Below are 288,358 nucleotides of genomic sequence, written 5' to 3'. Positions count from 1 at the left end.
GAAGAAGTAAAACTGTCACTGTTTGCAGATGACATGATACTATATACATAGATAATCCTAAAGTTGCCACTGGAAAACTACTAGAGCTAATCAATGAATTTGGTAAAGTTGCAGGATACCAAATTAATGCACAGAAATCTCTTGCATTCCTATACACTAACAATGAAAGATCAGAACCAGAAATTAAGGAAACAATCCCATTCACCAATGCAACAAAAAGAATAAAATACCTAGGAATAAACCTACCTAAGGAACTAAAAGACATGTACTTGGAAAACAATAAGACACTGATGAAAGAAATCAAAGATGACACAAACAGATGGAGAGATATACCATGTTCTTGGATTGGAAGTATCACTACTGTGAAAATGACTATACTACCCAAAGCAATCTACAGATTCACTGCAATCCCTATCAAATTACCAATGGCATTTTTGACAGAACTAGAACAAAAAATCTTAAAATTTGTATAGAGACAAAAAAGATCCCAAATAGCCAAATCAGTCTTGAGGGGAAAAAAACGGAGCTGGAGGAATCAGACTCCCTGACTTCAGACTATCCTACAAAGCTACAGTAATCAAGACAACATAGTATTGGCACAAAAATAGAAATATAGGTCAATGGAACAGGATAGAAAGCCCAGAGATAAACCCACGCACCTATGGTCAACTAATCTATGACAAAGGAGGCAAGGATATACAATGGAGAAAAGAAAGTCTCTTCAATAGGTGGTGCTGGGAAAAGTGGACAGCTACATGTAAAAGAATGAAATTGGAACACTCCGTAACACCATACACAAAAATAAACTCAAAATGGATTAAAGACCTAAATGTAAGACCACACTATAAAACTCTTGGAGAAAAACACAGGAAGAACACTCTTTGACATAAATCACAGTAAGATCTTTTTTGATGCACTTCCTAGAGTAATGGAAATAAAAACAAAAATAAACAAATGGGACCTAATGAAACTTAAAAGCTTTTGCACAGCAAAGGAAACCATAAACAAGGTGAAAAGACACCCCTCAGAGTGGGAGAAATAATTTGCAAACGAATCAACGGACAAAGGAGTAATCTCCAAAATATATAAACAGCTCATGCAGCTCAGTATTAAAGAAACAAACAGCCCAATCAAAAAATGGGCAGAAGACCTAAATAGACATTTCTCCAAAGAAGACATACAAATGACCAAGAGGCACATGAAAAGCTGCTCAACATCACTAATTATTAGAGAAATGCAAATCAAAACTACAATGAGGTATCACCTAACACTGGTTAGAATGGGCATCATAAGAAAATCTACAAAAAACAAATGCTGGAGAGGTTGTGGAGAAAAGGGAACCCTCTTGCACTGTTGGTGGGAATGTAAATTGATACAGCCACTATGGAGGACAGTATGGCGGTTCCTTAAAAAACTAAAAATAGAATTACCATATGACCTAGCAATCCTACTACTGGGCATATACCCAGAGAAAACCATAATTCAAAAAGACACATGCACCCCAATGTTCATTGCAGCACTATTCACAATAGCCAGGTCATGGATGCAACCTAAATGCCCATCAACAGACAAATGGATAAAGAAGATGTGGTACATATATACAATGCAGTATTACTTAGCCATAAAAAGGAACGAAATTGGGTCATTTGTAGAAACATGGATGGACCTAGAGATTGTCATACAGAGTGAAGTAAGTCAGAAAGAGAAAAACAAATGTCATATATTAATGCATATATGTGTAATCTAGAAAAATCGTACAGATGAACTGGTTTGCAAGGCAGAAACAGAGACATAGATATCGAGAACAAACGTATGGACACCAAGGGGGGAAAGCAGGGGTGGGGGTGGGGGTGGGGGTGGGATGAATTGGGAGATTGGGATTGACATGTATACACTAATATGTATAAAATAGATAACTAATAGAAACCTACTGTATAAAAAAATAAAATTATATTAAAAAAATAAAACAAAATAGATAACTAAGAACTTGCTGTATAAAAATAAATAAATAAAATAAAAAATAAAGTGTACAACATGATGATTGATATACATATACACTGTTGAATGATTACCACAATCATGTTAATTAATACATCCATCACCTCATATAGTTACCTTTTTAGGGGGGATGGTGACAATGCTTAAGATCTATTCTCTTAGCAAATTTCAAGTATATAATACAGTAATATTAACTCTAGTCACCATGCTGTACCTTAGATCCTCTGAACTTATTCATCTTATAACTAAAAGTTTATACCCTTGACCAATATCTTCCCATTTCCCTCACCCCCACCCCAGCCTCCAGCAACCACCATTCTACTCTCTGTTTCTGAGTTCCCCCTTTTTTTTAGATTCCACATATAAATGATACCACACAGTATTTGTCCTTCTCTGTCTTTGTTCAAGTCCTAATGATAATGTGGGAACAGAATTTGAACCCAGATCATTCTATACAATAACTTGTTTTCCTGCACCCAACACTGTATTCTCTAGAAGGAAGTAAGGAGGAAGCATTTGGCAATTAACGCATCCTCCTAAAAATTATCCTCTGAGTAAGAACCTGACTCCTTTCATATTTTTAACCTGACTCCTTCCTTGGCCCCAGATATAGAGCCCACACTCAGTGGTCTAGAGGATCTTTTACTCGCTTTGCACTGTGGCTTATTGGTGTTAACAGAACTCATTTGCTTTAAAGACTGAGGAATCTCCTGCCAGAGAATACATCCTGGGAGAAAGAGCTGTCAACAGAGGGGCAATTCTAAGTAAAGCATGGTGTCAGTCACTAGGATTTGTCCCTTAATCTCATCTCTGAGTCCTATTGAGAACAAGGAAGGAGCTTATTAGCTGGTCTATTTCTAGTCTTCTGACATTACTATTGCTTCTGTGTGGCTGGTTAGAGAAGCTTCTTAGAGCATCATAGTAAAAGACATCTTTACGATTGTTTGCTCAGCTAGCCCATTTTCCTTGACACTGCTATTTACAGCCACAAGGGGTGACCCTCGGCAGCCATGTTCCAGCTTTATGGTGCTGCCTACTCGTTGCCTTGCCCCACCCCTACTACACCTGATTGGTGCAGAGGTGAGCTCTTGATTGGAGCTGGGCCAATCAGAGCCCCTTACCAGGAATTAGTAATTGAGACTGAGAGAAGTCTAATTGCTCGACCAGTAGCCTGAATTTATGAAGCATTTCCACCAAGTAGGTGGATGCACCAAGAAAGCTCGTCCTCGGAAAACAAAATCAAAACAAAAACAAACAAAAAAACAAAAAAATCAGTTATAGCGAGAAGAGCAGAGAAAAGTGGAGAGCAAATACAGATGGCTTTTCTGTCTCTACTTCCAGTGCCCTTCTGCTGGCCCTTCACTCTGGGCACACCCTAGTTTTTTGTTTTGTTTGTTTTTTTATAATAATTTTTTTTTCTTAAACCAGCTTGAGATGATTTCTAAACTCGTGATGAAGAATTCTAACTTTTCTTAGTTTTATGAGTTAGTATAGCTTATAATATGTTAAGTGAATCTGTGATGATAGGTCTGTTTCCCTGTAGGTAAGTTAATTTTGCTCAGTCCTGAAGCAACAGTTTATCTCCTTGTCTCTTCTCACAAGGTAGGGGAGGTAGTATGGATCAGCACCACGGGTAGATGAATAATTTAAAAGCAAGTCTACTTTGATAGTGGGCATGTATTATCTTGGAATATGATTGACAGCATATTATCTGCCTTTTTTTCTTCATATAGCCTGCAACCCCAAAGATGCTAGGAGAACAAATCTTGTACACAAAATCACTTGCTTTTCTTTATGTCCCTAAGATGTAAATCAGGAAGACAGAGTCTTTGCTTTTGTTACGAATCAAACGGGTAAGCTGGGAAGCCAGCAAGAGTCTCAGCAGCTGGCATGGAAAAGGGAGTGAGCAAGGGTGAGGGACAGGTGACTCTGGGGGTAAATAACACAGTTGTAAGGTAAAAAAAGGACTAAAGTCAGATACACAGTTTTATGGCAGAGCAGGACCTAGTGTCCCTCCTTCCTTCGAATCCCCTGCAGAGATCATCAAGAGGGTAATATGGCGTCTGTATTAGTCTCCTACAGCTACCATAACAAGGTACCACACCCAGGTGACTTACACCAGGAAAAACTTACTGTCTCATAGTTCTGGAAGCTAGAAGTCTGAAATCAGGGTCTTGGCAGGGCCAGGCTCCCTCTCAGACCTGAAGGGGAGGATCCTTCCATGCCTCTTCCAGATTCTGGTAGCCTCAGGTATTCTTTGGTTTGCGGCAGCATCACTCCAATCTCTGCCTTTGTTATCACGTGGCATTTTTTCTGTGTGTCTTCACGTTGCCTTCCATCTGTGCAAGTTTGTCTCCACTTTCCTTCTTTGTATAAGGACACCACTTATATTGGATTAAGGGCCCACCCTAATGCAGCATGATTTCATCTTAACTAATTATGTCTGCAACAATCCTATTTCCAAATAAGGTCACATTCTGCGAAACGAAGGGTTAGGACTTCAACAAATCCTTTATGGGCAGGGAGAACAATTCAAACCACAGCAGCATCCATAGAGGTTGGGCAAATTTGAGCTTGACTGGAGGCAATGTAAATGTCCAAGGGGCCTGATGCAGTTGGTATGTTAAGGTAGATGATGAGCCTCAGAAATTTGGTGAGTTGACTGAGCGGCTTGTCAGAAGACAATTCTCATAAGGACCCAAGGATGAGAATTTATCCTAAGAGATCACCAGCATGTGACTCTGGGGAAAAGTCTTGCTCAAAAAGGAAGAGGGGCGATTCTCAGGACAGCATCCACTCACTTTCTGAGAGGGCCTCCAAGTCCAAAAATTATTGGAGTGAAGTGATCCAGGAATGAAAAATGAAAATATTAAAAACTCCATAACACATATTGGAACTCATACCTGTAACTGTCAATAGTACCAAAGATGAGTTATCATGGTTACTATGATTCCATCTATCCCCTCAGATTCATGAGACCTGGGAAAACCTATTTACATCAAAATCAGGCTGGTAGCAGCATGGGGATGGAGAGGGGGAGATGGCAATAGGCCATCTCAGTTGGATCCTGGTATCAAGGGCATCAACTTTGGCCCCAGGAGAGTAAAGTGGGACCTGTTAGTAGGATTTCAATCAAGTGAGGTGGGGTTCAAGGCAAGCCTACAATCCCAGCATAGGAACTGGGGTGTGATCGAGAAAGGAAGGCAGAAATCCTGTTGAATGGCTTGGGCATGTGTGCTTGGGGTTAAGAAAAGGCTAATACAAATGAGTGCTCATAATTAGACATTGGATTTATGCAAGTCTGATTACTAGAATTCCCTATTTGCTTCCCTGAAGGAGGAGGGATTATGTCCTTCATATCTTTATTCCCATCATATAAGGCGTGTTTTAAACCAAGGGCTCAATGAATACCTGTTGAATGAAGGAATACATGCAAGCACAACTTGCTCAGGATTGGCTCAGAACTAGGGCGGGGCTGGGACTTCCCTAGCCGTCCAGGGGATAAGCTTCCACTGCAGGGGCCATGGGTTCGATCCCTGGTGGGGGAACTAAGATCCCACAGGCTGCAGGGCATGGCCAAATGAAAAAAAAAGAAGAAGTAGGGCAGGGCTGAACCTACGTGATTAGACCCTACAGTTGAGAGATGCAGAGGGGCAGGCACTGACATGTTCGGTCTTAGAGTTTATGCTATCTATCCCTGGTGAGGAAGAAGAAAATGAGGTGGAGAGAACAGAGGAAGCAGGAAAGCACTGTCACTCCTGCTGAGTTGGTGCTTGCTAATTAAGTTGCATTATCCAGTTTGTAATATATCAATAGGTATCCCATATTCAAATGTAAAAATTTACTATTTTCTAACTGAAAGATGAATTTGAATTATCCTTGTCATTTTTCCTCTCTGTTCTTTAATTGGTTCTATTGATTTCTTCCGTCTGGGAAATATATCAGAACCCATGCATAATTACCATAAAGAAGCCTTATTCCTGTTAAAGCACTAGTAGTATTTCTGGGAGGGTTAACACTCCACTGATGCCTGGATGTCTGTTGTTTCAGTCCACAAGTCCATCAGGTCACTAGTGCTAAGGGCAGAGAATTTGGGGGCCTTTTAGTTATAAAGTCAGAGACTTTGGAGGTATTAAAGAGATTTTCTAAGTCAAAGTTACTCCCAAAGAAGAAACTTCCATCGACTTTACTGAAATCTGATCATCTAGCCTCCACTTGAACACGTCCAGTGATGGACAGGTCACCTGTTTGTCAGGCAGTTGGCTTTATTATTGGACAAGAGCCTGAGATTCTGACTTAGTAGTTCTGGGATGAGACCCAAGAATCTGTATTGTAACATCAGTGATGCTGTGATAGCAAAGTGTATCACTGTTTGACTATGTTTTGGAACCACTGTTTCAGATCAGTGGTTTTCAAAATTATTTTAGCCAAGTGATATATAGGTAGAAAACAAAATTTTACATAGAAGCAGGACCTACAAGGGAGGGTAGTGAGCAAGAGGGCTATTAGGATGGAGTTTTGGATTCAAGGAACTTTCCAATATAGGCTATTTCCAGTGATAAGGGTGAGGTCTTACCATAAATGTTAATTCTAAGTGTAGCCTATCAACCTCTACTAGCTAACTGTAAAGACTGAAAAATAGACCTATGAGTCAGGAATCTTCAAATTTGAAGGTGGTCCCGGCAACTCTGGGTTACTAGAAGACCTGCGTGGAAGCAAAATAGAGAGAAACAATAAAGAGGAGCTGGGGTGAAGCTCCACGGCCTGCCTGCTTGGGTACCTTCCACACCACCCCAAGGTACACACAGTGACAAAGAACCCACCAGTGCTCATGGTTTGCAAACCGCTACCTGAGAATTATCGGTCTAGATAATTTGGCAGTATCTCTCTTAAGCTGTTGCAGTCAAAATAGTTCATATGCCCAAGATCCTTCAGAGGAGGGCAGGAATAATCCGTTCCAAGAAAGAAAAACCGCACAACCAGTTTGTCATAACCACACAGAACTCAAACGACGTTCCAAAGCATTGCTTTCTCCTGCAGATGTTTTCAGCCTTCACAGCCAACCCCGTGGGTCTCATGGAGTCCCCTTCTTTCTCTGGGGTCCCTCCTTCTTCACTCCATAGCCAAAACTCCCTGGGTCCTCCCTCGAAGGATGGCTGAATTCCCTACTTTCGGTCATAAGAGTATATTTAAGTGTTCCACATTCTTTAGAATGGAACGATCCCAACACCACTTTTGGACCATCTCTCATAGCATATTTTCAAAGAGTTACTATGATAAAAATATTGGCTTCGTAACTGTCTTACAAAAGACCTTCCTCCCATCAGAGTGAAGTGAGGAAAGGAATGAAGGAATGAGAGGATGACCTCCTCCACATGTATGGTCCAGATGGAGTCTGGCTGGACAATCAATGGGAATTATCACCTTCCTTTTTGGGGACATTTATACAATATTTCATTGATTCTAAGACACACATTTCCCCCACATTTTAACACCTCTGATGATAGCTTAGAATCAATGCTGTGTCTTAGTTTATTAGGTAGTGGTTTTTTTCTTAGTTGTATTATATATAAAATGATGCAACATTTACAATAGATGGTGACTTAGATTCAGTAACATCCAATAATTTGAACTTGCTTTCCCTCTTTCTTTCTGAAAGTGTTTATCCCAGTGACTCAAATCAACATCCCTGGAGCATGACCCTTCAACTGACTTTGAATTTGCTGTGAACAAAGAACAACTTTTGTCAAAAGCTCTGATGAAAGGAAAGACAAAGCATTTCCAAGAGCTACCGATCTAGTGACCCTATTTTTTTAAAAAAGCAGATCATTAACTCAATCGGCAACTTTTTAGTGAGTACCTATTTTGTACCAGCTATGGTTCCAAATGTGGATATATATTTACAGCAAACAACACAGATAAGGTCTTTCTTCTTAAGCTTTTCTTCCCCCGGCAGGGCATTGTTGTTCAACAGAAATGTAACAGAAGCTACACACGTAATTTTATTTTTTGAGTAGCCACATTAAAAAAAGTAAAAGGAAACAGGTGTGACTAATTTTAATAGTATTTTGTATTTTGTATATGACTCAAGATATACAAATTATTTTTTAATGAGGCATTTTATATCCTTTTTCTCATACCAAGTCTTCAAAGTCCAGTGTGTATTTTCACTTAACTACACAATATCAGTGAGGACTTAGTACAGTCACGTGTTCAACATGTGGCTACATGTGGCTACTGTGTGGGCCAGCACAGCTTTAGGGAATGGAGAGAGAGAATAAAGAGGTAAACAAATCCTATCATTTTAGATAAGGTCCTTTTAATAAAGTCTTCTACTGAGAAGGTAATACTGAGATGAGATCTAACAGATGAGAAGGACCGTGCTATGTTAAAATCCGATGGACGAGGGCTCCAGGTCCCAGGAGTAGTAAGATTGAAGTCCCTGCATTAGGAATGAATTTGGAGCATCCCAGGAACAGAATGAAGGTCAGAATGGCTGGAGTAGAGTGAGTGTGTGTACCTGTATGTGGTGGGGCAAGGGCAAAAGTAGAAGAGGTGGGAGCATAAGGGACCAGGAAGGAGAGGCACGCAGCAGCCAGATCATGAAGGGCCTCATGGGCATTGTAAAGACTTTGGAAATGATGTGTTGGGCTCATATGCCTTGTTTCTATGTAAAATCACACTTGTTACTGGTGACTACTATGTTCACCTTTTAAGTATTCACATCCATTTGTTTAATAATCAACTCTGGACTTCGGCTGGAGGTAGAGGTCTAGATTTTCCATGTGAAGTTTTCGAAAGCCATCCCTTTTCCTTTGTTGAAAGTGGAGACATTATCTTTTGGCATATCTCCTATTTTCCATGATTTTTCTTTTTTTTTTTTTTAATAAATTTTATTTATTTATTTATTTATTTATTTTTGGCTGTGTTGGGTCTTCGTTGCTGTGCAAGGGCTTTAATTGCAGTGAGTGGGGGCCACTCTTCATCGCGGTGCGCGGGTCTCTCACTATCGCGACCTCTCTAGTTGTGGAGCACAGGCTCCAGACGCGCAGGCTCAGTAGTTGTGGCTCACGGGCCCAGCTGCTCCGCGGTGTGTGGGATCTTCCCGCACCGGGGCTCGAACCTGAGTCCGTTGCATCGGCAGGCAGACTCTCAACCACTGCGCCACCAGGGAAGCCCTCCGTGATTTTTCAAAGGTCACTTGGAGTGATGCTGAGTCCATACCTGCAAGTTCCTCCAATATTCAAGGGTATAAAACAAATCAGCCTGGAGACATGAACATACGTTTAGTGAGTCAATTCTTTTTTTTTTTTTTTTTTTTTTTTACTAGACTGTCACACATCTTCATTGATGTTTCTTTTTGTAGTATTTGTGATGTTCTTTTCCGTTTGAAGAGGTCACTTGATGGTGAATAGCAACTGAACTGATTCTGCCTTCTACTGGTTGTTAAAATTGTACCGTTTTCCCTACCTTCTTTTTTTGCTCTGAACACACTAAACTTGGTTGGATTTTTCACATGAATTTTAGCTCATATCGTGTATTGTTTTCTAAACATTGATGTTTACGTGACCTTCTTGTCGTTTGTGTTTATAGCAATTGATGGCGGTAGTCACCTTCCTCCCAGTTCCCCAAACATCAGGGCATATTGACTCTTCAGTTTCCCTTGTGTCCAACATTTGGCCCCCAGTCCTTATGTTAGTTAGGACCCTCTGTTGAAAGTTGTGGGAATATAGCTCAGTTGATTTATGTCCGAAGGAAATGGATTAGTTCATATAATGGGGAAGTTCACTGATTTCCACCACAGTAGGATCTGAAGTCTCAAAAATGTTAACTGGACTCTGTCTTTTTTGCTTTGTTTTTTCTATTTGTTTTCTTTCTTGGGAGGGTCTTTAGCTTCACCCCAGCAAAAAAAAAAAAATTTAAAAAAGAGTCTCTTTTCTGATAGCACCAGGAAAAATCAGTCCTTGGGGGATATGGTGTTCTCATTGGCCAAGTTTGGGGTACGTGCCCCACTCAAGCCTTATGGCTTGAAATGGTAAATTGGTTCCTCAAGGGAAGATCAGTCAGAATTCTGTTTCGAGAAGAGAGGATGGGGCTTCCCTGGTGGCACAGCGGTTGAGAGTCGGCCTGCCGATGCGGGGGACACGGGTTCGTGCCCCGGTCCGGGAAGGTCCCACATGCCGCGGAGCGGCTGGGCCCGTGAACCATGGCCGCTGAGCCTGCGCGTCCGGAGCCTGTGCTCCGCAACGGGAGAGGCCACAGCAGTGAGAGGCCCGCGTACCGCAAAAAAAAAAAAAAAAAAAAAAAAAGAGAAGAGAAGAGAGGATGGATATTAGGTAAGCGTAAAATAGCCAGTCTCCCTACAGTCTTACACGTCTCCCTCCATAGCGTTGCTTGTATTTGTCCTCCTCTCCCCATTTCCTCTGCCTCTCCTTCAGCTGAGCTATGTTGGATTTTCTCCTGGACTGTTAAAAAGGGCTCTTAACAAATCTTCCACCTCTGGTTTCATCAGGATGGCCATATCACACAATTCCACATGCACAAATTATATGAAGGTATGCAAACGCCGTGCAACACCCTGGACCAGACTCTTCTCTCAGCTCCACTCCCTGTGAAACGCCCAAAGGAATCTCCCAAAGTGTAGTTCTGAGTGTGCCAGAATCTGCAGAGACCACCAGACCAGGAAGAAAGTCAGAAAGTTCATCATTTAGAGGGGACAGAGAGATACCATATTTAGAAGGTAGGGACTGGAACTTGATAGAACAATGAGAAAGAGTGGTATAGAACCAACTGATGTAAGAGATACAAAGCAATACGAGAAATGTTCACTAGCCACAAAGAGCTTTTGTAGTACGGTAAACATGAGAACCAGGAAGGGCCATATGAGGGGTCCTGTGCATATTTCATAGATAACTTGTGGCTGGAACGATGATGGAGAGCATCATGATAGAGGTGGCATTTGAGCTGGCCCTTGGCAATAGGTAGGGTTTTACTGGCTAAGAGGAGATGAGGAGGGGGCACGCCTGGCAAAGTGAATGGCTCAAGCAAAGACACGGCAAGTCTGATAGGAGGTTAGAGAATGGGCACTTGCCCAGATTGTCTGTGTCCTGGTAGCAGGAGACAGATTTGGAGACTAAGTTCAGGCTAAATTGTGGATGGTGTTGAATGCATTGAATTTGGGGGATGGTAGAGAGGTGTGATGTGCTTAAAAAGAAGTATAACCCAAAGGACAAGCAGACACTTTTCTGGTGGTCTGTAGGGCCATTTATCTTTCTATGCTTTTAAGAGAGTGAGTGGGAGAGTGGCCCAAGCTCTTACGATCCAGCCTGGGGAGCCCATTTCCCACTTTGGTGCAGCTGGCATCTTCCTGCTCTCTGCATGAGGGGGTGAGCCTGTGCCTTAACAAGCAGGACTCATGCTCCAGAACAGATTTCAGCACATGGGCCCCCAGGACCATCCTGATATTGAATACTTATTCCTGGCTCCACCTTTGCCTCCAGCCAGGCTGTGTTTATTTGGGATTCTCTGGTGTAATGGAGGCGGTCCCAGGCGGGCTATGCAAGGTCTGGGAGCAGCCATGGAGACAGTAGCAGAGAGATACAGTGCGGGCCCTATTTGCATGCTCAGTATGGCGGGATAACTCTCCAGCTGGCCTGAAAGGTCAGCCAGGGGATCTTGTTTGTGAAAATATAAAGGAGCATAAGTTGCTGGCTGTTTCTTTCTTAATTTTTTCTCTCCCTTTTACCCTGGCACTGGGAGTTGGGTTATGCTTCTTGCCAGGATCTCTCCTTCCTTGTCAACTGACTGCCTCTCTTTCTTCCCTTCTCAGAAGGAGGGATGGGTTTCTTGGCTGGATTTCTAATAGCTTCAGAAAGGCCTTCCAGTCTCTGCTGACAGAGGTTGGCTTCAGTGTGACTCGTGCGACACGACACGATATGCCAGACTTGGCCCTAAAGTGCCCCAGGAAACACACTTCAGCAAGGCAGTCCTGCTGTTGGCTCAGGGGTCCCTGGAATGGGGAAGGAAGGGGTGGTGGAGTTAGAATGCATCTGTGTGAGGAGGGCGGTATGGCCATTTGGGTGGCTTCCCATTACCCATGATGGCAGGCCATCAGGATGAGGTCACAGTTGCCTGCTCTCTGATCCAGATTAGTTCAGAAAGTGCTGGGCAACAAACAGATGCCCAGATCTCCTGTGGGGAAGATTCATTTCTGTAAGACTTCTTCCAACTCCCGGGCTGCATTTCAACAATAGCCTGCTCCCGCTTTTTCTTATGTTCTATTGGTGGGAGGATTAGGAATAGACCTTACTAAACGAAAATGTAGATACCTCTACCCCAGCCCATCAGAAGAACAGATAAGGATCTGTCAGTTTCAAATGTAGCTGGACTTTGGTTGTAAGATGCTAGAGCAACCCCCCTGACCTGCATGAAGGAAGCCTATGACTGACCCTTAGTAAGAAGGAAGTACCCACTGCAGGTTAAGAGAGCATCTGTTAGATGGCCAACAGACACATGAAAAGATGCTCAACATTGCTAATTATTAAAGAAATGCAAATCAAAACCACAATGAGGTATCACTTCACACCAGTCAGAAGGGCCATCATCAAAAAGTCTACAGATAACAAATGCTATAGACATTGGTATGGAAATAAGGGAACCCTCCTACACTGTTAGTTGGAATGCATATTGGTGGAGCCATTATGGAAAATAGTAGGAACGTTCCTTGAAAAAGTAAACATAGAGCTACCACATGATCCAGCAATCCCAGTCATGGGTATATATCTGAAAAAAATGAAAACTCTAATTCGAAAAGATACATGCACCCCAGTGTTCATAGCAGCACTATTTACAATAGCCAAAATGTGGAAGCAATCTAAAGGTCCATCAACAGATGAATGGATAAAGAAGATGTGGTATGTGTATATATATATATATATATATATATATATATATATATATATATATATATATACAATGGAATAATTCTCAGCCTTAAAAAAGAATGAAGTATTGCCATTTGCAGCAACATGGATGGACCTAGAGAATATTATGCTTAGTGAAATAAGTCAGAGAAAGACAAATACTATATGATATCACTGATATGTAGACTCTAAAAAATAAGACAAATGAATCTATATACAAAACAAAACACACGCAGACATAGAATTACCAAAGGGGAGAGGAAGGGGAAGCAGGACAAATTCGGAGCATGGGATTAACCAACACAAAGTACTGTACAGAAAATAGATAAGCAACAAGGATTTACTGTACAGCACAGGGAATTATATTCATTATCTTGTAATAACCTATAATGGAATATAATCTGCACAAAATAACTGAATCCCTATGCTGTATACCTGAAATTAGTGCAAAGTTGTAAATAACTATACTTAAATTTAAAAAAATTTTTTTAAAAAGAAAGAGGATCTGTTAGCGTCTGGTAGACACAAGCAAAAATCCTAGCTCGCCCACTTGCCTGGGAGGCTGGGCAAGTCACACTCACAGCATGTTTCCACCTCTTTTAGGTAAGTGCTCACCTCACAGTGACGTTAGAAGGACTAATCAAGGTAATGCACATAAAGGGTTCAGCACAGCACTGGGTGCTTAGTCAGCACTCGAGAAGCGGTAGATACAGTGATTATTAAGGCAGCAGTTTTGCCTTAATTGTTTGGCACTGATTAACCAAAAGAGGAAGAATGGTCCTGAGGCGGGACTCCGCATACACCCAGCCGTTGCTCCCACAAGCAGTCCAGGATGATAGCACTTACATGGGGGCCTCATTTAACACAGTATTAATTTTAAGATGCAGCTGGGTCATCCCCAGGCTCCAGTGCCTTCCTGCTCCTGGCTGGCACACTGCCCTGGAGAGACAGTCTTCTCTGTGGCATCCAGATTGACCTCAGGAGGGTGTTTGTGACTCAGCGATCAAAGGGTTGTGAATTTTACACTCATATCATAGTAACACACGTCTCATTAGTTTTCCTGCTGATGTCCAGCTTTGAAATTATTGCTTTGCCTCTAGAGCCCCCGTGGACGTGAGCTCTCGTTTTTAGGGGTAACACTCCCACACATCCACAGATCTAGGACAGCCGCCATTTGGGCTTTCCCTGTGGTTCAACTGGTCCAGAGATTGGAGAAGCAGTAAGTCAGAAACCACTACTTTGATGTCTGGTTGGGATAAATGCGGGTAAGGGCAACTCATTCGCACAAATGCAGGGAGAGAGCTGAGTGTGTCGGTGAAAAGAATCAGGTGCTACAGTGGACCACAAGTTTGAGAGCAGTCAGCAATGCAACTCAGTTCAAGTGCCTGACACTGATTATGGTAAGTGTGTGTGTGTGTGTGTGTGTGTGTGTGTGTGTGTCCCTTATGCTCAGCCTGGTAACCACCCCACCACCCAAAGAAGAAACATTTGACAAAATAGGTTGTCAGTACATCTTCCAAAATTTCAAAGGAGGTGTTATTTTAAGGCCAGCCTTAAAATAAGGCTGGGGAATAACTCAACAACAACCCTTCTGGCGACGAGTGCCAGAATGTTACATTTTTTATTTAGTCTCTCTGCAAGCCTGAGAACCTTAACTTCTCAGAGATTCCTTTAAAATAAAAGTTAAAAATTACTTCCTAAAGCCATGATTGTTGAAATATCCGGCTGTGTATGGTACTGTGCTGAGCCCCTTTTAAAGAAAAAAAAGAGAAAAAACACTGTGGCTGGACAGCCTACATAGTGGTCCTCTCCCCCTTTTTTGGGCTGGTGCCTGGAACAGTGACCGTCTCCTTCTGACAGGGCATGAGTGATGGGTGCTGAGAGCGCGGGACCATTTGTCAGAATCAGGCCTCCCGTCAGCAGTGCAGGAGATTAAAGGTCATGCTTCAACTTCGCCACAGCTGTCATCCATGAAATGGAACCCTCAGCTAAGCATAATCCAGCCCACAGGCAGATGGCTGAGAAGAACCTGTGTATGCCTCACCTGCAAACCCAATCACAGTAAACCTCAACTGTGGGCCCTTCGGGGGCAGCCCCCAGCTACTGATACTAAGCCAGCATGTACAGGCACTCGGCAGAGGCAGTTGCCTGTCATGGGTATCGTTTTACCCTCACGGCAACCCCATGAGGTAGATGTTATGATTCCCATTTTACAGATGAGGAAACTGAGAATTTGAGAGGTGGAGTGAGCTGTTAGGTCTACCCACTAGGTAATAGGATCAGGATTCAAGCCCAGATTCTCTCTGAAGCCACTCCAAATTATCTAAGGAGACCCAGGTAGGATCTGACCTGTGGAGAGGTGGATCTGGTGCCCATCCTGCAAACCCACTGTTCCTTAGGAAGCAGGGCCATCTGCAGATTTATTAATAACCATCTGATATATTCTGGCCTTTGATTTTTTTCATATTTAAGCATTTAATCAAAAGGAGTCATTAATAACATTTGAATGTGCTTTTAAAGGATAGTATGCCTTGGGACTTCCCTGGCGGTCCAGTGGTTAAGACTCCGCACTTCCACTGCAGGAAGTTAGATCCCTGGTCGGGAAACTAAGATCCCCTCATGCTTCGTGGCATGGCCAAAAAAAAAAAAAAAAAAATAGTATGTCTTAAAAGACATCAATTTGTTTGATAGATCCTTATCAAAGAAAATTTAGAAATATAAAAAAAAGAAAAACTACCAGTCACTGGTAATCCCACAGTCATTAGCATTCTGGTATTTTTTTCATTGTATGTGCATATAAATGCATGATAAAATACAAATTGGAATATAAATAAAATCTGTTGACTCCCATTTCCTTCTCAACCTTATATAATAAGCATTTCCCATAAATTAAATATTCTTTGAAAGTAATATTTTAAAAGCTTTGAACAGGTTCTAGGACATAGTAAATGTTAACAAATGGTAGCTATTCCTATTTATTATATAATATCCCACTGAATGAGAGGACTATAATTTATTTTACCTTCCTGATTTCAATGAAAATTTAGGTTATCAGTCCCCTCTCCATTATTGTAAACAATTGTACCAAGAACCTTTTGTACATAAAATTGTGTCTAAGTTTCTCATTAATTTCTTAGGATAGATTCTTGCTAAGGAATTTCTGGATCAAAGCTTAAGCCATTTTAAACTTGTTATTTCAAATGCATGTCACCAAATTGCTTTCCTAGAAGGAGTGTACCTGTTTAAATTCTCAGAGCGGTATAAGAGAGGGTTCATTTCCTCCTGCACTGAATTTGTGTGATGGTTTGACTTTGGCGAGGAGAGTTCTATTTAAAACACAGCCTGAATGACCCATGTGCTTCTCACGCATGGAGAGAGTCGGCAAGCAGGCAAGCTGGCCTTAACATACTGTCAGAGAGATCTGGGGATTTCCTCTTCAGGAACACAGTTCTGACCTACCACTGTTCTGCCCTAACCTGGCCCTTGTTATGTATCCCAGAGAATGCGTGTGCTTCTCTTTATGTAATAGTCACCCCGCTGGTGATGGCTCGTTTAGCATCCTTCCTCCCTACTGGACTGTAAGCTCCATGAGACTAGCTCTCTTTCACCACCAGCCCAGAGCCTGGTCCCCGATGCGCACTCAGTGAGTATCTGTGAATGGGAGAACTGCAGCTGTACATCAACATGCCCTAAATTAAGAGTTTTGAGCTGAATCACCCTCTCGTGGCTGTCTGTGTTTAAAAATGGAAAAAGTATTTCTTACATAGGATTAAACCGAAAAGCAAGTTGCAGAACATTGCGTACTTTCTGATCCCAGTTTTGCAAGAGGTCGGGAGAGACAAGAGATGGGGAGACCTTCAGAGGTGGGGCGACCCAGAGTGTTACCAAAAGTGGTGTCCAGCTGCTCGCCACTCTGGAGCCAATAAAATGACACCCAAATGGCAAAGTCACCAAATGACACTCAGTGCTCACAAACGGTCCTCAACGTCAGACACCCATCAGAACCAACGGGCAAAATGCCCAAATATCACTTCGTGCTCAAAAGAGAAGTTTGCCCGGGTGCACACCGGTGGACTTACATGGTCTTGGAGCTCGTCAGCTCATCCAGATGCATGTTTCCATTCCACCAAGGAAAAGCCGTACGTTGGCAGCAGAGCCGAGCAGGAGAGAAACGGGGAGGATCCCCAAAACAAATGGTTTCAGCAGCTGCTGGGAGTGTCCCCCAAATCCACCCCTCGGGGCCAACTAGCCAGAGCAGCGGGCTCGTCGCCACCATCCCGGCGCGACGCCATAGCCAGAGGCTCTGCTCGGAAAATCCCAGGGAGCCAGATGTCGCGAGAGCACAGCCCCACGTTAGGCACCACAGAACTGTTACCAAAAGTGGAGGCCAGCTGCTTGCCGCTCAAAAAGCCAATAAAGAGGCAAGGTTGGTGGAAAGGAGGTTGGCTTTATTTACTTGTTTGTTTATTTATTACATCTTTATTGGAGTATAATTGCTTTACAATGGTGTGTAAGTTTCTGTTGTATAACAAAGTGAATCAGCTATACGTATACATACATCCGCATATCCCCTCCCTCTTGCGTCTCCCTCCCTTCCTCCCTATCCCACCCCTCCAGGTGGACACAAAGCACCAAGCTGATCTCCCTGTGCTATGCAGCTGCTTCCCATTAGCTATTTATTTTACACTTGGTAGTGTATATATGTCAGTGCCACTCTCTCACTTCGTCCCAGCCTCCCCTTCCCACCAGTGTCCTCAAGCCTGTTCTCTACGTCTGCGTCTTTACTCACCAGTAAGGAGGTTGGCTTTATTTCGGAGGCCGGCAACCAGTGGGGAGGGCGGACACCTGTCCAAAGGCCAACTCCCCCCACGGACCATCAGGGGGCAAGAGCTTTTATAGGCGGAGGGAGGGGGCTACGTGCAGAAACGGCGGGGTCAGCTCTGACAGTCATCTTGAAATTGGTCATGTGACGATCTGATCAGCATCATCTGGATTGTTTTAAGTACAGTTAGTCTTCAGTTCCAGGGTCGGTTTGTTCCCATTTCTTTGAGACCAGTTCTTGGAATTGTAGCAGCTTATGTCATGGCTACAGTTTGCTCATCATGTAGTAACTTCTTCCACCTGCTGCGGGTTTCAGTATCTACGAGACAGCTCACAGGCTGTGGCTCAGAATATTATCTATAGCCCTTGAGGAGGAACCAAAGGTCCTTGACTTTGCTTAATGACTAAAGTATTATTATTTGGTCTCGTTTGACTGTTTTCCTTTGTTTCTGCATTTCCTCACTTCTCTGATTAAACTTATTCTTTGGCTAAAGTTTTTCTGCAGACAAAAGCCCAGCTAAGGACATGGGAGCCAAAGACCATGGTGTCCTGCTGAGTTTCAAGAGACAGACAAACCCTTAAATCTTAATCGTGGTCATCGCAGTCTGGTGATAAGGTTTTCTTTTTTGTGTTTGTGTTTTCCAAAATGTTTATAATGTCCATGAATAGAAAATCTTTTTTTATTAAAATTATTATCAGATCTCAAATACTTTGAAAGCTGTGTGGTATTATGGTGGACTGGAAAATTTCACCTTATTTACAGAGTCCCTTTCATCAGCTGGAACCACCTTATTTATGTGCCCTCTTTTCTTCCCAGGGCTGTAATTTTTATTTTAACTTGAAGAACTGGGGTGGAGAGGAGAAAGAAAAACTTATAAAGCTCCTAGCAATCTAGAGGCTGATTTTCTCCAAGCCAGCAAATCTCTTCAGGGAGGTGAGGACTGATCTTAGTGAATGAAGAGGTGATCTAAGGTCAGCGTTAAATAGATGTGTTGCTTTTCCCGGAGTTGGCTGAAAATATCAAGTGACTTCCTCTACTGAGAAGTTACAATTTGATGATTAACAGAATTTCCTCACAGCTTTACAGGCTTCAATTTTTATTCTCCCAAGTGCTGTCCTCATTGCCTTCTCTCCTCTTCAGGGACCAGGGATCCCTCTTAGAGATCCCAGTCCCCAGGGAGGAATGGCAGAGTCGCAGTTTCCAAGGCAAGATTGGGTACTAAGGGGAAGCATGGGAGGGGAGGTGGGGGGAGGGAAAAACCGCAGTCTCTGACCCTGAGGGGCTTATAATTTATCTGATATGTCTTTTAATGCTTGAAAATTTCCCTCCTCCCAATGTCACTCCCACCAACCACCAGTGGTTGTAGGATCCTATGGCTATAAATACATAGTCCCTAGAAATACATACCCGCTGAATTTTCTGAAATCATATAAAGGAAAATGTATAACTCTTTTCATCAGACACAAGTTAGAACATGTGTTTCTCTTTTTGCCTTAATTTCCAGGCTTGGTGAATTAAACTCATTGCTTCAGTGCAGTGACTCTCTAATCCTCAATTCTTTTGCATACTACTCCTGCTGCTGGTGTATAATGTCTTATTTACTTGGTCCATCTTTATGTGGACTTGTATTAATTCGCCTCATAAATTATTCTAATCCACTTTAGATGCCCTTTTGTACTAAAGTGTGATATATATACTCATCCATTCATTTATTTATTCTATGGGTTGGGTAAAGGGTAAGCTGCTGTAACAAAAAGTGACACCCCCTTCTTTCTTATAGACACACTCCCAATGTGAGCAGCCCAGGCTGGCAGGTGAGCAGGAGGCTCTGCCCCATGAGTTCTTTTGAAGAGCCAGGTTTCCAAGTCTCGTTGGCCTGCCATATAGCGGGGTGATGCCATTGCGTGATCAAGAGCCATAATCACGTCTGTATTTCGGCTTGTGGGAAATTGAGAGACAAGAACTTCAGGGCAAACTGCTTATCATTTTTAAAAAATTAATAACTTTATTTTTTTAGAGTTATTTTAGGTTCACAGCAAAATTGATCAGAGTACAGAAAGCTCCCATATCCCCCCTGTCTTTTTACTGTCTCCATAGTTTTCCTTTCCTTTCCCAGGACATCAAATAGTTGAAATCTACAGTATGTAGCCTTGCATATTTTTCAGTATTCAGCCTTTTCAGATTGGCTTTTTTCACTTAATAAGATGCATTTAGGCTTCCTCCATGTTTTTTCTTGGTCCATTGTCTGAGACATCACAGTTATTCCTCTCAACTACTGAAGGACATGGTCATTGATTTCAAGTTTTGGCACTTATTAATAAAGCTGCTATAAACATTAGTGTGCAGGTTTTTGTCTGGACATAGGTTTTTCTCTTTTGTTTATCTTCAAAAAAAAGCTCTTAATTTCATTGATCTTTTCTATTGTCTTCTTAGTCTCTATTTTATTTATTTCCACTCTGATCTTTGTAATTTCCTTGCTTCTAACTTTGGGCTTATTTAGTTCTTCTTTTTCTAGTTCCTTGAGATGTAAAATTAGGTTGTTTATTCGAGATCTTTCTTTTTTCTTAATGTACGCATGTATCTCTATGAACTTCCCTTTTAAAATTGCTTTTGCTGCATCCCATAGGTTTTGGTATGTTGTATTTCTGTTTTCACTTCTCTCAAGATATTTTTTTATTTCTCTTTTGATTTCTTCTTTGACCCATTGGTTTTTCAGTAGCATGTTGATTAATTTCCACATATTTGTGAATTTTCCAGTTTTCTTCCTGTCTTTGGTGTCTAGTCTAATACTATTGTGGTCAGAAAAGATGCTTGATATAATTTCAGTCTTCTTAAATGTATTAAGACGTGTTTTGTGGCCTCACATATGATCTATCCTGGAGAATGTTTCATGTGCTCTTGAGAAGAATGTGTATTCTGCTGCTATTGGATGGGAAGTTGTGGTTCTCTGTATCTGCCCATTTTTCTCTCTAATTTTAGGGGCAGTGGTTTGCATTGTGACCTAACTTTTTTGACAGACCGAAGAAGAGCTGTTGATTTTCCAGTTTGTTCAGTTTTTTACTTGTTGGATAGAGTGGCGACTTCCAAGTTCCTTACATGCTGGAGCAGACAGTTCCTTATCTTTATTATGTTTTTTTAAGTCTTTATTGAATCTGTTACAATATTGCTTCTTCTTCTTTTTTTTTTTAATGTTTTTTATGTTTTTGTTTTTTGGCCAGGAGGGATGTGGGAGCTTAGGTCCCCAACCAGGGATCAAACCCACACTCCCTTCATTGGAGGGTGGAGTCCCAACCACTGGACTGCCAGGGAAGTCCCTGCTTATCTTTTAAATTAGAAATAAACTGGAAGTTGTACTCATCACTTCTGCTTACACCCGTGGCCCAGTCACAGAGCCAAATAAGCTGCAAGGGAGATTGGGAAATGTAATCTCCATCACATTCATTTATAAAATATCTTCGGTTGTCTACTATATGCTAGACATTGTTCTAGGCACTGGGGATGTAGCAGTGAACAAAATAGACAAGGTTTTTTTCTGTTGAGGGGAGAGAGGGGTAAACATGTGAATGAATGCTAAATAAATAAATTAATTAAATAGATGATTTGTCAGATGCTGATATATGTGATAGATGGAAACCAAAGGCAGGACAGGGGGGTAGGGAGTGTGGAGAGTAGACATGTCCATTTAAAATAGAACAGTTGGGGATGGCTCACTTAAAAGGTGCCATTTCAGCACAGGCCTGATGGAGGTGTGGGAGTGATTCAGGGCTATACCTGAGGTGAAGAACGTTCCAAGCAGAGGGGGCGGCTGAGTCCGGAGGCTCTGAGCAGGGCTGCGGGGCTGCTGGCATAAGTGAGAAGCAGCAAGAGGGCCATGTGGAACAGGGTGGGTGGTGCGGCTGAGGGTGAGCACTCATAAGAAATGAGGTGAGTCCTGGGACTCCACCGTGTAGCTAATGATCAATATCGTATCAATTTGTTTTGAAAGTAGTTATCGAAGGCCTATTTTTCATTCATTTATTTATTCATTCAATAAATGCACTGTGCCTCTCTTACCTGCCAGGCCCTATTATATGCATGGGCAGTATAATAATGGGTTAGATAAAGACTTGCTGTAAATCAATAAAGAGAGATAAGGCCTTGCAGTGGTTAAGATTCCACACTCTCAGAAAAGGGAACCCTCTTGCACTGCTGGTGGGAATGTACATTGATACAGCCACTATGCATAACAGTATGAAGATTCCTTAAAAAACTAAAAATGGAACTACCATACGACCCAGCAATCCCACTCCTGGGCATATACCCTGAGAATACCATAATTCAAAAAGAGTCATGTACCACAACGTTCATTGCAGCTCTATTTACAATAGCCAGGACATGGAAGCAACCTACGTGTCCATCAACAGATGAATGGATAAAGAAGATGTGGCACATATATACAGTGGAATATTACTCAGCCATAAAAGAAACAAAACTGAGTTATTTGTAGTGAGGTGGATGGACCTAGAGTCTGTCATACAGAGTGAAGTAAGTCAGAAAGAGAAAAACAAATACCGTAGGCTAACACATATATATGTAATCTAAAAAAAAAATTGGTTCTGATGAACCTAGGGGCAGGACAGGAATAAAGACGCAGACGTAGAGAATGGACTTGAGGACACAGGGAGGGGGAAGGGTAAGCTAGGATGAAGTGAGAGAGTAACATTGACATATATACACTACCAAATGTAAAATAGATAGCTGGTGGGAAGCAGCTGCATAGCACAGGGAGATCACCTCAGCGCTTTGTGACCACCGAGAGGGGTGGGATAGGGAGGGTGGGAGGGAGGCGCAAGAGGGAGGGGATATGGGGATATATGTATACACATAGCTGATTCACTTTGTTATACAGCAGAAACTAACATTGTAAAGCAATTATACTCCAATAAAGATGTTAAAAAGAAAAAAAGAAGAAAAAAGACTTCACACTCCCAATGCAGGGGGCCTGGGTTCAATCCCTAGTCAGGGAAATAGATCCCACATGCATGCTGCAACCAAGAGTTCACATGCCACAACTAACGAGCCCACCAGCCACAACTAAGACCCAGCGCAACCAAATAAGTAATATAAATAAGATTCTCTCAGGTGATAAAGTTTATCTTTTAAAACTACAAAAGTTTATCCAGTGTGATAGGTAATCTTATGTGTCAATTTGACTGGGGCATGGGATGCCCAGATATCTGGTTAAACATTATTTCTGGATGTGTCTGTGAGGATGTTTCTCGGAGAGATTAGCATTTGGATCTGATTGAGTAAAGCCAATTGCCCCACTCAATATGAAATGGCATCCTCCAACCCCTGAGGCCTGGATACAGCAAAAACGTGGAAGAAGGGAGATTTTCTTTGCCTAACTGCTTATCTGGAACATCTATCTTTTCGTACCCTTGGACTGGGACTTACACTCTGAGCACGTCTAATTCTCAGGCCTTCCAATTTGGGCTAGAATCAAAGCACCAGTTTTCCTGGGCCTCCAGCTTGCAGACAGTAGATCATGATACTTCTTAGCCTCCAAAACTCTATGAGCTAATTCTTCATAATGAATCTCTGTATATAGATCCTATCTATTCTGTTTTTCTGGAGAACGCTGACTCATACATCTGGAAATACAAAACCATCCGCAGAGTTTTACAGAAATACAGAATCCCCACTGCGAACACTTTCTCTAGACTCTTAGTTCCTTGAGGGTGGGAATTGTACCTTTATTGCTAAATTCATTCAACTAAACTTTTTTTTTTCAAAGAAAACACAATTTACTAATGAAAATAGCAATTAAAGAACACGGTAATTGTTTATTTAGTGTGTAAGCGATGCCAAGCACTAGTGAGCTGGTAATGGACTTATCTTAACGTATATAATTATCATACCAACCTGGTAAGGAAGGTAGTATTAATCCTTATTTCCAGATTAGAAAACTGGGATTTAGAAAGGACAAGTAATTGGTGTAAGGGCACACAGCTAATAAGTGGGAGGTCTAGCATTGGAAACTGAATCTACCTGACTCCAAGTCTTATCTTTTTTGCTACCGATACCCTCGAAATACAACATGGAGCTTTTCAAGGTCACTTTTCAAATGAAGAGGTTTGTCTAGATGATCTTGGCCCAGTCCATGGAGCACTTGTTGAGTTCTTACTATATACCAGTGCTGAGAGCTAGGAATACAAGGTTGAAAGGCATGGTGTTTCCCATAAGGAAAACAGGCAACTTAATAGACATTCCCTGCACTAAGGTGAGTGCTCTGAAAGACATGGGAGCCCAGAGGAGATGCAGCACATCCTGGAGATTCACAGAGGGTTTCTGAAAGAGGTCAAATCTGACCCGAGTCTTGGAGGATGAGTATAAGGTAGGCAGGTGAAAAATGGGGACAGTATTCCAGGGAGTCAGAACAGAATGAGAAAAGGCACACAGTGTGAGGTGACAGGAAGGGGACCCTCCTTCTCCATTCCTGTGGCTTGTTCCCATATGGAGGACACTCCCCTATCCCTTCCTGCCCACTCTCTCACCCTTTACTTCTCCTCAGGGAGAACTGGAGAGTTCTGAAATTGGAATGAATGCTGAGGAGTAAATCTGAGAAGAATTGACAAAAAAGACTGGAACCTACCCAAAAAAAGATATTCTACATCCAAAGACATGATGAAGAAACCACGAGACAGTAGAAGGGGTGCACTCAAAATACAATCAAATCCCATACCCCCTGGGTGGGTGACCCACAAACTGGAAAATAATTGTACCACAGAAGTTCTCCCACAGGAGTGAGAGTTCTGAGCCCCACATCGGGCTGGGAATCTGGCATCAGGAGGAGGAGCCCCCAGAACATTTGGCTCTGAAGGCCAGCGGGGCTTGATTGCAGGAGCTCCACAGGACTGGGGGAAAAACAGAGACTCCACTCTTGGAGGGTGCACACAAGGTCTCATGTGCACCGGGACCCAGAGCAAAAGCAGTGACTTCATAGGAGCCTGGGGCAGACCTACCTGCTGGTCTTGGAGGGTCTCCTGGTGGGGCGGGCGGCAGTGGCTCCCTCTGGGGTCATAAAAGCTGGTGGCAGACATATGGGGGAGTATTCACCTATACCTGGAGGCAGACAAATTGCTTGGGTCATTAGGACCAGACCTGGCCCCACCCAACATCCTGTGAACTCCAGTGCTGGGACATCTCAGGCCAAACAACCAACAGGGTGGGAACGCAGCGCCACCCAGCGCCACCCGTCAGCAGGCAGGCTGCCTAAAACTTCTGAGCCCACAGCCCCTCTACACACACCCCCTAGACACGGCCCTGCCCACCAGAGGGCCAAGATCCAGCTCCACCCACCAGTGGGCAGGCACCGCCCCCTCCTACCAGGAAGCCTTGCACAAGCCTCTAGACCAGCCTCACCCACCAGGGGGCAGACACCAAAAGCAAGAAAACTACCGTCTTGCAGCCTGGGGAATTGAGTCTGCAAACACAGGTCAGAACATATCCTGGGACCAACTGGTTCCTGGCCCTTGGGTGACAAGAGAGGCATGTACTGCTGGGACACATAGGACATCCCCTGCAGAGGGCCACTTCTTCAAGGTCAAGAAAAGTAACTAAGCTACTACATACATGAAAATACAAATAAAAATTTAAACAAAATGAGACAGCAAAGAAGTGTGTTCCAGATGAAAGAACAAGATAAAACCCAGAAGAACGTCTAAGTGAAGTGGAGATAGGCAATCTACCCAAGAAACGTGAATCCTGAGCTACTTCAGGGGAGAAGATCCAGTGTAGTAAGATGAAAGAGTGGGGCAGAAAGCGAGCCTTTGGGGGGGGGGTTCACATATTTAAGAAGTTGGCACATGAGGAAGACTCTGTGAAATAGGACAAAAAGCAATCATCAGAGATGTAGAAGGAGACTCATAAGAGATGTCAAAGAAGTAGAGAATTTCAAGAAGAACTGAATGAGAAATAGTGTCAAACACAGTAGAAAGTTCCAAGTAGACTTAGACTGGGAGTGTCCAGTGGCTTTGGCAATTTGGAGGTGATATTCTTTTTTTTTTTTTTTTAAACATCTTTATTTGAGTATAACTGTTTTACAATAGTGTGTTAGTTTTTCCTTTACAACAAAGTGAATCAGTTATACATATACGTATGTTCCCATAACTCTTCCCTCTTTTGTCACCCTCCCTCCCACCCTCCCTATCCCACCCCTCTAGGTGGTCACAAAGCACAGAGGTGAACTCCCTGTGCTATGCTTGGAGGTGATATTCTTGAAAGCAGTTTGAGTTGAGTGGTCTGACCAGAAGCCAGGTGGCAGTGGGTTGAAGAAGTGAAGACCCCAATTATTGGGGCTATTTTCAAGATGCTTGGCTGAGAGGTCAAGGGGAGGTCAGGAGAGACTTGCTCCTCAAAAGGTGAATCTTGATGTATTTATAGGCTGATGGCAATGAGCTAATAGGAAGCAAGAGAGTAGATTTATAGGAGAAAGGGGAGTATGGATGGAACGAGATCTATCTCAGGGTGAAGGAGGTCATGAATAAAAAGCTGAGATGGGGGTAAGCAGGAGGGTGAGTGTGTGTGTGCAGACGGGAGTGGGGATTATCTTGAACAGGAGAAGAGATACCTTCTTCCCTGAGACCTGGAAAAGGGTGAAACGTGTTTATAAATGAGACAAACGTGTTGATGTTTTGGGTGGAGACTGGAGGAGACGAGGAAGCAGAAGTTCATGCTGGTGGCCTTCGCCTTCTTGATGAAATAGGGGGCAAGGTCGTGTGCCGAGAAAATGTTGGGGCTTGAGAATGGAGTGAAGGTTTGGCATGAACACCAGGAGGAATGGGAGAGGACACAATAACTACGGAAATGGTGACCTACCCTGGAATTGGTGGGGTTAGAGAAGAAAGAGAAGACCAGAGGCTCCTGCAAACTGGGTGAAAATGGAAAGAGCAAGGAACTCAGTGGTCTATGAAATACTAGTGCTGGCAATGAGGGCATGAAAGAGAAGTGGGCATCAGCAGAGAGTGGTATTTTTCAATTACTCAGTTCTAACACAGTAACTAATATTTGAACCACTCTCTGCATTTCACGAAATGTTTTTGCAGACCTATTTCATTTGTTTTCACAGCAGCACTATGAGGCATATGTTATTGTTTTCCTATTCTGCAGAAATGGAGAGTCACAGAAATAGTGACTTACTCAAGGTCAGACGAGTAGTAAAGGCAGGACTTGAAACTAGATATTTGGTCTCCAGGCTTCACACAGATAGGATGTGATATTTAAAGACATTGGTGATCCAAGTCAGGAATAAAATATATGCCTTGGGTTGATTTTTCTAGGAGGAACAGTGAATCTTTTCTCCTCTACTTGTGATCCTAAGCACAGGGCAGCCAAATGGCTCACTATCAAGGTGAGTCTTGTCTTTACCGGGCTAATTGACCCACACGGCCTACAGAGGTACACGCATGCCTTGTCCCAGTTCACATCTCCATGCTTCTGTACTGCTGCCCTTCTCCCTAACATATTCTGCCCGTGGTTGTCTCCTGGCTAGCTCCTACATCTTGCAAAACCCCCCAACCACCTTTCTCCCTGAAGGCTCAGCCAAATGCCCTATTTTGTGCCCTTAATTGTACCCTGGGCTCTTCCTTTATTCCATCACATTGAAATTGTTGCCTGTACACCTGTCTCCCTCACTAGACTAAGAGCACCTTGAAGCCAAGAACCGTGTCTTATGTCTCTTTGCAGCTCCATACGAAGTGCCCAGCACAGTCCTTGGTGCAAATAAGGGTCAGTCACCTGCAAATATGGAAAATATGACCCTTTGGCACAACTGTCAGTGGAAACCAACTAAGAGCACGAGTTAGGCCATCACATGGTCAGTCTGAACACAGCTTCAACCTTCTTTGGCTGAGATGACAAGATGTGACAGAAGTATTGAGGGGCAGATCATTAGCAAGAGCTTTCCTTCCTTCCACTGAGACTTGTCTTCCTTTTCTCCTCGAATGGTCTAGCATTTCAACAGATCCAGAAATTGACAACTTTCCCCCACCTCTACTAATACTACTGCTGGTCCCAGCCAACATAATCTCTTGCCTGGATTATTGCAACAGCATCCTAACTGGTCTCCCTGCTTTACCCTTCACGAGGTGCAGCCCATTTCCAGCACAGCGCCAGAGGGATCCTGTTACCATGTAGGTCAGATCATGTCCCTCCTCTGCTTAGCAGCCTCCAGTGGCTCTCAGTTCACCAAATGGGAAAGCCCAAGTCTTTTCAAATTCGTTCAGTGTCCCACGTGATCTGGCCCGTGTGAATGTTTTTCTTTTAAAATTTTATTTATTTATTTATTTATTTAGGCTGTGCCGGGTCTTAGATGCGGCATGCGGGATCTTCCTTGTGGCATGTGAGATCCTTTGTCGCGGGCCTGCAGGATCTTCGTTGCAGCATGGGGGATATTTTATTTTATTTTATTTTATTTTACTTTTGGCTGCGTTGGGTCTTCGTTGCTGCACTTGAGCTTTCCCTGGTTGCAGCAAGTGGGGTGCATGGGCTTCTTATTGAAGTGGCTTCTCTTGTTGCAGAGCACAGGCTCTAGGCACAGGGGCTTCAGTAGTTGTGGTACGTGGGCTCAGTAGCTGTGGCTCGCAGGCTCTAGGGCACAGGCTCAGTAGCTGTGGAGCATGGGCTTAGTTGCTCCGCAGTATGCAGGATCTTCCTGGACCAGGGCTTGAACCCGTGTCCCCTGCATTGGCAGGCAGATTCTTAACCACTGCGCCACCAGAGAAGTCCCAGGGGTTCTTTTAGTTGTTGCATGTGGGCTTCGTAGTTGCAGCATATGGACTTCTTAGTTGCAGCATGTGGGATCTAGTTCCCAGACCAGGGAATCGAACCCCAGCCCCCTGCATGGAGTCTTACCCACTGGACGACCAGGGAAGTCCCTGGCCCCCGTGAACTTTTTGACTCCACCTTCTACTTAGCTACCTTGGTGTCCTCACTGTTTCTTACCCACCAGGTCCACTCACCCCAGGACCTTGCTTTGCCATTCCCTTGCCTGGAGTCCTCCACCAGATTTCATCATCACCCTCTCCTTTCCGCCCTTAGCTCTCTTACTCAGCTACATCCCTCTTCATAAAACTTTTTATAAAGGCTTTATTTTTATTTTTGGCAGCACCATGAGGCTTGCAGGATTTTAGCTCCCCGACCAGGGATCGATGCAGTCCCCGGCAGTGGAAACGCGGAGTCCTAACCACTGAACCTCCAGGGAAGTCCCTCCCTGCTTTATTTTTTACTTAGCACTAACACTGACTAGAATACCACGTGTCTTACTTACTGATCTTGTTTATTTTCTATCTCCCCCAGTAGGACAGTGAATTAGGACCGCTTGGGTCATTTCTGTATCCCTGTACCCCGAATGGTGTCTGGCACAGAGGAGGCAAGGAATATTTGTTGAAGGAGTGAGTTCTGATTCAAGGCTGACCTCTTATCTCCTGGTTAAAAATGAATGGTTCTCAAATTGCCTCATATGCATTAATTTGGTTTGTTTAACTAGAGTATATTCTTTTCAGAAGTAGAGACCTGGTTTACGCTTTATGCCTGTTGATTAATGCAAAGTCGTGGCCCTCATAACTCAACTGCATCTGTCCTTTGTCCCATCCTCCCACTCTATGCCTGGGCCCATCCTCCTGCTCTGTGCCTGGATCCATCCTTTCCCCCAGCTGAGGCCTGGCTCAGCTCGTCCTTCCCAGACCACTGTGCTTTCCTTTTACCTCCCTCTACTCCTCCTGTTGCCTTGTCTCAGGAAAACCTCATCACTCCTGGAGACAATCTTCCTTTCCATCGCTTCTGCTGATTTAATCTTTGCTTTTTAATCAGCTATGAGGAGGTGGGGGTAGGAGTGGGGAAGGTACTCAGACCATCATACATCATTTTATGGAAGAAAGAGCCTGACATTTTCATTGGCAAATAAATTCTGGAGCTCCGGGACTGGAAAGGACAGGAGGTCAGCTCATTCATCTTCACACCTCTGCGTTGTTCTGTATTGAAAAACCGTCCCCCAAATGCAACTGTCTAATTTTTCTCTGACTGCGCTCTGAGGAAGCTACTTCCCTGACCTCCTTCAATAAGATGTGTTAGTATCTTAGTGGAAAACATGAAATTATTATTAAAGCACTTGCAGTGCAATAGAGTTATGGAATTGGAGCACAGTAAATGTAAATATACAAATATACACTCAGTAAATGAATCTTTTCTTCTTCCTTGCTTCTATTCCTCTCCCCACCCCACTTAGATGCATTCCATGTTTAATGAATCCTCTAAGTCTTCATTATAAAACTTTCAAATCCAAGAGAACCTTTCAGCTTGATGATTCCCCCTAAACTTTTTCAGAGACTGTCCCTAAATCATTCCCTGAACATAACTACAGTCAACTTAGAGGATAGACATCACAGTCTATGGAGACTGGCTTTGACTCCAGCTCCAAAATGAATCAGCAGTGTGAATTTGGGCACTTGACTTCTTACCATCTTTGTTTCCTCATCTGTAAAACGGGTGTAAAATTACCAAGGTATGGAAGTGACCTAAGTGTCCATTAATGATAAATGGATAAAAAAAGATGTGATATATATATATATATATATATATAAATATATATATATATATATATATAAAATGGAATACTACTCAGCCATAAAAAAGAATGAAATTTTGTGATTTGCAGCAACATGGATGGACTTGGAGGGCATTATGCTAAGTGAAATAAGTCAGACAGAGAAAGACAAATACTGTATGATATCATTTATATGTGGAATCTTAAAAATACAGCGAACTAGGGCTTTCCTGGTAGCACAGTGGTTGAGAATCTGCCTGCCAATGCAGCGGACACGGGTTCGAGCCCTGGTCTGGGAAGATCCCACATGCCGCGGATCAACTGGGCCTGTGAGCCACAATTACTGAGCCTGCACGTCTGGAGCCTGTGCTCCACAACAAGAGAGGCCGCGATACTGAGAGGCCCGTGCACCGCGATGAAGAATGGCCCCCGCTTGCCACAACTAGAGAATGCTCTCGCACAGAAACGAAGACCCAACACAGCCATAAATTAATTAATTAATTAATTTTTAAAAATACAACGAACTAGTGAATATAACAAAGAAGAAGCAGACTCACATATATAGAGAACAAAGTAGTGGTTACCAGTGGGGAGAAGGAAAGGGGGAGGGACAATATAGGGTTAGAGGATTAAGAGGTACAAACTATTAGGTATAAAATAAACTACAAAGGTATATTGTAAACACGGGGAATATAGTAAATATTTTATAACAACTATAAATGGAGTGTAACCTTTAAAAATTGTGACTCACTATATTGTATACCTGTAATTTATATAATATTAGACATTATTTATTTATTTTGGCTCTGCTGGGTCTTAGTGGCGGCACGCAGAATCTTCATTGCCGTATGTGGGATCTTTTAGTTGCAGCATGCGGACTCTTAGTTGCGGCATGCATGTGGGATCTAGTTCCCCGACCAGGGAATCGAACCCCGGCCCCCTGCATTGGGAGCGTGGAGTCTTACCCACTGGACCTCCAGGAAAGTCCCCTGAAACTTAGTATGTTAATCCATGAAAATGATAATAATGATAATAGCTAATATTTAATATGTATTGCTCATTGAATATATGTCAGGCATTAAGAAGTACTTTACATATGTTAGTTCATTTAATAGTAAATCATGAGTTGTTGCTTTTGTTATCTTTATTATGATTGTTTTATTTATTTTTATTTATTTATTTATTTATTTGTATTTTTTTTGCCCCGTGGCATGCAGGATCTTAGTTCTCGGACCAGGGATCGAACCCATGCCCCTTGCAGGGGAAGCACGGAGTCCCAACCACTGGACCACCAGGGAAGTCCCACGATGATCGTTTTAAAGGCCCATGAAGGAAGGTGACTGATTTCTTTCTTCTTGAAGGATCTATTATTTGTTGTGAAAGTCAGTGAGACTCTTCTAAGACGGTGTGAGTGGTTGAAGTTCACGCAGCTAAAGAGGAAGGAGAAATGGGCTGAGAGAGGAATGCTGGGAGGGGCAGCGAGAGAGTGGGGCCATTCTCGCTGCCTCAGTGCTGGGCTCTGGGTCGTGGCTCAGGCCTGAGTGGAGCAGGGCGGTGGCACCGGCTGCGGAGTTGTGGCATGGGAGGCGTGCAACTTTGGGGTAATGTCTCTCAGTTTCTGTGATTTGTGAGAACACGTCTCTCCAGAAGTGAAAGTGGGAGGGAGGAGGGGTTGTGAACTTTCAATCTGCAAAAACCCCGCAGCAGGTCAAACTGACCCAACCAAGAAGAAGCTTGATTAGAGCCTAAGGATGGTGTTAATAGTCTTGTCAGAGTGCTCCCAAAACTTTTTCACTTAGCTCTCAGATAGTTTTATTTAATTGTAAGAAAAAAAAAGTAGAATGATTGCTTTCAAAAACATTAAAGAAAATTGAACAGGAGGAAATTTTGGAGTCACAAGTGTATTACAATTCATCATAAAAGAGAAAGCCTGTTACACATGACAGGTGTCTCTAGCAGCTGCATATCCAGATGATCCCTGACACAGAAGGATCTGAGGTGTAATCATTTCTTATACCAAAAGGTGGAGATGGACCATTTAAAAATAATAATGCAATTCCTGTTACCAGTTCAGGTTCCCCAGCCTGAAACGTCTTTTCATAAATTGTGACGCTCTATTGAAAATTTCAATTTGTTTTAATAACATATTTTTAACTTGTGAAATATGTAGGTAGGTGCTTTCTGAGAGCATTTTTTTTCCTTTTTATTAAAGTAGAGTTGATTTACAATATTGTGCTAGCTTCAGGTGTACAGCAAAGTGATTTGCTTACACCTATATATGTATATATCTATATTCTTTTAAAAATTCTATTCCATTTTAGTTTATTACAAGATATTAAATATAGTTCCCTGTGCTATACAGTAAATCCTTGTTGTTTATCTATTTTATATATAATATAATAGTGTGCATCTGTTAAAGTTTGCTTTCTATGTCTGTCAGTCTGTTTCTGTTTTGTAAATAAGTTCCTTTGTACTATTTTTTTAGACTCCACATATAAGTGATATCATGTAATAGTTGTCTTTGTCTGGCTTACTTCACTTAGTATGATCATCTCTAGGTCCATCCATGTTGCTGCAAATGGCGTTATTTCATTCTTTTTTATGGTGCAGTAATAATCCATTGTATATGTATATACCACATCTTTTTATCCATTCCTCTGCAGATAAACACTTAGGTTGCTTCCATGTCCTGGCTATTGTAAATAGTGCCTCTATGAACTTTGGGGGGCATGTATGTATCTTTTCAAATTAGAGTTTTCATCTTTTCCAGATATATGCCCAAGAATGGGGTTGCTGGGTCATATGGTAGCTCTATTTTTAGCTTTTTAAGCAACCTCCATGCTGTTCTCCATAGTGGCTGCACCAACTTACATTCCCACCAACAGTCCAGGAGGGTTCCCTTTTCTCCACACCCTCTTCAACATTATTTGTAGACTTTTTGATGATGGCCATTCTGACCAAAGTGAGGTGGTATCTCACTGTAGTTTTGATTCGCATTTCACTGAGGACAGTTTTGAATGGGTTCCTGAAATACTCAGAGGGGCAGGGCAGCAGGGGAAACTGGATCAGTTCTGAGAAAGTCCCCTCCCATCTCAAGCTCCTGACCCTTTTATACCTTTGGCTCCTAAAGCCACAGCCAGGGTTTTCTAACCTTGGACTCTCCCACCTGCTGTTTCCTCTTCCCCATTCTCTTGGTCGTTGGCTACTTATCCTTTAAGTTCAGGATTAATTATTACCCCTCTACAGGCCTTTACTGACCAGTGTGGAGCCCCCACTATGATTCCAGCTTACAGTGGGCTGGTTGTTCCATGGCCACATTGGCTTCTTTAATTTGTTCGTTTTCTTGTCAGTGGGATCACCTATGACTCTAAGGTCCACAGGGGCAGGTGGACAGGGTCATCCTGGCGCTAGCATCTAAATATTTATTTATTTATTTATTTGGGCTGCACCGTGTCTTAGTTGCAGCATGCGGGATCTTCCTTGTGCCATGTACCTTGTGGCACGCGGGATCTTTGGTTGCGGCACGTGGGCTTGTTTAGTTGCGGCATGCAGACCTCTTAGTTGCAGCATGCACGTGGGATCTAGTTCCCCGACCAGGGATTGAACCCAGGCCCTCCACATTGGGAGTGTGGAGTCTTACCCACTGGACCACCAGGGAAGTCCCCTGGCACTAGCGTCTAGCACAGTTACTCTCACCTAATACGGAGAAGCCCAATAAACATTGGTTATGTGAGAGGAATGAAAGTTACTATTTCCTTTTCATTTATCACACATTCATGGGAAATGTACTAAAGCATGAGTCCTTTCTCAGCTGTGTCCTAAGATCTCTGTAGGAAATTCATGCAGCTTATTTAGCTGTGGCTGGGTGCCATTCAACCTTGAGTTACTCGAGACCCGGAATAAGATTGTCATAATGTATTATTCAGGTTAACACAGTTCGATTTAAGGCTCATCTCCATTTGAGTAGTTGGTGACGGAAATGCCTTCACCTTGGGCCCCTAGTATCTACAAAAGCAATATCTTATCCAGCATGGGAACCAAAAAACTACAGTCTCTTTCCTTTCCTTACAAAACTGTGAATAGTAAAGGTCAAATCTCAGACTCTTAATAACAGCTGGATTAAAACCCACTGTCTGCTGGATACTGTGATAATACTACAGTAGTACTTGCCATAATGATTCTCATTCTACTAATGATGAAAATGGGGCCCAGAGAAGTTATATAACTTTCCCCAGGCTCCAAACTTAGCAAGTGACAAGAGGCAGGATCCAAAGCCAGGTCTGTTCAATGCCAGAACTCATATACTCAACCCTGCTACAAAGGAAGTGTCCAATGGTGAATAGTATTGTCTGAGCCTGCACCACAAGGAACCTGGAATAAGCATCCTAGGAAACAAGAAGAGAAGGAGAGTTGCCCAGGATCCCTTCCTTGGGACACATCATCACAACACATACAAAAAATCTCTAAAATGCAACAAGCAAAGGCAAGCCTGACATTTCCAAGAGATTAAATATATGGAGAGAGAAGAATAAGATGACAGGGGTAGGCAGGGCTGATTGGAAAGCCTTTCAAGAAGATGCATGTAGTTCAGTAGATTTTAACTAGAGAGAGAGGGATGGAGGAAGGAAGCGTGTGAGTGGGGCTTCCCAGGTGGTCACTCCTGGCCCCTTCAACACCATTAGCTATATGGCCTTTGGGTTCTGGCTTGAAATAGAGCCAGGAAGGATGAGAAGGATGGCCAAGATATCGCATGCCTTAGGATAGCCACTATTGGCCTAGGGATTTGAGGCACCTACACGTTGCTTTAAGATTCTCGAGGAACCGGGGTGGTGACTTTCAGGAAATGAGTTAATCTTTGTTTCCTCTCTGCTGTTGTGAGTAAACAGTGTGACAAACTCCAGTGTGACAAACGGACATGGGGCTGACATCAATAGTTCCTGGCACTTTCACTGGAGTAGGACCCATGAGAGTACGGCTCCCAGTATGGCTGCACCAAATCTGAAGTCATTATAATTTATTTAGAATGGGACAGACAGCTTCTGTGCTCTTGTACAACTGGGTTTCAAGTTAACCTTCCCACTTTGTTATAGAGGACAATTAATACCAGGTTACTTTTTGCAGAGAAGAGGCCCAAGGAGCTCAGATCGGAAGTATCATAATGATTACTTCCTGTAATCATTATGGGGAATCTTCCTGACTATGAACCTGGGTTGAAAATAGAGAAAATTTGTACTTCCCTGGTGGCGCAATGGTTAAGAATCTGCCTGCCAATACAGGGGACACGGGTTCGAGCCCTGGTCCGGGAAGATCCCACATGCTGCAGAGCAGCTAAGCCCATGCATCACAACTACTGAGCCTGTGCTCTAGAGCCCGTGAGCCACAACTACTGAGCCCACATGCCACAACTACTGAAGCCCACGCACCTAGAGCCTGTGCTCTGCGACAAGAGAAGCCACACAGTGAGAAGCCTGCGCCCCGCAATGAAGAGTAGCCCCCGCTCACCACAACTAGAGAAAGCCCATGTGCAGCAACGAAGACCTAATGCAGCCAAAATAAATAAATACATTAATTAATTAAAAGAAAGAAAATAGAGAAAATTATAGGTTGAGTTATAACAAAAGGAACATTGGTTCCTGCTGTTCAGGAGACCTCCTAATGCTCTATAGGTCCTTTCTAGAGGACAAAGCCTTCCTCCTCTCAAAAATGATACCACAAAGAAGATCTCAGCTTCATTTAGGAGGATTAACTCTTTAAAGGTTTGGAACAGTGGATTCTGCATAATGATAAGACAAGGAAACAAAAAATTTTTGAGGCCTCCCTACAGCCTCTACCCCCTCCCACAGGGTGGGCTCCCTGTGGATAAAAGTATGATTCATTTATTCTAATTTCTTCAAACTTCATTAACCCCGTTTGTGTTTATTCTTCCTGGACCATGCTGTGCTATTTAGTATGCATTTAAAGTGCGTTTTAGTGGCTATTAAAGGAGGCACTGGGGCTTCCCCGGTGGTGCAGTGGTTAAGAATCCGCCTGCCAATGCAGGGGACATGGGTTCAAGCCCTGGTCTAGGAAGATCCCACATGCCGCAGAGCAACTAAACCCGTGCACCACAACTACTGAGCCCGTGTGCCACAACTACTGAAGCCCGTGCGCCTAGATCCCATGCTCCGCAACAAGAGAAGCTACCACAATGAGAAGCCTGCGCACCACAGTGAAGAGTAGCTCCCGCTCGCCGCAACAAGAGAAAGGCTCATGCACAGCAACGAAGACCCAACACAGCCAAAAATAAAATAAATAAAAATAAATAAATAAAATATTTTTAAAAATTTATAAAGGAGGCACTTGCTTATCACCAGCATTTTATACATGTATCTAATTAAGTTCAGGTTCTTGTGTTACTTATCATCCAGTTCTATAAAGTTTATCAAGCTATCTGATTTTAATGCAATCCTACTTCAACTAGTGATTATGTATTTGTTCAACTGATCAAAAAAACACATTAAATACAGACAGGTAAGGTGAATTGCTTGAATTCATCTAACCATTAGGTTTGATCATAAAATGTTTATTAGAGTAAGATAAACAATTTTAGTTGGACTTCATATTTTTAGGGCACCCACCATAAGCAGAATTTCAGTTGTTTCAAACTATGTCTTGCTGTGAATTACATGTCTACATTTGTTTTTAAAAATACAATACTAAATAAATAATACTAAGTTTCTTTTTAAAAAATTCTCTTTCTCTCTCAACATCAAGAATACTTTATAAAAATGTCTTCTTCAGCTAGGATTTTAAACCTTCACAACGGGTATGTCAAAAAAGGTACTCTTATTCCTTTTTGCCCTCACAGAGCGGATGAGTCATCAGACCTGAACACTCTCAAATTCTTGCCATGAAACCCACAAGCGTCCCAGGTTCCATGCCCATTATGTTCCCCTTCCCTCCTGTGACAGCAGAGGATCCGTCCTCCTCCCATCCTCAGCTACTGCCTTACTCGTTCCCTGAATCTCAGCCTCTCCAGCCTTCTCAATAACCTCCAACTGGTCAATCTGTCGCTTCCTTTGGTACTTAAATATCCTCCAAATGACTCATATTTATAAAACACCCCCCACCTGACCCAATCCCCTACCATCCACTACTGGCTCTATTTTATCCCCAGATTTACTTCCTGAGCTTTACTTCCTGAAGTGCATGTCCTCACCAACCGTTCATTTTGTACCCACTGTAGTCGAGCTTCCGCCCCCACCATCCTCCAGAGACTGGCGCAACGAGTTGAGTTTTATTTTTTTTGTCTTTTTTTAACATCTTTATTACAGTATAATTGCTTTACAATGGTGTGTCAGTTTCTGCTTTATAACAAAGTGAATCAGTTATACATATACATATGTCCCCATATCTCTTCCCTCTTGTGTCTCCCTCCCTCCCACCCTCCCTAGCCCACCCCTCTAGGTGGTCACAGAGCACGGAGCTGATCTCCCTGTGCTATGCGGCTGCTTCCCACTAGCTAGCTATTTTACGTTTGGTAGTGTATATATGTCCATGCCACTCTCTCACTTTGTCCCAGCTTACCCTTCCCCCCTCCGCATATCCTCAAGTCCACTCTCTAGTAGGTCTGCATCTTTATTCCCATCTTGCCCCTAGGCTCTTCTGATGATTTTCTTTCTTTCTTTTTTTTTTTTTTTAGATTCCACATATACGTGTTAGCATACGGTATTAGACATTTCTCCAAAGAAGATATACAGATTGCCAACAAACACATGAAAGGATGCTCAACATCACTAATCATGAAAGAAATGCAAATCAAAACTACAATGAGGTATCACCTCACACCGGTCAGAATGGCCATCATCAAAAAATCTACAAACAATAAATGCTGGAGAGGGTGTGGAGAAAAGGGAACCCTCCTGGACTGTTGGTGGGAATGTAAATTGATACAGCCATTATGGAGAACAGTATGGAGGTTCCTTAAAAAACTAAAAATAGAACTACCATATGACCCAGCAATCCCACTACTGGGCATATACCCTGAGAAAACCATAATTCAAAAAGAGACATGTACCACAATGTTCATTGCAGCTCTATTTACAATGGCCAGGACATGGAAGCAACCTAAGTGTCCATCAACAGATGAATGGATAAAGAAGATGTGGCACATATATACAATGCAATCTTACTCAGCCATAAAAAGGAACGAAACTGAGCTATTTGTAGTGAGGTGGATGGACCTAGAGACTGTCATACAGAGTGAAGTAAGTCAGAAGTTTCCCTCCTTTTTGAAGCAGTCTCTTACCTTGGCTCCTACAAAGCAACATTCTCCAGGATAACCTCAGGTCTCTGTTCCTTCCAAGTTCCTTTATTGGTTGCTCCCCTCCTCCTCCCCCTCCTCTCCCTCCTTCTCCTCATCCTCCTCCCCTCCCCCTCCACCCTTTCTCCTCCCCCTCCCCCTCTTTCTCCTCCCCTCCTTCTCCTCCTCCCCCTCCCCCTCCTTCTCCTCTTTCTCCTCCTCCACCCACTCCTCCCCTCCTTCTCCTCCTCCTCCTCTCCCCCTCCCCCTCTTTCTCCTCCCCCTCCTCCCCTCCTTCTCCTCCTCCTCCTCTCCCCCTCCCCCTCTTTCTCCTCCCCCTCCTCCTCCTCCCCCTCCTCTTCCCCCTCCCCTCCCCCTTCCCCTTTCTCCTCCCCCTCCTTCTCCTCTTTCTCCTCCTCTGCCCCCTGCTCCCACTCCCGTTCCTGCTTCTTCTTCTGCTTGTCCTTCAAATCCTTTAGGATCCTGTCCTTGGCCCTTTTCTCACTCAGCACTCACTCTCTGGGCCATCTCTGTCATGGCTTTTATTAACATCTATATTCTGTTTTCAAATCTATATGCCCCTGTCACCCATTCATTCACACAGCAGGCAGCATATTTGTCACACACAGATCTTATCCTATCACTTCACTGAATACACTCATCAATGTGCTCCATTGCTTTTAGGATAAAATCAAAACTCTTTGCTGGTCAGAAAAGACCCCAGAATTTGGTCTTACCTTATACTCCAGCCTCAGTCTCTTTCCGGTGTCCTCCTGGAATTCTACATTCTGGCTCTGCTAGACCACCTTCACAGTTTCTAATGGTCCATGCTCTTTCAACTCTCAACCTTCCTCCATCCAGTTCTTTCTACTTGGAGCGCTCCTGTAATGGTCCACCCACCTGTCACCTTCAGGTCTCTGGTTAAGTGCAGCATCCTTTTGGGAGACCTGTCCTCACCTCCAGGCTAGGTTAGGTCCTGCTGACTTCTGCACCTTTCCTATAAAAATATTCATATCTTTATGACATTCATGTTTAATTGTTCACTGCTCTATCCCACCTCCTAGCTCAATGCCCAGTACACATTAGGTGCTCACAACTATGTTCTAGTTGAATGAACAAATTTACCTAAATGATAATAGCATTATCTGAACATATTTGAGAATTTTCACATCCCTTCAGGAAGATGGGCCTTGTGTTCTCCTATCTGCTATTCAACTGTGCTCCTAAACCAATCTGTTCATGCAAAACAATTAAGCACTTGTATAAAACTGGGGAGGAAAAGGTGGCAACACCAAAGGTAGCTGTGCTACTCTCCTGCTGTAGAAGACTTGGTGAGAGTTTAATTGAGAAGGTGTCTAACATCTGATTTAAATAACTCCTGGCTCTCTTTCCCTTTAGTCTTGCTGGGTGGTTTGCACATATTCTCTGTAACCTACTTGGAGCATTATGATTAATAGCTGATCATGAAAACATTGTCCCTTAAATATGGCTGTATTAACTCTTAGACCTAGATTTTTTTCAAAAGAGGGGGAAACCCTGTGATTTCTAATGGAGAAACAGGATTAGATATGCACACATTAACTTCATAGAAACACTTCTAGGACCACAGGTGTTTCACAGAGTTGAAAAAAAATCTTTTCATATACCTGCTTCTGGGTGAGTGACAAGTGATGGGATGGGGTCTTCCTGGGGCCCTGTGGGGATGTTGCTTCTGTCCAGATCTTGCCCTACTGATTTTCAGATTTTACCATTTTGTAAATATATTTGCCTGAATTTTTCCCTTTCTATAGCAGGACCCCAAATATTGGGAAATCTCAAACTAAGATAAACAAAACGTTTCATGAGAATCCAGAAATGACATTTAGTAAACCATCAGAATGGAGAGAGCCACCCTGATCTCCAGTAGCACCAAGAGGATACATAGTCCCACTGGGAAGGGACGTGTGCACAGGTACACGCTGGATTTTAACTGGAGGTTGTTTTTTGTTGTATTTTGTTGTTGATCCTAAAATACATGGCTGGGAATGGAACAGTGGAGCTTTAAATGCAGTTAAACGGAACATAGCAGGGAGAGTGCATCATCACCTGGCTGGTTGAGCAGCAAGAGTTTCTAAAGACATGAGAAGGAGTAGATGACCTTTCAAGAGCCCCCTTGTCCAAAGATTTTATGATTCCATGCACGTCCTCTGTCTAGACACGAACGGTGGGTGCTCCTGCCTGCTTTTCCTGCTATAACGTGGGGAGAAGTATAACTGCTCCACCTACAGTCTGATCCCAGAAACTGTTCAGCCTCAGCCAGAAAAAACAACAAAACAAAATAGGGGAGAAAAAAACCCACTGGAAAGAACATAATTGCAGAGTCTATGACAAAGAAAATTCTCCCCAAATTATATTTACATTTAGTCCAGCCTTTCAAAGCAACTGTAACTTTCATATGTGTGTTTTGCAGTTATCAACATTCATTCATATATTTAATGTCTATCAGGCAAGACCATTTCGTGAGAAAAGGAAGAGATTGAAGGTTTGACCCTTCCTTTGACAAGTGAGGAACAAAGACCTGGACAGGTGAGTTAGCTGACCATGGTTATTCAGTGACCCAAGCCAAGACCAAGGTGTTTGACTACCGATAAGACAGAGGTGTGAAGATTTCTCTACTTCTGAGACTGATCCAACACTGCAAGTGCTGTCATCAAACATTATACCTCAAATTCTTTCTCCTTTCACTCACAGGCTCTGGTCCTCACTCCTCTGTATTACAGACAACCTGGGTGCACCTTGTCCCTCTTCTGGTCTCCTCACTTCCTTACCTCTGCCCTTATAAACTTCTTCCCAGTTCTATAAACTTGCCAGCTCTTACCAGGCTCAGGTCACACCAAAGACCTGCCCAGAAGGCTCTTCTCCAGACACCACATGGCTTTGCTCACTCTCTCTCTACATCCAGGTCTCTGCTCAAATGTCATCTCCTCAGAGAGGGCTTCCTCGACCACCTTCTCTAAAACAACACCCCATGAGTTCTTCATTCACTATTTTTATTTAAAAACATCAATCAAATATCTTCTGAAACTTTATCTTGAAGTATAATGCATATACTGAACCATGCAGGAACCACAAAGCACTCCTCAACCTTCTGGAACTCCAGTGCCTGCAACCAGACTGTCCCCAATATGGGGTCTTCCCTCCTTGACCCTACCTGACCTGCAGGACTGAATTGCTGAGAAACAGGAGGAGGAAGAGAGAAAACATTTCCTTAACCCTTTGAATCCTCATCCTTCATCCTGACCAGGTTCTAAAGTTGGCCCCATAGACCTTTCTCTATCAAGAAGCACCTAATTTCTTTTTTTTTCTATTCCTCATTTAATTTTATATTTTAGTTTTTATTTACTTATTTTTTAATTGAAGTATAGTTGATTTACATTGTCTTAATTTCTGCTGTACAAGAAAGTGATTCAGTTATCCATATATATACATTCTTTTTTATATTCTCTTCCATTATGGTTTATCACAGGATATTGTATATATTTCCTTGTGCTATACAGTAAGACCTTGTTTATCCATTCTATAAATACTAGTTTGCATCTGTCAACCCCAAACTCCCAATCCATCCCTCTTCTACCCCCTCTCCCCACTGGCAACCATATGTCTGTTCTCCACGACTGTGAGTCTGCCTCTGTTTCGTACATAAGTTCATCTGTGTCATGTTTTAGATTCCACATATAAGTGACATCATACGGTACTTGTTTTTTTCCCTCTGACTTACTTAATTTAGTATGATCATCTCTACATCCATCCAGGTTGCTGCAAATGGCATTATTTTATTCTTTTTATGGCTGAGTAGTATTCCACTGTATATACGTACCACATCTTCTTTATCCATTCATCTGTCAATGAACATTTAGGTTGTTTCCATGTCCTGGCTATTGTGAATAGTACTACTATGGGTACAGGAGAAGAAGCACCTAATTTCTAATTGCTACTCAAGCAGCTGGAAGCTTGGCACCCCTAAGGGGTGGAAACTTCCCAGGTCAGCTCTTAATCCAGAAGTCTGATGAGCAAATGCCTTAATTTCCTATAGAATGGGACTTCGAACAATAGAATTTTGTAAGAACTACCCATAACAGCCCAGTAAATAAATCAAGGCATTACTTTTCCCACAACTGCAGCACCGCCAAAAAAAGTTTACAGTTGAAGTTGCCCTACATATCATTAGCATAGCTGCTTTAGAGGGAATTTGAACACCCAATTTATGATATTTTGTCTTTCTCTTAACCTTCCCACCAGTTATCATTCCAGCCTACAAACTCTCAATGTGACATTGAATAATTTATCTTATCTCTTTGTATTTTTCATATTTCTAGGTGTGGCCTTTCATTTTCCACTTAGGTAAGTCCCTTTAACATTTCTTGTAGAGCTGGTTTGGTGGTGAACTCTTTTAGCTTTTGCTTATCAGTAAAACTTTTGATCTCTCTTTCAAATCTGATTGAAAGCCTTGCCATGTAGAGTATTCTTAGTTGTAGCTTTTTCCTTTTTATCACTTTAAATATATCATGCCACTGCCTTGTGGCCTGCAGAGTTTCTGTTGAAAAGTCAGCTGATAACCCTATGGGTGTTCCCTTGTATATAGCTCATTGCTTTCCCCTTGCTGCTTTTAATATTCTCTCTTTAGCTTTGATTTTTGCCATTTTAATTACAGTGTGTCTTGGTGTGTTCCTCCTTGAGGTGATCTCGTTTGGGTCACTTTGTGCTTCCTGGACCTGGATGTTTCCTTTCCTAGGTAAGGGAAGTCTTCAATATATGTTCTCTGCCCCTTTCTCTCTTCTCCTTCTGAGACCTCACATAATGTGAATGTTCATACTCTTGATGTTGTCCTAGTCTCTTTAATTAGACTGTCCTCAAGTTTTTTTATTATTTTTTCTTTTTATGTTTAGCTTCAGTGATTTTTCCCTATTCTGTCTTCCAGTTCACTGATCCATTCCTCTGTATCATCTAATCTACTGTTGATTCCTTCTAGTGTATTTTTAATTTCAGTTATTGTATTGTTCAGTTCTGTTTGGTTCTTCTTTATATTTTCTAACTCTTTGTTAAAAACTTCTAACTTCTCACTCTGTTCATGCACTCATCTCCCAATTCTCTGAGCATCTTTTTCATCATTACCTTAAACTCTTTGTCAGGTAGATTGCTTATCTCTACTTCACTTAGTTCTTCTTCTGTGGTTTTATCTTGTTCCTTTGTTTGGAACATATTCATCTGTCATCATATTTTGCCTAATTCACTGTCTTTGTTTCTATGTATTTGGTAGGTGCGTTGCATTTCCTTAGTCTTGGAGAAGTCACCTCTGTAAGAAACGTCCTAGGAGGCCCAGCAGTACACTCCCCTCTGGTCACCAGAGCCGTATGCTTTAGAGGTGCCTTCTATGAGGGCTGCTTGTGTCCTGCTGTTGTGACTGGCTGACTACTGTGGCCACACTGGCAGGTGTTGCTAGCCCCTGGTCTGGTTTGTTTCCAGGCTTTGCCTTGTGTGGAGGCTGCTGGTCTTTGTGGGGTATGTCCAGATCCTAACCCTAACCCTGCAGCCAAGGGAGTCCCACTTTTGTTGCTGGTCTGCTGCTGGATGGGCCTGATTCTTAATGTGGCTGGCTGCAGTGCCATGATGGTCCTGGGTCGAGTGTCAGCCCACTGGTGGGTAGGGCCAGAGCCCCATGCTCCTGAGGCTGGTGCCCACCAGGCTGGTGCTCACCTCACTCAGTGGGTGAGGCTAGGTCCAGAGGCTAGTGCTTGCCTACTGATGGGTGGAGTTGGGTTCTGGGGTCTTTGGCTGCTGGCTGGGGGACCCGGAGCTGGTGTCCACCCACTGGGGCCCAGGGAGACACAGGGTTAGTGCTGACCCTGTGGTGGGTGGAACCAGAGTCCACTGTCTCTGGCTGCAGGGCCCTGGGGGAGTCCCAGGGTTGAAGTTGGCTGCAAGTGGGTGGGGTTAAGACCAGGGAGTCCTGGGGCCAGTGCCAGCCCATTGGTGAGTACATTGGGTCCTGACAAAGCTGGCAGAGCCACGGTGGTCCCAGAGCTAGTGTTGGCCTGCTGCTGGGGTGGTGGTGTGGCCCAGGGGCTTCTGGGGCTGGTGTCCACCCACTGGTGGTTGAGTTTGAGTCCCAGGGCTAGTGCTGGCCTGCTGGTGGTTGGGGCCAGGTCCCATGGAGCCCTGGGCTGGGTCCCAGGGCAGCTGGGGGCTCAAGGGATTCTAAGGCAGCTGGCCTGCTGGTAGGTGGGGTCGTGTCCCCACCCATCTAGCTGCCTGGCCTGTGGCATTCCAGGACTGGTGCCAATCTGGCAAAAATTAAAGGAGATAATGCACGTAAAGGGCTGTGCACAGGTATTGCACAAAGCAGTTACTCAATCTCATTGAAAATACTTTGAACTGAGTAATAATGAAAACACAACATATCAAAATTTGTGGGATACAGTCACAGCAGTCTTTAGAGGTAATGTTGTGAATTTAAATGTTTATGTTCATAAAGGATAAAAATGAATCAATGATGTCAGTTTCTACATTAAGAAGTTAGGGCGTGGGACTTCCCTGGCAGTCCAGTGGTTAAGACTTCTCCTTCCAACACAGGGGGTATGGGTTCAATCCCTGGCAGGGGAGTTGAGATCCCATATGCCTCATGGCCAAAAAACTGAAACATAAAACAGAAGCAATATTGTAACAAATTCAATATAGACTTTAAAAATGGTCCACATCAAAAAATCTGAAAAAAAAAAAAGAAGCTGGGGGTAAAAAAGAGATAAACTCAAAATAAAGAAAAGGAAATAAAAAGAGGCAGAAATTAATGAAATTGAAGACAAGCAATGGAGAAAAATCAACAAAGTCAGAAGTTGGTTCTTTAAAGGAGATCAATAAGATTCTTATTCCCTCAGCAATACTGATTAAGAAAAAGAAGAAAACACAAATCATCAATATCAGGAATTAAAAAAGAAACATCACTACCCATCCTATTGGCAATGAAAGGGTAATAGGGGGCTGTTGCAAACAACGTTTATGGCAATAACTTTGATAAATGAAATGAACAAATTTCTTGAAAAGCAGTGTATCAAAACAGACAAAGGAACAATGAAAAGCCTATGTCTATTAAGAATTTGAATTTATTATCAAAACTACCCCCCCCCCCAAATTCCAGTCTTGCATTGGGATAGGCAAAGACTTCTTAGATAGGACATAAAATGTAATATTGTGAAAGACAAAAACTGAAAAATTGGTCTTAATCAAAATTAAATAATTTTCCTTATCAAAACACAATTAAGGAAATGAAAAGGGAAGCCACAGATGGGAATTAACATCATATATATATATATATATATATATATATATATATATATATATCTGACAAAGGATTTGTGCCAATATATTAAGAATTTTAAAAAATCAATAATACAAACAAAAATAACCCAATTTTTACTGGTCAAAAGACTTGAACAGATACTTCACAAAAGAAATATAAGAAACCCCAAAAGCATGAGAACATCATTAGTCCTAGAAAAATGCAAATTAAGCCACAATGAGACACTACTTCACCCCCACTGGAATGGCTAAAAATAAAGACTGATAATACTAAGTGTTAGTGAGGGTGTACAGGAAATGGAATCCTCTCCACTAGTAGTGGAAATGTAAAATGGTACAACCACTTTGGAAAACAGTTTGACAGTTTCTTACAAAATTAAACACACCTAACCTAGCACCTAGCAATTCTTATTGGTATTTAGCAAGGAGAAATGGAAACACAGATCCATCCAAAGGTTTGTACACATGTTTATAGCAGTGTTATTCATAATCATCTCACATTAGAAATAACTCAAATATCCATCAACAGATACATAGACAAATTGTGATATATTGTAAGGGAATACTATTCAGCAATAAAGAGGAAAAAACTACAGATAAAAGCTATATCATGAATGAATCTCAAAACATGGTAAGCTAAATAAACTAAATACAAGAGTACATACTATCTGATTCAATTTATATGAAATTCTAGAACAGGCAAAATAAATCTCCAGTGACAGAAAGTAGATCTGTGGTTACCTATGGCTGGGGAGAGTTTGCAAAGGAAGATACAGATTTTTTTCTGATGAAGAAAATTTTCTGTGTCTTGATGGGGGTGGTGGTTACATGGTGTACACATTGGTCAAAGCTCATTAAACTGTAGAGATAAAATGGGTACATTTTATTATATGTAAATTGTACCTCCATTAAGTTGAATAAAAGAAAAAAAAATCCCCAGTGAAGGGGCAAGCAAATGTCACTTCAATAACTGTTGTCAAATATTGGAATGTGAACTAAGTTTCTAGGTTTCTATTTGTTTCTTTGGTAGTCAGAGGGGTAAGTTTTCATCTAAGTAAATGGCTTAGTGAGTAAAATTATAATCTTAAAATAGAAGAAGAAATAAAATGATACAAGAAGTGAATGAAAGTCTATTCATAAAAGTATGAATATTTTAAAGTTGAGTGACTGTTGATATCATTATGCTATTTTGTGTTTAAGTATAATTATGTGTGAGTAAATCTGAACCATGAGTTGTAAAGGAGCTAAAAAAAATCTGTCCAGTACACATCGCCTTTTGTGGGGATGAATCAAATACATTAACTCTCTTATCAAGTGTTTAAGAGTCTATGGTTAATCAAATATGGAAATGGTGCTAAATGTTTAGGAGAATTTGGTCAAATGTATGAGTTTGTTGTTAATCAGAGAAATGAAAATGTTATTTCTCTTATTTTTATACAAATTTTACTGAATTTATATATATACATATATATATATATATATTTTTTTTTGCGGTACGCGGGCCTCTCACTGTTGTGGCCTCTCCCGTTGCGGAGCACAGGCTCCGGACGCGCAGGCTCAGTGGCCATGGCTCACAGGCCCAGCCGCTCGGCGGCATGTGGGATCTTCCCGGACCGGGGCACGAACCTGTGTCCCCTGCATCGGCAGGCGGACTCTCAACCACTGCGCCACCAGGGAAGCCCACTGAATTTATATTTTGATAAGATCTCCAAGTTGAGCTTAGAGATTTAAGAAATATTATGTTTTAAATGTATTTGAATAAACTAATATTTAATAAAATATATTGATTAAAGGAATTATTTTAAGTAGTTTTCTTTCCATACCTAAATCCTGTTTTGACAGTAAAGCTCATGACAATATGGTTCACATAAAACTTCCTTCTTGCCTTTCTTAATAAACTTAGTTTTTAAGGAAATTAGGTTTCTTCTACTTTGTCTCAAAATCTTATAGACTGGCTGTATAGTTTATAGCAATGCATTAAAAAAATTATTTAGCAACAAATAATTTAGATATCTTACAACTCTTACAAAGAAGATTTACAGTAAATAATTGATTTCAGTTTTACTTATGATTTTTCTCTGTACCCCGTTTCTAGTTCACCTCATGTCTTTTATCCTCCAATTTTAAGGTCAAAGCGTCTAGGCTTTCTTCTCCCTGCAACTGATTTTTACTGAGGGTTTATCCTAGGTATAATGACAATAATCATTGAACCTCGAAAGAAGAGGCATTAAGCACAATTTACATGAATATTAGGCTCTGTTAACATTTAATTGAGTGTTTCTAATGTATTTAATTTTATTAGGTAGGCAGTATTTTCATCAACTTACAGATGGAGAAACCAAGGTCATATCATCTGCAAATGGTAGAGACAGGACTCAGAATTGTTTCACTCTAAAGCTCTGAGCTTCTATAATTCCTCTGAGATGAATTACACTCCAGCTGAACTTAATATCCTCCTAGGTTTGCCATTTCCTGGTGTAATCAACCAATAATTTTGAGGATCTTTTTTTGTATCCACACAGGTTTTGTAATAACTCCACACAGATTCATTCAACCTCTAATCAATACTTGAATTACTGATTCATGTATGGTCAGAATACAGGGAGCTGGTCTGTCTTGTTTCCAGTGGAAGGTAAAACTCTGAGTGAGAAAAAAAGGAGCCACTCTATCCTTGGTGTGGGGACCATCTTTGATTCCTCTTTACTTCCCCTTTTGACTCCCTCAAGGCACTCAGCAAATGTCAGTTAATGAATAAATGAGAAATGTGTTGTTGGCTAAAAAGACAGTATTTAAGATTCTGCAGATTAAATATTTGTATCTAGTGCATAGTATGGCACCTAGTAGGGGTTCATTAATTACTGAAGACAACAACATTTCAACCATTTTATTAATTCATTCAGCAAAGTATTTATCAAACCTCAACCATGTCTTGGGCAATCTGTAAGAACACATGGTTTAATACAAGGATGATTCGCATGTGATCCCTACTTTGTAAGAATCTGAGTGGGGTCTAGAATAAGTAGGATACATATAACAACGACAGATAATAGAAAGCAGTAAATGTTGATAGGACTGCCAGTCAAGGGTTTTGAGTTTGAAGAAGTTAGGAGGACAAAGCAAGGAAGCTCTTTTCTCCTTAAACTGGTTTCCTTGGATAACCTTTTTCATGCTCATCTTGGCAACCTCATGGCCTCGAACTTTCCTTCTTAATGGGTTAATCCCAAATCTCTTTGTTCTGATTTGTCTCCCGATTTCCATCCTCCTCTCAGACATCATCTCTATTGAGATACTCTGCCTGCACTGCAAACTCCATATATCAAAAACCGAACTCATAATTCTCTGCCAATCTAAATTTGCCTTCTTGAAGATGGGAGGAAAAAAAAAACATGATACAGGGCAATGAGTTGGGAATTCATAGCATTGAGAGACAGGGAGGTATGGACAGAGACAGCAAAGATGACAACTCAATAAAAGTCTTTGGGGGGCTTCCCTGGTTGTACCGTGGTTAAGAATCTGCCTGCCAATACAGGGGACATGGGTTAGAGCCCTGGTCTGGGAAGATACCACATGCCACAGAGCAACTAAGCCCATGTGCCACAACTACTGAAGCCCATGCGCCTAGAGCCCATACTCTGAAACAAGAGAAGCCACCATGATGAGAAGCCTGCGCACCACAACGAAGAGTAGCCCCAGTTCGCCCCAACTAGAGAAAACTCGTGCGCAGTAACAAAGACCCAACACAGCCAAAAATTAAATAAATAAATAAATTTATTTTTTAAAAAGTCTTTGGGATTTTTTGGAGTTTTTAAAAAAACATCTTTACTGGAGTATAATTGTTTTACCATGTTAGTTTCTGCTGTATAACAAAGTGAATCAGCTATACGTATACATATATCCCCATATCCCCTTCCTCTTGAGCCTCCCTCCCACCCTCCCTATCCCACCCCTCTAGGTGGTCACAAAGCACCGAGCTGATCTCCCTGTGCTATGCGGCTGCTTCCCACTAGCTATCTATTTTACATTTGGTAGTGTATATATGTCAATGCTACTCTCTCACTTCGTCCCAGCTTACCCTTCCCACTCCCCCTGTCCTCAAGTCCATTCTCCACATCTGTGTCTTTATTCCTGTCCTGCCCCTAGGTTCATCAGGACTAATTTATTTTTTTTTTAGATTCCATATATATGTGTTAGCCTACAGATTTGTTCTTCTCTTTCGGACTCACTTCACTCTGTAGGACAGGCTCTAGGCCCATGCACCTTACTACAAATAACTCAGTTTCGTTTCCTTTTATGGCTGAGTAATATTCCATTGTATATATGTGCCACATCTTCTTTATCCATTTATCTGTTGATGGACACTTAGGTTGCTTCCATGTCCGGGCTATTGTAAATAGAGCTGCAATGAACATTGTGGTACATGTCTCTTTTTGAATTATGGTTTTCTCTGGGTATATGACCAGTAGTGGTATTGCTAGGTTATATGCTAGTTCTTTTTTTAGTTTTTTAAGGAACCTCCATACCATTCTCCATCATGACTGTACCAATTTACATTCCCACCAACAGTCCAGGAGGGTTACCTTTTCTCCACACCCTCTCCAGCATTTATTGCTTGTAGATTTTTTGATGGTGGCCATTCTGACCAGTGTGAGGTGATATCTCATTGTGGTTTTGATTTGCATTTCTCTAATGATTAGTGATGTTGAGCATCCTTTCATGTGTTTGTTGGCAATCTGTATATCTTCTTTGGAGAAATGTCTATTTAGGTCTTCTGCCCATTTTTGGACTGGATTGTTTGTTTTTTTGATATTGAGCTGCATGAGCTGCTTATAAATTTTGGAGATTAATCCTTTATCAGTTTCTTCTTTTGCAAATATTTTCTCCCATTCTGAGGGTTGTCTTTTCATCTTGTTTATGGTTTCCTTTGTTGTGCAAAATCTTTTAAGTTTCATTAGGTCCCATTTGTTTATTTTTGTTTTTATTTCCATTTCTATAGGAGGTAGGTCAAAAAGGATCTTGCTGTGATTTATGTCATAGAGTGTTCTGCCTATTTTTTCCTCTAAGAGTGTTATAGTGTCTGGACTTATATTTAGGTCTTTAATCCATTTTGAGTTCATTTTTGTGTATGGTGTTAGGGAGTATTCTAATTTCATTCTTTTACATGTAGCTGTCCAGTTTTCCCAGCACCATTTATTGAAGGGGCTGTCTTTTCTCCATTGTATATTCTTGCCTACTTTATCAAAGATAAGGTGACCATATGTGCATGGGTTTATCTCTGGGCTTTCTATCCTTTTCCATTAATCTATCTTTCTGTTTTTGTACCAGTACCATATTGTCTTGATTACTGTAGCTTTGTAGTATAGTCTGAAGTCAGAGAACTTGATTCCTCCAGCTCCGTTTTTCTTTCTCTAGATTGCTTTGGCTATTCAGGGTCTTCTGTGTTTCCATACAAATTGTGACAATTTTTGTTCTAGTTCTGTGAAAAATGCCATTGGTAGCTTGATAGGGATTGCACTGAATCTGTAGATTGCTTTGGGCAGTATAGTCATTTTCACAATGTTGATTGTTCCAAACCAAGAACATAGTATATCTCTCCATCTGTTTGTATCATCTTTAATTTTTTTCATCAGTATCTTATAGTTTTCTGCATACAGGTCTTTGGTCTCCTTAAGTAGGTTTATTCCTAGGTATTTTATTCTTTTTGTTGCAATGGTAAATGGGAATGTTTCCTTAATTTCTCTTTGAGATTTTTCATCATTAGTGTATAGGAAAGCAAGAGATTTCTGTGCATAAATTTTGTATCCTGCTACTTTACCAAATTGATTGATTAGCTCAAGTAATTTTCTGGTAGCATCTTTAGAATTCTCTATGTATAGTATCATGTCATCTGCAAACAGTGACAGTTTTACTTCTTTTCTTCTTTGGATTCCTTTTATTTCTTTTTCTTCTCTGATTGCTGTGGCTAAAACTTCCAGTGGTGAGAGTGGGCAACCTTGTCTTGTACCTGACCTTAGAGGAAATGGTTTCAGTTTTTCAGCTTTGAGAATGATGTTTGCTGTGGGTTTGTCTTATATGGCCTTTATTACGTTGAGGTAGGTTCCCTCTATGCCTACTTTTTAAAAAAAAATTACCTTTATTCAAGTCAATTCCTGTGTGTGTGTGTGTGTGTGTGTGTGTGTGGTACGTGGGCCTCTCACTGCCATGGCCTCTCCCATTGCGGAGCACAGGCTCAGCAGCCATGGCTCACGGGCCCAGCCGCTCTGCAGCACGTGGGATCCTCCCGGACCGGGGCATGAACCTGTGTTCCCTGCATCGGCAGGCGGACCCTCAACCACTGCGCCACCAGGGAAGCCCTATGCCTACTTTCTGGAGAGTTTTTTAAATCATAAATGGGTGATGAATTTTGTCAAAAGCTTTTTCTACATCTATTGAGATTATCATATAGTTTTTATCCTTTAATTTGTTAATCTGGTGTAGCACATTGATTGATTTGCATATATTGAAAAATCCTTGCATTCCTGGGATAAACCCCACTTGATCATGGTGTACAATCCTCTTAATGTGCTATTGGATTCTGTTTGCAAGTATTTTGTTTAGGATTTTTGCATCTATGTTCTTCAGTGATATTGGCCTGTAGATTTCTTTTTTTGTGACCTCTTTGTCTGGTTTTGGTATCAGGGTGATGGTGGCCTTATAGAATGAGTTTGGGACTGTTCCTCCCTCTGCTACATTTTGGAAGAGTTTAAGAAAGATAGGTGTTAGCTCTTCTCTACATGTTTGAGAGAATTTGCCTGTGAAGCCATCTGGTCCTGGGCTTTTGTTTATTGGAAGATTTTAAATCACAGTTTCAGTTTCAATGCTTGTGATTGGTCTGTTCATTTTTCTATTTTTTCCTGGTTCAGTCATGGAAGGTTGTGCTTTTCTAAGAATTTGTTCATCTGTTCCAGGTTGTCCATTTTATTGGGATACAGTTGTTTGTAGTAATCTCTCATGAACCTTTGTATTTCTGCAGTGTCAGTTGTTACTTTTTTTCCATTTCTAATTCTGTTGATTTGAGTCTTCTCCCTTTTTTTCTTGATGAGTCTGGCTAATGGTTTATCAATGTTGTTTGTCTTCTCAAAGAACCACCTTTTAGTTTTATGGATCTTTGCTATTGTTTCCTTCATTTCTTTTTCATTTATTTCTGATCTGATCTTTATGATTTCTTTCCTTCTGCTAACTTTGGGGGTTTTTTGTTCTTCTTTCTCTAATTGCTTTAGATGTAAAGTTAGACCGTTTATTTGAGATTTTTTCTTGTTTCTCAAGGTAGGGTTGTATTGCTATAAATTCCCTCTTAGATCTGCTTTTGCTGCATCCATAGGGTTCGGGTCATCATGTTTTCATTGTCATTTGTTTCTAGGTATTTTAAATTTTCCTCTGTGATTTCTTCAGTGATCTCTTGGTTATTTAGTAGCATATTGTTTAACCTCTGTGTGTTTGTATTTTTTACAGTTTTTTTTTTCCTGTAATTGATATCTAGTCTCATAGCATTGTGGTCAGAAAAGATACTTGATATGATTTCAATTTCTTAAATTTACTGAGGCTTGATTTGTGACCCACGATATGATCTATTCTGGAGCATGTTCCCTGAGCACTTGAGAAGGAAGTGTATTCTGCTGTTTTGGGATGGAATGTCCTATAAATATCAATTAAGTCCATCTTGTTTAATGTATCTTTTTTTTTTTTTTTTTTGCGGTATGCGGGCCTCTCACTGTTGTGGCCTCTCCCTTTGCGGAGCACAGGCTCCGGATGCGCAGGCTCAGCGGCCATGGCTTACGGGCCCAGCTGCTCCGTGGCATGTGGGATCTTCCCAGACCGGGGCACGAACCCGCGTCCCCTGCATTGGCAGGCGGACTCTCAACCACTGCGCCACCAGGGAAGCCCTAATGTATCATTTAAAGCTTGTGTTTCGGGCTTCCCTGGTGGCGCAGTGGTTGGGAGTCCGCCTGCCGATGCAGGGGACGCGGGTTCGTGCCCTGGTCCGGGAGGATCCCACATGCCGCGGAGCGGCTGGGCCCGTGGGCCATGGCCGCCGGGCCTGCGCGTCCGGAGCCTGTGCTCCGCGACGGGAGAGGCCACAGCAGTGAGAGGCCCGCATACCACAAAAAAAAAAAAAAATAAAAAATAAAAATAAAGCTTGTGTTTCCTTATTTATTTTCATTTTGGATGATCTGTCCATTGGTGAAAGGGTGGTGTTAGGTCCCCTACTATGATTGTGTTACTGTCGATTTCCCCTTTTATGGCTGCTAGCATTTGCCTCATATATTGAGGTGCTCCTATGCTGGATGCATAAATATTTACAATTGTTATATCTTATTCTTGGATTGATCCCTTGATAATTATGTAGTGTCCTTGTCTCTTGTAATAGTCTTTATTTTAAAGTCTATTTTGTCTGATATGAGAATTGCTACTCCAGCTTTCATTTCCATGGAATATTTTTTCCATCCCCTCACTTTGTGTGTATGTGTCCCTAGGTCTGAAGTGGGTCACTTGTAGACAGCATATATATGGGTCTTGTTTTTGTATCCATTTAGCCAGTCTATGTCTTTTGGTTAGAGCATTTAATCCATTTACATTTAAGAGAGTTATAGATATGTATGTTCCTATTACCATTTTCTTAATTGTTTTGTGTTTGTTATTGTAGGTCTCTTCCTTCTCTTGTGTTTCCTGCCTAGAGAAGTTCCTTTAGCATTTGTTTTAAAGCTGGTTTGGTGGTGCTGAATTCTCTTAGCTTTATCTTGTCTGTAAAGGTTTTAATTTCTCTGTCAAATGTGAATTAGATCTTTGCTGGCTAGAGTAATCTTGGTTGTACGTTCTTCCTTTTCATCACTTTAAATATGCCCTGCTTCTCCCTTCTGGCTTGCAGAGTTTCTGCTGAAAGATCAGCTGTTAACCTTATGGGGATTCCCTTGTATGTTATTTGCTGCTTTCCCCTTGCTGCTTTTAATATTTTTTCTTTGTATTTAACTTTTTGTAATTTGATATCTGTCTTGGCATGTTTCTCCTTGGATTTATGCTGTACGGAACTCTCTGTGCTTCCTGGACTTGATTGACTATTTCGTTTCCCATGTCAGGGAAGTTTTCAAACACAGTCTCTTCAAATATTTTCTCAGGCACTTTCTTTTCTTCTTCTTCTCTGGGACCCCTATAATTTGAATGTTGGTAGTTTAATGTTGTCCCAGAGGTCTCTGAGACTGTCCTCAATTTTTTTCATTCTTTTTCTTTATTCTGCTGTGTAGCAGTTATTTCCACTATTATATCTTTCATGTCACTTATCTGTTCTTCTGCTCAGTTATTCTGCTATTGATTCCTTCTAGAAAATTTTAAATTTCATTTATTGTGTTATTCATCAGTTTGTTTGCTCTTTAGTTCGTCTAGGTCCTTGTTAAACGTTTCTTGTATTTTCTGTATTCTATTTCCACGATTTTGGATCATCTTTACTAACATTATTCTGAATTCTTTTTCAGGTAGACTGCCTATTACCTCTTCATTTGTTTGGTGTGGTGTGTTTTTACCTTGCTCATTCATCTACTGCATATTTCTGTCTTCTCATTTTGTTTAACTTACTGTGTTTGGGGTCTCCTTTTCACAGGCTGCAAGTTCATAGTTCCCGTTGTTTTTCTTTCTTTTTTTTTTTTGTGGTACGCAGCCTCTCACTGTTGTGGCCTTTCCTGCTGTGGCGCACAGGCTCCGGACGCACAGGCTCAGCAGCCATGGCTTACGGGCCCAGCCGCTTTGCAGCATGTGGGATCCTCCCGGACCGGGGCACGAACCCGTGTCCCCTGCATCGGCAGGCGGATTCTCAACCAATTCACCACCAGGGAAGCCCCCATTCCCCTTGTTTTTGGTGTCTGCCCCCAGTGGTTGAGGTTGGTTCAGTGGCTTGTGTAGGCTTCCTGGAGGAGGGTACTGGTGCTTGTGTTCTGCTGGGTGGGACTGAATCTTGTCTTTCTGGTTGGCAGGGCCACGTCTGGTGGTGTGTTTTGGGGTGTTTGTGAACTTAGTATGATTTTAGGCAGCCTCTCTGCTAATGGGTGTGGTTGTGTTCCTGTCTTTCTAGTTGTTTGGCATGGGGCGTCCAGCACTGAAGCCTGCTGGCCATTGGGTGGAGCTGAGTCTTAGTTTTGAGATGGAGATCTCTGGGAGAGCTCTTGTTGATTGATATTACATGGGGCTGGGGGTGGGGGTCTCTGGTGGTCCAATGTCCTGGACTGGGCTCTCCCACCTCGGAAGCTCAGGCCTGACACCGGGCCAGAGCACCAAGACCCTGTCAGCCACACAGCTCAGAAGAAAAGGAAGAAAAATAATAATAAAATAAAGTAAATAAAATAAAATAAATTTTTTAATTAAAGAAAAGAAAAGAGAGCAGCCAAACTGATAAACAAATCCACCAATGCTAACAAGCATTAAAAACTAAGATAAAAACAAAATCAGAAACAAATTAGTTGCAGACAGCAAACTCCCAGTCTACAGTTGCTCCCCAAATCCACTGCCTCAAATTTGGGAACATTCATTGTCTATTCAGGTATTCCACAGATGCAGGGTTTATCTGGTTGATTGTGGGGATGTAATCCACTGCTCCTGAGGCTACTGGGAGAAATTTCTCTTTCTCTTCTTTGTTCACACAGCTCCTGGGGTTTAGCTTTGGTTTGGCCCGACCTCTGCATGTAGGTCACCCTCAGGCATCTGTTCCCCGCCCAGACAGGAGGGGGTTAAAGCAGTGACTGATCAGGGGGCTCTTGCTCTCTCAGGCCAGAGAGAGGGAGGGGTATGGTAGTCATACTTGGAATGCAGCGCCAGCCTGCAGTGGCAGAGGCCAGCGTGACTGTGCAACAGCCTGAGGTGTGCCGTGTATTCTCCTGGGGAAGTTGTCCCTGGATCTTGGGACGCTGGCAGTGGCATGCTTCACAGGCTCCTGGGGGGCCGTGTGCGTCTGTGTGTGTGTGTGTGTGTGTGTGTAGTGACCTGTACTTGCACACAGGTTTCTTGGTGGCAGCGGCAGCAGTGTTAGTGGTTCATGCCTGTCTCTGGGGTATGAGCTGACAGCCATGGCTTACACCCCTCTCTGGAGCTTGCTTAGGCAGTGCTCTGCCTTCTGTGGGCACACAGTGCAGGAAGCCCCTCTCCTCATGCACCCCAAAACGATGGTCTCTTGCCTCTTCAGCAGGTCCAGACTTTTTCCCAGACTCCCTCGCGGGTAGCTGTGGTACACTAGCCCCCTTCAGGCTGTCTTCACACAGCCAACCTCAGTCCTCTCCCTGGGATCTGACCTCCAAAGCCTGAGCCTCAGCTCCCAGCCTCCACCTGCCCCGGTGGGTGAACAGAGGATCCTCTCAGGCTGGTGAGTGCTGGTCAGCACTGATCCTCTGTGCAGGCATCTCTCCACTTTGCCCTCTGCAGCCCTGCTGCTGTGCTCTCCTCTGTGGCTCTGAAGCTTCCCCCCACCTGCCCCCATCTCCGCCAGTGAAGGGGCTTCCTAGTGTGTGAAAACATTTCCTCCTTCACAGCTCCCTCCCAGAGGTGCAGGTCCCATCCCTATTCTTTTATCTCTGTTTTTCTTTTTGCCTTACCCAGGTATGTGGGGATTTTCTTGCCTTTTGGGAAGTCTGAGGTCTTCTGCCAGCATTCAGCAGGTGTTCTGTAGTTGTTCCACATGTAGATGTAGTTTTGATGTATTTGTGGGGAAGATGATCTCCACATCTTACTCCTCCGCCATCTTGAAGGTTCCCCCAAGTCTTTGGGCTTTTCAAATGTGCTCTGTACTGCCTCCATCCATTTCCCAATTCCTACCATAACAGTAGAAAATGTAATCTTGATTTTCTCTTTCTATAACTATAGAAGGTCTGAATGTCGAGGGGGAAAGTCTTTCAGTTGATATTCCCGTGGGAAGGAATTTAGGTCCTCACTTCCATAAATGCTGTGAATTCCTCTAATGGAGAACAGGATGATGTGGTGGTACCAAAAAAATGGTCAGACTACTTAACATAATACTGCTTAATAAGATTAGAACTTAAAAAAGGAGGGAGGACAGAGACTAGTTTGATTACTACTAAGACCTTTCAGGAAGCATCCCTCACCCCATAAATTATATCCTTTCTTTTCTATTAGCTACACAGTATTAAGAATCTAAGGAAACTTTAACACTCATAATTGAAGTTATGGAATTAAGAGCACTAAGACATGTGCATGGATAACTTGAAATACTTTAGAGCTCATTCATCCCTTCAATACCTTTACTGGGACCCTCAAAAAGAGGGAAATAAATCATACGAGAATGGCAAAATGGCTAGCTGGTCAGGCAATTGGTTAACCTGTCCCCCCAGGGACATAGTTGGACACATTTCCCAGAATCTCTTCCAGTTAGATAGGCCATACAACTAAGTTTTGTCCAAAAGAACATGGGCAAGGGATATATAAAACTATCCTGGCCCGACCCATACAAATTTTCCATATGCACTTTCCTCTCTTCCCCTACAGGCTCCTTCAACAGAGAAGACGCTGTAAACTGGGAGAACGGCAGAACTCTCAGGTAAAAGGAGCCTGGGTCTCAGATGACTGTGGAAAACTGTCCACTGACCTAAAACATCCACACTGGACTTTACATGAGAGAGAAATAACCTCGGAAAAGTTACACAACTGGGTCCCATTGTCCTTATGTCAAGGACTTTCCACAATGCCTGATCAAGAGTAAAAGCTCAAAAAATATTAGCTTTCATTTTTATGGGAAACAAATTCTACTTCTTCTTAATTTCCTTCTTTCTCTTGGGCAGAGTGGAGCACAGGGACCACGGGGATTAGTGAAAAGCACTTAGCTGCACTGAACCAGTTACAAAATACTAACTGGTATACTGGTATGTTTAAGTAAAGCAACACTGTAACAGGAACTCAAACAAAACAACATTTTCTTCTGGATTCCAAGCATTAACTTTTATGACTGGTCTCTTGCTAAAACACTCAAATCTAATAAAAGATGTGAAATATAAAAAGACAGTGATACTCCCTTCTTTCTCCCCTTGATATCAAACAATTGGAGATGTTTGATCTGACAACCCACATCATTTCTGTGGTTTCAGATTGGCATAAAATTTGTAAAGAATACTTTGTGCTGTTACATTACTTAACTGATATACTTTAATAATAGTCATAATCAACCTTTATTGATTTTACATAAACAGCTTAGAGAATGCCTTTGGAAACCATGTTTTCCCAACATATTTATGTTACAACACATGACATTTCCTTATGAAAGTATTTGTTAAATCTCTTTGTAGAGGGAGTGTGGAAAAATGAAGAAAGAGGAGGGGAAATAAGATTTCAAAACTAATCTTCAGTGATAGGCCTAAATATTTGGCAATTATTTCCTTTTATAGAAAATCACAGGATTGTAACTTTGAAACATACCAAAAGTGCAGTGCATCAATTTAATTAAAAAAACAGTGGTGTCTAATATATTATTTGGGCATCAAATTTCCCTTTCTAAATATAATCAGGGTCATATAATTTTATACTTAATGGTTGAAAACAATAACCATCAAAATCTTTAAATAATCCCAGATCTGGATTAAATCATGGTAGTATTAATATTTTGTAAAATTCCAATTTATTTGTTCATCAGTAAAATGTAACAGTTGACAATGTCTCCAGAGAATAAGTTTTCTATGTGTAGGAAGACAATAATCTTATAACACCTGCTATTAATCAGGTCACTGAGCTACTATTATATCATGATATTTTTTCACACTGATTTTTCCACTTCAACAAAGTACAAGTAGTTGTTATCATACCAATTCTGAGTACTTAATCATTCCTGAAACAAGGAACCATCTTCATATTAGTACTTCTTTGTTATGGTGTTTAGTCTTGATATCATTAAGCACAATGAATTTTACTTAATGAATATGGATGAATTAACTAAGGCAAAAGGACATAACCTAGTCCCCTCAATAATTTATCCTCTACCTTTTAAAAAACTGTTGTTGAGGCTATACAAATTACAGATCTACTGGCTGGAAAGACACAACTTCTCCCTTAGACCAACATTCAGTATTTTGAGCACAAGGTTAAAGTCATGGTGTTCACGGCATGTTCCCTTGTTCTACCATTATGGTCGTTCCTCACCTGTACCCACAATACTGATTGTCAGATGATACTGTTCACTTGCTATGCGTCCTGGCTGTAGATTATTTTCCTTGATTAAAAATATTTAATAATTGGGCAATAATCTACTCAGTCTTTGTAAACTCTCCATTGAATAATTTTTCATTTTTACAACCACTTACTGCATGGTTGTTGCGCTTTTCTTCTGTCATCTTCTTCACATAATTAAGTGGTCCGTTCCCTTCAAAGGAGGAGGGATTTTTGAATGAGCCTCCAATTCTATCCCACAATGTGAAATACTGTCCATAATTATAGTCAAAGAGCATGTGGTGGTCTGTATGATGAGCTGAGCCATTAATAAATGGCCTGAAGATACGGGGAACACGAAAATCACCATCATGAATAGAAATTGTCCAGATATTGACCAAGACATACAAACCTAAATAAACTACCTTGTGTAATGGGAAGATAAATGGGTATATGTGGTAAGGTAGACCCTGAAGGAAGCCATCCAGAGGATGAAAAGCATGACTTGCAAATGGAGTTGGAATCTTCCAGATATGATGAGGTTTGTGTAAGTGCTACAGAAGAAAAGAAGACCACATTAATGCCACAGACTTTACCCAGTGCAACAACTGACTTAGCTTTTCATGCTCATGGTGTGAGAAATGACCTACCTAAAAAAATCCCTTTGAATTTAGCAAATTACTTTATAAAATTCCCTCCCTTTCTTTACCCCAAGATAATAAGATTTCAACACAGCCCCTCCAGACCCATAAAGAAGGATACAAACAAAATGTACCTTGTACTTGTCATGACTAAGGCTACTTAGGTATTTAATAAGTTAGAGTAAATTCTTGAAAATAGAGACAGGATTTATAATTATACATTGCTGAAATGTGTATTTTCTCTCTTCCCCTACAAATGACTCTACCTTATTACCTTATATACAAGTCTATGATGAAGGCCTCTGTGAATCCAGTATATCAGCATGTCAGTGAAAAAGAGAAAGGACAGTACACTAGCAATGAATCGAAACCAGCCTACAAGAGACAACAGGATATGGAAGAATCAAGATTCAGCTGCCAGGATCAGAGTTTACTTTTGACATGTCCATCTAAGAAGACAAAACTTGATCCTAGACCTAAACCCTGTACACTATCTGCTTTGGTTAATTCAGTATATCACAACCTCCATCTCTCTTGACTCTCTGGGATCTGCTCATTTCCCTCTCATAAAAACTTGAAGCGTCCCACCTACAATATTTCTTCATTAAACTATGAGGATATTTATGAAACAGAAAGAGTAAACCCCTATGGCATCTTTATCATTTAAATGCTGGAGAATAATGCTATTTATCTTTTCTTCATATTGATAATCATAAAACATTATCTTTACATATTACCTCCCCTGCTTAGAATTTTATTTTCCCTTGAAATACTGTAAGCCTAGCATTTACTCCATAACCCAACTCCTTCTGATCTTTCCAACCTCATATGCTCGTGTACTAACCAGGCTGGTTCACTCAATATCCTCCCAACATCTTCAAAGTCTTATCTCTATACTTTTATAGAGGTATAAAAAGGAGAGAATGCCCTCTCTCCTTTTTTTTTTTTTTTTTTTTTTTTTTTTGTGGTACGTGGGCCTCACACTGTTGTGGCCTCTCCCGTTGCGGAGCACAGGCTCCGGACGCGCAGGCTCAGCGGCCATGGCTCATGGGCCCAGTCACTTCACGGCATGTGGGATCTTCCCGGACCGGGGCACGAACCCGTGTCCCCTGCATCGGCAGGCGGATTCTCAACCACTGCGCCACCAGGGAAGCCCCTCTCCTTTTATTTTTATTCATATTTTGATCCACTTTCCAAGGCCAAGCCAATTCAGCACCCTGGTGTGTAATTTTTGTTCCCTCCTTTAAATAACTAACCTTTTACTTAGAGAGCAGGGGTGCTGACACCAGCAAGCTTGGATTCCAGTCCCAGATCCATCACTTATTTGTTAAGCGAGCTTGGCAAGTTACTGAAATTCTCTGTACACTTAATTTACTCACCTATAAAAGGAGCATCGTAATAGTGCCTACCTCATAGAATTAATAGAATAAAACGGATTGGTAACATGTGAAAAGCTTAGAACTGAAGCTGGTACATATCAACAATGAATGTTAACTATGATTCTTACTTTCTAATACTAGATACTAGAAATGTATCTTGATGAAATAATTCCAGAATTTCACAAAATTTTAGTTTAGTCACTGTAGTACTGTTTATAATAGAAAACCAAGAACAATCTAAAGGTCTAAAAATTATGGACCATTTAAATAAGCTATGGATATCTATACAATGCAATACTATAAATATATACTGTATAACATCAGTATTTATTGATATGAAAATATGGGCATAAACACTGCTAAGAGAAAAAAATCAGAGTTCAAACCAGTATGCATAGAAAGGGTTTCAATTTTGTAATGTAAATAATGAAGTATTACAGGCATAGAAAAGTGAAAGAATATACATCAAAAGAGTTACAGTTTCCAGGTAGCAGAATGATGGATTTTTTTAAAAAATCGGTGTTTTCTGATTTTTTATAAATATCATGTACTCCTTGAGCTTTTTTTTTTCAGATGTTTGAATTCAATAAAGATAATAGGAAACAAATTCAAGGCTCTAGCTCTGATCATGCCAATCTTCCCCTGGGCACAATTTCATCTACAACAAAGACTTTAAAGAAGCAGATTTGGTTCTTTAGAGAAACCCATCTGTTCCTGACATTTACACTATATACTCACCGTATGGAAACTCCTCTATGCTGTCATATAGTTTGCTGTAACCTCTCACCTCTAGCAGGAACACTGAGACCGTGGGGATGCTTATCCATGGCATTGACTGGACAGAATGCATAATCTCTCGATAGACTTGGTTCTGAAAATGAAGTTTCCAATACTTACAAACCATAAAATCGATGGTAAACAAAACTAGCATAAAATTGTTCTGGATTGGATTTTTTAAATCTCTTTTATATGAAGGAGCTTACCTCCAAATTGCTTCTACTAAAGTGTTACTATGTGAGTGTGGGTGTGTAAGAAAAACATTTCTTTTATATGAAACAAATGCAACAAATATTTTAAATTCTGAAACTTTTTTTCCTTCCCACAAAATCTCTATTCCAAAGTTCTATTTACAGAATAATCACTTCTTTCATAATTAACTTTCATACTCAGCCCTCTCTATTTTTCTTCAGTCCTTGTAGTGACTGGCAAATACAAATAACTGAAATAGAAAAGTGATTGTAAACAAGTCTGAATCTACTGAGTTTGGATTATTTTGTCAAAAAATATATACATAGTAAAAGCATATTTCAGTTTGCGAAAGTCAAATATCAAACAATGACACAAATGTATACATTTATTTATTCATCACTATCAGCAAAGAAATTCTTGTCTATGTATCTAGCAAGACCAGGCTTACAGTTAAAAAAACAAACAACAACCAAAAAAAAGGACGGGCTTCCCTGGTGGCGCAGTGGTTAAGAATCCACCTGCCAATGCAGGGGACACGGGTTCAAGCCCTGGTCCGGGTAGATCACACATGCCGCGAGGCAACTAAGCCCGTGCGCCACAACTACTGAGCCTGAGCTCTAGAGCCCACAAGCCACAACTACTGAGCCTGTGTGCCACAACTACCGAAGCCCGCACACCTAGAGCCCATGCTCCGCAACAAGAGAAGCCACCACAATGAGAAGCCAGTGCACCGCAACTAACAGTAGCCCCTGCTCACCGCAACTAGAGAAAGCCTGTGCACAGCAACGAAGACCCAACGCAGCCAAAAATAAATAAATTAAAAAAAAAAACCTCAAAAAAAACTTTTAAAAAATTACAACTTACTTATCTGTTTAAATTAAAGAAAAGAGAGAGGATTAGCCTTTCCAAAAGTATCTAACCCATTTGGGGCTGTTTTCAGAAACTCTAAAAAGATTAAAACCAGTTTAATCTGAAAATCTCACAAATACATATTGTTATTTTTACTGTAATAATTAAAAAATAGGTAAGAAAATCACTTACCTTTAAAAATTGTGGGTGTTTCATTAATGAATGATCATAGACAAAATAATAACTCAGCGTTGCGAATAAGAAATAAAGGATATAAGCACCGAGATTTGTTAAAATCAGGAGACTGACAGCTTGTCGGAAGATGCTGTCCTCTGGCCATGTGGCTGGATATACGTATGGTGTAAAAAAATAATAATCTGCAGCATTGAGTACAAGATCCATCTTAGTCCCTAAAGGATAAACATGTACAACAATTATTTACCCATGTTGACATTTCTCAAAGCAAAAAATTTTTAGAAAAACTATATATGAAGTTCCTACCTTCATAAGTATATGTAGTACAAGTCTGCTACTACCAGAATTCACTAAATGCCATCTTTAGAGCCAGAAGGATCTTCAATGTCATCTCTAGTTCAGTCTCTTGATACAATACATAGCGACACTGAAGTTCAGTTAGAGAAACTGAGGCCCATGAAGTTTCTTCTCCAAGGTCAAGCTGAAAGGTGGCTTAAGTCCAGATCTAACTGCACCTTAGTGTTCTCTTCCACTATGTCCTATTGCCATAGGAAATGGCAAGAGTAAACATGGCAAATAGTAAAGATGTGGAACACAGGGCACTAGGTACTCAGGCAAATGGTTTACTCCTTCAGCTGCAAGTTTCAGCAGCATCTTTCTCCTAAAAGGACTCATATTTCAGAGATTTTTGCTTCAATGCTGAGATTTAAGATGAATTCCCTAAAAGGTATCTATTCTGTGACTGTAACCAAAGAAGTCAGGGACTATCTATTCTCGTGACTAACCCTAACTCTCACTGACAGAACAAAGGGAGATGTATTCTTGGCAGTGACAACTAGAATACACTTATTCCTCACCTCCCTCTCCTCCCCACCCCAGTCAGAGGCTGGCAAACTGTGGCCCATGGGCCGAACCCAGGGCCTGTTTCTGTAAAGAAGCTTTGTTGGAACACAGCTATTTCCAGATGTGTCTATGCTGTCTATGGCTGCTTCTCTGTACTACAAAGTCAAGGCTGAGTCACAGCAATGGACAGCATGGCTCACAAAGCCTAAAACGTTTATTCTCTAGCCCTTTAAAAGGAAAGTTTGCCAACTCCTGTTCCAGATGCTTAAACTTTGAAAAACTTTAGTTGATTCTATATTCATGATCCTGAATCTAGTTCAACAACTTCATGGTCAGCTTCTGTGAGCTGACCACTGACTCTATCATTTATGATTTACTTCCTCCTTCTTCACTGCACTGTTGGTAGTGGGAAATGTGTCCTGTATTCCAAACACCTCTCATCTATAATTAAAACTTTTGAACAACAACAACAATAACAAAAAGCCAGTCTGAAAATTGCCACTGGGTTTTTAGTCTCTTAAAATCAAATTCTAGAAGCTCTTTATTTATTAGGGTGTCTAGCCCCTTGTTTGTGATATGAGTTGCAAGCATTTTTTTCTCACATTGACATGGAAAGAAAGTTTTAATCAACTAATGCAGATATTGACATATATCCTTCATCATATATTGCTAATTCACTCAAACAACAATTAAGTATCAAGTACTGCACTAGGTGATGAGCATACAAAGATTAAAAAGGTATAGTCTAAATCCACCTTCAAGGTAAGGCAACTACAGAAATGAATAGTTACATCAATATGACAAGTGCTATAATAAAGGTATATATATGCAAATTGTGTGAAATCAGAAAAGACAACACAACTACCTCAGCTTACAACAGAAGGCTGTATAGTGAAGAATTTTGATTTGGGCTTTGAAGGACATTACCAGAAAAAAAAAAAGGTTAGGAATAGCTATTTCAAGTAGAAGTAACAACTGCAAAGGCATGGAAAACCATGATCCATTCATGGTTCAAGGGATGTGGCCCATTAGGAATATATCGTACTGATGAGAAGCAGGGAGACTAGGTTGCTCCTGAGGTAGACTAACCTAGAGAAGATGACCACCTGACCTCAGGCAATAGCTGTGAGAATAGACACATTCATCAGAGACTTAGCAAGTAAGATAGCCCATGGGACTTGATAACTGATTAGATACTGGAGTGTGAAAGAAAACATCTAGTGGGAATTTGGTACTAGCAGATGAAAACTATTATATATAGAATGGATAAACAACAAGCTCCTACTGTATAGCACAGTAGGATATCCTGTAATAAATATCAATATCCTGTAATAAACCATAATGGAAAAGAATATGAAAAATATACATATGTATAACTAGATCACTTTGCTGTACACCAGAAACTAACAAAACATTGTATATCAACTATACTTCAATTAAAAAAAAAAAGAAAGAAATCTATGTTGATTGTGAGATTTTACCTTGCCTGAATGGATGGTGAGGCTATGATAATCAAAATAGCGAATACTGTGAAGCTAGCAGACTTGGGTGCAACAGGGACTTTGGGGGTGCGAGGAATGATGGGTTCAGTTTGGGTCTTTTAAAAACAATTTAATTGGGCTTCCCTGGTGGCGCAGTGGATGAGAATCCGCCTGCCGATGCAGGGGACACGGGTTCGAGCCCTGGTCCGGGAAGATCCCACATGCCGCGGAGCAACTAGGCCTGTGAGCCACAACTACTGAGCCTGCGTCTCTGGAGCCTGTGCTCGGTAACAAGAGAGGCTGCGATAGTGAGACCTGTGAACCGCGATGAAGAGCAGCCCCCACTTGCTGCAACTAGAGAAAGCTCTCACAGAGAAACAAAGACCCAACACAGACAAAAATAAATAAATAAATGTTTAAAAAAAAAAAAAAAAAAAAAAAAAAAAAAAACAATTTAATTAATTTATTTTGGCTGAGTTGGGTCTTTGTTGCTGCGCGTGGGCTTTCTTTAGTTGCGGCAAGCGGGGGCTACTCTTCATTGTGGTGCACGGGCTTCTCATTGCGGTGGCTTCTCCTGTTGTGGAGCAGGGGCTCTAGGCACATGGGCTCAGTAGTTGTGGCGCACAGGCTTAGTTGCTCCGCAGCCTGTGGGATCTTCCCTGACCAGGGCTCGAACCCGTGTCCCATGAATTGGCAGGCGGATTCTTAACCACTGTGCCACCAGGGAAGTCCCTAGTTTGGGTCTTAAGTCTAATTGCTGTGGCTCATCTGGGCTCCTAGGCGAAAGCAGGAGACTACATGCAAACATGAATCTGAAGTTCAAAAGGGAGCCTAGTAGTATAGCAACAGTTGAAGCCATAAAGGATGGAGCAGCAGGTTAAGTACACAAAGTAATACCAGAAACATAAACAATGAAGAAGAACCCAACAATTCAAAAGAATATTGCTATACCACTAAAGGCTGGTAAGAGCTGGTGAACTAGTCTTGCATGTTACCTATAGTGCCAACAGCCATAATTCCATATAGTATTTGGGACAGCACCATGTAGGCAAAAATAACTCAAACGTTAACCATGAATCTTCTTTATTCAACCTTGAATATCCGATGTAAGTGAAAACTTTAATAAGATCTCAATCCTTAATTATAAAAATATTTAAAAACTCTTTAATTTTGCTTTTAACTGAAGACCATGCAAGTTGTGTTGATTTGCATATGCCCTGTACATAACGGCTGTGACAGTAGACCAGCACCTAGAAGGGAGGGAATGAACCTCTGTCCATCTGGAGGCAGTTGAGATACTGTGAGATGAAACCTGTTTTTAAGTGTTTTCAGATTTTGGTTTCAATTAATTCTATTTGTGGGATGTAGTAATTAGGTATTCACAAATATATTGCTGTAATTTCTGACATCTAACATAAAAAAAGTTTGAAATCACTAACAATTATGATCTCAAAACTGCAATTCAATTTTGAAGTTTATATTCAAACCCACATCTGTGAAATGCAGAAAGGATAACTACTTTATAGAATTGTTCTAAGATTTAGAGATGAAGTACATAGTGGTGTGGTACTATCTGACAAAGGGAAGCTCATCAACAAATAGGAGCTATTATTACTACTGTTACAGGAACCAAAGCTGGGCCAAAATCACTTTAACCTATAGTAGAAAAATATGTCATTTGATGTTTGAAAGAAATAACTGTTCATTTCTAATATCAATATTAACTGTATATGAGGTACTGTAAATATTAACTCATTTAACCCTCTGAAGATATACCCTAAAAGTCAGGTGCTAGTATTATTCTTGTCTTATAAGAAAGCTGGACACAGAAAATTCCCAGAGTCATCAAGTAAACAAATGCTGGAGAAGGGATTCAGTCACTCCCTGGCTGGTTGCAAAATCCACAGACTTGAACCAAGTTCTACTGCTTCTTCATTAGTATCTCCTCAGCTCCTTAAATTTTTAAATTCTCAGTGACCCTACAAGCTCACATACTTCTGCACAGAATTTTTTTTTAATTTTTAATTTTTAATTTTTAGGCTGCGTTGGGTCTTCGTTGCTGCACGTGGGCTTACTCTTTCTCTGGTTGTGGTGAGCGGGGGCTACTCTTTGTTGCAGTGCTCGGTTTTGCATTGCGGTGGCTTTTCTTGTTGTGGTTGTGAGGCACGGGTTCTAGGTGCATGGGCTTCAGTAGTTGCAGCATGTGGGCTCAGTAGTTGAGGCACACAGGCCCTAAAGCGCACAGGCTTCAGTAGTTGAGGTGCGTGGGCTCAGTAGCTGTGGCTCGTGGGCTCTAGAGCGCAGGCTCAGTAATTGTGGCACATGGGCTTAGCTGCTCCACGGCATGTGGGATCTTCTGGGACCACGGCTCGAACCTGTGTCCCCTGCATTGGCAGGCAGATTCTCAACCACTGCGCCACCAGGGAAGCCCATTTTGCATATAATTTTAAGGGGTTTATATCCACTAAAGTCAGGGGCTCTACAGACCCTAAGTTAAGTACCCCTAACAAATAGAAACTTACATTATTTTACTTTGGCTGAAACAAAGAAACCTTTTCTTAAAACACAGCTATCAACAAAACACAATTAGGCTTAAAATGACTTGAGTCATTCTGCTTTACTTTAAAAGTATAGATAATATACTGTTAGTATAATAGCTAACATTTATTGAAAACCAGATATTACTTAAAAAGCACTTTTTATGTATCATCTCGCTTGATTCTCACAACTCTATGAGGTAGATACTTCTATAACCCCCATTTTAAAGATAGGGAAAATGGGGCTTCCCTGGTGGCGCAGTGGTTGAGAATCCGCCTGCCGATGCAGGAGACACGGGTTCGTGCCCTGGTCCGGGAAGATCCCACATGCCGCGGAGCACCTAGGCCCGTGAGCCATGGCCGCTAGGCCTGCGCGTCCGGAGCCTGTGCTCCGCAACGGAAGAGGCCACAGCAGTGGGAGGCCCGCATACCGCAAAAAAAAAAAAAAAAAAAAAAAAAAGATAGGGAAAATGAAGGCAGGAATATTTAAATAAGTTGTTAACTAATGTAACAGTAACAAATAACAAGTAACAGCTGGGATGTATATTCCAGAGCCTGTTCTCCTAGTTACTACATGGTAATATCTAGGTGTAGGCATGCAGATGGGGAATTCTGATTATCCCATGTTAATTATATTACATAATGAATGGGAAAGCACTCTGTAAATGAGCAAGGATCATGTATTTATTTTTAGGTGTTTTTCATTAGAAACTTAAAAAGAAAAAAAAGCAATGGTGATATAAAGACAGGTGACCTACAGGTAGTTATAAAGTTATATCACCTACAGGTGATATAAAGACAGGTGGTTTGGCTACCACAAACTTTCCAGTTTGGAAACTATCTCCTATACCACCTCCAAATTTGCTCTGCTGTTACACAGGGATGCTAGCAAACATGACTCTTCCTATTAGGATGCTAAACTAATAGATTATTTCCCTTTCCTTCTTGTCTTCTCAAACCGTGGATTGTTGCCCCTCCATCCTAATTACACTGCAGTAACTGGGGCTTGCTTCAACCTAATTCCTTTGCTGCTTGAAAGAAAAAAAAAAAAATCCCCCCAAGAACAGAAGGGAAAGCCGTCGCAAAATGCTTTATTAGTGTTCAGTGGATAAACTTGCCTTGGATAAGAGATCCCCAATAGCCAACATCAAACATTTCATTTTTTTCAGGCCCATCCACATGTCTGTTTCTTTCACCTCTCCCTGTGCCCTGACATACCCCCCCCTCTGTCCGGGCAGAGGCTCCTAATCTGGAGGTCTCTGGCGGCAACCAGCCTCCAGCCAGCCCCGGCCAGCGCGCGTGCCCTGCGCCCCGCACGCTCCCCATCACAGCCGCCGCCTAGCCGGTTGTTTTCAGGACACCCGGTTACCTGGCCGTCTCTGCTAACGGTCAGCGCAGGAGTCCTCAGGTCAAGTTTCGCAGACAGAACCCCAGAGTCTGCCTAGTGCCTTACATCTAGGAGGCAGTCAACGAACGCCTGTGGGAAGCTGAAGAAGGGGGCAGACGCACTCTCAACTTCCCCACCTGGGTCTTGCCTTAGTCTCTCCACCCCCTTTTCCTCCTCTTCTCTCGCTTCCAGCTCGGGAGTATTCCCTCCTTTCCCCGCCCCGCTGTCATCCCTACCTAGAGAGGGTCCGCCGCCGGCTGGCGATTCGGTTCCTGTGGAGCCCCGACTGCTCCAGCGACTAGACCGCGTCTGTCAGCAAGCAGGTCTGGAAGGGCGTAGCCTGACCCCACGCTCGGGGCGACCGGCGCCGCCAACCAATCAGAGGCCGGCGGCATAAGCCGATATGACGGCAGATCGCGTGACTTGGCCGCTAGGGGCTCTCAGCGGTCACGTGGGCGCCGCGCGTTCCGACACGCCCCCTTCGTGCCCAGGGACTGAAGGGAGGAGAGGACCTGATTTAGGTCCTAAGGTGGTGGAGGATGGAGTTTCAGGTTGTATTTGTTTCTTTGGTTTTTCACTGGCGCTAGTGTGTGTAGCTCAGAGTCTTGTACGGAGCAGATTTACGTTATTTATGCAAACAGTCCTTACTCTGCATTGAGGGAACTAGGTGATACTTCTTTTGAAATGCATGTTGGAAGCATTTTCTACTTAAGAGAAGGAGGCGCAAATACTTTTTAGACAACTTGGTAATACGTATTTCTCAACCCCAGCCTGCTCTTTTCTATAACACTGAATGGCTAGAATTTGGCTGAACCAGTTTAGGTAGGTGTTGAAATGCCAGGAACCTTTTCGTAGAACAGATAAAGCAGATCTATGCAGACTAAACGGGAGTATCTGTAGATTCCTACAGGTTTGCTTTTGCGGGCGTGTGTAGTTTTAATTTTTGTCGTTGTTAGCTTTTCTAAATATGAATTGCAGTGGTCACACTTGTAAATAAACCTTTCTGGAAGCCTCAGAGGAGTGGTTCTCAAAGTCCAACCAGCAGTGTCCAACAAATTTAGAGTTTCCTGGAAACACAAGTTCTTGGGAGCCACTTCAGACCTGCTAGATTAGAAACTCTGGGAGGACCCCAGGACGCTGGGTTTAACAAACCCTGGATTGATTCCCACGTTTGATAAAGTTTGGGAACCACAGTTCTAGTGAATTTGACCATCAGAAGAAAATCCGAAGCAAGTCCTTTGATTTTGTTCCCTCTGGAGTGATAGATAGAAGAAAATCCAGTAAAATGAGAGATGACTAACTTTAGAAAAGAATATTTGTTTCCTTATAGGATCATCTGAAGTGCTGCAGTGTAAGGGGAGAAATTATTAGACTCTAATCATGAAAACCTTTTATATGAGTATTGTTTTAAATATCTGTGGCTTGCCTCCTACTTTCTTTTTAAAATGAACATATGAGTTTCAGATGTACAATATAATGGCTTGATATTTGTATATATTGTAAAATTATCTCCTACTTTCTAATTCACTTTTCTTCACTTTTGTTTCCTTTGTTATTGTTCTTATTTCATCCTTTAATTTTTGAGATTAAGATTTAAATTTCTGGGGAAAATTAAAATGTGGTTTAAAGGTGTTTACCTATTACAAAGTTTCCAGATTTGTGATTGCTATAGGGTAAAGCTCACCTGCGTGGTTGGTTAGTCTACAAGTATATTTATCCCCTTTACTTGAATTAACTTCAGATTTAAAAAAATAACAGACTTCTCTTGAAAGATTGGGAAATTATGTTACTTAAATTAATAGATTTATGAAAGGTTAGGAAATTAAATTACATAACTTGATCAAATTTGAGTCTGCCAAGAAAAAGAATTGTTGTTTCTATGAAAACTAAGAAGAATGCTTCAGAAAGACCAGATAAGGATGAATGCTAATAAAATACACATCGAATTGGGTGTGGGTCAGGTGGTTGTAAAAGTCTAGAGAAATTTTTAAAGATATGTGCATTTTGTTGTATATTTCCTTCTCAATTTTAGAAGTGTCTGCGTCACATTATCCAGGCATGTTTAAATTTTACATTAAGTATTTATCTCCCCCTCCTCAGTAAAATACTTGTTGGTTTTCTGATCATACTACTACTATTTCCTTTACTAATAGTTAAGGTAAACATTCCAGAGTGGTTTTTTGATGAAATATTTAAAAATGATCTCCCATGTAGGGGATTGAGAGGTATAAACTATTATGTATAAAATAAGCTACAAGGATATATTGTACAATGCAAGGAATATAGCCAATATTTATAATAACTATAAATGAAGTATAACCTTTAAAAATCACGAATCACAATATTGTACACCTATAACATATAATATTGTACATCAACTGTACTTCAATTTAAAAAATAAATAAATACATTACATGCATAGAATCACATTAATTATAAGTAACCCAGAACTGTTGACAAGAAATTAATACTAAAATTAACTAAATTTAGGCCTTAAAAAAATTATCTCCCATGATAGGAATTCTACTGCCTCATAATTTTTAGCATCAGATACACAGAACATATATCTTTTGTGTATCTGAAATATCTCATCATATTAGGAAGACATTTCTTGTATGTTTTTTTTCCCTCTGACTTCTGTTGTCCACAGTGGAGAGCATGCCTCAATTTCGATTTTTTACTGAAATGTTTTTGCCTAATTAGAAACTGAAACTAGAGAGTTACTTATTGAGTCAATCTTTTTCTCAGGTGTTGTCTTCTCAGATTTTTATTGTCAAAAGCATTTCTTGCATGCCTGCTAAGAAAAGACCTTTGTACTCAATGCTCTGTGAAGTACTACTGCAGATGAAAGCTCTGGAATGCTTAGGATAATATGTACCATGGCTTCTCATATTTCTGCACTGTAGTATCCCTTATGCCCAAGAAGAAGGTGTAAAGGAAGAAGAACAGCGGCAGCAACAACAATTACAGTAATATTAGCAGCAGTAAGCATATGTATAGAGTTGTTTAGTACAAAAACATGGATAGAATGATGGGTGAAGAAGTAAAGTCAGTGACATTAAGTTTACTTTTGGTTGTGCAAGCTTAGTTTTGATAAGATTTAATCATCCTAATCTAAGAGGAAAAGGAACCATTATTCCCCTGAGAGCCTCCCTATGATGATATTTTTTTCCTAGACCTTCTAGTGTTGTGATGTCAAATATGGTAGAGGCTAGCTATGTGTGGTTAAATTTAAATAAGTTAAAAAATAACAAATTCAGTTCCTCGGTTGCACTAGGCAGATTTCGAGGGCTCACTGGCCACTTGTGGCTCTTGGCTATCATACTGGATCCTGTAAGAATCGAACATTTCCATCATCATTGAAAATTCTGTTGGGCAGCACTGTTTATCTTCCATGTCTCTACCTTTCTTTTGTGTGTGTGTGTGTGTGTGTGTGTGTGTGTGTGTCTGTTATAGTTATAATGACTACTTTAATATTCTTGTTTGCTAATGCTAACCCTTGTGTCAATTCTTTTTTTTTTTACATTGAGATGCAGTTGATTTATAATATTATAGTGGTTTACATCAACACTGCTGGTGGAGTGGTAACATGCAAGAGCCCCAATATTACTATATTAGCTTCAGGTATACAACATGACGATTCAAAATTTTTATAGATTTTACCCCATTTAAAGTTATGAGAAATATTGGCTATATTACCTGTGCTGTACAATATATCCCTGTAGCTTCTTTATTTTGTATATAGTAGTTTGTACCTCTTAATTCCATACCGCTATCTTGCCCCTCTTTCTTCTCTCCATTGGTAACCACTAGTTTGTTCCCTATAACAGTCTGTTTCTTTTTTGTGATATCCACTAGTTTGTTTAATTTTTTAGATTCCATATATAAGTGATAACATACAATATTTGTCTTTTTCTGACTTATTTCATTAAGCATAATACCCTTCAGGTCCATCCATGTTGTTGCAAATGGGAAAATTTCTTTTTTTTATGGCTGAGTAGTATTCCATTGTGTGTGTGTGTGTGTGTGTGTGTGTATGTGTATCATATCTTCTTTATCCATTCATCTGTTGATGGACACTTAGGTTGCTTCCATATCTTGGCTATTGTAAATAATGCTGCTGTGAACATTGGGATTCATGTATTTTTTCTAATTAGTGTTTTTGTTTTCTTCAGATTTATACCCAGGAGTAGAATTGCTGGATAGGATGGTGGTTCTATTTTTAGTTTTTTTAGGAACCTCCATACTGGTTTCCAAGTGGCTGCACCAATTTACATTCCCGCCAGCAGTGCACAAGCATTCCCTTTCTCTACATCCTTGCCAACATTTGTTATTTGTGGTCTTTTTGATGATAGCCATTCTGACAGGTGTGAGGTGATATCTCACTGTGGTTTTGATTTGCATTTCTCTGATGATTAGCAATGTTAAGCATCTTTTCATATGCCTGTTGGCCATCTGTATGCCTTTTTGGGAAACATGTCTATTCAGGGTCTTCTGTTCTTTTTTTAACCAGGTTGTTTGTTTTTTGATATTGAGTTGTTTGAGCTGTATATATATTTTGGATATTAACTCCTTATTGGTTGTATCATTTGCAAATATTTTCTCCCATTCAGGTTTTCTTTTCATTTTGTTTATGGTTTCCTTTGCTGTGCAAAATCTTTTAAGTTTAATTAGGTCCTGTTTGTTTATTTCTGCTTTTGTCTCCTTTGCCTTAGGAGACAGATCCAAAAAAATATTGCTATGCTTTATGTCAAAGAGTGTTCTAACAATGTTTTCTTCTAGGAGTTTTATGGTTTCTGGTCTTACATTTAGGGATTTAATCCATTTTGAGTTTATTTTTGTATATAGTGTTAGGGAATGCTCTAATTTCATTCTTTTACATGTAGCTGTCCAGTTTTCCCAGCAGCACTTATTGAAGAGGCTGTCTTTCCTCCATTGTATGTTTTTTCCTCCTTTGTCATATATTAATTGACCACTGGTGTGTGGGTTTATTTCTGGGCTCTCTGTTCTTTTCCATTGATCTATGTGTCTGTTTTTGTGCCAGTATTATATGGTTTTGATTACTGTAGCTTTGTGGTGTAGCCTGAAGTCAAGGAGCATGATACCTCCAGCTCTGTTCTTTTTTCTCAAGATTGTTTTGGCTATTTGGGGTCTTTTGTGTTTCCACACGAATTTTAAAATTATTTGTTCTAGTTCTTTGAAAAATGCCATTAGTATTTTGATAGAGATTGCATTGAATTTGTAGATGACCTTGAGTAGTATTATTAATACTACAATATTAATTCTTCTAATCCATGAACACAGTATATCTTGCCATCTGTTTGTGTCATCTTCAATTTCTTTCATCAGCATTGTATAGTTTGCCAAGTACAGGTCTTTTACCTCATTAGGTAGATTTATTCCTAGATGTTTTATTCTTTTTGATGTGGTTGTAAATGGGATTGTTTCCTTAATTTCTCTTTCTGATAGTTTGTTGTTAGTGTATAGAGACGCAACAGATTTCTGTATATTAATTTTGTATTCTGCAACTGTACCGAATTCACTGATGAGGAGACTAGAGAATTGTTTAAAAGCCTTCAAATCTAGTAGTAGTCTGCATTCAATCTGCTTTGCAAGAGTCTTTATTTGTCTCCACTTTGAACAAAATGAAACTGGAAATCCAATGCAAAGTACTAGAGGTACAGTCTATACAAGAAAGACTACTCAGAACTCCAGTCAGAAGAACCATACTCAAAAGAAAGGCTTTAATGACTGGGGAATAAATATTTAGGTTAAAAATAAATTCTTAAGGTATACATATTGATAAGAATGTAGGCTAGGCTTCATGTGACAGACACCCAAAATATTAGCGATTTACTCCAGAGAAAAGTTTATTTTCCTTTCACATAAAGGTGTAAATTAGCATAGTTATCTATGGTAGCAAATAAACCCTCAAATTGTAATGACTGAGACACAATGGAAATTTATTTTTCACTCATGTAACAGGTCAAATGGATGATCTTGGTCAGTGGGTAGCCCTCCTCCACATGATGATTCAGGAATCTAGGCTTTTCCATCTTGTAGCTCTGTCATTATCATAACTTTCTCCGTATTAAATAGAGAAATAGAAAAGAGGGTATGAAGCATGCATAGCTTTTCAAAGACCCAGTCTAAAAACTCCACGCATTACCTCTCACATTTTGTTGGCTACAGCTCAGTCACATGACCACATCTAACTATTAGGGAGGCTGAGAAATGTAGTTTTTATTCTGGTAGTATATTTGTTCAGCTAAAGTCAGAGTTTCCATTTCTGTAATAGTTACCTATTACTTTGTAATAAATTACCCCAAAACATAAGGGCATGGAACAATGACCATTTGCTTCACAATTTCTGTGGGTTGAGAATCTGGTTGCAGCCTAGCTGGAGCCTCTGGCTCTGGATCTCTCAGAGGTTACAGTCAAGGTATCAGCCAGGGCTGCAGTCATCTCAAGGCTGTATCTGGGGAGGATCCCTTCTAAACTCACTCAGTTGACTGTCAGAACCTCAAAGGTTCTGCTTCTAAGCTCACCCACACTGCCATTTGCAGCTGCTAGGTTCTCATTGGCTATTGTCAGAGAGATTGGTTTCTTGCCATGTGGGTGGTGAGAGATGCTCTTTGTTCTTCTTTCTTTACAAAAGAAACAAAAGGCTCAAGGTTGAGTCACTTGCCCTAAAACTGCAAACCAAGAAGGAATTGCTGTTGCAGCCTTTCCCAGGAGTAGAATTTTAAACCAATCAGTCTGGAATTTCCTGGTCAGTACTGGTGAGCTAATCTGCCTAAGACACACACACCCGCCCACCCCCCCACTGCCCCCCTTCCTTCCCCTAAGGGAAGGTCACCTTGCCTGAAAAAACCCACTCTTTTAACCTCCTTGTCCCACCCTCTTTCTGCCTATATAAACCTTCCATTTTGGTTTTTTTGTTCTTGTTGTTTTTTTACAGTCTAGTGTTAATTTTATGTTACGGCAGTTACACTTGAATTTCAAAAATTTAAAACATAAAAAGTGGTTAGGGACTGCCAGCTTAAAAAAAATGCACAACGTGAGAGTTGTGAGTTAAGTTTTATTTGGGGCAAAATGAGGACTATAGCCCGGGAGGTAGCACCTCATATAGCTCTGAGAAACTGCTCGGGAAGAGGTAGGGGGGAAGGTCAGTAAACATGAGCTTTTGTTCAATCAGGAGTACATGCAAACAAGCACATATTTTTTTGCAAAAAGTTTCTGCTAGTCTTGTGATGGTACTGCTAGTCATGAGGAGCAGACATGACCATGAAGGATTTTAGTGCTTTTCTAGATATGAGGAGATATAAGAATCGGGCTCATGAAGTCATCTCCTGAAAATATCTATCTGAAGATCTGTTCTGCCAGTTTTTCCCAGAGCACAGAATGCCTCATTTCTGCTCTCCACCCTGAACTCCTTTCGGGGGGTATTGAAAGTCAGCCGCTGCGGCAGCACATGATTTAATCCATGTAGAGGTGGATGCCACCTGCCAATTTGTATTTGACAGGACTAACATTTGTATCAACAGTTGCTAAATGTCTAAGATTGTTTATTATACAGCAGGGTACAATGGTAGTGTCAATGCCAACAAGGCACTATGGAAATTAGTCTAAAAATTATCATTTATCTTTATACAAGCAACAACACTTGCTGCTGTTTTAGAATTTGGGGATATAGTCTGCCTCTAATGCTAAGCAGTCCTTGAACATTTTTAATGTTATACAGTGTTATAGTAATTAGTTTGGCAAATGTTTCAAAATAAAGTAGAAATATATTCATAACATGACAGAAGTGCACATCCTATTTTGTTTTCAATAAGAACCATAATAGGTACAGGTCAAAACTCTTCCCTATGGGAAATAATTTACACATGGATGAGTGCTATAATATCACCATCTAAAATAATCACTAAATAGGGGCTTCCCAGGTGGCGCAGTGGTTAAGAATCCGCCTGCCAATGCAGGGGACATGGGTTTGATCCCTAGCCTGGGAAGATCCCACATGCCGCAGAGCAACTCAGCCCCTGCACCACAACTACTGAGCCTGTGCTCTAGAGCCCGTGAGCCACAACTACTGAGCCTGTGCGCCTAGAGCCCATGCTCCGCAACAAGAGAAGCCACTGCAAGAAGCCCGTGCACCACAACGAAGAGTAGCCCCCGCCCTCGCCACAACTAGAGAAAGCCCGCGCACCAACGAAGGCCCAACACAGCCAAAAATAAAAACAAATAAATTTATATTTTAAAACACTTATTAAAAAATAAAATAATCACTAAACACAATTGTTTTTCAGAAATAAGCAAAGGAAAAACCTTCCATTTTGTACAACTCCTGCGAGTATCTCTCAGCTGGCCAGATGAGATGCTGCCCAAATTTGTGAATTGTTTAATAAGCCAATTGGATCTTCAAATTTACCAGGTTGAATTTTGTTTTTTAACAAGGTAGTAGTTGAAGGAGCAGTATCCATAAAGAACCCTGTGAATTACAGGGAATGGAAGCAATGCTGCTTCAGAACCAGGGGATAAAATGAGGCTGTTGTGAAGGAAGAGATCTTCCTCTGTCCTTCCAGGTTCCTTTGGCTGGTCTAAGAATTAAAGTGACATGAAACAGATTAACAGGGAAAAATCAAACAAAAGTTTAATAACATGTACACATGGGAGAGACCCAGGAAATCTAAATAACTCACCAAAATGGCCAAAGTCCTCCCCTTAAATACCATCCTCAGCCAAAGACAAAAGATGTTAGAGGTAGTGGTTTTAGGACTGCAAAGGAGAGGAAGGCAATTCACATGGAGATGGAAAAGCAAATGTTAGGTAAACAAACGCCTGCTAGGCCATGCCACAGCAGAAGAACATAACATCACACCCATAAAGTTCCCAGAAATAACTAAGGCAGACTTTGGGTGAGACCTACGGTAAAGGAGCAAATAATCTGTTTTGAACTATTCATGTTGAAGTGTTGGCGTTCATAACCGTGGACTGGTGGGGCCTGAGGAAATTTGAATTGTAAATACAAAATTTGGCTAAGTAGAATTGGAGCGCAGAGAGAATATTGACTTTGTCTAAGGAACTCAAAGCAGCTTCACAGCTCAAGTTAAGACTTTAAAGAGAAATGGGAGTCACCCGTGTCAGGTGATAGATGTGACTTAGAAGGTCAGAGGAGCTGCCTCTGCAATGGGTGACAAATCAAAGCATGTAGCATGTTCTGGGATGAGAAAATGGGACTATTATGTGGCTAAAGCTGAGTGTCATTTTATAAACGAGACAGAAGGAGGATGGGCTGCGTGAGTTCTGTTTGTTGGAATTCTTTGAGGTCTGAGATGAATTTCTCCATGGGGGAATTTAATTTGCTTCTGTCGGGCTTCTGGGGATTCTGCTAATCCAAGATCACTCTAATTTCAACTCTCATTCTGAAGTGTTTAATACCACCAAGATGACAAGGATTTGGCCTGAGAGCTGGCTTTCAGTTCTAAATTCTCACCAGTGGTTCCCTCCCTTTGCTGCGCTCACGTGTGAGTGTGTTTCTTTCCTTTGGAGTCCCCTGGGGCTGGAGGTGAGGGGTGGGAGGTGGGGAGAGATATTTTCATGAAAAAGTTTACCCAGATACCTAGGTCACCAAATAATCAGAAACAGAATGAAAGTCATCTTTCTGATGAAAGAGGCTGGCATTTTATTTACTGGCATTTTTTTCTCTACTGAGAAAACTGTTTCCAAAATCTTTCCTTTAGAATGTTAGGTAAAGGAAAGAACATGGAATGGCTGGTCCAAATGTCAGAGAGCTGGGTTTTTTTTTCCCCCAAACATCTTTTATTTACTCACTGCTTTGCTTGTCACTGATGGCCTTTAAATGCCAGAGCTAATTTTTAGTCTGGTCCCTAGTTCAGTGACATCGAACTTCAGTTGCCTCCTAGTAAAAATAGAACACTAATGCATACTGTATTCATTTTCAACAGCTGCCCTAACAAAGTACCATGCATTGAGTAGCTTAAAACAATAGAAATTTATTGTCTGACCGTTCTGGAGGCTAGAAGTCCACAATCAAGGTGCTGACAGGGCCATGCTCCCTCTGAAACCTTTAGGGAAGAGCCTTCCATGCCTCTTCTAGCTTCGGGGGGCTGGCCATCAATCCTGGGTGTTGCTTGCCTTGCAGTTGCCTCACTCCACCGTCTGCCTCTGGTTATTACATGGTGTTCTCTCTTGTGTCTGCCCCGATAACCCTTTTCTTATTAAGGACATCAGTCATGTGGAATTAAGCGCCCACCCTACTCCAGCATGACCTCATTTTATCAATAGTTAACATTTATCTACAACAACCCTATTTCCAAATAAGGTCACATTCTGAAATACTAGGAGTTAGGACTCCACCTATCTTTTTTTGGAACTCAGTTCAACTCATAAAACATGCCTTTTAGGTCACTCTCTTCTGTCTTCCTCAATACACACCATGCATATCTTATATGCCTGTTATAGCACTTGTCATTGTTTAAAATAAACTATTATTGACATGTAGCATACATACGGATGAAAGCATACAAACTACAAATGTACATCTTGAGGAACGATCACCAAATTAACACACACGTTACCATCACCCAGATAAAAACGAGGACATTACCAGCACCCCAGAACCCTCCTCTTGCCCCCTCCGAGTTACATTCCTTCCTAACCAACGGTAGTCACCGTCCTGATTTCTAATATTATAGATTTGTTTTGCCTGTTTTTGAAGTTTACACGATTAGAATAATTTTGTTCCTATTCTGTCTTTTGTGTCGTTTATTTGATAGTGTGTTTGTGGGTTTATGCAAATTGTCAGTGTAGCAATCCTTTATTTTCTTTTCTGCATAGTAGTCCATTGCATGACTATATCATATTTATTTATCCATTACACCGTTGATAAACATTTAGGTTGTTTTCAGTATGCACTCTTAGAAATAATGTTGTCAAGGACTTTCTTACATACATCTTTGATACATGTAAGTATGCATTTCTGTTTTGTATATCTGTAGGAGTAAATAGCTGGATCTTGGATTTTACGTATGTTTGGCTTGAGTACATTACTGTCAAACAAGTTTTCAATGTCTGTAGCAATTTACATTTCCTCCAGAGGTATACATTTGTCTATCCTTATGCCAACAACAGTAGCATATAAAAGTGTCAGTTCCTCCAGATTCTTTTGCGGTACCCAATATGGGGTACTATCAGTTTGTTAAATTATAACTATTCTTTGGGTATATAATGGTATTTTACACAGATACTGGTTTTAATTTAAACTGCCTCACTAACTAATGTTCTCATGTTTATTGGCCGTTTGAATATCTACTTTTTTGATGTGCCTCTTCTGACATTTCACCCCCATATTTACCTACTGTATTGTCTACATTAAAAAAATTACTTTGTAGCCAATCTTTATATATTCTGGATATATACTTTTTCAATTGTATGTATGGCAGGTATCTTCTCCCAAACTGTATCTTGAATTTTGTTTGTCTTAATGACATCTTTTGATATATATCTTTTGTTCAATTTATTCCTAGGTATTTGATTTTTATGCTATTTCAAATGATATGTTGCTCAGTTTTTTTTTCTTCTTTTAAAATTGAAGTATAGTTGATTTACAATGTTGTATTAGTTTCTGGTGTATAGCAAAGTGATTCAGTTATATATATATATATTCTTTTTCATATTCTTTATCACTATAGTTTATTACAGGATATTGAATATAGTTCCCTGTGCTATACAATAGGACCTTGTTGTTTATCCATTCTATATATAATAGTTTGCATCTGCTAGTCCCAAACTCCCAATCCAACCCTCCCACCGCTACTTGGCAACAAGTCTGTTCTCTATGTCTGTGAGTCTGTTTCTGTTTCATACATAAGTTCATTTGTGTCATATTTTAGATTCCACATATAAGTGATATCATGTGGTATTTGTTTTTCTCTTGCTGACTTACTTTGCTTAGTATGATAATCTCTAGGTCCATTTATGTAGCTGCAAATGGCGTTATTTTATTCTTTTTTATAGCTGAGTATTCCACTGTATATATATATATATATATATACACAACATCTTCTTTATCCACTCATCTGTCGATGGACATTTAGGTTGTTTCCGTGTCTTGGCTATTGTAAATAGTGTTGCTATGAACATAAGTGTGCATGTATCTTTTCAAATTAGTTTGTCAAATCATCAATCTTTCTTTTATATTTGGTGTTCTTTGAATTCTATTTAAGAAGTCTTTGCTTACCCCAAAGTCATGAAGACATTCTAAATTATCTTATGAAAACATTATCTTCGTTTTTGCATTTAGATCTACAATCCACCTGAAATTAATTTTTATGTACGGTGTGATACAAGAATCAAGACTCATCCCCCACCCACCCCAACCCATGACTATCCAATTAACCCAACACCATTTACTGAAAAAAAAAATAATAAAGTCTATTATTCATCACTCTGTAGTGCCATCTTTGTCAACACTCCAAGTATCCATATATATGAGGTCTGTTTCTAGAATCTGTTTGATTGCTTTTTCTAACTATTCTTGCACTAATACCACACTGTCTTCATTCCTGACGGTTTATGATAAGACTTGATATCCAGTAGTATAAACCCTCTAACTTTGTTCTCTTTAAAGATCATCTTGGCTGTTCTGGCCTTTTTGCATTTTCATGTAAATTTTATTATCAGATTGTCAATATTATTATTATTATTTTATTATTATTATTTATTTTTTTGGCTGCACCACGTGACCTGTGGGATCTTAGTTCCCTGACCAGGGATCAAACCCAGGCCATGGCAGTGAAAACGCTGAGTCCTAACCACTGGTCCACCAGGGAATTCCCCAGATTGTCAATTTTAACAAAAAAATCCTCTGGCATTTTGATTGTGATTGCCTTAGGTCTATAGGTTGTTATGGGGTGCCTTGATTCTTTCACAACATTAAGTCTTTCGACTCATGAACATGGTATGACCTTCCATATTTTTAAAGGTGTCCTTTAATTTCTTTCAATAATGTTAAATAATTTTTTTGTAGAAATCTTGCAGCTTTCATTAGATTCCTTCCTAGATGATTGATGCCTTTGAAGCTATTTAAATTTTTTTGCTTTTTTAAAAAACATTTTTAAGAGCAGTTTTAGATTCACAGCAAAATTAAGAGAAAGAGATTTCTTTTACGCACCCTGCCCCTAAGTATGCGTAGCCTCCTGCATTATCAATATCCTCCACGAAAGTGGTATATTTGTTACAACTGATGGACCTACGTATTATAATCACCTAAAGTCCATAGTTTACAGTAGGGTTCACTCTTGGTGTTGTACATTATATGGGTTTGGACAAATGTATAATGACATGTATCCATCATCTTAGTATCATACAGAGTATTTTCACTGTCCCCCCCACCCACAAATCCTCTGTGCTCACCTATGCATCCCTCTCCACTGTATTCCCCCTCTGCCCCCCACGACCCCTGACAACCACTGATTTTTTTTTTACTGTCTTCATAGTATTTCCTTCTCCAGAATATCATATTATCATACAGATAGATCCCTTCTCAAATTGACTTCTTTCACTTAATAATATGCATTTAAAGTTCCCCCATGTCTTTTCATGGCTTGATAGCTCATTTCTTTTTAGTGCTAAATAATATTCTATTGTCTGTATGTACCACAGTTTATCCGTTCACCTACTGAAGATAGATATCTTGATTGCTTCCACATTTTGTCAGTTATAAATAAAACTGCTGTAAACATCTGTGTGCAGATTTTTGTATGGATATAAGTTTTCAACTCCTTTGGATAAATACCAAGGGCAAATTGTATTACTGTATTTAATGTTTTTTATTTTATACAATTTATTATTGTATACTGATATCATATCCAGCAATGTTGCTAAGTCTGTTCATTAGTTCTAATAGGTTTCTAGAGACATGTTGGCTTTCCATATGTGATCTTGTCATATATGAATAATGATATTCATATTTCCAATCCACTTATTTTTTTGTCTTTCCTTATTACATTGGCTGGGGGCCTCTGGTACAATATTAAATAGAATTGTTGATAGTGAATATCTCTGTCTTGTTCCTGTTCTCAAGAATTAAGCTTCCAGTCTTTTGCTTCGAATGCCATGTTTGCTATAATTTTTTATTGACACCTATGATCAGATTAGGGAAGTTTCTTTCTATTCATGATTTGCTAAGATATTTTATTATGAAATAATTTTGAAAATTTTATCAGATGCTCTTTTTGCATCTATTGACACAACCACATGATTTTTCACCTTTGTTCTGTTGATGTAGTGAATTTCCATTGACTTCATTAAAGTATTAAACCAACTTTGCATTCTTGAAGTAAACGTAACTGGGCCTTGATGTAGTCTTTTATATCCGGCCAAGATAATCTTTGCTAATACTTGTTTAGGGTTTTTTTGTCTATGTGTTTGGGTGAGATTAGCTTGTAATTTTCCTTTCTTAGAATATTTCTGACAGATTTGAGTATGAAGCTTATGCTGGCCTCAAAATAAGTTGAAAAATATTATTTATTTTACTAGTCTTTGAAGAGTTTGTGTAAGATTGGTATTGTTTCTTTCCTTAAATAGCTTGAAGACTTCACTAGCTAATCAATGTGTGTCTGGAAGATTTTTTTGTTAACTTTTTATTTTGGAATGATTTTAGACTTACAAAAAATTGTAAAAACAGTGCAGATAGTTCCTATATACCAATAGTTTTTAACTGGGGGTGATTTTGCCCCTCCAGAGGACATTTGCAAATATATGAAGACATTTTACTTTGTCGCAATTTGGGAGCGGAGAGAGGTAGTGCTAATGGCATCAGATGGGTAGAGGCCAGGGATGCTGCTAGACCTCCTACAGTACACAAGACTGGCCCTCATGACAAAGAATTATTCAGCCCTATGCCAGTAGTGATAATATTGAGAAACCTTGAATGAGGTCATTCATCTCAGCTCTTCAGACTCATATTTCAGGTATAAGAACTACAAAACAAGCTTGTATTAGAAAAATTGAACTGAAAATTAAATTATTTTAGTCAGATATTATGATCATTATGTATGTATATATATCATGGATGTTTTATTGCATATATATGTCCCAGTTCATTCAGGAAAACACAAACCATTCTAGATATTTTAATAGTAAGGGCTTTAGTACAGTAAATTGATGCTTATAAAATCATCGAAGCGGGAGGGGAAGTGAGAGTCAAGGGAGAGCTGGTGCTGCCTTTCAGACACTCAGAAAGTAGAGAATCATGGTAACAGTTGTCAGTGATCTCAGCTGCCCATAACACTGAATTGGGTGATTTGCAGAAGTTCATCCAAAAGCTGTTGCAAACTTCGCATCTGCCTTTTACCAATACATCTACCTTCTTGAGAGGAGAAATGATAGTTTATACTTCTCTTCCATCTTCCTAATTGCCTATAAATTGGAACCTTATTGGCAGTCTTGGCAATGTCATTATCCTTCCAGCCCCTTAAAGAGGAAAGGATAGAAAGGGGTGAGGATGGTGCTGAGTTAACAGCAGACAGTATGGCACCGTTCAACCATTGGGTTACTCAACATTCTTAACAACCCCTCCTGTCCATATTTATCTTCCATACAAAAGTAGTAACAAAGCATCCCATTTCTGTCTGATACGATGCAGTTATCACTTCTTCAAACAAAAACATCCACCCTCTTCCCCCAAAAGTGAAGACTCAGCGTTCCATGAGTCACTAGCTATATCTGGGTAATAATCATTCTTTTCTAATACAATCACAATCATCCTTTGATATGTAACTGCAAATTAAAATTTTAATATTCACCATTATGACTTACATAGAAAAGTAGTAAAAGGGAGAGAGAGAGAAAAAATATGGGAGAAACAGTATTATAGATTGTTGCTGGTTTAGAGCATATACCATGTTTTGTATGGGGGCATGTCAACCCCTCATGTGTTGTCACTGAACCTGAACTGAGTTGAATTTATTCAGCTATAATTGAATCTTCAACAGGCCATTCTGATGTTCTGTACTGCCAGCTACTTTGTGTTGATGGGATACATGGTAAAATAAGCGAATCCTGTGGGTACGGTCACTTCTTTTACTGTAAAGTGAAATCCATTGTCAGAAGCTGTGCTGCGTGAGATACCATGATGGTAAATCGTCATTTGGAAGTTTGTGCGTGGTGTTGCTAGCAGAAGAGCTATGGCCAGGAAAAGCATACATCTATCTATTATAAGTATCTATTCCAGTGAAAACAAATTGCTGCCCTTCCCATGATGATTTCTAAGGAAATCAACCTGTTGCCCTGTGGATAATTGTTCCCTCAAAGGAATTGTGCCACGTTAGGAACTCAGCATTTATTTCTGTTAACAGTTGGGCCTTCACACTGGTTAGATAGATGAACCTTAGTGAGGAACACGCATGTCGGTGATCCCAGCAAAACCTCAGTGTGTGCCATCCGCGCACTTTACCTGAACTTGCGGAGCAAATACTTGAATGGCCATGGAAAGAGGCTGCTAATGACCTACAGAACAGGACATCTTGATCACTTAATTATTGAAAGCTGCCTCAGCAATGAATGATCTATGAATTCACCTGAGACTCAAATGTCCTCATACACTGTGTCCATTGTGAGAAGTTGATCCCTAGACCTCCTGGTCACCAGCTTTCCAATCTTGTTCCCTCTAAGTGCCTGACAATGTGGCCAAAGCGTTAGCCCCTGCCCACGAATCTAAATAGGTCTGTATAGATCTGACGATCTCTCTTTCTGGGCAAACTGAACAACTAGATGCACTGCTTGTATGAGATGAATGTTCCCAGTGGGGGTGTCCCTTTTCCTCATTGTCATTCAGGGCTACCCTGAGTGCAGCTATGAACGCTACAGCTACCCACTTCTGGCTGATAGCAATTTATTGTGTATCATCATCTGCAAACTAGTTCCGCGTTTTTCCTTCCTCAACTAACTGGTGATAGGGATGAGTTAAAGGAGAGCTGACAATTCATCAGGAGTAGGTGCCACTCCTAGCTGCTCAAGCTAAACATTGAAAACAGAAGCTGTGATATATTTACCCTTATCAATAAATTCCTACCTGGTCTAGTGCTCTTAAAATTCAGTCTCAGCTTTTTGTTCATATAAATTGGCAAAATAGTGCAATCCTTTTGATGACCTTCCTGGGTCAGTCCTTGTACACATCCCCATAGAGCAAGGATTAGCAAACTCTGGCTTGTGAGATGACAACCTGTTTTTGTCAATAAAGTTTTATCAGAATACTGTGATGCCCATTTTTTAACATATTGTTTATATCTGCTTTTGTAACAACAGTGTTGAATAGTTGTAACGGAGATTCTATGGCCTGCAAGCTTAAAATATTTTCTATGCAGCTCTTTAAAGAAAAAATGCCAATCCCTGCCCTAGATTACAATAGAATATAACTCTAATTTTATATCTAGAGGCAATGAGAGATGGTGGAGGTGCATTTGAGGAGAATCAGGATCTGCTTTAAGGGAAAAAATTGTGAGGTCTTCAGGCCTGGGAGGAAGGAAGTGCTAATTTCACTGGAACAGAAGAATGCAGATGTTCAAGCTTCTCAGTTCATTGGAATGCACACATAAATATCATCATTTCAGTATTCAAGATCTCACTTGTTTTCAGTTAACATCTAAAGTTTTACATAAGAGACTTGACAAGGAAGTGACCTCTGTTTATATCGTAATTCTGCAGTCCTCAGTATAATAATTTAAATGTGTTTTGGGGTTTTTTTTGTTTCATTTTTTTGGACATACCAACCCCTGAGACTACAAAAGATAAAGAGACCTTTTCAAGGGATTTCTAGAAGTTCTATGGTTCTCTCTTGGTACTTTGACCCAAGATTTTAAAGCCCTGATCTTGTCATTTTACTTATTTTTAAAAAATTATTGTTTATTTAGGTAATGTTGGCTTATAACATTATGTGTTTCACGTGTACAACATTCTATTTCTACTTCTGTATACCCTACAGTGTGCTCACCACCAAAAATTTAGTTTTCATCCTTCACCATACAGTTGATCTCCTTTGCCCATTTTGCCCCGTCCTCTCTGGTGACCACTACTACTCTGTTGTCTGTATCTATGTATTTGTTTTTGTTTGGTTTAGCTTGTTAATTTATTTTGTTATTTTTTTCTTTGTTTGTTTGTTAGATTCTACATATAAAAGAAATCATACAGTATTTGACTTTCTCTGTCTGACTTATTTCTCTTAGCATAATACCTTGAGGTTCATCTTTGTTGTCCAAAGGGTAAGATTTCATCTTTTTTTTTATGGCTGAGTAGCATTCCATTGTACATATATACCACATCTTTTTTTTGTCTGTTCATCCACTGATGGGCCCTTAGGTTTTTTGCATATTTTGGCTCTTGTTAATAATGCTGTGGTGAACATAGGGGTGCATATATCTTTTCTAATTAGTGTTTTCATATTTTTTGGATAAATACCCATGAATGGGATAGCTGGATCATACAGTAGTTAGTTCCATTTTTAATTTTTTGAGGAACCTCCATGCTGTTCTCTATAGTGGCTGCACCAATTTACATTCCCACCAACAGTGTAGTAGGGTTCCCTTTTCTCCACATCCTTGTCACCATTTGTTATTTCTTGCCTTTTTGATAATAGCCATTCTAACATGTGTGAGCTTATATCTCATTGTGGTTTTAATTTGCATTTCCCTCATAATTAGTGATGTTGAACACCTTTTCATGTGCCTGTTGACCATCTGTATGTCTTCTTTGGAAAAATGTCTCTTCAACTCCTCTGCCCTTTTAAAATCAGGTGTTTTTTTTAAGTTGTTGTCGAGTTGTATAAGTTCTTTACATATTTTGGATATTAACCCCTTATTGGATATATCATTTTCAAATATTTTCTCCTATTCAGTAGGTTGTCTTTTCATCTTGTTAATGGTTTTCTTTGCCCTACAGGAGAGTTTTAGTTTGATGTAATCCCATTTAGTTTAATGTTTATTTGGGGGTTTGTTTCTCTTGCCTGAGGAGACATATCCAAAAAAAAAATGTTTCTAAGACTGATGTCAAGAGCATACTGCCTATGTTTTCTCTAGAAGTTTTATGGTTTCAGGTCTTACATTTATGTCTTTAATCCATTTAAAATTTATTTTTGTATGTGGTGTGTGAAAGTAGTTCAGTTAGATTTTTTTTTTTGCATGTGGCTGTTCAGTTTTCCCAATACTATTTATTGAAGAGGCTGTCTTTTCCCCATTGTATGATGCCTCCTTTGTCATAGATTAATTGCTCATATAAATGTGAGTTCAATTCTGGGCTCTCTTACTCTGTTCCATTGATTTATGTGTCTGTTTTTGTGTCAGTACCATATTGTTTTGATTACTGTGGCTTTTTAGTATAGTTTGACATCAGGGAGCATGATACTTTCCAGCTTTTTTCTTCCTTCTCAAGATTATTTGGGGTCTTTTGTGTTTCCATACAAATTTTAGAATTATTTGTTCTAGTTCTGTGAAAAATGCCATTGGTATTTTGATAGGGATTACACTGAATCTGTACATTGCCTTGGGGAATATGGTCATTTTACCGACATTAATTCTTCCAATCTATGAGCACGGTGTATCTTTCCATCTATTTGTGTCATCTACAGTTTCTTTCATGAATGTCTTATAGTTTTCCAAGTACAGGTCTTTTACCACCTTGGTTAGATTTATTCCTAGGTACTCTATCCTTTTTGATGCAATGTAAATGAGATTAAAAAAACATTCTCTTCCTTATGGTTTGTTGTTAGTGTATAGAAATGCAACAGATTTCTGTATGTTAATTTTGTATCCTGCAACTTTGCTGAGTTTATCTATTATTTTTAATAGATTTTTTGAGGCATCTTTAGGATTTTCATGTATAGTATCCTGTCATCTGCAAACAGTGATGGTTTTACTTCTTCCTTTCCAATTTGATGTCTCTAATTTCTTCTCCTTTTCTGGTTGATAAGTCTAGGACTTCCAATACCATGTTGGAACAAAAGTGGTGAGAGTGGGCACCCTTGTCTTGTTCCTGATCTTAGAGGAAATGCTTTTAGCTTTTGACAGTTGAATATGATATCAGCTGTGGGCTTGTCATATATGGCCTTTACGGTGTTGAGGTATGTTCCTTCTATACCTACTTTGTTGAGAGGTTTTATCAATATAATGGACATTGAATTTTGTCAATAGCTTTTTCTATTGAGATGATCATATGATTTTTATTTTTCAACTTGTTAATATGGTATATCACATTGATTGATCTGCAAATATTGAACCATACTTGCACCCCTGGGTTAAATCCCAGTTGATCATGGTGAATGACCCTTTTAATGTATTGCTGAATTTGGTTTGCTAATATTTTGTTGAGGATTTCTGCACCTGTGTTCATCGGTGATATTGGCCTGATATTTTCTTCTTTTGTGGTGCGTTTGTCTGGTTTTGATTTACAGGTGATGCTGGCTTTATTGTGTTATGTCAATTTCTCCCTTTATGTTTGTTAATACTTGCTGTATATATTTAGGTGATCCTAGGTTGGGTGCATATATATTTACAATTATTGTATATTCTTGTTGGATTGATCCCTTTATCATTATGTAATGTCTTTGTCACTTATTATAGTCTTTGTTTGAAAGTCTGTTTTGTCTAAGTATTGCTACCCCAGCTTTCATTTTGTTTCCATTTGCATGGATACCTTTTTCCATCCCCCCCACTTTCAGTATGTGTGTTTCTGTACATCTCAAGCAAGTTTCTTGTAGGCAGCATATATATGGGTGTTGTTTTTGTATCCATTCAGTCACTCTGTGTTTTGATTGGAGCATTTGGTCCATTTACATTTAAAGTAATTATTGATATGTATGTACTTATTACCATTTTGTTAATTGTTTTGTTTGTTTTGTATTCCTTTTTTCTTCTTATGTTCTTTTCCCTTGTGATCTGGTGACTGTCTTTAGTGTTACGTTTGGATTCCTCTTTCTTTTATTGTGTGTATCTATTATATGTTGTTGGTTTGTGGTTACCATGTGGTTTATATACAAGAAATTTTTTAAAAGTTGATCTCTTTAATTCAAATGCATTAAAAAAACCCTGCATGTTTACTCTTCCACCCCAAGTTTAATGTTTTTGACTTCATATTTTACATCTTTTTGTTTTGTGTATATCTTAACTACTTATTGTGGCTGTAGGTGATTTTACTACTTTTGTCTTTTAATTTTTATTTTAACCTTTAAGCTTTAAAAGTGGCTCATCTATTACATTTACCATAGATTTGCCTTTACCAATGAGATTTTTCCTTTTGTAATTTTCATATTTCTGTTGTAGTCTTTTCTTGTCCACTTAGAGAAGTCCCTTTAACATTTCTTGTAAAGCCAGTTTAGTGGTGCTGGGCTCTCAGCTTTTGCTTGCCTGTAAAACTCTATCTCTCCTTCATCTGAATGATAGCCTTGCCAAGTATTCTTGGCTGTAGGTTGTTTCCTTTCATCACTAATTATATCATGTCACTTCCTTCTGACCTGCAAAGTTTCTACTGAAACTTTCTACTGAAAGTCAGTGATAGTCTTATGTGAGTTCCCTTTTATGTAACTGGTTGCTTTTCCCTTACTGCTTTTAATATTCTCTTTTGATCTTTAAGTTTTGCCATTTTAATTACAGTGTGTCTTGGTGCATTCCTTTTGAGATTGATCTTGTTTGGAATTCTTTGTGTTTCCTGGACCTGGATGCCTGTTTCCATTCCCTGGATAGGAAAGTTTTCAGCTTTTATCTTTTCAAATAAATTGTCTGCCCCTTTCTCTCTCTCTTTTCTTCTGGGACCCCTGTAATGTGAATGTAGGTATGCTTGATGGTGTCATAGAAGTCTCTTAAACTATTCTCATTTAGAACAATTTCTTCTTCTTTTTTCTGCTTCGCTTGGGTAATTTCGACTACTCTCTCTTCCAGTTCACTAATTTGTTCCCCTGTATCATCTAATCTGTTGATTCCTTCTAGTGTAATTTTTCAGTCATTGTACTCTTCAGCTCTATTTGGTTCTTCTTGGTTTTTTTTTCTAAGTCTTTGTAAAACTTCTCACTGTGTACATCTTTTCTTCTCCCAGGTTTGTTAAGCATCTTTATGATTATTATCTTGAACTCTTTATTGAGTAGATTGCTTATCTTCACTTTGCCTAGTTCTTCTGGGATTTTATCTGGTTCGTTTGTTTGCAACATATTCCTATGTTGCCTCATTTAACCTAATTCTCTGTGTTTATTTGTAGGTATTGCATAGGTTGGTTACATTTCCTGATCTTGGAGAAGTGGGTTTATGCAGGAGAAGTCCTATGGTGTCCAGCAGCACACACCCTTCTGGTCCCTTGAGCTATGTGCTCTAGGAGCGCCCCCTATGTGGGCTGCATGTGCCCTTCTGATGTGGTGGAGCCAACTACCTTGGACACACTGGTAAGTGAGGCTGGTCCCTGGCCCAGTTGGCTGCCAAGCCCTGCCTGGTTTGGAGCCTGCCAGCTGCGGGTGGATGGGGCCAGGTCTTGGGGTGGCTGGTTGTGCAGCCTGGGGGTGTCCCAGTACTGGTGCCAACTGTCTGGTGGGCAGGGAATCCCCTGCCACTAAAGCTAGAGGGAGGACTCCAAAAGGGCACTTGCCAGCACCAAAATCCTTGTGGTAGAGTGACTTCCCCAAAATGGCTGCTGCCGGCATCTGTATCCCCATGGGGAGTCCCAGTTGCCTCCTGTTTCTCCAGGAAGCTCTCCAAGATCAGCAAGTGGGTCTGACCTAGGCGTCTTTCAAATAACTGCCTTCGTTCTGGGTCTCAGAGCATAATGAGTTTTTGCATGAGCCTTTTAAGAGTGAAGTCTCTGTTTCTTACAGCTCTCCAACTCTCCCACATGCAAGCTTTCAAAGCTAGATGTTCTGGGGGCTCCTCTTCCTGCTGAAGGACCTCAACTTGTCCTGGATATTCAACTTGTGCAGTTACAGTCACTCCAAGTGCTACTAGTCCCCCAGCACACTGCTACCTCATGACAAGTTGAGGATTTTGGGCGTGAGGGGCAGGCTGTCTACCCCCCAGCCCCTGGCCACTGCACCTAGTCCCCACTCATCACCCACTGACCCACTCATTGCTCCAAAGCTGTTCCAGGCCTTGCTGCCCTGTTTTAAATGAATTGAATATTCTTTGGAATTCCATTTTACCTTCTCTAGCTATTCCTATTTGAGGAATTTTTTTAGTGGTGTTTTAAAGATAACAATATACATCTTTGACTTATCATAGTTTATTTTTAAATAGTATTATACTACTTTGTGAGCAATATAAGAAGCTTACAACAATATGGTTCTATTTATCTCCTCTTCCTTTGTGCTCTGTCATGTGTTTTACTTCTACATATATTATAAACACCACAAAACATTGTTAATTGTTTTTGCTTTAAGTAGCCCATAGTCTTTTAAAGCAGTTTAGATATAAGTGTATGTCTATCTATTAAACATAATGAAATTGGTCTTTTTTTACTTACCCGCATACTTTTCTTGTGTTCTTCATTCCTTCCTTCAGTTCTAAATTTCCATCTGGCATCATTTCTCTTTAGCCTGAGTAACTCTTTTAGCATTTCTTGTAGGGCAGCTCTTCTGGAGATGAAATTGCTTCACTTTTGTCAATCTGAAAATGTCTTTATTTTGCATTTGCTTTTGCAGGATATATTTTGCTGTACGTAGAATTCTAGGTTGTCTTTTTTTTCTTCAAGTGCTTAAAAGTTGTCTTTTCATTGTCTCTGGCCCACCTTGTTTCTAATAAGAAGTCAGCAATCATTCTTATTGTTGTTTCCTTGTATGTAATATATAATGGCTGCTATTAGATTTCCTCTTTATCTTGGTTTTCAGCAGTTTGAGTCTGATGTGCCTAGGTGTGTGGTGCTCTTTTGTGTGTGTGTGTGTGTGTGTGTGTGTGTGTGTGTGTGCGCGCGCGCGCGCGCACACGAACACACACGCTCAGAGTTTGCTAATCGAAATCTTTAAAACATTTTGGAAAATTCTCAGCCATTATCTCTTCAATGGTTTCTTCAGCCCCATTCTCTCTCCTTTTCCTGTCATACTCTAATTATTACATCTATGTGTCCCATAGACCTCAGATACTTTATTGTATTTTCTCTCATTTTAACTTTTTCATTTCAGTTTATATAATTTCTACTGTCTTTAACTTTGTAGATCTTTCTCTTCCTTTGTGTCCAGGCTGCTTCTAGTCCCATCAAATAAATTCTTCACTTATAATAGCATATTTTTCATTTCTAGCACTTCCATGTGATCCATTTTTATCATTTCCATCTCTCTGCTGACATTCCCCATGTGTTTGTGAATGTTCTCCAGCTTTTCTAGTAGGTCCTCTAACACATTTTTGTAGTTATTTTAAAGTCCCTCTCTCATAATTCCAATATCTGATTCATCTCCCAGTCTGCTTCTTTCCTCCCATGATCATGGGGTCCATTTCCATGCTTCTTTGTGTGTCTCATAGTCTTAAATGTACATTGGACATAGTGTATAAAAGAGCATTAGTGGCTGAAATAAATAATATTTCCTCCAGAAAATCGCTCATCCCTTATTCTGTCAGGATGCTAAGAATCCCTAGCCCTGTAGAAGCACCAAATGAGTACCAGTAAGACATCAGATATTTCTTTGTTAATTTACAGCTTTCTGAACCATGAGTGATTTCTCTCTCTTCTTAGTCTGAATTCTAGCTTTTCAAGTCACTGGAAATATCTCTTTGTCCTTCAGTTCCATCCCTACCTTTATGTACCTAAGGAGATCTCTTTATGCTCTACTGTCCTGCTTTCAGTCTGGCAGTTACTGCTTTGCACTCAGTAAAAGCCCAAGTGCTGCAGACAGACTTCTCATCTCCTCTTTCTGACTTGCTACTTCTCTGCAATGGGCCATTGTCTCAACTCGGAAAAGGTCTGAGCACCTTATATGGGATCTCTCTAAGCTCTTTTGCTCTCCTTTCAGCCTTCAGCATACTATCTATGTGCCCTTGATGAAGCCTGTGGGAAACAGTGGCAGGTGGGTGCATACTCTTTCTGTGGTTGGGGTTCCTTGGGATTCTAATGCATCATGGTAGCTCACATGCGGTCTTTACAAATTCATTAAAATATGACTGGTTTCTCTTTATCACCTACTATGATGTATTTCTGTCCTCTTTCAGTTGCTCTGCTAGAATGAAAACACCTATAGGTCTCTACTCTTAAAGAAAGGCCTCTTTACTTTCTAGATTTTCATTTGGTTAGATTTAGTTCTATCCTCAGATCTCTGGTGGGTTTAAAAAATTATGATTTTGTAGCTTATCTGGTTTTCTGTTATTGTTAGGGTAGTAGTGACTACCCTTGTGACTTGAACTGAGAAGGTCTCGGCTTTTAATGGCCTCTAATGAATAGGAGACAAAGTCTGGATCCAAAGAAGGGTGGGAAGTAGAATCCAAGATTCTAGCATAAGCCAGAACTCTAAGAAGGGTTGATGTAGAAAATAACGTTTCAAAGGGAGGTTTGTCTGTTTGCGTGTGGCTCTAGGATAAGCAGAGAAAGAATGGAAGAAAGGAAAGAAAGAAAGAAAGGAAAGAAAGGAAGGAAGGAAAAAAGAAAGCAAGAAAGGAAAAGAAAGAAAAGAAAGTAAGCTCACACTCGTGCTGATTTGGGGACATAACTCATGCTACCTACATGGTCTGCATACCAGATGCCTGGCTCTGGTGGGTCAAATCCTCCCTGTGTAATTCATGTGAAACATTGATTTCAGCTCTTCCTATGCCAAGGATGGTCATGACCTATGGTCCTGAAGTACACAGCAGATCCAAATCACTCGCTGCCGGACATCCTAACTGATGTTTTTGCCATCCATGCATCGACTGGACCCCCTCATCATTTTACTAAGGAAGGGACTCAAGCGTGTCAGTACAGGAGAGAAAGGAAAGAAGATCTGCACACCATGGCTCCTTAAGACTGAGGGCAGGCTGCACACTGATATAAGCTGCGCTGCCAGTTCCATGGGTGTCAACCACGTTGACAAGAGTGGTGCGAATTTCCATCTGATCCGTGACCCAAGTTGTTCATCACATTGTGCCCGGGGAGGCCAAGTATAAGTTCCGTGAAGTGAGGAAGATCTTTGTGGGCCATCCAGATGGACATCTTCTGGATTGATTTGGACCTTGGCCAAGTCAATTAGCCATTTCATCAAGTTCTGCTAACCCGTGTACATTGATGGAAAGTGCTAACCTGGGACAGATTGGTGGTATCACCAACACACACGCACACACACACACACACACACAGAAAGAGAGAGAACCTGACTCTTGACCTGAGTCATGTGTAGGAAGCCAATGGCAATAGCTTTGCCACCAGGCTTTCCCAACATATTAATCATTGGAGAAAACAGCAAACAATGGATTTCCCTGCACCAAAGAAAGAGTACTTGCCTCCGTATTGCTGAAGACAGTGACAAAGACTATTAGCCAAACAGAGCAATGGGTGAGATGATTTCCAGAGGAGAGAAGTAGAGAGCTTCTTTGGCTAATTAGAGATGTATTAGCATGGAGGAGAAAACAAAAAGAAAACATTATTTTCAGAGAATTACCACCAAAGGAACATGCACTCACAATTAAAAAAAAAAAATCACTAAAACACATGAAGAAACAAGCCCAAATAAACAAAAGTCAGCAGAAAAAAATATAAGAAACTAAAGTGTCAGACTCCCAAGATTGATCTTGGAATTATTAGACTACACAGCAAGAAAACGTTTAATCTAGGTTTTAGCCGCATGAATGAAAATGAGAATCTCAAAGTCATAGCGCTGAACGAAAATAAAAGCAAGTCCCAAATCAGTAAAATGGATAAATGAATTTTAATCCATTTATACCACACAATATCATAGAGCAGTTTTAAAAAATGCACTAGAAATATGCATATCAAGATGGGGGAATCTCAGAAATAGAAAGATGAGTGAGAAAAACGTTAAAAAATACATATGAGTTCATTATATAAGTTTCAAGACCTGTAAAAATTAAATATTATATTTTTTAGGGATACGTAATAAAACTTTTTAAAAGTAGCTAGTAATTTATAATTCAGAATGCTGGTTTCATATGGAGGAAAAGGGGAGGGAGAAGCTCAGAGAGGGGGCATGGTGGGCTTAAAAGATTTATTGGGTTGTGTTTTATTTCTTAAGCCAGGAGGTTTAACATAGAGGTATTTGTTTTTAGTAACATCACTTAAGTATATGAGTACAGTTTATTCATTATTTTGTATGAATGAATTGTTTATTTTTTAAAAAAACTCAAATAAATCTTGTGTTAAGGTAAGTGGCCTAAATCCTTGCTAGGAAGACCTCACTGAGTAAAAAACCATTCTCTTTCTTGGAAGACAAAATATCAAATAGGTCCATCTAGTGGTTAACTAGAGAATCTCAAATACAGGGATACTCCAGCTGAAAGAAGACACTGGGATGTAAGGCGTTTACTCAAAAATAGCCCATTCAGTGAACATTGGGGTGCATGTATCTTTTTTTTTTGGCCACACCATGCGGCATGCGGGAACTTAGTTCCCCGACCAGGGATCAAACCTGCACCGCCTGCACTGGAAGCACGGAATCTTAACCACTGGACCTCCAGGGAAGTCCCTGTATCTTTTCGAATTACGGTTTTCCCCAGATATTAAAAAAAAAAAAAAAATAGCCCATTCAAAAACCACGTACACAAGTAGAAAAAAAAATCTTGATTGATTGAGTGAAGAACTCTTTGTCTTCAGACGTGTGGTAAAATTCTTTGGTTTGTCTCTAACTGGTTGAAAGACTAAAACTCAACCTCAGGTAATTTGTGAGACCCCAGCCTCCTTTATCTGCATCACTTTTGCCCCTTGTTGGCAGGTTTCCCCCCTCACTGCAGGTGCTGCGGTGCTTTCCTCCAGACCTCCTGTTAGTAACTGCATCTTCCCTGCCTGAGCATTGGATCACTCCTTCCTACCCCAGTCTTCATCTGCGCTCAGTGCTGCTCTCACCTCTGCTTTAGAGTCACGGGGTATATACTCAGGCAGCTATTCAAGATTTAGGTCCCTCTATATGTACAAACATATCGTTAAATGAAATTGGGCAGGGGACAGAACTGCACGTAGCATGTGTTCCCATTCATATTTTTTAAAAGGATGTATATGTTGTCACATATATAGAGTATCTAGGGAAGGATATACAAGAAACTGATAAACGTTTAGGGAAGGGCACTCTGGAGAAATTAAGTGAGAAAGAAACTTACATTTGTAAGTTTCTTACAATGTATTTATTGATGCTGATTGAGTTTTGTTACAACGTGCATGTATGACTTCACACAAATTTTAAAGAGAAACTAGTGTGTTCTATATATGTAGATGCTATCACACTGATAAATAAGCTTCCTACAGATAAAGAGCATTGATCCTTTCTAATGGATGTTATGTCTTAGTGGTTATAAATCAACGCTGTGGTATAAGGCAGCCTTAGATTGTCAGGGTAATGGTCTTGCCTGGATTGAAAGAATCTCTCTTGCATGTCTTTGGATATATTCATTGCCCTTAATACTTAGCTGCACCTTTAGCTTTAAATGATTTATCTGACAACTGACATGTTTTTCCAATTAGGTTGAAAAAAAAACAGTTTACCCTTTTTATTGATGTTCGAGCCTTGATACTTTATAAATTGCCTGAAATCTAACAGCGATTTCTGACAGGCACTTGACCTTTGCACGATCTACTTCGGACTCTAATTGGAAGAAACACTATAATTCCTTTTGTATAGCAAACTCCCAAATGAACATGCAATCAAGTGTCACTTCAGCAAAAGCATGAGTGTTTTCTGAGCAGATCTTTTGTAGTGGGTGGCATGCTTGTTTCCTCAACATTCCTTCTCCCTTCCCATTGTGTGGCAGCAATGAGCTCTGAGGAAGTCAGCTGAGCTCCATTGGCGGGCTCTGGTCAGGAAGCCAGGGATTACTTCAAGGACCTAACCCCACTGTTGTGTGATGGGATGTAAACTGGCCCCCAAAGGCTGAAGATAAAGACTTTGCATTTGTTGTCTTAGGGAGAGGCAATTTCTCTCATCCGCTAGATGTAAATAAAGAAGTCAGTGGGCCTTACTGTAACCAGCAGCTGTCCTACAACCCAGAGGGAACCAGTCACCAGTCGTAGAATGATACAAACCCTGTGGATACAGAGCAAAGAAATAGAAAGAACCTGTGTTCTTGATGACACAAGTGAGTTGCTCAAACGACCAGCCCTGGAGGCTGCCCCATCTCTGGACTTTGTGTGAATGCCAATTGGTCAATTTTTTAGTGTTTGAGTGAAATGTGCTTGGTTGTTTTTTCTATTTCTTCCAACTGGAAGCATCGTGGAGCATATTTCAATAGAACAGTAAGAAAAACCCTCAATATATAAATTACACAATGTCTAGGCTAGATCTTGAATACCCTTCTCCAGATGAATTTCCTGAATATTTTAATTATAGAAGTGTAAATCTATTTTAGAGTATGGATATTCATAAGAAGGATTGGATTTTACATTCTCATATTAGTATGGTAGAGTGCCTTTATCTGTTCAGGCTGCTAGAAAAGAATACCATACACTGTGCGGCCTAAGCAACAAACATGTATTTCTCATGGTTCTGGAGGCTGGAAGTCCAACTTGTCAGCACGGTCAAGTTCTTGGTGAGAGCCCTCTTCCTGGTTTACAATGGCCACCTTTTTGCTGTATCCTCTCATGGCAGAGAGAGAGATAATCTCTTTCATGTTTCTTTTTATAAGAGCACTTATCTCATTCATGAGAGCTCCATCCTCACGACCTAATTACTTCCCAAAGGCCCTACCTCCAAATATCATCACAGTGGGGATTAGGGCTTCAACATATGAGTTTGGGAAAGACAAACTTTCGGTGCATAGAATGAATACTATTAAACACTAATCTAGATAAATCTTCTGTTGTCAGAAACAGAGAAAGAACCCTAGATTAACCATTAAGCAAAATAAGCACATATTCGAGTGTTTTAGTTCATTTGTGCTGTTATGACAAAAATACCATAAACTGGTTGGCTTATAAACAACAAACATTTATTCCTCACAGTTCTGGCGGCTGGGAAGTCCAGGATCAAGGCTCCGGCAGATTCACTGTCTGGTGAGACAGACATGGAAGACATTCACTTCCTAGTTTGTAGATGGCCATCATTTTTTTGCTGTATCCTGACACAGAGAAAGAGGTAAGGGATCTCTCTGGGGCCTTTTATATAAGGACACTAATTCCGTTCATGAGGGCTCCACCCTCATGATGTAATCACCTCCCCCCAAAATCACTCCTTTTAATATCATCACATTAGGGTTTAACATATGAATTTGGGAAGGGGCACAAGTATCCAGTTTGTAGCATTAGGGCACTAGAGAAAGAGGGGGGCATCACAGGGCTCTTTCAAATTTTAATAAAATCAGTCTATATCAGGTTTCATATGTCATGATCCTTAATTTAGAAACTAACACAGTGACTCAGAAGCTACATATAAGTTCATTGGCTTTTTACTTATGTATCTATCTGCTGATTGTAGATTGTAAACTCCTAATTCAATTCCTTTCATGGTTTTAGATACATTGAAATTTTCCATTTTTCCTTAAGTCAGTTTTAGTCAGTAACATTTGTGTTTGCAGGAAATTGTCTGTGTTTTCTAACTTGAGAGCAGAAAGTTGTCCACAATATTGTTTTATTTGGGGGCTTCCCTGGTGGCTCAGTGGTTGAGAGTCCGCCTGCCGATGCAGAGGATGCGGGTTCGTGCCCCGGTCCGGGAAGATCCCACATGTCGTGGAGCGGCTGGGCCCGTGAGCCATGGCCGTTGAGCCTGCGCGTCCGGAGCCTGTGCTCCGCTACGGGAAAGGCCACAACAGTGAGAGGCCCACGTAACGCAAAAAAATATATATATATTGTTTTATTTTAAAAATTCCTGGTGCACTATTAAATCCTTTTTTATTCCAACAATTTTCGACTTTCTCCCTGACTTTTTCTTTACCAGTCATGATGTAAAGGATTTTATTTTCTCTCACTTTACTAGTCTTACTAAGCAACGATCTTTTTTTTTTTTTAATTTATAAATTATTTATTTATTTTTAGCTGCGTTTGGTCTTCATTGCTGCATGCGGGCTTTCTCTAGCTGTGTTGAGCTGGGGCTACTCTTCGTTGTGGTGTGCACACTTCTCATTGAGGTGACTTCTCTTGTTGGGGAGCACAGGCTCTAGGCACACAGTCTTCAGTAGCTGTGGGACACAGGCTCAGTAGTTGTGGCTCGCAGGCTGTAGAACGCAGGCTCAGTAGTTGTGGTGCATGGGCTTCATTGTTCTGTGGCATGTGGGATTTTCCCAGACCAGGGCTCAAACCCGTGTACCCTGCATTGGGAGGCAGATTCTTAACCACTGTGCCACCAGGGAAGTCCCACTAAGCAGCCATCTTGATGATGATAAATAATCAAAAAAAAGAGAGAAAAGAAAGTAAGGAAAAGGGACTATTCATTCCATATATTAGAATGCATTTTAAATCTAGCACTGATATAAAAACAGAGATTTCAAATAGTGTGGCAAAGTGGAAAATCTATAAATATAAGAAATTACACATAAAAATGTAATATATGAGTATCATAAATGAGATTAATGTGTGTGTGTATATATATTTGTGTGTGTACAAGTATATGCATATAATATATACACTTTGTAAACCTCATCAGTAAAGTACATGAACAGTCCAATTACACAAAAGGAAAATCAACTAAAAAACATTTTAAAATCTAATATTGGTAATCATAGTAACACAAATCTAAACAGCAATAAAATACCACTTACATCTATAAATAAGAAAAAAAAAAAAGCAAGTGTAATATTTATTTAGGTGTGTCTGCAAGATAATTTTTAAGCTCAACATTTTTAAGAATTATTCTTTAATTCATTTTGAATCCCTATTTGACAATATGCATTAAAAATACATAGAAATTCATATCCTTTGTTCTAATGAAGCATATCGTAAGGATTTATCTTAAAATAATTCAAAAGGTAAGACTATATTCATGATGATGTTTACCACAGCATTAAATTATAAAGTTGAAATTGGAAAAAACTTAAAATGTTCAACGATAAATGCAGTGATTAGGAAAAGCATCATCTATAAACTGGGTTAAACATGATGTGCTTCTTAAAAATTAAAAAAGTAAACTTTGGGGCTTACCTGGTGGCGCAGTGGTTGAGAGTCCGCCTGCCAATGCGGGGGACGCGGGTTCGTGCTCCAGTCCGGGAAGACCCCACATGCTGCGGAGTGGCTGGGCCCTGAACCATGGCCTCTGGGCCTGTGCGTCCGGAGCCTGTGCCCCGCAACGGGAGAGGCCACAACAGTGAGAGGCCCACGTACCGCAAAAAAAAAAAAAAAAAAAAAGTAAACTTTGGTGTGTGTGTGTATCACCATTTATTGAGCACTGGCTATGAAGCAGATACTTCAGAGATATTTATTTCCAAAGCTCATATTCACTCTGCAAGTTAAGTACTTTTCATTCTCAGTTTAAAGAATCTGGGTCCAGTTGTTCTGTGAGATTAAGTCACTTATTCAAGACAGCATAGCTAGTGAGTGATGGAGCTGGGCCTTGATCCCATGCCAGTACAGTGCCTGCCACACCCAGGGCCTGGTCAAAGGGGACAGGCCCGGCTCACAATTCCTGCTGAGGGAACAGCCTTTGGTAGCACATTCTGTACTATGTGATTTCTGCATCTTTACCCCACCCACCCCTCCTACCATCACCGAGGCTGGGGCCTCACCTAAGGGCAGCCAATCCAAAGTCAGGCTAGTAGCTCATTATATGGTCTGTCATGGAATGCTTTGCTAGAACGGAGATGAATTATCTAAATTCTCACTCTTATTGGTTTAATTTTAGAAATAGGGGGCAAATCAGGCAGTTGTTGAGAAAAGAGTCTGGGAGAATGTTAGACAAGCCAGGGGGCTTTTAGTAATACTCTCAAGAGCACTGCTAACTAGGTGAGACAGAACTAGACTGCTAGATCACCTATGCCAGAAAGACTGAGGTGGGTTCAACTCAGGCAGAAAAAAAGTAATCAAAATATGAAGTAAAGGGAAATAGTTGTCGACCACACTGAATTCTGCAAACAGTGCCTGTATCTGCATAATCATATTCATTACATACTGTAGTCCCTTCATGATCTTGTCACTTCTGCAGGCTCATCTCTTAACTCCAGCTAAGCCAAACAATGCATGTGTCTACGGGTATACTGTGCTGGTGATCAATGTTGCCTTTCAGCTCCAAATTCACCCTTTTGCCTCAATGAATAAGTACATCATGCTGTCCCCTCCCTGGAAAGTATTTTCACTTGTCTAGCTTATTCCCTTGCATCCTACAAGACTTGGCTCAAGAGAAAGTACCTCTAAGGAGCTTCCCATGATCTTCTCCATCAAACGGAATCCACATAAGCACAATTCCATGGAGACCCTCTTGGCTATATAACAGCTTCATATCAGGAGAAGTTAATCTGAGTAATGATCAGATATAAAATGAGCAGAAAACAGAAGAGAGGAGTAGGTAGCGGATGTTACAAGGACTGACCCAGGAACCAACCTAATACCAATCCCTAAATGTGCTAGAGGAAAGTGCTCCCTCAGGAAAGGGAGGCATTAGCAGGTGCAAACTAGTTTATATAGAACGGGTAAACAACAAGGCCCTACTGTATATACAGCACAGGGAACTATACTGAATATCCTGGGATAAACCGCAATGGAAAAGAATATAAAAAAGAATGTATATATATATATAACTGAATCACTCTGCTGTACAGCAGAAATTAACACAACATTGGAAATTGACCATACTTCAATTTAAAAAATAAATTAAAAAAAAAAAGGGACTTCCTTGGTGGCACAGTGGTTAAGAATCTGCCTGCCAATGCAGGGGGCACGGGTTCGACCCCTGGTCCAGGAAGATCCCAGGTGCCGCAGAGCACCTAAGCCCATGTGCCACAACTACTGAGCCTGCGCTCTAGAGCCCGCGAGCCACAACTGCTGAGCCCAGGTGCCACAACTACTGAGGCCCGCGCGCCTAGAGCCTGTGCTCTGCAACAAGAGAAGCCACCGCAATGAGAAGACCGTGCACTGCAGCGAAGAGAAGCCCCCGCTCACCACAACTAGAGAAAGACCACACACAGCAATGAAGACCCAACGCAGCCAAAAACAAACAAACAAACAAATAAATAAATAAGGGAGGCAGACACTTGGGTTAGAATCATTCACATATCCTTATCTTACCTCCTGAGTTAAAGTAGATATATTTTAAGATATCTACATACATACATGTATATATATCTATTATTATATTTATATATATGTATATGCACAGCAAAGGATACCATAAACAAGACCAAAAGACAACCCTCAGAATGGGAGAAAATAGTTGCAAATGAAGCAACTGACAAAGGATTAATCTCCAAAAGTTATAAGCAACTCATGCAGCTCAATAACAAAAAAACAACTGAATCCAAAAATGGGCAGAAGACCTAAATAGACATTTCTCCAAAGAAGATATACAGATTGCCAACAAACATATGAAAGAATGCTCAACATCATTAATCATTAGAGAAATGCAAATCAAAACTACAATGAGATATCTCACACTGGTCAGAATGGCCATCATCAAAAAAATCTAGAAACAATAAATGCTGGAGAGGGTGTGGAGAAAAGGGAACACTCTTGCACTGCTGGTGGGAATATAAATTGATACAGCCACTATGGAGAACAGTATGGAGGTTCCTTTAAAAACTACCATACGACTCATATAGAACTCATATAGAACCACCATACGACTCAGCAATCCCACTACCGGGCATATACCCTGAGAAAACCATAATTCAAAAAGAGTCATGTACCAAAATGTTCATTGCAGCTCTATTTACAATAGCCAGGACATGGAAGCAACCTAAGTGTCCATTGACAGATGAATGGATAAAGAAGATGTGGCACATATATACAATGGAATATTACTCAGCCATAAAAAGAAGTGAAACTAAGTTATTTGTAGTGAGGTGGATGGACCTAGAGTCTGTCATACAAAGTGAAGTAAGTCAGAGGGAGAAAAAAAAAACCCGTATGCTAACACATATATATGGAATCTAAAAAAAAAAAAGTCACGAAGAACCTAGGGGCAAGACGGGAATAAAGACACAGACCTACTAGAGAATGGACTTGAGGATATGGGGAGGGGGAAGGGTAAGCTGGGACAAAGTAAGAGAGTGGCATGGACATATATACACTACCAAATGTAAAATAGATAGCTAGTGGGAAGCAGCCGCATAGCACAGGGAGATCAGCTCGGTGCTTTGTGACCACCTAGAGGGGTGGGATAGGGAGGGTGGGAGGGAGGGAGACACACGAGGGAAGAGATGTGGGGACATATGTATATGTATAACTGATTCACTTTGTTATAAAGCAGAAGCTAACACACCATTGTAAAGCAATTATACTCCAATAAAGATGTTAAAAAATAAATAAATAAAATAATAAAATTTAAAACAACCTAAACGTATAAATTAGGGGATTGCTTTGATAAATTATGGTAATATAATGCTCAGTAGCCATTATAAATGTTATTATAGATGTATGTCATAAGGATGAAGATTTATTCAGTAAAAAGAAAAAGAGAAGAACAAAAATCATGTATATTGTAATATCATTCTTGTTAAAAATTTCAAAGTAAAAATCTGGAAGTACACGTATCAAAATAATATTAATAAAATTGTTTGTGAAGGCCAGGTATTGAAATTATTTCTCTCCTTTATGTTTTCTTACTGTATTTTCTAATGTTTGTACAAATAGTTTTATTACTTTTGTAATCTTTTTAAATATACTTTTTTAGTTTAGCAATCTTAGATTTATAGGTAAGTTGAAAAGATAATAGATCCCTACATCCTTTGCCCAATTTCATCTATTGTTGTTGCTTTATTGAGGTATAATTCACACACCATACAAGTCACCTATTTAAAGTATACAATTCAGTAGTCCTTAATATATTCACAGAGTTGTACAATCATCACCATACTCAATTTTAGAACATTTTCGTCACTTCAAAATTAAATCTTATACCCATTGGCAGTCCCCATTTTCCCTCAGCGTAGACAACCAATACTCTTTTTGTCTCTACAGATTTGACTATTCTGAACATTTCACATTAAAGGAGTTATACAGTATGTATAGCCTTTTGTGACTGATGATGTTTTCAAGGTATGTCCATGTTGCAGCATGTTTAAGTACTTCATTCTTTTTGATTGCTGAATAATATTCCATTGTAGGGAGATACCATATTTTATTTTTCTGTTCATCAGTGGAAGGACATGGGATGTTTCCACTTTTTGGCTATTATGAATACTACTGCTATGAACATTAGTGTACAAGTTTTTGTGTGGACATATGTTTTCAATTCTTTTGGATGTATACCTAGGAGTAGAATTGCCGGGTCATATGGTAACTCTATGTTTAACGTTTTGAGGAACTGCCAGAGTGTTTTCCAAGGGCACTACATCATTTTACATCCCTACAGCAGTGTATGAGGTTTCCAATTTCTTAATATCCTTGGCAATACTTGTTTTATTGTCTTTGTTATTCTAGCCATCTTAGTGGAAAAGTGAAATGTTATCTCATCGTGGTTTGAATTTGCATTTTCCTAAGGACTCATGATGCTGAGCATCTTTTCAGGTCCTTATTGGTCATTTGTGTGTCTTCTTTGGAGAAATATCTATTCAGATAATTTGCCCATTTTAAAATGAGATTATTTGGTATATATTCTAGATACAAGTCTTTTATCAGATATATGATTTGCAAATACCTTCTCCTATTCTGTGGGTTGTCTTTTCACTTTTTTGATGGTGCCCTTTCAGCAAAAAAGTTTTTAATTTTGATTAAGTCAAATTTATATACTTTTTGCTTTTGGTGTCATATCTACGGAACCATTGCCTAACCCAAAGGAATAATTATCTAAGAGTTTACTCAAGAAATGAAACTGTTAGCCTTTACATTTAGGTCTATGACTCATTTTGAATTAATCTTTGTGTATAGTGTGAGGGAGGAGTTCAAATTCATTCTTTTGCATGTGGATATCCAGTTGTCCCAGCACCATTTGTTGAAAAGACTATTCTTTCCCCATTGACTTGTCTTGATCCCCTTGTCAAAAATCAATAAACTATGAATGTATGGGTTTATTTCTGGACTCTCAGTTCTATCCCATTGATCTAAATAGGCATATGCCAGTACCACACAGTCTTAGTTACTATAACTTTGTATTAAGTTTTAAAGTTGGAGAGCGTGAATCATTCAAGTTTGTTATTTTTTTTCAAGATTGTTTTGGCAATCTAGGTCCCTTGTATATTCTTATGTACTTTAGGGTCAGCTTCACAATTTCTGGGGGGAAAAAAGGTAGCTGGAATTTTGATAAGAATTGCATTTTGACTCTGTGAGTCAATTTAGAGAGTCCTTCCATCTGTAATGGGTTGAATGGTGGCCCCAAAAGGATAGGTTACGTCCTAAACTCTGGAACCTGTGAATGTGGATTTTTCTGGAAAGTGACTCTTTATAGACGTAATTAAGTTAAGGGCTTCAAAATAAGATAATCTTGGATTTACAGCTAAATCCAATGACAGTTGTTCTTATAAGATAAAGGTAGAGGGAGATTTTAAGACTCAGACACACAGGGGAGAAGACCATGTGAAGATGGAGGCAGAGATTGGAGTCGTATAACCAACCCCAAACCAAAAAGTGCCTGGAGGGCTTCCCTAGTGGCACAGTGGTTGAGAGTCCGCCTGCCGATGCAGGGGACACGGGTTCGTGCCCCGGTCCGGGAGGATCCCGCGTGCCGCGGAGCAGCTGGGCCCGTGGGCCGTGGCCACTGGGCCTGCGCGTCCGGAGCCTGTGCTCCGCGGCGGGAGAGGCCACAGCAGTGAGAGGCCCACGTACCACAAAAAAAAAAAAAAAAAAAAATTGCCTGGAGCCACCAGAAGCTTCCACAGGCAAGGAAAGATTCAGAGGGAGCATATCCTTGAGGACACCTTGAATTCAGACTTCTGACCTCCACAGCTGTGGGAGAGAATAGATTTCTATTGTTTTAGGCTACCCACTTTGTGGTAATTTGTTACAGTAGCTGTAAGAAACTAATACGTAATCAAACAGCATTAAATCTTCCAACCCATGAATATGGTATGTGTTTCCACTTATTTAGGCCTTCTTTAAGGTCTTTCACTTCTTCTATTAAATTTATTCCTAAGGGTTTTGTTCTTATCGATGCTATTATAAATAGACTTTAAATTTTTAAATTCTTGGATTGTATAGAAATATAGTTGGTTCTTGTCTACAGCTTTGTTGAACCTGATTATTAGCTCTGATAGGTTTTCTGCAAATAGAAATACTTTCGCTTCTTCCTTTCTTAGCTAGATGCCTTCCTTTTTTTCTTGCCATTTTGCCCTGGCTTGAACCTCCAGTACAATGTAAAATGGAAGGGTGAGAGCATGTGCACAGCATTAGGCAACTACCTGGCCCTCTAGATTCCCAGGAATATGTCAGATAATTGCAAAGCCCCACATAAATACCTTATTCCTCAACTTTTTATTTTACCCCCAGTTTTTTTGTTATCCTATTGTGTCTTGAATGAAAACCAGCTCCTTTTTGCTACCTTCACTGGTTGCCAGGCTGCTGGTTTTAACTGTGACTGTGGGCTGTTGGTTTTCAGGCTTAGCATAGAGTGAGAAGGGGATGGAAATAGGGCAAGTTAAATGGCACAGGCTCATTGTTCTTATCAAGATTCAGCCTTTTTTCTTGAAAAAATGTTCCCTGATTTATAGCCTTTGATTAATTTCCAGAGTTCCGAGAAGTTTATCATGGCAATTTTCACCAGTGTTCCCATTTCTTTTATAGAGTAGAGAATTTTTGGAGGTCATTTTCATTAATATCACCCTTATAGTCTTCTTAAGCTTAGATTTTAAAACTGAAAATATATTGTCAAATGCATTTTAAGTACTGAGAAAGAGGTCTGTATACAAAGTACTGAGAAAGAGTACACTGTATACAAAGAATGTTGATGTAGATCTTGCAATAGCCAAATATTTTATTGTGCAATGAGATGTTGAAGAAAAGGCAATGAGAGTATGATGAATTTGATTTGTATCCTGATTCTGTAAGTGATCTATATGGCTAGGTGCTGTGTGTAAATATCAGCTTGAGGAGAGGTTTATTCATGTATTAAGTGAATTAAATCTAGAAATAAATAATCCATGTTCCTCAAGATTTATTAATAAAACTTCGGGAATGTTACTAGGAATTAAGGTGGCCTGGATGGCTATGTTAAAGATGACCGAGGAATATCTTGCTCTGGAAAATTCAGCTCCCAGCTCCCCTAAGCATTTGAAGCCCATCTCTCACTTCTTAATTTTCGCCTTTTCTTCTTTTCCAACAAATGACTCTACATCTTATACAACCAAACCTCCCAAACATTTTTGTCTCTTTGCAAGACTATGAGCTTTCAGTCATTTTAGAATCTTAAAGGTGTACTAGGTCACAGCATCCTCTGGCTGGTAGATTAAAGTCAGCACACAACTGCAACGTATACCCTCTAAAGCAACAGTCAGTTCTCAGCCTTTTTGCTGCCATGACACGCTTGACAAATGATTCTCTTATGTGGGAAACACTCTCAAGGGCACATTCGTATTTGGACAAACATCTCCCAAATTTGGAAGTCATGCCCTGTGGTAATTTGTAATCATCAGGAGAGTTAACAGTTAACAGGCAGCTCTTTGTAATCTATTGCGGGAGATAAACTTGGGCTGTGCGGCAGGACCTTCTTAGCATTCTCGCTATAATGCCACTCCCTTGTCTCCCAGAATTCATATTCATATATATATATATACCTCTATACAGATATATGTATATATGAATATATACACACATACATACATAAAGTAAATATTTTGGAAATTTCAGCACTTTAACTAAAACAATTTAACATATCGCTTTTGGTTCAGAGTCTGTGCAGCCAGATTGTGTAGGATAGAATCTGACTTCACTGGGTCATAGCTGTGTGATGCCTTGGCAAGTTGCTTGACCTCTGTCCTTCAGCATCCTCATCTGTCAAGTGGGCATAATAGTGCCTATGTCATAAGGCCATCGTGAAGACACCTGAGGTCACATATGTAAAGAACCAATTCTGCTTCTCATAGTGGACACTCTCGTTTGGAACAGATCGCTGTGACTGACCTTGCACTTGATTGCTTGAAAAGATTAAGAGTTACCTAATAAAACGACTTGAGTTTGGTTGAGTACGTTTTCCCACCCATTCAAGACACTGTGTCAGTAATCTTGAAACCTTTTTGGTTTCAGAGATTGAATCCTTTATTCACGTGAAATCATATGGAGAACCCCAAGTGGGAAACAGAAACAGATGCTCTATTAGTAGTGGAGGGTGGGAGGTCTGCAGTCCCATCTATTCTGTCTGCAGTGGCACTTGTAGAGTTGTAAGGAATTCTAGGGATCCAAGGAAGACAGTTTGAAAGCCTGTAGTCTGTTTGGTTATGCTCTTGCAATATCAACATTCTCTTTCTTGGCAACCTGTGAGCATGTAAAATTAAGTCTAATCTCCAGCCTAGCTTGTTATGTCTTGGGCAAAATCAACATGTAGCCTTGCATTATGCAAGGCTGTGAGCTCAATTGGCAATTTCATCAATGTACGTGTTTAGGAAATTATCTGCCTGGGGAGTGCAGTACACCATTTGGAAAGTAAAAGCTTAAAGGGTAGTGGCTTTCAAACTTTAAAAAACATTAGTATCACCTGGAAGGCTTGTTAAACCACAGGTTGCTGGGTCCTACGACCAGTTTCTGATTTGGTAGGTCTGGGATGGGATTTGAAAATGTGCTTTGCTTTTTTTTTTTTTAAACAATTTTATTGAGATATAATTCATGTACCATATTATGAATGCACTTAAAGTGTACAATTCAGTGGTTTTTAGTATATTCACAGAGTTGTACAACCATCACCACAATCAATTTTAGAATCAATTTTCATCACCCCAAAAAGAAACCCTGTACCCTTTAGCAGTCACTTTCAGTTTCCTCCTAACCCCAGCCCTAGGCAACCACCAATTTGCTTTCTGTTTCTAGAGATTTGCCTATTGGGGACATTTCATATAATATGTGGTCTCTTTTTTTTTTTTTTAAATTCATTTTATTAAAGTATAGTTCATTTACAATGTTGTGTTCATTTCTACTGTGCAGCAAAGTGATTCAGTTATATATATATATATACATATATATATGTATATATATACTTTTTCATATTCTTTTCCATTACGGTTTATCACAGGATATTTCCCTGTGCTATACAGTAGGACCTTGTTGTTTATCCATTCTATATATAATAGTTTACATCTGTTAATCCCAAACTCCCAATGCAACCCTCTCCCACCCCCCTCCCCCTTGGCAACCACCAGTCTTTTCTCTATGTCCCTGATCCTGTTTCTGTTTCATTTGTGTCATATCTTAGATTCCACATATAAGTGATATCATATGTTATTTGTCTTTTTCTTTCTGACTTACTTCACTTAGTACAATAATCTCTAGCTCCATGTCCACCCATGTTGCTGCAAATGGCATTATTTCATTCTTTTTCATGGCTGAGTAGTATTCCATTATATATATATATGACACATCTTCTTTATCCATTCATCTGTTGATGGACATTTAGGTTGCTTCCATGTCTTGGCTATTGTCAATAGTGCTGCAGTGAACATTGAGGTGCATATATCTTTTTGAATTATAGTTTTTTCTGAATATATGCCCAGGAGTGGGACTGCTGGATCAGAACGTCCATACTGTTCTCCATAGCAGCTGCACCAACTTACATTCCTACTAACAGTGTAGGGTTCCCTTGAAAATATGCATCCTTAACAAGTTCTGGGTGATGCTATTGCTGCTGGTCTGGGACCACTTTGAAAACCATTATTATTAAAGATGAGAGTAAGTGGAGTGGTTGGTTAGTCCATAACACCAGGGACTTATTTTTGATAAAACAATCTATATTAATCTGCAATCTTGTGAAAGTTTGAGATTTAATTTAACAGTTATTTATTGAATTCCTACTATGGGCCAAAAAACACTGTGCTAAATACTGAGAGTAAAATAGATTAACTGTACTGTATCTTCTTGAGAAGGATTGTATTTTAGTGTGGGACAGACCAGTAGATGGGCAATTACAATATGGTGTGCTAAGTACGAGGTGCTAGGGAACATCTACATGGGCACCTACCGCATCTTTGGGCTCAAAGACTTTCTCAAGAAGATGATAACTAGTCTTAAAAAAGCACACTCTCACTTAGAAGACAACCTAAGGAATATTTGGTAGGTTTTAGGTTGTATTTGCTGGTGGTTAACTTTTATATATCAAAATAATCTTGTCATTGAGTCTAAAATTTAGTTCTTTTTATATTTACTATTCCAAGAGGTAAGACAAGTTTCTGGCAAGGCATGGAAGCATGACCCTTTGTACAAGCAAATGTGGAAAGGGGAATTCTTGTTTTCTATGCTTGAGCATCAGGAACAGTAATAAGAGAAGTTCCTGTAAGTAGTTTTCATTTCTCTTTCTTTTAAAGTATAATTAGAATGACTGGTCTATCGTGTAGGTTATAATATTTGCTGGTAAACAACTTACTGATAGGTTTCTTCTGAAACACTTGATAGGAGTGATTAAAATGCATGAGACTATGTTTTCTGGAATGAATCATTCAAGCATCATTTTTCAATGGTGGGCACTGAATTAGGAAAGTGAGAGCCTGCATAACTTAAGTATACTCATACATATTTTATATGGGATATTTTTCTGTGAGAGGATTTTCTTCCATACTGCATAAACATTTGCTAACATCAATAATTTAAATTATTTTATATAACATTCATTTTGAAGAATGAGATATTGAAAAATAAAAGCCATTTCTTGACCAGTGCCTCATGACCCTTGGGGTGTCATGTCCTTGGCTTCCTCATCCCCTTTCTCAATTTTTAATTTAGATGGAAAAAAGAATTGAGGGTGGGAGATTTGGGAACTGTAGTGGAGAAGGGAATTATAATGGCCAGTGTGTACTGAGGATATATAATATTGGACTTATTCTCAGCTCAAATATGTGTAAAAGTGATTGTTCTCTTTCTGCCTGGCAACAAAGCCTAGCTGACCTCCAGACGTCTACCAGACAATATCTATCAATAGTTCTGTAGGGAGAAAGCACTTTTGGAGAGCAAAGACAAAAGAGATGTAGTCTAATCATTTATCAATATAGATCAATGTTTTTTAATCTTTTTGATACCAAGCCCTCCTGTGATAAATATGAAAATCTCTCCCCCTTCCCAGAGAATTTGATGTGCATTCCTCTTGAGAATCATTGCATCCTTTGCAAATTTCCACCAGCTGAGATGTCAATCTTTTGTGTGGTTTGTATCATAAAAGAAACAGATATTTATGTTGTTTTTCAAATATGTAAGTATAATATGATTTTAAATATGCCTTTTTATTCTACAAACATATTGTTTCCCATGGGGACTGATATGTCCCCATGGGGGATGATGTCCTGCTCTTACCACCCATGGATGAGAATTACAGCTCCAAATGAGTGGTCTCCAAATATACACAGGGGGTGGGTGGGAAAAAAACATGAAAGCTATATTTATGTTAATATTTCTAGCTAACAAGAGAAACAAACTAAACCTTAATAATTAATAAATTTGTTAACACTGATACCACTGATGCCCTCACTTGATTTGTAAGTCAGTTACCTGAGTATTCTGAGGAGAGAGTGGGACCTTCACAATGTGCATGGCTTAACAGTGGTACTTTCATTAATTTGTTACCTTTCATCATATTGTGACTTAGGCAATTTACACTAACTTTAAGTGTTATTGTTTCCAAGTGAACATGGCTAAAAAGACTCCTACAAAGAAATCATAGATAAAATACAGTAACGACATTTTAAGCATAAGCACACACAATAATTAGATTAAACTCAAGCATCTATAATATGAAAACAACTGTACAATTTTAAGTGAGTTTTGGAGTCATGCAGTATTATGTACAGCTTATTAAATTTCACTAAACTTAATACCAAATGTTGCAGTATGAATTAGAAAATAGTTTAAAGGAGTAACAATAAAAATACATATAAAAAATTTTGATCAAGCTAAAGTAGTTCTTAGAAAGAAATTTATAACCTTAAATGCTTATGTTAGAAAAAAAGAATTATACAAAATTATTTAGCTAATTCTACATTTTGAGGAGTTAAAAAAATAGCAAAATTAGCTCAAAGAAAGAATGTAATGAAAACAAAGGCAGAAACTAATAAAATAGAACACACAAATACAAGTAGGAAGGTTGAACAAAACCAAAGGTTGATTGTTTGAAACACGAATTGACAAATCTTTGCCAAGATTGATTAAGAAAAAAAGAGAAAAGGCCCAAAAGATCAATGTCAGGAATGAAAAAAAGGGGAGAGGGGATTACTGGAGATATTACAGACATGATGTTAATTCTCCTTATGAGAGCACTTAAGTTCTTTCTGCTCTAAGTATAGGGAATAATTATGCTATTCGTTATAATACAGCAATTTGATGGTCTCCTTAGTTCAATTTATTTTGATACTGGGTTTAAGTGGCTGTCATAGTGACAAAAGATACCTCCCACAAATACGTAGATCCCAACAGAAAAATGAGTCATTGGTTGGACTTACTAAATGAATATACCTATTTACTTATCCTAAGTAGTCTGTTTTTATACTATAGACACTCCATTGAGTGACTTTGCATTGTTTCCTAGGCAGCTTAGAACCGAATTAGTGGCTCTTCCTTAGCATCTATGTAGAATTTCATGACATGCAAAAAAACGTATACTTTTTTATACTATTTTATGTTCTTACCCCTTTTTCTCACCTACTTCTAAATAATGCATTTGGGGGTTATTTCTATATTCCTGTATTGCCTTAAAGAGTTGTTGGAGTAGAGCCAGAGGAAGGGAAAGAAGAAGGTGTGAGTGAGTAGGAACATGGATGAGAAGAGGAAGAAAAGTGAGCAGCTAGAAGGGACCAAAGCGTCTAGGTCAGTTCAAGCTCATTCATGCCCTGGGGCAATAATCAGAATTAGGGTTCAAGTAGCCAGTTCATATTCCATGGATATTTCTCTTTCTGTTTCATGGATATTTATCCACGAGTTCTATATTTATCCACTAGTTCTGTATATATCCACTAGTTCTATAATACTAACAAATTATTAAGCTCTTTTATAGAGAATTACCTGTTATTTTTGCTTATAGACTGGTCTCCATTGCATCGTATACGGCAGTGGTCCCCAGCCTTTTAGGCACCAAGGACCGGTTTCGTGGAAGACAGTTTTTCCGCGGACAGACGGCTGCGGGGGTAGAGGGGGTGTTTCAGGCGGTAATGAGAGCGATGGGGAGCCGCAGATGAAGCTTCGCTCGCTCTCCTGCCGCTCACCTCCTGCTGTGCGGCCGGGTTCCTAACAGGCCGGGGACCCGTACTGGTCCGTGGCCTGGGGGATGGGGACACCTGGTAAGGTTTGAGATGTATCTTTTTAATTAATTGGGGGAAGTTTCCAAGTGTTCAATTTGGAGGAGGATAGAGGAGCAGTCCTTCTTCAATTTCTCTTGGATTCTTAGAAAATTTATTTTAATCTTTAAATTTTCATTGGTTGAATTTTCATAGGCTAATGGAATTGTTTTCAGTCTAACTAGCCTTAATAGGACTTTGTGAGGATCACTATTTTGAAAAGAAGTTTCCATTTTTAAGTGCTAGTTAAGAGCAATTTTTCATCTTATATTTCTACCTGCTGATAACATTTAGGAAAAATATCCAAGTGCAATAATAATGGGTCTTAAATGAGTATGTTTACATAATTTTTAATAAATGAAAACTTCTCATTTTCTTTTCATTAATGCTTCACTGTTTTTAATAGCTTTTAATGTCTCATACCTTTTTGGAAAGCCTGCATGCTCGATAGTTTTCCCTTTTAGACAGTACTTCAGCATTCAGAAACACCGGCAAGCTTTTTGGAGAACATTCCAATAAGAGGTGTCTATATGAATGCTTTTACAGTAAGTGGGCTAGTATTCTTAAGAGGTTAATAACTTTGCTGATTTGGTCCCTCTGCAGGTTAAAATTAATTGGGAAAAAGAAGCCACTCAAATACTTTACAGGGCAGACAAAGGGTATTAGGGAATGGTAAACAAAACAGGTTTTAAAGTAATTCATGGTATACTCTCGCAGTGACACTGAAAAGCAGTGTTTTACTACAAGAAGGAATTTATTCTTATACCTTTTTTAATGATTTGTAATGTCAATAAGGAAAGAGAAATAGTAAAAGGCAGTTTAATTGGCATTCTTAGAAACACGGTCCTCTGCTAACTTCTCTTCCATACAGTACAACGACAAAGATGGCATTGAGATAACGAAGATTGAAAAAAATAGAAGCCTGTTGTATACTTATTATATACAGAGCCCCATGCTAAGTGGCTTAGATTTGTCATTTCACTAAGTACTTCAAAATAGCATAGAGAATAAGTAGTAGTAGTCCTATTTTATAGATTTGGTAGGTTCTCAGAAAGATTAAATAACTTGCCTGATATCTTCTTACACTCAACACGGTTGGCCACTCTATCCTGCTTGAAATACTCTCTTTCCTTGGTCTCAGTCACACTTCCTCTTGAGTTTTGCTTGGCTTTTCCTGGCTATTCCTCAGTTTCCTTTGGTCATTCCTCCCTCTCTTCTTAACCTCTAAATTTTGATCCTGCAGATTCTCAGGCCCCCTGAAAGTGGGGCCCCTTCTCTCTCTCTCTCTAATTCTGTCCTCTGCTTAAATGCCATCTAAATGTATAGGATTCCTATATATGGCTTATCACCACCCCAGACTAGTCTGACAAGCTCCTGTCATATATCTTCCTGCCTACTTGACACCTCTGCTTGGATCTCTTACAGACATTGCATGTTCAACATGTACCCAACTGAACAGTTGATTTTCTCCCTGACACTATTTCTCACTCTTTTTCTATCTCAGTAAATGACATCATCAGCCGTCTTGCTGTACAAATCAGAAACAGTTTTGATTTCTATCTTTCCCCTATCTTCAAATCCCATGTATGACTTAGTCTCATAGCTTCTTCCTTCAAAATATAGCTCGAAGTCATCTATTTCTTTCCAAGTCCCTGGGCTTTTGCCAACCGCCCAGCCCTGTACAAGAGTCACTTGTTTTTCCTGCTTCCTCTCTTTCTCTCTACAAATCCATTCTCCATATAGCGTTTAGAGTTATTTTTTAATGTAAATTGGTAGGAATAAATAGGCAGAGCACAGAGGGTTTTCAGGGCAATGAAAGTATTCTGTATGATACTGTAACGGTGGGTACATGTCATCATACTTCTGCCAAAACCCATAGGGCGTACATCACCAAGAGTGAACCCTAGTGTAAACCATGGGCTCTGGATGAAGATGTGTCAGTGCAGGTTCATTGATTGTAACAGATGCATGGCTGGGTGTGAGTTGTTGCTGGTGGGGGAAGCTGTGCCTGTGTGTGGGCGAGGGATATTTGGGAAATCTGTGTAGCTTCTGCTCAGTTTTGCTGTGAACCAAAAACTGCTCTAAAAAATAAAGTATTTCTTACAAAGTAAATTGGATGATACCACTCTCCTACTAACAATCTTCTAGTGGCTTACAGTTGCCCTTGACATAGAATTCAGATTTTTTATGGCTGAAAAGGCCCCTGCCTACCTCTCCAGCCATAGCGTGTGGCAACCCACAACAGCTCTCCTCTTCCCTGCAAATGCCATTCTCAAGCCTCAGGGCCTTGCCCTTGCTCTGGCCTCTGTCTGAACCTCCTCCTTCATGCTTGCTTGGTTCCTTCTTTTCCCTTAAATCTCAGCTGAGATGATACCACTCAGGAGGCCTACTTGACCACTGTATCTAAATTAATTTTCTACCCCCATTTCCCCCCATAGCATCCTATTTGCTTTTCTCATAGGACTTTTCTCCTTTGGAAATTACATCTTTACCAGTTTTCATTCACTGCTGTAGACCAATACCTGGTACAAGGGAAGCAATCAATAAATATTTGAAAAATGAATGAATGAATGCATGAATGAAATGTATCTGGCTAGTAAGGGGTGAAACTAGGACTCAAACCCAGAATCGGTCTGACTCCAGAATCTGTGTTCTGAACGCTTATGCTAGGAGTAAAATCAATTCGTGTCCAGTGGAATTTTAGAGTAAAATTAATTTTAGCGTAAAAATCTAAAATTCTTTTAAAATGTGATAATCCACATGATAACCCTCCAAGGACAACACAGTACTTGATGGACCTCTCTCTCAGTGATGCTGGGTAACGTAAAGTATCCAGCAGTATACAGTATGATAGTTCAGATAACCTGTCATGTTTGGCATTTTATTTACTAAGATGCCCAGACAAGATCCCTTGCAGTAATTCTTTCAACTTTGTCAAATATTCTGGGAAATCAAATAAAATGACTTTGGTCAAGTTACTTAACTTCTTTAGACCAGCATCTGTAAAATAGGAAAAATAATGATTTCATAGGATTATTTAGGAGGAATAAAGGAAATAGATGAAAAGTCCTCACCACAGGGTTGGTATACAGTAAGTAAATAATAAGTGTGGTTCTTTAAAAAAATATCTTAATTCTTCAGTGGATTTAAAAACTCTAATCTTCAGGGTTAACTAAACAGGGCTTCTTTTTTTTTTTTTTTTTTGCGGGCCTCTCACTGTTGTGGCCTCTCCCATTGCGGAGCACAGGCTCCGGACGCGCAGGCTCAGCGGCCACGGCTCACGGGCCCAGCCGCTCCGCGGCATGTGGGATCTTCCCGGACCGGGGCACGAACCCGTGTCCCCTGCATTGGCAGGCGGATTCTCAACCACTGCGCCACCAGGGAAGCCCAACAGGGCTTCTTTTTTTTTTTTTTTTTGCGGTATGCGGGCCTCTCACTGTTGTGGCCTCTCCCATTGCGGAGCACAGGCTCCGGACGCGCAGGCCTAGCGGCCATGGCTCACGGGCTTAGTTACTCCACGGCATGTGGGATCTTCCCGGACCAGGGCACGAACCCGTGTCTCCTGCATCTGCAGGCGGATTCTCAACCACTGCGCCACCAGGGAAGCCCCAGGGCTTCTTTTTAAACTGTTTCTCAATTCTGACATGATTTGGATGAGCTGGATTGACATGCCAAGTCATCAAAGACTACTGATAGCTGGAAGAAAATAAGCAGGAGAGTTGCCTCTTCAGTGGGACCCGAGAAATCCACAGGCAGCTTCTAAATCTCAACGAACTGACTTCTAAATCTCCATTGAGTTTACACGTTATCGCAAAGGACAGCTACAGTCCTGATTTGAAGTCAGTGCCATTCTTGGAATTTGTGTCTGGTTCATGAGCTTACATTTCCGACAAAGCTTTGAGGAATATACAAGAAAAGGGGAGCAACATATATGTTTTTCCAAATTACTTTTAAAGAGAAGTTTGATTCCGTTCATTGATTCTGCCTAAAACAACAACAACAGAGTAAAACAAACACACACTGGTATTTAGGGATAGGAATTTTTCTTTTCTTTCCTTTTTTTTTTTTTTTTGCCTCAGAGGACTTTGCTTTCCAGTATTTGCCAAGTGCTCTATTTCACATGGTGTAATGAGAGTCTTGGGTCCCATTTTTTTTTTTTTTTTTTTTTGAGATCAGTTTGAGAGGACCATATTTCTTTCATAAGAAAAAACCTCAGAATTTCTTTTCTGTCTCTCAGGTTTTGGATGTTATTGTGACAAAACTAAACAAGCTGGTAGAGGGAGAGCCATGGAAAGTTTTGAGAATCTGAAAACATAACGAAGTTGAATGGATTTTGAACAATAGATTCCTCATCTAACTCAGGAGAAATTAAATAGAGCTTTTGCTAAATATTTCACATTTTAGAGAAGAAAAACTCGGAGCTAAATACTACAAATTTTAAGACTCATCATAATGAGAGTCTTTTCTTACAACTCATCCTGGAGTCTTACATGTACACACACACACACACACACACACCCCTATAGAAGTAAATGGAACCTTAGCTGTCCTTGATGACTGGGACTTAGGCAAAAGAGAATGGCCAAGGAAACAGTTTTACAACATCCTGGGGGGAAATTATTGGTATTTCTTATGTATCTTATGAACTGGACTTAATATTTATTTACTTGTTGTGCAACGTAATCAGTTTAGTGTTAGTTAGTAATCAGTTTAGTGTTGAGGTAATTGTATCAAGACACTTTGTTCTTTCTTTTATATGGCTTAGTGTCTACAAGGAATATTTTATTAAATTCAAACTTTCTTCCTCAGGGTAATCCAGTCTTTACATTTCATTTCTTGGATCTGGATTCCATTAGATTTCTGAGGGAGTCACGGCTCTCCTTCTTAGAGTATTTCCAAACATCTCAGAAAGAGAATTAAGATCATTTTCTCCTACCTTTTAACGAAATCTGCTTAGGAGTTTTAGCAAGAGAGAACTTTCCTTTTCTTGTCATTTTTGGCAGGGGAAATTAGTTACCTTTGATGGCATCTGGTCAACCTGGCTCTCTAGAGGTCCCATGAGAAGTAAGGGCCAACCCCGATCCATAAGCGTTCTCTCTACTATCCTCAGCTGCACTTTCGTACATGTTGGAGTGAAATCTTCTTGTCCTACCTTCACAAAACTGAAAGGTCATGCCACTCTCATTTTTCCAACCTATGTACATTTACATTCTTCTGGTGAGAAGGAAAAACCCAGAATAGGATTGGAATAAATAATGTAGGAATTTGTGAAAATGCTTGCATTTTCAGTTGTTTATAAAAATAAAGCTGCCATAGGAGCATGCATTGTCAGTGATCACTTCATGTTTTGGAAGTGGCATTTAAAGAACCCACTTCTGGGCTTCCCTGGTGGCGCAGTGGTTGAGAATCCGCCTGCCGATGCAGGGGATACGGGTTCGTGCCCCGGTCCGGGAAGATCCCACATGCCGCGGAGCGGCTGGGCCCGTGAGCCATGGCCGCTGAGCCTGCGCATCCGGAGCCTGTGCCCCGCAACGGGAGAGGCCACAACAGTGAGAGGCCCGCGTACCGCAAAAAAAAAAAAAATAAATAAAAATAAATAAATAAATAAAGAACCCACTTCTAAGATTAGACTAAAAGGTGACGCATTGGGTTGTTTCTGTAATATTCAAGCACCTCAGAATGACACTTTTTGGTAGAAGACTTAGAAATACACCCATACATTCCACAACGTTTTTTAATGGAAAATTTCAACCACCATCCAATTTTAAGTTCTATCGTTTCAAGCTGCCACCACAGTATGGAAAACTCGAAGGGAGAGGAAATATAAAGGGTTCATACTGCTGTAGCTGTGAGGGCTCCTGGCTTCTAGGAGTCATGGGTGCCTCTTTGGGGGTCTACCCAGGAAAGTTGACTTTTGATGAATTTGTGTTTTTAGAGTATAATACCTGGGAACACAACAAAGTCCTCATTTGTTGTGACTGTTGTAAACTGCTCTTCCTAAAATTAAAAGTGTTTAGAGTTGTATGTGGAGATAGATGTGTTTCCCTAGGATTTAGGCAACCTGTGCTTTCAGGGCAGTTTGCCTAAATAGTGTGCATTTAAACTGATTGCAGTCATTTGCTAAATTGTTCACTGTGGTCCAAGGTGGTGGTGGGTTTTTAAGATAAATGTGGTAAGATTTCTCTCCCTCTGTTGACTTAGTTCTTGATTTCCACTTAAAGTTAACTAGTGAAAGTAATTGTTTATGAAAATGGCCCAAAGGGCAAAAGTACAACTAATAAATGTTAACACATGGGAGATGTGAATACAATCTACAGGGGCCAAGCATCTCTAGACTCCGCTAATCTGGAATTAATATTTAGAATATTTCCACTTCTCGGCTTCCCTGGTGGCGCAGTGGTTGGGAGTCCCCCTGCCGATGTGGGGGACGCGGGTTCGTGCCCCGGTCCGGGAAGATCCCACGTGCCGCGGAGCGACTGGGTCCGTGAGCCATGGCCGCTGAGCCTGCGCGTCCGGAGCCTGTGCTCCGCAACGGGAGAGGCCACGACAGTGAGAGGCCCGCATACCAAAAAAAAAAAAAGAATATTTCCACTCCTGTCTTGGAGGTTCAAAGTAAGCATTTGGAATCTGTGGCTTTTTTAGAGCAAAAAAAAAAAAAAAAAAAAAGTGTTCTGTGCTATCCACAATTCTCACTTTATGCCTTTAATATTCTATTACAACACCTAGACACTTTCACATTTTATGCTCATTTATCATTCATCATTTTCCCTTGTCGAATTAGTTTGCCAAATTGCTTTCTGATCAGGACTCTTCAGGAGAGCAGAATTCCTCTTTTGCAGGGATGCAGATATTTCTTAACAGCATTTTGCAGTCGTGAATTCAGAGACTCATGGAGAACATCATTGAATATACACTTGTAACTCCTTGATTTGAATGATCCACGTAGATATTTAAACTACATTCAAGGACTAGGACAGCTGGTTGCATTGAGAATGTTTGTGGCAGGTAAGAGGAAAGTACAGGAGCCACGCATTTTTGTCTTTGATTAACATATAATTAACTTAATAGCATATTTCTGTGTGAATAGAGTGTTTAAATCAGAAAAATTTTGTGAGTTCTAGATAGATCCAATGCAAAGATTTTCAAGACCTAAAGTACAATAATTAAATATGTTATCCTTTTCAGTAAAATCATATATTTTTGCCCGACTAAAAATAGGGTAGTATCAGTGGATTTTTGTACCCTAAACTATTCCCCAAAGAAATTCAGGAGTTAGTGGGGGAAATCAAGAATGGTATGTCATGGTTTGTAAAGGCACAAAAGCTGAAAAGACTGCTATCATTCTCATATGTCTCATTAGAAGCTGGAAATTACTCAATAAACCTATAAGCACAAGCACACATCTATGAGTGGGTTTGCATTTTTCCTTAGCTAGTACTTTAAGCCATTGTAACTTCAACCTTGCAGCATGATTTAGGATTGAATAATAATAGTAAATACGGGTGGGAAAGCATTTGTGATGAAAGATGCTCCATGAGCATAAGGTATTGTTATTTCATCTGATGAGAGAATGTCTAAGTTTCAAAACTGTTTCATCATCAATATTTTATGCTAATGAATGAAACAGCAGCTAAGCCAGAGGCCACATGCAAACAGAAACACACTGCAAAATGTACAACGAACATTCTTCCCCTATTTGTTTCCTTAGCAAATAGAATTTGATTACCGAGTTCTTCGTGGAACGATGAGTCTTTGTGTTTTATTTCTGACTATAGACAGAGATCTGTCCCTTTGCCACGGAGATGTTGTCTTATGTAAGAGTCATATTTCAGCAAACATAATTAAACCATCACAAACAGAGTCTTCCATTAGTCAGACCAGAGTTATGGTGGTTGTGCTTTAGATTCATAAGAAAGTATTTCACGTTCTGCTGGGGGAAAAGAAAGACCGCTAAATATTTCATGGCTTTTCTTGATCACATTGTTTATTTCTCAGCATTTTAAAGAGATACTTAATTTTTCTCGACAGCTGTTTTTGTCAACACGTTAAGAGAGATAGATATTAAGGGCAAAATTTGCATGGGATACCAAGAGCTGGTATTTTCCTGGAATGATGCTTACTGGGTGCATAAGAATAAATCTCACACTGTTCTCCAGAAATGTCCTTGGCATTTGATGTGTTCTCTAAAGCTATATTCTGGTAATGTTCCACGTCTAAGGTTTCGAGGAGGGGGAGAAATCATATTTTGATTGGTGTCATTCAATATACGTTTGGGTTTCGTGCAAAAATAAAACGCGGACACTAGAGGGTGCTGTTTGATTTTCTTTTTCACTGAGTTGTGCTGCAGATTCCCCGTGAATCGAGGCTCTGAAAAATGCCATCGTGTTCTCCTAACCGGGACCAAATTGCACTGCTATACAGGATGTAGAAATCCCCTGAGTTCAAGGAGAGAGGCTGGAAGGTTCAAAATGGGGTAGATGCTAAATTAATTCAGAATTAGTAAAGAAGTAATTCTTTGTTACTTTAAACCTATATGATTGTCATTTTTTGATAATTACTTAATTTCCTTGGTTGAAAGAAGTTTTATTAGATTTCAAGCTCTCACTAAATGTCAGATGGTTCTAAAAATATCTAGAATATTAGACAATGTGAAACAATTCATGCTCTCAAGTTTTGGCACTAGGATTTTGAGCACAGCGCATACTTACTACTGGTTAAGAAACTAATTATAGAATTCTCAATTGTCAGAAATGCCGGACCCCGAGATGTTGTTTCTTTTGATATCAGAGAAATACCAAGTTAATAAGATTCCCAATTCCTTTTTCACCTTCACTAAACATGTGCTTCCCCCTCACCCCAGCCCCCCAGCCCCCCACCCCGCTTCCTTGAAGCAAATCTTTTTGAGTGACAGTGTTCTGGAGTTCTCTAAATATATGCTATCATATGGTTTATGTTTGTATCGTGTCATTTTCTAACTTAAGAATATTTTATAAAAAGCTTAAAGTTCTCGTTTTATAGAGAGGAAAGTTAAGGTATTGTGATCTCAAATGATTTATTTCAAGCCAAGAATTAAATTAGTAGAAGGGTCAGGATGATCTCCCAGTTCTTCTGCCTTGCAGACAGTCAGCTAAGGGACCTGTTTGTTTTTAGTTCTGTAGATGTGTTTTTCTTTAATACAGATACGCATGACTGACCCAGAGACTACTTGGCAGCCATCACCACAGATTTCCAGTTCTTCTCCCTCCCAGTTTCCTGGGAAGTTCACAATTCCCCCTCTCTGAAAGTTAGTTCCAGTCAGGTACCTTGCTTTGGCCAGTGAGATGGTAACAGAAGTGTGTGTGTCTCTTCTGGGGTGTGACTCCTTGCTGAGGTGAGCCCCAGAGCCTCACGTTGAGCTGGCAGCATCAAAAGATAATGAAGTGTCAAAAAATAACAAGTGCTGGTGAGGACTTGGGGGAAAAGGGAATCCCTCATTGGTGGGAATGTAAATGGGTGTAGCCACTGTGGAGAACAGTATGGAGGTTCCTCCATAAATTAAAAACAGAACTACCATACAATCCAGCAATTCCACTTCTGGGCATTTATCCAAAGGAGATGAAAACACTAACTCAGAAAGATACCTGCACCCCCGTGTTCACAGCAGTATTATTTACAATAGCCAAGATATGGAAACAACCTAAGTATCCATCGATGGGTGAATGAATAAAGAAGATGTGGTCTGTATATACAATGGAATATTATTGAGCCATAAAAAAGGAAGAAATCCTGCCATTTGCAATAACATGGATGGACCTGGAGGGCATTATGCTAAATGAAATAAGTCAGGCAGAGAAAGACAAACATAGTATGTTCTTACTTATATGGGGGAATCTAAAAACAAAACAAAACAAAAAACATAGAATGGATTGGTGTTTGCCAGAGGCATGGTAAAATGGGTGAAGAGGGTGAAAAGATACAAACTTCCCGTTATAAATATCAAATCATTATGTCATATACCTGAAACTGATGTAATGCTATACATCAATTATATCTCAATAATAATGTGATTCTGACGCAGGAACAGACAAATTAGCCAATGGAAGAGAATCAAGAGCTCACAAACAGAACCACAGAGGTTGAAACTTGATATATGATAAAGGTGGTACTGAAGTCCCATGGGGAAAGTATAAATTGTTTAATAAATTCTGTTGAGAGAAAAAAAAGATAATAAAGTCTCATTAACCTCCCTCCCAGGATGGAAGTAAGGATCAGAGCCCCCTGATGTGAGAAAGAGAGAAATCTTTGTTGTTTAAGCCACCGAGATTCTGGGGTGTTCTAATACGGCTTCACACCTAGCTTATCCTGATGACAGACAAAGATGTCAACCAAGTGAGAAAACCAAAGGCCAAGAATTAAAGTGTGGTAAGAAAGGATTTAATTAAAAATCTAAAAAACAATTATAGTGTTTAATTTAGAAATTTCTAGTGACTTTGATATGAAAATCAATAAAGATAAGTTATTAAATATGAAAACATTTCCTCCTTGTATGTCTTCAGTTAAAATTCATCTAAGGAAATCAAGTAAAAAAATATAAATGAGATGTTATTGTGTTCAACTCAGAATCTGATTGTGAAAACCTAAACCTTAGACTATGGAAATGAGAATGGAACTCTGAATCTGCTCATGTTGAAGTGGGGGAAAGTCTGGAGTTGAGGATTTTCACGTGAAAAAAAACATGTGCATAACATCAATTTCCATCATGGTGAGGAAGAGATACTGTGTCTCTCCTAGAACAGATGGTTTGATTCCTTAATCCATCTCAATGTTCAGCATTTTCCCAAAAGATCCTAAGATGTCTAAGTTGAAGCAGATGCATATTTTTCTCCATCAATCCCGGTTGTCCTCTTGGCCGCATGCTTGTGGACCCTCCCCGGGGGCTGGGAGAGCAAAGCCGCTCAGTGCAGACTCAGTCTATACCCTGCTTCTTCAGCCCAGTGACAGTGTGATGCTGGGCCTTTTATACGTAAGACAACAGGAATCGTACCCACAACCCACGGTCAAGGACGCTAGGATTTCTGCTCAGCGTTTCCCAGAGTTCCCAGAAAAAGAAAAAAATGCCATCAGCTTAAATCCAAAACAACTTCAAAATAAAATTGACGTGGCGTTTACTTTGTTTTTAACCTTAAAAAGAGAAGCACCCCAGGTATATATTTACCAGGCCCTCTATGATGTAGTTAGTTATAGTAAATGTGGGTTTTTTGTGCCACATACAAGAAGACGCTGCCTGCTTCTCTTCCACATGGCATCTCACTAAATGCCCTGCTAATGCTCTGTCAGGACAAACAGCCATATAACAAAATGCATTAAAGTGCTGGCCAGCAGCGCCTACCTGCTCCAGTTGCTGCTGCTGTTGTTGTTTGTTTGTTTTTTAATCAGAGGATGCTATTTAGTGTGCAAAGCTTAACGTTGAGAAGTATGGTTCCAGCCGCGGAGTAATGAGAATAATTGAACACAAAGTTTATTTAAGCATAAAACGCGTTAAAAATGATTTGGTTGATTTGTGAGAGAGAAGAGTTTGGGTCTGAAGAGACGGATGGGGTGTTGGGGTTCCCCAGGTCTGCAAACAATACATGTGGTGGCCACGTGGCACGGCAGGGCTGGAGGACACGGGGGCGGGTGTGGGGAGGGGAGCAACACAGGCACATCGAGGTCAGGTGCTTCCAAACATCGGAGAGATTCCTTAGAGGGAGTCAAACCTTCCCGTCACCACTTCTCAATATCCGATATCGTGCCAACAGGCCCTTCTCTATAAAAACTATGATACAGAAACAGCACTGGTGGGACAGATTTCTCTGGTCAGATTTCCGACAGACTTGTCTAACCAGAATTTTTTCCTTCACCGTTTTTTCGTGCGAACCAACGTTTCTGGTGACAGCTATTTGGAAATTTTAGGCAAGATAAATGTTTTCCACAACTGGCTTTTAGAAGCCCAGTTGCATACCTTGAAAGACGAGCATGGCATCTCCCTCTTTTCTGGAACCCTGACTGTTTGGGGCAGGTGGCATCACTTTGAGACAGTGGGCAATCTCAAATCGTTTTTGACTTAAGGGCACACACCTTTTATCCTACAGGGAGTTGAAGTAAGTAAATTACAGTACTTTATATAGCAACCTTGAGTTAATTATGAGGTTGTGCCTGATGTATAGACAAAATGCCATAATGAAATCTGGGTCATGATGAGAAGCAGTGTCCAAACTTGAAGTTCAATGGAAGAATTAGAGGCTGTGGACAGAGAGAGACATAGTAAGTCCTCTGAAAAAATATATACCTGTTTGACATGGATCAGACATCTTTGTGGTATTCCAATAAAGGAACCTACTTCCTTCATTGCCAAGAACCCACTTTCTCCAAATGGCCTGGACTCAGGCAGCAAAGAAGCGAAATTAACCCTAACTTTAGGATAGTCCTGCTAACTTAGAGGGTGGGTACCAGGGACAGCTGGCAGATAAGGCTATTGCAGGAAACCTTGTTTGTTGGATCACACACCCCAGTCCCAGCTCAACCCAGGTAGATCTAAGGCCAATATTTGGTACTTAAACAGCTGGATAACTTCCTTCTTTAAATATCACCTTCATCTATACAAGCAGCTCATGCAACTCAATATCAAAAAAACAGACAACCCAATCCAAAAATGGGCAGAAGACCTAAATAGACATTTCTCCAAAGAAGATATACAGATTGCCAACAAACACATGAAAGGATGCTCAACATCACTAATCATTAGAGAAATGCAAATCAAAACTACAATGAGGTATCACCTCACACCAGTCAGAATGGCCATCATCAAAAAGTCTACAAACAATAAATGCTGGAGAGGGTGTGGAGAAAAGGGAACCCTCTTGCACTGTTGGTGGGAATGTAAATTGATACAGCCACTATGGAGAACAGTATGGAGGTTCCTTAAAAAACTACAAATAGAACTACCATACGACCCAGCAATCCCACTCCTGGGCATATACCCTGAGAAAACGATAATTCAAAAAGAGTCATGTACCAAAATGTTCATTGCAGCTCTATTTACAATAGCCAGGACATGGAAGCAACCTAAGTGTCCATCGACAGATGAATGGATAAAGAAGATGTGGCACATATATACAATGGAATATTACTCAGCCATAAAAAGAAATGAAACTGAGTTACTTGTAATGAGGTGGATAGACCTGGAGTCTGTCATACAGAGTGAAGTAAGTCAGAAAGAGAAAAACAAATACCACGTGCTAACACATATATATGGAATCTAAAAACAAAACAAAAAATGGTCCTGATGAACCTAGGGGCAGGACAGGAATAAAGACACAGATGTAGAGAATGGACTTGAGGACACGGGGAGGGGGAAGGGTAAGCTGGGAAGAAGTGAGAGAGTAACACTGACACATACACACCACCAAATGTAAAATAGGTAGCTAGTGGGAAGCAGCCGCATAGCACAGGGAGATCAGCTCCGACCACCTAGAGCTGTGGGAGGGTGGGAGGGAGACACAAGAGGGAGGGCGTATAGGAATATACACATGCATACAGCTGATTCACTTTGTTATACAGCAGAAACTACCACAACATTGTAAAGCAATTATACTCCAATAAAGATGTTAAAAAAAATCACTTTTATCTTTTAGATAAAAGAGCAGGGACCAAAAGGTTTAAAAACAAAAACCAAAATGAGCTAGAATTCCTTGGGCGTTTTCCTCCTCTGCCCTTCTTACTTTCTGGAAGTCTCATACATCAGTCGCTGACCGAGTGGGCCTCACATAGGACTGTCTCCTTCTCAGGGTCAGGAGCTTCCTATGTCCCCAGCTGCCGGCCCTGAACGGGGGTCGTGCTCACCTCTGCAGCTCTTGCCGTCCTCCTGCAGGGTCCCCGTCACGCAGCTGCACAGAGGCCCGTCCACCCGGCTCGTGCAGATCTGCTCACACCCTCCGTTGTCCTCACACCAGTCCAGCCCTGAAAAAGAGCCGCTGGACAAGTTACCTGCAGCCTGTCCAGCTCTTCAACTCATATCTAAGGGCAAGGCCTTAAAGAGAGGAGTGGAAGGAAAAAATCCTGGTACTGTCATGAGTTTTTAATAGTCCGTGAAAAGATTTCATTATGGAAGCGGGCAGGCTTCTCAAACTGGGGTCCCCAGACTGGCGTCCTCAAGCTCCTTGTTCCCCAGATTCACATAGTAGGCAAAACCCACCCCAGACTTAGCCCGGGCCTTCAAATCCCACTGTTTTAATCATTTATAGTGTGTTTTAGGGAACATACGTACTTTTTCTCCTAATAGGCCCCACTGAAATGATCTGTTCTTTAGGTTCCTTGGTGTAATCTGTGGCAATCCTGGAATTTTGAGGGCAATTCTGAAAGACAGAACACCGGAGGGAAAATTTCACACAATTAAGCTGATAACTTATTCTTCACCACGTCTCCACCTCCAAAAGAGGCAGTGGCTCAGCCTGGAGCACTCATGCAGCTCAGATTAATTAGAATCAATCCATTCTTGATCACTGAGCCCAGTGGGACTTGGGGCTTTATGTTGAACAGAATTAAATATATTCTCCACACTAGAATTAGATTCAAAGAGGCTCCCTTCCCAGGGAGGAGGATCCTGTATCAGATCAGACAATAATGTATGCAGCAGCATCCGTAAGTAGCTCTGACCATAATTCACATCTCGATTCGGCCAACATGGGGCGAGCATAAAGCTGCAATGTTAAAGGTCAGGGACCAGGTACTAGTGCAATAACATCTTAGGGACACACGGCCATACGTGGTGGGGATGTAAGCCTGGCAGGGACCAGATGATTGGCTTGTCACCTCGTCCCGCCAGCCCCTCCAGAGCCTCAGGCCTGGCTGTGGATTGGGATGATCTGTGGGATAATCCCTGTCTAAAGGACACCTGGATAAAGTGTAGCCTGAGCCCGGGGGTTTGCTTCTGGGGTGGAGGGGAGCTTGGCCCCATCGCTCACCTCAGATGCAGGTGACCTGGCTCCTTGAGACTCTGGCATGTTGGTTCTCAGACAGGGGGAATTTTGCCCCCCAAGGGACACTGGGCAAAGTCAGGAGGCATTTTGGGTGTTGCAAGTGGGGAGGAGGTGATACCGGGGTCTAGTGGGTAGAGGCCAGGGATGCTGCTAAACAAGCCGACAGAGCACAGGGCAGCCCTACAACAAAGAATCATTTGGTCCAAAATGTCTGTGGCGCTGAGGTTTGAGAAACCCTGGTCTAGTGTTATGCCAGCAACAGACTGACATTTCTAAGTCACATAAAAGGAGTAAATGGTCATCATTCTACCCTGCTCTCTTATTGCTCCAGCACAGATGGCTGCCACGCCTAGGCATCTGAAGATGGTTCCAATTCAGCCACTGCTAGGTGCAGTGAGTCCTAAAGAACTGTACAGAGCCACCGACGTTGGGATTCGTGACTCCCCACGTGGGGAAAACTGGAACTGAGAGAAATAAAGCTAAGCACTGAATTTTCATGCTCTCACTTACTATTTTACAGGAGTACTTTTCTGAGTCACAGAGGGACACTGCGCAGTGCAGATGGACTTCATCGTAATCCCCAATGAACTTAAAGACGGTGACGTGGAAGCGACAGGTGAGGGAGACACCGTTTTCCTCGATGCCAATGGTGTTGTCTTTAATGTTCTGACACCTATTCGGAAAAAAGGGACTCTCTGCTTCACACTTTCATGTTTCATACAAAAACCATCATGAACGGTAAAAATGCCTTTGCGTTTGAAGGTGACCTCTGGAGTGTGCGGGTCTGTCATTTATTACGACTCCCTTATAGTTTCAGTTTGTTGGAAAAGCATCAAATAACACCTCAAATTAGGATCTTAACTGCAGCTAAAAACAAAATGACCACAGGGCCTGCACTCAGTTTCCCTACCTGCCAGTTTCTCATTCCTCCCCCTCACAATGCTGTGTTTTACTGATATCAGTTTAATAAACACAAGATGAGTCCTTACATCTTCTGTACTTTCTTCAGTTAATTATTAGTTTTGGCAGGGGCCCCTTTTTCAAGCTCTATTGGGAAATCTCCCCACAAGTGAGAACGGGTGGGAGCTGGAGAAGACGGCCCAGCAGTCACAGATGAGCTGGACGATTGTTTTGATGTCGGATTCACTCCCTTCCCCTCTCCTTGTGGTACTGAGCCAACAGGCAGGGACACAGGTATCTCTCCTCCACCTGTTAGAGTTTCGTAAATGGACCACCGTCTCTTATGCCCCAGGGTCTTTTCATGTACTGTTTCTCCCACCTGGAAGCCTCTCTGCACTTCTTCCCCTGCTGACTAACCCTGCTCTTTCTCCAATGCCCATCTGTGGCTCCCCCTCCTATATAAACATGCCCTGACCAGGCAGGAACAGGTGGCTTCACCCAGATTTGCCAACAACACCGTGCTGAGCCCCTGGGGTGCAGGAACCAAGGTGTAGTCCTCACTGTGTCTCCAACACACTGGAGGGCACGCAGTAAGTATTTAAAAAGATGTGGTACATATATATATGGAATATTACTCAGCCATTAAAAAGAACGAAATAATGCCACTTGCAGCAACATGGATGGGCCTGGAGATTATCATACTAAGTGAAGTAAGTCAGACAGAGAAAGATAAATATCATATGATATTCTGCTTATGTGCGGAATCTAAAAAAAGTGATACAAATGAACTTATTTATAAAACAGAAATCGACTCACAGACTTAGACTTATGGTTACCGGTGGGGAAAGGCTGGGAGCGAGGGATAGATTGGGAGTTTGGGGTTGACATGTACACACTGCTATATTTAAAACAGATAACCCACAAGGACGTACTGTAAAACAATAAATAATGAAAAATAAATTTAAAAGAATACTTAGATGTTCTTTAGTCAAACTCACACAAATATTTGCCTGAGAAGCAATAAAAGCTATGACCCGTCTTTCAGCTCTGAGAGAACGTGTATGTGTATATATAAAGCTGTATTTTTACTTTTGAAACATCACGTACAGTATTAACTGCCGTTTTGTTTGAAATATGCTATTAAAATTATACTTAATTTTTAGACCAAAAAATATATATATTTTTTAGACTGGATGAATCAGTGACTGAATGAATCAATTGTGCTTCCATGGCCAAGGTGGGTCCACTGCGGCCAAGAAGCCCTTTAGAAAGATCTTATCAAGATAAAAAGGGTGACTCTTTTCCTTATGTTTCCTTCCCCTGGCCCCCAGGATTCAATAGCTTCGTGATAAGGAAAATTAAAAATTGAAGTTATCCTTCAGCATTCCCACACCTATTCAGTTTGGTAGTTAGTCCATAAGGCAATAGTTTCCTCAATGCTTTGAAACAAAAACTTACTTGCCATACTTTTCCTTGTCACTGTGCCTCATTTGAATAATCTAAATTGGTTCAAGGATTCTACAACGTTCTCAGCCCTCCAGTCTTCACGCAGGATTTCTGTTTTAACTAGACCCCCAACTCCCAGAGAGATGATTCGAGGTTTAAGTGTCAGAAAAACAGGAAGCAGAAGGGAGGGGCCTCGGGAAGCAGGGACAGGCTGGCTGGATGCCACCTTAGGGGGACAAACAAACCAAGCACCAGAATCCTCTGTCCACTCGCAGAGGAACAAGTGTCCTTTCCTTTGTCTGGGCACATGAAGAGGAACAGAGAAGTGACCTTCGTGTGCCCAGACCTTGGCATCGCTGGTAGATGGCGGTGGCGTCTCTGCCCCCAACGTAGCTGCAGAGGGGCGGCTGACCCCTCCCCCCAATTCTGATGCGGACCCATCCTCCTGCTCAGTCATTCAGCACTGAGCGGCAGTTTTCCCATAAGCTCACTGGAAAAAACCAATAACCACATCCCTCCAAGAAAGGTCAAGAGGACTCATGAATTAAATGCTCTCACCCGATGAAATTACCTCACACCCAGCAACAGTTTAATTTGAAGACCTTCATGCAGACCCTGGGGGGAGCTGAGATTTATGGACCCGCTCACTCACTCTCCCTCTCTGGGTCAACTCTATTAAATACTATTTTAAAAATGCTAAATGCCACAGTGTCCTTCAAAGGCGGCCCAAGCCTGCCCACCCGGGTGTGTTGTACAGCGGCTCAGATCGTAGCTCTTTTACTTTGGGAAAGGACCATGGCTGGGGCAGGGGGAGGGGGAGGAAGGGAACAGATGAAGAAACGGAGATCTGTGATGTTAGGCAGAGCATCTGGGCCTGTTAAGACACCACATAGTCACCAAGTCCTTCCCTCTGCCCCTAGGGAGGCTAAAAATCAACTCAAAAAGATAGTGCCTTCCCGAGGCCTTTGCTGAAAATCCCACTCTATGCCTCAGCAATGCAGGCCACAAGCCACAGCTGGCCAGGTAGGGAGCTGATGCGTCTTGGTGCTTGAAAGATTTCTTCCTCTGCCCCTTGCTGGTTGGGTGTCCCTGGGTGAGCTGTGTACAGGCTCTGAGCCTGTTCATGTGCAAAATAGTGGCTGTTTATTGTTTGTCTGCCTAGAACCATACTCTCCTTCTTTGGGGGAACCATTCCTTCCTCGCCCAACTTGAAGGCTAATTACAGTATCCCTAGCACTCCCTGACCACTCCAGGGAGGGCTGCTGACTCAGGCCTGCGATAGGGTTCAAGAAACACTACCCCCAAACCTGGCACCTTGAATATTTTAAGCTGAAGGAGTTTGAGAAAATGGCAGAACCAGGAAGGTCACTCTTCTCACCTGAAACAGGTCATAAAGCCCTTATGTGAGAGGTGCCCTCCCCATACCAGAAGGAAAGGAGCATCCCTATTTCTGAAGACAGAGGGACACTGAGATGAATCTGAACAGTCTAAGATTCCCCGCAGTTTACTACAATTACCACATACGCTGGACCTTCTCCACGACTGTCCACTCTTCATCAAACCGGTCATAACAATACTCAGCTTGAACTGTTTCTCTGAGTCTTCGGTTCCTTATGAAGACTCCCATGTCACGTAAAACTTACACTAGATAAATGTTTCCTGTTAATCTGTCTTTGTCCATTTAATGTTCAGACCCAGCCAGGAACCCTGAGGGTCAAGACAAACTTTGTCCTCCCCAACACCAGGCAATTTAATGTTGCATCTCCTCCAAACAAGGCAGAGAAAATGCATCCAAGAAAGGCTAATCACCCTCCTTCTCAGGGATCCCCTGAATTGGGGTTAGAAGGGGTGCTCGCTCCTTGGGGTTACAATGCTGAAAAAAATGCCAGTGTCTAACGAGGCCAATGAGAGAGAAAGAGACAGACAGGGACAGTGACAGAGACAGAGAAACAGAGAGCAAGGGATAGAGGGAGGGAGGGAGTTTTGACAGCATCTGGCTTCCTGGACCCAATCATCCCTGAAGCCACATCTACTTAACGTGATTTGGTTTTGTAACCATTAAGTGCCTTGCTTTTGCATAAACTAGTTTGAAATGGCCTCTATCACTTGTAAGAGAAAGAATTTTGATTAACATAGTCAACTGCTTTTAAGAATTATGGTACTGGGATGATGGAAACGTTCCAAAATTAGATTATGGTGATGGTTGTACTTCTCTGTAAATGTACTAAAAATCATTGAATTTTACACTTAGAGCAAGTACATTATATTGTATATAAATTATGTATGCAATAAACTTGTTAAAAAAGTATTGTTGGGCTTCCCTGGTGGCGCGATGGTTGAGAGTTCGCCTGCCGCTGTAGGGGACATGGGTTCGTGCCCCGGTTCGGGAAGATCCCACATGCCGCAGAGCGGCTGGGCCCGTGAGCCATGGCCGCTGAGCCTGCGCGTCCGGAGCCTGTGCTCCGCAACGGGAGAGGCCACAGCGGTGAGAGGCCCGCGTACCGCAAAAAAAAAAAAAAAAAAAAAAAATCTATCTATCTATCTATCTATCTATATATATATATATATATATATATATATATATATATATATATAGTTGCTTGACAAAACTAGTAAGTGTTTTTATAAAATACAGATAATTATCATGGTTGTTGTTTGGTCCACAGTCTTTTCTTCTTTTTCATTCACCCATTCATTTATTCATTCATTCAACAATTTTGTTGCATAACCACTCTGTTTCAGGAAATATTCTAGGTGCTGGGCATATACTGGTAAGTAAAAAAAAAAAAAAAGTTTATAAGCTATTATTCTAATCCCTTTTTAATTTTCATAGATGTCCTATTCACCAACCTTTAGTTATTCTCCTTACATCCTTTCATTTGCAGATAATCCACATTCAACTCAGATTGAAATTCAAAGTAGGCAGGACAGAATGCCCTCTTGGGTCACATTGAGAGTAAAGCATTTTGTAGTTAATGGAACTGGTGATCTACCACTAAATTACTGTGTGATTTTAAGCACTGCTTGATTCACTAAGCCTTAGCCTTCTCATCTGTAAAATGGGGCTTATAGTATCTACCTCGTACGTTGTCATCAGGATTAGACAGTTCTTGGGTGCAAAATGCTGGCCCTGTAGGTCATCAAGAAACGTTAGTTCCCATTCTCTTCCCTAAAAAACAATATAGACAAATCTAAATACCAAAGGCTCTGAGACTGTCCTCCGAGAAGAGGCTACCCACCCTTCTTCAATGATGAAGTATCGGAGCTTGTCATTGCTGTCGCGGGAGGGGGTGGCGTAGCATTTGTTCAACGTCAGAATCAGATGCGTGGAATCGGCTCCAACCACAAAGACCCCTACGTACAGCACATCTCGAGTCGTCAGCACCACTTCGCCCTGGCGGTATGGATGTTTGTAGGATGCATTTTTGTAGAGCGCCATCTTGGTGGTGAAGCTGCCTTCTTGGGTTGGAACTGTCAGGTTGATGACGCTACAAGGGAAACAGTCATAAGTCGGGGAACCCCAAGCAACGTTATCTATTCAATTACTTACCGTTTTCCAAGCTGAAAATGCAGAGGGAAGGCCAAGCAGAGAGTAGTAAAGTCTAATAATTAAATTTAAATAATTAAATCTAATTTTAATTAAAATTAAAAATTCAATTCCTCAGCACCTCTCTTCCCCTGGCACATTTCAAGTGCTCAGTGGCCACATACAGCTACTGTATTGGACAGCACTGATATAGGACATTCCCATCACTGTAGAAAGTTCTATCGAACAATGCTGGTCTAAGGCATCTAGGTTCAGAAAATATGAATTATTCTCTCCCTAGTGCTTCAAAGACAGATGCTAGCAGTTTTGATTGTGCTAATTTTCACTGTCAAGGAAAAGACAGAGCAACGTGCACAGCCCATGAGATTCTCTACCTTAGCATAGGCTTCACGACAGAGTCCAAGGAGATCTTGATATCCAGCTCATAAGCACATGAAAATTCCACACTGATCGTCCTGTCCCTGGTGATGATGTTGCCAGTATTGTTGGCACTTTCTATCCAAATGGTGTTTTTATACATGATATGAGTGGCATTGGACTGCAAAGCAAAGGGAGGTCAGAAATCATTAAATCTGGGCGTGAGTATGTGGCTTGCATTTCAAATCCACGGGCCAGAAAGTAGAAAAATGGCTTCATTTCATATATAACCCAGGGGCCAATATAAATCAGGATGGAGCTAGTCTCAACACTTACTAGAAAAAAAAAAAAAGTATTACAATAGATGTCAAGAGCACCCTTCAGTCTGATAACCTTGAATGCCCACGGAGGGGGATTTCATGTACCACTGAGTTCTAAGTACAACCAGTCCCCAGTTATCTGTGGGAACCCAAGCTGGGGACAGCATGAAGTAGTGCCATCCTGAGGTAATATATATCTTCTCTTTCAAGTCTGGATTCAAAATCCAGCCTCCGCCAAATCTTGTACGAGACATGCCCACAAGTACCAAGATGAACACACGCATGTTTCACTGTCTTGCACCTTTCACTCCCTGATAAAAAGTGTTAATGAACACAGTTATCAAAAAAAGACAGTAGGAAGGCACAGGAGGAAGAGAAGTGAGATGCTTTGCTAACCTATGAATTGGATAACCCAGCACAAAATGTTGTGGCCTTGCTGTATTTCTGCAGCCAACTGTTAAGTGATGTCTGGGACACCCTTACACCCTGAAATAGCTGAACCCAGCTGTCTACCTGGTAAAACAACAGAAGCATGAGAGAGGTAAGAACATGTGTCAACATGCAGGGCAAAGGATGACAGCAGACAGTGCAAACCAGGGAAGGAAGCATGTCACCTATTTTGCTTTCATTTCAACCCCTTAGCACCCAATGATTATTTTCCTGCTGTCCTTCATTTCGCGCATGGCTTTTGCTGTTTTGCAAGGAGCATGTTTCTAAGTCGAACCCCTGAAGTTGGCTTCAGAACAATCAATGTGCAAACACCTGGAGCTGTCACCACCTCAGCCAGGTGCTCTTTCCTGCCCTCGTTCCTCACCTGCACAATGTTTCCACAGTTCCCTTTGGTGTTGTTGATCTGAAAGGAGATAAAGTCCTCTCCCTCAATGCCGGTGCACTGCCTGTCATTGATCCGCACACCCTCCCTCTCGAAGCCGAGCTGGAAGAGTTTGCACTTAGATATGGACACTTCCATCTGGGCAGCCTTGCAGGTCACCTCTGCGTCAATGATGTCGTGGGAGTCTGTGGGGAAACAGTCATTATGAAAGGCACATCAGTGGGAGTTGGTCTTCCTTTGTGGGTGGGCGAAGCACCCCATTCTCTTTAGAAGAGGCTGATGGTCCTCACACAGAGGCTGCAGCATTTCTAATGAAGCTCTGATCAAACTAAATGAGTATATGAAGTCATTCAAAGCAATAACTTGGGCAATGCTAGGGCCTCTTTTTTTTTGGGCCATGCCGCGCGGCATGTGGGATCTTAGTTCCCCGACCAGGGATCAAAGCCACGCCCCCCGCATTGGAAGCGAGGAGTCTTAACCCCTGGACCACCAGGGAAGTCCCCAGAGAGCCTTTTTTTAACGATGAAAATGCTATACAAAGCGTCTTTGATCTTTTCTTCCTAAACCCAGGATTTCCGCCCCACTTCGGTGGTAGCTACTGTCCGTAAGCTCCATACCGCATCGGGCTCACTGTGGCCTGGCTAAAGAACGTGCCCCAAGTGAGGGCAGCCCTGGTCAGGCCACTCCACAGCCCAGCTGGTACCCAGGCCAGCACTAGGAGCTCTTGTTTTTGGAAATGGAATGCACCAATGGACATGTTCCATGAGTACACAAACACAGGCTAATAAGCACTGAAGAAACAGAGAAACGTTTTTATCTGCTTAGGTGAAGCCTTTGAACAGCACATGTGGTCCCCTTCTGTGGAGCCTTCTGGTCAACCAGGCTTTCATTCTCTCATGATGCTAAACGTGGCATGTGCCTTCTGAGTTCCGCGCTTCAGCCAAGGACACGGAGCTGGGAAGCAAAACAGGTCCCCCACAAGCTGACAAAACGAGTGTGCTCTTGGCCAGGGGACAAGGCCATTCCTACCTTAAGGGGACTCCTACCTGGAGTCCTAGTTGTTTGCCGTTTGCTTCAACATTTCTGTTTTCTTCAGGACCCACCGAAAAGCTTCGGGCCAGATAAAGCTGGCTTTAAACACGTCTTACAGCACCTGGCACTCTCGTCCTGATTCTTTCATGTTTTCGTCAAACCACCTTATCTCCCTGTGAGTCTAAAAGATCAATTTGGATCCCTCTGGTGTTGAACATGGCCTCAGATGGAGCTGGCTGATTCTATGCATGTCCAAATTTGCGTGTTATCATTTATTGAAGAAAAGGATGTAGCTACAAGGAAACGAACATTAGCCTGCTTTGAAGAGGTCGGGTTCCTTCCTTGTTCTGCTTAAATGCTCAGGAAAGCTTCGTTACTTGGGTTTCTAACCCACAGTGTGGCACGTGCGGGCTCCCACCCGAAAGCCTTCCTACGTGGCTGCCGGGCGTCTCCCGTGGGGCCTGTCTGGCTGGGGGTGGGGTGGCGGCAGCTGTCACTCACTGTTTCCGTAGGGAGGGGGCTCCATGCAGCCACACAGCTCCCCTCCGTTTTCCAGCTCACAGGTTCGATTGGGACAGTCCGCCCCCAGACAGGGATCTTCAACCACTCCTGCTAAAAAGGAAAACAAACAGAAACACAACTTGATTTTCACACCAATGCACGGCAGCATGTGGTCACACTCTGGACTTGCCACTTCAGTGGACCTGGTGTGGTCAGATGGCAGATGCGAATTAACAGACAGGGCAGCCTTCCAGGAAAAAATGACGATAGCTAGTAATTGGGTCCTTGCTATGTGCTTCATGCTTTGGTGGCATTACCTCTTCCATCCCTTACGAGCTCTGCCAGCTAAGTATCGTAACTTGGCATCACAGCTGAAATGCACCCAAGGTCACACACAGGTGAAGGTAAGTGGGGAGGATGGAATACACAGACACGCTTAACTGCCAGGACATCCCGAGACTGCTGCACTTCCTGCTCTGTACCACAAGCATATGCATTGGTATCGTTATATTTATATAAAGAGTAGGGTCCAAGCCATTTACCTCTAGATTCCCAGCACCCAGCCACCTCATAGTAGATGCTCAACAAATACTTATCAACAATGAAGATTTTAGGGCCAGTAAGGTCCCAGAGAGGTCCCACAAACCAGGACTTCTTAGTCTTTTTTTGATTCATGGTCCAGCTACCCCACAAACTTCTACTTAATTTTATAAAAATAGACAAACTATCTACACACAACTCACCAGCATTGACTTCGATTAATGGTACTGTTTTACCAAAAAGGGGAAAACTCTAAGTAAAACACAAATGTATGTGAAGTGTCATCACCAACAGATTATAAACAATATTTCTGTAGCAGATGAGCCCATAGGCCACCTGTGAGCTCGTCAACATCTCAGTTTGAGAGCTACTAATGGAGAGCATTTCTTTTAGACACTCACTTCTTTTTATTTTGTTTTTGAGTTTTTAATTTTATTCTTGATATGAGTTTGTTTTCTGACGATTTGACTCAATATAACAAAAGCAAATTTCACTTACATATTTCAGTTGTTATTTCTAATTGTTTTCCCTTGGAAATTTTTAATTTTTAAAGTTTTGTCAAATTGCCATGCCAAAAAAAAAAAAAAAAAAAAATCCAGTAGTACTGAGAAGCTTAAAGTGAAAAATAGCAGTCCCTTGCCTAGGCCCTCTCCACTTCCCAGTTATTTTTCTTGGTCATTTTAAAAGTCTTTTGGTGGTTTCTTCGGATATTTAAGTCTATGTTTGTAAATGGTAAGCAAAAACTGTTTTCATTTAATTTTTATCAAAATAATACTGGTAAAAAGTCAAATAATGCTGTGTTGAAGAATGGCAATCCCATGTCCCAATCTTCTTATCTTCCAGTTCTAAGGCTTCTGAGACAACTATTTTAAATCTTTTAATTCTTCTAGTTTTTACAACCATATTTCGAAATATCACAGTGTACTATTTTTCTTGATTTTTCAGTGTTAGATCTCTATCGACTTCCTTTTAGAGAAGATTAGGATTTAGTAGACACTCACTTCTTCATTCAAAGACTGTCTCCCTATCCAGGTGTAATAATCCTCCTCATCGTCATGGCATATGATGGCGAGTGTTAAAGAAACAGCAATGATTCAATCCCAGCATGAGCCAGGTTCTCTTCAAGAGTTCAAAAACCAAACCAAACCCCTGAGCTGTCCCATAGCTGCAGATGCTTCTCCCCACCCTCTGCTAAGTAACTATTGTAATATGTGGGAGGACAGGTATGGCGTAGCATCAGCCTGTCTTAATTCCTAGAGAAAAGACTGAAGGAAAACCATCAGCATCAGTTAAATACACTTACTTTTTAAAGGCTTCCTTTTGTAAAGACCCTTTTGCTTGCCCAGTGGGTTCAGCGCCTAACACAGGGCTAAGCACACAACAGCCACTCCATGAATGTGCTGGTTGATTAACACAATATGAAAACCACCCAAGAGAATAAGGGAAAGAAAGTGTGGAGGTTACAGCTTCCAGGGAGGAAAGAACCTCACTTACAAACATGGTGGTCCACCTACCACTTGGCAAATACAGCATGCCCAATGCAGAGGGAAGTTTTAAGGTTAAAAGCAAAAATTCATACTTAAAAAAAAAAAAAAATCCAGACAACTTTTAAAGTTCAAAACAGTTACAGCTTCCAGGAAGGAAAGAACCTCACTTACAAACATGGTGGTCCACCTACCACTTGGCAAATACAACATGCCCAATTCAGAGGGAAGTTTTAAGGTTAAAAGCAAAAATTCATACTTAAAAAAAAAAAAATCCAGACAACTTTTAAAGTTCAAAACAGTTAAGGTTTTTTAAAGTATTGTTTATTAACAGAACAGGGTAAAATATTGAAGCTGTCAAACAAACTATTTCTGTTGATTGCTAACAGAGACCAGTCATTTGCTTGTTAAGAGTTTCTGAAATCCCTGAATGCATATTTTAATGAACCACATTGTTTTCAGGTTCTGAATTAAGTGCATCGCTACTCTTGCTGAGGTTTGGTCTGCAAATTTACGGATGTGCACGCTCAGTCTTGGAATGAACAGGGCCAGTTTTCATGGCAGCACCTGTATGCACATCGGGTTGGTGGTGCATGTCGAGGGACAGGCACACGTCCTGTCGGCCGCGATGTCATGCTGCATTCATGGGACAGATGGATCATTATGTATATGCACACACATATATGGATATGACAAATTTATGTGTGATTATGTACATATTTATTTGCTCCATGTATTTGATTAACATGGTAAGAAAATGAACAAAGAGAATAATGGATAACGCAGGTCAAAATAGTATTCTTACTACAGAAAAAAAAGTGCAAGAATCTACAGATCTTTATTTTATCAATAATTTATGTGTAATCCCTCTATGAATCCAACCACGGCTTCCTTGCAACCAGGCAGATACAGGCAGCTCAATTCCAACTCAACTTGCCACTTGCCATGTGCCTTCTCTTTTGACCTGGGCTCTGACCCATGTTAAGGGAGCCATGTTAAGTAGAGCTGAGTTTGGGGCACTGAAATCAATCAGGAATCCTATACTCTGTCCGGCTATCTTAAAGTCACTAACTATACTGGTCCTCCTCCACCCAGAGAACCTCACCTTCCCCAGCTGGTGTTCCAAATTCCATAACTGGTCAGGCGCTTAGAGGGGAGTCAGGCTCCACCGAAAATGTGCCCCACGAAATCTGCTACAGCTCACAGCTCTCCACCCTCCAACCCTGGAAGCAGATCTATGGGGCCGAGATGCAGACCAGCCAGCCAGCCAGCCAGCCCTGGACACAGTGATGCCACTGGCAAAGCTGTGCTTTCAACTTAGAAAAGAGCCTGCAGAAATAAAATAATTCTCTTACAGCAATTCTCTTTCTCAATCCACTCGGTGCTGAGGATCCCGAAGGAGCGGCAGGACTCCCCATAGGCAGCCAGGGAGCCGCACAGCTGGTACTTCTTGTGGTTGTAGCAGCCGTCCAGGTAGCAGGACTCGTAGAAGGGAAGGGGGTCGAGCAGCCCGTAGCAGGGCTGGAAGAAGCCCTTCATGTCCGTGAGCTTCAGGCAGTAGCCGTCGCCCTGCATCTTCTGGATGTGCACGTTGTCGCACATGGCCGCGTACTGGGAGAACTGCAGCTCGTTGCAGCTGGGGGCGAGAGGTCTGGTCAGGGCAGCGAGCAAAACCAGGCGTCCAGGATGGCCAGTGAAAGGGCAGAGCATGGCAGTGCCCTTTTTAGCTAACCCAGAAGTTAGTGTGGGATGCTGATCCCAACGCTAACAGACTATGTAACAGACCTTAGGAAAGTCAAGGTCATTTCTATTGTTACACCACTGGGATGAGTGAGGGTAAAATAAAATGATGGACTGGTAGCCAAAGTGTCAGACGAAAGGGAGCTATTGATAGAATAACCATTAACCTTTGATATAAGTGATACAATAACTATTAACGGGTGTTCATATAATAACAACCACCGCCGATAATAATAATAGTTACTATCACTATTAATAACAATAGCAATGACAGTTGGTAGAATTAAAGATTTGAAAGGAAGTCCAGAAACTTCCCAACCAGTTCCAGTTTAGCTATCAGAGACCAAAAGTAAAACCATCACAAGAAAATTGGTGTCAGGCTGAAATCGTTTATAAAGGAAGAAAAAAAGGAAGAAATGAAGGGAAAGGAAGCTTAAACAGACTCATGATTCCTTAGGAGGAACTGAATCTTGCCCACCTTTGGAAGCCCCAGAATAGCTTAAATGTGCAAAGTAGTCAGTTTTCTAACTGTGGGCCCTAGAAGTGACATTTTAGAGAAAGCATCACATTAGGAATTCGGGAATCTAATCCTGGCTTTGCCACTTACAGGACCCCCTCATGTCAATCATTCCACTCTAGCCTCTGTTTCACCTAGAAAAGAGACTGGACCAGATGGTGCCCAAGGTTCTTTCCAGCTCTGGGTCCCATAATTCACAGGATAGTTTAATTTATGGCACATTTTTCAGTTTACACCTGCAGAAGGGTCAAAGAGGGTCTGGAGGTTCATTTTCACATCTGGGAATGTAGCTGATGTTTGGCGTATTAAAGCACAAGGGGACAGAACCATTGTGTAAGCAAAGACATGCCAGGAAAGAGAAGCATATCTATAGATCCTGAGAGGAATTAACATAATTCAGCAGCCCAGAAGGGCCCTAAATTAAACACCTTTGGAGTAACTTGTTTAGCTCATTCTACGTCAGCTGGCCAGAGAGGGGCCTGATAATAGCCTCGCGGACCTTCTGCTTTTCCAAAGGCTTTCTTGATCCCCACCAGCTTCTACCCGCACAGAACCAAGCCTCTGGTAAGAGTCACAGACACGCAGTCTCAGCAGTGGGGAGCGAGGGATAGCCCTCATCTCCTGGGTTAAATCTTAATCCCACCCCCCAGCAGGGGTGCCCAGCTGCTGTTGGGCAGCTGGCCAAGGTTTCAGAATTCTAATCTTGGGCACACTCTTCTGTTTAGCCGAGGGCTGGATGACACAGAAATTTAGACTTCTGTCATCTAAGCCTAGTTCCTCCCTCTGCCGTGTTCAAGAAACTGCTGTGCCTGTTTGTATGATGAAAACTCCAAAGACCTTCAGCTTAGCTCTTTGTAGGAGTCCGGAAGGGTGATGCTGTACAAAGTCCCTTCCTCAGCAACACCTGTCATGGACGTGGGAGGACTGGGGCCCTGGAGTCTAGCGGCTGGAAGTTCTCACCTCTTCTGCATGCCATTGGTTTTCCAGCTCTGGGCCAGCACCACGCTGCTCACCACAGGCCTCCCCCGCAGGGTCACGTAATCATCGGTTAAGTCCCCATTGAAGTTGCCACAAAGGCCACACACTTTGTTCTGCAGCCTCTCGCTGATGCTGATTTTTATGACGTTGAAACCATTGTAGTGTATCTGGATGTCAGGGCTGGTGTCGATCACCAGGAACCCCTCGCTGCTGTAGATTTTGGTTGCCAGCCCAGTTATAAACGGAACGTTCACTTGTGTGCCATTCACCTGTCAAAGGAGAAGGAAAAAGTATATGACCCTCAAAGCAGGGGCTGGCAAACACTTACTGTGAAGGGCCGGAGTAAATATTTTAGGCTTTGCGGCCCATGTGATCTCTGTCAACTCTGTCCTCGGGGCAGGAAAGCTGCCAGAGACAATAGTAACTAAATGAGTGAGGCTGTGTTCCACTAAAGCTTTATTTACAAAAACAGGCAGCAAGGAGACTTGGCTGAATTTCATATTTTGCTGACCCCTGCCCTAGAATTTGAGTACTCACTCATCTAACTGTCCACACTTGCCCCCAAAGAAGCAAAATATGGAGGCAGAGAGATACAAAAAAAAAAAAAAAAAAAAAATGATGGAAAAGTATAACACAACAAATGGCTGGATTTTCATATAAAACTTTCTCTAGCATAAACCAATTACTGAAAACGAAATCCCAATCCTATGCTAAGGAGGGTCTAACACAGTTAAAATGAACCTAGGGATCATTGCTATGTTAATTGTTTTCTTGTCTATAACGCTGAAACAGGACGTACCCTCCCAGAGGTCCTATAGGCAGACTGTTTTCTCCATTTGTCATTTTCTTGCTTTATAACAGTTTCTTTTTTTCTTAGCCCTTAGGACAGAACATAACACGCCTTTCCTGTACTTACAAAATAAATTCTTCTCCCCGCCCCCCCTCCCCCGCAGGTTATTAGTAACTTTCATTTCTTAAAAAAAGCAGAAGCCTTTAAAAATATGATTCTTTACTATTTTGGTGGCTTGGGGGTATTTTATTCAGCACAATGTCAGTTTTGCTCTCACGTGGTCCCTTTTCACTTTCTTGCTGCTGTATTCTGGACCAATGCAGTTGTGTCTATGTGGGCCAATTTGCAAAAGGAATTGGAGTGTCAAAAACAGTAGCAGCTTTCATTGACGTTAAAAACCAGTATTAAAATCCAGACTTTTCCCTTTAAGCCTGCAGAATACTGCCAGTCTTTTCCCTAATGCTGGATACTAAGCTATTTGATGACTCTTCAACTAAAGACACTCCCAGTGCACAATTATCTGAGCCGGTGGTAGAAAGCAGATACAGTAACACTCAATTCCCAAAATGCCCCTATGCGTGTGCTGGCTCTCTCCCTGGCCCTCCCTAGCTGCAACTGCAACCCGGGGTAGGGGGTGCTGACTCCATGGTTCTGTTCTGTCTGCTCTGAACAGCCTGGTTTAGCTGAGAGGCTGGGGGTCACCACCACTAGTTTCGAGCAGATTATCTTCTTAAATGGAGGGATGAGAGGAATGCAAGTTGGAGAGGTGTATTAGTTACGGGGGTGGGTTGGAGATTCACATTTATTTATATACGGGTCTAAGATTCACAAGAAACCAGGCAGCAGGCCAAGGGAAGGGCCAACGTAAGAGAAATCCACCATATCCCTCCTCTGTTTTCTTTCCCTTGGTGTGTCATTAGGGGGCGCTCTCATAGCGAGGGACGATCCCTCCCTGCCGTTTTTTGTTTGTTTGTTTAACATCTTTATTGGAGTATAATTGCTTTACAACGGTGTGTTAGTTTCTGCTTTACAACAGAGTGAATCAGCTATACATATACGTACATCCCTATATCTCCTCCCTCTTACATCTCCCTCCCGTTTTTATTTAGGTAGCTGTGTTTATAGGCAAACGCTTGCCTTCTCTCAGTTTCTAGAAAGGATGGCAGAGACGAAAGAGTGGGTCTTGGTACAGGTAGGCTGAGCCAAGAATAATTTTAAAGGCTCTTAAAAACAAATGAGGTGCTTTTTGGAAATTAATTCAGAGTAAAAGTTGACTTAGCTACCATTTTATCACCTGAGGCTCTATCAGCACCCGCACCGACCTCATAGCCCTGAGACACTGTACATTTCCTTTGGAAATCGTTAGTCAAGGACTAAATGGGGCCCACGCTTACGCTTATAGAATCTTTATATTTTCATTCCTTAAAATCTGGTCATCGGTGTACGGTACGTATGAAGCAACAGCCTATTATCCTCAAACCTCACGGAAAACCACAGCAAACAGCCCCCTAGACACGCCCTCGTTCCAGAGTACATTTCTTAAGAATCAAGGACAGGCTCGTCACCTTGACAGTGTGACGGTCGTTGATGAGAATCTGCTCTTCGTTAATGTAGAAATAGACGGGCGAAATGATGGTGAGATTGGGGGACGACCACTTGTCGAAGTTGATGATGAGCTGGAAGGAGATGTCGGGGAGCTTCTGGCAGATGGTGGAGAGCACGAAGGCGCAGTTGGCCGGAAAGCGGAGGAAGGCGCCGTCGAAGGTGCGGAAGACGCCGCCGCCGGCCGCCAGGCAGTAGGAGGTCTTGGTGCTGAAGCAGCCGCGCACCCCGTTGCGCAGCGCGCACTCCTCATCTGACTTGCACTGGCGCGGGTCGCACTGGATCAGGTTGCGCCGGAAACAGCGGCAGCGCCGCGTGCAGTCGCTGTTCCAGAACAGCTGCTTGGGCTGGAAGAGAGGCGCCGTTTGCATGCAACTCAGGCTGTGGTCAGAGTTGGGGACCCCAAAGCCCAGTCCACCTGGACCCCTTTCCAGGCGGGGCTGGCCTATCAGTAATGGGGCTGGAATTTGCACCAAGGAGCAGTAGGGAGGCTGGTTCAATTCAAACGTTACATCCCTTGCATGTAACTCAGATGCCAAACAATATGCAATTTAGTCTTTATTGGTTTCAGCCAAGAATTTGGGAATCTTTACGGCTGTATTGTAGAACGAATCACAGCCAGCCAACCGGAATGGGCAGCTGCCAGAGGAACTAAGAGGAAAAATATTTGGTAGGAAATTCATCTAACAAGTACCAGCTCCACTTCAAGGAAGAAATTAAATTCACTCAATAATGATAAACCCCACCCTTCAACGTTAAATAGGTTAAAAGAAAGTGATAACCAACTCTTATGACGAACCATTTCAACATTCCACAATACTCACTGTTCCAAACGTTTTCCTTGTATCTAATCTACTTCCAATTTACTTCTGTTGCAAATACTCCATTTCTATGTCCTGAAGTGAGAGACCTAGATAACAGTGAGTTTCCATGAAAGGAGCGCTTTGAGATCAGGCCAACTGGGGTTTGACCCCAGCCCTGCCACCCTACATGTGCCACCCTGAGGGGCACTACCGAGCTCCCAGAGTGTCCGTTTCCTCTCTCTAAACTGGAGATAATAATAATGTCTTGCAAGGCCGTCGTGAAGATTAAATAAGACATGTGAAGCACATTTTCCGGCTGAGAGAAGGTACTCAATAAGTAATAGCTGCTCTTATTACCAGAGAAGAACCACTCATCCTCTTTCAGATAGTGAGGAATTATATAAAGTTATATTAAATACTACAACCAAGTGTATCATCAATTGGTGGCAGCTATTATTTTTCACTCTTTCTGCAATCTGTAGACATGGCTCTGCTTGGGGACTTCGTGCTCTTGATCTTGTACTTGTTCTAGACCAAGAATTCCAGGGAACTGTTGGAAATTGGTCGTGATTGTCCAAGTGGAGTGTGGTCCCAACGAGTGGACTAGTTCATAGAGATGTGGCCACTCGGGGCATTAATTCAATTTTCTAAAACAGTGCTATCCAGACGTGTTTTAATGGCACAAGATGGGCCTATGCTACTGTCTGGTCACCGTTTTCCGTTTTAACTATAGACTTATCAAAACCATGGATATCAAACACAGATCTGACTCAGATCCAAGGGTAAGTAGATAGAGGGTGAGATCTTCCAGGAAAAGTTTTCTCAATCTGGTGCACTTCAAGATTCCAGTGCACTGCTGATTCTTTCAGCCTCAAAATGAAGTAGTTCCTGGAACCAAGTCTTCCCTCCTTCCAGACCTGTAAAATATTGACTTTCTTTCTCTTATCAGATTTGCAGAATAATTGACCAGATGGTCTGGCCTGTCTCTGATAAGAAGTCAGACATTGAAAGAATGCTCAACATCATTAATCATTAGAGAAATGCAAATCAAAACTACAATGAGGTATCACCTCACACCAGTCAGAATGGCCATCATCAAAAACTCTAGAAACAATAAATGCTGGAGAGGGTGTGGAGAAAAGGGAACACTCTTGCACTGCTGGTGGGAATGTAAATTGATACAGCCACTATGGAGAACAGTATGGAGGTTCCTTAAAAAACTACAAATAGAACTACCATACGACCCAGCAATCCCACTACTGGGCATATACCCTGAGAAAACCATAATTCAAAAAGAGTCATGTACCAAAATGTTCATTGCAGCTCTATTTACGATAGCCAGGACATGGAAGCAACCTAAGTGTCCATCGACAGATGAATGGATAAAGAAGATGTGGCACATATATACAATGGAATATTACTCAGCCATAAAAAGAAATGAAACTGAGTTACTTGTAATGAGGTGGATAGACCTGGAGTCTGTCATACAGAGTGAAGTAAGTCAGAGGGAGAAAAAAAAATACCGTATGCTAACACATATATATGGACTCTAAGAAAAAAAAAATGTCATGAAGAGATTAGTGGTAGGACGGGAATAAAACACAGACTTACTAGAGCATGGACTTGAGGATATGGGGAGGGGGAAGGGTAAGCTGTGACAAAGTGAGAGAGTGGCAGGGACATATATACACTACCAAATGTAAATTAGATAGCTAGTGGGAAGCTGCCGCATAGCACAGGGAGATCACCTCTGTGCTTTGTGACCACCTAGAGGGGTGGGATAGGGAGGGTGGGAGAGAGGGTGATGCAAGAGGGAAGAGATATGGGAACATATGTATATGTATAACTGATTCACTTTGTTGCAAAGGAAAAACTAACACACTATTGTAAAACAGTTATACTCCAATAAAGATGTTTAAAAAAAAAAAAAGAAGTCAGACATTACATGGGTGGAAAGAGAAAAATAACCTGACATATGTCGATATGATCAAGGGTAAATAACTCATCCCACAGGAGAACTTGATCATGAAACTAGCATCGCAGTAAAGAGACGGGCCCAGTGCTGCTTTCTCCACCTTAATTAGACCTGACAACGACAGCTGGGTGATTACCCTACATGCTAATGGCTAGATGTGTTCTCTCTCTATTTCCAAAGAAATTTGTTGAATAAACAAGCCTCCAAGCTTCTTTGAATTGTGGCAAGTAGATGTGGATTATCTGTTATGTGAGTTTGCTACTTCCCAGATATATGTTGTTGTCAAAACCCATTGACTTTCTGATGAAAAGCGGATAATAATGTTTATAGTGCTAATAGCTGCCAAGAGCTGTAGTGTGCCTTCCTGAGAGCTCCAAGGGCTTTTACACGCATCATTTCATTAACACGCCTAGTTTTTTCATTTATAAAATGCTTCTTAAGAGAATTAACAAAAACAATAGCAGTTACCAATTATTGAACTACTAGGTGCCAGGTACTAAGGCACCTGGCATAGATTATTTATACAACGACCATATTGAGTTGGTATTATTTGTCATGTTTTGTAGATAAGGCAACAGAAGCTCAGAGAAATGACACAGTTTGCTCAATGTCACATCACCAGCATTGGTTCAGCTAGGATCAAACCCAAATCTCATTCCATTATGTCACAGACACTCAGGATCTCTGTGGAGGGGAGCATGACACACTTGCTAGATGGATACATTTCAGTAAATCTCTGGACAGGGGAGCAGAGATTATAATAGTGTTTTTCAGTTTTGAGCCTGGTTATCTCTTCTCCCAGATTGTGGGAAAACGGAATCTACTATTATCTTCTCCCACATGTTCTGCCTCTTCCTTTCAAATAATCAATATTTCTAAGAGCTTAACTTCAAAACTCACCTCTACCAAGAAGACTTCTGTGATCAATTTTACTATTTTACTCTGCTTTCCCCCGTCTTTCTAATACAACATTTAAACAAATTTCCCACCGAAAATGAGACAGAAGGTAACATGCATATTGATTTTCTTTTATTTCTTCTCAAAGTAAAGCCAACTTAGTTGTTCTTGAACAAGAACAATGCATCTTTACAGAAAGGAGGCATTATTTATTTTTTGCCTAGTTTATTTCCAGTTCAGACATTTCAATTAGATTTTTTTTAATGCTGTGACTCTTTTTCATCTTAAAATTGATTAGTTCTCTAGGGTATTATATTTCACTTGTTGATATGTTATTTTGTAATTGTCCTCTTGTCCTTTAAAGTGCATTTTTCCCCCTCTCCTGAATAGATTTTTAAGTTCCTTAAGGCAGGGAAACATGCTTTATCATCCCCAACGATACCACTAGCACAGCGATCTACAAATAGCAGCTATTCCATCGATGCTAGTGTTAACTGTCTACTCGCCAGTGTACGGTGTTGATATCCTTTAAACAGAGAATGGCCCGGAGGCAGAACCAATGGCTAAATACCCGCCCCGGGAAAGATCTCTCCTAGCTTAGCATTACAGCACATAAAGAAAGATTACAGGGTAGAAAAGTAAATGATTTTGTGAGCTAATACGTTTTACTCAATGACGTCAAAGAAGGGCCTCTTCATCAGCTTTATGTGAAGCCCCCAAAGAGAGAGAAGCAGAGGGTAGGACACAACTCTCGGGGGACGGTATTAGAGTGACAAATGACACATGCAGAGATGGCAGCCCTCACTCCCTCTAATGGAGCTGCAATAAGCAGAAGAGGGAAAGCCCTGTCTGCCAGCCTCGAGCTCCATCTTTTGCAGTTAAAAGGGTCCTTAGCTGAGACAGCTGCTACAAATGTCAGATTCACCGCCGTCCTATTCCCAAACGGCAGCCCCATCAGAAGCTCTCTAACTAAGATTTACAGGAGAAGAAATCAGAAGGGCCTAGAGAAACGCGTGGAGGAGAGAGAAACACAAATGCTAGCTAGGAGGGGTGGGAGAGTGAGACCCCAACGCGTTTCTCCATCGGGTACTCCGTGCGTAAGAGCCTCACCAGACCTGTCCTTGACCTCTCGGCGCCCCCCGCCCCCCCCCCGCCCCCGGCTCTGCCTCCCTGCGAATCCACACCACTATCTTCGTAATCAAGTGGGAAGATGGGTCCACCGTGGCCCGCCTCTTGGAGCGGGAGAGAGATCTGCTGCCCGGCAAGGAGGAGCCGGCGGGCGGGGCGCCCCTACCTCGTAGTACTTGCCGTCAGAGTAGCAGCCGCAGCTGTGGGGCAGGATGCAGCTCTTGCCGTTGAGGACGTAGCCGGCGTCGCACTGGCAGCCCTCCACGCAGTAGTGGTTGCAGTCGCTCTTCAGGCGGATGGCGGCGCAGCGGGGCTGGCACACGCTCACGCAGCTCTCGTAGTGGCTGTTGGGAGGGCAGGTGACGGCTGCAACGGGAGACGCGAGTCAAGATCGACAGTCACCAGGACGCTCAATGCTTTCCTCTGGCCCATCGCTCGCCCACTTGCGGAGACGGAGGCCCGGCGGGGAGGAAGCTTTGCCACCTTCCCTCTTTCCTACTCTATCTGCTTATGGAAAAAGCCTCTATCGGACTTATCCCTGCGCAAGTAATGGACCAAAGAGCAGATGGAGGTAGCGAGGCTGCTCACACCATCTCTGTCCTGTCCTCAGCCTTGTTTCCTGAGGTCCTCTAGAACCTGTTGCCTTAAACCCATCTCCCAACATGCATCTTGACTCCAGTGAGTCACTGGGTGGCCCCCGGGGGGCGCCCGCCGTATTCACTCTGCCTTTAGGCCCCCAGGTGTGTTGATCTCCCTTCTCCATCCCCTCCTTCATCCTCCCAGCCTATCCGAACCCTGCATTCTTCAAGCCCCAGGTGGAGTCCCAACTTATCTGCAAAACTCCCTACTCTTATACCAATACCGACTCAGAACTTCCTGGACCTTTTTCTAAGACAGTAGTTTCTAAACGGTAGGCCCCTGAGCCTCTTGATTTCTGAGAAGGCAAACGTGCACTGTGTACGTGCCTGTGTATGCAGACTGACCCATGTCAGCTATGTTCTGTACTTTTCGAATGCATGTAGATGCTTTTCTGGAAGGCAGTTGGGGTCCTGGTGAAGAGCGTGGGCTCTGGAGCCAAGCTGTAAGAGGCTGGAGCCGTTACCTAATCTCTCTGGGCCTCGGCTCCTTATCTGTACAACACAGATAACCCACAGCACCACCTCAAGGCTCATTGGGGGGGAATGAGTGAGTCTGTGTACTTACAACAGTGCCAAGCACCTAAGTGTTCAGTAAATGTTAGCCAATCGTTAAAGATAGGTCTGCTTAAAAGTTTTACAGAAACTAATAATGCCATTTGCGGTGACATGGATGGACCTAGAGATTGTCATACGGAGTGAAGTAAGTCAGACAAAGACAAATATCATATGATATCACTTATATGTGGAATCTAAAAAATGATGCCAATGAACTTATTGTCAATTCCACTCCTGGGTATATACTCAGAAGATTTGAGAGAAGTATCTCAAAGAGATATTTATACACGTCGTCAGAGCAGCATTATTCACAATAGCTAAACCATGGAAGCAATCCAAGTGTCCATCAATGGACGAATGGATAAGCAAAATGTCTATATACAATGGAATTATTCAGCCTTAAAAAGGAAGGAAATTCTGCAGTATACGACAAGGGTGAACCTTGAGGACATTATGCTAAGTGAAATAAACCACCCACAAAAAGACAAATACTGGGGGACTTCCCTGGTGTCTCAGTGGTTAAGAATCCACCTGCCAGTGCAGGGGACATGCATTCGAGCCCTGGTCCGGGAAGATCCCACATGCCGCGGAGCAACTAAGCCCATGCACCACAGCTACTGAGCCCGCACACCTAGAGGCCGTGCTCCACAACAAAGAGAAGCCACCACAATGGGAAGCCCACGCACGGCCACAAAGAGTAGCCCCCACTCGCCACAACTAGAGAAAGCCCGCGCACAGCAATGAAGACCCAACGCAGCCAAAAATAAATTAAAAAAAAAAAAGACAAATACCGTATGATTCCACTTCTCCAAGGTATCTAAAGGAGTTAAGTTCACAAAGACAGAAAGTAGAACATCGACTGCCAGGGGCTGGGGTGGGGTGGAGTGGGGTGGGGTAGCGTGGGGTGTGGAGAATTATTGGAATATTATGGAATGGAGAGTTATTATTTAGTGGGTACAGAGTTTCAGTTTTACAAGATGAAAAGAGTTCTGGAGATGGATGGTGGTGATGGTTGCACAGCAATATGAATGTATTTAATGCCACTGAACTGTACGCTTAAAAATTGTTAAGATAGTAAATTTTATGTTATGTCTATTTTACCACAATAAAACAATTTTAATGCCATATCTGCTATGTCCTTATTTCATTTGCATTCTTTGTGAGGTTGATTGTCTTTTCATTTGTTTGTAATCCATTTGTATGTCTTTTTCTGTGAACTGCCTTTTCACATCTTTTGCACATTTTGTGTTGGTTGAATTTTTTTCTTATTGAATTCTAAAAGCTCTTTATAAATTAAAAATAGACTTTTGTCTGTCATGTGTTAAAAATATTTATCATTTGTCTTTTGACTTTGCTGCTTTTTTTTTTTTTTTGGTATGTTTGTGGTTTTGATTATGTTTTTGCCATGTAGAAATTTAAATATTTAAAGTAATCAAATTTATCAGGTTTTCCCTTATGGCTTTGGTCATTTTGCTTAGAAAGGCCCTCTCTACTGCAAGATTACCAAAAAGACTCCTTTGTTTTCCTTCTAGTAGTTTTATAACTTAAATTTTTATGTTTAATCTTGGTTCTGTCCGGACATTTTTTTTTTTCATTCCCTTTTCTTTTTAATTTAATTAATTTATTTTTTATACAGCAGGTTCTTATCAGTCATCTATTTTATACATATTAGTGTATATATGTCAATCCCAATCACCCAATTCATCCCACCCACCCCCCCGGACTTTATTTTTGATTGAGAAAATGAAGGAAGGGTTTAAATATTCTTCCTCCTGCTAGTTTGTCCCTTATTGAATAGTACCTTTCCCCCCAGTGATCTGAAATGCCAGCTTTACTATATACTAATTTCTCTTTAGTGTCTGAGCCTGTTTCTGGACTTTCTCATCAGTCCACTGGTTGGTCTTTCTGGGAATGTGCCGGTATTGACTTGTTTTAATTACTGAAACTACAATACATTTTAATATCTGGGAAGATATACTACCGATTTAGAGACGTCCACTGTTGTTTCAAGTATGCTGGTCCTATTTCCCCAACTAGACAATAAACTCATTATTTTATACTTCAGATTCTTCCATGGCCCTCAAAACAGTGCTGAGAACATGACAGGTGGTTAATAAATAGCTGATTCTTGAAAACAAACTTCCAAATTCCTAATTCTGATCTTCTCCACACAAATGAAGTTCTAAGAGCTGAGAGTGATGATGCGTCTACACCTGGATTTCTATCACGGTCACGAATGTGTCTCTTGCTGTGGCCAGTGGACTGATGTAGCCTTTGTGTCCCAGGTGGGTAGGATGTGTGGGTCCCTCTGAGGAGCAATGCAGCAATGCAATAGAACTGACCTTGTTTGAGCCTTGGCTTTGCAACTAACTAGCAGCGTCACCTTGGGCAGGTTACTTACTCTCACTAAACCTCTGCTTCCTCATCTGTAAAATGGGGATAATAAGAAGTAAAGATAAAATGAAGTGCGATTTTGCAAAGCTTCTGCTACAGTGCCTGGTACTTCAACGAAAGCTTCTGTTATTAATAGTAGGAGCAGTTGTAGTAACAGTAATAGTAATGTTTAAAAGTTATTCCACTAGAATTTATTGAGTTTGCAGAGAAATATATAAGAACCCCCCTAATTACCAGACTTTGGACCCAGGACTCTGAAGTAGCAAAAGCTGCCTCTGATAAAAGAGAAAATGATAATGATACTCAAACTTGGCTGACCACGTACCAGATGTCGGGCACCAGGTGGCCTGGTTTATGAGACGTCATCACAGTTAATTCTCACGATGGCCCATTGAGGTTGGTAGATGCCTTCACAGACCTGATCCTACAGAGCTACACACCCTCTGCAGTGCCTGTGGGCTCCCCAGCCCCTCAGGGCCTCCTGGCCTGAGCAGGGTAAGAGAAGCAGCACTGCACAGAGGGAGAGCACTGTCTCTGGAGGCACTTTCCAACTTACCCGAGCCACTTGCCTTGGGAAAGTCACTGAATTACTCTGAGCTTCAGTTTCTTCCTCTAGAAAATGGGACTATGAATGGTGCCTAGTTTACAGGGTTGCTGTAAAGTTACGGGAGTCAATGAGTGAGGACTCATATCGCACTTAGAATAGTGCCTGGCACGTGGGCAGAGCTAAATACCTGCTCTGCATTTGTTATTTGCTTCTCTTACCATACCCTCACCATCCAGTGCTCTACTTTAAGTCCTCCATTAAGGGATTGAAAGAATGACAAATTCAGCTGAAAGAATTTTAAGGATGGGTTAGTAATTAAGACAATTGGCCTCCCTCCCCGCCCCCCAAGTCTGTTTGTTCAACTTGAGTGAAGGAGTTTTCCAATGCATTTGCAAAGAAGGTAATTGAGTAATAAATTATCCCATTGATAGGAACAGCCAATATCATTGAAAACCAACAGCATTCTACCTTGTTACCAATAAGGCGTACATTTAACGGGCAGTTCTGGTTTAATCCTTTTTCTCCTGAAAACACCATTCTCATATCTCAACATGTGAGTGTTGAAATGGATTAATTCTTAGTAGAAGCGGGGGCTGGGCAGAGGGGTGCTGTCCTGCCCTTGCTTCTCAGAGATTAACGTCATGTCAGATATGGTTACAAACAACTGTATTCAAGGCAGCCTGTGTTCACTGATCTCTCAGATTGAATTGGCTGAGTTAGGACTCCCTCTCCCACGGCTTTTCTCTGTTCTGAAATTCAAAATGGAAAACTAAGCTGTCTCCAACTGTATCCACCCCCCCAATCTCCACCCACACGCCGTCTTTAAAGTATAATTTTTTCTCTTATTTTAGCTTTTCTTTTTGCCAGTCACCACCACCACCTCTTCAGAAGCTCTCTTTTGGATCTTGGCCCCTGTCCTGAAATGCCAAGGTGGGGGAAGGTCTATCCCTCTTGTGGTAAGGACGCTTGGCCTGGGCCTTGCTGGCAGGCAGCTATCTAGGCCTGGATGGGGCCCGTGGCCAAGGGTGAGGCAGGACAGACTCTGCTCTGAGTGCCTTGGATGGAACTCCCTGTGCCGGTGTATAGAGTTGACAACCGATGTCTGGACAGAACTTTGAGGAGGGGAGAGGAAAAGTTGCTGGTGGAGGGAGCAGACGGACAAGAAAAATAGTCTTCATATGCATTATGAAGGGTATCCCTTTCCCAAACTGTTTCCCCATCCTGCACCAGTTTCAGCCCCATGGGTCCAAGCTGCATAGAAGTAGGGGACCTTCCTCCTCAAAGGTAAGGTCATGAGGGCTTACTAACTTGATTCCTTTTCTTTCCTGTGAGTGACAAAAATGGATATCCTTAAATTAAGGTGAGACTTCCTGGAATTAGCGTCCTCTAAAAACAGTTCTTCGCTATGATCTCCCTGCCCATTGCAGCTAGAGGCAATGGATGTGGGCATACACTATCCCTTGCTCTCCACCCCAGCCACGCCAGACAGCAGTGCAGTCGCCACGGCATGGCTACAGGAAAAGAGAGAACGCCCTGTAGCAGGTCTCAAGAGGCAGCAGGCAGTGTCTCCTTCCTAAAACTGTCTCCCCATCCTGCACCATCTTTAGGCCCCTGTGTCTACAGCCTGGTCTGCTGACTTAGAGAAAGGCAAGCTCTCTTGCCCCACTGAGCTCACCGCAGTGAATCCAGAGTGGCTCTAGAGATTTATCCAGACTCTGACTTTTTTTACAGGCATATTTATTTTACTAAAGTCACCAGAGGCCAATTAGTCTGGACAGTCACCCCCTACTGGCATCGCTCCCCCCAGCCCCTCACTCAGGGACTGAGCATGGCTGAAATGGCATCTTTTCCCTGCCTCTCCCCACTTCCTCCCACCCTGTCCTCCCAATCTACATGAATCCAATTATATGGGATGTAAATGAACTGTGTGAGCATTAAACGACAACATTGTTTCTGGTTTTTTATCCACATCTCCCTTTCCCAGGATGAAAAGGGAGTTTACTCTCCGGGACCCCTGCTGGATCACTTATTTAGAGCTCTTTGCATTCAGCAACCATTGGTAGCCTTTTTCATACAGTTAGGCCTAAAAGAAATTTGCTAAAGCTAATGAGATTGAGATGGGAAAATAGACCAAGGCAGATTGGCCAAAGACCAATACTGGTTTCTCTTCCCCACCTTTTCCTATTGCGATGTGCTAAATGCAGACAAATTATTCCACTATGAAGTGTATGAGTTGAGGGCAGGAGCTTTGGGGCCGGAAGGTCAAACCCTGACTTTGCCACTGAGATAGCAGGGCCTTAGGCAAATTACTTAACTCCTCTAAGTCTCAGCTTCTCCCTAATTGGGTTATGGAGGAACAAATGGTGATAAAGTGTTTAGCACTGAGCTTGGCTCAAAGCGAGCCACGAATGTTAACAATACCACTTCACATGCATGGAGTGTGCGAGGCTTTCGGTTACCTAAGTTGATCCTCCTGACGCTTCTGTAGCATAAAGAGTGCAGGCAGCGCATTATCAGGGGGAAACTAGGGACCAGGGAGGAAAAGTGAAATGCTTCAAAGTCACGCCAATCCTTAAGGACAGAGCAAGGCTAGACTCCAGGAGCTCTAGTTCTTTCTCTTTTTTCTTTTTTTTTCATCGAGATATAGTTGATGTGCAATATTGTTAATTTCAGGTGTATCTAATTCTTTTTCCAATGCTTTTAACATCCTGCTATATTTCATCCACGCAGAGACGGATGCATGACATATATGAATCAAATAGAAAAACACACTAAGAGAAAGTGTATAAATTATCAGTACACTTAATGATGGGTCCATGAGGTTCTAGAACAAACTAAGCAATCTACTAACTCACTCTTCCCTCGATTCGTCCCTTGTTAGACTCTTATTGTGCCCTTGCTGAGCCCAAATGCCGTGTGTGCTGTGCTGTGCTTTCTGTACGTGATCTTATTTCATCCTCAGAGGAATACAGGAAATAAGCGGCATTAACCCCACTTTATAGATAAGAAAACGGAGGCTCCGGGCGGTTCAATCTCTTGTTTCAGGTAACCAACTCAATTCCAACGTGCATTTCCTGAAATTGCCTCACTCAGTTTGCTCTGACTTGTACTGGATGACCGGCCTGCCCACACCAATCAAGATGGAAGGAGAGACAACGGGAAGGACTCACAGCAGGACGTGTAGTTCCTCCAGCCGGTCACCGCGATCCCCTGCGTCTGGCAGGTGCTGGCGTAGTTCTGCAGCCAGCTGCAGGCGGTCTGCACGGCGCCGCCATCGATGCAAGAGTCAAACAGGCAGTTCTTGTAGAAGAACGCGGGGTTGACCTTACTGTGACACTTGGTGAAGCCCGCATTCTGGTTGGGGATCAGGCTGCAGAGATGCTGCACTTTGGAGAAACCTTCCACTTTGGCACAGGAAGGGCAGCGGTCGCCACAGCCGACCTGGCAGAAGGTGTCCCTCTTCACCCAGCTCTGTCCAAACTCATTGACGCTGGAGGCCAGCAGACCCATGGGCATCTCCAGGTCGTCTTCGGGGTTGCCGTTATAGCGGCCGCACAGGCCGTAGGTGCTGTTCTGCATGCCCCGAGGGACCGTGATGGACAGGAAGGTCTTCCAATCGTACACGACCTTCAGGCCAAAGTCAGTTTCCACCACCACATGGAAGCCAAAGGAAAAGATGTTTATCTTCCCTTGTCCCAACTTCAGGGGCAGATAGAGCCGTTCATTGTTGACCTGCAAGAGCAAGAGGGTCGGCACAGACAAATACAGGTGGCCCAGACAGCCCCGCCCCACTTTTCTAATGATTAGCCTCTGAGACGCAGCCCCATGGGGGGTTGGAGCAGGTTGAATGAAATCTTTGCATTCAGTGTTGTTTCTGTCCCTCAACTATTATTATTAGGATTTGAACAGACTTCAATGACTAGCCTTTGTACACGAATACACCTATTTATTTCAGTGCCTTCTGTTTATAGCATTATTCCCTCCAGGAGTTCAAATTGTTTTCTCCAAGGTAATGAGAGAGTAATAAGAATTCAATTAAAGTTTAGACTAAAATACCCAAACCTAAAACTCTTGTGTTTCTATTTTCAGCTTTACTGTGGGTTTATCTTAGACAAGCCCCAATTTATTAATTCCTCTAGGCTCTTCTTTTTCCTGAAGAATGATTTGATTTTGCTGGTCCCTCTGACTAGGATGCCATTCTTTACCTGCCAATATCCTCCTCATCCCCCAGACCCTGCTCAAATGTCCGCTCTGCTATAAGGCAAGATTTTCGGACCCGGGGGTCAGGATGAATCACTCCCTCGTCTGGGCAACCAGAACATGTTACTTATACTTCTCTCGTGTTCTCCTGCACCTCTGGCCAGGATCAAGCTCGTGGACCCTGCTATTGAAGCACACATCACATCTGCCTTATATTGCGGCTGGTTGTCGACACCTCTGTCTCAACTACAAGATTAGGAGCAACCTGAGGGCAGGGACCACACTTTATTGATCTCTACATCCACCTTCCGGGCGCCCAGCACAATGGAGAGGCACTTGATGCAGGTTTCCTCCCATAGATTTTAAATTCAGAAAACAAGGAAATCCCTTAATGTCAAACTCCAGAACTGCACGGCCCTTGCACCATTTTGATGCAGATGAGCCAAATCCTGCAGCCCCTGGCTGGGTGAGTGCTTGATGGAAAACAGATTGTTGTGAGGGCTAAGAGGAGAGCCGGTCTTCCTCCTGAAAGAAGCAGGTGGCTGCCCACAGGGTGGTTGTAGATTGCTCCCGGCCAGGAAATAACTCCCCTCCTGACCTCCTTAATCTCTTTCCCAACTGCCGCCCCCGCCCCCAGCCCCACTGCTACCACCTTAGTTCAGACTCTCATCACCCTCCACCTTGATTCTTGAATATGCCCCCAACTGGTCTCCTTACCCCCGTACTGCCCCCCTCCTCCAGCCACTCACCACTGCCTCTCCAATATTTTTTAATGCAATTGAAAGCAATTAATGAATACTTAAAACCCCCTGCACAGCTGGAATAAAATGTGGGGTACGCTTAGCACATGGTACAGGGCTCTCCAGGAGCTGGCCCCTGCCTCTCGGGCCCAAGCCACTCACTTCCGCCACCCCAGCCATACCCAGCGCTTTGCTGCTCCCCAGATGGACCGAGTCGCCCCATTCCACGTGCCGTTTCCTTTGCTGCGAGTGTGGTGGTGCTTTCTGTGTCCATCCTTAGCAGTTGTGATTGTGAGTTAACGATAACTCGCAGGTGGCCTTGGCCAAATGGGGGGCCCTTGGCCCAGGAGGTTATGACCCCCCCATCCAGCCCCACCCCCACCCTAAGGGCAGCCCTCGGCCAATGACTGACCAACACGGGGGACCGGCTCTGTGCGCGGGTCATGCACCAGAGCTCCCGGTGGCCCAGGCTGATGTCCAACTTAGACCACATCCTCGCTGAGCCCTCTGCCCCTGGTTCTTCCCTCACTTTCAGGAATCCCCACCTCAGACTCTGCCTCTAGGGAACCAGCCCAAGACAGCAACGGTGCCCTTCCCCCATCCTCTCTTTCTCTGGGGCAATTTTCACCCTTCAGATTTCAACTCGGCGATCTCCTTGTCTATGAATATTGGTCCAGGCAGAATTCACTCATTCATCAGGAGGCATCAGTTTGGTACTACTGTGCACCAAGCACCGTGCTAAACGCTGGAATAAAGCAGAGGGCTCTTTCCCTAGGAGTTCACAGGCTTGTGGCAGAGACAAGTACATAAACAGATGCACAGGCACCAGACTCAGCCTGGGGGCAGAATCAGGGATGCCCGCAGGGGATGGTGCCCACACCCGGTCCTGAAGGCTGAGTGATGTTGGCCAGTCAAGATAAATTTGAAGTTTGGGAATAAAATATACGCACTACTAGATAACTGATAAGGACCTACTGTATAGCACAGGGAACTCTACTCAGTACTCTGTAATGGCCTAGATGGCAAAAGAATCTAAAAAAGAGTGGATATATGTATATGTATAACTGATCCACTTTGCTATACAGCAGAAACTAACACAACATTGCAAATCAACTCTACCCCAATAAAAATTTTTTAAAAATACACACTACTATATATAAAATAGATAACCAGCAAGAACCTACTGTAGAGCACAGGGAACTCTACTCAATATCTTGTAATAACCTATAATGGAAGGGAAAATGTAAAAAAAGACTATATATATGTGTATGTATAGATACACACACATGCACATATATGTATGTGTAACTGAATCACTTTACTGTACCCCTGAAACTAACACAACATTGTAAATCAACTACATTTCAATAAAAATTACAAACAAAACAAAACAACAACAAAAAATGAAGGAATGAGAGTGAAGAAAAGGGAATCCCAAGAAAAGGGTGTAGCCTGAGTTGAGGCCAAGAGGAGGGGAAATGCCTCATAAATATGAGGAATTACAGCAACTGAATGATGCTGGAGCATCAAATGTGACCTCAGGGATGATGGGAGATGAAGATGGAGAGGCGGGGAGGGCCTGGACCACGGAGGGCCTCTTCTGTAACGTCCCATGAAATCAAGCCTGAAAAAGCCTCATTCATTTTGCAAAGAAGAAGTCACCAGTGATCTTAGTAAGAGAACTTCAGTAGCGTGATGATGCCAGAGGCTAGGTTGCAGAGGTTAAACAGCAAACAGGGGATATGGAAGCAGAGATGTCTCTCTCCGGGAGTTTGGTAAGAAAGGGGAGGAGAGGGGTTGGTTAGAAGAGGGATTGGATTGAACCGGGGTCAAGGTTTATCTTAGAACGAATATGTTTATGGGTTGAAGAGAAAGGCCCAGGACACAGGATGGGGAGGAGATGAGAGGCAGGCAAGAGCCTGAGAGGGCAAAAAAGGGATGGTGCAGGTGGAGAGTGGCCATGGAGAGGGGAAGAGATAATTCGTTCTCTGGAACGAGGAGAGGAGGTGAAGGGGACGTGGTAATGGGTCATTTCAGAGACAGCATGGAGGGGGGAGGAGGAGGAGGGACTGGTGAGCGTAACTTTCTCAACCAGGAGACCCAGAGACAGAGAACACAGGTGTGTAAAGTCACCGAGGGAAGCAGAGGCCATGGGGACTCCCACGAGCCTTGACGACTCACACGAATAAACTAAAGGCTGAGCACCCAAGGGCTCACGTGTGCTGGCTGGCTTTTCCTCCTCAGGCTACTGGGTGTCAAGGAGGGGGCGATACCTTGGGGAGGCCATGTGCCTGGATTACAGCGCAAGGCCTTCGAGTCCTGTCACTGTCCAGGAGCACCTGGGAAAGGAAGGCCTCGATGCAGACAGGCCTGCCCGGCTTCTCCCTGTCTCTCAGGCCCCAGGAATGCGACCTCCACCCCTACATCACTGCCCTGTCTGTCCCTGTGAAACGGAGGGAAAGAGGGAGGCAGAGGAAGGGAGGGGTGGGTAAGGATGGATGGAAGAGGCCGGTGCAGAGGAGGTAGAGAGTGGGGCATATGGGGATGAGGGGGGGAAATGTGTTTCTAATACTGAAGTATTGGAAATAAGGCCACGTATTCGCTTTTCAGTAGCGGGCTTTCCTTTAAACAACCGGCCTTGATTCCCGCTACAGCTGCTCTTCAGTTGTTCTGAGGTCCCCTTCACACCCCCGCCCTGGATCTCCACTGACGTCTGCTTGTCCTAGGGCGCGCTTGCCTCTTTCTCGGCCTGGCCAACGGATGCCCTCAGGGCTCAGCTCTGGGTCACCTCTTGCAGAGAGCCTTCCCTCCGTCCCCCCAGGCGGCTCAGGCAGCCTGTTCTCTCATGACACACCCCCCTTCCCCACCGCACGTCACATTTTTCTGGGACTTCACATCACGCTGACGTTCCCTGCGAACACGCCTGTCTCTCCCACTAGACGCTGAGTTCCCTTAGGACAGAAGCCGGGTCTGACTCACGTTCCTACCCGCAGGGCTTGGCACAGAACAGCCCGTCGATGCAAGCGCATCAGCTGCAACTGGGCCAGAGTGGTGCCCAAAACTTCCCTCTCCTCTGATGGCCACGGGGTGGGCCATCAGTGACAAAAACACCAGCTCTGGAAGGTCCTGAGAGCCTTCCCCTTGGCCTGCACCATGCAGGACCCGGCTGTGCAGAAGCCTGGGGGAGATGAAGGAGGGAGGCCGTCTCCGTGGAGCTCGGGCTGCGGACGGCTGAGGCGTGGGCTCTGCGGTGCCCGGGACTGGCTCACCTCTGTCGCTCACTCCCACTCCCTGGCTGGCATACACGGAGCATATTTATTTCTAATGTCCCTCGTCTTGGTGGGTTTCCCCACATCCTCAGTACTGCTTAATGCAGAGAAAGGTCAGAATCACAGAGGGACCCGGTGTCCCAAGGAGTCACTTCCATGTCACCTCCGTTTTTGCAAGCACCAGCCGTGACCCGGGCTCTGTGCTGTGTTTCGCCTGGCGCTTCACTGTGCGCTGTCATTATGATGGCCATTATTCTCCTCTCGGGGAGAGATGGTGACTAATAATAACATCATGGGAAAAACAAACGCAAATCATTGAACAAGCAGATCCTGTAATGCATATTAATAATTCAAAGTAAATGATAAATCTACCCCCTAGGCCCCAGAAGAAAAGAACCTTTAAGCATCCTGAACTTGGTCTTCCTGTCAGAGATTGGAAAGCTGTACACTCTATTCCCAGCATGGGCATTTTGGACATCTGGTGACTTAGAAAGACGAGCCCTGGAAAGGGTCCCCCCCACCCCTTTAATCAATTCCTCCTTCATGCCCATTACTCTCTAATTACTCCCTGTTGTAGATTGAATTGTGTCCCCCCAAAAGGTATATTGAAGTCTTAACCCCCGGGCCCTGTGAATGTGACCTTATTTGGAAATAGGGTCTTTGCAGATGTCATCGTTAAGATGAGATCATGCGGGGAAAGGGTGGGCCCTCAATCCAATGCCTAGTGTCCTTAGAAGGAGAGAGAGATTTGGCACAGAGGGAAGAAACCCATGAAAATATGGAGGCAGAGACTGGAGTTATGCTGCCACAAGCCAAGGGTCACCTACAACCACCCGAAGCTGGAGGAAAGCCTGGAACAGAGGCTTCCCTAGGACCTCGGGGGGAGCATGGCCCCTGAGGACACCTTGCTTTAGGACTCCCGGCCTCCAGAACTGTAACAGAATAGGTTTCTGCTGTTTCAGGCCACCTAGTCTGAGATGCTTTGTGACAGCAGCCCTAAGAACTAATATACCCTTCCCTCCGCGTCTCTCTGTGGGAGGAAGAAACCAGCTGTGGCGTTCTCATGGCTCTTGACTTTAGGCGTGAGTGCATCTCACGAGACACGTGCCTGGAAGGTGAGCTGACCCAAAGGGAGGGAAACAGCTGGTGAGAGAGGAGAATCAGCCACCGGGGAGGAGAGAAGGGAGAGCAGGAAAAAGAACAAGTGTTCATGAAGATCCAGTGTCTATATGTGAAAATAACTGGGTCAGAAAACAGGGGTAGCCTCAGATGTCTATATACCTGAACCTTGAGACCGTGTAACACAAGGCAGAAAATAGGCTTTCATAGAACACTGGATGGGACAAGGCCTGTTATCAGATTATATTTTAGAAGAAGAAAAAAACCTGAAAGGTAGAAAGGTGGAAAAGTGTTGAATGTCACAGAGATAAGGAACGATATCCAAATTTATAAATCTCAGGGTAGAAATATGTCAGAGGAGGAGCGAAGGAGAAGGGGACAAATATGATGCAGCCACATGGACAAAATGATTGATGTGTTTGTTTTAACACAATTGATGAAAATGGAGGAGAGGGAAGTTATTGTAAAGACCGACTTTGACTCTCCGGACATCTGTTGGAAAACTTTTGTGGCTAAAAGCAAGGCATCTGATACATTCCTAACTTGTCCAGGTGGCAATTTCATCTCTCAAATTGCTGAAGAAGTGACCAGCAGCAAAATAAAAGTCGTAGGAACCTTGGAAGAAAGGGCTTATTATGTCATCTCCTTCGTTCGTTTGACAAACGCTTTGAGTGTCATAGCACACAGTATATTCATTTAATATAAAGATGGATTAGGTGTGGTTCCTGCCCTCAAGAAGTCCACTATGAATATTGAGTGAGCTAGACATGAACATCATGGAAAAATACAGTATGATTAATGCCATAAATGATAGAGGAACCAACTGTTAGGTGAAACACATTGGGAAACAATGGCAGTTTGGGTAAAATATCCAAGAAAAGGAAGAAGGATGTTCATAGTGAGACTTCCACCTTAGACGCTAAGAAGGCACATTTTCCAGTAAACGTGAAAGGGAGGACAGTTTAAGAAGCTCAGAAACCTCTCTTTGTCAGAGAAGGGGGCTAAAGGAAATTCTAAGGAAGGAAAGAAATCAGCAGAGTTGCCCAAGGAAGTCTTTAACAGCTCAGAATTTGAAAGGGAACGTATATGAGAGGGAGAGGAACCTCCTTAGAGATAAATTACACCGCAGACCTGGGAGGATGGTGTTACAAGATTGACATCCTAAGTCAGATCCTCCAAAACGCTAAAGCAGTGGCCTGCTGGTGTCCCCAGGGTGGGCCCTTGGAGGAGGGGTGGCCGGCCTGTGGCTGGGGCTGACATCCTCAGGCTGGAGGAGGAATCGGAGTGCATGGAACTCCTCAGCCCCTACCTGCTCCTGTCTTCACGGCCAAGGGAGTGGAAAGTAAGAAGACTGCAAGGGAGCCCCAGGGTGCTCCAGAAGTGGACAAGACTCCTGAACTCCCAGGTCCCCTGGGAGCGAAAGGGAGACTGAAAGAGGCAGGAGGAGGCCCGAGGAGGCAAACATTTTGATCTCAACTAAGGGAAGGAGGCGGATTAGACAGCAGTACCACTTACTGACGCCCAGTCCACGCTAGGTGCACATTCTCGTACACACCCAGTGACTCTCTGAGGACGCTCAGCGTAGCCAAGCTGGGTCTCCATCTAGGTCTGTGCCGTCTGCAACACACTCTGCCACAATACGCAAGACACCGTTCCTAGAGCCGGCTCTGTTCCTAATGTGGTGCCTGTGACTTGGGCATTTTTCTCTCCGAGGGCCCTGTTTCCTTATCTGTAAGAAAAGGTGATGGGCAATCTCCAGGGTCCCTCTCTGCTCTAACATCCTCTGCTTTTCCTTGGATTCTGGACCTGCCTGGTTCGGCTGCAGCCTGACTTGCGGACCCGGGACCCCTATCCTCACGTCCCCACGGCTCCCCTCCTGGGGTCTGGCCTGTGACCGCTCACCAGCACCGTGTGCTTGTAGGCCCTGTGAATCACGATGCTGTAGCCCAGCACGGTCACGTCCACCTGCTTGACCCACAAGGCCAGCGACGGGTCCCGGTCCTCGTTCTTGGCTGTGACGATGAACTTGGGGAATGTGTCTGAGCTGGGCCTGCTTCCTGTGGTGCACAGGATGAGCGGGCAGCTGGTCTGGAAGTCAAAAGGGTAGCCGTCAAAGGTCAGGTAGTGGCCGTAGCCCGAGACGATGCAGGAGGCGTCGGTGCGGGCCTGGCAGTAGTAGAGGCCGCCCTCCTCCATGCAGTACTCGTCACCCTTGCAGGGGATGGTTTCACAGTGGACGCTGTTGTCTGTGCCATTGCAGTAGCAGAAGATCTGGCAGTCCAGGTCCACCCAGAAGGTCTCATTGGTGGCAAGTAGGTGTCCCTCAAAGTTGCAGCCACACTCGCTCCGGGGGACGCACTGGCTGCCTTGCAGGGCATAGCCCTCGTCACACTGACACCCCTCGGAGCAGGTGTCCACACAGATGGGGCCCAGCGCCAGGGTCTCACAGGTCTCTGTACACATCATGCACTCCTCGAAATGGCTGTTCTCCGGGCATTCCAGAGCTGAGGGTGGGTGAGGAGGAGATGGGATTGAGAAAGGGACAGAGGTCAGAGACAGAGTCCGTGTACACTCATTGGTACGCAGGGGTGTGTGCATGTGTGTGCATATATGGCTCTGTGCATGTATGGCTGTGTGCATAGTGTGTGTGCACGTGTGTGCGTGCAAGTATATATGCTGCATGTGACTTATTTGTCCAGCACAGTGAGCTCAGCAAATGCCACGTGATCAGCACCACTGCCATCCTCGTTTGGGGTGATCCACAAGGCTCAGTGAGCCGCTCACTCACGTGCTCCTCTAGTGCACTTAGCTTTTCATGTAGAAGATTCTGGGACGAGGGGCCTGTTCTGAGCACCTGCGGCGCGCCAGGCACTGTTCTAGGCATTTTAGTGTAATTTTCTCAACAGTCTGGATGGTAAGGAGAGTCATATCACCCCTGTCTTATAAGTGAGGAAACTGAAGTTCAGTGACTTAATCCAGCTGATAAGTACCGGAGAGCGATTCGAATCTGCCTCTCCCGACTCTGAGTCTCCTGACTCAAAGACTCTGGAAAGAGAGTCCTGGAAGGAACAAGTGCTCTGAGGCTGTAGAGACCTGTGGGTACCATCTCTGAGCTTCAGTTTCTTCTCTTATTAAATAAGGACAGTACTTACCTAGGACTGCTGTTCTGAGGATTAATAACCTAATATATCAAGCCCACAGTAGGGTCTCAATAAACACTGCACCCTTTCCCTTCTTACATTTCCTTCCATTACAGATAGGTTTCAGGGAGGTGTTTCTACTCTATGCATTGGACCTTCCCTGTGTCTTTCATCTCTCTGCTCCTGGTGTCCTCCGACCCCTTCCACCTCGTCACTGACCTCAGCACATGGCCCTGCCGACCTCCTTTATTCACACCCTTTGCCCCTCCTGCACGGCCCTCACAAAGCCAAATCCTACCCATCGTCCAAGTTTCATTTCAAGTCACTTTTCTGCCTAGAAGCCTTCCTTGATAGATCAAGACTCTGCATCAGTAAGCACAGCACATAAAATAACAGCACATGCGGCTCACCACGGAATTCTGTGTAACTTCCCATGTCTCTTTATTATTTTTGTTTGTCAAAACTTGACATGAGCCGGGATGAACCCAGGAATACAGAAGAAATCTACCCACAGGTTTGTGTTTTCTAAAGATCTGTGAACCTCCTCACCATCTCCTGGGAGTTTAAGATCTTGCCTTTAAGGCTTTCTTTAGGTCTTATGCATACCATCACTCCTTAAGAGGGTTTTCTAATCCAAGGACACTATAGAGAAATTGCATGGCAGTAATAGTTCTGCCCACAAGTACCAGCTCAACAGTTCTGCACTATGGACTGAAAGCCAATCATTTTTCCCTCTGGGCTAAAGGACTGTCTCCACCTCCACTGACTAGCTGTAGGCTAGTTCAGCACTGATTAAATATGTCTGTATAGAGCGATTTTCACATTTGTCTCTAAATTATGAATGTTATAACACTGACTGCAGGTTTATGGTGAGAGCAAATAACATGACTTATTTAAATGGCTCTCGTTTTATGACTTATCATGTTGTCTGAATGCGTCTGAAAGCCTGGAACATACAGACATGAAGTAATAAAACTTCCCCTGGCTCCTAAAATGCCTCTGAAATTACTTAATTGGGCAGCCTGGCTCTGCCAGTGAGAGCTGGTTAAAAATATCTGAACACAGAAGCAGTGGTTGCCTCGCTCCAGGTCCAAAGAAGATTGTGTTCCTGACTTGCAGCTGTCACTCAGTCCAATACCCACTCTGCAAAACCCTGACCAGATCAACCCCTTAGTACCCAGAGACCTGATTAATCAAGGGTGAGCCCTGGCCCTCCACCCGAGGAGGCCATGCTCCACGGGGCTGCTTGCGTCCACAAGTCTCTCTCTAAAAGAGGCACTTATGACCGTTTGCTCCAGCTCTGCAGGCCCTGACGAAGGATGGGGAGAAGTGATTCTCAGCAGGCATTGCACCTGGAGAAAGAGGGAATCACTGTCATCCCACCACACTTGCTTCGCATGAACCATGCCACCAAACTGTGCTTCGTGCAGTACAATAAAACAAGCCAGAGACACTTCCTGCTGGGTAGGAGTTCATCGTCTAAAAGCATGGCACAGACATGGCCTGGCAGCAAAATGGATTTGGTATGGGGCAGACTCTGTAATCCCGTAATGTGAGTGAACTATAACCCGAACGCTGAGTACAGGAGCAGGGACAGAGATGGTTTTCGACAAGCTGGAGGTAGGGCAAAAGAGGATGTGGGAAGTGGGTTAAAGAGAAGGCTCTGGGAAAGCATTCTAAGCTCCCACTAGATGTGGTGGTCAGTAGAAACCTTGGAGCCCCCCTCCCTTTAGGTGACTTTAGGAAAAGAGCATGCTTCCAGAATTCCACCTGCGGATTCACAGCCTCTGTTATTAATCCCTCCCCAGTGCGGTTAGGGTCACCAGGGATATAACCGCCCAACTCTGAGATGATACTCCATATGCTCCTTTGGACTTCCAGTGCTCAGAAACCAGAGCATTATTTTAAAATAACGATATGTGTGTGTGGGGGGAAGGCAGGGGGGGATATTCTTAGCTCTGTCTAAGGTGTTACTATTACAAAGGCTTAGAGGCAAGGTAAGGATACCCCGATAGCAATGGGTAAGCCTCACCCAGACCTTAGCTTCTAATAACATTCCCCAGCAAAATGAATCAGGATTTCTTGGAGTAATGGTTGATTCTAGGCTGGGGCAGGGAAGGTTAAGAGGTGATGTGGAGCATCTCGTTAATCTAGAAAAGTAAGAAAATGACAGAGGCATATCCAAAGGACGTAGGAGGCAACTGGAAGGGGCACCCACAGGCCAAATCTGTCATAATTTTAATGCCAAAATAACAAATGTGATATGAAACATAAACCATTGAAAAGAACAGCAATCTCCGTGTCCATGTTGATAAGATAGATGATTCAGGTAAATAAATAGACGGATGGACCAGTGGATGGACGATAGATAGGGGACAGGCAGGCAGAAGAGATAGGAGGGCTCTTGCTTACAGTAAAACGACATCTGCTGACGGTACAAGCGGAGAGAGTGCTGGAGCTGTAAACCGCCAGCATGTAATCGTCATGCTGAAGATCGACACCAGCAAAAGTCATCGGGGGGCACCGAGTCGAGGAGGGGATCGTGACGACAAGCAGGGTGCTGCGTGCTCTTAAAGTACTTCCCCACAGATGGCTCGTTAGTCACCAGAAAAAAACGTAGTGACACAGAGTGGTGATATCTGACAACCCCCGAGCAGGCGATCAACGTGCCCGTCGCCAGTGAGAGGAGGCTGGACAGAGTGTGCGCCACATGTGACCTGATGCCATGAGGAAAACACGCCGCTCCTATGCAGGGGGCTGGGTGGGATGTAGAGCAGAACCCAGCCATGGCGAAGCATCAAACCCCACTGGAGGGCCATTCTACTTCAAAAGGGGGGAGACTGTAATCTTTAAAAATGACAAGATCATAAGAGACAAAGAAGCCAAGGAATTGTTCCAGACTTAAGGAGACCACAGAGACATGACAGCTAAATGCCCCATGTGGTCACGGACTAGATCTGCACTGAGGTGGAGGGGACAGCCATAAATGACACAACTGGGTCAACGGGCACAACTGAAGTGGATATTAAGTTATCGCATCAATGTTAAATTTCCTAAGGTCGGTGACTGTACTGTGCCGTGAATGAGTGTCTTGATTCTAAGGAAATATACACTTAACGTATTTAGGGGCAAAGGGGCACGATGTCTGCAACTTGCCTCCAAACGGAGAGTCGGTGAGAGAGAATGACAAAGCAAACAGGGCAAAATGCTAACAACAGGTCGTCTGGGTAAAAGCTATATAGATATTCTTGTAACCCTTCTGTAACTTTAAAATTATTTCAAAATAAAAAGTTGAAAAAATAAACAAACTTAGGTAGGAAGAAATACAATGGAAGAGACACAACCAGATGTAAAGGATGGAATCTCAGTGGTGGCGTTGGTCTTCGCGAGGGCCGACCTTCTCGGTGGGGAAGGGGTGGGAGATGTGGTCCAGCGGGGGCAGTCCTGGCTCCAGGCCTGGGTCCCGCCCCCTCAGCCACTTCTCCTTCTACCCTTCCATTTACTCCTCCCCTGGGCTCCCCCAGAACCGAGGGGATTATATGTCTCGTCTTCCCAGCAATTATTCTCATTACTACAAGTACTGCCGAGAGGGGTCAGATACTCTGGGCCCAAAATGAACAACCAGGCCCATGGGACTCTCTCAAGAACCACCGTCAGGTTTGCCCAGGGGAGCGGGGCTAATCTCCGCTCCGGGAAAGGCACCCTGACTGATCACCGCGTGCTGAAATGAATGGGGTCCTGCCTTGCCAAGAGAGAAGGCGCCCACTGAGCCATCACAAAGGTTTCCGGCCCTCTGACATGATGTGTTCCCTCTGCTAGATATAACCAAGGGTCCATAGCTAATTGTTCTACAACGAAGAGGGAGTGTGTGATTAGAAACAACAATAAGGACACGCAATAGTCTGGTCTGGGGGGACGAGCCTTCCAGAGGACACATCAGACCAGGGAAGATGGACAGGGTTAATGAGACTGTCCTTGAGTGCGACTGCACCAGGAAGAGAAGAAGATGCGGGGTCTCGGTTATCAACGCCCCGCCCCGGCCGGCCGCCCCCATGGCGTCACCCGAACTCACGGCAGAAGTCGTGGGTCCTCCAGGGCTGCACCTCCACGTCGGCGTTCTTGCAGGCGCTGGCGTACCGGGCCACAGAGTCACAGAGCTCGGACTCGTTGCCCCCGCTCTGGCACAGGCGGAAGAGGCAGGTGCGGTAGTAGGCGGTGACGTTGACCACGCTGTGACACTCCAGGAAGGAGCTGTTGGACGGGTCGTTGATGATGCCGCACCTGGAACGGCTGCGGTAGAATTTCAGCAGCTCCGAGTCGTTGCCGCAGGCCTTCAGCAGGTCCCCACACTCCCCGTTGCAGATCTCCTCGAAAGTGGTCCAGCTTTCCAGGAACACCGCCAGGTTGTCCGTGCACTTGCCATTGGGGAGACAGAACTCCTCGCTGACGTTCGCGTTGAAGAAGCCACACAAGCCCCCCGTGCAGTTGAAGTAGGCGGTGGAGAGCCGGATGTACAGCAGACCCACGTCTGAGTATTGCACGGACACGATACCCTTGGACTCGACGGTCGTGCTGTTTTTGTGTCGATAAATTTCCAGCTTCCCCGAAGGATGGAAAAAAGGCAGTTCCACTTCCTGACCGTTCACCTGAAAATTCAAATTGCTATCATCAGTTCCAGACACACACAGGGTGCCCACAGTTTCCTAGGCTGTGAATAAAGACGTGGCTCTGCCCCATGACTAGCCCTCGGAGTTCGGTTGAGAAGCTGACAGTGTGCAGAAACCACACAGACATCAACTGTTTTCTTCGTGGGCATCTTTGTTTCTTTCTTTCCAGGCTCCTCTGATCCAACACATTTGCTGTTTATCTCTGTGTGTGTGTGTGTGTGAGACCCTAAGCTAGTTCCAAACAAAACTGAAGTGTGAGCAGCCGTCACGGTAAACATGTGGCTTCCTCCTGCCCCCGACATCCTGCCTCCTTCTTCTCCCTTCAAACTTTACTTTTCCTGTGTCTCAGCCCCTTGGAAGCACACAGTATATATCTAATTATCTAGCTGTCCATCCACCTATCTACCTATTGTTATTTTGATAAATTAATTTCTGCCAGTGTGTCAATGGGAATAAAAACACAGCCCCTTCAGTTTGTGGATGTATGCTTTATTCACTGCATTGACTTTTGCTTTCTAAATTAGATGTCATGTGATATTATGAAATGCACGTGGCACTGGGAGGAGGGAGATCCGCTCCTCCCTCACCCTCTATCACCCCAGCTCTGCCACCTCCCAGCTGTCAGACCCACAGCCCTCATTTAGCCCTTTGGGAGCCTCATGTGAAAACAAGGAGTTGCGCTCGATGATGCCCAAGATTCCTTCTTACTAATGATCTATGAGTCTGCATGCTTAGTGATGGGTATTTCAGACCAGGACAGCAGGGCGTGAGGCACCATGGCAGGCACCCCTTGTGCTACTCCATACGGATTCCCATCTACAGGTAAGAGATGCAGCATACAGGGTAAAGAGCACAGACTCTGGAGCCAGCTGACCCGGGCTTGAATCCCACTTTATGGCTGTGTGTCCCAGGGGAAGTTACTTAACCTCTCTGCGCCTCAGTTTCCTCATCTGTAAAATGAGAATAATGGTGTTATCTACCTCTTAGGATGAATGTGATACTGCTTAGGATAGTGCTTGGCACACAGTAAGCACCCTATAAGTATTTGCTACTCTGGTGAGCTAGTCCTGCTCTAATTCGAGGAATTCCAGCTCCACTCCAGGTCTCCACCTGATGCACTTTTATTTGGTGCTGACAGTTAGAAAATGCTCCCATTTCGGAGTCATTGCCTTCCTAGAATCCACTCACAGTCAGAGGCAGCCAGGCAAGCCTGAAGAGCGCGGCTCCTTCGCTTGGCGGGACTCATCAGAAAAGTCTCCAAGGCCGCAAGGGTCTTACCTTGACCTCCGAAGCCCCGATGCCTTCTATCTTGACCTCCTGGTCGGCCACCAGGATCCGGAGACCCCGCAGCCAAGCAGGCCCTGCCTCTGGCTTCTTCTTGTTGATGTCGATTTCCAAGTACTCTGGCCCCTCAGGGCAGGTCTTGAGGAGCGTGTAGGAGAACTCGACGGGGAAGGGGTAGGCAGCGCCGTCGAAGGTGTGCAGCACCTGGTTCTGGCTGAGCAGGCACACGGTCTCCCGCTTGGGGAAGCAACCCTGGTAGCCGTTCTCCACTGTGCACACCTCCTCGCCACGGCACGTCTTGTTGAAGCAGTACACGTCGCCGCCCTCCTCACACAGGCACTGCACCGTGCAGTTGGCCGTGGCCCAGAAGAACTCGCCCATGGCGTAGTAGTGGCCGTCGAAGTCACAGCCGCACTTGTGCAGCGGGACGCACTGGCTGGTGCTGAGGACAAAGCCTTCGTTGCACTCGCAGCCCTCCGTGCAGGGCAGGGTGCAGCTGTGGGAGGCCGTCAGATCTGAGCATGTGTCCGGGCAGCTGCTGGTGCACACGGAGTAGTGGCTGAAGCTCGGGCACTGCACCATGGACACTGACGGAGAGGAGAGAGCGTGACAAGGTGAATGACCCAGGGGCTAACCGGCCAGATCCACCACGCATGGGGGCCTGGAGGAAGAACGCTCCTTCTGGACCTGTTGGCACCTAGAGGGAGGGCCAAGCCACCACTCACGGGGGGAAGGGAGACTGAGGGTGTGCAAGAGCACAACTGCTTTGGTAGTAACTACTGAGCAATGTGATGGACTGGGATCTCATTTGATCATCCTGACTGAAATGAAACTTCAGGTTCCTATCCTAACTAGACTCCACTGATTATTCAATACAGGTTTAGTACTGGGTGAAGTACAACCATCAAGATGGTCTAAGATCTTCAACTGATGAGCATATACGTTGGTCTGACTTTTTTTTTTTTTTTTTTTTTGTGATAAGCGGGCCTCTCACTATTGTGGCCTCTCCTGCTGCAGAGCACAGGCTCCGGACACACAGGCCCAGCGGCCATGGCCCACAGGCCCAGCCGCTCCGCGGCATGTGGGATCCTCCCGAACCGGGGCACGAACCCGCGTTCCCTGCATCGGCAGGCGGACTCTCAACCACTGAGCCACCAGGGAAGCCCCGTTGGTCTGACTTTAAAGAACATGGCCCATTCCTAGGAGGAAATAAATCCAACTCACAGGAGAAATGAAAAATCTAACTCTTAGAGGAGGAATGTGAAAAAGTGAACTTTCAAACAGGGACCAAAGAAGACTGAAAATGAATTCTCTGGGATATTAAAAATAAGAAAGAACCTTAGCTATCTGAAGGGAACCTGTGTGCCTATTGCCCCAGGAGATTGAACGGGAACTGGATGCCTTTTGAAGGCCCTTCTTGCCTTGGAAAGCTTCGATTCTTATTTTAAGAACATCTGAGTCTAGTTTGAGTCTGGTTGACCCCAACAGCCAGAGGCTCAAGAGCCTGGTAGACGAGTTCTCTCGTCTGAATACGATTCATCCCACTAAAATGAGAGACAGGGAGAGGAATGCGGAGGGTAGGAAAGTAGTACCACTAGAAAAAAAATAGCCATTATAGGCAAAAAATTAGGCAATTGGATGCTCTTGGATTACACTAGGATCAAAGAGAAGTCATATTCAATCTCAACTTGAATCAGGATTTGGATACTCCAGGTGTGATAGAGGCTGGCCAGTCCACACACACAAAAACATTTAAATATACTGTCTTTTAGTAGCTTGATCAATTCTCTGAGAATTGATTCTGATACATATTGATTTACATGAATCCAACCTATACAGATAGGAAAAAATTGCCCTCTGGCCTTGGAACTGAAAGAAACTTTTAAATCTCACCTCCATAGCACTCTCAAATAAATGCATGGATATTAATTTTCGGTTTACTCATACGGAGAAAACCAAGGACCAGGAAAGAAACAAAATTCCAAGAAGCAATTTGGATTTTCGTTTGCTCGTTTTTAACATTTACATAACTAGGAAAAGTGAGAGAGATGTAAGTTGTATAGAAGGAAAGCATAAGATAGCTTAATTGTTCCAAACGCTCAATCCAAACGTGTAATTCCAAGGGGGCAGCTGGATTTCCCCCACTTTGGGGGCTTTATTCCTCACCACCCGGCATTTTAGAACAAGGCCTCTTTCCGGGTCTGCTACCTGCTCTGTCTACTGCCCCTTCTGGACCAGCTGAAATGCTCTAGAGCAGGAGTCACAGAACCTGAAGGCACTGAAAGCAGAGAGGAAACATCCAAGGACAAAAATGCCATGGGTTCCATCTGGGAGGTGCATTCTTCTCCCAAAGGCTGCTCTTGATTCCCCAGGCCAGTGTCCGCCTGTCCCCAACAGCCGTGGGGACAGCCACCTCCAGCTCAGAAATGGCCCCCTCCCTGCTCAACTCTGCCTGGGCCACCCCTGCTAAGGGCCCTCTTCCGGCCACGCATTCCGCGTCTCCTGACCACGGATGCCCATCAGTGATTTCTTGTTTTCTGGCCACAGTACTGGGTGAGGAGAAAGGTCAAGATGCTTTTACAGTTCGTTCTTTACCATTTGCTATATTTCAACCTCACCCTGACTCTCGGGCAATGTGTCTTAACAGGGAGCTCTCCGAGGAGCCCCGAAACCCTCTCCCGGCCCCCCTGCACAGGTGTGGCCTTCCATGTGGACAGGATGCCAGCTTACCACACCCAGTCTGGATTCGCCAGTCTCCGATTGGAATGCCCAGGGCTTGGCACACAAGGGCGTAGGCCTGGATGGCCTGACACAGGAGTGTCCCGTTGTCCCTCACGCTGCACAGGTCATACACGCAGCTGTGCACGAAGGCCATGGGGTCCATGACGGTGCCACACTCCCACAGGGGGCCGTCGGTCTTGTTGAGGAAGCCGCAGTAGTCAGGGCCAAAGTAGAGGGCTTCGGTGGCTGTGTCACACTGGGTGCAATTATCCACGCAGCCCGAGTCACACTTCCAGTCGGCGTGGTAGACCCGCCAGCTCTCTCCCAGGTCTAGCACTGACATGGCTGGCCTGCCGTCGGGGCGCAGGAAGTCATCCAGGGGGTTTTTGTTGTAGTTTCCGCAAAGCCCGCAAGTGGAGTTGATGTAGGAGCCCGGGATGGAGATGGAGGCGTAGTGCTGCCCGTCAAACGTCACCAAGAGCCCAAAATCCGTTTCCACGGCAGTAGACATGCCACTCTGGTAGACTTTCACCGCCCCCAAGTCTAAGGTGACGGGCAAAGAAGCCACTAGGTCATTAACCTGCCAACAACAGCAATAGTAAAAAGGCAGGTGAGCAGGGGCCAGGGCAGTGGGTCCAGCTGAGGTCAGGAAAGTGGGGAGGGATGGAGCAACTCAGCACCACAGAGAGAGGGCCCCCCCCCAAAGGCTCGGGTGCCAGTGGGCTTGCCTCCCAGGAAGGCAGAGGCCCCAGAACCTCCGAGAGCAGGCTGGCGTTTGAGTTGTGACAGACGTGCATTGCTTAGTGCCACGCTAAACCCCTCTGGGGACCAGGTGATTGTCAACACTTCCTGGCTGGCTCTTGGGCCAGCTTCGTGTCTTTTCTTGAAAGGCTAGTTACCTGGCTTTTCCCCTTTTCTCCTCGAAATCCATTCTTTAAGTCTCAGCTTAAGGCACATACTTTCCATGACCCCCTGGCTGCCCTTAGCACCCCCGACCCCTCCTCCCAGCTGGAAGGTGCTCTATAAACTGTCCCCACCATCGAGCTTTGAGGCTGCCCTGGTGTTATTCTCTGAGTGTTTTGCCCTGTCACTTCCTGATACCAGGCCTATGTCATACCATTGTTCAACACAACAAATTTGAACACCTATTGGGTACCAAGCACGATGTTAGGTGCTGAGAAATAAAGAATAAAAAAAGTAATTGTCCCTGCCCCCTATGAGGTCTGGGTCTACCGAGGAAGAGGGACACAAATTGATATTTATGACATACAGTTTTAAATATGCGTTCAGAGGTCATGCAGTGATGCAGTGGGGGAACGATACCTGACCACTGATCCAGCCTGGGGACGGGGGGGTCATATAGGCTTTTTAGGGACAGTTAAGTCTGACCTGGGACTTTAGAGATAAAGGGAAGCAGCCGAAGGAAGAGTAAGGGGCAGAGAATTCCAGGACAAGTGAATAAAATCACGTGGTTAGAAGTAGCTGCATGAGAATAGGGACGGTCATGGGGTGTCACTGTACTGCAGAGGGAAGGGAAGGGGCGGCTGGGGAGGAAGCTGGACACAGGCAGGGTCCATTCATTCAGTAGATGTCAACTCAGCCCTTTCTGTGTGTCAAGCTCTGTTCTAAGAGTTGGGGATTAGCAATGAGTGAAACGGACGAAAATCCCTGCCCCTATTCCTCTTCAGGAGGCCAACAGCAAACAAAAGCAATACATAAAATACATAACAACATCAGAAAAGTGTTCTGCAGGAAAATAAAGCTGGGAATGTGGATCCAAAGTGCTAGGGAAGAAGGTTTCTCATTTTGCACAGGAGGGGCGAGGAAGACCCCACGGGGAAGGGGATGTTTGAGATGAGGAAGAAGCCGTGCAGTTACCTGGGGTGAGAGTGGCTTACGCAGAGGGGACGGCCAGGCCCTGGGGTGGAGCGTGCTGGGCGCTGGGTTCGCCAGGGCCAGTGTGGCCGGAGCGGAGAGCCAGGAGCAGGCAGTGGTCGGGGAGGGCAGAGAGATAAGAGCAGCCAGAACAGGCAGGGCCTTGTCAGCCATTGTAGAGACTTTGGCTGTGACTCTGAGGGAAGCCGAGAGCGAAGAGAGCGCCCAGAGCAAAAGATCGACATGATCTGACTTCCGTTTTGGAAGAATTGCTCTGAATTCTGCGTTGGGAACAGATCTTGGAGGGCCTTTGAAGCACGTTTTTAAGAGAAAACAAAATGCCACAAAAACAAAGACAACAACTTGGATTTCTATTCTGTAGGAAGAGCTCCAAAAAGCTTTAAGTAAGAGAATGATGTGGTCAGACTTGTGTTTGAAAAAGTCCACTCTGGCCGGTACGAAGGGTGTATTGAAGTAGGTGGAGATTAGAAACAGAGAAATCAGGCGGGCAACTGGTGCTGGAGGCCAGGGCCGATGAGGGCGAGGCCTGGCCTGCACCCAGATGTGGAGGAGGGACAGCTCGTGGAGGACACTCTGCAGGGCCGGGGGCTTTTTGCAGGGGGGGAGTGAGAAGTGGGGGAAGAATCAAGAGTGAGTCCCACAGGAATGAAGACGCAGACGTAGAGAATGGACTTGAGGACACGGGGAGGGGGAAGGGTAAGCTGGGACGAAGTGAGAGAGTAGCATTGACATATATACACTACCAAATGTACAATAGATAGCTAGTGGGGAGCAGGTGCATAGCACAGGGAGATCAGCTCGGTGCTTTGTGACCACCTAGTGGGGTGGGATAGGGAGGGTGGGAGGGAGACGCAAGAGGGAGGGGATGGGGGATATATGTATACGTATAGCTGGTTCACTTTGTTATACAGCAGAAACTAACACACCATTCTAAAGCAATTATACTCCAATAAAGATGTTAAAAAAAAAAAAGTGAGTCGCATGTGTAAGTGGCTTGATAAGCCTCCAACAGAGAGTTAGTTTTCTTCTTTTTCACCCTTAACGTGCCTGGCATCTCTAGACATCACTTTTGAGGGCTGGAATGGATGGTTAGTCCTAGAACAGCCCTGGTGGGCTGACTGTAAGTGCACGCCCAGGCTGCCCTGCACCTGTACTGATTTCTGGCTTTTTAGTGCCACCTTTGCTGCAACTCTCTGGGTCGTCTAGGAAGTGAGACAATAGACTGTCCAAGCATCGCTCCCAAGGTTTACCGTGGCTAATGGCATGTGCAGTTCTCTGTTCCTAGAAATTAGTATGACTTATGGGGGAAGGGAACCAAAAAACAGGCTTGAGATGTAAGCCATTCTATGAGAGCAGGAAGTAGAAAAAAACACACCCAGGGGTTGATTGATTTATCCTTATCTCCCAGGTAGCAAGTCAGCCAACAAGGATGAGAAAAGCCACACTCTGAGGAAGGTCAGCCAGCAAGAGCACTGGGTGATTATTGTGTATTGCTCTATGCCGAGATGTAGGAAGTGAAATCTTCTCCAAGGCGGTATAAGCGTAAATGCCAAATACCTCCCTCGCTGAATGCCCTCCTCTCCTCTCACTCAGCCCCTGCTAACAAAGGACAGTGGTTGTGCTTCAGAGCAGAAGCCCCAGGGTGCGGCGGGGGGGGGGGGGGGGGCGGGGGACTGTCTCTGGATGTTGCAACCGTCCCCCTGCTGCATCTGATCTCGTCCCACGCACACTGCCTGTGTCCCTACGCAGCCGATCGGCGTTGCCCAGATTTTCCCTTGTTTTTCGGCATAAGTGGTCATTTCTCCCCCTTTCTTTCTCACGCATGTCTCAGTTTCAGCCACACCTTATATAGAGTCCTGTGCTTGTACCCCAGAGGGCTCGGAATGGGAGCAGCTGGGGACTCTCACCCAGCCCATGGCTTCTTATTTCTCTCCTGCTGTCCCAGTCCTCAGCTCCTGATGAGCGCATGTTGATGAGTCTCCCTGTTTGCTTCCTTTCTTCTCCCTGTGTACCAGCCAGGATCCCCTCTAACCGCGTCTATGAGTACTGAGTGCCTACTGGGTGCCAGGCTTTGTACTAGCTGTCGCACATGTGGCTATCCTATTTCATCCTCACAACAACCTAAGAAGGTCCTTACCCTCTCCCCATTTGGCAGATAAGGAAATTGAGATTCAGGGTTTGCGTAATTTGTGGGTGACAGGACCTGACTCTCCACTGCTTCCTGCTGCTTTTGTCCAGTGCTGAGTTGAGGTAGCCAAGTCCAAACTACAGCCAAGAGCCCTGCCTTCTAGACATGACACGATTACCCCATTTTACAGATAGAGAAGGTAAAGCTCAGAGAGGCCACTCAGCTGGCAGTGGTGGCCCAAGGCTTGTGCAGATCTGACCCCAGAACCAGAGCTCTTGGTCACCATCAGCCATTTGGCGTTGGCACTCTTTTCCCTGGTGTACCCTAAACTACTCAGTTTTATCTGGGGGAGAAAGATGAAAACGGATAAGTATTAGTTAGAAGGAGACATTTACTATATATGGATGCTAGCCGGCTTTCTTTGGCCCCTATTAGCATACACAATCCTAAATTGTTTATTTTGTCACTTGAGAACATTTCAAAGGGGGAAAATGCATATTCAGAGCCCAGTTCCTAACCCCAGCATATGGAGAAAGGCAACCTGTTCGTTAAGATCTGTTTGCAAGGCCCCACCCTGCGTGTCTGGAAGTCGGCAAATCAGGCTCCTTCTTGCCTCCCACCCCCCCTTGCCTGTCCCCACTTCACCCCGGGTGGGGTCTCTGCCATCCATGGAGGCACCCTCCCCAGCAGGGCAGGTGTATTCAGAGACGCTCGGAAGCCATTTGGCAGAAGGAAAAGGGAGCCATTGTTTGCTAGCAGTTGGAATCACATAACCTTTTCTTTCTGAAACATTTACATTCACGTCCACATCTCCCTGTCGCTACAGAAAATTGAGGAATCCATGCCCTGCGCTCGGACGATGGAAGAGAGCCACGCAAAATTAGCAGAGCTGCTGGGCCCGAAAGCAAGGGGCTGGTGTCCCTTTCCTTCTAAAAAAAAAAAGAGTCTGACTGTGAAGGGAAAAGAATTTTAATCAAAATGGAAAATAGGAATACAGCATGACGCTTTCTTTTCCAACTTCAGAGATTGTACGCATCATCCCCACAAGACAAGGAAGTAGGGGAGAGCCACTAGCAAACATCCTTCCAGCTGGAAATGTTAGCATCTATCTACAAGGACGAGGGTAGTACTCAACAGCACAATAGAAATGTAAAAGGGAAAAACTCCAGACTTCTAATTCTTACCTCTGATTTGATTTACAGAGCTGTCTCTAGGGAGACTAACCAAATACCAAGCAAACTGGCATTTTAACCACTGTAACAGCCCACTTTTCTAATTATGACACTGATACGCTGCACAGACCTAGGAAGGGCAGAGCCAGAAAAAGTGGAATTAGTTCCTTGGTCCTGCCTTTTGTTGGACACGCTGCATCAATTAAAACTACAACATGTTTTTAAAAAAGGAAGACCTCCCTACGCGGGCATCAGTTCTGGTTTGTAATCTCTGTGATGACCTCCGTGCTTGGGGATTAAGCACTGCATGGGGTTGCAGCAATCAACCCCTTGTGGTCCTGGTTACTATTGCTTGAATAAATACATGGTTGCCGCGAGGTCTCCATTAACATCATGAAACTTGGGACCTCCACAAATTGAGTAATTGCTACTGGCTTTTTGTTCTCCCTCTTTTGTCAATGCCCCAGCCTGAAATCCAGGTAGATGGCGACAGGAGTCATTTGCATATGCTAAACGAACCACAGAGATCCGTGTTCTCTCCCATTCCAAGCAGGAGTGGGGGAGGGGAACTTTCCACTCAGGCTTCACTAAAGAAGTCACCGAGCCCACTCCAGCTGCCTGGACAGGCAGTGCCTATGGATACACCAATCAGTTTGGATATTTCTCTGAAAATGAAGGCCCCCCCCCCTCTTGGGTAAACAGGATGGGGGGATGTGAGGATTGTTAAACAAAAGCTGTAGTGAATTACCGGTTTGTACTTTGTGTTTACACTGTCTCCAGGGCATGGCCACGTGGCTACCATGTTGCAAGCCAGGTTCAGGAGAAACAATTTACTTCTGTTCCCAGTTATGTCTGAGCTTGGATGTGTGTGTGTGTGTCAACTAAGAAGTTAAATGTACTTTAAGATAAACAGCAGATAGACATGTCAAAGAGAAAGCTTAGGTTAGCTCTTGTACAAACAAAATTTAGCCTAGTAAAGAATTTTACAAGATATCTGCATGGATCTTTACAAAGATCCATGCATCTTTTTGGTACAAAGAGCAAACAGCAGTAGATCTGGGAGAGCCTTCCCCAGGCAGAAGCACCTCCAGCTTCTCCATCTCCCCGTGAAGGACGGAGAGGGGGTCTCACCTTGACTTTTCCATAGCTTCCTTTGGGGATGAGAATCTTGTAGCCATTCACCTCCACCGAGAGCTCCTTCACCCAGGAGACAGCGGAGCCCCCCCGGTGCTCATTCTTTGCCTCCACGCTGAAGAAGGGGAGGCTGGAAGTATGCAAACACTGTCGGGCCAACAGGTAGGCACAGGAGCCTTGGAAGTGGAAGAGGAAGCCATCAAACGTGTGATAGTGCGGCTCCCCGAATATCACGCACGTGCTGGTCTCCACCGGGCTGCAGTAGAAGAATTTGCCTTTGGGTTCGCACACCTCGTAGGGGCTGCAGGGGGCCTCCTGGCAGTAGATCTCATTGTTGAAATCCAAACAGCGGCACTTGATGGTGCAGTTCAGGTCATCCCAGAACACCTCCCCTCGCCGAAGGAACTGTCCTGGGGAATAAGGACAGTAGAACTAACATTTATTGAGCATTTACCTTCTGTGCCGGGCATCGGGCTAAAGGCTTTACTTGCCTTATACCGTTTAATCCGCAAAAGAACCCGGTTAGATATGAAGTGTTGCCCTCACTTGTCAAGTGAGGAAACTGAGGCTTAAGAGAAGTTAGGTAATTCATCCAAATCCCTCAGCAACTCAACCGCGAAGCTGGGATTACAAGCCAAGTCTGTCTGAATCCAATCTAAGCTCTTGACATTATTGTCACCACCACTGGTGAGCACACTTTCATTCAAGGAAAGACGCACTGTCTCACTCCATGGGATACGCCAGGACACACGGCAATCCTTGCCTTCCTTTCGGCGATAAGAGGAAGGGTATTCCGAAAGGAGGCCCTCCCCCCACCCCCGGTAACTCTGCAACACCGTAGGTTCATTTGCTAACGTGATCACTCATTTGCTCATCCACTCATTCAACAAACAGCTGTTGGGGGCTCCGTACAGGAGCCAGACCCACAAATTTATTTATTTATTTATTTATTTATTTATTTATTTTTTTGTGGTACACAGGCCTCTCACTGTTGTGGCCTCTCCCATTGCGGAGCACAGGCTCCAGACGCGCAGGCTCAGTGGCCATGGCTCACGGGCCCAGCCGCTCCGCGGCACGTGGGATCTTCCCGGACCGGGGCACGAACCCGTGTCCCCTGCATCGGCAAGCGGATCCTCAACCAGTGCGCCACCAGGGAAGCCCCAGACCCACAAATTTAAATCCCAGGCCTCCTGGGAAGATTCTGGAAAGGGCTGACCCCTGGCTTCCCACATTCCCAGACTCATAAATCCTGCAGACACTGTTTAGGCAGAACTTACACCTACACGAGTTGTCTTCTCCCCTCACCCTAGGCCCGGTCTAAGTCCAGCACTCCTCTCTCTTTATCCCCTGGACAGAACTTCTTGACAGGATCTATGTCAGGAGGAGAGTGAGATGGGGAGGGGGATGGTTCTAAGGGATGTGCTAATGTTTAAAATACTTCTATTGCCTTGGCAGGCATTCAGTCTTTAAAACCATTTCTCGAAATGAATGATTTCCCCCACCAAAAACCTTGACATCTACCAGTTCTTCATATCAACCTTCAGTTGACAGGGGAGCGTCTCTGGGCTGGGGGCTATGACCTAATCCTTGGTTGGGGGTCGAAGTCAAGAGAACTGGGCAATGGTCACAAGTTTGCAATCAACTGCCAAGACTACTGACTGAACTTCCACCTGTCTTGATGTTCTAACGCATAATGTGGACAAGGTCATTTTCTCATCCCTGCCTCCTGGGGAACAGAGATGCTATAAAAAGTTGGCACAGGTGGTCAATAAAGTAGAAGTAGTTGTACATTGAGACTGCCTGAAAAGGAAAGTATCAAAGGTACAAGGTTAAGAATTGTAAACAATATCATACACCAGGAGTAACTATAGTTTGAAACTGTAGTTTGAAAAGGTTTCTCAAATTTTTATAAAACTGAACACCTAATGCAGAGCACAAAGCTGCCAGGTGAACCCAGGCAGAGGCATGGCAGTTGGACAGTTCTTTCCGTATCTGTCCAACAGGAACAATTATGTCTCGACGGGCAGTTATGTTTCATACGGCCCCTGAATGGGATAATAGATGTATTCACAGTCCCAGTAGGTCAGATGCATCAGCCCTGAAAACAGGCCCCTCCAACCTCAATGCCCTTTGGCACTCACCCAGGCTGCATATATTCTAACAGCCTCCACTCGGTCTGATTTCCAGTCTCTGCTTTCTCAGGCTTCCAATAAATGAGGGGGAAATGCCTCTGAATAGAGGAGGTTTGGACCAAAAGGTAGACTCTCTGAGATAATTTTGTTTGCAAAATGATGGTATAATAAACCAGCTCTATGAGCAACACTGCCCCTGCTGTCACCCAGGCCAAATCCCCATCTCATTAGACTGATGTATGTCCAGTGGCACATTAAAATGTACAGCAGCCTGTATGAGGAGATTGAATTTGTCCTGTATATGAAACCCAAAGCCATAACTCAGGAGGGAAAGAATGGAGTCAAAGTGAGGACTTTGTACACGGCTGGCATCCGACCAACCCCACAGCTCTGCGAGCCAGCGTTTTCCATTATCACAGCATTTCATTCCCGGGACTCAAGGAGAGGCTGTCACCTGGCACTTAGGTAGCACGGCCACAGCCAGTCAGCTCTATGACACTTGGACAAAGGCGAGAGGCGTTGGGTAGGTCCCTAGCCCAGGACATAGAAGCGAGAGAGACAATGGGGCATTGGTTTGGTATCTTCATAGACCTTAGATGAAGATGTGTTTACACTCTGTAAGGGAGGAGAGTGCAGTCTCTGAAATCCTGGTGACCTCTGGAGCTAGATTCTTTTCTGTCCAGTTTAATACTGGCTGAGCTCTAAACATTTATTTGCTCCTCTGAACATGGAGGGCTTCACAGAGTCCACAGAGGCAAGGATGCCCGGGCAGGCCATCTTCACAAATGACCTTTCCTCGGAGCAAAACCAGAGGTTTGATAAGTGTGACCACAGCACAGGGGCTGGGGGCAGAGGGTGTGGGCACTTCAGATCAGGTGAATATGGCTCTTCTGATTATTACACAAATCAAAACCCTCGGGGCTGCCGAGACACAGAGGTCACCTGGCCATGCTCTCCATGGCAGGAGGGCAAGAGACCTCCTGAAATTTTCATCCCAACCCATAACTTTCTTAGGAATCTGGAAGCATTGTCCCCAGGGCCGTCTTCGGTGCATACACAGTACCCTGCACTTATGTCTCTCATAATAGGTCTTACGTTGTGTCATCACTGTTTCTGTGCTGTCTTCTCTACCATGGTAGGGTCATGGGGGTCCAGAGCAAGCACCTAAGAGAGTGGCTAAGCGCATTTGGAAAGATGCAGTGGCTGGAAGGCTGAATGGATGGATGGGTAGATGGGTAGATGGGTGGGTAGGTGAGTGGGTGAGTGGATGGGTAGATAAATGCACAGACAGATGGATAGATGATTGACTAATTCTAGTTGCTATAGCCTCCACTCCGAGAGGCAGAAATATGCCCAGAAATCCTGTTTTCTGAATACTTTGAGACATATAAGAAGCGGGAATCTATAAACCATGGCATCCCTGTGAGAGTCCTGGGCTGTTTTGTACATCCAAAGGGGTTTTGACATTTCAGAGGAGGCTCCAAACTTTGGATGCCGATGTAAAGGAGACCCACTGGGGTTCGTTCACCTACAGCTTGTTCACACAGACCTAAAGCCGGCTTTGATTCTCCCTAAATTCCTGCATGTTTTGCTGCTGCTTGGGGGATTTTAGGAGAAGCTGCCCTAAAGACTATGGCACGTTTTTTCCTTCCTTTCTAATCGTACTAGGAAGTACTGATTTACTCTCGTACAGACTTGGTGGTGCTCCAAGTTACTCCCGTGGATCTACAAAGTGCAGATGGCAGAGCAGGAGTAAAGATGAGAAGGAAAATTTAAAGGGGGACACGGCAACAACAACGACAACAAAAATCATGTTCAACAGGAGGGCTCCCTTCTGTCCCGCTGGCTGAGGAATCGCTCAAGAGCCTCGTCCACTTTGGAGTAGTTCCCAACGGGGAGCTGTGTTCATACCCCAGGCAAAGGCTTCAGAAACTGCGGTATGGCCAGCGCAGGGTTTCAGCTCCTGGAGTGACGGACGTGCATGCAAAAAATTACCTTGATCTCCATTACCCAGACGAGAGACTTCAAAGGGTAAAGCATCAGCAGTGAGTCCCTCCTACCGTGGCTTAAAAACCCGCCTGTCTATCTAGAGGAAACAAACCCTGCTTTGCCTCAGAGAAGAGGAAATGCCTTTACCTCTGGAGGTGCAGCCATTGGCTGGGTCAATTTCCTTCCCATCCACTTTAAATGCCCAGCGACCTGGAACATTGACGTTTGTGGTCTCTTGGATATTCACAATATCAGGGGTTCTTGACCCCGGAAGGCTGAAGTAATTGGTGATGTTTCCACCGTTAAATCCTGCCTAGAGCACAAAAGGAAGAGCAGACTTTTGAGCACACACATCATCCCCCCCCCACCCCCTGCGACCTTGGTTTGCTTGTCCACCATCTTGTTTCCAGCACACCTGAAATCAAGACACCCCTTTTCCTGGAGTCTCTGGGGCCACCATTTCAGGTGATAAAGGCCCGCTAGTTCATGCCACGCCCGGATCCAGGTATCAAAGATGGGCAAGGCTAGTCCCTCAGTCCACCTGCAGGATCAGACACGCTTCTCCAGTTCAAAGCAGGGTTCCCCCCAGATGCTGAGAGCACAAGAAGAGAGTGCAGTGCTTCAGAAACGCATAGGAGGATGAGCCAGAGAGAACCACCTACCTGGGCCATCACTCCCCCAAGACCCGTCAGGGGGTCCCCTCCGCTCGCCGTGCCAGTGGTCCAGTTGATCTCGTAATAATTGAAGAGCGTGAATGTATAGGAGCCGTCAGACACCAGGACGGCCTGGAAGGTGTTCACCTGCGCGATGCGAATGGGTGGGTGGGCTCAGGACTCACATCCCCAGGAGCTCCTCTCCCCAGAAGCAGCTCCCTTTACCCTGCCCCCTCCCCACTCAAGCAGCTCAGAGCTGCTCCGACCCCAGCCTCCGTGCTCTGCCTTCTCTCCAAATATGTTCTCACCTCCAGTGGGAAAAGCAAGACATGTGGGGCTGTGCATCCAGAAGAGAAATTGCCTGAGAATAACCTAGAGGCTGACTCGGCGTCCCTCTTACATCGCTGACCGGGACCAGACAGGAAAGTCAGCGGCCCGACTCGGCATGTGATAATACGTGGGCACCTATAGATGGCAGCATGAGAATAAACTATAGGAACTAGTCAAGCCAGGGAGAGGGCTGTGAGCACCTGCTCCCAGAGCGGGTGGGGTAGGGCGTGGGGGGTGAGGAGGGAGAGGGCAGAGCAGGCGAATGCCAGTCGGTGTGACTCCAGTGGCGGCATGGGCCCTGCTCTCTGGCTTCCTGGAACACACCGCTAATCTTGGTGAGATGCCCCCCCCCTCTTTTAAATGCAGGTTGGAAAGTGATTTTTAAAAAGCACTTTGTGGGGAGAAATTGCTCCTCTAATGGAGCATTTATGCATCACTTTATATCTGCAAAATTCTCCACCCCCATCTGTACCTCAACCAATGCTAAGATAGGCAATTTTGGGGCCCATTCCCATCGTAGGAGCTAAGAAAACTGAGGGCTCAGGGGAGTGAATCGCTGGAAACTCCACAATGACCCAGCAACAGAAAACAGAATTGGAGCCAGAGCTCCCAGTCTGATCTCTTCGTGCACTGTCATTACACACGGTCTTAATTTTCAACTTTTTAGGACAGAGATGTTATATACATTCAAATCAGTCTTGCAAACAGTTTCCAGAAACAAGCTGTAGCAAACTCTGTCCTTTACTATTTCCCTTTGCTAATCCCTACCCACTGATGCATGTTTTCAGGAAATTCAAATAAAAAACAGAGTTAAAAGGAGAGGCTGCTTCGACCTTTTCCATTCAAACCTAGCATTTTCCCAGCTGCCCGATACCGTCCTGGTTAACATTCTGTCAGATGCAGAGGAAGACCCACATCCTTATCCTGTGTAATCAGACTGGGGTAGAGGATCTTGGAAGCCCCAAATCTCCCATCCTAGACAGTCCCAGGGAGGGAGAATAGGTGCAAGTAAAGAAAAGCCCTTTTTGTACACGAGAACTTTCTCCTCAAGCTCCGTGCTTGCCACAGCTGATGGCGTTTATGATAGAGCCGCCCAGATTTATGCCTTCATTCTCTGGCCCCGTTCAACAAAAGGGCAAAGTGGGACACAGAGAGGACCGAGCAGTCACCTATATGGCCGCCGTGGGGTCAGATTCAAGAGAAAGGCATAAAGTCAAGGTCACACAAGGACCAAAGCTAAACCCTCCTTCAGACCAGGATGCTCCTTCCGGATGTGAATTCCTTCTCCTGAAATAGAGTTGGAAATATCTTTGGTCCAAGCAGGTCTTGAAAGCAACCCATGTCTGATCCCAGAAGTCACCTTAAAACCGGCCAGCCATCCTAAGAACGCTCCAGAAGCTGGCTTGCCCTCATGCACCTTCTCCCTCACTCTCACCCCACCCCCCCACCGGTAACCCTTCAACATGGGTTGTAAGACTCCTCTGGATCTGTTCTTGTAAAACCATGTTTTTAGTTCTTGAAAAGCCCTTTTATACTTCAGAGGACTTCTAACGCTACCTGGAGGGGGCAGCTGAGGAAAGAGTTTAGGATTCAGAGTTAGGAGACTGGGTTTGCATCCTGCTCTGCCTCATATGGGGTTCAAATCCCTTTTCTTGACACTTGGGCAAGTTACTTAACTTCTCTGGGCCTGTTCCCTCACCTTTAAAGTGGACGGCGGCGAGCTGCCTTGGGAACATTCTTGTGAGGGGCTAAATGATTTGCAAAGATAGCCTGTCACAGCCCTGGGTTCACAGTCAGCCTCCTTAAATATTAGTTTTCCTTCCTTAAAGGAAGCACATCCTCTTGACTTTCTACTGAGCTTCTGCTTCTAAAAGATCTCTCATGCCCAGTGTTTAGTTGGCCTGTTGATACGTGTTCCTCTAAAGAAGGGGGGGCCTGGGATAATGGGAGATGGAAGAGGGGCCCGATTCCGAAGACAGGGATGGATGGACACTCCTGCAGCTCTGGAGGATTTTTATCATCTTTTTCCTCCAAGGAGCTCAAAGCACTTAGATGTTACCTCATTCATCCTCATTGAAAGAGTCCTCACCTAGTCCAGAAATTTACTCCAAAGTACAAACCAGAAAGTATCTAAATTATCTTGCCATTTTTACTGCCAATGGAAGTTTTTTTTGAAAAACTGGTGGTCAGCATTTGATGGGCATTTCTTCCCCTTTTTTTTCCCCTCCCTCTGACACTAAAATTTATTGATCGCTGGCATCCTGCATCCTAAAGCTGAAAGGTATGAGGCTCAAGGACATAAAACATCACCCAAGGAGTCGTTAGCAATCCATAACATGACAGAGGGAAATTTTTTGCTTCTTTAGAGGTTATTTCTAGCCAGTGCATCCACTGTTTAAACTTGTATCTTTCTGTGCTCCAGAACCTCTTAGTGATAAAGCGCATTGCGGTGCTCTGGTCAGAAGGTGCAAAGAGGCAGGGTGCTCCCAGCAGGGCAGCTACGAAATGCAAGCCCAGCACTTTTCCCACTCTGTCTCTAACTCAGTAGTTTCGGTTTCACCCTGAAACAACTGACTCATCGCCAGGGAAATCGGAAAACAGATGGAATTGGAAATAATCCTAAGAAAGCGGAGGGAAGATTTCTGAGTATCTTTGCTTACTGGAAATTATACATTGAAGACGCATCTGCTGCTTCAAAAATCTCCATTGCCAAAGTCATCCAAACAAACTGCAGGCTTTCCTGAAAGTTATGTTCTGTCCCTTTATGTAGAAAGTTGATTATCTCTATAATAATGCCCGTGATAACCTTTCTTATATGACTTTTATTAGATTGCCCATTTAGGATTTCTGAGCAGATGCTGAAACTTTATTCATGAAACACTTTAACTGCCCAGTCCAATTAGCATCAAATATGAATAATTCTAGCCCTGGTGACAATTTTTAAAAAGGTCATAACATAATAAAACGAGCCAGATCATTTGGCTCCAAACTGGCACCTTAGTTTCCTTTTCCTATCAGGTTTTGTGAAAAAGGAAAAAAAAGGAAATTAGCTGATGGAGAGAGGCATTTGGGCCTCTGGTAAGGAAAAGGGACCTTTGGGTTCCTGGTGGGTCCCTAATCGTATGGGGTCTCAGTGCCTCAATCACTCTCCTGCAAAATAGGAATGCTACCTACTGCAAGAAAATTGTGGAGGCCTTCTTTTTAGACATTTGTAATGATTCGTGATAGAGATGACACATCTTCTGAAATATTACAGCTGACTGGACTGGTTAGGTGTGTTAGCTCCCTCTGTTTCTTGGAAAGTGGGTAGCAAGACTCCTCAGTTTAACTCAAGGAAACTGACATTCTTCCGCTCTAACAATTAGACTCCTTCACAGTAGTGAAGATGGACAAGAATTAGATGTCAGAATACGAAGTGGAAAAGGGAAAATTTGAATGATTACAGGTGTGGTGCTGCTCCCTCCATAAAACGTGACTTCCTCCCAGGTCACAATGAAAACCCAAGTGGCAGAGAAGGTTGCCATGTCTTTGAAGTACTTCCTGATGTCCTTGGTGGCTCTTTTCAAGATGACAGGGTCCATGGTCTCTCTGTAATAGATCTCGCCTCGAATCCCATTGTGCACATCTGCCCAAAATGGAGCAATGAAGGCCCTCCCATCCGTCAGGGGAAAAGATTCGGGCGTGAACTGGCTCACTAGCACGTTGAATGAAACAACTCCATTGTTATTGACCTACAAAAATAAGAGAGGTTTTGCACAGTGGATCCGAGACTATGACAATTTCAGAGTCATAAACCAAGACACACGCTCGCCTAATCGTATGAATGGAAACGACTTTTAGACTACTGAATCAGAACCCCCAAACAGCAGCTTCCGTTGCTCAACTAGGAGGTTCATTTGCTTCCAGACAAACTCATTGGTTTCCTTTCACTTTCAATTTGTAGCCAGCTGCATTTCTTATTGATAATCAGCCTCATTTTCATGTTCTCTATCCTGTCTTTATTTATACTTATCAAATGCTACTGGATTGTGTGTGTGTGTGTGTGTGTGCGCACGTGCGCGTGTGTGTTGGGCTAGGCAGTGGCTTATGTGGGCAGTAAAGAAGATCCAGAGTTACAGATGCAAAATAGACAGGAAAAAACCCAAAAAACATGGAAGCAGAAAGTTAAATAAAAAAACTGAGAACTCTATATTAGACCTTGATTCCTATTACATGACAAAAGAGGAGTGTCAGTGAAAGGTAAATCAAATACTCCATCACCAAACTCAGATCTCAAGATGAACCCTATCCCACCCTGGATGAGATATTTAAAGGATTTCTATTGATGTGAGAACCCGTTGGTACTCAGAAGAAGATAAGGTTACAATCTACAGATGAGCCCAATTCCATTACAGCTCTTGTAGTTTGTTAGCTTCTTTGTATAGTCTCTGCACAAAATGGAGACATGAAAACTTTACATTGTATATGTAAATGACTTCCTTATGGTGATTTCTTCATGATTTGTAAATGGCTTAGTAAACTTATTAAATTACTAAACCTTACTGCAAATAACAAGCCGATATATATACTCATAAACAGGATCTGTAAACAATTTGCCTCTGCCTGTGTCTGCAGCTCAATATGTTGGTACATGAAGCTGATTTAACCCAAAGGCTTGTATGGTTTCAACAGCAGGAGTGTCTGTGATGGGAATACTTGCAATTCCTCAATAGAGAAACATTCTGTTGTTAGGTTCATATTTAATTAGTAATATTATGGACATTAACAGTGACTCAGATCCCAGAGATAAGTTATCAGTACCTGGGCCAAAGGTATGTCAACCTATTTTGGAAGCAAGGGTGTGCAGTTTGGAAAGGAAGCTGGAGATCCAGCTACAAGGACATTGAGAGTCTACTGTCTGCAAGTACCAGTGAACAACCCAGAAGCCTGAACAAGACTGCATGACTTAAAGTGCTGGAAACCCAAGGAAAAATTTGCCCTCAAATAAGCCTCCCCCAAATTAAGGGCCCTCCTTCTGCAAAGGCAAGAATTAATCAGACTCCATGTCACTTAGTACAATGGAGGAGAAAGAGGAGCTTCACTAAATACATGTGTTCTAGCGGTCTAGGAGACCAAGGCTTCCAGAATGGAAGTCCTGTGCATCTCTCTCATCTCCAAAATCAGGTCAACACATTCAGAAACTTACAATCAGCTGTTATAGACTAAGGAGGCTCTACAGTGAGTAGAGCATAAAAGGCATTTCAGGATGCCGGAGCAATGTGTTTTCTAGGGAACAGTGGTGAAATTAAAACACACAGACTAGCAGAGGAAATTAGTGATGATGCCGTCGTGTTCTGATTACATTCTATAGTTAAAAGCAGTAGTTCTCAAACTTTTGTGGGCATCAGAATTCCCTGGAGGGCTTGTTCAAACAGAGAGCTGGGCCCCCTCCCGGATTCAGTAGGTCTGGGGTGGGTCCTGAGAAGTGACATTTCTAGCAAGTGCCTAGGTGGTGCTGATGCCACAAGTTCAAGGACCACAGGTTACATAATGGAAGAGGGAACTCTTTTCTAGTGGGAGGCAGCCTTGAGCTATCAATCAAAAGTTGAGGATGATAGAGATCCCAGATGCAGAGGAGGCCAGAGATGGAGGTGCCTGGAGTTTTATTTCTTCTTCCAGGGCAGGGCGCAGAATAGAACAGGATGTAATATAATCTACATTTGCTTCACTCAATTCTTTTAAGGCCGAAAAATCAAGACAGGTTCAGTTGCTCTGAATCTTCTTGTCAATGTGCTATAGTCTCACTAGCAGCAATTCCAATGATCAAAAAATTAAAAATAACCTGAGAACACAGGTGCCCAGGAGAGCTCTGACAGCAAATGATACCATTTCTTCATGCAGCTTTGACAATGAGACCCCCTATGGCGTATCTCAGACCCAGTGAGGTTGGCCAATTCTGCAAACAACCTTTATATAACAGTTGAGTACCCCTCTCCTCTGCTCTGACTCTGCTGCAAACTGGTAGGAAGCCTAAGAAGAGCAGATCCCTAAAGTCTTCACACCCCCAGAAGGGAAAGAAAATTGCTATTGCTCCTATTGTGGTTCATTGTATCCTTTCATCTTGTCTAGTGGCAGAAATAATGTTCGTGGCATTGGGGCCTCTGCTTCACTTGGGTGTTTAATCACCTACGAAAGCAAACCCACTGCTCTGTATACTCCTCCGCTATGAAAATTAGCCATGAAATATACCTTTGACTTTCTTAACCATAAAACCTATCAGCTCGTGAAATCTCAGAGCTCGTCATCTGGGCTGCCAACAAATCCTCTATTCCCAGAGCCCTGGAAGAAGGTATTTAAAATACTTTTCCGTAATGACCAGCAAGGTGGGAGAGCCCTAGAGCAACAGCTGGGCTGCTTGTCACTTACATAGATGGTGCGGTAAGGAACGCCAAAGAAGAAGATGGGGATGGCCAGCTTAATCTCAGATGAGCTTCCGTCGTCTACTTTAGGGGTTTTGGTGTCATTCTGCCAAAATGGATACATGAGCTCCCTGGGCTGAACTGTCAAGAGACAGGGCGGTTAGGTAGATGGCCGATCCCTCTTCGGTTCGGCAAGCTGCTTTCCTCCCACCCACTAAAGCCAGCTTCTTTCAGTAAGTCTTACAAACGACGTGTAAGTCACACAGCCTTTTCATTTATCCTCAACCTCAGCTGGGCACGGTGCGTTATCTTCTGCCTCTGGAAAGGGGAGCGTGGAAGTGATGGCATTTCTCCTTAAGAGAAATCACTTCCCGCTTCATTTCTATGTTTCCGTACATTTAGGAGACAGCAATGGTTAACACTGGCTGGAAGGTTGTGAAATCAGCCCTGCCTGGGGCTCTCAGAGCACTGAGAGGTGCCTCTAGGTCTGGTGTGGCTTAGCCCGCTGAATCCTTGATCAGAAGGCAACGTACAGAGAACGTGGCCAGTGGCTTTGAGACTCCCTTCTAGCTCAAGAATTCTACTATCAAGTCTTTTCCTGAAAGGAGTCCCCTTCCTCCAGATGCACAATAGGGGAAGATACCAGATCACAGAGGAAATAAACAATAGCTGGATCTGGGACAAGAATGGGAAGAGAGGGTTTGTAGTAACTGGCCTGTGAATGACCTTGATTGAGCTCTGGCCCCATGAGAAGTCTCTCTGCCCAGCTCCTGTTTACAAAGACAGACATGGGATCCTCTGGGGCAAAGGAGGTTGGGCCTTTGAGCACTCTTTGGGGGGCAGGCTCGGGGTGCTTACTCATCATCCTGGTCACAGGTGAGAGTCATCACACAGACACACACAGCTCCCCTCCTGTAACCGTGTCACCACCTCTCTTGGCAAGCTGGCTTGTTTCTCAGAAGTTTCTCATCCAAACTCTTGCAAGGGGTGGCCCAGTTCAGAGAGAGAAATTAGACAATTTTCCCAGGGTCTACAGTACTGATGATCAGGTCCAACGGCATTTATGAAATAATCTATATCTGGGCTGTAATGTTTCTTTGCCTCTGTCCTTTCTTTTCTTGGATGAAAGTAGAGCAATAGAACATCATCTATTCTTCCACTTTCTTAAATCATGTGTGGCAAATCCATCTGGGGCTTCTGCTGACAGTTCGTGAGGCCCCTGCTTGCAGACGTTGATGCCCCATCCTCAGGTCGGGGGCCCCTCCTTGGGAAAATCCCTGCTCTGTGCTGATGGGGCCGATAGGCTGGCGAGAAACCACCAAGGGCTGCCCTGCTCTTCTGGGAGCCTTTAAGTGAGCAGAGAGCAGCTCATGTAAGAGAGTGGCCGAGTGACCAGAAAGCAGCTCAGTAGTGCCTGGCCAAGTGCCAGCTTCTCTCCTCGTGGAGCAGGGAATGAGGGGAGGCCTGCGTGGAGGAAGAGCTGCTCTGCTTCCAAGGGCTAACTAACATCAGAGGGAAGTGGGGAGAACGAGCCTGGTCATTAGTGTATAAGCACAGTTCCCCACCTTCAGAAGTCTCTGTGAAGCCAAGCAAAGGACATCTTTGGGAGGTGTTGTAGTTAGTTTTATCACAGGGCACTCAGCCCACGTGCTTTATTTAATGTCACAATCGGTAGACAAAAAAGGTTTCTCTAACAGTCATAATTACATAGAAGTAACAAATTCCAAATTCCTAGAAGGAAGCAATTTTAAAAAAAAATCTCTTTATAATCTCTATCATAGACTTATACACATGTACTTATTAAATTTGAAGGGTAATGAACATTCTCAAATTAATAATAATAAATCAAATCGTGTCATAGGTTTATCCTTCATGGGGAACTTTTTAGAAGTGATGTCCAAGTGTGAGCAAAGTCTCAAATTCACGCTGAATTGTAATCATTTGAATGGAAAGATTCATTGGTATTCGGGGCAGTGTTGGTCAATCTGCCTAGGACATGAGAAATACATGCCCCTCCTGAGGACACAGAAAACTATGGTCAGAGAGATTGTCCCTAACTTCTCTCTCTGCTCCAAAGGTGACACAGATTTGCAAGATTCATCCTTTCAGGAATGATCCTAACTAGCTCATGATCTTGAACAGGAAAGGATGGACAATCAACAATTTTCAATTTTAAGAAGAATACAAATAATTAAGATATCTAATATTGTAAGTACTTATCAAATAGTTGTTGAATAAAAAAATGACTAATAAAAGGGAGTAGGTTTAAACTACAGTAATTCCTACCTTAGAAGTCATTACTATTATAAAAATATAGCTTGTTAACAGCATAGCCTATCAATAGAATCAGAGTTAATAAAAGAAAGAATCTCCTTACCCATGCTGATTTTAGGCCAGGAATTTTACAGTAACCTTTATGTTCCCAGAATTTTTTTTTTTTTTTTTTCCACCAAATAAGACATACTTTCTTAGAGCAGGAGTACAAGGTTAGAGGCAGCGGGACACATTATTGTGGGGTTTCACACTATAGCCTGCCTGCTACAACTGCTTAAATTTATCCAATCCTAGAAAAATGTTAGGGCTCCACATGCCTTATAGATCTGTTCACTCAGACTTGTAATCATGTGTCTGCTGAACTAAACAAACAAAACAAAGAAGATGCTCTAGAATTTTAGCCATAGAAGTTTCAAATCGATATAGACTTTCCCACCTTTCTTGCCTAAAATCCCAAAACTGTAGAAAGAAATGCATGTGATCTCCTACCTACCCGGGGCAATACTACATAGAGAAAAAGGAGGAATCACGGAGGGGAAAAATTTTCTTATTTCACTTGCAGTTTTAGATTTTTGGCCATCGTAAATGGCCACTGATACTCAAGTCACTGACATTAATGCCATTGGAACTCCCTGATTTTGGCTTAAACAAGGGTATTTTGTAAAGTCTGTGCCACCAGTTAAATGCCTTCATTGGAATCAATCGTCAGGCATGGGATGCATACCCACCCACCCTTTGTACTTTTAATGAAAATAATTTGAATTATCTTAAAGACTTATTCCATTGACGTGGGGCAACTTGGTATATACAAATTGGGTTCGAAGTGAAATAAGAAAAAGTAGGAATGTAAATGAACATCATTCAGAGTTAATGTATTTTGCCCTTGACGGCAGAATTTAATTTACATTTTTCTTGTTGTAACTGTAGACACATGTACACCTGCCCTGGCAATTACAGTTCCAACAAAAGCGTCTCTTTATAAATTCAAGAGCATGCTAATCACGAGCTTTATGGAATTTTGTAGTACTCACCTTGGTGCCGTACAAGTGCGAAGATGAAAGAGACCCAAATTCTAAGTAATGATGAATAATTCATCCTGGAATTTTAAAAAGAAAAAGAAAAAAAAAATCCCCAGCTTGCCAGAGTAAATAGAACACCAGGTGTGTTTGGTGGCAAGTCCCAAGACACATCACAACCATCATAGAACATTCACATAACAACATCAACAGTTCTGAGTCAGGATGAAATGCCCTGGATGCTGGCGGGCCCTCCTATGTTCAACACCTCATGAACAAATTAGATTCCCCCGTGATAAGCGGTTTGGAAGTGTAATGAGATCATTCAAATTGTCAGGAAATTATAAAGAATCAATGAGCACGGCAGTGAGTCAAGGAAAGGCATCTACTCTCCAGCTACTAACGCCCTGAAAAACAGGACCCCACTCTAAAGATGCCTGTTGTGTCTCTAGAACAGACATCCATCCTTCTGTGAGACCAGGCTCTCCTAATTTTCACAACAGCTTTCAGTCAGGATCCCATAAGAGTCAGTTAAAACACAATGTGGTCCTACAGGTAGGAGGATTTAGAGTTTGCCATCACCTTCTGTAAAGTATGGAGCCAGTCCATCACTCTGAAGTACAGACCAGAGTCACAGGCTGTAGAAGACTGTCCACTGACTTTCCATATGTGAAATGAATAATAGACATGTAATAAAAAAAGAACCATGCCAGGGGTGGCTCCTTGGAATTACAGTAAAAATAGAATCCGGGACACAAGCAAGTAATTAGTCGCAGCAAATTAATTAGAGAAAGAACATCACAAAAGTGAACTTGTTTTCATTTTAGTTACAATCCGTTGGACCGGTGGCTTTACCCCTTGGACCATCTGTGCCGCTCTGTAGAGCTGAGATGCAAGCTCCAAATTACACCTACTCCTGCGTCAGCACCAAGTGTATGGGTAGACACTGAAGTTTGCTCCCGATAGCATTCTTAAAACTAAAACCCCTTCTCTAATTATTGGAAGCTATCACAATTCTTCAGCCAGACTTCCATGGAAAATCAGTGAATCTCCTCTGTGAGTCTTACTGTAAATCTTCAGTTGTCAAGCGCACACATTGAAATCTTAAGCACATAATAAATATTAGTCAGTTTTGCTGAAAATGGGAGTAAGCCTTTAGCAGAGATCACACACAGCTTTTAGCAGAAGGAGATGTCAGGCAGGTTTAAGACTGGAGTCCTTAGGGAAACAGTTCAGAGAGCAGGAAGGAGGATTCATTTAAATATTTGTATTTATGAAAAATGTCACTAACCTGTTCTGCAGAGACTGGAGGAATGGAGTCGGAAATATTAAGCCAAATCTTGGTAAACCAGGAAAAATTAGGTAAAACAAGAATTCATGTCAGTTCTCCCCCACTTGCTGCCAATTATTTCTGATTCCTGAAATGATGTCTGAATCCCCTACTCTCAAAACCAAAAATTCAGTTAGTCCTGCGCTAGAGTCACATAAGTGTTGAGTTGCAATCAAGTTTTTCTTCTATTGATTAAGGAAAAGTAAATCTAAAGATCAGTTTCAGGATTGCGTAGAGAGGTTCTTTTCCTGAAAAACTAGACCTTTTTCTCCCCCCTTAAAAAAAAAAAAAAAGAGAGTAGATTCAGATGGAAATGTCAGTTACTTGGAGCTGAAACCTTGGTCCTTTCTGATCGGAATCACTTTGCACTGAAAAACACAGAAGAAAACCCCCCTTCTACCTTTGTACCCAAAAAAAGGCAACTGTATAATGTTACGGAATTAGCATCCACCAGCATGGGATTCAAACGCCAAACAAAGCTGCTGCCTCCAATATTTAAATAAAGTTGGTTTTCTACCAAAGTCTTTTTTTGTTTCTCTGCTTTTGAACAGCTGCCACAAATAGGCTCTACCCTGTTTTTTCACAGGTATGCATGAAGTATTGAAAGAAACTGTCTCAAACTTTTCTAGGTTTTATTCCTGCCCTTTTCCCTCTGATACACCGCAGTGCAGCGGGTTAGGCCAGGGGACAGGTAACCAGCGCGAGGCAGGATCTTTCACAAGGGAAAAACCAAGGGCTCTGGAAACCTCCACAGATACCCAGCGAGGGTCCTTGGAGGGAGTGGGGATAGATAGACCCCTCCTGATGAAAATTTGCAGCAAGTATTTAAAAGGCATCGTGAACAAGGTAAAAAGGTGTCCGGTTCGATGCAGAACGAGAAACATTGGCTAAGGCAGAAACTAAGTTTACTATCCAAAATATTTAAAGTGAGACTTGTTTAAAAAAGGAAATCATTTGAAGGTAGCAGGAGAAAACTCTCTGTAAATCAATGGGAATTTAAAAATTGCTTCAAAGTTCTCTCTGACCAGACATTTAAATGCCAACTGTATCAAAAGACATAATTCCAGTTTTGAGCAAATTGTCCTACAATGAATGGAGAAGAGGTTTGGGAAACTAGTTTTTCAGTCTAAATTATTCAATATTTTCCCCGTAATCCCGTGGTAATTCAGTAGGTTTTACGAATTCTCCACGTGTATTTACTTACAGATGTCAAATGACTATTTTCCTCCTAAAGGCACATATTTATGTAACAGAAAATCTGATTTTGGGGGTGCCTGTTCAAAATAAAATTAAACTCAAATCCAAGACTCACCTCAAAGAGTATTCTCCTTGCCCAGCCTTTATTAAGGTTTTAGTCCAGTAGTCAACCTAAGCAAAATAAGCAAAATAGTTGGTTCTATTTTAAAAACTGCTAGTGTCATAGTAATTGCTTTGGTCTTCTTTCTTCATATGCACTCGTGGATATTTGTATCTCAGCCTTTTGACCCATATTAAATGTTTCATCCTTCTTGGGGCAGGACTGCTCCTGGGATAAATGCCACCTGGGCTAACCAGATACACAAGATGGCGGCATAAATGGATCAGAATGACTGAGAATCTGGGTGCAAGCAAGTGCCAGGTGCTTGAGGACAGACTGAGCTGGCTTATCGCTGGGGAGCCAGTTAGTGAGTGTGTATTCCGGGTGTACACTCAGGGGTCACAGAGGGAAAAATGACAAAAATCTCTTTTTATGCCATGTCGGCAGGAGGGTTTATTCTGTTTGAAGGGGTGAAGTGAGCCAAGATTTGACAAGATTTAAACCAAAGGTGGTGTGGGCGTGGCTTGGAGCTAGTAACCCAAGACAATTTGTGTTTTACAAAGATGGCATAGATGGATGCTGCTTTTTGGGCAGGAGGAAAGGCAGTTCAAACGAAACACAAAACAGAAAAAATTCCTAAAAATGAGTAGAATAAGCCTTATATGCTGATTGTTTTTGTTTTGTTTTGTTTTCTTTAGTTTCTTACACCTTCTGTGAAAGAAATAGTCAGATCTGAGCTACTTTGAAATGATGCAGTGAGAAGTATGGACGGCCACGAGCCTCCAGCTGTGAGCTCCTTCAGGCTCAGCCTCACTGTTGGAGCCAAGGGCAACCCTATCCGTGACTGGGCGAGGTGGTGGGACAATTGCCTCAGCACTTTCCACCCAATGCAGGACTCCCCTAATGGGCAATTTTTGCTCTGGAGAACCTAGTTGAGGTGACAAAGGCTATGTCAAGGGCTCAACTGAAGCAGCTCTACTATGCCAAAATCAGGGTCTAATTGGGAAAACCTTGGACTTGTGTATATAATTTTATACATTGGGATTTTATATATGTATGTGTGTGTGTGTGTGTATATATATATATATATATATATATATATATATATATATATAATGTATATACATTGGGGTTGAAATGCCCAAATTACTGCAGCAGATGGCAGAAGAAGGGATTAAAATTCTCAGAGACTTGGACATGCATGTATATTATGTGACTCCAGAAGACCCAACAGATGATCGTGTTCCGTGGAAAGGCCCAGAGGACAGACACATCATCCACCAAAGGCAGCAGGAATATGCTGGTGAGAGAAGCACCAGCATCACAAACAAGCTCAGTGGGGCTCCCCTCTGCAGGTCAGGGCTGATGGCAGGAGTGGTGGTCACAGAACTTGACTGTCCAATCGCAATGGGGATGATGGGCACCTGAAACAACAGAGACCAGGTAGCAGCACTCTACTGCCTGAAGCCAAGGGGTTCGAATCTTCATAATAACCAAGCAGGTCAGAGTTGTAGCCAAGGGGCTCTGATCCATAGAGAGTTATGGAGATGATTAATAGAGCATGGCATCCAAGGGGCTAAGTAGATGGGCAGCCAACAAGGGTATTGCTTACTATATATAATTTTAAAAAGGGGCAAGAATGGTTGAGCAAGAGGCCAAAGACAGTTGCCCCAATGAAAGGTCTTGATCCCTTGCTCAGTTTGTGGATCTGAGTCAGTTTTTCAAATCTGGAATCCATAGACTAAAAAGGTAACCAGGTCACCAAAGGGAAGAATCCTGCAACATCATGACAAGTGTGTACAGTAGTGATTCTCTCAGTCCTTCCCCCAAAAGACCTATGGTCATTTACTTGATTGACTGTAGACTGGAGGAGGGGAATGCCTAGATATCTTGTGGACTGTTGGACAAGGGGTTTGAGTTAACAGTGATATCCAAAGACCCTGTGAGAGTGAAAACTGAGAGGCCAAGGAAACAAAAGGAGACCTGGCCAAGTCCCAGCAGGCACACAGGGGCTGCAGACCTACCTGGATGTGAGTTCCCAAGTCCCTGTATAGAATTGGGTTTAATATGCTTGACTCACTGGGTCCTTGGTCTGTGTGGTAGAAGCTATCATAGCAAGGAAGGAACTTGATCCTTGTACTCCAGCCAAGGTAGTACATACAAAAGAGTCTTGCATCCTGGGGTTGGGGGAAGATGGTGAAGATTAGTGTCACTCTTAGAGAGTAGGGGTGGTGGGATCTATCGTATCTCCATTTAATTGGGCAACATGGACCCTGAAGAATAACTGTGGGCTACTGCAAGCTCAACCAAGTAGCAGCTCCAGTTTGCATCTGCTGTACCAACGTATCTTTGCTGGAGATACTACGTTAGTACAGATGGCTTCAGATACATGGCTTCAGATACATGGCATGTGGCTGTTAATTGGGCAAATGCATTTTTTCCCCTATCTGATTCAGGCATGAGGATCAGAAAAATAGTTCATCTTCAGATGGAACAGACAGCAATATACATTTGTAGTTTTGCTGAGATTGGATGGAGTGTCTCCTATAGAACATCACCTTGATTCACAACATTGACAACGTTGATTGGCACAATGAGGAAGAAGTGGCCGGAGGCCTGGGTGACACACATGTGCTCCGGAAGGTGGGAGTTACATTCTTCAGAGATTCAAGGCTAGTACTTCAGTAACGCTTTTAGGAATCCAGTGGTCAGAGACATGCTGGGATCGCCCCTCCAAAGCAAAAAACAAATGGCTGCATCTTGCAACCTCTCTACAAAGAAATTCTTCCCTCTTCATAGTTTTCTTTGGGTTCTAAAGGCCACATATTCTGTACCTACAAAAACTGCTCCAGCCCACATACCAGGTGACATAGAATTCAACCAGCTTTGACCTGGGTTGAGAGCATGAAAGAGCATTGTAGCAGCTCCAGACTGTAATGCAAGCAACCCTGCCACTTGGGTCATATGTTCAATAGGTGCTTTGTTGTTGGAGATGTTAGGGGCAGGAAAAGATGAAATGTGCTGTTGATTGCAAACCCCAGTGGGAAAACCATAACTCAGGTCCCCGGAGTTCTGGAGGCAAGTCATGACATCCACAGCAAAAAATAACACACCTCCTGAAAATCAACTCCTGGCATGAGAATGAACCCTGTGATGGAACATTTGACCAAGATACAAGTGACCACGTGCCCAGAAATCCCCCTCATGAGCTGGGCCCTGTTGGACCCATCAAGACATAAAGTCAGGGGGTCCCAGCAGCAATCTACCCTAAGATGGAAATGGCATAGCTGCATATCTTGGACCGGCAATGAGCAAGCTGCTGGACTAGGTAGCCCAGAATCCATGTCACCTTTCAGAGTTATACTCGTTACCCAACCCCCCGCGACCCAGATAACACATATGGCCCTATGTGAAGTGTGAGGTGGGCGGTGCATATGACAAGCTAAAGGAGGATGAAAATGTCTAAGCTTGGAGTGTGGATGGATTGGCTTGGTGTGTGTCTGCAAGCCCAAAGTATATGGTAGCTACACTACAGCCTCATGCAAGGGTGGCCTTGAAAGACAATGATAGAGGAATATTTTCCCAATGGGTGGACTTGGGGGCATTATATCTTGCCCCCAAGTACTCTGTGTCAAAGTGGTCTGTTGTTAGAACATGTACAAATTCGTAGGCAGTAGTGAATCACATATCCAGTTGGACAAGGGCCTGGAAATAAAAAAGTGGCAAGGAGGCCTGGAGTAGAGACATGTGGATAGACAGATGGGAATGGACATGAAGTGTGAAGATCTTTGTGTCGTATGTTAACACCCAAAAGAAAGCATCCACTACAGAAGAGGGACTGAACAACTAAGTAGACAAAATGACTTGGGCAGCTGACGTGAAGCAGGCTTTGTCAGTGCTGGTATGATGGGCACGTATATGAAGTGGCCACAGCAGCAAGGATGGAGGTTATGCAGGAGCCCAATAGCATGAGCTCCTATTGAGCAAGGCTGAGTTAGCTATCCTGGCCTTTGAATGTTCACCCTGCCAAGAACAGAGACAAAAGCTAAGCCCTCAGTCTGTCACTGTTCCTTGGGGAGACCAACTGGCCACTTGGTGGCAAAATGACTACACTGGACCACTTTTGTCCTGGAAGGGCCAACGGTTCCTTTTCCCAGGAATAGACCTGGACTCTGGATATGTGTATGCTTTTGCTGCCCACAGGGCCTTAGCCAGCACCACTAGTGAGAGGCTTGCAGGCTTGCTGATCCACAGGCATAGAATTCCATGCAAAATAGCTTCCAACTAGGGAAGCCACTTTACAAAAAAGGGGATGTGAGTGTGGGCCCATGATTACAGGAGGAGCCCCTGGTTGGAGCAGCGTCCCTAGTAGGAGGAATACATGGGTCCAGGCACCAAAGTGGGGAAGCAGGAGTAGCCCCACCTGCAAGTACTCCCAATGATTATTGAGGGACTTTGGCTGCCCAACCCCTCATCTCTAGGTTGTGCAGAGTTTGACATCCTGGTTCCCAAGAAGGCATGCTCTCACCAGGGGACACGGAAAGAGTCCCACGGACCTACAAGCTATGGCTGTGATGCTGCCTGGGTACTTCGGGTTCCTTGTTGCAGAGACTAGCAGGAAAGATGAGCCACCATCCTATTAGGGATCCCCAACCCTGAGGAGGAGGTGGAGCTGCTGTTGCACGACAGGCTCAAGGGGTAAGATGTGTGGAACTCAGGTGACCCAGTATGGTGGCTCTTGCTACTCCCTTGCCCAATTGTGACTGTGACGGACAAGCAATAGCAACCCAAGTCTCAGCAGCATATAGTTACCAGGGATTCAGATTCCTCAGGAATCAGGGTTTGGGATAAACCACTAGGTAAACAACTGAGACCAGCAGAGGTGATAGAATGGATAATGGAAGAGGGAGATGGTGGGTACCAGTCATGACTCTGAAACCATCTGCAGTGTCATGGGGTGTAGTCCGTTCCCCTAACCTCCCTTTTCTGAGGTTCCCCTCAGGAAGAGAAGCCTGCCAGAGCCCTGGAGGAGCTGGCCCTGATCATGGATGGAGAATTGCATCTACACACGGCACAGGGTGGACTGTGGTACGTACAGACGTGCACCACTCAGATCCACCTTCAAGAAAAGAATGCTTTCCAGCCACAGGGAGTATGGTTAGCTGACAGCTCCCAACTGTTGGCTCCTTTGGTGCCTGCATCAGTGTTCAAGCTGAGGTCATGTTCCTGTGTTCCCCCATCAAACCTTTCTCAAACCTTTCTCAAAGGTTTGAGAAAACCTTTGGTCAAAGGACCTAAATGGGACGCCTCTAATAGGAAATTTTTGCTCCAGAGCATCTTATTGGGCTTGCAGACTTTGTCAGGGCTACTGCATGGTGCGATGCCCCCTCCTGCCCCACCTTTCTTCTTCCCCTTTTCTTTCACAGGTGTTATTCCCCAATAAACCTTTTGCACTCCTAACTCCACCTTAGCATCTTCTTCCTAGCCATCTGAATCTGCGACACTGGTGTCTTGGATAAATATACAAGCCCCCTACAACTGATCATTTTGCTTCATTGTATAATCTCCCATGGAGATTCCAGATATTTTTGTAGTGCCGTTGTTTCTACCACTTACCCACTGATTGAATAATGTTCAACCTCCTAGATCTAGCTGGATAAGGTGATTACATCGGAGGTTATGCTTACGTTCTCCCTGAAAATTGTAGTTAGCCATAGGAGAATCCTTGAAGTGGACGAGGTGATATGGAAAATGAAATTATGCTCGTGAAGACTTCTCCTGAACAGTAAAGATGTTCGCGATGAAAGGGTCTCCAGAGCACCACAGCTGGAAGTTTGCTTCTCTTATTGCCTTGGAATCTTCATTCTTGGACACCTGGGTTAACTTTCATGGCTTCTCCTGAAGTCTGTTTTTCATTCTCAAGAGAAAAGAGTTTAAAAACCTGATGTCATATTTCTAAAATTTTCATATTTACTAGTATCATGGTAATAATCGTTTAACAGCAAGCTGCAAGCATTAGGAGTTTAAATTGTGGCACAAATGCTCTAGAACATGTCGTTTTAAAGAATTAATATTATTTGCCTCTAAGTAATTTTCTTTTTGTGCTGATCTTACTCAGTCTAGACACTGGACTCTTAATTATGAGAAAAATGGCATTGGCTCCTTGAAAATCACATTGAGTAACATTAATGTTGATAGCAAGACTTCCTAGATCTAAGATCTCAATAATAAACAATGCTCAGCTCTGAAATTTAAACAAGGACTCACAGATATTTTCTGAAAGTAACTCTAGTATCTATCTCTAGGCGAGGAATTTGTAATAGCTAATTCGAAGTAGACCAACATAACCAAAAGAACCCCACAATTAGTCTTATTTTAGCATCCTTGTTAGCACATTAGGAATAAGGTTGAAAAGGGGCAGGAGGAGTGGAGAGACACTCTATATTCCCTATTCACCAAGTAGCACCAAGTAGTTCTAGAAGAATTTCACTGGTCGGCAAGAAGCAGCTCTGATTAAAGCTTACTGCAGACAATAAACAAGGGGTTTTAGCGCTATTTGTCTATCACTTTTCAAGGGCACTCAGCTGAAACAAGTGCTCATACATCGTTAAGGATACCTTCTCCTGCAGAGGTGAAATGTCACTCACCAATGATTAAAAATTGCAGATTCCAAGGAAAGAGAGCTCATAAGACAGACGATATGCATGGCTCATGCAAATCTATTATGTGTTGAATTCAAGTGGCTAGATTTGCATATGCCTAATTGGGAAGAATGCCATCTTGGTTCCACTAACCAGGAATCACGTATCAAGCCCAAGATCAGTAAAGTCTTTGACTTTGCAGGGATCTGACAAGTATTAAAATCAGAAAAAAAAAAAAAAAAGTTCTTTTATGTAATTTCAGTGGAGAACAATTTGGCAATATCTACCAAAATTACAAACACTCTGACCTTTTGATCTAGCAGTCCCACTTCTGGGAATGTATTCTACAGGTTTATTTCAAACATGTAAAAGAATGTATGCTTTTTACTGCAGCAAATTGAAAAGAGTAAAAAAGAGAGAAAGAAAGAGGGAGGGAGATTGGGAGTGAGAACAACGAAAGACTCAAAGTGTATCAATAAGGTATTGGTCAAATAAACTATAAATCACATCTATAAATGGAATACTATATCTTATATTATAAACAAAGGGTAAGGTGATTTTGTACATGTTGCTATAGAGATTTCCAAGATGCATTTTAAGTGAAAAAAAGCAAGGTGCATGATGGTATATAATATGCTAACTTTGCTGTATAAAAAGGGATCAATAAGTATATTCTCATTTGCTATTTTTTGTGTTGACTCGGCAAAGACACACAAACAGCTAATAAAAGATGGAGTACAGGGGTTAGTGTAGAATTTTCCAGTGTATACTTTGTTTATATTGTTTGATTTTTGAATCCCGTGAATGTTTTCTATTTAAAATGAAATACAAATGGTTTTTAAAAGATGTCTTTTTGCAAACAAACTGAACTATAAACCAAACAAAATTTTAACACAACCAAAGCAATTCATAATGTCCTAGTTGTATTCTCTAATAGTGGAATAAGGCTTACATCTGCCCTCGAATGTATCAGGTAGTTTAGAAAACTGTATTTTTTAATGTCTGCCTCCTCTGATTCCCATTCTTATTTATTTAACACCTTAATTGTATTACTTATGGTGACTAAGAAGCATTCAAGGATGAAGAGTCTGTGAAAGACTCAGTAATAATTGTAATTTTTTGGCAGACCTAGATCTCACAGACCATGATAGATAAACTGCCTCCTCTATTTTGTAAGCAATACTTATATTCCTCACAAGGCTCTGTCTTGGATTTGAAAGAGGAACAATAACAGTGACAGCCTCAACCTTTCCCATAACAAAACCTGAGATACGGGCTCCATTAGATTGTCTACTTTTTCTCCCCCCTATAAACACCAAGTTCACTTGAACACAATGCCTCCTTAATAAAAGTCTGAGTCAAAACTGAGTGACCTGTCTCACCTTTAGTTGTTCACGGAAAACGAAGTGTTAAGGCTCTAGAATGTCCTCAGGTTGAAGACCACGTGACCGGTGTTCAGCATCATATTGCAGGTTCACTTGTCAACGGCACCCATGACAAGTGTCCAATCTGGCTCCTCCCAGGAGAGCAGGGAGGACAATGGCTATACACCCATCACAGTGTTAATTCTGAAAATGGCACGAGGACAAGTTCCAATTTGGATTTAGAGCTATCAGCCGCATCAGTGACTTTGTTATAGAGCAAATCAATTTAGTAAGTGAATGTGGAGGAACATCTCACTTTAGTGTTTTAGTGAAACATAAAGACTAACAATAATGGTGTGACTGTGGAGGGCTATGGAGGAGAACCTTAGCAGCAGGTAGTGTAACAGCTCTCAACTGCAGCCCAACTGCTTGGGTGTGGATCCTAGCTCTGCTGTCATTTATCAATGGTGTGACTTGTGGCAAGTTACTCAATCTATCTGTACCTCACAAGTAAGAAGATGGGGACAATTAACAGTGCTGAACCATGGGGATGTCGCGAACATCAAAAGGGTTTAATATAGGCAGAGCATCTAGATTGGGCCCTGGCTGATAATAAACGCTCATTGTTAATGTTTAGAAGAAACATGAGAATGAAAATGGTAAGCCTGGATCCCTGGCACTGATTCACACGAGCAGCAACTCTGCTTTTGTCTCATCTCCCTCTTGGATTATGAGTTTGTTACCCCCCTCTTGACATGTGCGCCTTAAAACAGAACGCAAGCAAATTGCTCAGGTGCCTAAACCACACTGAAGAAAAGCATAAGATGTTTACATGTTTTATACTCATATGTCTAGGCAAGTATATATATCTGAACATTTTAACAGATCAGTTTGTTAAAAAAAAAACCTACACATTTTTAGTGTTATTCTCAAATTTTTGAAGGAAAAGGATTCAGAAATTCATTATATTTTAAGGAGATATAATATGGTACGCTACCCCTTTCATGTATTAATTCAATTCCTAAATCTTAGTTACATTAAAAGCTTAAAAGTAGATGAAATGACTCATGTTAATATCTATCATGACCTATGTGTTTTAAAAGTTATCTGGCTAAATCTGAATCCTATAATCCGAAGTCTAAGTTGGAGAACACAGATAACTTCTTTTCCAGAGAAGAGCAGGAAAGACAAACGTGACTTCAAGGGTTAACCTCCTTGTTTTATATGCATTCTGGTGGAAGTTATAGCATTTTTCAGCCCAATGGGTATTGGGTGTCTTGACATACGTCTACCTTGCAAGAACTCGGAGACCCTCATAATAAATACTAAATAGAACTAAATAGAACTTAGCACAGAGGTTAAAACTATAATTTTTTGAAATCTGAATAAGAGACAGAAATAATCTTACATTTAAACAGATCGTGATACTTACACACTTCTGAAGCACTGGGAAAGAATTTAATGGATTCTGTCTTCTAAAAAGTGTCGCAAATTTCTAATTCATCAAAATGAGATTCTTACTCAAAAACGGGGATGCCGAATAGCTCAGAGGTGGGTTTTCATCCTTAAAAGAGCATGTTAGAAGTATAAAACTTTGCTAACAAAAAGGCAATAACATATTTCCTATGAACCTTTGTTTTGCGGTTTTAATTTCTAACTTTGGCAAGATGCCAACTAAATTTGTTAAGCTGGTCAAACTCTTTTACCAGCTTAGGCCAGTTCCCCAGAGGACTCAACCACAGCACTGATGTTGACTTTCTGCTGTATAAAGATAAACATGCACCTTGACCCCCATGACTCCAGGAAAAAATCAGAACACAGAGAGAAAGTGGACTTTTAGATTTTTAATTTTTTTAAAGATTATCTATATATCTATATATATATTAATAAAAGTGCAAAGAATAGACCTTCATGTTTAAATTATATTCTAAAATAAAATATATATTTCCATGAACTGCAGGAGACAACTGGCAAGTAAAGAGCCTGAGAGAGTCCAGTCCCTCTCCATCACTACAATGGACATATATTTGAAGGAAGCACCTATGAAAAATAGTGTTCACAACACACCTGGTAACACAGAGAGCTTCTGGGTGTTCTTGAAAGCAGTTTGCATGTCAATCTAACATGAAATGAGGGGAAAATCAAATTCATAAACAGAAATGACATTGCTTAGAACAATCTATTATTCTGTACTCTTGTTTTATTTGCCCTGGAGCCTAGCACCTCCCATGGAGCAAGCCACCTTTACACACGCGCTCGTGAAACTATCACCTGCGTGCCTCAAATGGTGATAATTCCTTGTGCAACAAGGCTTCCCTGTCCCTAACACTGCTGACTTAGCATCATAGCTGAAACATCTGGTTAGAACTGAACGTTTTTTGTTTTTTGTTTTTTTTAAGTAAACAAACTTTAAAAACACCAGCATCATAACATTCGGCTCTGTTACACATAGCTAATGTTTTGGGCTTGTTTTCACCAAAAGGTCTTAAAGGAACAAGAGTTATATAATATCTGCTGCTTTCTTATGTGTTTATGGCCATGGTGGCAACAGGTTGCAGAAACAATAGAAACTTTCAGTAATAAAAAAAGATATATGACTCTGAACTTTTTATTTTTCTTTCAAGCAATCTGGGATATTTCAAAAATTCAAATTCAAAAACTGATTTCCACTGTGGTGTCAGCAGCTACATGCCCACATGAAAATGATGCCTCAGTTTTTACTTGGCTTTCTTCTATTACTCCTTTCCTTTTTCAGAACTGACAAAAATTTCTATTTTAGAGAAGATATGTTCTATGCGCTGTGCCTGTGGCGACATGTCTGTAATACTGGCTACGACAGAATTTTGCCTCATGAATGGCAATAATATGCTCTCACTGAATCTGGATGAAGTTAACATGAAAATACAGATAAGCTACAATCAATTATGCATAACTTGCAGACTCAAAAGTCCATGGTCTCTCCCCTCCTTCTTTTTGACCTGTTATAAAAATAATTTTGGTTACAAGTGTCTACACAGCACCAATTTTATTTCAAAAGCAGCATCTTTACTCAGCCACCCAAATCAGTCTACACGTATACATGCTCAAATATCTTTTCTCATTTACTTCTGTTCTGTAACTCTAAAAGACCGGTAATTGCATTCGATCTTGTCTCAATCAAAAATCATTTCGCAGTTATTAAAACCATCAATTACAATGCCCTAAAAATAGCCACGGCCACTGAATTAAATGAGAAGTTCCCCTGACATGCAACTGTGTAATCAGAGAATTACGCCTGCAGTTGATGAGCGCTGTGTTCTGTAATAGCAGAAGGAACAGGTCTCTAAGAGTAAAAAAGCAGTTCATAAAACTTTGTCATATATAAAATATCTTATTGTCATCATTCCACTGATGATTAAAGCATAAGTGTTTGCTCTGCTTTCTGCTGTGGGACAGTCGGGGGTCATACAACCTCAAAAAATAAGGGGGCATCTGTTTCTCAGGCTGACAAAAGCTCAGTTACACTGTTTCTCACTCAAACTCGTCTGCACTCACGCACACGTACACAAAGCATCCACAGTTTTAATCTTCCTGACACTGTTGCCACACTTTTTTCCCACTTCCAAAAACCTGTCAGGAAAATGTGATTGCAAAATAGTTATTCATGTCTATACCCAGCCTGGATCTCCATAGCTCATTTTTATGATTTTATGATTTTGAAAGATAAAGCAAAAGGAGAACAGGCATCATTCATCTTCCTCAACCCCTTTGGTTTCCACTTTCAATGTGACAGTGAATGTAGATTTGACTCAGCAGGCCTGGGTCAAAGGCTTTACAGATACTGAACCTGAAGTGCATCAAGAGAATAAACATTTGCTATCATGGCATAGGACAATTTAAAAAGTAGCGTCCGTGAAGAGTTTACAAGATTCACCTAAAAATTTCATAAGAAATTAAAGAATTTGTAGGAGGACGGAATCATGTAACAAAGGTCAAAAGGTCAAATGCAATCGGGTACCGATTACATTCTTTGAAAAATACTTCATGTGCACATTTTCTGCCCCAGGTGCACTAAGTCCTTCTCAAGTCTCCTATCTGTAAACATGGTGGATCCAGAAAGACATATATTAAAGAAAGAGATTACAAATTAAAGGAATAGAAGAACAAACAAAAAGATTTCAGAGCAGGTAAGGACTACCTTTTAAAGGAAAGTGCTTTAAATATGCTTCTGCAGAAAATATGACTTGGAGGCAAATCTGAAGTTTTGACACTTATACTTTACTCAGAGATCAGTCAGAGTTGTTCTTCTGTAGGGGCAACTAAGCTGAAATGTAAAACAAAAAGAATTGTTCAATTATGACATCACAAAATCCCAGGGAACAACTAGGAATCAAAGCTCCCTTTGATTAAAATTTCCCACTTCGAATGCAAAGTGCAAGAGCAAAAGCTTCAAATGATGACAGGCAGGAAAGTCACAGTACTCGTTCTCCCGTGCTCCCCCCACTCGACTCTCTCATGCACACTACAGAGAGTTTATTAGCTAATTCTCAGCTCTCCTGACACGTATATCCATTGCTCTGTTGGATTCTTCATAAAGTCAGGCCTCCATTCCCAGTAGTTTAAAGTAATGAGAAAGATAGATAGATATGAAGAAATACGTTCAGAAAGCAAAAAGCGAAGAACTCTGGAATGTGACGTAGCTCACGTCAGTAATGGTTGATATACTGTGGGAGGAACATTAAAATTGAGGCAGTTACATACAGAGTGATCAGGCTGCTGTGTGCCTGTGCTTCCTGGAATTTTAACACTCCACCGACTCTTCTTCCCGACCCGAACAGAGTTATAGGTTCTAACTGAGTACCTGAGATCAGAATCAGGTTGACAAACGCTTGACGCACTTGAAATTACTTCAAAAGGGAGAAATGAAGAAAAAAGTTACCCAAGGTGAAAAATAAGAAGTTCATTATGGACGGAATAAAACTAAGGTAAACATGTATGGACACAAGTCAAAATGAAAAACTGAACCCAAGAAGGAAAGGAGAGAGAGGGAGGGGGAAAAGGAGGAATTGGGAGAGAGATGTGCTGGCCCTTCCTGGAAAGATTCCTTGTTTCCTGATTTAAGTGCAAGATACTCTTCTGAGGGGACAGTGCTGTTCACGCCATCATCACAAGTACACCTAAGTGGTCATGAGGACCAAGTGCTAGACAGATCCCAGTGAACACAGTAAGAAGTCGGTGGCTGCCTAGTCCCCTCTCAGGAGGGAGGGCACAGAAACTGGAGATGTGGCCAATTCTGGTGGCAGAGTAGAAGGAATCTGTGGTAGAAAATACCAAAAACAGCCCCCTACCCATTCTAGGGGGAAATATACAAAACCCCCCTGAAACCTAAACAAAACAAAACAAAACAAAACAGAGCAACCTTCCCCCTCCTGAAGGAAACCTCATGGGAACAAATGCCCTGCGAGTCCTAAAGTGTGTGAGCTCACAAGGCTGGCAGAGGTTATTTTATTTTGGATTCCACAAAAATTTTGTCTCCATCCCTAATGCCAAAAGAATGCAAGGCTCGAGAGCTGTACTTCATTTCCTCTGGGCCAAAGGGTGCTTCATGGTCAAAATAGTAGAGAAGCATGTTGCTAGTGGGCAATTGCACTAGAGTTTTTAACTGTTTCTTCAGTTCTGCAACTGTTTGGTCCAGACGAATGGTCATTTCTTCCACCTGGTCGTTAAAGTGGACTTCTACTTTCGCACTGCTCTGGGGTCTCAGGTCCACTTCTGCCAAAGGCTCCAACTTCCCATATTTTGTGACTAGTTCATGATACCTAGGAGGATAAAAAAACAAAACACAACAAAACAGTGACAACTTAAGCCACTAGCGCATGAACTATTGACTTCTTCAGAACTACAGGTAAACTACACTGTTATTCTCAACATCTGTCTAATCTCCTAGTCTAATATTATATCTACTTACCTGCCTACCTACCTATAGGGTGACTATTGTGGAATCTGTGCTCTGCAATCGTTGCCCTTTTGGGGCCACAGTAAAACCCCATTCTTGTGGATTGGGGAAGAGTCTCTCCTGCTGCTAAAGTTTATATAAGAATCAGCTTAGAAAGGAAAGGAGAACGTAGAAAAAAAGTAGACACTACAAAGATTCTAGAGAGAAGTCTAGTCACTCTGTAGATAGAGCCTGCCTGCTTGGGCATCATCCTCAAGGCAGGCAGATATCTAAGCATGTGTTCCTTGGTAACAGATGGGAAGATGGATGTAGGCCAGCAGTTTCTGACCCCTGGGGAAGGCATAAGTTACAAACAAAAAGATCTAGTTGTATGTTAGCTGTTAGCTTTTTCAGTGATGCTTTGTTGAATGTTCCAGCCTAGCCTAGTTGACTGTAACACAAGGAGTTTGTGGAAGAGTCCAGAATACGTTCTCGTAAAAAAGTGGTAAATGAGGGACACAACTTCCTTGATCAAGGCAGGAAGAAACTGTCAAAGACACCAAGAGGAAAGTGAATTATAGAGGTGAGACTAGGGCCCAGGAGGACAAGCTTCCCATATGGAAAATCTTGTCTCCGCTGCCAGCCTTGGAGGATCTAGTTTTGATTTCGTTGAGAAAGCTGAGCAGTTTCCTACAAACCAGAGAGGGGGAAAATGCTGAAAAGATCTAACATTAGCTTTATTATAACCAAGATATACTGAGGTTAATTCGGGATCAGAATACAATGGTTATGAGATTACCCCCGCCACGTTCCCCACCCTACTTTTGGCTTTGACTCAGTTAAATCAGTGTTATAATAAGGTTGGTAGGAACACGGAAGCTGTAGTAAGACATCTGTGGTCAGGGATGGAAGTAATCATGTCCATGAAGGGGAGCACCAGGTATGGGAAAAGAGCACTGGCCTTGGAGTCACAAGACCTGACTTCAGAGTCTTGACTCCATCTTATACTTAGCTGTGTGACTTACCAGCTCACTCAGTCCTTTTGGATCTCAGGTTTCTCACTAGTAAAACTGGGATAATAAGTCTGCCCTTCCTACCTTGTAAGACAGTCATAAGAATCATATAAAATAACAGATGAGTAAGCACTTTGTAAGTTCTAAGTTCATATGCAAATTAAAAGTATTAACATTACATTCCTGCTGTCTGGGACTTAAATTATTAAACCACACACACCACTAAGAAAATATATGATTGAAATCTACTTAGGTAGGACTTCTTGGAAAAGGTGATGGTATGATGAAACACATTATAGAATTGTCTTCTCCCAGGACTTGGGCCCGGTATTCTTTTAAAAGGGTGAAATATTACCAGCAGCAACTAATACAGGAAAAGAGGAAACTGCCTCATTGCCATAACCTTTTTTGCCGTACGCGGGCCTCTCACTGTTGTGGCCTCTCCCGTTGCGGAGCACAGGCTCCGGACGCGCAGGCTCAGCGGCCATGGCTCACGGGCCCAGCCGCTCCGTGGCACGTGGGATCTTCCCTGACCGGGGCACGAACCCGCGTCCCCTGCATCGGCAGGCGGACTCTCAACCACTGCGCCACCAGGGAAGCCCCTGCCATAACCTTTTAAAAGGAACCAAAAGCTCCGTACCATGTGGTTCTGTTAAGCAAGGGTCCTAACTCAATTCCCAGAAGCCATTATGGAGAAAGAAGGTAAGGAAACAAAATCCTGAGCGTACTGACCAATACTTCCTAATTTAGAGCAAACTAGGCTGGGGAGTAAGGAGTCAGCTGGGAGGAAGACTGAGGAAACACCTCAGGGATCAGAAGTCTCTACATCCCAGTGCCAGGATGTCAGGATCTTAGCAATGGCAAACAAAACAAAACAAAACAGTCTACACAAACAAAAACCAAAACTACCAGGACTTGAAATTTTCCAAGGCTCCAAACTGAAAAAGTGAAATGATTCGAAGTCCAAAGGTATCCTTCCTTCACCCAATCTCCTAGCATATGCCTTTAAATAAGTGAAAGTAGGTTATGATAATTTAATAAAATCTTGGAAAAGACAGCAGAACCTAGGGGCCAAATAAGCTGAACCCAATTCTATGGATATTTTCCCTTCAGACTACAGAAAAGTAGATAGAATTGTAATACCCCAGGCTCTCAAGCTCTGCCCAGGAGGGACAAAAGGAACAATGGCAAAGGGGTCAAGGAGTTTACTTATACTGGGTTTCAGTAAAGAGGTGGTGTAGATGGAGTTATCCACTTTTATACATAAGCAAGAATATAAGACACAAAATGGCAACTAAGCACATACCACTGCAAAAGGAATAAAAGAGAGAAACACATTAAGTAAAAGCCAGAGGCAGAACTCAATCTGAAAGAAAACATAACTGAATGAAAAGAAAATGCCCCACAAATACTCTAAGGTCTAGAAATTAATGAGTGCATAAATATAATAAAACAGGAGCTCAAAGATAAATGTTAAACAGCAGAATGAGATGAAAAGGGAGATTTCAGCACCAGTGAAAGAAACAGGAGAAAAATAACACATTACCTACCAAATAAGTAAATTAGGAAGTATGACTCAGGAATATTATACCTCACCAAGTGTTTTTCAGAAATAAATTTAACAAGCAAATATTCTGAAACAAGAACTTAGGGAACAGGGCACCCATGAGTCCTTCTGAAAAAGAAAAACACTACTCAACAATGAGATTAAAGAACTAGGGCCAAGCCCTGAATCTATTTAAATATAAAACTAAAACTTAATATAATTACTGTATAATCCTAGACTTATTTATACTTGACACTATAGTCAACTGAATTTTTCCCAAGCACAAACATATCTGTACACAAAACTTGGTCCCTGTGCAGAAACTAGTCTGCAATTGGTCAAGTCTATCTACAAATTAAATGACCTATAAATTAGGACACTCTAAAAGGTCTTATAGTTTTCTCAAAATCAACATGTCCAGAAATAATTCATTGTTACTCCCCAACCATCTTCTCTTCTAGTCTTCCTTATCTCAGTAAATGGCACCAGAAACTGTCTAATCAGCCTAACCAGAAACTGAATAGTCATCCTGATTCCTTCCTATCTCTCCTCTCCACTTCTCCCACTCAATCAATTGCCATGTCATACTAATTCTATTCCTAAAAATTTCATGAATCTACCTTCATCTCTCTCGCCCACTTGTCTTGTAAATTCAAGCCACTATCATTAATAACCTGGATTGCTACAGCTTTCTTTGGATGCATAAGCTGGGTAATTTTCCTCAGTATTTGTTTCAGCCTCCTCCTAGAATGCCTTTCTGTGCTGCAAAGCTGAAAACTACATTTACCACACTCCTTTGCAGGTAAGATTTAACTTCCATCAATCTCATTCAACAGCCCTGGGGAGAGACAAGGTGGATTTAGCACACATGGAGTGGGAACAGCCTGGGTAGAGGCTTCCTAATTACCAGATTGTGGTTCAAGTAGTGTGTTCCTGAAGTCAACACCCTTGGCAGCAGCTTGCTGATCTCCAGATCACAGCTAAGGTGGTGTGATCCAGCACCAGGGACAGCAGCTTCCTGAGTCTCCCCTTATCTGATGCTAGCAGAGGTAGCAGTGCCCTTGGTGGGCTAGTTCTGCGGTTACTGCTCTAGGGAAAATCCTAGGGAGGCAGCCCTTCCAAAGATTTTGTAAGCACCTTATTCCCTGTATGAAATCCCTTTCTTCTTAAAATAGCTAGTTTGTGGCTTCTGTTATCTATAACTGAACTTCAAATGATACTCTTTCAAATGGTTTCCCAAGACTTCAGGGTGGTCCCCAATTGACCCTTGTCTACATCACAGCCAAAGTCATTGTCATGAAACACAAACTTGACTACAACAGTCCTCTACTTAAAATCACACAAGACCCATCAGAATAAAGCCCTAACTCTTTAACATAATTGTGGTAGGCAAAATTTGGGCCCCTCTAAGCAGAGAACGCAGTTAAGCCATCCTGTGCCCATACTTCTGACACATAAAAACTATAACATAATAAGTATATATTGTTTTAAGCCACTAAGTTTATGGCAATTAGTTACAGCAGCAATAGAAAACTAATACATTGATTATAAAAGGCCCTTCATGATTTCGTTCCTATGTAACTTTCCAAATTTATTTTGTGCCATTGACATTACCACTCCCTGTACCTGCTTTCCACTTATTTAATCTTTTTTTTTTTTTTTTTTTTTCCTTTTTCCGGTATGCGGGCCTCTCACTGTTGTGGCCTCTCCCGTTGCGGAGCACAGGCTCCGGACGCGCAGGCCTAGCGGCCATGGCTCACGGGCTTAGTTGCTCCGCGGCATGTGGGATCTTCCCGGACCAGGGCACGAACCCGTGTCTCCTGCATCGGCAGGCGGACTCTCAACCACTGCGCCACCAGGGAAGCCCCCCACTTATTTAATCTTAAAAGCAATGTTTACTTATTAATTTTCAGGTAAATCCAGCAGGGTTTTACATATGGATAAAAGTTTGGATACAGCCTAGGATAACAAATATTCACTCTTTATGCTGTAAAAATGAAGAAAAAGCATTAGAGTTGTGACTCACTATATTTCACCATATACACTGAATATGTTCCCCTAAAAGTTACATAAGTAAAGATCATGATTTTAAGATACTATGTTTACTCCTAAGTATCTTATTTTGGATTATCTTTAAGCAGGGCAAAACAGTAGATACAAGAAATCATGATTTTACAAAATGCCCAGTAAATTTTAGAAACCAATTTCTACCTAGTCTTCCAGCTTAGATATTTTATTCATTATTCAAAAGTTCATCTAAACTATGTCTGAACTATATCTTTATATTCTGTATTATCTGAGCTTTTCTTAGCATCAGCCCCAAAGCTATAGTCTTAAGAGGTAAAGGGCTTTTTTCTTCCCAAAGCTATAGTCTTAAGTGGTAAATGATTTCTGATGACTAAGTAGTCTTCAAAATTAATGATCTCAATTTATATTCTACCAGTCAGTACTTCTATCTGATTAATTTAAAATATGTAATATTTATAAGTCTCTCTTCTGAAGTGGCAAAATGCTATAAGTCTACCTTGGATGATATTATTGACAAGGATGTACTGCAATAAGCAAATGTCAAATTGTAATACATATTTGTCTGTGTTTTGTTCAGAACTTCTGAATATCATTCCCCCATGATCTCCTCACAGAAAATGATCAATCACAACAAAAACAAAATTTACTACACACAGCATAAAGGCCAGCACGACCACATGGGCAACTGAGAATGATAAATGGGAACCAAATGCTAACTGAAACCTTGTGAAGAACACTACCCACAGGCAAACTGGCTTTGTGCTTTTTTTTTTCTTCCTATTAAATAAAAACACCCACGAGGAGAAAAGCTTCTTTCAACTTTAAGGGTTTTTTAACGGTGAGCAGTTAAAAATCAGGCTTCTGGTAGGGTGGGGCTGAAGGTGGCACTAACACAGGGGGGACTGGGGAATGAACCCATGCTTAGTGGAGCTACGGTAGGGCAGCTCTACTCCCAGTGCACCTAAGTAAACCTTCACACCCTAGCCGTTCCTGGTCCATGGCACACCTGCCTGATGTGACAGACACACAAGCAGATTTCAGCAGTGTGATGGTCAGGTTGGGAAAGGTAGGCCCCTTCCTCTTATTGCCCATTTCCACTCTTGATTCCTAAGATAGTTGGGAGCATTTCCCCAATCACAATCAGTCACAGGTCCATGAAGCTAGAATAAAGACTTGGCACGGTACTTGAAAAAGACTGAATGTTCCTACCGTAAATCTTAGTCTGAGGGTGAACTTACGACAAAACCTAAAACCCAAAGATGATAGAGACTAAAGGTTAACTCATTTTCAGCTCTGACTAGTTTAAAAACTATTCCAACTAAATAATATGAACATTAAATATTTTACATAAGTTTTAGGAACCTGGAAGATTAAAGGAGGCCTAGAACCAAAGGCTTTGAGCTGGCAGAAAGCTCGCACATTTGGACCTCATGGCTCCAAATCCATAAAAGCAGCAGCTCACAATCTCAAGGAGCATCCTAGAGAAAAATGATGGGATCTACATTTTATGCAGGTACATATACCACAATGAGATTACGGGTATCCCAGCAGTGTGCTCACAGGTGGCCTATAGTAGTCTTATGCTAACAATTCTGTTACTCTATTGATTCTCAAATGCAGACCCATATTGAATCAACTGGAGTCTTTATTCCAAATAAAGCTACTTTACTCCAAAATAAATCCCTAATACATACATCTCTCTCTTTAAGGAAGGCAACAAATAAAACATGAAAAATCTCTTATGGTTCCCTTGGTTGAAACAAATCATTAAGTATAACTAGACGAAAAACATTCATGAAATTTACTTTGTTTCCCAAGGCACTATGAAGGACTCAAAATACATTTCAAATATCTGATTGCTGTTATTTAATCCCTCTTGTATGGTATGCTTTCTCTCTTTTTGGTATGGTATCATATCATGGCATATCAAAGAAATCTCCCTAGCATTCTACAGCTGGGATTTTACACTCTTACTGAAACAGTTTCTTCAAGGTCACCAATATCTTAGTCATTAAAACACATAAACATCACATTTCAGAGGCAGAAAGGATCGTAGAGATCATCTATTACATATTTTACAGATATAGTAATAGAGGGCCAGTTTGCTAGCCCAAAGTCTATTAGCTAGTGAATGCAAGGGTGGAAATTAGAACTGAGGTCTTATTCTCAGACCATCATTCTTTCTCAGGTCTCATCATCTTAATGATTTGCTGCAATAATGAATACTGTTCTAGAAATTCTCTTCTCCTTTCTACATTTCAAATGTCCCCTTTCAATCTCTCTTTTTACCATCTACACTTGAGTAGCACTCAAAACTCACTCCTAGATTCTCTTCCTTTTTCTCTTTGTGATCTTCCATCACAGCGCTCATTCTCTTATTTAGCTTAAGCCATAGATGTTTCCCACTTGTCTTCCTCAAGCTTCTGTATTTCACATACCTCCAGAATTATTTATTCTCATCTTTCATGCATAGCAAAGTATCTGAAACTGAACTTAGTATTTTCCATAGAGTTTTTCATCAAGGCTTGAGTCATAGAATTTTGTTTCAATTCACTATTTCTTAAATTCAAGTGCTGTCAAAATTGCCTAGTAAATGGATAAAGATACCTAGTCATATAATGGAATACCACACAGCAGTTAAAATAATTATTTTAATCTACATTTATCAATATGGTTAAAACCTTGATCAAAATGGCTCCATAAATTCACATTTTAATGTAGTTCTGCTCCAAATACAGAGTAAGATGGATAAAATATGAGAGGGTTGAATTGCAAGAAGACATACCCAGGCTCAAAAATAACACACATCTCCATGGACCAGAAATTGAACAGAATACAAAGCATACAACTGAAACCACAGGACCACTGGACCCCAGGTCCAAATCAGGCAGTAGCAGTCAGGAGTTAAGTTCCTATTAGGCAAAGGAAATTAAAGGTACTCCATGGGAGAGAGAGGAGCTCAAGACAGGTTCACTGCCTGAAGGAGGCGTAGGGTTAGGGTGATGTGAGGCTGGGCATGAAATAAGGGGGCAAAAAACTGCTGCAGATCCACCGCCTTGGGCTACCTCTTTTGAGCAATGGGTTTAGGTAAAATAAGTAATAAGATAGCTCTACCAACAGTAATTGAATCAAATCACCTGCTGCTTAGGTGACTAGATTTACCCTAACTCTAAAATCAGTGGGATTGGGTCTCCAAAATCCATTACAAGAGCTGGTTCTAGACCAGGGGTCTGGGGAGCTGGTTAGAGATAACTGCAAAAACCATTAGACAGGGAGAGGTAAGCTCAAACAGGAAGACATAACAATCCTCAATGTGTATGTATCTAACAACAGAGCTTCAAGAGAATGAAGCAAAAACTGATAGAACTGGAAGGAGAAATAGACAAATCCACAATTACAGTTGGAGACTTCAGTACCCCTTTCTCAGTAATTGATATAACAAGCAGGCAGAAAATTGTTAACAATGTAAAGACTTGACCAACACTAAAAGCTTGACCTAATTGACATTTTTAATACACATTTCCCAGCAACATCAGAACACACATTTTTTTCTAGTGCATATGGAAGTCTAACCAAGACAGACCATGTTCTAGGCCCAAAACATACCTTAATAGGTTTAAAGTAATTGAAATAATACAAAGTATGTTATCTGATTATAATGATATTAAACTGGAAATCCTTAACAGAACAACAACAATCCCCAAGAATTTGGAAAATACACAACACACTTGTAAATAACCCAAGGGTCAAAGAGGAAGTCACAAGAAAAATTAGGAAATATTCTAAATTCAATGAAAATAAAAATATAATATATCAAAAATTATAGAATGTAGCTAAAGCAGTGTTTAAAGGAAAATGTGTAGAATTAAATGTCTGTAAAAGAAAAGAAGGTCTCAAATCAGTGATCTAAGCTTCCACCTTAAGAAACTAGAAAAAGATGAGCAAACTAAACTCAAAGCAAGAAGAAGGAAGGAACTAATAAAGATATGAGCAGAAATCAGTGAAATAGAATGCATATAAACAACAGAAAAACCATGATACCCAAAGCTGGTCCATAAGGTTAGTGAATTTGATAAACCTCTAGCCAGACTGATCAAGAAAAGAAGACATCAATATCAGGACTAAAAGAGGAGACATCACTACAGACTCTACAGACACTAAAGGTTTATAATAAATCAATATTATGAACAAACTTATGCCCATAAATTCAATAACTAAGATGAAGTGGATGAATTCCTTCAAAAACACAAATTACCAAAGCTCATTCAAGAAGGAAAAAATAACTTGAATCAGGCTATATCTATTAAATAAATTTAATCATAGTTAAAACCTCCAGTAAAGAAAACACCAGACACAGATGGCCTCATTGATAAATTCTACAAAATATTTAAGAAAAAAATAATATTAATTCTACACAAACTCTTTTAGAACAAAGAAGAGGAAAGAACACTCACAAACTCATTTTATGAGGCCAGCACTATCCTAGTATCAAAACAAGGCAAAGACATTAAAAGAAAATTACAGATCAATATCCCTCATGAAAACAGATACAAAAATCCTCAACAAAATATTAGCGAGTTTAACCCACCAACATATAAGAAAGTAATACATAATAAGCAAATGAGATTTATCCTGGGAATTTAAGGCTGGTTAAACATTTTAAGAAATCAGTTAATATAATTCACTGTAATGGACACTAAATAAGAAAAACTACATGAATTTCTCAAGAGATGCAGAAAAAGAAAAGGAAAGAGAAAAAGAAGAAAATAAAAAAAAGAAGTGTAAGTCATATAAACTGGAAAAGAAGACATACACTGTGCCTCATCATACACAACATGATTGCCAACACGAATTCACAAAAGAACTACTAGAGCTAATAAGTCTAGCAAGGTTGCAGGATACAAGGTCAATATATAAAAAACAATTGTATTTCTATACCTAGCAGTGAACAATTGAAAAATGAAATTAAAAAATAGTACTATTTATAATAGGACTTAGATACATGAAATCCTTAAGTAAAAATGTAACAAAATATGTGCAGAATTTTTGTGAAAAAATACAAAACACCAATTACTTACAGAAATCAAAGAAAACTTAAATAAATGGAGAGATACACTGGTTCAGGGACAAACAAATGGAGAGATATATTGGTTCATGGACAGGAAGACTCAATACTATTAAGATATCAATTCTACCCAAATTGTTTGACAGATTCAACACGATCTCAATCAAAATGCCAGCAGAATTTTTTTTCTAGAATTCAACAAGCTTATCATAATGTTGATATGTAAAGGCAAAGGAACTAGAATAGCCAAAATAACTTTGAAAAGAAAATCAAAGTTGGAGGACCCACACTACTTGGACCCCAAGACTTATTCTAAAGCTACAGTAATCAAGACAGCATAATACTGGCAAAAGGATAGACACATAGATCATGGAAAAGAACAGAGAATCTAGAAATAGAGAGTCTACCTATATGGTTAATTGATATTCAACAAAGGTATAAACTCAATTAAATAGAAAAAAAGATAAGTCTTATCAATGAATACCACTAGAACAATAACACTCATATACCCAAATTAAAACAAAAAGTTAATCCATATTCTAAACCATATAAAAAATTAATTCAAACGAATAAATGTGCTTAAATGTAAAACCTAAAACTATAAAATGTCTAGAAAACATAAGAAATCCCTGTGACCTTAAGTTGGTAAAAGATTTATTTGATATGACACCAAAAGCACAATCCATAGAAGAAAAAAATCAGTAAGTTGAATGTCATCAAAATTTAAAACATTTGCCATTTGAAAGAAACTGATAAAAAATAAAATAACAAGCCAGACTGAGAGAAAATATTTACAAAACACATGTCTGGTAAGGGACATATATCTGGAATATACAAAGAACCCTCAAAATTCAATAATAAGAAAACAAATAACCCAGTACAAAAGAGGGCAAAAGATTTTAACAGATACTTCATCAAAGAAGGTATCTGGATAGCAAATAAGCCCATGAGAAGATGCTCTACACCATTAGTCACTAGGGAAATACAAATTAAAACCACAGTGAGATACCATGATGTATCTATCAGAATGGCTAAAATTAAAGACAGAAACAAGGAAACTCAAAATACCAAGTGGTGGTGAGGATGTGGAGCAAAGGAACTCTCATATGTTGCTGATGGGAAAGCAAAATGGTACAGTCACTCTGGAAAACAGCTTGACAAGTTAAGCACACACTTCCCAAATGACTCAGCAGTTCCACCTCTAGGTATTTACCCAAGAGAAAAAAGAACTTATGTTCACACACAAACTCATAGTTGAGTGTTTATAATAGCTTTCTTAATAAATTGCCAAAAAAGGGTAAACAACCAGAATGTACTTCAGCTGATAAATGTCTAAATAAACTGTGTACTACTGAGCAGTAAAAAGGATCTCACTAGTGATACACACAAGGTAGATAAATCTCAAATGCATTATGCTAAGTAAAAGAAACCAGACTCAAAAGGCTACCTACACCTCCTTTCAGAAAAGGACAGACTTACTAGACAGAAAATCAGCAAGAATAAGATCTGAACAAAACAATCAATCAACAGTATCTAATTGAAATATACGAACATGCCATCCAACAACAGCAGAATACATGATTTTTAAGCACCCATGGAACAATCACCAACGTGGGTATAAAATACATGTCAACAAATTTAGAAGAATTGATATTATGCAAAGTATTTTTCTGACCATAATGGAACCAAAGTAGAAATCAGCATCAGAAAGATAAGAAGAAAATTCCTAACACTTGGAAATTAAACTTCTAAATAATCCATGGGTCAAACAGGAAGACTCAAATAAAATAATAATTTTTAAAAACATAGAACTGAATGGAAATTAAAATGTAACACATCAAAACATGTGGGATGCCAGCAGTCCTAAGAGTGAAATTTATAGCACTTACGTGTTTATTGGGAAAGCCCTCAAATTAAGGATCTACATTCCTACCTCAAAAACTAGAAAAAGGGCAAATCAAGCAAAAGGAAGGAAGTAAGCAGAAATCAATGGCTTTTTTTAAAAAAGGAAGACAACACTGAAAACTACAAAACATTGTTGAAATAAATTAATGAAGACATAAATAAATGGAAAGACATTCCGTGTTCCTGGACTGGAATACTTCATATTATTAAAATGTCTATACTACTCAAAGCAATCTACAGATTCAATGAAATCCCTATCAAAATCCCAATAGCATTTTTTGCAGAAATAGGAAAAATCATCCTCAAATTCATATAGAATCTCAAAGAATCCTGATTAGCCAAAGCAATTTTGAAAAGGAAGAATAAAATTGAAGGACTCACATTTCCTTACTTCAAAACATATTACAAAGCCACAGTAATCAAAATAGTGTGCTACTGTCATAAAGACAGACATATAGCCCAATGGAACTGAATACAGAGGGCAGCAATAAAACCTCACATACATGGTCAAATGACCTTTGATAAAGGTGCCAAGACCACTCAATAGTGAAAAGATAGTTTTTTCAACAAATGGTGTTGGGAAAACTGGATATCTACAGGCAAAAAAGAAAAGAAAGTGGACCTTTATCTTATATCACATACAAAAATTAACTCAAAATGCATTAAAGACCTACATGTAAGATCCAAAACTATAAAACTCCTAGAAGAAAACATAGAGGAAAATCTTCATGACAATGGATTTGGCAATGATTTCTTAGATACTACACCAAAAACACAGACAACAAAAGCAAAAATAAACATATGGGACTACATCAAACCTAAAAAACTTTTGTACATCACAGGATATAATGAACAGAGCTAAAAGGCAACTTATAGAATGGGAGAAAATATTTGCAAATCATATATCTGATAAGGGGTTAATATCCACAATACATAAAGAAATCCTAAAACTCAACATCAAGAAAAATTAAAAAAAAAAACAGATTTAAAAATGGGCAAAGCACTTGAACAGACATTTCTCCAAAGATGACATACAAATGATGAAAAGCATATGAAAAGACATTCAACATCACTAATCATCAAACAAATACAAATCAAAACCACTACTAGGTAACACCTTACACCCATTAGGATGGATACTATGTAAAAAACACAAAATAACAAGTGTTGGTTGGTGGAGAAACCGGAACCCTTGTGCACTGTTGTTGTAATTGTAAAATGATACAACCACCATGGAAAACAGTATGGTGGTTCTTCAAGACTTAAAATGAGGATTACCATATGATTCAACAATTCCACTTCTGGGATTCAAAAGAACTGAAAGCTGGGTCTTGAAGAGATATCTGCACACCCATGTTCACAGCAGCACTATTCTTAATAGCTAAGAAGTGGAAGCGAACCAGATGTCTACTGATGGATGAATGGATAAACAAAATGTGGTATATACATACAATGGAATATTATTCAGCCTTAAAAAGGAAGGAAATCCTGTCACATGCTACAACATGAACTTTGAAGATATTATGCTAAGTAACATAAGTCAGTCACAAAAAGACTATATGATTCTTTTTATATAAGGTATCTAGAGCAGCCAAATTCACAGAGACAGAAAGTAGAATGATGGTTGTCAGGTGGTTGTAAGGAGCTGGAGGGAGAGGGTGATGGCAGAGTTGATATTTTATAAATATAGAGTTTCAGTTCTGCAAGAGGAAAAACTTTTCTGGATTTTCATTGCACAACAGTATAAATGTACTTAACACTACTGAAATGTACACTTAAAAATGGCTAAGATGGTAAATTTTATGTTATGTATATTTTACCACAATTTAAAAAAAATAGTTAAGGTGGTAAATTTTGTTATGTGTTATGTGTATTTTAGTAGAATTTAAAAGTTTTTAATTGTTTTAAATGATAAAAAAGGGGAATTAACACCAATTTTACACAATCTTGTCCAGAAAACAGAAGAGAAGAAAAAACTTCCCAACTCATTTTATGAAGCCAGTGTTACTGATACCAAAACCACGTAAACAGAGTTTCAAAAAAAGAATATGACATACTACCTCTCATGATGTTAGACACAAAAATCCTCAACAAAATATTAGCAAACTAAATCCAACAATGTATAGAAAGAAATACACACTATAATGAAGTAGAATTTATTATAGGTATGCAAAGCTGCTTCAACAGTTGAAAATCAATCAGTATAACTCCCATATCAACCAGCTAAGGAAGAAAAATCATATAATATTTATTGACACAGAAAAAGCATTTGAAAAAATTCCATTTTTGATAAAATCTCTCAGCATGTTAGAAATAGAGGGGAACTACTTGATACAGAACATCCACAAAAACCTATAGCTAACATTACACTTAGTGGTAAAACACTGAATATTTTTCCTTAAGATTGGGAGCAAAGCACTCTCATGCAACACAGGTACTGGAAGTTACAGCCATTGTAATAAGGCAAGAAAAAGAAACAGTCATATAGACTGGAAAGAAATACAATTTTTTATATTTGCAAATGACCTGAAATACTTAGGTGTAAATCTAACAAAAGACTTACAAGACTAGTATGTCAAAAATTATAAAATGCTTATGGAAGAAATCAAAGAATGCCTAAATAAATGGATAGACATACTGTGTGCATGCATTGGAAGATCTAATATAGTAAATACATTAATATTCCTCAAACTCATCTGTAAGCTTAATAAAATTACTTTCAAAATCCCAGAAAGATTATTTGTAAACAAAGACAAGTTTAGTCTAAAATTTATATAGATAGGCAAAGGCTCTAGAATAGCTAAAACAATTCTGAAGAACAAAGTGAGAAGAATCATTCCACATGATATTACAATTTATTATTACAGCTACAGTACTTGGTGTTGGTGAGACAACAGACATAGATCAGTGGAACAGAATAGAAAACCCAGAAATATACCCATACAAATAGTCTTTCAATTTTTAAAAAAGTTGCAAAAGCAATGCAATGGGGGAAAACAGTCTTTTCAACAAATGGTGCTGGAGCAATTGGACAACCATAGGCCAAAAAAATGAATCTCAACCTAAACCTCTCACTTTGCACAAAAATTAACTCAAAAGTGATTATGGATTTAAATGTCCAATGTAAAACTATAAAACTATGGAGGAAAAAAGAAAGAAAATCTTCAATATCTATGGCTAGGCCAAGGGTTCTTTATACTAAAAGCTCAGTACACATAAAAGGAAAAATTGATCAACTGGACCTCATCAAAATTAAAAATTTTTGAGCTATAAAAGATCATGTAAAAACAATGAAAAGACAAGCTACATGCTAACAGAAAATATTTACAAACCACATATGTAACAAAGGACTAGTATCTAGGATATATAAAAAGCTCTCAAACTCAACAGTAAAGGAACAATCCTATCAAAAATGGACAAAAACCATGAACAGATATCCTACTGAGGAGGCTTTACAGATGTCCAGTAAGCACATGAAAAGATATTCAACAAATTTAGCTATTAGGGAAATGAAAATTAAAATCATGAGATACTACACACCTATCAGAATGGCTAACATGTAAAACCAGTGAAAACACCAAGTGCTGGCAAGAACGCAGAGAAATTTTATCACCCATTGATTGCTGGTAGGAATGTAAAACGGTGCAGCCATTCTAAAAAACAGTATAGTAGTTTCTTATAAAACTAAACATGCAATTACCATACTACTCAGCAGTGTAGTTTATTTATCCCAGGGGAATGAAAACTGGTATAAGAATATTCATAGATTATGTTATTTGAATAACCCCAAACTGGAATCAATCCAGATGTTCAACAGGTGAATGTTTAAAAAAACTGTGGTACATACATACCATGGAATTTTTTAGTATTTGCTTTATTGTTTCATCACTATTCAGCAATAAAAGGCACAAACTGACATATACAACAATTTGGATGAATCTACAGGGAATTACGCTAAGTGGAAAAAAAAATCCCAAAAGATTAAATACCATATGATTCCATTTATGTAAAATTTTTGAGATGGTAAAATTTTGGAAAAAAAGATAAGATTAGTGGTTGCCAGGGCACAGGGATGGGACCTGAGGAGTGAGCAGGGAGTTGAATGTGGTTTTAAAAGGGCAACCTGAGAGGTCTTTCTGGTAACGGAACTGTTCAGTATCTTGACAATGGTGGTAGATACATAAACTTACAATGAGATGTACAGAACTAAACAAACACACACACAAACAAATGTATACAAGTAAAACTGGAGAAATCTGAATAAGATCAGTGGAGTCTTATCAATGTTAAGATCCTGGTTGTGAGACTATACTGTAGTTCTGCAAAATTTTACTATTGGGGGAAACTAGTTAAATGGTACATGGGATCTGGCTGTATTATTTCTTAAAACTGCATGTGAATCTACAACTATCTCAATAAAAACTTCAGCTGATAAAAAGGCTATGTATTATATGATTCCATTTATATGACATTCCAGAAAAGTAAAAAAAACTACACGGACAGAAAACAGATCAGTGGTTGCCAAAAGGTGAGAGTCAGGGGAAGGTTTGAGGAATTCAAATTTTTTGGGGGGTGGTGGTGTTTATGGAACTGTTGTATATTCTGATTGTGTTGAAGGTTATGTAACTGTAGTGTTTGTCAAACACAGAAATGTATACTAAAAAGGGTAGAACTATATGTCAATTATATCTCAGTAAATGTGATTTTAAACAAAGGACACTACTAAAAATAATCATTTAGCAGGACCAATCAAGAAAAAAGAGAAAAGCAGAAATAAACATTAACAGGAAAGAAAAAGGAGATAAATACTGATATAGTACTTTTTTTTTTTTTTTTTTTTTTTTGTGATACGCGGGCCTCTCACTGTTGTGGCCTCTCCCGTTGCTGGGCACAGGCTCCGGATGCGCAGGCTCAGCGGCCATGGCTCACGGGCCTAGCCGCTCTGCGGCATGTGGGATCTTCCCGGACCGGGGCACGAACCCATGTCCCCTGTATCGGCAGGCAGATTCTCAACCACTGCGCCACCAGGGAAGCCCTAGTACATTTTTTAATCACAAATATCCCTCATGTAATGATATTGAAGATCTACTGATAAATGAAAAAGGCAAGGTGTGTACTTCTTTGTACCATTTATGTACAAAAAAGTATGCACTGAATAGCAACGAGAACTATAATAAGAAACTAGTGTCAGTAGTTGCCTAGGGACCAAGCACTTGAGTGGCTGCTAAGGATAAAAGTGGGAAAACTTGGGTTTTGGTCTATACCTTTTTAAATTTTTTCAAATGGGTATTATGTGGAAATATTAGTTAGTCTAAATGAGAACTAAATAGAAGAAAATAATTTAAAAACTTAAACACCTACCCTCAAATAATAAGAATATTATGAATGACTATAAAATTTTTTTTTTAGATTTTTTTTGATGTGGATCATTTTTAAAGTCTTTATTGAATTTGTTACAATATTGCTTGTGTTTTATGTTTTGGTTTTTTTGGCCACGAGGCATGTGGGATCTTAGCTTCATAACCAGGGATCGAACCCATACCTCACTGCATTGGAAGGTGAAGTCCTAACCACTGGACTGCCAGGGAAGTCCCTGACTATAGAATTTTAAACTTAAAATAATTTCATAGAAAAATATAAACCCCAAACCAGAAAAAAACAGTAGAAAAGAATATTATAGTATAATTTTAAATATGAAAATACAGGGAAACATTCCCAAATAACATTATAAAATTAAATTCTGCAGTGTTGAAAAAGAACAGTTAATATTTTACAACCAAGTTCAACTTGGGAATTCAGACTTACTATAATTTAGCAAGATATATGAGCAATTTTGTAATGGTACAGGAATGGACAAATGAGAGGGTGTGGGAAAAAAGGGAACCCTCTTGCACTGTTGGTGGCAATGTAAATTGATACAGCCACTGTGGAGAACAGTATGGAGGTTCCTTAAAAAACTAAAAATAGAACTACCATATGACCCAGCAATCCCACTAATGTACATATACCCTGAGAAGACCATAATTCAAAAGGACACATGTACCCTAATGTTCATTGCAGCACTATTTACAATAGCCAGGACATGGAAACAACCTAAATGTCCAATGACAGAGGAATAGATAAAGATGTGGTAAATATATACAACGGAATATTACTCAGCCATAAAAAGGAACGAAATTGGGTCATTTGTAGAGATGTGGATGGATCTAGAGACTGTCATACGGAGTGAAGTAAGCCAGAAAGAGAAAAACAAATATCGTACATTAATGCACATATATGGAATCTAGAAAAATGGTACAGATGAACCTATCTGCAGGGCAGGAATAGAGACACAGACGTAGAGAACAGACATGTGGACACAGAGGGGGAAGGGGAAGGTAGGACGAATTGAGAGATTAGGATTGACATATATACACTACCATGCATAAAACAGATAGCTAGTGGGAACCTGCTATAAAGCACAAAAAGCTCATCTTGGTGCTCTGATGACCTAGATGGGTGGGATGGGGGTGGGGGAAGGAGGGAGGTCCAAGAGGGAGGGGATATACATATAGCTGACTCACTTCATTGTACAGCAGAAACTAACACAGCATTGCAAAGCAATTACACTCCAATAAAAAAAAAATACATCAATGGAATAGAACAGGACCCTGACAAAGAACCATGAATGCACATAAAATAACTAGATCTATAACAGAGCTTGCATTACAGATCAATGGTGAATACCAATTATCAATATGGAAGAAAAAAAAACAAAGACTTAGATCTCTATTTGAGACTAAACACAAAAATAGTTTCCAGGTAGATCAAAGACATAAATGTGAAAACACTTTTAGAAAAAAGCCCAGAATATTAACCTTCAGTGATCTTTGCAAAGGAAATGATTTCTTAAATAAGATGGAATAAGAATAAACTGTAGAGCAAAGGATTGATATATGTCATATTAACTTTTTAAAACTTCTTTTCAACAAAATACAAAGTGAAAAGATCAGATTGAAAAGCTACACAAGAAGAAATTGCAATGTATATTGACAAAGAATTATAAGATCCTACTTTATATTTTAACAGATATATAAAGTATAATAAGTAGACATCAAGGATATACATCAAATTCTTGCCAGTGGTTGGTTACTTCTTGGAGTAACGAATAGGACTAAGAATAGAGGCAAAAAGGTACTCCAATTTTATCTGTAATATTATTTATTTCAATGAAAAAATAAACTTGAAGTAAAGGGTAAAATATTAAAAATCATCAGTTCTGAACAATGTGAACATGAGTGTTTGTTTTATTATTCTCAGTATTTTTATTTTAATCTAAAAAGCAAGCAAAAACAAAAAAGATAAAACTGGCTCCCTGCCCTGGCCAAAACAAACGTTCAGACACCAAAGATAATTTTCCCCAAGACCATGATTTGGGAAGGCTGGCTCTTATTCTTTCTTTCCTTTGCAGCTATATTCAAATTCTCATGTATAACTCTAATCAAGATGAGGAAGGTAGCCTATCTTCTGCTGGGCTGGGAAAGTGGAAAGAAGTCACAATCAAGTCCAAGGTAATTGGAATGACAAAAGCTGTAAGCAACAGGGAGAGCTAACATTTCAGAGGCTGTCCATGGTGTGCCAAGGAGAAAGCCCCTTTTGTTTCTCATCAGACTCGCAGCTGAATGTGAGGAGTGCTGTGTCACGGCCCTTGTCAGAGGATGATGGAGCTTGGCAATATGGAGAACCCCAGGAGATTCATGTCCAATGTAGGAATGTTCCTTCACAACAGCAGGTCCTCTGTCTGGAAGGAATATGAGGTAACGGACACAGCACACTAGGATTTCTCCAGCATCCAAGACAAAATAAGCCTTCATTGAGGTGGTGTCCAAATACAGGCTGCTGCCCTGCTCTCACAATAACACGAAGATACAATCAGCTCTATTTAGAAAAGCCATTAGTCTTAATCAGGAAAAAACATACTCCCCATATTTTAAAAAGCTGGTTACCACTAATGACAATCCAATAAGCATTTGAGAAATGCCTACTATAATCCTTGACATCATAAATAAGGACTTCCCAGGGCACAGTTTAGGGACTCCTTGGGACAAACACAAAGTGAGGTACTAAAGTAGAATAAAAGCAAAGAAATGCCTCTAAGAAAACCTATTTCTGGCTTTGCCACTCTGTCTCTGACAACAGCATTTCCTCCTGTCAAATAATTGTTCACTGTACCTATGCCTCTAACTCCTCTTCATGAAAACCAAAACTCTAAAGTCTGGAAAAAGACACCCCAAATCAATGAATTTACTTTCCCCGACTGTCCTCAAAAACAAAAAGAAACCATTGGACCCCCAAAAGATACATGATATGTTGATCTCTAAAAGAAAAGTTACATGGTTTTTCTTTTTTGTTTCTCTTTAAAAATAAACAGAGGGGGACTGTGTATTAGTTAAGTACTAAATAAGTAATTTAAATTCAATCTCTCAGGAAATTCAGAGATAAAGCAAATACAAAATAAAAGAACTGATAAATATAGGCAATGTGGACAGACATCTGATAAACGGCAAGGCAGAAATAATAAACAGGTACACTTTAAAATGTACCAGATTCATAAATGTAGAGGTTTCTTTCTCTCTAAATGGCACTTTTATACCCCTAGAGAAAGCAGGGCTATAAATACCAGAAAACATGTAGAATTTCACAAGGTGTTTTCAAAGGACTACTTTAAATTCTGCAGTGAAATTCAGTCTTATGTAAAGAGACATAAAGGACCTCTGATACACATATCCTCCTTTACTCATGTCTCAGTTATTAACTAGGTCCCTGCGTCTCTCTCAGCTTCTCCTTCTAGATACAAACCAAAATCTGCCCACATAACTTTCCCATTGAAGCCTTTCAATGATTTCCCACGGCCCACAAGAAAAAGTCCTAGTCTGGCATGGCATACCAAGGTCTCGAATGACCTGCCCTGTTTTCTACCTTCCTCCCCAGTGTTATCTGCCACTACTTCCCACTTAATTGCTTTTCACTAAGTCATACTGAAACTGCTATAGTTCACTACATATAAAGTGTTATTTCATACCTCTGTGCCTTGACTTCCCACATACTTCCTTCTGTCTGGAATATTCTCCCCTCACCTTCACCAGATTAACTCAGTCATTTTCTAGAAAGTCCCACTTCTTCCAGCAGAGCTAAGTACTCCTTTGTGCTCCCAGAGCATAATTTGAAGATTCAATCACTTTACTGAACAGCTGCTATATTGTCAGGTACTGCTCTAGATAGGGCAAAGTACAAAAGAGAAGTCCCTGCCTTTACAGAGCTTACAGTACAGTGCAGGGGAGACCGATAATATATAAGAAATGTAAGTTAGGTGTTGATAAATAAGAAAAATAATGGTAGGTTAAGAGAATGATAGGAGACAGAGGTGTGCTAGTTTAGCTAGGCTGGTCAGGGAGGGAGTCTCTGATGAGGCATCAGAGAGGGAGAGAGCCAAGCAGTTAACTTGGTGCATTCTGGACAGGGGAAAAAAATGCAGAGGCCTGAGGTGGAAGGGTGCTTGGTGCGTTGAGGAACAGCAAGGCTTTTTTTTTCTTTACTTGAATTCTTATAAACTGGCTGCCATGTGGAGAATAAGCTATAGGCGGCAAGGGTGGATATAAGGAGGCCAATTGCAATAAGGAAGAACAAATCTGACTCCATATTAGATGTGCTACTTTTACTTAACGTTTGTATTCCGTTGCTTTTGCTACAAGTTAAGAATGTTGCCTATAGCCTGAAATATATAGGATAGCCCATTCTCATGGCTCTGACCGTTAAAAGTACAACACTTTTCATTCATATAGAGATTAAAAAGTTGCAGAACAGAGAATAACACTTGTTTTGTTGGAGGTTTACAGGAACATCGTGACCTGACCTGACCTGACCTACTTGGACGGCTGCAAGAACAAATGACTCCCACACCAGGAAGTTGGCCACAAGCAGCCGCACCCCTCCCCTTTTAATATAAAAGAAGCTTGAATTCTAACTCAAGTAAGATGGTTCTTTGGGACTCCAGTCCACCATCTTCTCAGTCTGCTGGCATTCCAAATAAAGCTGTTGTTATCCCAACAACTTTTCTCTCGATTTATTGACCTGTTGTACAGTGAGCGGAACGAGCTTGGTCTCAGTAACACAATTGGAAGGCTACTCTAATAACACAGGTAAGAGATTAGGAAGGCTTGAACTAAAATGATGCTAAGAAGTAGTAAGATTCTATATATTTTTGAAAGCAGAATTGAAAATAAAAACAAGAACAAATGGACTAGACGTGGGGTGTGGGAGAAAGAAATCAGGGACGATGCCCAACGCTTAATCCTGAGCAACTGGAAAAATGGAGAGATTGAGAAAAATGTACAGAGCAGGAGATAAGGCGGGGAGGCGAAGGGGCCAGGGAAAGGTAAAGGAGGGACCAAAAGTTCAGTTTTGGACACATTAGGTTTAAACATCCAGGTGGAGATGTCAAGTAGGTATCTGGAAATACTAGTCTGGAATTTAGGGGCAGATCAGAGCTGAAGGTATAAATTTGGCAATTATTTGAAATCAAAAGGCATGGGAAGCCACAGGACTGGATGAAAGTACCTAGAGGATGAGTATAGAAGAGAAGAGGTACAAGCACCAAATCCTGGGATAACTGAATTTTTAGAGCTTGGGAACATGAGGAGGCTCCAGCAGAGGAAATATATCTCTAGCTTAGTCCAGATGGCAAGCTTCTTGAGAGTAGACACTACTTTTTTTGTCTTATCTTCAGCTTCTGGCTCTAAGCCTCTTAGTCCATAGTAGGTATTCAGTAAATAAATTAAACTGTCCTTTGAAGCCCAGCTATTAGAATCTAGAGTTATTTCCTAGAAGGTCTCCTGGTACAATATGAGAGTTCAATGATTGAAATATGACCAACCCAGTGAGGACATCTTTTCAACCACCTGCAGCACAAACTGAATTGATTTTGAAATAGCACACCACTGCTACACAAGCCATGAAGAGAAAAGGCAGAGATGAAGGCTCTAAAAGAAAGAGTCTATTGATTGGAAAAGCAAACACTATGATGTTTAAAGGCCAAGAATCATGAAACAGAGATTTTTCGTCTCCTATTGTTTCACGAAGTAAATAAACATGAAACATATGAGCGATTCCTCACTTTTTGTGTGTGTGTTAGTCCATTATCACCATAAACAGCTACAGTAGAGAGGCTAAACTTCCAGCTCCACCTGAAAGTAGAAGGCAATGAAGATGATAACTGAGCACCTGTAAGGAATTATAACACTCTTAATAAGTATGTCTCCTCTCAGTCCTCTAAACATTTTATTCTGTTCATCAAAAAAAGTTGAAGTCATATAGGTAACTGGAGCTTGTATTTTATTCTTTGATGGAAAAACAGAATATGTAAATTTCTGGATCATCTTTAAAGTCTTCTGTTGCCAAAATGACTAATCACATGGAAACAGATGTGTGTGAATAATCCAACTGACTCACAAAATAACTTTGCTCCCATAAAGGACACTAAATTGATTATAAAGGCTTTTTTTTTTTTTTTTGCGGTATGCGGGCCTCTCACTGTTGTGGCCTCTCCCGTTGCGGGCCCAGCCGCTCCGCGGCATGTGGGATCTTCCCGGACCGGGGCACGAACCCGTGTCCCCTGCATCGGCAGGCGGACTCTCAACCACTGCGCCACCAGGGAAGCCCTATAAAGGCTTTTAATTCATGCCCTCAAAAGATTTTTTGGCTAATTTTTCTTACTTACGTCTAAGTTGAGCAGAGGTATTTGGTGTTTAATGACACAGACAGGAAAATGAGAGGAGGAGGAGAAGCTCAGGGAACCTAACACTACGGAAGGATGCTGTAGAAGTTAGAATTTATACGAAAATCAAGTTAGACACTGACTTTAAAAACCCATGGTCAAATGAAAGGAAATGTTTTTCCTCAAAATGAATGGATACCTCAATCCCTCCTAAAGCTCAAATGTGATTCTGTATGAAACACTGAATTATCCAGACAGTCAAGTCTTCCTTCACCTTTTACTAACTATGCACTGTGCTATTCACTATTCATTGGCATTTTGGAGAGAAATTATGCATATAACTTAGAAGACAATTTAAAGGTATGGTAAGCATGGTACTAATACCCTGTTTCTATATCACTCTTAATACATAATGAATGTATTTTAATATAAATTCCTCTGTGCTTATTCACCATTTTATCTCGCATCAGCATGAATGCTATTATAGTTCTTTTTTTCTTTTTCTTTTTGCGGTATGCGGGCCTCTCACTGTTGTGGCCTCTCCCGTTGCGGAGCACAGGCTCGGGACGCGCAGGCCCAGCGGCCACGGCTCACGGGCCCAGCCGCTCCGCGGCATGTGGGATCTTCCCGGACCGGGGCATGAACCCGCGTCCCCTGCATCGGCAGGCGGGCTCTCAACCACTGCGCCACCAGGGAAGCCCCTATTATAGTTCTCTTTAACGTGCCTAACACAGTCCCTGGCACATCACAATGGCTCAAAAAACATTCTACCAGGAGACTTACAAGAAAACTACTAGGGAACATGTACCGTAGTGGGTATATGTCAGCTTTGGCTGTCCAGCATCTGAATGCCCTTCTGATTTGAGGGAAACCCCAGACAGATGAGAGGCAGAAACCTCTTCCCACTACAGAAACTAAAGAGGAGTAGATATTCTCTTTCTCCACTCCCTGGAAGTTAGAACATGGGAAGGTGACATAAACCTGTCTAACTATAGCTGGAATTTTAAATATTAAGATGTAATGCAAGGACATAAGGTCTGACAGAGATTATTCACAGAAGATAGAGAAGAGTCAAGCATTCAAAGGCATGGCTGCAATGTCTGAGGGCAATGAAGTTGAGCAGCTTGCTGATGACTGTGTAGTAACCAGTGGAAGAAGCATACAGTTTACATAGTGAGGTCTGCAGAAATCTTGGCTGTGCCTTGCTTCCCCTCAATCCTGCCCAAGCCTAATTCTCTAATCTTGTCAATTCTGTGCACTACATAGTACTCATTATTCTTTTACTAAATTCCTATCCTACTTAAATTGGCCAGAGTTGATTTCTGTTGTGTGCACTGGTACTAGGGAGTAGATTACTGGCAATAGTACCTCAGATAATTAAGGGAAATTTGGGATTGGTTTCTGGCCTAGTAGAGGCCAGTGAATATCATATTAGTTTTCATAGAAGGGATTCTGCAAGTCCTTGACATGGAGTGGTGAAATACTAATTATCACTTGAGTTCACATGAAACGCTCTAGGAGATTGAGAGAGTGCTGTCAAGAATAAAACAACATGAAGGGAATGAAGAATTCAAGACCATGGGCATCTGCTATTCTAAGCGCACAAGACAGCTTACATAAAGGGACTATTAAGGTCGAATTCCTATAAACTAGGCTTCAGGCACAGACTGAAACCCAGGTACTTTTAAGAAAAGGATCTTTTCTCTCTTACAACAACAGAGCTGAGGTAGCTATGAAAACAAATACACAAGGTTTGATGCTCTAGGTTGCTGAATTAGAGGTCAGTTAAACTTGCATCCATATTGGGACTATTTCATGAAAAGTGGAGCATTGACTGGAGAGAGAGAGACAGAGAGAACAAACTGGAATGGCAGTGTAAGGGAGGATTCTGAGGACTTGGGAATATCCTGAATCCCTAAACCTCACTGAGGCCCCCCCTTGCTAGCTGGGTCCAGTGGGACTGTTCCTCTTCTGCTTGAAAAGGCAGTAAAATTCCCTTGCCTGAAGGAATCACCTTGCAAGTGTAAATTAATTCCCCATTTGCCTCATCCTTCCACATATGTACTCTACTGCACTACCATCAGATCACAGCATGGTCTGTGGGGTGAATTACAAAAATATCAAAATATTTACAAGACTTTGGTCACTTATATGGACAAGCATGTAGGAAATAAATACAGGGAATATAGGAAATGAGTGCGTTAACCAAGGAAAGAAAAGCAATTCTAGATCCAGCTGATTTTGCGTAGGTATATTACCAAAGGTTCTGAATTCAAAAATCTAGCCTCAGTGGCTAGCTTCAGTGGTTTAGAATCATTTAGAGTGGTTCTAAGTATTTGTCTAGTTGACTGATTGGAAACTGGACTCAGTGGTGGTCTATGCTAAAGGAAGTTGAGATGTCACAAATTATTTGAGATAATGTAGAAGGAGGAATTGAAAATCTTCAGGACACAGGAATGATGGAAATTATTGTCACCCATGTTACCCCTTTACCCATTTCCATCTATGGACCCTACAAGGACTCAGAGACATTTCCTTCTCTAAGGCCTTGAAAAATACATTAGGGCTTCCCTGGTGGCACAGTGGTTAAGAATCCGCCTGCCAGTGCAGGGGACACAGGTTCAAGCCCTGATCTGGGAAGATCCCACATGTCATGGAGCAACTAAGCCCATGTGTCACAACTATTGAGCCTGCACTCTAGAGACTGCGAGCCAGAACTACTCAGCCCACGTGCCACAATTACTGAAGCCCACGCACCTAGAGCCCGTGCTCTGCTACAAGAGAAGCCACTGCAATGAAAAGCCTGTGCACCACAACTAAGAGTAGCCCCCTTCCCGCAACTAGAGAAAGCCCGCGCACAGCAACGAAGACCCAACACAGCCAAAAATAAAATAAATTTAAAAACAATAATAATAAATATAAAAATTTATTTTAAAAAAAGAAAAATACATTAGTGAGTAGAACACTCACATCTTTGGAAAACATTCTACAGGCCAGGGATGCTGGTAGGAGACACTAAAATCAGGTTGCCCATTTCAATTTCAAGAAGGAAGGAAGAGAAGATTGGTTCAAGATGGCGGAGTAGAAGGACATGCTCTCACTCCCTCTTGCAAGAACACCAGAATCACAACTAACTGCTGAACAATCATCAACAGGAAGACACTGGAACTCATCAAAAAAGATACCCCACATCCAAAGACAAAGGAGAAGCCACAATGAGATGGTAGGAGGGATGCAATCACAATAAAATCAAATCCCATAACTGCTGGGTGGGTGACTCACAGACTGGAGAACACTTATACCACAGAAGTCCACCCACTGGAGTGAAGGTTCTGAGCCTCATGTCAGGCTTCCAAACCTGGGGGTCCGGCAATGGGAGGAGGAATTCCTAGAGAATCAGACTATGAAGGCTAGTGGGATTTGATTACAGGACTTCAACAGGACTGGGGGAAACAGAGAGTCCATTCTTGGAGGGCACACACAAAGTAGTGTGCGCATCAGAACCCAGGGGAAGGAGCAGTGACCCCAGGGGAGACTGAACCACACCTACCTGCTAGTGTTAGAGGGTCTCTGGCAGAGGTGGGGGGTGGCTTTGTCTTACCCTGAGGACAAGGACACTGGCAGCAGAAGTTCTGGGAAGTACTCCTTGGCATGAGCCCTCCCAGAGTCTGCCATTAGCCTCACCAAAGAGCCCAGGCAGGGTCCAGTGTTGGGTCGCCTCAGGCCAAACAACCAGCAGGGAGGGAAGCTAGCCCCACCCATCAGAAAACAAGAAGACAAGCAAGTTTTACTGAGCTCTGCCCACCAGAGCAACACCCAGCTCTACCCACCACCAGTCCCTCCCATCAGGAGACTTGCACAAGCCTCTTAGATAGCTTCATCCACCAGAGGGCAGACAGCAGAAGCAAGAAGAACTACAATCCTGCAGCCTGTGGAACAAAAACCACATTCACAGAAAGATAGACAAAATGAAAAGGCAGAGGGCTATGTACCAGATGAAGGAACAAGGTAAAACCCCAGAAAAACAACTAAATGAAGTGGAGATAGGCAACCTTCGAGAAAAAGAATTCAGAATACTGATAGTGAAGATCATCCAGGACCTTGAAAAAAGAATGGAAGCAAAGATCGAGAAGATGCAAGAAATGTTTAACAAAGACCTAGAAGAATTAAAGAACAAACAAACAGAGATGAACAATACAATAACTGAAATGAAAACTACACCAGAAGGGATCAATAGCAGAATAACTGAGGCAGAATGGATAAGTGAACTGGAAGACAGAATGGTGGAATTCACTGCTGCAGAACAGAATAAAGAAAAAAGAATGAAAAGAAATGAAGACAGCCTAAGAGACCTCTGGGACAACATTAAACGCAACAACATTTGCATTATAGGAGTCCCAGAAGGAGAAGAGAGAGAGAAAGGACCCAAGAAAATATTACAAGAGATTATAGTCAAAAACTTCCCTAACATGGGAAAGGAAATAGCCACCCAAGTCCAGGAAGTGCAGAGAGTCTCATACAGGATAAACCCAAGGAGAAACACACCGAGACACACAGTAATCAAACTGGCAAAAATTAAAGACAAAGAAAAATTATTGAAAGCAGCAAGGGAAAAACGACAAATAACATACAAGGGAACTCCCATAAGGTTAACAGCTGATTTCTCAGCAGAAACTCTACAAACCAGAAGGGAGTGGAATGATATACTTAAAGTGATGAAAAGGAAGAACCTACAACCAAGATTACTCTACCCGGCAAGGATCTCATTCAGATTTGATGGAGAAATCAAAAGCTTTACAGAAAAGCAAAAGCTAAGAGAATTCAGCACCACCAAACCAGCTCTACCAAAAATGCTAAAGGAACTTCTCTAAGTGGGGAACACAAGAGAAGAAAAGGATCTACAAAAACAAACCCAAAACAATTAAGAAAATGGTCATAGGAACATACATATCAATAATTACCTTAAATGTGAATGGATTAAATGCTCCAACCAAAAGACACAGGCTTGCTGAATTGATACAAAAACAAGACCCATATATATGCTGTCTACAAGAGACCCACTTCAGACCTGGGACACCTACAGACTGAAAGTGAGGGGATGGAAAAAGATATTCCATGCAAATGGAAATCAAAAGAAAGCTGGAGTAGCAATACTCACAGCAGATAAAACACACTTCAAAATAAAGAATGTTACAAGAGACAAGGAAGGACACTACATAATGATCAAGGGATCAATCCAAGAAGAAGATATAACAATTATAAATATATATATGCACCCAACATAGGAGCACCTCAATACATAAGGCAAGGCTAACAGCTATAAAAGAGGAAATTGACAGTAACACAGTAATAGTGGGAGACTTTAACACCTCACTTACACCAATGGACAGATCATCCAAACAGAAAAATTAATAAGGAAACACAAGCTTTAAATAACACAACAGATCAGATAGACTTAATTGATATTTATAGGACATTCCATCCAAAAATAGCAGATTACACTTTCCTCTCAAGTGCGCACGGAACATTCTCCAGGATAGATCACATCTTGGGTCACAAATCAAGCCTCAGTAAATTTAAGAAAACTGAAATCATATCAAGCATCTTTTCTGACCACAATGCTATGAGATTAGAAATCAATTACATGGAAAAAAAAGTAAAAAATCCAAACACATGGAGGTTAAACAATACGTTACTAAATAACCAAGAGATCACTGAAGAAATCAAAGAAGAAATCAAAAAATACCTAGAGACAAATGACAATGAAAACACAACAATCCAAAACCTATGGGACGCAACAAAAGCAGTTCTAAGAGGGAAGTTTATAGCTATACAAGCCTACCTCAAGAAACAAGAAAAATCTCAAATAAACAATCTAACCTTATACCTAAAGGAACTAGAGAAAGAAGAACAAAACCTAAAGTTAGCAGAAGGAAGTAAATCATCAAGATCAGAGCAGAAATAAATGAAATAGAAACAAAGAAAACATTAGCAAAGATCAATAAAACTAAAAGCTGGTTCTCTGAGAAGATAAACAAAATTGATAAACCATTAGCCAGACCCATCAAGAAAAAGAGGGAGAGGACTCAAATCAATAAAATTAGAAATGAAAAAGGAGAAGTTACAACAGACACCACAGAAATACAAAGCATCCTAAGAGACTACTACAAGCAACTCTATGCCAATAAAATGGACAACCTGGAAGAAATGGACAAATTCTTAGAAAGGAATAACCTTCCAAGACTGAACAGGAAGAAACAGAAAACATGAACAGACCAATCACAAGTAATGAAATTGAAACGGTGATTAAAAATCTTCCAACAAACGAAAGTCCAGGACCAGATGGCTTCACAGGTGAATTCTATCAAACATTTAGAGAAGAGTTAACACCCATCCTTCTCAAACTCTTCCCAAAAATTGCAGACGAAGGAACACTCCCAAACTCATTCTATGGGGCCACCAGCACCCTGATACCAAAATCAGACAAAGATACTACCAAAAAGAAAATTACAGACCAATATCACTGATGAATATAGATGCAAAAATCCTCAACAAAGTACTAGCAAATAGAATCCAACAACACACTAAAAGGATCATACACTATGATCAAGTGGGGTTTATCCCAGGGATGCAAGGATTCTTCAATAGCAAATCAATCAATGTGATACACCATATTAACAAATTGAAGAATAAAAACCATATGATCATCTCAATAGATGAAGAAGAAGCTTCTGACAAAATTCAACACCCATTTATGGAAAAAACTCTCTAGAAAGTGGGCATAGAGGGAACCTACCTCAACATAATAAAGGCCAGATATGACAAACCCACAGCAAACATCATTCTCAATGGTGAAAAACTGAAAGCATTTCCTCTAAGATCAGGTACAAGACAAGGATGTCCACTCTCACCACTATTATTCAATATAGTTTTGGACGTCCTAGCCACGGCAATCACAGGGAAAAAAAGAAATAAAAGGAATACAAATTGGAAAAGAAGAAGTAAAACTGTCACTGTTTGCAGATGACATGATACTATACATAGAGAATCCTAAAGATGCCACCAGAAAACTACTAGAGCTAATCAATGAATTTGGTAAAGTTGCAGGGTACAAAATTAATGCACAGAAATCTCTTGCATTCCTATACACTAATGATGAAAAATCTGAAAGAGAAATTAAGGAAACACTCCCATTTACCATTGCAACAAAAAGAATAAAATACCTAGGGGTAAACCTACCTAGGGAGACAAAAGACCTGTGTGCAGAAAACTATAAGACACTGATGCAAGAAATTAAAGATGATACCAACAGATGGAGAGATATACCATGTTCTTGGACTGGAAGAATCAATATTGTGAAAATGACTCTACTACCCAAAGCAATCTACAGATTCAGTGCAATCCCTATCAAGTAACCAATTGAAGTTTTTACAGAACTAGAACAAAAAATCTTAAAATTTCTATGGAGACACAAAAGACCCCAAATAGGCAAAGCAGTCTTGAGGGGAAAAAGCAGAGCTGGAGGCATCAGACTCTCTGACTTCAGACTACACCACAAAACTACAGTAATCAAGACAATATGGTACTGGCACAAAAACAGAACTATAGATCAATGGAACAAGATAGAAAGCCCAGAGATAAACCCACACACCTATGTTCAACTAATCTATGACAAAAGAGGCAAGGATATACAATGGAGAAAGGAGAGTCTCTTCAATAAGCGGTGCTGGGAAAACTGGACAGCTACATGTAAAAGAATGAAATTAGAACACTCCCTAACATCATACACAAAAATAAACTCAAAATGGATTAGAGACCTAAATGTAAGATGGGACACTATAAAACTCTTATAGGAAAACATAGGAAGAACACTCTTTGACATAAATCACAGCAAGATCTTTTTTGATCCACCTCTTAGAGTAATGGAAATAAAAACAAAAATAAACAAATGGGACCTAATGAAACTTAAACGCTTTTGCACAACAAAGGATCCCATAAACAAGATGAAAAGACACCCCTCAGAATGGGAGAAAATATTTGCAAATCAATGGACAAAGGATTAATCTCCAAAATATATAAGCAGCTCATGCAGCTCAATATTAAAAAAACAAACAACCCAATCCAAAAATGGGGAGAAGATCTAAATAGACATTCCTCTAAAGTAGACATACAATGGCCAAGAAGCACATGAAAAGCTGCTCAACATCACTAATTATTAGAGAAATGCAAATCAAAACTACAATGAGGTATCACCTCACATCAGTTAGAATGGGCATCATCAGAAAAGCTACAAACAACAAATGCTGGAGAGGGTGTGGAGAAAAGGGAACCCTCTTGCACTGTTGGTGGGAATGTAAATTGATACAGCCACTATGGAGAACAGCATGGAGGTTCCTTAAAAAACTACAAATAGAATTACCATATGACCTAGCAATCCCACTACTGGGCATATACCCAGAGAAAACCATAATTCAAAAGGACACATGCAGCCCAATGTTCATTGCAGCACTATTTACAATAGCCAGGTCATGGAAGCAACCTAAATGCCCATCGACAGACGAATGGATGAAGAAGATGTGGTACATGTATACCATGGAATATTACTCAGGCATAAAAAGGAATGAAATTGGGTCATTTGTAGAGATGTGGATGGATCTAGAGACTGTCATACAGAGTGAAGCAAGTCAGAAAGAGAAAAACAAATATCATATATTAACACATATATATGGAACCTAGAAAAATGGTACAGATGAACTGGTTTGCAGGGCAGAAATTGAGACACAGATGTAGAGAACAAACGTATGGACACCAAGGGGGGAAAGTGGTGGGGGGTGTGGGTGGTGGTGAGATGAATTGGGAGATTAGGATTGACATGTATACACTGATGTGTATAAAATGGATGACTAATAAGAATAAAAAATTTTAAAATTTTTTAAAAAAGGAAGGAAGAGACCAAGCAGTGGCCTCTAACTACTAGTGAGTGAGAAAGAAGGCATAATTACATAAATAGGCAGCAAGGCCAGAGTGGTAAGTAAAATACCTTGACTGTATAAATCTCTGGCAGTAGCTAATTGCTCACAGTCTATGTAGGATTAGAATAGGTTATCTCATTTCAGGGAGAGAGAAATGTGTTTTCATCTATACAAGGAATTTATTAGGATAGGTAAGAATAATTTTTAATATATAACTATGGGGAAAGTCAAAGAAGTCAAAGTGTCAGACTATAGTAGACATTCTTTTTGCTGAGTTGTTCCTATTTGAGGGGAAGTCCCAAGATCAGGGGAAGCAAGATTCTACCTCTCATTGCAGAAGCCAAAGTGGAGAAGATAATCTGTCTTCCCTATCTCTTGGGAGACAGAGTGTGGGCACATGCCTTAAACATACCCAATCAATTGGTCAGATGCATAGTTTTGACCCTTAGGGAATGAAGCAAAGGTCAGTGAGAGATTATTTTCAGCACTTATGGGGAAATAAAAAATCCATGACACAGCTGCAAGTGTTAAGTGGTTAAGTCCAGCGTTGTAGTGCCAACGGAAATATATAAAGAAGACTGTAAGTCGAAACCTTGGCCATCCTTGCCTCCCTTGGTTCCTGTCTAAAACGGGTTCTCTAGCCCACCTAGCAATTCTTTTAGTTTCTCAATACCCCTCCAGTAAAGTCCTCCCCTGATTACAGATGATTTCTATGACATGCATTCAAGCACACTGACTACTACAGAGGCATAAATGCACTTTAGGATAATTATGCCATCAGGGACAGAAACAATTTACTGCCTATGTATATACTACTTCCTGTAGCACAATGGAAGATAAGTAAACTACAATGACAGACGTATGCTCAAAGCCAGAATACTTACTTCTTCTATTAATCTGTTAGACTGAATCAAATGAAAACTATAGTTATCAGACCATTTTTTTTAACCCCCCAAATTTTCATGTGGTTTAACCTAACATTTCTGGGTTGTGTTAAAAAGACAGTCATATCTCTCCCTACCTAGCTGTTCTTAGCTAATTTTAAAAGGTTAGCTTCAAAATCCTTCCTTAATTTGTCTAATATTTTTTAAACGCTTAAGCTGTAAAATTCTACTGATAATAGCACAGATATTTTTACACAGCACTGGTTGAGCCTTATAGAATGGCGACCCCCTTAAAGTCTGTAAATAATAGAGAACTTTGGGAAAAAATAATGTTCAGTAAGAATGAATTCGAATCACAGAAATTTGTAACCAGAAGGACAAAAGAAATTTATAACCAGAATGTGCTTTGACTCACATTTAGTCCTGACTTGCATCTCGTTGGATTGAAACTCCTCCTGCCAAATGGGGTTTCGTATTATTCTTAAAGTCATTAAGAAAAGAATATAAATTTGGGGGTAACTGATTCTAGTTTCCAACACCCAGAAACCTGTTTGGGGGGTCTTTTTTTCCCTTATATTTACATATATCATATCTGCTACATTTCCTTTTACATTTACAGAATATTAAAGGTAGTTTCTTACCAAACAATACATATTGACTTTTCATATACTTAAAGGTACTAATTTAGGCCTCAGCGTTTCTATTCCTACTCAACCATCCTAATTCCTTTACTATTTCCTCAGGAGTCTATTTTCTAGTCCTTTTCTCATATTCTCTAAACCTCGTGCACATTTGTCAAATCTTTCAAACTGCAGAACATAGTATATCTTAAAAGCAGATGCAATGTGAAAGAAGAAACCAGTTTTAGCGATGGGTGAAAATGTGCTCCTGGAGAAGAGGATCAAAAAGGAATTGATGATAAAGAACACGGAGTGGGAACTACTAGAAGTAGTCAATACGTACTTACCCAACCATTCTTAATACAAGTGCAAGGCTAGAAGAAATACACCATGGAAAATGAGATAAAGCAAGTTTGCTTTTTGCATTTCTTCCTTTATTTTTTAACCTATCACCAAAGTTCTCTAAGAGAGTCCAACAACAAATTATTAGATTTTGCTCTAAAGCAATAGTTCTTAGGTTGCCTCAATACTTGCTAAAGTGTTGCTAAGCTGATGAGGGATTTTTACCTGAATGGCACTTCTTCCTGTGGAACATCCACATAGTAACGAATAAAAAATCTCTCAGAATCTTCTCGCTCACCGTCAGTGACAACACTGCCATTAAGTTTGGAAACCGATGGCAATCTATAAATAAAAAGCAAAAGAGACATTTTAAAATAATAAAAATATTTAGCCTTAGAAATAAAGTTATTGGTTTGAGGCCCAGTCCTATTCTCTTGAAAAGACTCATTTGATGTAGCTCTGCTTGTGTACAACTACCAGCATGAATTAACGTGGTATAAAAATAAAAGGACCAAAAATATCTAAAGTTTCATTTTTGGATGTGACACTGACCTTTTATAAACATACTTCACCTTTCAAAATAAGATCCTAGGCAGCATGGTCCAACTTGAGCATCATGCAAGCCACACACGTAATTTTAAATTCTCTAGTAGCCGTATTTTAAAAAGTAAAAATAAAACAGATAAGATTAATAATATATTATATTTAACCCAATATATCCAGGATACAATCATTTCAATCTATAATCAATACTAAAAAAATAACTAAGATATTTAACTGTTCTTAATTTAATACTTAAATGTTCTTTTTTTCAGATAAAGTGTTTGAAATCTAGTGTGTCTTTTTCACTTACGGCACATTTCAATTCAGACTAGCCATGATTTCAGGTGCTCAAAAGTCACCCATGACTGACGGTGCCATACTGGACAGCACAGGTCTACAAAGCAGTCAGTACAAATTGGTCATATAGTTCAGGAATTCATTTATTATATTTACAGAAGAACTGTGTAAAGAAAATAAACTACAAGGCCTGCAAGACTTACTCTTCGTAGAAGAAAAGTATGCTGAAATTTATTTCTTCAGTGGGATATTACTGTGTATGTTAACAACTGGAAAGCGGTAAAGATCTGGTAGGTATTAGTTGGTCAGAAAGATCAAAGTGGTTTATAGAACCACTCTTCTTTAGGGAACCTTAAAGCCTACTGTTCCCCTGTCAAAATTACTATGTATAGTACACGAGAGAACAAATCAAAACTCCGTGGCCCTTTACATCTTAGTCAAGCCTTACTGCTGCTAAAGACACTTACAAAAATAAACCCTCATGGGACATTTTAGTAGTCTGGGGGAGGCAGGGGCTGAGACACGAAAGGCAGGGGAGTCAGAGGAAGAAGGTAACAGCATGGTGGTCACGTTTAAGTCAATCTACATTGAAGAAGAAAACACAGATGCTACTCTCTTAAGTTTTACACTAATGGAACAGCCCAATTTTCAGGTATTTACACTTTAAATGACTTCTCTGTTAACACAGAAAATAAGGGTAACTAAAATAGAGTTGATTCCCTATTACACCTACTTTTGCTTCATGACCCAAAACAGGATTTCAAATATTGTAAATATTTAAAAGTATAAACATAGAATAGATTTGCGAGGAAATTTTTCAGTGGTCTTGGCAGATCAATTATATTTCACATTTTTCTCATCATATTGCATTCCTTTTCCTCTAGGATTTGGAGCTACAGAAGCAGCTCCTTTGAGTAGTCTGTACTAGAGATGGATAAACATACAGTGCGCTCCCCTCACCCCCAAACAGTGCATTATCCCTTTAATGAAACAACAAGGCCCCGAGAAAAGAAAGCAGAATAATCAGTACAACAGACCTGGCTATTACCAATTTCCTTCGCTCCTCGGTGGTATATGGCTGAAGAAGAGGAATTCCTAACAACCTCACTTCTTCAAGTTTAGGGAATGAGTTTAGTTTGTCAATGTCTTCCCAGGACTGCAAACCTAATTGGAGAAATATATTGTTTAAGTAAATCCAGAAAAGCACACAAATGAGAAGATAAACATAGCAAAAAAATTTATTTCCATTAATAGGTTCTGAAATGTTAAAATGATCATCATAAACTAACTAGAGATCCTGAAAATTTTTCTTTATCCAAGGAAAGAATGGAATAAAACACCATAAAAGCTTCCCTGGGACCGCTCTTATCCCTGTGATCCCAGTGCTCAAGGGACGCCCTCTATTCTCCAACATCCACTCATCTACTGATTCTCCACCCAAATGGCTGGTAAAGGCGGCCACTGGTGGTTTCATTAGCAGGATGGATGCCATGATTACATAATTGAAAAAGTGATGTGATCAACTCTTTCATCAGACAGAGGCTCAGAGAACATAACTGTTGATCAGAGTGGACGCTGCCAGAGTAAATTTCTACCTAACAAACACTAAAATGCACAAGGTCAATAGAACCCGAAACTAAATATCATCTTTCAACTGTCCTCCTTTTGGGGACAGGGAAAACAGGTTCAAAATTTAGAACAAACAAACAAAATCAAAAACAAAAAAAACTGAACCCTTGGGTAGGAAAACATGAAACAAATTAAGATTGTTCAGAGCTAAAAGGAAACTCTTCCTATAGCTGTGAACAAATGTATCATCCAAGTCAAGTCAATACTTGGCACTGGTAGGAAAAATATCCCTGTAATAATGAAGCTGGTCAGTTTTACAACACATTAAATCCATTGCAGAAAACAACGTAGTCCCTTCCTATTTCTATCAACCTTCAGCAAGGGTAAAGGCAGAAGGGCAGTTTGTGAGGACCCTGGTACAAAACTATCCCAGGTCACTGTCCTCTTCCCTTCAGAATGGCATTGCCATCTAGGAGGAAGAATAGAGTTAGCTCAAGGGATGTCAACTTGTGAAATAAACAGCTTCCTTATGCAAATCACTTGGGTTTTTTTGTTTTTTGTTTTTTGTTTTTTTTTGGTATGCGGGCCTCTCACTGTTGTGGCCTCTCCCGTTGCGGAGCACAGGCTCCGGACGCGCAGGCTCAGCGGCCATGGCTCACGGGCCCAGCCGCTCCGCGGCATGTGGGATCTTCCCGGACCGGGGCACGAACCCGTGTCCCCTGCATCGGCAGGCGGACTCTCAACCACTGCGCCACCAGGGAAGCCCCAAATCACTTGTTTTTAAGACTTAATTCCCGCCCTTATAATCTCCGTGGTGGAATAAACCATTTATGTTTTTCAGTAATAGGTCAGAATTATTTTTACTTATGTAGTTGTTTAAAAAATAGGCTGAAAGACAATACCAAGAGAATGAGAAGAAAATCCATACACTGGGAGAATGCATTTGCTAAAGGCATACTGATAAAATATACAAAGAACCCTTAAAACTCAACAACAGGAAAATGAACAATCTGATTAAAAAATGGGTGGAGGGCTTCCCTGGTGGCACAGTGGTTGAGAGCCCGCCTGCCGATGCAGGGGACGCGGGTTCGTGCCCCGGTCCAGGAGGATCCCACGTGCCACAGAGCGGTTAGGCCCATGAGCCATGGCCGCTGAGCCTGTGCGTCCGGAGCCTGTGCTCCGCAGCAGGAGAGCCCACAGCAGTGAGAGGCCCGCGTACCACAAAAAATAAAAATAAAAAAAATAAAAATAAAAATAAAAAATGGGTGGAAAACCTGAACAGACACCTCGCCAAAGAAGATATACAGATGGCAAGCCAAAGAAGATATACAGATGGCAAGTAAAGCATATGAGAAGATGTTCCACATCATATGCCATTAGGAAAATGTAAATTAAAATGAGATACCACTATACACATATTAGAATGGCCAAAGGCCAAAACACTCACAGCACCAAATGCTGTCAAGGATGTGGAGCAACATAAATGTAGAAAGGGACAATACAAAAAAAATCAGGTGCAGGTAGGAGGGTTGTTGTAGACTAAGAGTATGTTTTATCTGTTAAAGATACATACTGAAGATTTTAAGGCTGAAATTACATGATTGCTGAGATTTGCGTTTAAAATAGTCCCCCCAAAGGAAAAACAGTATGGGGGATAAATACAGAAAGCAAGATGCTAATAAATGTTGAAACTGAAAAAAAAAAAAGAAAAAAAAAGGATGTGGAGCAACAGGAATTCTCCTCCATTGCTGGCTCAATGTAAAATGATACAGCCACTTCAGAAAAGAGTTCGGCGGCTCATTACAAAACTACACATACTCTCACCACATGATCTAGCAACTGCACTCTTTGTTATTCACCCAAATGAACTGAATACTCATGTCCACACAAAAACCTGCACCTGGAGGTTTACAGCAGCTTTATTAATTAAACCAAAACTTGGAAGCAATCATGATGTCCTTCAGTTTGTGAGTGGATAAATAAACTGTGGTACATCCAGACAATGGAATATTATTTAGTGCTAAAAAAGGAACATTCTATTAAGCCATGAAAAGGCATGGAGGAAATTTAAATACGTAATACTATGTGAAAGAAGCCAATCTGAAAAGGCTACATGTTGTAGGATTCCAACTATATGACATTCTGGAAGTGGCAAAACTATGGAGACAGCAGAGAGATAAGCAGTTGCCAGGGATTAGGGGGGAGGGAGGGATGAACAGGCACAGAAGATGGTTGGGGCAGTAAACTATATATTATGTACAATACTACAATGTGTGTCGTTACAGATTTGTCCAAACCCACAGAATGTACAACACCAAGAGTGAGCCCTAATGTAAACCATGGCCTTTGGATGATGACGTGTCAATGCAGGTAAACTGAAAGGTGTCACTTAGGTGCTGGGATGTTGATAGCGGGGGAGGCTGTTCCCATGTAGGGCGGGGAGTATACGGGAGCTCTGTGTACTCTCTGCTCAGTTTTGCTGTGAATATAAAGACTCTAAAAAATAAGCTTATTAATTTTTAAAAATAGGCTAAAATATTCATTCCTGTGATAGACAGAATCAGGTGGCAACGAACTGGTAATCAATTATATGTAAACACTAGACAAGGAAAGTGAGAATTTGAAAGCCATAGCAGGTTGGGATTCCTCAACCTAAATCCAGACAGAACAGTCTAGTTTGTAATTCTCTGTACTCTCTTTACCCTGCCTTTTACTATCCAATTCATCAATTTCATTTCACTCCTTCCATAGCATGACCCCTTTAATATACAAAATATTAATAGCTAATATAATGCTATGCCAAACAAATATTCGATAAATACTGGTATTTATCAGAGCATTTATGGAAATGAATGCCTTAAATTTAGCTAATCATTAGGCATCTGCAGGCTTCCCTGGTGGCACAGTGGTTAAGAATCCGCCTGCCAGTGCAGGGGACATGGGTTCGAGCCCTGGTCTGGGAAGATCCCACATGCCACGGAGCAACTAAGCCCGTGCGCCACAACTACTGAGCCTGCGAGCCACAGCTACAGAAGCCCATATGCCTAGAGCCCGAGCTCCGCAACAAGAGAAGCCACCACAATGAGAAGCCTGCGCACTGCTGCGAAGAGTAGCCCCCGCCCACCGCAACCAGAGAAAGCCCATGCGCAGCAACGAAGACCCAACGCAGCCAAAAATAAATAAATTAAATAAATAAATTTATTTTAAAAAAATAGGCATCTGCATGTCATTCTTGAAATCCATCCTATAAGAAGGCAGAGCTGTAACTGACAGAGCTGTGACTGACAGAAATACACTTTCACTGTATTTCATGCGTAAGTTCAGATCAATCTGTACGTAGAATGAGAACAAGCCTGTTCCTCACCTGCCTTGTGGAGGCTGATGGATCGCAGATTAGGAAACAACCTAGCCAATGAATCATCAGGCTCCTCAATAGCATTCAGATGGTTGTTGGCCAGGACGAGGGTATCCAGTGAAGGAAACATAACTCCTAACTTGCGTATTTCAGTCCAGTCTTGGAGGTTATTGTCTGTTATATGTAGTAGCTTAAGAGAAGGACAGCAAATAGAAGGACAAGACACTGTTTCATAGTCATTAAGGCACAGGAAGAGCTCTTCCAAACTGCAGAGAAAAAAGGAAATATTTCATTGTTTAAAGCACTTAGGTTTCTACTCTGCACCTATTTTTAGTCATTCAATAAATAAGTGCCTACTATGTATGAGACTCTGCTAGGTGTTGTAGAGAAAATTATAAAGATGTCTTTCTGAAGCTTAAAATACAGCTGGGAAGACAAAACCTAAAATATATAAAACAGCAGAGAATGATATAACCCACTACTAAATTAATTTTGTGCTTCAGTAAATAAGTGCTAAATGAAGCAGAACTAACTGTAAGTACAACAGTACTTCATATAGGAATAGGATTAAAATTGTGGTTGGAATAGTCAGGAAAGGATGCATGGCCTTGAAGGAGGGGTAGACTTGGGTAAATTGAAAGGACATAGAAGGAACTTCTAGAAACAACATGAACATGTATTTAGAAAAAGAAATAATAACTATCATTTATTGAATTCCTACCCTGTGTCAGGTCCTGTGCAGGTGCTTTATAGACTGTACTTCTATTTCTACAATTTTATAGACAATTATGTTCATTTTATAGACAAAAGCTTATCAAAGGTCACAAGGATAGTAAGTGGAACTGGGATTTAAAAGCTCCTTCCATATGCCATGCTAGATGCTGCATGCAGTGAGAAAACCAATCTCATTAGAGGGCGAGTGAGAAACTAAGATGGAATAAGTAAGCTGAGACCAGATTCTGAAAGGCTTTCATAATTTCTATATTTAGACAGTCAAGGAGACTACAGCTTCATATATTTTTTAAACTACTTCCTTTTAATATTTATGTGCATATACAAAGATAGATACAAACAAAACATAACAGAGCATTTCTAAGCTGACAAACAAAAGTATACTTTCCTGCTTAAATTATTGAAAGGAATACTAGGTCCATTTTCCCATCATGCAAGCTAGGCACTTAATCATCTGAGTGTTAATATATTTCAGAGACACTATGATTTTTTTTTCCTCCCAAAGAAAAGTGTTAAGGCAAAATTCTGGAATCAGGTAATCAGAAGATTAAAATGGAAAAAGGCTGGGTTGATCTCGAAACGATAAGTGCTTCTCAGGGATATCTTCTCGCCAAAGGATGACATATCCCATGTCTTGGTGCTACCCAACACTGAACAAGTATTCCAATGAAAATGCTACTAGATTACCCTCACAGCCTCATTTAATTACTTCATTTTTCTAACCTCATTCTCCATTCAATCTGCAGTTCTAGTATTTCTGAGATGGGAGACCAGCAGTAACTCTATGTACTAACACAGACGGCAACATGGCTCCCTCTCCATCATGCTCTCTGGGCTTACTCTGGTAACTCCTGCAGTATCGTGTGGACTGTCTCCCAAGAAGCTTTGCTGTTGTTGAGAACAAGTTTTCGAACCCCGGAGAATGACCCAGCACATGTTCTTTCTAAAACCGATAAATTCAGAGGGTTGGAACTCAGGTTTAGAAACTCCAACTGGGGAACATTTGACACAATTTTACTGACCTGTGGAGAAAAAAAGGAAAAGCATATCAGGCAGTAATCAGAGCTTTTAAACAACAATCATACCCAAGAAAACCTAAGTAAGTGGGTCTCCAGGCAAAGGGCCATTTGCATTATGGAGTCCTATTTAGTGATGGTACCCGCAGAGATGCATAAATAATTGCGACAAATCATGGTAAATAACTTAATCTCTTTCTATAAAATAGTAGCATAACTGAAAATTAATGGTAGAAAAGAAAAATTTTCCATGTTACCTTTGGCAAAGTTCTTGATTCTACTCTGTATAATATTCTCTTTGATATCACTACATGATATTTTGGAGAAAAGATCATTTAGATGACATTTTAGGCTACAAGTTTTAAAGAGCTGGGATTGGGTCATGTACAGTAATTCTCTTTGAATATCTCCTTCCTTCCATCCTCAGTAGCATATTAAGGCTAATTGAAGGTTTATTAAAGACTACATGGTAACAATTCAGGTATTCAAAATTGATCACATACTCACAATCACTTAGAAAACAGTTTTGGCTTGGTTCAAAGATGCACCAAACTTTAAAATATATTTACTCAGAAATAAAAAGCATCTGTAACTATATTACAAAAGAGAAAACATGATCATCAATTTAATGATTTAGCTAGCAACTTGGTAGACAGAAAAAAAAAAAAAGGAAATGAGCTTTACTGATTACTGACCTTAACTATTTGCTCTGCATTGTACTAGGTTTTTAAAATATAACTTATTTCACTAAATTCTCAAAACAACTTGCAAGACAACTAATATTCTTTTATTTTAATAAATGAGGAAACTGAGGCTTGGAGATGTTAAATAATTTGAGTAAGGTTTCAAAGTCACAGAAGCCAAATCTAGGATTTCAAAATGAGAGCCATTGTTCTTTCCAATACACCACAAGTAAATCATAAATATAACCAGAAAAAATGAAGAACTAGCTTAAACAAGTATGATATAAACACTAGAAGCCCAGTAAATGTATTAAGCATCAATCAGCCAGGCAACATGGTAACTAAAAGTTATGAGAAAAGGAGTAGAACAGAATAGTTAGGATTAGTTTTAGAATCAGAAAACCTTGACTCAAACCAGGTTCTAACACTTCCTAGCTGTGTGGTTTGACAAGTTACTTAACCTTTCCAAATCTCAGTTTCCTTATTTGTAAACTGGAGAAAACAGTTCCCACATATTTTACAGTATTGTTGGTAGGATTAGATGAGATACATGTGTAGAGCACTTAACAGTGATTGGTACATATTTTAGAAACTTGTTTCCTTACCTACTGCCCAAGAAAATGTAAAAGCAGGGATAGTACTTACCTGGCTCACTACTGCAAAGTGGGCACTTAATGTCTGTTGATTAAATTAATGGCACAAAACCATTTAATAAATGTAACTATGGCTAATAGGATATGTACAGTATGAACCAGTATCTCAACCCTGATTATCTGTCATATCACATTTATTTAAATATGTCATATCTAAAATCATTAGTAGAATTTAAAAAATATACTGATTCCCAGGAGCCACCATAAACTATTGAATCAGAAGCTTCACAGGTGGGACGAGCTTCATGGTTGCAACCTGGATGCCTGTTTCTTTTCAGAGCTCCACAGGGAATGACAAAAATGTATCCAGTGTGCAGGACTATGGGGAGGAAGAGAACGGAGTCTGTACTTTACATTAGGTCTGCATACTGTGTACTGTACAGTTTAGGAGCCCCAAAATCAGTGAGGAGTAAATTAACTCCAAGGAGGTTTGGAGACGTATGTCAGAGGGAATGGTCTTCACACACACTAGTTCATCTATTCTAACACACCCTCTGAAGTAGTACCGTATTTATTTTCATTTTATAAATGAATAACTAAGCTATCTTTCAGAGGAAAACATACTAGGCTTCAGTTTAAAATGTAAGAGATTCACACCAGTCAGCATATATTCGCCTGTTTGGTCTCTTCTGTAACCAAATGGTAACAAGCATTTGTATGATATATGGCTAGGATTTGGAGTTTCGTGTGTGGCCACAACACAGCCAAACAGTCCACATAAGGACCAATCCTTCACTGCAGTCTACCACCTGGATACCAATATATGAAGACCTTTCATACATAAGATGATGACTAGCAATGCTTCACCTCTTTTAAGGGCAAAAAAAAGATGAAAAGGAATATTGTGCTCTAACTACAGCATGGAGAATAACTGCTAATTATAGTACAACCCTAGTTAAGTAAACAACACATAAACCTTTGCTAACCACAACCCTTCATATTTTATTTTTGTAATAAAGAAGAAAACACCCCCCAAAGTGGATACTATCAGAGTCTTTGAAGCAATTTCTGAAAGAATTCCCAAGGCTAGCAGATGCATGATGTGATCTTCTTCATAGTCTGCATCTGCACTACTGTCCAATGAGAATAAAGATTTAAAATAATGACTCATTAGCCCTAGAATATCCTAAAAAAGATAAAATTGGACTATAGTTTAATAATCCAAGCAGGAAAAATAATATATGTTAGAAGTAAATATTTTCTTTAAAAGGTTAAAATTAAAAAGGATTTTGTGTAACCTTAGATTAATGATAATATTCTGGAAAATATTGCATTCATTACACAGGTAAATTTATTCATGGTAGAAAATGTCTTAATAGTAAAGGCTATTATTATTCAGTGAGTGTCTAGGGCAGTATACTGACTTCTCTTTTTTAAAGTCTAAAGATAAAGACCCTTCTAGCTGGAGTGAGTTCAGGACACTCACGTGCAGAAACATGGAGATGAACTTAGATCACCTTTTAGATCTCCAAAACTCTATGATTTAATAGGGGACCCTCTACTCTGACTGTTGTAAAGCAAGAAACTAAAGTTTTAAGAAAAATGGGGAAAGGGTAGTAAGATAACAATCTGTAATTTATACCCAAGCTATTCTCTATCTCACCTATCGTGAATTCCTCCCTCCTCTCAACTGCTTAGTGTAATGTCTTTTATAAAACGGTTTTGATAAGGAAAGGAGGAAAAAAGAGGTACCTTGGGAAAAGTCAGACAAAAATCTACTTAGCCAAAAAAATCAAAAGCTAAAAAATGCATCATTTTTTTTTAATACATAGATGCCCAGTTTTAGATGGACGGAGACAAATCTTTGCCTCTCCCCAAAGTATTACACTTCTCACTCATATTTATATTAGTCTCTGAATATAAAGCAGCCAGTAGTTTAAACTATAAAAGAAGATACTCATAACATTAGTGATCATTCAAAAACACTAAAAGAACCAACTAGATTATTCTGTTCCATGTTGGTATATCAAATACTGGCTGAAATAAACTTAGTTAATGGCCAGGGACAAATGATCTTCTGGGTAATCAAATACATGGGTTGCAATGGATTGAAATGTAATGTCTTAAAACTGTGACCTATGAGGCATTTTGCAGCTTGGCAAAGAGTTTAATCAATCCTAAAAATCAATATTTTTCATTGTCAGTACTTCTCCCATCTCTCTGTGTTCTGATATATATTCTAGAAGATTGGGATCAACTACAGTTAAGGCTAAGGACAAAACATAAAGGAATCATGAAAACAAAAATAAATGGAAACCTGAAAGGTAGCAGCAACAAACTTTCATTTGAAAACTGCCTGAAATCAGACTATAGGGCACTTACAGGAATACACCAACCGAGCACCACTAGAGTACAAATAAACATGTGACCCTCTGGCTGTATCTGTCAATGTGAGCTGGAAAATATTCAGTGGAGACCTTTGTCTAAGCAGAGAAAAGGCCGAATTACCTAGTGTAAACTCTGTGTTCTGATCCATGTTGACATACATTGTTCTTCTGAGGTAGTAACTATATCACTATTAAACTGTTTCTACCAGTTAGCAAAAGCTTATGTATGTGGTCAAAGTATAGGTCAAAGCACAAAGCACAACATCTTTATGAAATTTTTACTCCCAAAGTAATAAATTTAGGGGAATCAGCCTGTGAACATAGGAGCTGAAATGATTCAGGGTAAGAGTTGGTCTGACTTGTCACCCATGCAGGTCAAAAATCTCACCAGAGGTTCAGCAGGACTATTGAGGGAATCGTGGAGGAGGATTAACAAGGTAGTTCTTTTTGCATCTGTGCAGTGTGGACAGAGCATGCATGTCAATTAAGCATCTCAAAGGACCCAGAAGGCACAGATTGTAATTTGTTGAACAGTGAACTATAACAATTGTTTGGATAAGTAAATCAATCAATAATTACATGGACAAAGAGAGATTGTTTCTTGGAACAGCCAAGTAAACCTGTATATATTAACACATGACTTAGAAATCAAGTGACGTGGGGCTTCCCTGGTGGTGCAGTGGTTGAGAGTCCGCCTGCCGATGCAGAGGACATGGGTTCGTGCCCCGGTCCGGGAGGATCCCACATGCCGTGGAGCCATGGCCGCTGAGCCTGCGCGTCCGGAGCCTGTGCTCCGCAACTGGAGAGGCCACAACAGTGAGAGGCCCGCGTACCGCGAAAAAAAAAAAAAAAAAGGAAATCAAGTGACGTGCATCTCAAAGAATTTTGGCAAACATCTTAATAAAAATAGGAAATATAACTGGTAGCACAGACACCAGATTAAACAAGACTATGAAATAGATGAATATAAGAAAAGCTAAAGAAAAATGGGTTATAGATAGATTTTTCTTAAACAAGAAAGCTGTCTTAGAATCCATATCATATTTAATAATCTACCAAGTGTCTTGATGATTAATTTTATCAACAGTCCTGTCTTATGGATGATAAAGGACTAAGTGAATGTCTTAAGATCACAGGAAAAGTTAGAACAAGTGGGCCTGATCAAACGTTTAGATACAATCATTTATTCATTAAGGCATTCAGCAAACATCTGAATGCCTAGAATGCCAGTGCTGATGATAAAAAACAAAACCCTGAATAAGCTCATGGTCTAGTAGGAAAACTGTCAAGTAAGCAAGTGATTGTGCTACATTGTAATGAATCCCTTCATAGCAACATGATACACGTGTTAGGATAATCTAATTCTGCCTGAGTGAGAGTCAGGGAAAGTTTGAGAGAACAGCAACTTGGGCCAAGTCTTGAAAGATACATAGGGAGCAAATGGGTAGACAGAGGAGAAAGAGAACAGTAGATTTAGAATGAATAAAAGCAAGGAAGTTTTTCATGTCCAGATTTATCATGAGCTGCAAGAAAAACACATGGCTAAAGATGGAGATAAAACTCTAGAAATAGCAAAGGGCCGTATGATAGAGGGTCACACTTAGAGAGTTCAGACCATAGTTTGTAGGTGGTGAAAAGCAGCTAAGGGACTTGAAGGAGGAGAGTTTCATAATCACACTTCATTTATTAAAAGGAGTCTGGTAGCACTGTAGAAGGTTAGCTTAGAGGAAGCAGAGTCAGGAAAACCCACTAGGACACTTTTCCAATATTCCAAACAGGAAATAAGAACCTAAATTAAGGCAGGAAATTAAGTAGGAAGAACTATTTTTCTCTTATTCTTAAGGGTAGCTTCTATCAGGTCATGTTATAATCAGGTAGGTAATATTATATATAATAAGAGAGAATGTCATAATACTTTTATTTGTGCAACTTGGTTTAGAGTTACTCTGAGGTCAAAGGCATCAGTTATGTCAAATTACCAGTGCGACTTAAAATAAGAAAAAGTTCTAAAAGATTTGGAATAAATTTCAGTAACAAGAGTAAATATTTTTATAACCTTAGTTTCGAGCTGCAGTAATTTTTATGTCAATTTATAGTAATAAATGTTGAAGTAGTAGCAGAGAATGGGCACAGGGTGTGTAAACTAGTGAAATAGTAGAGAATTTAATGCACTGTTAGCAATCTAAACCTCTGTGGTCTTATTAACCTCTTGATGCCTGGAATAAAGCTCCTCAGTGCTTTTCACATTAATGAAAAACATATCAGCAATAACAAAGTTCATTGAAAAATCACCATAGAAACAGTTGAAGCAGTCAGTTATTTCTCTTGAGACATACAGAGAAGAATCTCAAGGGCGAACCAGAATTCAGCAGCATACATAACAACATAAACAATAATACAGTGAGTTATTGCTGCACTTCACCAAAATGCAGCAGTATAAAAACTTTACCTCGTGCCAGTCTTCGAGTTTATTGTCAGAAAGATCTAATTCTGACACATGAGCACAGAAGGCAGCAATTTCTTTTTCGTCTCCGGCACAGGTTATTCCACAGCTGTTCAACACCAGTACACTTGGGAGGTTGAGGCGATCTGAATCATGGGAGAAACGAAATACTTTCTACGTCAGCCTAATTCTTGTCTACATACATTCAGCCATCAGGAATCAAAATCAAATTGTGTGAAATTACACAAGGACCTTAAAAACACAAGATATGCTGGGATCCAAGGGTACTGAATTCTAAGGGGAGACAGCCAAATATGACCCAGAAGGAGATCAGAAGTACTAGACCAGTACCCCCAAAAAGTCCCGGAGGTTTCACCTCCTGGCAGCATTGTTTATCTCAACTACCAACAACAGAACCGCTGTCACCTTATCATGTGACACTAGATCCATGTGATTCATGTCAGGGCTACCACTGTGCTCTTATTGGCCTCAATTCTTTCTTTTTTAAATTTAGTTCAAAATATCGTTCTGGATAGCTCTTTTCTCTCTGTCTGATTTGTATTTTCACCTTTTGTTACCTTTGGAAATTATCTCAAAACCATTAGATAGTCTATCTGCTAAACCACTTCCGTTCTTCAAGTTCATATCACTCAAGGAATCTTCCTTGCTTACGCGGATCCATTTTAAAAACGATATCTTTCTCCCATACTTGTCCATCAATCATTCCCCTTTCATAACCATGTAGAATTTGCCCCTTATGAAAATTAGACTTTTAAAAATATATAATTATAATGAGAGAAAATGTTTTACAGTCTTAAACCATTCAATGAATACAGTCAAACTATTGCTTGTTCAAAAATATGTCAATAAAATCACTCTTCCTATCTCTAATAAAAAGGATAAATATGAGAATTCAACCACTCTTTTCCCATTTGGTATAAAGCCAGGGCTCACAAAAGTATATTTCATTAATGGAAGCCTCAAATAATATGAACTTTCACAACTCAGTATTTTTCACAGGATCAATTTTCTCAGAATGGGAGTAGATCCTGAAAAAAATGACCAAGTAAGAAGTTCACTTCTTTCTGCTGTTTCAGTTTATATGGATTGATAAGAGAGTTGCATTGAGAAATAATAAACATTCAGTAACCTTTGGACACAGGGACTAAAACACTGTTCAATATTAATCTCCTATAACTACAAAGAACTACTTTCAATAACAGTTAATTCCAACATTAAGCTAAAATGCAAACCAAAAACACACCTTGCACATTTCTAGTTGTAGATCTTTGCTCACATAATAATCCCCCTCCTAGAATGTCTTTATCTCCTCTCTAACTAAATTCTACATTCTTGAAGGGTTAGTTCAAATCTCACAGCTTTGAACCCTTTCTTGATCATATAAATTAACTCTCTAAATTTCTTTCCCAATCACTATGCCGTTCATTTGACTCAACATAAACTACCTTGTGTTATTATATATTTTTGTAAATGTGAATATGTTGTAATCCAATAAGCTGTAAGGTCACTGAGGGCACAGGCCAGGCTTGCACTACCTGCACCCTCCATGTTCCTTGAAATATTATCACTCAAATATTGCTCTCACCCTGTGAGTGCAACTAAAATGCCTTTTGGCCAATCTGCAGGAAAATAAATCCTTTCAGGTTTTCAAAAAAACTGAAATCATAGCAAGGGAGAAAGACTATTCACCTCATAATTCAAAATAAAGGGAATCATTTGCAAATAAGGCAATATTCTGGTTTAATGTCCTAAGTAAGCTCCAGTAAATAAATGTTTTAGGCCCCATCTTTCTTACCTTTCATAGGAGAGCCCTGAGGTGTGGCTGGGACATGGACTCCCATCCCAGGACCACGGCGGTAAGGAAAGTTTTCAGGACTATATTTTTCACATAATACTTGCATAAAACTCCTCCCACTAGGTTGATCCATCTTCCTTTCCTAAAATTCTACAAGAAACCAAGAAATCATCAAAATTTATTTATTTACTCACATAAGAAATATTTATTGAGAATCAATTATTTATAAGGTACTAAGCTAGGCACTGCATACACATAAGACAGGCAGGGAGAAGAGTTAGATGCTGCAAAAATACAGGGGAAAGATGACAAGGGCCCAAAGTGGTACAGTGGTAGTACAAATAGATTTAAGATCAACTGAGAAAGCAAGCTTTTCAGGAGTTATAGGGGCTGAGGGGAAGGTGGAGTCCAGGCTGACCCCCAGGTTTCTAGTACAGGTGACTAGGTGACTAGTGACACAACTAAGAAAAAGGAAAAAATGGAGAGATCTAGTTTTAAGGAGGAAATTGATGAATTCTCTTTTATACATGTTCAATCTGAGGCATCTGTTTCAGGGGAACAGTCCGAAGTTGGGTGAGAAATGTGAGCTAGAGGCGAAGATCTGGACCTCATCAGGAAATATCATGAATAAGAATAGTAGGGCACTAGAACTCTCCGGGACACTGATATTTAAGACACAGGCAGAGGAAGCAAAGTCATGACGGAAAAGTAAAAGGGATGATCAGAGAGTGAAGTGTATAGCCAACACTCTGAGAAGTTTTGGTGAGAAGGGGAGGAAGAAGATGGGCTGATAAGGTAGGCAGGAACAGGAGAGAGTACAGGATTGGCGGCAATTGCCAAGATTTTTCCGCTTAAAATAGAAGAGAACTGAATACAGTTATAGATTATAGAGAAGCAGCAAGTACAGCTGGAGAGTCTGAGAATGACTACTGGTACCTGGTCCTAGGAAAAGCCAGCAGGAATGAGCATTAAAAAACTTCTAAAAGGCTGTTTGGTACTACCCATAGAGTACTCCAAACTGTTTACCATTGGTGGTGATATATTTACTTCACTATGCTGCACTGGTTTACTTTTGCTTATACAGTTTAATTATACTGAATGTTAGGTATTTTTCTCATGCGATTGTCCTAACTCCACCATTACATTATGAAGGGGAGCAGTGCTATGCAATTCTACTTTTTCAGTATTGATTCATAGCATCTGGCAGAGTACACTACACACGGTAAGGGCTCAATAAATGTTGCTGAGAACTAAAATCACGAGCCTCCAGTATGCTGAGCAGAAAGCAGAAGATTCAGGATCAGGAGTGGGTTTAAGTCCCACCCAGTTCTACCACTTAATAGTTTTGTGCCATCAGGCAAGACAGCTTATTTCTCTGGGACTCAAATGTCTTATTCTATAAAATAAGATATTAATATCTATACTGCTTGGAGTTTAGCGTTACTCTAAAGCTCTAAAATGTACAAGTGCACTACTGAGATTATAGGGCTCTTGTAAAGCTCTAAAACACACAAGTGTTATTAATTGTAAAAGGAATTTGTAGTATGGTAGAAAGCACATAAACAGAAAACTTAGGCTCTGTCATTTACCAGCTGGGTAAAACATAAGCTAGTTATCTAACCTCTCTCTACTTTAATTTTCCCACTATGGATGAGCTAAAATTTTCATCTTGGGTTTGTAACAAGAATTTGAAAAGGGCATAAATATAAAAGTGGTCTTTAATCTTGGCCCATTTTCTAGATTACTACCAGGACCATGAGTATTGTACTTTGTGAAATCAATTCACAAATGCCTAGAACACAGCGTAGACACTCATTGAGCACATGTCCAAAAGATTTACCCGTACTTAATTTATCAAAGTTTAGACTACGTAACACATTTCATAACAAGTATATCACAAGTCACCTTGAAAATATAGGGCTGCCCTCGGTCAGGGGCATCATTTGGGAGCTTAAGAACAGAGCCTGCTTTAGGACAAGAGAGTTCGTTCTTTCTATCCAGAGTGGTAAGTATATGCTGCTGTCCTCTATGCCAGCACTGTGTCAAAAGTGAACTGGGTGGTTCATCTAGGACTCCAGGAACTTCCAGGTGGAAAGGTTCTTTTTCAATGTAAACTCATCACCAACAGCAGACAACACTGCTATGCCACCAGTGACAGGCATCATAGTTCTTATCAAAGACCTGTCTCAAGCAGAATGCCAACAGAATTTTCAGAAATGTTTAACAAAAAGTCAAAGAAGTTACATTGCTATCTTCCATACAACTGGCAGTTCCAAAGAATAAAAAGCATGTGGGAGGGTGCTGAACTGTCAGTGTCAAAATAATAGTCACAGAGTTTAAATAGCATCTTTTAACTGGAAGCTTCAGAATCACCTAATCTCTAACCTTTTCAATCCAAGGGCAATAATCATATACACAATTTGAATATAGACAAGCTGAGTGTGGAATTAAAGAAACCTCAGCTAAAATTGGAAGCTGGACAGACCTATAGGCAGAGCCCTCACCCTTGCCACGCAACATTAATTACTCCAAACAGGAAGAGATGCAGGCCTACATCTCTGACAGGAAAGTGTTGCCTACTTTACTATCCAGCAGGAAGAAAACTCTTTGCTCAATGACAGCCCAGCCAATCAGAGACCACAGCAGCCCAACCAACCTCCATACTTTGTACTCCCAGCTTCCTCCAATGGACTCTTTGGTTATAACACACTGCCCCTCCCTTCATTTCCCCTATAAAAGCAAGTTCCCCTTCCTTGTTCTCTGGATTTGCCTGTGGTCTGCCACAGTCTGCATATCTCAAATTGCAAATCCTCTGGCTATTCCCAGATAAACTGGCTTTTGCTGGTTAAATAACTGGCTATTATATTATTAAAATTGATATGAGGGATGGTGAGGTTAGAAACATATGCAAGTCAAAATAAGTGTCAGTAAGCAAGCAATCATGGGAACTTAAAAGTTACTCCTTATGGCCCCATGCTTTCACAATTCTGCTTTTTTGTTTTTTCCTAAAGACTTAAAAGCAATGCCAGTCACCTTCATTGGTCATTTTCCAGGATACTCTATTGGAACAGCATTCCAGGCATGCAGATAGTGTACACAATAATACATGGGTTTTGAATTAGAACATTAAGATTGCAAAATGGATCAGTGACATAAATCTACTCAAAATCTGTTGGGGCAGTTGGAGGAGGAAAAGTAGGTGGGAAAGGAAAACTGAAAACCAAATAGATTGAAAAATGAGGACATACAGGACGGAAGAAGATCTTTAACTGGCGACTTTTAAAAGGTATTTTTGGAGATGGAGGGGTAATCTATGACTTTCTGGAAAGAACCAGTGTCAAATAACATCTGACTACCTTCTACAGTTGGCAGAGGTCTAATACATTTGTAAAAGTGTGCTGAATTGGTGCTTAAAGCCAGGGAGCCAGGAATCTGGGGTGACGTTGCTTGGTTCCATTACCAAGTCATGGAGTGTGCCTGTGAAAATCTCAACTCCTTTGTGCCTCAAATCCTGACTATAATATGCTTTCATAAAGCACTTGGTAAAAGTGCAAGATGGAGGATAAGGTGCTCAGCCCAGTCACCTAAGTAACCTCAATAGCTATCGATTTGTACTTTCTGTTCCCAAGGTCAGGTCAAAATTAGTATGAAACTCAACACAACTGGAAACAGAAAATAGGCCATGTCTGACCACAAAGAGTGGAAGAGATGCAAGATATAGCCTCATGCTGGTATGCAAGATCAATATTTACTTCACCAAAAAATTTTATGGTAAAGTACCACACTTCATAAAGTGTGAATACTACCAGCCTCACTCACAACTTCCAAAAAATAGAAATACTACCCCAGAGTCCCAAAACATCCATTTAAAATCCTATTAAAAAAACAGGGTTATCTGCCTATATATGCATAGACTACTTCCAGAAGGATAAAATAGAAAACAGTAAAATTAATACCTGTGGTTGACTCCAAAGAGAGGAAATGAAGAATAAGGTGAAAAGGAGATTTCTTTCTCCATGTTCAACCATTTGAACTGCCTGAACTCACCAGGTGCATACATCACCCTTTTTTCCTATACATTATCTTTTCAAAACACAAAACATTTTAAAGTGATTTATCTCGGAATGACCTAATAATTTGTCAGAGTGTTTTTTAAGTCCTCATTATTATCAACTGTCTGTGAAAAAAATGCCAAACTCGACCATGTGAAATATATAATATTAATAATAACTTTTAAAGGAATTGGGAATTGAGGGAGAAAAGAGTAATAAAATGGGTGGCCAAACGGAAATACTTTTTTAAAAGAGCATTGGTAAAGAAAAAGAAAGCAGAACAAAACACATCTGAGCCTCAGAACTAAACTACAATCAGAATGAGAGGTAGGGTTGAGAAGAAGGGGGAAAATGATTCGTGGTACTCTCAAAGTCATTACCATGGCTTTAACAAGGGCCAAGCAAAAGCTCCACTATGAGGTGTACCGAGGGGTGGGAAGAACACCCTCAGATCTGCCATGTTGCTTCCTTTGCTAGCCAAGTTAAATGTGTTAATAAAAGTTACCCAAATAGTTCATCCAAATTACCCAAATGGTATCCAAACTATTGTGACTCTGGAACCACAAGGGCCCCAGCAGGCAGAGGTTACAAAGCCATAGCCTAAGGATGCTGGGGAGCTTCAGGCCTCCCAGTTGCCTCCTGCCGTGGAGACTAACAAAAGAGTGGGTCTTCCTACAGCAAGATTCAAGCTACTGCAATAAAAACAGTTGGGAACTCATTTAGAGTGCTAAAAAATAAATTGCAATAATTCAAAATATGCATTAATGTAGGATGAGGCTAAACACCCAGGAAGAGTTTTCATAGCACAAAAATAATAGAGGGGAGGGAAACACTCCCAAGGAGCTTAAAATTATTTTCAGTCATTTGACATGGACCCATTTATATACAACTAACCAATCTCATCTATTCATCAGAGAAGGGCAGAAAAAAAAAAAGGTAAAAGCTACCTGCCAATATTTTTCTACCAAATATGTGAAAATAAAACTTAGGTTAACCATTTTGGCCAAAGGCTCCACAATTTCACCTTAGGGTTCCTTTGGTCAGATGACATTTCATTCCAGGCATTCTTCTCTTCTCAGGTGCCTATGTCCTTTACAAGACAATCTGAGAATAAGAATTTCTTTACCACTTGTTTAATAAAAATGGAGACAACAAATATATCTAGTTTTCTCTCTTTTTTGCACCTTATCAAGTGGTTCCAATTAGGCTTATTTGCCCATTTATTCATAAAATGCACAAAGCTTACAGTCTCGTGTGATTCCATTCAACAAACATGAACCAGACACCGCATCTGTGCCAAGCTAAATACTAAAGAAAGTGAGAATGAATAAAATCCAAATACTGCCCTCAGGGCATCCAAAACCTAGAGGGAAATACGGGAGATAACACGTACCTGAAATAAGTCACCCAGAAATAGTGAATTCAAACACAAGAAGCGATTAACTTTTTGGAAGTATGATCAAGGAAGTAGGAGGTGAATCCTGAGCACTTTGAAAGATAACAAAGATTAGGTTAACAGGGTGGAGAAGAGCATTCCAGGCACAGGAAACAACAGAAGATAAACCAGCACAAGAGACATTAAGTGGTATTGCCACAACATAAAATATTTGTGGGGAGCAGGGGAGACAGGAGAGTCGACTGAAAGGTGGACAGTGGTCAGCTCATGCCTGACCTTACTCAGGTTTGACTTTATCCTATAGAGATAAAAGTAAGAAAAGTTCTGATAGATTGCTGTGAATATTGTGCAAGGACGGGGGTGACTGATCTTTATGTAGAATATCAAGGGGTCAAAAATGATGAGAATTTAAAAATCCCTAACGGACTGGGCAAGTAGGAGTTTGTTTACCTTAGTGGAAGCACTTTCAGTACAGACAAGGGGGTAGAAACCATAGTTTAGGGGGTTAAGGAAGTAAATAAATGAAGACAGTAAGTATAGACCATGCCTTGGAGAAGCTTAGATAAAAACAGAAGAGATGGAACAGTTGATGAAGAAAAACCAAGTGTTCAGAGAGAGAGAGAGAGCTGTTATATCTTGTTCTTTTTTTAAAAGAAAAGAAGAGGAATTTATAGGCTGAGTTTGGCGGGTAGGGGCATGGAGCAGATCAAAAAACTAACAAAACAAAGCTAAGAAAAACAAATATCATATATTAATGCATATATGTGGAATCTAGAAAAATGGCACAGATGAACCATTTTGTAAGGCAGAAATAGAGACACAGATGTAGAGAACATATGTTTGGATACCAGGGCAGGGAAAGTGGGGGGAGAGGGTGGTGGTGGTGGGATGAATTGGGAGATTGGGATTTACATGTATACACTAATATGTATAAAATAGATAACTAATAAGAACCTGCTATATAAAAAAATAAAATAAAATAAAATTCAAAAATAAATTAATTAATTAATTTTAAAATAACAAAAAAACAAAGTTAAGGAGGGAAATCTGGATAGCATCAAAGAATCTCTTAGCATTACTAGCTTTCTCTTTTGGAAGTTTTTTTTTTTTTTAAGCCCATTTAACTTTTACTTTATGGACTCCTAACCTCATCCCTGCAAAGCTTCCTTTTGTGAAAGACCTCCACTATATCTAAACCCTGCCAGATTCTTGGACATTTTAGGTAGCTGGGACTTTTGTTTGTTGTTTTGTTTCCTAAATCTTTCTGATCCTCAGCAAAAGTGTACACAATAAAACATAATTACTATGGGAAAGTATGTATATTTTACATATTTTTACCTCCAAGAAAGATAAAAATGAATGAACAAATAAAGGAATGGATAAAGAAGATGTGGTGCATACAGACAATGGAATACTACTCAGCCATAGAAAAGAACAAAATAATGCCATTTGCAGTGACATGGATGCAGCTAGAGATTATCATACTAAGCGAAGTCAGAAAGAGAAAGACAAATACCATATGATATCACTTATATGTGGAATCTAAAATGTGGCACAAATGAACTTGTCTACAAAACAGAAACAGACTTACAGACATAGAGAACTGACTTGTGGTTGCCAAAGGGGGTGGGATTGACTGGGAGTTTGGGGTTAGTAGACGCAAACTATTAAATTTAGGATGGATAAACAACAAGGTCCTGCTGTATAGCACAGGGAACTATATCCAATCTCCTGAGATAAACCATAGTGGAAAAGAATATTAAAAAAGAATATATATGTGTGTATAACTGAGTCACTTTGCTGTACAGCAAAAATTAGCACAACACAGTAAATCAACTATACTTCAATTAAAAATTAAATAAAAATAAAGAAAAAAGGGTCTATTGATAAGCTTTTTTCTAAATAACTGCTTTAAAAATACTAGCAATATACATTCTGAATTTTAAAAAATTACCAACTGAAAATAAGCAAAAAACCTATAACCCCATGTAGATGTAGTTTCATTTTTCATTAGCTAAGCTAAGCATGTAAATAAGTGTTACCAAAAAGCTTTTCTTATCTGAAGCATATTTAGAGCCACAGCCATTCCAGGAAGTTTTGGTTGACAGACTTAGAGAGTAGATTAAAAGCCTGAGGATGCATTTTATGGTGTATATTTTTTCAGACCATTTTCTCCATGCTATGTAGATGCATGATTTTTACACAAAGATCAAATTGCTTTTAGATATATAGCTCTATAACCTGTCTTTTCACTAAACAGCTCAAGAAAAACTTTCTGTATCCATAAATATATACAATCATTTTTAAAGTCTGTAGAGTATTCCATTAAGAAGCTTTTGCAGCTGAACTCATGAATGACAGCAATCTCTCCCATAAAAACACATTAAAGACATTGTCCAAATCAACATACTTAGGCTAGACAGTCTCATTCTATATGGCACGTCTACCTTCACTTATCATAAAGTACGTATACCTGCAATTCTATCTCAGTTACCTCCTTGAGAATTATGTAATATACCCAAGTGGATGCCTTCTTGGGATGAAAAGTAAGGAAAATAAACTAATTCTAATAACCTTTCAGAACTCTTCTGTAGAATTATAGTTACTAATTCACAAATTGACTTTGAGCATGCCAAATGCAAAACAGCGTAGCTGATAAGTCCATTATCATAACACACCACACCACCATGATTTCACACCCTACTATGAACCACCCTATTTCTCAGTCTCCTTCTCAACTGTATACTAAACTATATCCAAGTGAAATAATGTAGCACATCAACTTTTCTTGGTAGATTTTTTTTTAATTAAAAAAAAATTTTTTTTTAAATCCAACATTGCCAAATGAAATGTGAATTCAGACTCCTGGTCAGTCCTTGAATTGGGCTATTCGTAGGGCACTGTTACCCTTTTCACTTATCACAGCACTATGCTTCTCCTTAAAAGTACCACAGGTATTAAAATACCTAATCCAAATTCTTTATTTCATTATATTAGTGGCACCAAAATATCTAAAACTATGACTCTAGGTTACCAGTGAGTATGGCCCCAGAGCTGTCTGTATTTTCTACTAAAGAACTATACTGCATACAAGGCACATTTGATGTTGGACAAAAGACAGTTTTCTCATCTACAACTGCAAACTAGCAAACAGGACAGATTCTCATGCTAGTACTCTGTTCTATGTAGCACTCAAAATTTCTGATCCAAATGCACTACTAGCCCAAGAATTTTATTATTTTGATGAGAAAGTATTTGAGAGGAAAAAAATTTAAGAAAATACTGCTATTTAGATGTAAGTACCTCTTTGTGTGAAAATATTTCTAAGAACTTCTTTCTTAATTCCTGTAGCTTCTAACTGTCCAGAAATGTTGGCTTACACCAATTGTCTATATCCCTATGAAATTAGACATTTTAGAATGCAGAAAAGCACTTTCCACCAACTTTCAGCAATCACAAGAACAACATAAAAACTTTAATATTCACCACACCCCTTACTTCAATAAATTCCAAGGGGAGTCCGCCCTTATCCCCCTTCCCAACCCCTTCACAAACAAGTCTGCATCCATCCCTACCTTTCTATGTGGCCCAGATTCAATTTGGGAAAATCTCAAGGCTTTTATGTTGCACTTACTCAAAATTCAGGAGTAGGAACATTTACTCTTGAATCGATGCTTCCCAAAAGCCGAGTGTCCCCAAACTGAGATTAACAATCATTTGAAAGCCTAGTAATTTACCACAACCATCTTCTGAAACAGACAAACTGACACTTATCTCTATTTACAGGACATGAAACTGAGGTGACTTGCTCAGGTTTCCATGGCCCAACCAGCATGCTAAGTCATACTTTCTGTATCCCTAATCTGTTGAGCCGTGCTGTCTTCACTAAAGAAAAAAAAAATCATGTCAACAGTATGTAGCATCATGCAAAAATCATACAAATACAACTTATTAAAATTTATGAAAATCATTACAGCCAAAATACGTCTTGTAACCATGTCAAAGTAACTGAGCCACAAAACTAAGCAGCACTACTGATTGGTCTAGCCACCAAAGGGGGAAAAAATATTCTCAACTTCCCTTTCCTGCCAAAAAGCAATAAATATTAGTTTCTTGAAGGGACTGGTTTTCATCAGAAGAAAATTGTATACACGTGCTATCTTTCAGCTGTGAATACACAAGTTGAAGGTCAATCTGTTCTATAAACTCAGCTGTTTATAGAACAGATTACCCCATCATCTCTCTTGTGAGTAACTAGAGACGCTATCAAGTTAAAGCAAGACCTCATTAGGAACGGACTACTAGTTCATCACTCTGCAGACCATTCTGGCTCACAGCGAAGAATTGTCAGACTGTAAACATCAGCCACACAGAGAGGTTGCCAAAGTTTACAGGTTATTAAAAAAATTCACTAGCCCTTTCTATATTTAGTGCTATAGTAGTATTATTGCCCTATGGTGATATTGCCTAGTGGTAATAAGTGCTGGTTCTAGAACCAAACTGCCGGGATGTAAATCATGACTGATGCCACCACTCCATTTGACTACAAGGAAGTTACTTTGGTTTCTAAGTCTCCACTGCCTCACTTATAAAAGGGGTAACAGACAGCCCCTAACTCCTAGCTCACAGGGTTGCTGAATGAATGGAGATAACATGGGTAGAACAGGTTTCATTCAGTGCTTGGCACATGCAGAGCACTCACTAAATACTGGCTTACTGTTACTCCTACTGCTACTGCTACCACTGTTACTACTCCCATCACCACCCAGTGAGCATGGCAGCATTAATGTAGGGCTGGGGACTTACTTACAAATATTGCTACATAGATTTGATCTAATATTTTTTGGTCCTGGGCCTATGCTAATTAATGCCAATTAATGATTCAGGCAGTAAAATGTCTGACATTTATAATGTCACTCCTCCTTAACTAGAAGATCTTCCCTTCTCCACCTGTCTAAATGTTATGCATCCTTCAAGGCCCTACTCAGAATATACTTCCAAGATGAAGCCTTTTCAGATACCTCCTGCCATAATGATGTTTCCTTTGAGCTGAGCTCATGGTAAATATTTATTTCCTAAAATATTCAGTGGGCAGTTAATCAATCACATATTGGCATGGATTCTTTCCATTTTTGTCCCATTATTAACTCATGTATAATGTTGTGATTTTCTTTTGTTTGTTTTATATCTTTAGACTGTATAGCTCTTGAGGGTAAGAACCATATCACAATGCATCTTTCTATCTATCATAGACTGGAACTTTGCACATAATTGGCACTCAATAAATATGCTAATCAGTGAGTTTTCTAATCACTTCTGATTGTGCATATCAAATGTATTTTATAAAGTATGAAAAGCAGGTGTATTAATAAACTCAGCTCAGAGTAGTTACGAACAAAAGTGCATCATAGCCACCACTGAATTACTAATTATGTCTACCTCTCCATGGGGATTCCAAAAGTAAGCGATCACATGATAGGGCAATGAATCAGTAACAGAGCCAGAAATACTTGCTTCTGAGCACAAGCTAAATTCTTCTACAAAAACTACAGCCACAGTAGATTTAATACTGAATATATAACTTTGGTATCTATACTATACTATATGTCTTATATGCAAGAGTTAATAATTTCTGCCATACTTCAGACCAATAGGCACAGTGTAGTAACTAAAGAGGAATATATGCACATCGCTGGTGAGACTGTAAAATGGTGCAGCTGCTGTAGGAAACAGTGTGACAGTGCCTCAAAAGATTAAACATGGATTTACCATATGATCCAGGAATCCCACTTCTAGGTATATACCAAAAGAACTGAAAGCAGGGACTTGAATAGCTATTTGTACACCAATATTCATAGCAGCATTATTCACAATAGCCAAAGGATGGAAACAATCCAAATATCCATAGCAGATGAATGGATAAGCAAAATGTAGTATGTACATACAATGGAATATTACTCAGCTTTGAAAAGGAAGGCAATTCTGACACATGCTACAATATGGATGAACCTTGAAGACATAACACTAAGTGAAGTATGCCAAACACAAAAGGATAAACCCTATGCGATTCCACTTATATGCAGCATCCAAAGTAGTCACATGCACAGAGACAGAAAGGAGAATGATAGCTGCTAGGGGCTGGGGAGAGTAGGGAATAGGGAGTTATTGATTAATGGGTACAGAGTTTCAGTGAAAAGAGAAAAGTGAAAAGACAGCCCAGAAACAGGCCTATGTAAATGTAGCTGCAAGCATCACAGACATCAGTAAGAAAAGGTTAAACTACACAAGAACTGTCCCAGGACAAGTGAACATAAATCTGGGAAAAATGAAAGGGAATCCTCATCTCACAACACAGAAAAATTCAATCCAGCTAAAACGTGGAAAGCAAACTTTATTCCTATGAGAAGAAAATAGTTATTTTTTTTTAATAGGAAAAGAGCTCTAAGATCTTGATTTAGGGAACTATCTCATAAGCAAAATACAAAAAGGAACCATAAAGGAGAAGTCAAATGAAAAACTTTTGATCATCAAAAGACTTTAAACACAGAAAAAGACAAGCCAAAAACTGGAAGATACTTGCAACACATGTAACTAACATGCGGAACTCCTAAAACCAATAAGAAAAAGGCAAACAACTCAACAGAAAAATGGAAAAGACATGAACAAGTATTTAACAGATGATAAAATTCAAAAGACTGATAAATATATGTAAAAGATGTTCAAGTTCAATAATATTCAGAAACAGAAATTAAAATCTCAACAAACTACCATTTTATATAAATTAGCAAAACTTAAAAATTCTGACAATACCAAGTGCTATGTGGAAGAATAGGAAATAGGAAAATGTGGAAGAATAGGAACTCTTCTATTGCTAGTGAGAGTACAAATACCTTGGAAAACCATTCATCATTGTCTAGTGAATTTGAAGATGCACATTCCCTGTGACCCAGAAATTCTCCTTCTCAGTGTAAACTCTACAGGAAGTTGTAATGTGCACCAGGAGAAAAGTACAAGAATGTCCACAACAATGGTATTGTTTGAAATTATAAAAATCCTGACCAAAAAATGTCCTTTTGTGCAAGAATAGGCAATTGGATACATTGCATTATATCCATAAAATGAAATGTTTCCACAGCAACAACACATAATACTTGATCATTCGCTATGACTGCTTCCTTATCAACGTGAATGTTGTTTTAAAAACACCGTTAAATGGATAAAATAGTCACAAGAATATATACAGCACAATCCCACTTAAACAAAGTCAAAAAAATAGAAAATTAATCATCGTACTGTTTAGCGTTACATACATAGGTGATAATTGTAAAGAAAAGTCAGAGCATAATGAACACAAAATTCAGAACTGTGGTATCCTTGGAGTGGGGGGTGTATCATCGGGGAGAGGCACACAGGAGGCAAAAGCAGAATTCTTAATTCCCTCCTCAAACCTGCTTCCTCCTCCACCAAGTCCCCACCTCCAGAGTTACATTTGATTTTTATCTTCCTCTCACATCGCCGTAATTAACCAACCTCTAAAACACCCAATTCTGCCCAATTCTCGCCATTTCCTCTACTTTATTCTGGGTTAAGCCTCCATCAACCTCTCGCTAGGACTGTTGCAATAGCTTCCTCCCGGGTCACTCATGACCGTATAATTCATTCTCCAAGATCATCCAAGTGGTCTTTTCAAAATCTAAGTCAAATCATGTCCTTTAAACTGTCCAAAAGCTTCCCTTCACACTCAGAATAAAACCCAAATCTTTATCATAGTCTTCAGGGCTTCGTTTTATCTGTTCTGTGCTTACTGCTCTAACCTTACCTCCTCCCACCCTTTTCTTAGCCCACTAGGTTTCAGCCAGCATGGCTTTCTACTTCTGAAACCTGCCAAGCTCATTCCCCCTCTTAAGGCTTTTAGAGGAATGCCCTTTTCCTGGCTCTTGGCTTAGCTGGCTTCATCTCAGCATTTAAGCCTCAAATAAATGTAAGCACAAATGTTACCTTCTCAATGAAGCTGTCTCTAACCAGCCCATTAAAAATGGCACCACTGCCACCAGCTATCACTTATCACTTCACCCTCTTTCATTCTTGACAGCACTTATCCTGATCTATTAGTTTAGTGATAAACTCCACCCAGAACCAAAGTCCCACAAAAGCAGGGATCTGTCCGTCCAGTTCAGTGTGGTACAGAGCAGTGTCAGGCGCATGGCAACAAATACCTGTTGGATGAACAAAAACGTGAATTTTTACTTTGAATAAATATGTAGTATTTTCTGAGAGTGACATGAAAATCACGAAAACCAGTGAGAGGTATTACAGATGGAAAGAAACTTTGAAAATCACTGGAAAAGCATTAATCTAAGAGGAATTTTAGTTGAAGCCTTTTCTTAACAGTACTAGTAATAGATCACATTCCTAAGGACCATTAACGAATGATTAGTGAAAGTTTCACACAGCCAGAGTCCTGAGTTATGAAGGTGTGTCATCTGTTTAACTCTCCTAATTCGACCTGAGTTCAATTATGAATCTGCACTGAAATTTGAGCAAGTTATTTACCTCTCTATGCCTGCTCTCTCATTTGTAAAATGAAACTATTAATAGCTATTTCATAGAGTCATTGTGAAGTATAAATGAAAAAAAAAAGTTTTTAAAGCATCTAGCTGTACCTGGCCTAGCAAGTGGTCAATAAATTGTAGTTATTATTATGAAAACTGAGTAGGAAAGTCCAGAAAAAATGGGAGAGCTTATGAGTCAAATAACCCCCAGGCACCTTCTGCTTCTAGCGGAGGTAGACTAATTATATACAATGTACTGGGACCATAGGCCAGGACTAAATCCTTTTCCTCCCAAAAAAGAAGACCAATGTACACAAGGGTAATACATAAGTATGGACAAAGCACTGTGAGAACATCAAGGAAGTGACTCTCTTCAAGAAGGTCAGCCACACATAAACCTGAGTCTTAAAAGAGGTCACAGGAATTCCTAGATGAAAAATAAGGGGGAAAGACACAAATAAGTGAAAGTGAGAAATGCAGTGTGGCTGGTGTGGAGGGTGAGGGAGAAGGGCTGGAAGATGAAGATGGGTCTGCAGGACCGGATGGCAAGAGGCTAAGGTCCTCTGTTTACAAGTCTGCACTTTATCCTTCAGGGAGATGAAGGGGTGTGGGGTGGAAATCCAACATGTTAATTTGGTACCAATCCTTCTAAAGAAGGCAAAACATATTTTTATGAATTTAAACCTAAACACCATATAGGTCCACCAACTGTTATGTCTAAAATGGAAAATAAATGTTAAGCCTAAATTCTTGAAAACACGAGCAATTTGCTCAACGACTGACACAATCTATTCTCAAGTTTCATTACTTTGATGAGCCTTGTTATCATGATCAACATGACAAAAGCAGATAATATGTATTGAGTCCACTATTTACCTTGTAGTATGTTGTTTTTTATGTGATATCATTCAATTCTCACAACACCTTTATAAAAGGTACTATTATTAACCCCATTTTACACATCAGAAAACTAAAGCAAAGAGAGGCTAGTCAGATGGCTAGTGAGTGAAAGAAGATTCAAATCTAGGCTGCCTGACTCCAAAGCCCTCAAATTAAACCAATATGCTGAACTGAAACTGCTCAGTTCATTTACATCATTTGCTAAAAAATTGTATGTGTACCTACTGTATTTTAAAGCATCATGCTAGGTCAGCAATTCTAAAATTTTACTGTACATTAGAATCACCTGGGCAGATTCCAAGATTCTGATTCAGTAAGTCTAGGGCAGAATTTCCAGAGATCTGCAATTTTAACCATTAGTTCAATCAATTCTGATTCACTTGGTCCATGAACTATCCTGTGATAAAACATGTGCTAGGTGTCCTAGAGATCTGAGTATATTTGAGCCTCTGTCTCCATGAGTTTACAATCTAAAAGAGAAAGAAACAAGATACACAAACAGTAAATACAAAGCAATACAGGAAAAGTAGTATAAACAAAACGGCAAGAGAGACTTCAAGGAAAAAGGATCATCTGTAATGAAATGAAGATGAGTAGGATTTCATGAAGAAAGGGAACATGTTTCCCACAGACTTTCAGGAATAATGTTACACACAAAGGAAGGTACGATGAGTAGACAGCTTGGCAGGAACAGAGGATCTGCATTTAGGAATGGAAAAATAATGTCAGTAAAAAGTAGAGGCTGTAGAATGCCCTCAATGTCAACCTAAACACTATGGGCTTTATTCAATGCTGGCACTGGGAAACTGCTAATGGTTTTTGAGGAGGGAAATTATAAATTACAGCAATATTCTTTGGAAGAGTACTCTGATGAAGCTATGCAAGATCAAGTAGATCGAGAACGGGAATAGTTAGGCTGTTAGCATTCCAATCCCAAAGAAATAAAAGCTAGAACACAGTAGTGGCAAAGAAAAAGGGAAGAACAGTACCTCTTAACAATGAATTGCATGCAGGGCAAAGGCAACAACCACAGCTAAATGATTTCTTCACCCCTTAAGTCCAAACTGTATTACTATCAGTTTCATACTACTCTTTTCAACTTTTTCTATACAGCCAACTAGGCCCAAAATACACAGAGTTCACTTATTTAAAACACAGCCCATGACTAAGATGTCAGCTAACAGGTCTCTGAGCAGCCAAAATACATATCACATAGTTGATACACTAAAAAAAAAAGTAGTTATATATATATATATATAATATTTAACATATATTATATATAAATGAAAGAACATTATTCAGAGCTATATAATCTCATTCTACACAAAGTTCTAACAAAGGTAAGCATCTAATTTCCAAACCCACAGCAGTTTGGAAGCAAATATTAGAAGGGGAAAAGAGCCTGCTATAAGTAGAAATACTTAAGAGTCTGAGGTTCAAGAGAAGAAATGAAAACTATAAAAAAGCACAATCACTCAGGGTAAATTCTCCACAACTGTTTATTGACAGGTACACATGATTCCCAGAAAAATGAAATTAATGAGAATCTTCCTTAATGTCCCAAACACCTACCACAAAAAGAAAACTTTTAAACATTCTTTAAAGCTAAATATTTTAAAACAAATATTTACCTGATTAGAAGGTAATTTTTAAAGGACGGCTGATACATGCCAGCATAGCCCCTCTCATCAGTAACCAAGACATAGTCAGTAATTAAAGGTAAGAAAGATATATTTTATAACACACAAAGCTTGAAGATAACAAGAGTGCTTTCATAAGGCATCTAATCAAGAATGTGGCCCCACTGGTAAACTTTAATTTGGGCAATACTTTCCTGATGGCTGTGCCTTTGAATTCCATGTTCCAAATAATACAAAGGCATCCTCAACAAAAGTTAAAACTATTAAACTGGTCTTAAATACACCCTATCAATGTACCTACTGAAATCAGGCAACATCATTTGACACTCAACAATGCCCTGTAACAACATGCTGTGTGACAACTTTTAAAAGGACTTTAAACATGTCAACACATGAAGGCCTCTCACTTTGCTCACCAACACTCATTAACATTTATTATACTACTACTCATACAAGGACCTCACCTATTTTATAAACAGATGAAAACGCCATTTTTATGGGGGGAATCAAGATGTTAACTGACTCAAAGTCATACTTAAGTTTATGATTAAGTTACTAGAGCCATGAACCTGCACCTTCAATCATGTAGAAAAAGTATACCATACATTAATTACTGGAGTAAGGAAGTATGGGTTTCAGCTTGAGATTTTTTAAATAGCAGAAAAGCAAAATTAGTGTATTAACACCGTAAGATTAAAATAAAATTACCTTAAAGATGCTGTAGGGATGAATCAACTATATGGAACTAGGCCTCTCATATTTCTCAGACCCAGCAAAGGATAGAGAAAATTAAAGCACACACTTATTTGAAAAATTTCACAAATGATCAGGCAACATTAAGCTATCAAAGATTAAGATTATGGTACAATTTGCTACACTTTATAAATATGTAAACAAATGAAGCAGTCAATCGCACCAGGTGGGTTCCACTCTACCTCCCCACCTCCCCATCCATCTCCTTATAATCGTCCTTGTTCTCTAGAAACACACAATGAAGACACTAATTAAAGCCAAAGAAATGTGCCTTGGCCAGAGTGTTTGTCAAACTGCAACTTGTGACCCATATATCAATTTAGTGGATTTAGTCAGCATTTTTTTAATGGATAAGAATGAAATATAATAGAAATTATCAGTAAGCATCACTAGTAACAAGGGTAAATACTGTTTTGTGAAACTTTTCATTCCTATGTCGGTATGTACTAGATCATGATGTAAAATGTACTTCTAACTATGGAGCATGATTTTTTAAAAAGTTTGAAAGCTCCTATCCTAGAGATTTAGGTCAAATGCCTCAGGACTCAAAGGCTAAATGTCTTCATTAGTCCTCCGAACCTACACATAATCTCTTAGCTCAAGATGGACTCGTGGAAACCAATTTAAGAGCTCCAGGGCAGCATAAAAAGAATGGGGGGGCTTCCCTGGTGGCGCAGTGGTTGAGAGTCCGCCTGCCGATGCAGGGGACACGGGTTCGTGCCCCGGTCCGGAAAGATCCCACATGCCGCGGAGCGTCTGGGCCCGTGAGCCATGGCCGCTGAGCCTGTGCGTCCGGAGCCTGCGCTCCACAACGGGAGAGGCCACAACAGTGAGAGGCCCGCGTACCACAGAAAAAAAAAAAAAAAAAAAAAAAGAATGGGGACATGCCTCAACTAAACCTGTATCTGGACCTGAAAGAATTGCTAACTTCCCCAAACAACAGACCTAGGCGGTGCCTACAAGCTTCTGGTAGCTTAGCAACCTTCAGAGTAGAGCTCCTCCTTCCTCCACTGACTATAAACAGTTCTAGTCTTCCAACCAACTTTCCTGAACTACAACTTCTAGAATCACTGTGACCCAAGAGAAGACAGTATTAAATCTCCTTCTCGCTTCACCAATTCCCAGTATGTCTTCTTAGAAGAGGACCTTGAACTCTGTACTCCCCATTCTCATCGGAGAATGAAGCTCCTCAGAGATTCTTACCCTCCCCCTTTCCCAGATCCCAGGACGGGGTACCCTCCTCCCAGGCCCCATCCTACTCCAATCGCCTCACTGTCAGTTAGTTGTCTTGGGGGCAAAGTGATTCTCCCAGAAGTCCTTATTAAACTACCGCATCCTCCTACCAGCCCCCGGAAAGAGCAGGCCTAGAGTCCCAAGAGCCTGGGAATGCCAGTCCGCCTTGCCCCACCAAACCTCCCTCGGGAAACGTCCTTTATTTTATTTTTGATTTTTTTTTTTTTTTGATTCAGTGGTTCAGAGGCAAGTTTCTTATTTCCCCAGCAGCCCCAGAGTCGTCTCCATCTCCTACCAGCCAGGGGGCATCTCCTCATCCCCCACGCCCCCGGGGCACAGTGATTAGTCCGGATTCTCAGGAATTCGGACAGGCTCTCCCAGACGCCCTCCTCCAACCCGGGCCCCGACTCCCTCTTCCAGCCCAGGCCCTCCCCGCGCCGCCTCAGCCCAGGCCCTCCCCGCGCCGCCTCAGCCCAGGCCCGGCCCCATCTTCCCTCCGGACCGGGCAGATGTCCCATCCTCCCCTTCGCCCAGGCAGGCCTCGTCCCGCTCCGACTTCTTCCCGCTGTTTCCTCGCACGGCACCCCGGCTCCTGAGGGGAGCCCCTCGGGCCTCGAGAACCCGGCGGAGCCGGCAGGCCCGGGCTCCACTCACCCCTCAGCCCGGGAGGCCGGGGAGCTGCTGAGGCGGCTCCTCGGGCTGCGCCTCTCCTCCCCCCTCCCGGCCGCCGCCGTGGCCGTCGCTCAGCCTCCGGCCTGCTCCCGGCCGGCCGCAGACCGGATCCGCTTCACCTCGTCCCCCACTCCGGCCGCCGGAGCCCAGTGTCCTGCATTGACCCGGAAGCAGCTTTCCCGGCCCAACAACAACACGTGACCCCGTCGCACGTGTCACGTCCGCTGCGTGAATGGGAGGGGGCGCCGGAGGAGCGGGTCCTCCCCCACCGAGCTGGGGTTGCCACGGCGACGGGGATGTCTGTGCCGGCCTGGTCGACCCTAGAAACACACCTCATCTGCTCTTTCTCTTGCCCGTCATGAGGGGACACCCTAGGTGCAAAGGAGGAGTACAAATTGTCACATCAGAGTGGAATAGGGGCAGGTCAGAGAAGAGCCCGGGCCTCTGCGAGGGTGCTGTCTTACAGAAAAGGAGCATTAAGTTGAACCTTCCAGACTTACTTAGGATTTTGTCCTGATTCTGTCACTAGTTTGCCGTGTGACCCTGATCAGTTCACTTCCAGTCTCTGTCTTCAGTGTCCTCAATAGCGAGCTCTAGGCTGTAATCTAATACAGTCCCAAGATGCTTTTGTGTAAGGATGTGGTAGTACTCTGGCCTTTATTCTGTGTCCTCTTCACAGGGCCTGTGGCATCCTGAGCTTTCAGTGTTCCAACACCTATGTAGTAATAGCATCGTCCCCTTATTGAGCCCCTTCCAGATAACAGGCACTGTACTATGCTACTTCTAATTTTTACCACCTTCCCAAAGTAGGTTTTTTATAGAATTAAACACTGAACTTCATAGAGGTTAAGTGATCTGCCCAAGACCATTAGTAAAAATGACCAGGCTGAGATAGGAATTCAGGTAAATCTGGCACTAAAATCAAGTCCATGCATTTCACATTATGCCATACTATTGCTCCAGCTCCATACGTGTTATATCTTACTGTTGAGCTGTGATTACTTAGGTACTTCTTTGACCACTTCTTTTGCAGGAATGTACATGAAATAGGGATGATGCTGGGTGATCCTGAAGAGAATTCAGCCTTATACGGATATTTTAGCTGAAGAGCTAGGAGTTGACAAGGTCTACGTACGTAAGTCGTGTGTGCTTTCGTGTGGTGTGTGTCAGGGAGCAGGTGAGGGGTTGTGATGTGCATGCACGTGTATTTATTGGTTCATAGAGTGGGAAAGACAAAATTCTTTACAAGGGACTCAATGGCAGTTCCTGGGGACTTACTTCTCTTATTTTGTTTTGATTTGTCCCATTGGTAGGGCTTAAGGGAATTAAAAAAAAAAAAAGCCTGAAAGAGATGATTAAAGAAACTGTTCTGAGGATCATGCGGAGGGTGAACCAAGCAGTGGGGCTTAGGTTGCTGAGGTGGGGGCCTCCCTCCTCCTTCTGCAGAGAACAGAGCATCTTTCTGGCACCTTAGGATGGATGCCTTTGGAAGCATCAGGATTGTTGGCATAACCAACATCTAAAGTCGCCTCAGTGGCAAAGATCATGAGAAGAGCTGAATGAACTGTGCACAGAGGAAGAAGAGTGAGGTGGATGCTGCATGGATACTTTACTGATAGACTTACTTGTGAGCTCAGGTTCCCTTCGGGACACCCAGGAATACGTAGAAAGTTAGATGTCCTGTGAGCAACTAGGAAAAAAGGCAAGAAATGTGGGTCATTACTGTTAACAGATTCTGGGTACAATGTATATAACTACATATATGAGTAATGTATATGATTGGGTGTGATTAGTTACAGTCAGCCCTCCGTACCCCTGGGGTTCCATATCCACGGGTTCAACCAATCGCAGGTAGAGAATATTCAGAAAAAAGAAAATTCCAGAAAGTTCCAAAAAGCAAAACTTGAATTTGTTGTGCACAGGCAACTATTTACATAGCGCTTATACTATATTAGGTAATATAAGTAATCTAGAGATGATTTAAAGTATGCTGGAGGATGTGTGTGGGTTATTTGCAAATCCTACACCATTTTATATAAGGGACTCCAGCATCTGTGGATTTTGGTGTCTGCAAAGGTCCTGGAACAATCCCCCACAGATATCGAGAGATGACTGTGTATGCTTCCATGTTTCTTTGAGATATCCTTGACTTACTTTTCTTTCACTCCCTTCTCTCCCCTTATGGTGCAAACTCCTAAAGATAAGATCAATGTCTTTACCTATCCCTGGTCTATCTCCACAAGAGAGGCAGAATTATCTTTCTAAAACTCATGTGTGAGTTATTCTATACCGCCCTGTTCAATCTGGTAGGTACTAGCCGTATGTGGTTATTTAAATTTAAATGAATTAAAATTGCATTTCCTGGGCTTCCCTGGTGGCGCAGTGGTTGAGAGTCCGCCTGCCGATGCAGGGGTCGCGGGTTCGTGCCCTGGTCCGGGAGGATCCCACATGCCGCGAGCAACTAAGCCCGTGAGCCATGGCCGCTAGGCCTGCGCGTCCGGAGCCTGTGCTCCGCAGCGGGAGAGGCCACAGCAGTGAGAGGCCCGCATACCACAAAAAAAAAAAAAAAAAAAAAAAAATTGCATTTCCTGAGTCACATAACACTAGCCACATTTCAGGTGCTCAGTAGCCATATGTGACTAGGACTATCATATTGGACACTGCCAATATAGACTATTTTCATCATCACAGAAAGTTCTCTTGGGCAGTGCTGCTGTATACTCTCAAGCCCTCATGTGTAGGTTTTTTGGGAATTTGCTCTGCTGAATCCTTTGCTTGAAACATTGTTCTTCCACCTCCTTGAGACTGAAAATTATGTATAATTGCTTATTTTCTTGTCTCGACCAGCACATAAGCCTTAATGAAGGCAGGAGCTAGATCCATCTTGTTCACAGTTGATTCTCTATTATCTCTAAAGGACCATTATAGACAAGGAGACAGTTGATAGGGAAGTAAAATGAGAGAAAGTAACAGAAAGGCAAATTTCTGGTCATTTTAATAAAAATTGTTGGTAATTTAATTGTTTTGACCTACAAACAGCAATTTCATATAGTTCAAGCTAATAATAAGGAAGAACTTCTGATGAATTGGAGTGCTTTAGTCGTTTCTAATGAGTTCACCGTTACTGGGATAGGTTAAGCAAAGACTGGGATAGGTTAAGCAAAGGGGAACTCTGTTAGAATGGTGTATAAATAATTCCTGGATCAGTTGGACTAGTTAACTAGTCACCTAGTCCAATTCTAAGAATCTAAGTCTATGGTCCTCCAACCAGCTCTTTAATTCAGGGCTGAGTATGCTATAACAATAATCATAGCTGCTTTCTGAGTTTTTATTATGTGCCAAACATGCTCGATATATTTCACATAGATTATTTCCTTTAATTCTCACAATGATTCTTAAAAATTAATTAATTAATTTATTTTTGGCTGCATTCGGTCTTCGTTGCTGCGCATGGGCTTTCTCTGTAGTTGTGGCAAGTGGGGGCTACTCTTCACTGCTTCTCATTGCGTTGGCTACTCTTGTTGCGGAGCATGGGCTCTAGGCGTGCGGGCTTCAGTAGTTGTGGCGCATAGGCTCAGTAGTTGTGGCTCACGGGCTCTAGAGCTCAAGCTCAGTAGTTGTGGTGCATGGGCTTAGTTGCTCCGTGACATGTGGGATCTTCCTGGACCAGGGCTCAAACCCGTGTCCCCTGCGTTAGCAGGCAGATTCATAACCAGTGTGCCACCCGGGAAGTCCCTTACAATGATTTTTGTGAAGTACATTTGGTACCATCAGATTTGCCAAGTAAGACTCAGGTTAAGTGATACACCCAGCAACATACAGTTAGTAAATGGCAGAGGCTGCATTCATATTTAGGTCAGTCTGACACCAGAATCTGAGTTCATACTGATGGGATATAGTAATGATGGGCTATAGTTCAACAGGAAGTTTCAGTCAGATTTTTGCATGTTCTTCTAATTCAACAAATGGTTATTTTATAATGGATGTATGTTTTTCACCTAGCTAGGTGGTTTGGGGAAAACAAAGATGGATAAGGCATCGTCCCTAAAACGTAGTTGGAAAGATAATGCATATGCCCAAATAACAGTGATATAGGACAGTTACATGTCTATTATTTTAAAAGGGGAGTTAGGGAGTCATCTTCTTAGCTGAAGACCTCTCCCAAGTAGGCAAAAGGGTAAGGACAGAATTATAAGAGAATCCAATATGAACAGCATCAGTACACAAATGGGAACACAGGGGAAGAGAAAAACAGCTG

At 41.4% G+C, this 288,358-nt stretch overlaps 4 protein-coding genes and 1 long non-coding RNA gene across 27 annotated transcripts in view; 1 reads left to right on the top strand and 4 right to left on the bottom strand.

Annotated features, from left to right (window-relative positions):
- SORL1 (sortilin related receptor 1) overlaps positions 1-17,218 on the bottom strand; it is a 260,002-nt gene extending 242,784 nt beyond the window's left edge. Inside the window, exon 1 of the mRNA XM_067039159.1 lies at positions 17,000-17,218. The gene's annotated coding sequence lies outside the window, so the exon portion shown is untranslated. The remainder of the gene's footprint in view (positions 1-16,999) is intronic.
- A 41,665-nt stretch (positions 17,219-58,883) lies between these two features.
- Positions 58,884-103,877, bottom strand: SC5D (sterol-C5-desaturase). Of its 7 annotated transcripts, none has more exons than XM_067039175.1 (7): positions 103,818-103,877; positions 100,486-100,603; positions 96,827-96,920; positions 64,129-64,346; positions 62,857-62,989; positions 61,014-61,114; positions 59,085-60,652 (listed from the first exon to the last, which is right to left on the bottom strand). In XM_067039175.1, exons 2-7 carry the CDS (start codon positions 100,558-100,560, stop codon positions 60,197-60,199), a joined length of 1,077 nt encoding a protein of 358 aa, XP_066895276.1. In that variant the 5' UTR covers positions 100,561-100,603; positions 103,818-103,877; the 3' UTR covers positions 59,085-60,196. The 7 variants fall into 7 exon arrangements, with proteins under 7 accessions (XP_058925784.1, XP_066895278.1, XP_066895276.1 ...); XM_067039178.1 differs by lacking the exons at positions 96,827-96,920; positions 100,486-100,603; positions 103,818-103,877 and adding exons at positions 64,438-64,670; positions 70,362-70,479; positions 70,616-70,728; XM_067039177.1 differs by lacking the exons at positions 96,827-96,920; positions 100,486-100,603; positions 103,818-103,877 and adding exons at positions 64,438-64,670; positions 70,616-70,729 and having other exon boundaries at positions 58,889-60,652.
- On the top strand, positions 70,848-131,998 carry LOC131760078 (uncharacterized). Of its 3 annotated transcripts, XR_010841466.1 has the most exons (6): positions 70,848-70,930; positions 92,643-92,823; positions 100,488-100,620; positions 106,584-106,661; positions 126,248-126,415; positions 131,531-131,998. It is a non-coding gene; the product is annotated as an uncharacterized lncRNA (long non-coding RNA). The 3 variants fall into 3 exon arrangements; XR_010841467.1 differs by lacking the exon at positions 106,584-106,661; XR_010841465.1 differs by lacking the exons at positions 106,584-106,661; positions 126,248-126,415.
- TECTA (tectorin alpha) lies at positions 127,487-213,631 on the bottom strand. 14 transcript variants are annotated; one of them, XM_067039163.1, is made up of 32 exons: positions 213,605-213,631; positions 211,495-211,546; positions 210,860-210,991; positions 209,446-209,631; positions 208,070-208,269; positions 207,110-207,339; positions 201,438-201,493; positions 200,087-200,234; positions 198,811-198,875; positions 195,513-195,646; positions 192,645-192,838; positions 189,086-189,242; positions 188,787-188,924; positions 188,272-188,437; positions 184,001-184,413; positions 177,683-178,253; positions 174,947-175,539; positions 173,074-173,647; positions 167,764-168,365; positions 159,704-160,265; positions 152,566-152,765; positions 147,560-147,943; positions 145,187-145,473; positions 143,325-143,605; positions 139,946-140,056; positions 138,395-138,597; positions 137,278-137,441; positions 136,596-136,844; positions 131,521-131,683; positions 130,299-130,386; positions 129,875-129,991; positions 127,487-128,275 (listed from the first exon to the last, which is right to left on the bottom strand). In XM_067039163.1, the coding sequence occupies exons 9-32, from the start codon at positions 198,872-198,874 to the stop codon at positions 128,175-128,177; spliced, it is 6,516 nt and encodes a 2,171-aa protein (XP_066895264.1). In that variant the 5' UTR covers position 198,875; positions 200,087-200,234; positions 201,438-201,493; positions 207,110-207,339; positions 208,070-208,269; positions 209,446-209,631; positions 210,860-210,991; positions 211,495-211,546; positions 213,605-213,631; the 3' UTR covers positions 127,487-128,174. The 14 variants fall into 14 exon arrangements, 12 of the variants coding, with proteins under 12 accessions (XP_066895264.1, XP_066895261.1, XP_066895265.1 ...); XR_010841464.1 differs by lacking the exon at positions 213,605-213,631 and having other exon boundaries at positions 139,946-140,053; positions 211,495-213,596; XM_067039160.1 differs by lacking the exon at positions 213,605-213,631 and having other exon boundaries at positions 200,087-200,134; positions 211,495-213,596.
- A 32-nt stretch (positions 213,632-213,663) lies between these two features.
- Positions 213,664-284,288, bottom strand: TBCEL (tubulin folding cofactor E like). 2 transcript variants are annotated; one of them, XM_059069795.2, is made up of 8 exons: positions 284,083-284,288; positions 264,903-265,052; positions 263,093-263,232; positions 256,805-256,986; positions 255,242-255,498; positions 251,346-251,472; positions 249,694-249,810; positions 213,664-215,225 (listed from the first exon to the last, which is right to left on the bottom strand). In XM_059069795.2, the coding sequence occupies exons 2-8, from the start codon at positions 265,033-265,035 to the stop codon at positions 214,907-214,909; spliced, it is 1,275 nt and encodes a 424-aa protein (XP_058925778.1). In that variant the 5' UTR covers positions 265,036-265,052; positions 284,083-284,288; the 3' UTR covers positions 213,664-214,906. The 2 variants fall into 2 exon arrangements, with proteins under 2 accessions (XP_058925778.1, XP_058925782.1); XM_059069799.2 differs by lacking the exon at positions 284,083-284,288 and adding an exon at positions 282,151-282,389 and having other exon boundaries at positions 214,880-215,225.
- Between the last annotated feature and the right edge of the window lie 4,070 nt (positions 284,289-288,358).

The sequence above is a fragment of the Kogia breviceps genome, chromosome 7, assembly GCF_026419965.1.
Source record: "Kogia breviceps isolate mKogBre1 chromosome 7, mKogBre1 haplotype 1, whole genome shotgun sequence".
NCBI classification, from domain to species: Eukaryota; Metazoa; Chordata; class Mammalia; order Artiodactyla; family Physeteridae; genus Kogia; species Kogia breviceps.
This window is presented reverse-complemented; position numbering and strand designations above follow the sequence as displayed.

Coding starts and splice junctions, on each gene's coding strand:
- SC5D (XM_067039175.1), bottom strand. CDS start 100,560: ATGTCTTCCATGTCTGTCTCACCAGACAGTGAATCTGCCGGAGCCTTG. Junction 96,921..100,485: donor ACTTCCCAGCCGCCAGAACT/GTGAGGAATAAA, acceptor ATCTCTAATTAG/CCAAAGAAGCTCTCTACTTC. Junction 62,990..64,128: donor AACACCCACAATTTTTAAAG/GTAAGTGATTTT, acceptor CTTCATTTTCAG/AACCAAGTCTATCGAGAGAT.
- TECTA (XM_067039163.1), bottom strand. CDS start 198,874: ATGAATTATTCATCATTACTTAGAATTTGGGTCTCTTTCATCTTCGCA. Junction 188,925..189,085: donor TCTTGCTTTTCCCACTGGAG/GTGAGAACATAT, acceptor CGCATCGCGCAG/GTGAACACCTTCCAGGCCGT. Junction 140,057..143,324: donor GATTGAGAAAGAGAATTGCT/GTAAGAGAATTA, acceptor TTTCCTTTTTAG/CAGGAGTGGTTGAAGATCCC.
- TBCEL (XM_059069795.2), bottom strand. CDS start 265,035: ATGGATCAACCTAGTGGGAGGAGTTTTATGCAAGTATTATGTGAAAAA. Junction 256,987..263,092: donor AACTCGAAGACTGGCACGAG/GTAAAGTTTTTA, acceptor TTTTCTCCACAG/GTCAGTAAAATTGTGTCAAA. Junction 215,226..249,693: donor CAGGAAGAAGTGCCATTCAG/GTAAAAATCCCT, acceptor TTATCCTCCTAG/GTATCATGAACTAGTCACAA.